The 288,358-nt window shown below is 42.9% G+C and overlaps 6 protein-coding genes across 11 annotated transcripts in view; 4 read left to right on the top strand and 2 right to left on the bottom strand.

Moving 5' to 3' along the window:
- The first annotated feature begins 7,225 nt into the window (after positions 1-7,225).
- On the top strand, positions 7,226-30,229 carry Slc24a5 (solute carrier family 24 member 5). The gene is made up of 9 exons (XM_051144532.1): positions 7,226-7,380; positions 7,835-8,014; positions 21,936-22,019; positions 22,109-22,212; positions 22,540-22,640; positions 24,668-24,948; positions 27,306-27,512; positions 29,086-29,187; positions 29,657-30,229. The coding sequence occupies exons 1-9, from the start codon at positions 7,260-7,262 to the stop codon at positions 29,977-29,979; spliced, it is 1,503 nt and encodes a 500-aa protein (XP_051000489.1). The 5' UTR covers positions 7,226-7,259; the 3' UTR covers positions 29,980-30,229.
- A 332-nt stretch (positions 30,230-30,561) lies between these two features.
- On the bottom strand, positions 30,562-65,516 carry Myef2 (myelin expression factor 2). 4 transcript variants are annotated; one of them, XM_051144528.1, is made up of 17 exons: positions 65,265-65,516; positions 59,002-59,210; positions 57,737-57,789; positions 56,351-56,358; positions 56,158-56,251; positions 51,234-51,425; positions 50,450-50,603; positions 50,245-50,294; positions 50,101-50,164; positions 41,745-41,846; positions 40,467-40,517; positions 40,123-40,191; positions 39,707-39,805; positions 39,350-39,421; positions 37,627-37,835; positions 37,347-37,398; positions 30,562-30,918 (listed from the first exon to the last, which is right to left on the bottom strand). In XM_051144528.1, exons 1-17 carry the CDS (start codon positions 65,396-65,398, stop codon positions 30,755-30,757), a joined length of 1,776 nt encoding a protein of 591 aa, XP_051000485.1. In that variant the 5' UTR covers positions 65,399-65,516; the 3' UTR covers positions 30,562-30,754. The 4 variants fall into 4 exon arrangements, with proteins under 4 accessions (XP_051000485.1, XP_051000487.1, XP_051000486.1 ...); XM_051144530.1 differs by lacking the exon at positions 39,350-39,421; XM_051144529.1 differs by lacking the exon at positions 40,467-40,517 and having other exon boundaries at positions 65,265-65,514.
- Positions 65,517-79,663: 14,147 nt separating this feature from the next.
- Positions 79,664-90,195, top strand: Ctxn2 (cortexin 2). Of its 3 annotated transcripts, none has more exons than XM_051145048.1 (2): positions 79,664-79,935; positions 89,843-90,195. In XM_051145048.1, the coding sequence occupies exon 2, from the start codon at positions 89,897-89,899 to the stop codon at positions 90,140-90,142; it is 246 nt and encodes an 81-aa protein (XP_051001005.1). In that variant the 5' UTR covers positions 79,664-79,935; positions 89,843-89,896; the 3' UTR covers positions 90,143-90,195. The 3 variants fall into 3 exon arrangements, with proteins under 3 accessions (XP_051001005.1, XP_051001007.1, XP_051001006.1); XM_051145050.1 differs by lacking the exon at positions 79,664-79,935 and adding an exon at positions 80,129-80,275; XM_051145049.1 differs by lacking the exon at positions 79,664-79,935 and adding an exon at positions 80,306-80,479.
- A 5,285-nt stretch (positions 90,196-95,480) lies between these two features.
- Slc12a1 (solute carrier family 12 member 1) lies at positions 95,481-178,262 on the top strand. The gene is made up of 27 exons (XM_051144538.1): positions 95,481-95,646; positions 96,771-97,384; positions 103,615-103,746; positions 103,901-103,976; positions 109,701-109,796; positions 112,272-112,411; positions 113,585-113,695; positions 114,092-114,203; positions 116,925-117,052; positions 122,043-122,127; positions 130,602-130,753; positions 132,217-132,324; positions 132,615-132,738; positions 134,140-134,241; positions 136,496-136,651; positions 140,100-140,199; positions 140,829-140,940; positions 146,386-146,526; positions 149,490-149,596; positions 152,318-152,400; positions 161,593-161,733; positions 166,327-166,458; positions 166,691-166,802; positions 168,207-168,293; positions 174,908-175,043; positions 176,695-176,762; positions 177,929-178,262. Exons 2-27 carry the CDS (start codon positions 96,977-96,979, stop codon positions 178,062-178,064), a joined length of 3,285 nt encoding a protein of 1,094 aa, XP_051000495.1. The 5' UTR covers positions 95,481-95,646; positions 96,771-96,976; the 3' UTR covers positions 178,065-178,262.
- Positions 178,263-195,594: 17,332 nt separating this feature from the next.
- On the top strand, positions 195,595-204,748 carry Dut (deoxyuridine triphosphatase). The gene is made up of 6 exons (XM_051144541.1): positions 195,595-195,792; positions 197,209-197,300; positions 198,217-198,261; positions 203,453-203,527; positions 203,676-203,746; positions 204,611-204,748. Exons 1-6 carry the CDS (start codon positions 195,644-195,646, stop codon positions 204,665-204,667), a joined length of 489 nt encoding a protein of 162 aa, XP_051000498.1. The 5' UTR covers positions 195,595-195,643; the 3' UTR covers positions 204,668-204,748.
- A 46,564-nt stretch (positions 204,749-251,312) lies between these two features.
- The window catches only part of Fbn1 (fibrillin 1), a 207,471-nt gene continuing 170,425 nt past the window's right edge, over positions 251,313-288,358 (bottom strand). Inside the window, 21 exon segments of the mRNA XM_051144536.1 lie at positions 251,313-252,039; positions 253,207-253,381; positions 256,536-256,767; positions 261,097-261,216; positions 261,991-262,119; positions 262,367-262,483; positions 265,120-265,242; positions 265,454-265,579; positions 268,164-268,370; positions 268,957-269,082; positions 270,483-270,614; positions 272,489-272,611; positions 274,149-274,268; positions 275,992-276,108; positions 276,329-276,394; positions 276,936-277,085; positions 280,225-280,350; positions 282,193-282,312; positions 283,136-283,264; positions 284,382-284,498; positions 286,424-286,549. Of these exon segments, the coding sequence (XP_051000493.1) occupies positions 251,650-252,039; positions 253,207-253,381; positions 256,536-256,767; positions 261,097-261,216; positions 261,991-262,119; positions 262,367-262,483; positions 265,120-265,242; positions 265,454-265,579; positions 268,164-268,370; positions 268,957-269,082; positions 270,483-270,614; positions 272,489-272,611; positions 274,149-274,268; positions 275,992-276,108; positions 276,329-276,394; positions 276,936-277,085; positions 280,225-280,350; positions 282,193-282,312; positions 283,136-283,264; positions 284,382-284,498; positions 286,424-286,549 (3,071 nt within the window). The 3' untranslated portion in view covers positions 251,313-251,649.

Genomic DNA, 288,358 nt, shown 5'->3' on the forward strand with positions numbered 1-288,358 from the left:
GGAGTCACCTTCTGAAGGGCTTGGATGCTGCAGTCCACTTGTGGCCTGTACATCCAGATGCTGACATGGCATCCCTTCAAGGGATCAGGAAGGCTCTTGTTTATGACTGTGCTCCTCAAGACCTTTCCAGTTTGAAGAACAGGAAGACGAGGGAGGAGGGCAAAGGAAAGGCATATGCATTTTCAAATTCTAAAAAAGGAGTTTGGTTCTAGCATGGATAGCCAGATGAGATGCCAGCAGCCTGGAATCCAAGGTCTCTTCTTATAGGCTTTTTCAGACAACACATTTGGGAGGTGGATTTTTTTTAATCTATCGTTCCATTCTGAGGAGAGAGAGTGTTGGCCTGCAAGGCCTGCTGTCCTGGGCATGGAGTCAGTGTTTTCAATCAATTCCCTTCTCCTCCGACTCTATTACCCTCACCCCAAAACATCAGGTACAAGGCCAACTTGCATCTGATTTTGAGGGAAGGCCTTGGGGAATATTAAGACCCTGCAGAGCCTGAGCAGCATGGAGTGAGTTACAAAGCCTGTCTTTAGAGTTCTCTTTTCAGGACCAGAACCTCTTTTATTTTTCTTTTTTTCAGCATGGATGAGCTCTCTGACTTTTTATTTCCAAGCCTAGGGGAGAACTTCCAAGCCCAGAAAATTCTGAAGAGTCCCTGCTGAACTCCTTCATCCTGAGCACAGGGGCATCCGTTGTCCCTCGTAGGGGGATGGCAGCCTTCACACAGATGCTGGAGGAAAAACGATTATGCTAACTTAGACCCTGAGGGCATTATTATATTAAGGCAGAGAAGGTAAATCTCCACACTCCAGTGTGCTCAAGGTCCTCGGCTTCCTCTTCGTGTCCTTGGCCCCTCCCCTGGACTCACAGTGAAGTAGAGATGGAGAAGAAAATGGTAAAACCAAAAAAAAAAAAAAAAGAAAGAAAGAAAATGGTAAAACCACACTGGAGACAGGCCATATTCCAGGTCACTCATTAAACCACAAACTAAAGAAGCCCTGGGAGGTTTGAGCCCTGAGAGCTAAGACTGAGTGCGAGGAGCGTGGATGAACTGAAAGGTACAAGTTCCAGAAATGTCGAATTTCACTCAATTTAAATACAGCTAACAACAACAACAACAAAAAAAAAATCTGTTGAATTGTCCCTGGCTGAAGATTTCTGCCCAGTACATTCAGTTTCACTGTGAACTGGGCTACCAGCCAACTTCCAGTGAGCACCTAGCACAAAATGTGCTGTCCCTCTGTGCTGCTTCAGAAAGGGTGACAGAGGGGGTGTTTAACCTGGCTCTGCTAATTCTGAAATAATTTCAGCTCAAAATTGTGTGTATGTGTGTGTGTGTTTGTGTTTGTGTGTGTGTTATATCTGCAAGTGTGTGTGCGCCCCATGTGTGTACAGTGCTGACAGAGACCACAAGGGGGCATCAGAAACTGGAGCTATTTGTGAACAGCCACATGGGTGCTTGGAATTGAACCCAGGTCCTCTGGTAGAGCAGCTCTTCACCACTGAGCCATCTTTCCAGCACCGTGTTGTTTATTTTAAATAATTCCTGGTATACAAAATTGAAATAGTCCCCAGTAATTCAAGGATGTACCCAACAGTGGAAAAGAAAGGGAAAAAGTACAAGCTTTAAAGAGGTCTGCAAGCCTAAGGGTGGTTGGTTTGGCTAACTTGAGGTTTGTTGTTTTATTGAATTTTAGGCAATTCCATCATGTGTGTAATGCATTCAGATTACTATGCCTCCCACACACTTGGTCTCCCTCCTGTCCTTATTAATCCTTCCTTTTCCTACAATTCTCTTTGCTCTTTAGTATTTCTATTAATTTTTGAGAATTTTATAACAGCACATTTTGATCGAGTTCATCTTCCTCACTGTTCCACTAAGTCTTCCCAGATGTACCCTCACCTCCTAAACTTTTGTCCCCTTTTCTGGTTCGACCACCTCTGAAGTCCAATTTGTGCTGCCCACTCACTCCTGAGTGTAGAGCCATCCATTGGAGTATGGTCGACCTTACTGGGGGACACACCCTTAAAGAAAACTGACTCTCACTCCCCCTAGAAGTCATCAACAATCTACAACTCCTCAGAGGTGGGGGGCTCATGAACCTCTCCCGACTGCATGCTCGAATATAGCTGATTGGATCTTGCATAGGAAACCACAGCTATTAGGAGCCCATGAGTGCAACGGTCCTGTCATGTTGTCATGTTCAGGACACTGGTTTGTTTCAGCCCTTCCTGACCAATGGCTCCTACAGTTCTTCCTGTTCCCTCCTGTGTGTTGGTCCCTGAGCCTTGGGGGTAATACAGATATCCCATTTATAACTGCGCAGCCCACTGACACCTTAACCAGATGTGAATCTCTGAGTTCAGCACCACCCCCACACAAAGACACAACAATAAGACCCATTTAAACTGAGTTTCAAACTGTGGGTGCTCACTCATGGCAAGGGCAGGGCCCAGTCTTGGTTTGGATGATCAATGTTAGTGGGCTTCAGGGCTAGCTCGCTAAGCATGAAGGGTCTGCGGAAGGTGACAGGGCTCATAGAAATACACAAAACACTGAGTAGAATGCTGCTTTACTTCCAGCTTTGCCCGTGGCTCAAATTAGCAATGGCACAAATATCACAGACCCTGAGAGGTCGGATCCCAAGCTCTTATTCATGCTGAAACCCAAGCTGCTTCCTAGTGAAGAACACAATAGAAAGTTCAGGAAAGTAGCAGTGGAGACCGTGAAGACTCCAGGGAACGATGCTCTTATGCTCTGCTCACTCATATCCATCTGTTCGTGGCATGGTGACAACCACTCACCACACTAAATGCTGCCGAGAGGACTTGAATCTATGTGTTTTAAGTTGCAAATGGCAATTAGGAAAATATATGCCCTTTTACATAAACATATTACCTATATACTAACCAGGAGTTGGGAAATGAAAAGGAGATGTTGGCAAGCTGAGCCAAGCATTCACAGCCTTCATTGTCACAGGGGAGCCCATGACAACCTCCACTTCAGAAGCTGATGTGCAGGTAATAAAAGCAGAGGTGACCAGCATACCAACTTTCCTCCTCCTGAGTCAGCTCTCCATCACAAGCCCCAGTGCCTACTTGATGTATCAGCAGGTGGAGCTGCAGAGCTAGCGGAGCCACTGAGTTAGGGGCCATCTCAAACAACTGTTGGGAGACTGCTGGTGACATTTTATATGAGAGAAGTGACAGGAAAGGGCTGATGCATTCCTACAGGTCCTGTGGATGTTTTCCAGAGAAACCCAGTGAGCAATAAACACATCACTCACTTGATCCATCTGCCCATTCATTTGCTCACCCACAGCAAGTGCAGGGCACCATGCTGAACACTGAAGAACGGTAGGAAATCAAGTAGCCAGAGCCCTGCCCGGATGAGACTCATCCCTATCTGGTATCAGATAGGCCTTGCTCAAGCCACAACTTGACTGTCATGTGGGAAGTGTGTACCCTCAGATTTTAGGCAACTGACCCATCATCACATATAACGTAAGGATTTGTGAATCCGCCCCAGTAATTCTCCATTTCCTCATTTCACCAGATTTCATTTTAATCATCATGCCTGTGCCCCTTGCAAACTTTGGTTTAGCTGGCCTAAGTAGATACCAAATCACCAGTTATTTTCAAAGTCACAGGTACCTCTACTGAGAAGCCAGTGGGAACTCCTTTCTTCTTTAGAGTTGGGTGTTGAGCAATGCACACCAACACCCCTGAGAGATGCAACCATTGGCTTAGATGCCCAAACACAAACAGTAGTTGGTTGCTATCAGTAAACGTGAGGTACCCAGAGCCTTTATCTGAAAGTGACCAATGAACAGAGAGCACTGCATTCTGATGGCTTTGCTTCTTACATAGAAAACGTGGCCTCCTCTTTACAGCCTGATCAAAGAGAAGCAGCCTTTGGCATTACTCATTTCTGATGCCGTGGTAAAATAGCCCAAACAAAAGTGACTTTAAGAGAAAAGGGATTCACTTTGGATTGCAGTTTCTGGGAAGGGGTGGCAGAAACAGATGCTGGTGGATCATACTGCATGCACACGCAGGAAGCAGAGAGGAAGGAAGGGCTATAAAAACCTCAACATTCATACCCAACGATGCACATCCTCCAGCAAGCCCCTGCCCCCTTAGAGACTGCATAACCTTCCCAAACAATGCCACGCAGCTGGGGAAAGAGTATGTGAACACACACCATGAGTGGTAGTTCATGCCGGTAGTCCCAGCACTTGGGAAGTAGAGGCAGAAGGAGCAAAAGTCCTAAGCCATGCTCTGCTACATAGCAAGTTCAAGGGCAGCCTGAGCTCCAGGAGCCTCCATCTCAAAACGAGACATACCTGCTAAGAAAACAATGAAAGGAGTAGCATGGGTTAAGAAAAGCCAGACTTACCAAGGACATTCTCTCCTAAGCTCAGGAAAAATTAATTTTGTGTAAAAATCAGAATAGGTGAAATCGCACAAAAATGTTATGAGACTAAGAACTATAATAAGCAATATCCCTTCCAACAAGATAGAGGCACTCCCTGGGATGCCACAAGGATACAGGAACTGGGACAGGAGGAGACTGATAAGTAAGCTGTAAGGAAAAGGGAAGAAGATGAGGCCAGCAGCCCAAACAACACCGAGAGGGCATCAATGGAGACAAGACTAGACTTTGCCTTCCTGAAGGTGCCTCCAGTGAGGGGCATTATACTGTTGAACAGACACACACACACCGTCAGGTAACCAGTGTCCAGGCACAGAGGGTGTCGCCCTTAGCAAAGCACAAATCGAGGAGCATGAAGGGGCACCCTGGGGTGGCTGCAAAGTTCTATTTCTTAACCTAGAGTGTTTACAAGGATCTTTGCTGTATATGACACTATGACAAAATCTGTACACTTAGCTCGGGTGGCTTCATCTGTGCTTTGTTTCACAGATTTTAAGACTGATGTAAAGGGAGTAATAGAGTTGGCAACTCTAGCCCCCCCATGTAAGCTGGTCTTTCACTGCTTTGTGGGTTCTTCTTTCTTCCATCCTTCTCCGTGCCTTTTCTTCTTCCCTTTCAACACTAGCTAAGAGCGGGGTGGGGGTGGGGGGATGTGAAGGATCGAGGAAAGGAAAGAGATCCCTGACCAGAGTCAGGAAGCGGGGTACTTCCTGCTGATTAGGGTCACCGAGCTCCTCGGGGCAAGCTTGCTCTTCACCATCAGGGTATCTAACATCTTCTTCTTGTTTCTTCTTTGTTCACAACCACTTAACAACCACGCAACCAACCAGCAACCAAACCCACCTGTCAGGACCCTATCATTTACACACCCTCTGAAAAAAAAGAAATCCCCAGAACACACAAGTGAAGAAACTACCTGCAGCTAGCAAAATCACATCTCTGCTAGAGCACAAGGCAAATCATAGTCAGCTGCTGGGAAGCAGCCCAATATCCCCAACACCTGGGATTAAAAGAAAACATATTCTTATATTTCTGTGTTTTGAAAGAAACTAAAATTCCAGAATTCCCACTACACACCCATGACCTTTTTCTTTCTTTCTTTTTTTCTTGAATTCATGTTTAACAGGCTACTTCATTTAACCTGGACACCTGCATGTCTCTGGAACTGTTCCCAGGAATCATTGCTTTTTAATCAATCGAATAGTGGCCCCCGCTTGCCGACTCTGTGCTGTGAATTTCTGCCTTCTGTCATGCACGCAGACTTGCACCTTCTGGGACTTGCTTCCTTAGTTTGTTCGACGTGTGGTGACACTTCTGTGTTTGGGCTTCTGCTATTGCTGACACCCCAACTGTGAGGATGGTTTGTTTCAAGAACTGGTTTGTGTACTGTGTTTGGAGGAGGAGATCACAAAGGACACGCAGTCAGCACCCAGGGGCAGCTCTTCTCTGTCTTCGCCCTGTCATTACCTGCACTGCTTCTGAATGTGTGGGTGGCCCCTGCTGCGCCTGCTGAAAAGGGACTCTACTAGTCTGTATTTGGCTAACTCAACAGCACCACAGCATCCGTACCAGTGCAGCACATCAGGAGAGCTGAGTGTCTGAGGGGTTCCCAGCAAAGCCTCAGTGTGCTGGGGCATTTTGGAAACAACACAAGTTCATGAGCAGCAGGAAGCAGCTTACTCTTTTTCACCAATGAGCCAGTTCCTACCTCAAAGGCTCAGCATATTGATTTTTCAAATGTATTGATAATTGCATGCATGTACATAATGCATTCCCATCACATCAATCTTATGTACAGAGAAAAGGAACCGTAACAGTTACAAAGCTACAGAATTTCTCTATGGCAATTTTTTTTTAAAATCTAAATCCAAGAAATGATGATAGACGGACAGGTGACAGGATAGACGGAACAACAGCCACATGTTACATACATTTGTTATGTAGTACTCACCAAACTCAAACAGAGGCGATCCCTGCTTTACAGATAGCGGAAGGCAGGAACAGAGAGGTTCAGTACCTTGCCCAAGGTCACACAGCTAATAAATAAAACATGGCTACAACTCAGCCCTTGTGGCCTCCTCCAGGCCCTGTGCCACAGGTTTTCAGAATCTTGGCAAGCTGCAGAACCTAGCTGAAAATGCTGTCTGCCTTGTCCAATTAGCGTTTATACAGCTCCGTCTTGCCAAAAGCACAGCTGCTCTATGATCAAACAGCATCCATTCTGTCTCAATGGTTCAGGGTGCTGTGGGCATCTCCCAATCCCCATTGCTGCTGCCTTCCTTTGTGCTGCCCTCATTTCCCAGTTCAACTGTTAGTCACCTCCCAATTGACCTTTCTGTCACTAGCTCTAGCTGTAGATGAAGATGAGTGATCCAAATAAAAATAGAGGGTGCCATTGTAGCTGGAGAGTACATATACACCAGCCCAAATAATTCCTAGAAGCAAGGGCTAGAGAGAAAGAGGGAGGCAGCATAAAGCAAACCTAGGTTCTCACAAATCTACAGGAAGTCGAAAGCCGTGTCAGTATGAAGACACTAAATAGGCCTAGCATGAGCAGACTTTGGGCTGCCTGGACCTGCCCTCAGAGACCCAGCCAGCTTGGAAACAGCTGCGGACAGTGCTTATCTGCGCCCCTCCCTAACTCCTCCAACCTCCCTGGGGCTTGGGTCTCCTGATCAGAGAAGCTAGGCTGGCTCCTGGGCTGGCCTCCTAAGCTGTGCCCCGCGGCAGGCATTGGGCAGGAAGGAGAGTCCTCACATGATTCAGCATAAGTCTCCCTTACTCCCTTCCTGAACCACAGACTGCAAAGAACACGCTGGAAATGCAGACAAAATGGGGCCCAAACTGGACACGAAGGGCCCTGCTGCTCGGGATCCTCTGGGCCTCTGCATACCTGTCTGTCCGTGGTGTCTCCCTGTCCCCGAGGCTCTCACAGGTCACAGGTAGGTGGGAAGTGGGTTCAGACACTTTTGCCTCTCGTCTAGATATGGGACAGAGAGGGGAACGCCCGTGCCCCTCCCCACCCCCTACTGCTGCTGCCTCTGCGCTTCGTGGTGCAGCCGCAGAGGATGGGAAATGCTCTTGATCAGCCACTGCATTCTCGAAAGTTGTGCAGTCATTCAGAGACCCAGAGGTGGACAGGGCTCCTCTTCTTGTTGGATAAATACCATGCAGAAGCAAACATGGGGAGGCGTACTAATTCCTCCCTTTAATTCTCCTCTGTCAGCATATTACATGAAATGATCTCTTTCAAAGACTAAGGCTTTCTATCATTAATATTAATACCTCACACTTCAGCTGACTTCTCCACATTCTACCCAAATACCCCAGGTTTGGCTTTGTGGGCTTGAGATGTGTGGCTCCAACCCCTTGCGGTCTTTTCCTTTTCCTCAGCAGGAAACAGCACACAATGTGCCGCCTCTCCAGCATCGGAGTTTCCTGAAGGGTTCTTCACCAAGCAGCAGAGCACAGATGGAGGCATCGTCATCTACTTCCTCGTTATCCTCTACATGTTCATGGCGGTGTCTATCGTCTGTGACAAGTACTTCTTGCCCTCCCTGGAAATCCTCAGTGACTGTAAGTTCTGGGAGAGCTCTCCTGTGACCGTTCAGAAGGGCTGTCACGCAGATCTGTTTCAAACGGTTCAGTAACAGCCCTGCCCGTCTCGGCTGGTGGTAGAGCACCAATGTCTGTCCTGGGGTCCTGTGCGGTTCATCCTGGGAGTTCAGGCAGAAGCACACCTTTCCGTTATTATTACATTGCTTAGTTCCAGAAGCTTCCTGTTTCTTCCAGTACCTAGGTGCTGTTAGAGAAGGCACCACGACTTTGCACCTGTGCCCTCGATGTGCTCCTGATACACTGGACGTTTGGTCCTCACTGTTTCTTTTCCCTTTCACTCTGGAAGCAGGTGATAAGCAGATACGTCTGAGGACCTCCTTGCTCTCCTTCCCTGGCTTCCTAAACTGATATTCATGAACCAATAAGTAAATCAATCCTAATCTCAGCTATCAGATAATAATACATTTAGATATTAAGTGTTAGTAGTTTGTGAAAATAAGATCAGGTAGCCAAACCCCGTTGCACTGTAGACTCCCTGGAACTCTGGTACAGGCCTTTGTAAGACAAGGGAAGATGATAGGGATGCCATCCTCACGGAGCTACCATAGTCTGCAGCCTCTCCCAAAGCTGGTTAAATTGCTGAGTATCTTCACCTCACAGCAAAATCAAAGGTAAGGGCTGTGTCCTATTGCAAGACCACAGAGAACAGCAGCATCCTTAACATGCAAGCCCACACACATACAAGCACATACACAAACACACAAGCACACACACATATACACACAAACACGCATGCACAACATGTGTGAATTAAATGTAAACTCTCTTTTTCCTATCCCTACCCTCTGCCCTTTCTGGAAGGCAAAACAAGTTATTTTCTTCCTTTCACCTATGGCAGCGGCATCCTCGAGAACTAAACCAGCACCTGTAATGGCAGAGGAATGAAACTTCTATGAGTCCAATAATAATAAGTTTATCATAAGTATTACTTATTTAAGTGGATGCAAATGTAGTTCTTATATCAGTATTATATTTCACGTTGATAATACATTGCTATTTTAATGCTAGCTTATTTTAGCACATTGTTTTTACTTAATGAAATGCAATAACAAAGTTAAACTCACCTACGTTTGTATCTCTTAAAGACCCCCAAAGATCCCTAAACCTACCATTTTGCAAGAGTGTTTTCTGTCAGCCTTTAGAGTATTGCTATTACCTATCCATCATCCATCCTCCATGCATCTGTCTAACCATCCATCCATCCATCCACCTACTAAGGGTCTTTACTTTTTCCATATATTTTATTGTATATATTTTCCCATATTGCTAGCCTCTTCAAAAGCATGATTTTTTTAATGATAGCATAAGAGCCCATGATCCTAGGAGTAATTTGAGAACCTAATACCAGATTTTACTTATTATGCTGTCCAGTGAAAATTATCATTTTTAAGCTATTAATCTCATAGTACTGCTTTAAATAGCATTATGTCCATGAAGTATAAATTTTTTGTACACTTCTCTATTTTCTGGTTAAAGGACAGGCTATGTATATTTAAGCATTATGATATTGTCAAAAATATCCCACAAAGGGTGTACCAGTTCCAACCTCTATTGTGTCAGCAACACCCATCCCTGGAAATGAATATCATTTTTCATATCTTTGTTACTTATGTTAAACTAAAACTGCATGCTATAAAATTATTATTTCTCCCATTTGTAAGGTTGGCTATTCTACATGTTTATTGAAAATCAAAATCCTTAGGAGGCCAGGATACCTCAATTGAAAACTCAAAGCCTTAGTTACTTACTTTTGTGATTTCTTGCCTGCATTTGGTTGGAGCGGGGGGTGACCAATTTTTCTTACTTTTTCAAGATTTTTAAAAGTACATACAGACATTAACACTAATATACTTTTCCATGGCTTGTCATTTCCTTTTATATTGTACACATTTATGGTGTTGAAGCTGAAACATTTTAAGTTAAAGTCTGCTTTGTCTCTCCTTTGATATTTGGAATGCTCTCTCTAACTGCAGCCACTAAAAGCCATTGTTCCTTCTACCCTTACACCTCCCACACCAAACTCATCTTCATAGGATACATTGCTTTTCAAACTTGAGCGATTATTACATAGTAAGTACATTTATATATGTTTCCATAATCCTCACTCTATCTTTTCATTCTTATGTCAGCACTGCACATTTCATTAGAAAATGTGAAAACTGAAAATGTAAAATATTGTTCACACCTCACTAAGAACTGTAAGCTTCAAAGACTCAGCTGAGCTGACAGAATAAACCTGGCAAGAATCCTGTTTATAAAAGTTGCCTGTAAGCCGGGGGTGGGGGTGCACACCTTTGATCTCAGCACTCAGGGAGTCAGAGGTAATTGAATCTCTGTGAGTTTGAGGCCAGCCTGGTTTACAAAGCAAGTCCAGGACAGCCAAAGCTACGTGGAAAAACCCTGTTTGGGGGAGGAAATCTGCCTGTAAGAGGTAAAATATGAAAAAGAAAACAAACTTCCAGTCCATCAGAAAGCACTGCGTTAGAAGTTAGGCCACGCCCTCCACGTATTCTCCATTAAGTAATGACTTCCACAATACTGCTTGTGGAATGTCCTTGAAACATCAATGACGAACATGCGTTTCTCAAGAAAACCACTGTCCTCAACATAACACAGTAGATATTAGGAATGCCTGCATGGCGCCAATCTTCCTCGGCTGTGTGACTTGACTCAAGCTCTTGAGTATCAAAATGACAGCCAACAACAAATGGTAGAAATAGTGTTCAGTCAACCCACTTGTTAAAGTGTTGCCATTCTCTTTCAAGGTCTGCCATAGTCATGTTCAAATGACAACATCAGCGATAAGAAACAATCCCCAGCTTGTCTACATCCGCAGAGTCTGCATGCCTTTCCTCCAAGCTCCCTGATAAGCAGAGTTGTATGACATTACTTTTCTTTCTTTCTTTCTTTCTTTCTTTTTTCCTTTTTTTTTTGGGGGGGGGGGAGGGTTATTAGGTTTTATTTTTTAATTAATTTATTCAGATTACAACTAAATTGTTATCCCATCACTTGCATCCTCCCGTTCCTCCCTCCCTCCCACTTTCACCCCATTCCCCTCCCCTAGGTCTATGACCGAGGGGGATCTCCTCCCCCACTTTATGGTCATAGGCTATCAAGTCTCATCTTGGTAGCTTGCTTATTCTTTCTTTGAGTGCCACCAGGGCTCCCCACCAAGAGGAGGTCGTCAAATATGGGTTACCAGAGTTCATGTAAGAATGACGTCACTCTTTTCATTAGCTATGAGTGTTAACATAATCCCCAGGACATCCATTGATAGTCCACATTCCACTAGAGCAGTCCCTCACTCAGATATACCTATTATGATGCAACCATGCACATCATGCATATGTGTATGTGCCTATACACATATACAACATGCATGCATATATATGTACATATACATATATACAAGGCTTCATCTACATTTTTTAAAACTTTATAAAATCAGGAATAATACACTCATTTTTACTGAGGATGAAAGTGAAGCTGAGCCCACATGGCCAGTACAAATAGATCTCTATGCTCTCTGGTGTCCACAGCCCAAGCATGTGGTCTCCTGCTATGTGCTGTAATTATACACATCTTCCTTAGAGCTTAGTTACCATCATACAGCTATTTCAGAGGGCCAGTTCTATTTGATCAATCTTAGAATTAATCTTCTGCCCAAGGGCTATCAAGTATACTACAAAACAAGGAACTGTTTACTGAAATAGGATTAGACTCTTAGAAGCCTATCAAGGGTTATGAATTAATTTTATAAACATTTTCCAAGATGACTAGGCTCTCAGCCTAACGTTTTGCCTAAAATGCTCATGTGATTACTGTACAGTACTGTGGAATTCAATGGTCACATAGAACTCCTGTTGGCATACATGCTGTAGCTCAAATGAGACCGCAATGAAAGAACTGCCGGGCCCTGCCCCAGTGCAGCACCGTCACCCTACTGCTTTCTCCTCTGATCACCATGCTGGCTTATTGGGTTAGCAGTGGAATCTTCAGCAAGGTGAAAAGTATAAGGGCCTCAAATCGACTCTCCATGCAAGGAGAGGGTTAAGAGTGGGAAACAGAGACTCTCATTGGTTACACGGCAGGACCCCAGCTAGGTCAACAGGTGTCCTTGCTCCTTCTAACTAGGGTGCGCTAGCAACTTCTCCTTGAGCTGTGACCACCAAAAGCTTCCAGGAGGATTTCCCACTTCTCTCTGCTCTATGCTCTATATAAGGTCATAAAAGCCAGCCAGCCTCCCCATGCCTTTCAATCTGGAAAAGCATGCCCTTTATCTCTACTGGACAGCAGGGGCATTCTGCCATTATTCAGCATGTGAAATCACAAGAAAATAATGGTGGATATACTTCTTTCCTCTGATTTTGTCATCACCACCTCCTTCCTTCTCTCATTCTGACTCCAATTCCAATATTGTTTCATCTTCCTTCCATTTAGGTTGAGGTGCAAGAAGACTTACAGGAGACTCTCTAAACACTGAGGTCTAAAATGAAATTAATTCATACCATACAGGGAGAACAGTTGTCCACATTTTAACTGGAGAAAAGACCTGACTTCTGGGGTGAGAAACAGTGGGCTCTAGAAAAAGAGGTAAAAGATGAGCTTAGAGCCAGGGGAACTGAAGGATATGCGGTCATAAGCTCAGACTCTCCTCATCCCTGCCAGGATGCTGAAGAGTGAGTGTGGGTGCAAGAGATAGAGACTAGGTGAAGGGCTCCAAATGACATGAAGAATGGGTCCTCGGTGGCAGTTGGTCATTTCAGTAAGACTGGTTCAAAAAGTTATGTCAACGACTGTCATGCTTGGCTTCTGATGTTAGTTACATTCCCCGGTTGCCGTGTCTTACTTGCTTGGGGCTTTTTCTTCCTAAGTCTTTTTCTCCTATGTGTTCATTTGCCTAATGAAAGGTCTTTAACATTGCTGAGCATACAGGATGGCTGGAGTGATGGACACACAACCGCATGCTGTGGTGGCATAATTGCTAGAATAAAATTGAAACTGTCCAGCCTTGTGACAAACTCATCTGGGTCTAACTCCCAACCATGCAAGCTGCTAGCTCTTGGGCAAGTGCTTAACATCTGTCTAGCTTGGGTATGTCATCTGCGAAACAGATAATTATAGTTTAGTTCAAAGAACTCTGTCCTATGTACATGAGAAAATAGTAAATTGCACACAGGAAGTAGCCACTGAGCAGTCACTATTACAGAATACACTGAGAAGGCTATTAAGACTCTTTTAGCCAAGAACAATCAAAGTGTAGAAGGGAAATAAGTCAATAATAATGTGCACAGAGCAAATACCAATTCTATGGAGCATTATGACAGCTTGAAGCCTGTTTTAGGGTAAAAACCAATCAGGCAGCCCCATAAGGCAAGATGTAAGCTTATAAAACCTTTACCTAATAACCTACATGGCGAGGTTACGCTATTACTAAGAGTTCTTTTGGATTCTTTCTTGCATCAACATCTCTATTGCACTATTGCATTTTAGTAGTCTTTGTTCAAAAAGCCATCTCTTACTATAAATGTACATGTTTATAGTACTCAAACACATGGCTCAACAAAGAGTCCCTCTCCTGTCTACACCCAGAGAGGAGATACACATCTCTACAGAAACAAAATGCAGTGTGACTGCAGGTATCTCAGCTATACAGAATCACTCTTGAAAAATGAAAGTACCTAAAAAAAAAAAAAAAAAAAAAAAAAAATCTAAAATATCTGTAAAAGGAACATTTATTTGCCTGAGGTAGTTGTCATCTCGGAGGCTTAGTGCCTCTGTCTGCTAACCTAGGCCTAGTCCTGGAAGCTTGTAGCCTCTGTACAATCTAATCTAGGCCTAGAATGTTTTCAGCCTCTGAGACTTACTGCTGAATAAGCTCACTTTCTCTTTCTGAACTCTAGTAGGCTGGTTCAACTCTGCTGTTCTGGCTCAAACTCCTCTCCTGATTCAATCTGGTTTTGCTCTGCTTGGCCTCAAACTGACTCCAGCAATCTGTCCTAATCTATGGCTTCTTATTCTCTGGCTCATTCTGTCTTTGTGTGTAGCTTGTCCTCTCTACAATCTACCTCTGTAAAACCATCCCGGTAAAACTACCTCCTCTCTCTCCCTCTTCACTGCTCTCCTAAGTTTTCTTTTTCCCGTGTCTTCTGGTGATAGTTGGGCATATCCTATTCTGTCAAATCTTCCTCTGATTCGTCATTTTGTCTGCTTGCCCATTCCTTTCAAACATAGGTGCTTCCTCCTACAAACTAGCTTTACCTTCATTGTTTGGGATTAAAGATGTGTACTAAGAGCTTGTCGGCATTCCAGCCAGAGGAGCCATGTTGCTGGATTAAAATCCCACTACAAATATCTGCACAGAAAGTACAGAGAAGGTCTTTATTTTAATGTATCATAATTTATTCAGATTACACTCTAATTGTTATCTTCTCCCTTGTATCTTCCCATTCCCACCATATGACCACAGTATATTATATCTCATCCTGATAGCCTGCTTCCCCTTCCTCTGTGTGCTGCCCGGATACCTCACCAAGGGGGAGTGATCAAATCAGGTGGTGGGGAAGATGGACCAGAATTCATGACAGAGGCAGGTCTCCCCCCACCCCGCCCCGCCCAATATTCCTCACAGCTGTGGAGAATGAGCTGTCCCATTGGCTAGATCTGAAGAAAGGATCTAGGTTTACTGCACGCATTGTCCTTGGTTGGTGCAACAGTTTGTGCAGGGCCCCCCTGGTGATTTTAATGCCAGCACTCAAGAAGCAGAGGCAGACAGATCTCTCTGAGTTCAAGGCCAGTCTTCTACAGAGGGAGTTCCAGGATAGCCAGGGATACACCGAGAAACCCTGTCTCAAACAAACAAATGAATAGTCACTTGCTTCAGCCCAAATTTCAGTGAACTAGCTATAGAACCCTTCATTTAAATGTTACCCCAAATGCTTTTCAATTCCAACATCTAGTATCTCCACCATGCCAAAATGTGCTTTGAGTTACAGCACATTTTAAGTGGAAAAAAACCAAAAAACTTCCTACATTCTTAGGAAAAAATTTAAATATTTACTTTTTATCTTTAAAAATTACTTTCACTACCTCTCCCTTGAACCAATGTTTACCTATATTCTACACTGTGTTTCAAAGATAGATGATTGGGGGGGTACAAAAACAAACAAACAAACAAAAAAAAACGCTAAGTTTTAATTCCAGGTAGAGCTGACTCTAACTTGAGAAGTTGGGAGTTTTAGTAATTCTGAGTCTAACATTTGGATAGCGTACAGTTTCGGGGGATTATCTGACTCTTAAGCCTCGTGAAATTTACAGAGCCAAAAGCATTCTCAAAGACTCAGAATAGTGCCTCTTTCCTGCTGTGCGAGCAGAGCCTCCTGAGAGCCTGGCAGAGGGTCGGTCCAGTGGTGCTTCTTCTGGCCGGAACAGTGATCCTTTGGCCTGCATCTGCAGATATAGGAGGAGCCAAGTACTCTGTGCACTATCAAGATGCACAAGCAGGCAGTAATGATGAACACCAGGTTGTGTACCAATCGTTCTCTGTGGGTGGCCAAAAGGACTGCTTCTTTGGCACCAGCAAGATATAGGTCCTATCCCACCTCTGACTTTGGGCCACAGTCATCATGAGGTTCAGAGGACAGGTGAATCCACTGTAATCATTCACTTAGTGGATTGGGAGAAATCCCTTCTCTGGAGAGTCAGACCTTTAAAAGCACTGCAGAGACACTGCAGAGCTCACAGTTTAAAATCTGAAGTGGAGTATGAGGCTCCTCTAAGCGTTTTCTCTCAAATTATGTGGCAGTGCCAGAATTCGGGCCTCCGTTTTAGCTTAGTTCTCTTTACTACATGGCATGGAGGGTTATTTTCAGAAACTCACAAACTTTCTAATGGGACATTGCAGAAAAGAATACTTAGAAGAAAGTCTGGCGAATTTTAAAACCATCTCATTACACAATGTAGCATTATATATTATGTAAACAATGTGTCTGCACCTGAACCTATAAAGAGAAGCGTACCTTGGACATCTCTCCTATAATTTGAAGTAAATGTGGTTGTTCTTTCAGAATAATAGAGAAAAAGAGTAATAGCAATAAGAGAAAACCAGAACAATTTATCTTTAATAATAAACTACAGCACAGGAAAATGTTACCCAAAGGTCAAGAAAGAGAAGGCCAATCTACTGTAAAGTTCAGAGGTATAAACCATTTTACAAAATATTCTCACAACCATACAACAGGGCTTATAAAAAAATACCCTTGAAGTGTTATTCAGCCATCCAACAGAATCCTTCCTTGCATAACTACAGTTAGAACCCAGGGAATAGCAACAATGCCTTTTGAGACCTCAAAAAAAAAAAAAAAAAAAAAAAAAAAAAATCCAAAGGACTGCTGCTTTGCCCACCTTAATATGTACGGCCCAACCCACATCTTTTCTCTCTGGAAACTGAGTCTGTCTAATGAAGCAGTCTTCAATGCACTGAGTGTGCACCACCACTGCAAGATGGAAACACTGGCTTTTTTTTCCCCAATGTCTTCCCACCCTGGTTTTGGAAGGCACAACCAAAAATGTGTAATACTACTTTTAAGCTCTTGGAAATGTGCTAGAAGACTGTCAAGAACTCTTGGTATCCAACAACTAATTTTCTCCTACTTAAGAACAGAATAGGGAGGGATGGAGATATAGCTCAAAGGTTAAGAGCACTGGTTCCTTTCCCAGGGATCCTGAGTTCAATTCCCAGCAACCACATGGTGGCTCATAACCATCAAATTGAGATCTGGTGCCCTCTTCTGGCATGCAGGTGTACATGCAAGCAGAGTACTGTGCACATGATAAATAAATCTTAAAAAAAAAAAAAAAAGAAAGAAAGAAAGAAAAAAGAAAAAAGAAAGAACAGAAGGGGGCCAAGGATCTGACTCAATGGGTAGAGTGCTGGTTTGAATGCACAGAACTCTGGGTTCAATCCCCAGCACTGCACAACTAGCATAGGGAGGCAGCAGCTGAAAGATCAGAGGTTAATAGTCATCTTTGGTTACACAGTGAATTCAAGGCCAGTCTGGGACATATGAGACCATTTTTTTAAATTGTCAAAAAGCATCAAATAAACATAGTTATAGTACCAATAGCATGAGGCCATGAAAATGCTATTGCCCTCACAGGTCTGCACCTAATTCTAACATTTACAATCTTTATAATCCATAAGACTTGACTTTGTTTCTTTACTCCTAGGTCCTGATTTGTTTGGGTGTGCTGGGTATTAAAGCCAACCCCTCATGCATAGTAGGCAAAAGCTGTTTCTTTGTAAAATATAAATTCTAAAATTCATATCTAAAGGATGGCATGCTGTAAGATAGTGCCTTCATTTCTAAAATGAAAACTTAAGTTATAGAGCAATCTGCTTTGTCCTTTTGTTCAATTTTAAAACTTTATGGCATTATTAATATGGTATTAGTAATATACATCTATATATGCACATATTGGTTACATTGTATACATTAAGGCAAAGAAACATTGCTCAGTGCCCCTGGGGTACTGAGAATGCCAAATTCTAAGGACACTCAGGTCTGGCACATAAAATCATCTATTGTGTGTACACAGTGTTCCCAGGCCTCCTGGGTACTTCAAATCATTTCTAAATGACTTATAACTAATGCAATAAGCACAGGGTGCAAATAGCTTTACATTGTATTATTCAAGGAAGAAGAAGAGTCTTGTCCATGTCCAGAAGGAAGATAAGTTTTCTTTGACTATTCTGATGCCCAGTTGGTTGAATATGACACTATGGAACCTGCAGGGGCAGGACTGAGCATGTCAGGTTTACATATGCCAACTGCCTGTCACCCTTAAGCACTAAAAGAAACACTATGAAATGAAAACCCACAAGCCGTTACTTTTTTTCTCCCTTCGCTGTTCACTGAAGCCAAATACTTAAATGATGTAGTCAAGGCAAGTAGGAAGAGAAGAGAGGACCTGGGCTGAATGACCTCATGTTGACTGTTCTGAACTCTGTTCACAATTAAGTCATCAGGTGGCAGAAGACCTTAGAGTAGAGTAGTTTGATGCCTCACACCAAATAGCTCCAAACAGCAGCAGGGCCTTTCTATAAAGTTTACCTGTATTTCAGAAAAGCCAAACTTGGTTTTTTAGGGTCCCCAAGGCCATACATGATGTCCCTTCAATCTTACCACCTGTCGATCTATCTCCCTTGGTGCTCTTCATTCTAGACGTGGGGCTCTTTCAAATACTGGCTCTCTTAGACATTGCCTCATGATGTCTACAGCCACTTAACCTGCCTATAATACTCCTTCCTACCTACCTGCATGGGGTAACGCCCTTATTCTCAAACGTCACCTTCAAAGTTACTTGTTATTCCATGACATTTCATAGCTTCTCTATTTTCACTTCCTGTTGCTTTTAAAACCCCCAAACTTTGCTTGTCTATCCCTCCACCACACTATGCAGTGACAAAAGCAGCTTTCGTCTGTTCACTGGCAAATCCTGACACACACAAGCATCTGCATAGTTCATGTTGGTACTCAGCAATGAAAAGTCAGGTGATTATAGCTGCTTAACAAATAGCCCCCCAAACCAGTCACTTATAATAAAGAAGCATTATTTTTATTGTTCCTCGAAGTCTGGGGGCTTTACAGAGCTCAGCTAGCTGCTTAGGGTCCCCACTGCTGTAATAATGAGAGGCTGGATCTGATATCATTGAAGTCTTGCTCACCCACATGCCAGGTACTTAAGCCCAGAAGACTCAAAAGAATGAGAAAGCATGGATGTTGGAGGGTATGTCTTTCAATATGGGCTCATGGGGTCTCTCCTGATGGAGATTTCAAGATAGCAGGACTTACATGATGTCTGGGGACTAAAGCAAGTGTTCCGAGAGAGGACACGAGGAAAAACAATCATCTTAAAATTAAAGTCTTGGCCTTCAAAACATTATTACACTGCGATGGCCCTCAGTTAGTCAGAGTAGTCACAAAGGCTCATCTCTGGTCACTCATGCTAGCCAGGTGCTCTGCCACCAAGCTGTATCTTCAGTTCCCTTCTTTAATAAGAGACAGAAAAGTTACTGGAGAGGACATGGAACAGAAATATTCTAGTGAACTTTGTAAAGTTCAAACTGCTACACCCAAAACAAGCAATTTATTTATTTATTTATTTATTTATTAGACTACATTCTTTTTTTTTTTAAGATTTATTTATTTAAGTATACAGTTTTCCCTTTCATATATGCCTGCATGCCAGAAAACCTCACTACAGATGGTTGTGAGCCACCATGTGGTTGCTGGGAATTGAACTCAGGACCTTTGGAAGAACAGGCAGTGCTCTTAACCTCTGAGCCATCTCTCCAGCCCCAAAACAAAAAACTTATAAGGACCAAACTCAAGGTTTTGGCAGAGAAGAAATGTATACTTAACACCAAGCAAGAACAGATGGTCAGGGGCGGGAGAGATGGTGCAGTGGTTCAAAGCACTAGCTGCTCTTCCAAAGGACCCAGGCTCAATTCTCAGCACCCACATGGCAGCTCACAACTATCTGGAACTCAAGTTCCAGGAGAGCAGGACACCCTCACACCAATGTATGAAATAAATTAATAAAATAAAAATCAATTTTTAAAAAAAAGCCAGTCTTCACAAGCAAGCCCAGGGAAATACTGCCAACTATGACAGAGACTAAATCAAGGATACCGGAGTTAAGAGGACCAAAATCAAAAACATGTAAAGACTCAAGAAGCACTAAGTACAGTAAAAGCAGTTAACATTAAAAAAACAAACAAACAAACAAAAACCAAGTTTTGGAATTCTGAACTCTAGTGGCTGGGGAGATGGTATGCTTGGCAGCCAAGCTTGAGGATGAATTCCAATCCCTGGGACCAAATTGGAAGGCAGGTTGTGGTGATGCTTAATTGAAAGCCTGGGAAGGTGGAAACATGGATTGTCAAAGTGATGCCCAACTGGGGAGACACCCGACACTGACACTAGAGAGATCTGAGTTCTAGTTGAGGTGATTTGCCGTCTAGCATGCTACCTCTACTGCAAACTTGACCCGTGCCTTGAGATTTCTGAAAGCAATGAGTTGTTCCATCAGTATGGCCTTCTCTTTTCCTTCCTGTGGTAGGTCTCTTAGCTCTGACACTAAAAAAGAGCCACATAAGACTCTCCCTAAGGGCACACGTTAATGGACTCACATGTTTCAAGTTTTTAAGATCCCCACAAATAACAGCACAGTATTTACATTTTTGTGTAATGTGCATGCTAGATTTTTCGGGCTTTTTGTTTACTGATTTCTTCTCCTTTGCCGGTAGATTAGGTTGTGTTTGTAAATCTGTAAAGAACTCAATCCAGCTTCATTGTAGATCTTAGCCAGGGAAACCTTTCCTCTTCTGAGTTAGGTTAGGAATCCTGAACTACTGTAATCTGTTTGTCAAAGCAGTGGTTTGTGCAGCTCACCTACAGATGGAAGCCATCTTCTCTAAATTGGTTAACAGCCCCAAATCTTCTGTCTCCTCTCCTTTTTATTTTACCTTTATGTTTGTTTGGGAGAGGCATGCTATGGCACATGTTGAGGTTAGGGGACATTGCACGGGCACTTAATCTCCTGCAATGTGGGTTCTGGGAATAGAACTCAAGCCATCAGGCTTAGTGGCAAGCACCACTATCCACTGAGCCATCTCTCTGACCCTTAAATTTTTAATATCTTGTATGCTGGCTGGTTTTTTGTCAACTTGACACAAGCTAGACTCATCAGACAGAAATGAGCTCCAGCTATAAGACATTTCCTCAGCCATGGAAGGGGTAAGCCAAGCCCATTGTGGGTGGTACCATCCCTGGATGGTTGTCTTGAGTTAAGAAAGCAGCTGAACAAGCCATGAGGAGCAAGCCAGTAAGCAGCACCCCTCCAGGGCCTCTGCATCAGTTCCTGCCTCCAGGTTCCAGTGCTGCTTGAGTTCCTGTCCTGACTTCTTTTGATATTGAACAGCAATGTAGAAGTGCAAGCCAAATAACCACTTTCATCCCCGATTGGCTTTTGGTCATAGTGTTTTGTTGCAGCAATAGAAACCCGAAGACATCTTGTGTACATGTGTATATGAGTGTACGTACACTTGTCATAGTGCACCTGTGGAGGCCAAATGACATCTTGTGTACATGTGTATATGAGTGTACGTACATTTGTCATACTGTGCCTGTGGAGGCCAAATGACAGGTTGGTGGAGTCAAATTACTTTCACATTTTCATGGGTTTTGGGAATTGAATTCAGGTTGCCTGGTGCAGTGGTTTGGAAAAGTTTACCGGTCCTGCCCTCCCAGTCATGTTTGAATATTTGGCCCATACAAAGTAGGAGGTGTGGCCTTGATGGAGGAAGTGTGTCACTGCAGGCTTTGAGGTCTCCTATGCTCAAGCTCCACCCAGTGTGGAAGACAGTCTCTCCTAGCCGCCTTTGGATCAAGATACAACTCTAGGCTCATCCAGCCCCACATCTGCCTGCATGCCACCATGCTTCCTGCCATGATGATAATGGGCAACACCTCTGAAACTGGAGGCCAGCCCCAGTGAACTGTTTGCCATCATCAGAGTTGCCTTGGTTGTAGCGTCTCTTCACAGCAATGGAAATCCTAAGATACATGACAAGCATCTTCGCCAGCTGAGTCATCTCACCAGTCCTCCTCTCCTTTCTGAGAAATGTTAAGTAATGAATTAATAAGAAAGCAAGATATATATGGATTCCTCCATTTTCTAACCCAAATGTTTAATTTTCAAGCTTCAGCCAGTATTGGTGTATTATAAAACTATACTTTTAAGTATCTTTTACATAGCTCTAGTGTGTACTCCTGTCACTTTGTCAATCATAGTAATCATTTCCTTTGTCTTTTAGCCCTTGGACTGTCCCAGGATGTTGCAGGTGCAACTTTCATGGCAGCAGGTAGCTCCGCCCCTGAACTAGTAACTGCCTTCTTGGGTAAATATTGTTCCTTTGACTTGCTACTTACTCAGTGCAATTTTAGTTTCAAGGCAACTTTAACTTAGCTACTACTGTCTTGCTCCCAGGTGTATTTATCACAAAGGGAGATATTGGTATCAGCACCATATTAGGATCTGCAATTTATAATCTCCTTGGCATCTGTGCTGCCTGTGGCCTACTTTCCAACATGGTAAGAAAACAATTCAATAAGATGCATTGTCTTGATAAATTCTAAACTTGCCTGGGATGAACAATATGACACTGAAAATGTGTTCAGCCAAATTTAATAACCACTAGAAAAACATTTACTCAATTTATTTAACCCACAAATACAAATTTATAAAAGTCAGTACAGGTATAGAAACAATTTTCTTTAAAACTGTTTTTCTCTATGTAACATGCAAAACTCAACACTATTTTAGCACAAATATACAATCAATTTCAGTATTACCCTAAGCACTGTTCTTGAATGACTGACACTGTGAAGCACGCAGTAAATCAAACCACCGTTTTCCAGGTTTCGGCACTCTCCTGCTGGCCCCTGTTCCGAGACTGTGCACTCTACGCAGTTAGTGTAGGAGCAGTTTTTGGCATAATATTTGACAACCAAGTTTACTGGTAAGCTTTAAATAACTCTCGCTTATTTAAAACATAATTAGACATAATTTTTCAAGTCTGATGGCTTAGTGGTGTACTTTTTCAAAAATGTTACTTCAACTCACTTCTTAAGGACCTGTCACGTCAGCAGCTACTCCAGTCTCCGTGGATTCCTTCACACAACTGCTGGTGGTTGCTTTTCTCTCCTGTGCCATTTCCTTTGCATCATCAGTCTGCTTTGCTCTCCTAGTCACTGGAGACAGCCACTCTTCCTTTTCCTCGGCTTCCTTGTTCAGAACATTCCCGGCCGCTGTCGTCACTTAAAACTCCAACTGCTTGCGCTCTCTTCTATTAGGCTGTTGCTTACCTGGCCTTGGTTAGAAATGATCATAGTCATAAAAGCTTGGAGAGCAAGTAGAAGCCCCTCCAATTTCTGGAGTTTCTCCCATCCTCCCAGAACAGAAGGAACTTCAGCCTTTTTTAACAACCAAGAATATTTATGTGCCACTATCAGAAAACTTGCTGCTTTGCCACAGTCTCTCCGTACCTAACAGCCCCAAGAAAACAAAAGGCTAACTTGGTAGGCAATCATAAACTTCCCAAACAGACCCAAGCATCTCCTAGACCAGTGGTTCTCAACCTTCCTAATGCTGCAACCCTTCAATACAGTTCTTCACGTTGTGTGATCATAACCATAAAATTATTTTTGTTGCTATTTCATAACTGTAATTTTGCTAGTTATGAGTTGTTGTGTACATATCTGATATGTAGGTCTTAGATGACCCTGCCACAGGGGCATTCAAGCCTCAAAGGGTTGTGACCCACAGGTGGAGAACCACTGACCTAGGTGGTTATCATTATGCTGGGCACAATAAAATGAATATAAAATACAGCCATATGTTTGTATCCAGCAAACCCCCAAACAGGGAGAAAACAAGACAAATCACAAGTCGGGCTGCTAGTACAGCAAAGAACCCTGGGATTTACCAGTCACCTGTAAGTGACAGGGCCATAAAAATACCAAAGTACTTAAACACATTCCCTCATTAGGAAAATCAGAAACTTGATTTTAAGCTGCAACAGAGAAGTGATTCACTGGCTATAAAATAACAATAGTCACATGTGATAAAATTAGCTAATAATTACAGTAAAGTGAGAAACCAAAACATAGACAATTCTTGGTGCTATATGCTGGAATTTCATTTTTGAGAATATTTTTGATTTCTTGGGAATAAAAGCCAAATTCAGCTACAATAAAATCATCAAAAAGGGGCCAGGCATAGTAGCACAGATCTGAAATCCCAAAACTCAAGCAGAAGAGGTAGGATTGTGAACTGGAATATTTGAGGCCAATCAAGGGTATATAGTGTTCAGGCCAGTCTGGGCTACACGGTGAGACTGTCTCAAAAGCCGACAACACCCCACATCCAACTTTCTTTTAAATCTCTGTAGAGCAAACGGCAAAGCTCCAGCCAAAATCTCAGATGTCCTGAATATTTCACACAAAGTCCCTGCACCAGAAGATCGAACAGGCAGTTATCCTTTCCCAATTGTTAAGATATTTGGAGAATGTGGTGTGTCAGAGAAATAAATTGAAAAATGTCCATTATTAATTAGTTTTACTTTGAAAACTCTCCAACTAGCCAGGTATGGTGGCACACGCCTTTAATCCCAGCACTTGGGAGGCAGAGCGGATAGCTCTGAGTTCGAGGCCGGCCTGGTTTACAAAGTGAGTCCACGACAGCCAAGGCTACACAGAGAAACCCTGTCTCAAAAAAACAAAAGAAAACTCTCCAACTATTTTCAAGGTATTTTTATGCATAGTGCTTGAAAGGAATCTATAAAGACCTACAATGGACTTTATAATCCTTTTTAAATAAAGTGTCAGGCTTTTATCAATGAGTTTGTAATAGTACTATAACCAGGACTGGGCAAATCAAAGTATTTAAGAATGGTTCCTTGACTTTCCTAATGCTGCTTTTGTTAGAAAATAATGTTTGTTTAAAAATTATGTTAGGTAGGTAAATACCAGTTTCTTCCACTTATAGGTATGAAGGAACACTGCTACTGCTGATATATGCGCTGTATGTTTTGCTGCTGTGTTTCGACACTAAGATCAAGCAATACGTCATGAAGAAGTGCCGTCCCTGCTGTTCCTGCCTTGCCAGAGCTATAGAGAGAAGTGAACAACAGACACTGCTGGCGTGGGAAGACGAGAGCCAGCTCTTCATTCGTCGGCAGTCAAGGACAGACAGTGGAATATTTCAGGAAGATTCTGGTTACTCTCAACTCTCTCTAAGTTTACATGGTCTTAGTCAGGTTTCGGAAGGTAAGGACTACATCCTGCCCACTATTCCAACTAACTACTAGAGAAACCTAAGTTCTCATTTCAAGTTAGTAATTAGCTCATGCTTATGCAATACACTATGGAGTCAGACATGATGAAGTGCAAGCTATCCTTTAAAGAGCTCCCAATACTTTTAAAATATCAGCTGAAAGTGTGGGGCCAGGAGGCAGCACTGGATGCTGCCCCTCCATTGTGCTCCACCTCACCTTTTGAGACCAGAGTCTTCCATTTAGCCTATACTACATTTACCAGGCTAGATGAGATACTCAGTGAGCTCTAGAGATCTGTCTGCCCCTGCCTGTCAGAACACTGGGATTCCACATGTTGCTGCCATGCTCTTTTATGTGAGTACTAAGGGAATCAGAACTCAGACCTGCATGCCTGTCTGAGCACCAAGCACTTTACCTACTGAGTGATCTCCCCAGACCTCAAATCAGCTAAAATTTCAAAGTGTAAGTACCATAAACAAACAAGCTGGTACTCCCATGGTTCATACATTGGACAGACTGAATAAACTTTGATGACACTCAGATGGGAAATGCACATAGAGAAAGGAGCTTATGAACCGGGCACTGTGGGATAGTAAAGGCTTTAACTCAATAATCTTGTAATAATCAACAATATTGTAGTCAGGAAGCAACAACTGACACCTTTACTGCATAGATGATATACTATGTGGGAAGCAGGCACTCTATGTGCTAATGCCAGGGGACACTAGCAAAGGTCTGCTCAAAAGCTTGCATAGACAGAGCTAAGCCAACACATGCAAGTGAGGAAGCAGAGGAGTGGATAGACAGGAAGTACAGGAGAGTCTTGCAAGGCACTGTAAGGAGGTGGAAGGTTTATGAGGAAAGTCAGAGCTGCACTTTAGGGACTTTATCCTCACTCACTGTTCAAAAAAACCAAAATAAAAAGACACAGGACATGAACAGAACAGAGATAGAGCAGTGGGGGTGAAAGCGAGCACACTGTGAGACAATGTAGAAGAAGCACCAAACTATGGCAGCAGGTGCCCCATGCAGAGAAGGAGGAGAGATAAAACTAGGGCTTGGGTCTTCACTGGATGAGAAATAAGAGAGAAATGAAGTAAAGAGAATGATTTGGAGGAATCAAACGGAGAAAAAATAAAAGAGGTAAAATTTAAACATGTATGAAGCAGAAGCTAAACATGAGCTTAATATGTTCAATATGACAATGTCACTTCTGACCAGAAAACTTTATAGAATTGATTCCAATTTCAGCTAAGTGATCAAGAAGAAAGCTTCTAACTTACTACTTTAAAAACTGACACATGACTCTTTTCATTTTTACATAACATATCATTTTAGTCCTTTAGGTAGATTTATAATAAACCTCAAAACAGCTCGTCAAAAATGTTCATGTTAAAATTTTACCTGAATTAATGTTGCATTGTTTATGAGTTATAATATTTGTGATTTGAGCCAACCTTCCCACAAATGACACATAAACTAGTCTACAGCGCAGTCCCACTCTTATGTAATCTACGCATCCACGACCTGAGAGCACATACCCTGGAGTTACTCCAAGGCCTAGTCTTCTCTATATTCCCTCTGGCAACTGTGAAGCCTGAGTTAGTACATGGGAACACAGTGACAACTAGATGGAACACTCCCGAAACATGTATTAATGTACAACAAAGCATAAGCATAATCAATTTGGGAAAAGGACAAGGGACAGAAGTAACTAGGGGATTACCTTGATATCCTAAAAGCACCAAGTCCCTAATGATCCCATACTGCAGTGAAGCAGGAGAGTCCTACTTCCTACTGAATGAACACTGTCACCTGTACATTCAGCAAATAGCTCAAGACATTTGATTCCAAGCCCTTGGTGAAGGGATGTTGAACATCACAGCTTATGTTGTCTGCCTAGTTTCTGTTAAGTTTCTTTTACCAGTAATAACAGTAATGAAGTATCCAAATGTTCTAGACCAGGGGGTTGTCAAACCTTTCTAATTAATGGGGCAACCCTTTGATACAGTTCCTCATGTTGTGATAGCCCCAACCGTAAAATTATTTTTGTTGCTACTTCATAACTGTAATTTCATTGTTATAAATCATAATATAAATATCTGAGTTTTCTAGTAGCCTTAGAACTACCCTGTGAAAGGGTTACTGGAACCCTCCTCAAGGAGTCTCAACCCACAGATTGAGAACTGCTGTTCTAAACCGTCTTTCAAAACTTTATAGACAGTCTTTCAAAACTTTATACAGTCTTTCAAAAATTTATACGGTAATTTATTTCAACACAGCCTTCTAAATGGGCCTAACAACTGTTCATTTAAGAAAACTCAAAATTGTTTACTTTTTCCATAACAGATCCACCAAGTGTTTTCAGCATGCCTGAAGCGGACTTAAAAAGAATCTTTTGGGTACTCTCTCTTCCTATTATTACATTACTTTTTCTGACAACACCAGACTGCAGAAGAAAGTTTTGGAAAAATTGCTTTGTGATAACCTTTTTCATGTCTGCACTATGGATATCTGCATTCACATACATCCTGGTTTGGATGGTCACAGTAACAGGTATGTAACCCTGTAACTTAAGTATAATAGCACAAGAAAATTATTTCATATATGAACACACTGTAAATATTCACTTCTAGTAGTCTTGGAAGGATACATCTTTTTCAGCAAGACTAAAAACTAGTGTTTATAAACTATGAGAACTTAGTATCACAACAACAAGCTCATTCAGGTTCTGTGAGTTACACGCCAAAAGCATTTCCTGCTATTACACAGCCTGGGGTAAAATTCATAGGCTCTATTTATCATCACACAGTGTTCATGAGAATTATTCATTAAATGAATTCTAATCCAAAGTGGAAAGCAGAGGAAGGAACTGGCAAGGTTAGGGGTGGGCAGTAGGTGCTTGCAATTTAACCAGATGGTGCTGTTTTCTTTTACTTTACAATATGGCAACACAAATACAGTGCAGATGTCTAAATGAGAATTAAAGTTTTCTTTTTTAGATCTCTAACTTTTACTGCTTAGTCATAATACTATACAATAAATAGAAGTGGAAAAGATTAACCTGAACTAATTTACACTGGAAATAAATCTTTCTCCATGCCTAAATCATCTAACCCGATTATATCAACAAAGCTTCACTGACCACAGTTGGGCCCATTCAACTACTGATGTGTATCTACAGCTGTTTTTACACTGGTAGGACTAAAGAATTACAATGTAAACCCAAAGACTTGAAACAATTACTACCTGGTTTGTTCTCCAGAATGGCTGACTATGACTTCTCCTAGACAACTAACCATATTATAACTGTATGCTAGCAAACAAAAACAAAATAGTTTTCTTTTTCTTGAAAATGGTAAGAATACCCAGGTAGCTTGCAAATTCATTGTATCCACTTTTTCCCAGTCAGAACATATTTGACATTAGGCAAACAAGAAGAGAAGAATCAAATACAAGATCACAGATGAGTCCCTATGATGACAAATACCGCCATCTTAACTCTAAACCATGTTTTCAATTACAACAGTAAGAAAGCAAATACATCTCCCGAACCTTTTAAAGTGCCTTCTGGTTTTATTTCTCAGAATGAATCCACATTTGCTATCAATTTGACACAAATATTAAGAAATTGGAGTCATGTTAGACTCAGGCAGGAAAGAAGGAGATCCTGCCTACCTTAGAGACCTATGTACTTCTCTAAAGAAAAAGGCAGTAAGTGAAGTAGCAGTTTCACATCTCAATATAAGAATGGATAAGTAGCTATAAGGTGCTTAGTTCTCAACTACTCTAAGAAACTTTTAGAAAAGAAAGTAAATAACAGTTCAAAAGAGGCAACAGTGACACCACAGCTTCCTCTGGAAGCCAAATACGAGGTTTTCTCCTTCCAGGGATTTTAGTAGCTCGTTACCGTCAGATGTCATTAAAAACATATGCAACCCTGGTTACCCAAACTATCAACCTGTCTCAAACACTTTGCCATCTAAAAACAGCATTAACATATACTGGCTCAAATATCTAACATACCTAAATACTTCTCTTGAATAGGAAAGAAGTATTCAAGCGATCTGCAGAAAATGGTTCATCTTAGATTTGTGATTTGTAACTCTAGTCTCTGTGCCCATTACAGGAGAAACACTGGGAATTCCAGACACAGTAATGGGCCTTACTTTATTGGCAGCAGGTACAAGCATACCAGACACAGTCACAAGTGTGTTAGTTGCAAGAAAAGGTAAGATTGAAGGTCTTCCGGATGCACTGGCTATTCTTTAAGTTTGATTGCCATAAAGCAAGTCAACATAAATGAAATAATACCTCCTTAGTAACATACTTGAAAGAAAAAAAGAAGTGACTCAAGGGAAGCATTCAGTTTTTAATAGCAGGTTAATCCCACCAACCTAATCCCCCACAGACTGTTTACCTGAAATGCACATTAGATGGTAATTCACTGTCAAATGAGAATAAAAAGCAACAAGTAAGCTGCATACCTTATTAAAAATGGTTTAATAAATAAAGATATTAAATAAATGTTAAGACTTTAAATACTAACTCAAGGAAATACAAATTCAGTAAGACTCTTGCTCTAACAATAACAATTTTCTAAAACTAACCAACAGAAAGTATCCAGTGTTTTTCTTATGAAGATTATTAATAAAATATTATCGGTGTGCACATTTTAACAACATGCTGTTCATTTGCAGGTAAAGGAGACATGGCTCTATCTAACATCGTGGGATCCAATGTGTTTGATATGCTATGCCTAGGTCTTCCCTGGTTTATTAAGACTGCATTTACGAATGCATCTGCTCCTGTAGAAGTGAACAGCAAGGGACTCACTTACATAACCATCTCTCTCAGCATTTCAATTGTTTTTCTGTTCCTAGCAGTTCATTTTAATAGCTGGAAACTAGACCGAAAGTTGGGGGTGGTCTGCCTAGTATTATACTTAGGACTTGCTACCTTATCAGTTCTATATGAACTTGGAATTATTGGAAATAACAGAATAAGGGGCTGTGGAGTTTGATGTTTTTAATAGTGTTATGTTGGAAAAGATGCAAATGGCAGAGGGGCAAAAAAGAAAAAAAAAATCATGTCTTCATTTAGGTCAAATAAAAAATATCCTCACTGGGTGGTGGTGGCGCATGCCTTTAGTCCCAGCACTTGGGAGGCAGAGGCAGGTGGATCTCTATGAGCTCGAGGCCAGCCTGGTCTACAAAACAAGTCCAGGACAGTCAAGGCTACACATAGAAACCCTGTCTTGAAACCCTCCCCCCGCCCCAAAAAAAGAAAAAAACCAAAAAGAAACAAAAAAACTGAAACAAAAAAACATCCTCAACTTTAGAACGTAACACTTAATTACTACTCTTTATAAGCAGACAGAAGTAACTTAAACCAAACTAAAATCACATCCTAATTTGTCTAAGCCCTTTCTTTTCATCAACAATTACATATGAAGCAGAGATTTTAAAAGAAAAAAAAAAAAGTATTTGTTAACTTACAATAAGGCTGGGGAAACTAGAACAAACAAATTCTACTACTGAAAACAACAAAATGGCTTATTTCATGAAAAATGATGTGTTCATCCATTGAAACTGAATGATCAGACTTGCCGTCTTTAGAAACTCAAACTTGAGATAATGAAAATCACAGTATATTTTTCAACATTATACTGTTAAAAGCTGGTGGGAGTTTTAAAAGTTCATTTTTACAGCATTTGTAAGCATACAACATTACTAAAAAATGACTTTTACTAGGAGATTTAATAAACAGATGAAGGAATGGTCCAACCATGCTTGAAATTATGCATTACGATCCAAGCGAACATCGATTTCCCTGCCACTGATTTTGATGCCATTCATTATTCTGCAGGCCTTTTCAGCTGACTCTGGGGATTCGAACCTAACTGTCCCACAGCCTTTTGACTTGCCATTCTCCATCTTTATTTCTGCAAACATTACATGACCTGTAAAAGGAGAGTTACACAATTACTAGTCCATTTAAATGGGTTCCATTTCACTAGACAAGTTTTGAACTCCTCATAGCAATTGAGATAGATCACAGGTACTTTGGTTAAACATACTAATTAATAATCAGATGCATATATATAAGCACTATCATTATATAGTCTGAATATAATTCCTATATAATGAATATGTATACATACATATTAGCTTACATAAAACTGTCCATAAATCTAGTTTCTGCCAGGTCATAAATGGGCCCACCAATTCTACTTTTCAACTACTGTGACAAAGCCATCAATTCAATTTGGATTGGAAATCTTAAGGATGGCATCAAATAAGTAAATGATTATAAAAAGACAGATTTAAAACAGTAAAGGTAAAAACAATGATGTTACAGGGAAACCTCAGACAACAAAACCTAACAACTGTTTTTATACAATTAACAACACCATGAGCTCTAGAGTAAATCTATAGTTACTGTATGATCAGTAACATCAAAAAACAAAGTAGCCTTAAAGCCCATCACTTAAAACAGGAGGCTGAGAGTACAGAGGAGTATTAGTCACCTGCAAACAAAGACAGACAGACCAGGCCAACCAAGATGCCAATAATCCAACCTGAATAGGCTACACCTTAAGGGCACAACTAACTACTTATCTTATACTTCCCACTTTGAATATCACAGCAACTAGATTAATGTGTACTAATTTTAGTCTGTTAACCAAACTCCACATTCAGACAAACGTAGTTTTACAAAGGGACAAAAAAAAGGAGATGGAGAAAAGTAAAAGGTGAGGGTCTATCAAGAAGTAAAGCCATTTCCAGATGAAGGAAATGAATATTATTCTTAATGAATAAACAAGATTGCTCTCCTGTTAAGTACTTTAGCTGAATGACCTCTTATCTATAACATCCTAGGCTATTTTTTTTTCTCATCCACTTTCCGCTGCATTTCTTCTCAAAGGCAACTGATAACCAATCTTTCACCTTCTCAACCCTAACTAATCAAAAGACAATGTCAGACTGATTCAAAACCACAACTTGTAAAATAAGCCAAGAAATTATACCCCTAAGAGTTGAAAGACAGACTAATCCTGGAAATTTTACATAATGATTGAAGTAGACTGAAATAATATTTAGCCCACAACTAGTAAAATAGGGGGGAAAAAAAACCCCACTAATCTTATCTTCTAGGGGAAAAATAAAATCACAGAATGACATTGAGACATATATGATAAAAGAAACATTAGTGGTTGTCTTGCTCAGGGTTACTGTTGCTATGATGAAATACATGAACAAAAGCAAGTTGGAGAGAAAAGGCTCATTCAGCTTACTCTTCCAAATTACAGTTCAGTATCAAAAAGTGAGGACTGGACCTCACAGCAGGGCACGGGACCTGGAGGCAGGCGCTGACACAGAAGACATGGAGGAATGCTGGCTTACTCCTCATGGTTTGCTCAACATGCTTTTTTAGAGAACCCAGGGCCACTAGCTCAGGGATGAAATCACCCACAATAGATTGGTCCTTCCCATATCAATCATTAATTAAGAAAATGTCCAACGGGGTTGCCTGCAGCCTAATGTTACAATCTTATGGAAGCATTTTTCAATTGAGGCTCCCTCCTCTTAAGATGACTCTAGCTTGTCAAGTTGACATAAAATGAGCCAGTACAGTGGTAGACAGTATAACCTCTAAAACGCTCCAGTATATCGGGGACTGGCACCCAGAAAGGAGCAACTCCACTAAGGCAGCATGCTTTGACACATGTCAGCACCCACATACAGTAATCTCCAAGGATTATGGGGAATTTTATGAACTTTGAAGCTGGAGGTTCTCTTATTCTAATTTTACTTAAAAACTTAAGTTATTCTAAATGCCACAGCATAGGGTAAAAACAACAACAGGGTTTACAAGAGCAAGAACCCTGAAAACATGCTATTATCTCTTACATAAACCATTTTTCACACAAGATTCTCTTCCCATATTCCTCCTAAATTGTCCCTGTTGGTTTAGGGAATGACCACTCAGGCATCCAGGCTCCTGACCTCACCATGAACTCATCTACTTGACAAGGCCTATCGACTAAGACACCAGAGCCCTCTCAGTCTGTATAGCTATACTATAGAGATCAGTCTACATACACCTGTTTTCATGGTTAGACCCAAGATACTCAAATAAGACAATACAAGGAGTCTGAAGTCGCTGACTGGCCTGCTTACTTCCAGGACTTGGGGGTTGTGAGCCAGAGTCTTGCACATACCAGGCAAGTGCTTTAATGCTAAACCACATTACATCCTCAGCTTCTAGGTTTGTTTAGTTTATTCTATTTTTAACTTTTTGACCCAACATCCTCCCACCTCACCTATTCTGAGTGCTAAGACTACAGACACTTACTACTAAACCGAGTTCAATGCCATATTTCCCAACCCTATAAAGACAAAAATTAAGATATTTTCTTTCTAAAATAATTTTGGAGAGAAAGTTTCGAGTAATTATAATCAATCTGCCTAACTTTTTACATTCTGAGGATGTCTTCAATCGGCCTACTATCTTGCAGGATTTCAAGAAAATAAAAACAAGACTGACATTTTATCAACTGTATAGGACTAAGATCTGCCATAAGGAGGAATACCACAAATTAGACACTGCTGTCACACAGAGCAGGGGTGAGATCTATTTAACACAATAAAAGAAAGCTTTCCACTTTATTTAGTCTAGGCTATTACTTTTAGAAATGGCATATATATTTTTAAAAATGCTGGCACCAACCATAACTAAAAAATAAGCCAAATTAATAATTTGTAAATAAATAATAAAAACTTTCTCCCTAAATAAAGCTATAACATTACTATCTGGAGTTCAATAGTGGTACCTTTGGGGGCTTACTAAACTCTAGAACTTGAAAACAGAAATTTTCTAAATTATTCTTCATCTTGTTCTGTTTATGGAGATTTGAAAATATCTTTCCTGCATTATAAAGGCTGAGTATTGTAACTAGTCCACCAACAATAATTCACTACATGCATATTAGCATCAAGGCACTTGGCCAGTGAGTTATTTCCTAGCAGACATTGTGTCTAAAGTGCCATTTGGTTCTTCCTCAGCAAGAACATTTACTTAGCTAGCTTGAGCTCAGGAAAACAAAACACAGCAAATAAGTCAAACAAACAAACCTGCCTTTTATGGCTGAAGAGGTCATTCCTTGCTTGTATCAGGTTAAAAGAACACTGTATTAAAACAGAAAAACGTTTTTCTCTGTGCACCCTTGACTGTCTAGGACTCACTCGCTTTGTAGACAGACCAGGCTGGCCTCAAATTCAGAGATCCACCTGCCTCTGCCTTGCTGAGTGCTGGCATGCGCCACTGCGCCAGGCTTAATTTTTTAAAGATTATTTATTATGTTTTGCCTCAATGTGTGCCTGCACAACAGAAGGGGCACAAGGTCTCACTACAGATGGTTATGAGCCACCATATGGTTGCTGGGAATTGAACTTAAGGCCTTTCGAAGACTAACCAGTGCTCTTAACATCTTGAGGTAACTCTCCAGCCCCCCAGAAAAACTCTTAATATTCATAAATAATGTGATACAACAGGAAACAATTGGCTCAATTCAAACATGTCAATACTCTGATAATATTTAATTCTGTTTTACTGTAACTTATTTTTTGCCATCAATATTAATGGTTTAAAAAATGGGATGACATGGAATTATATAAATAGGTAAAATTGAATTGCAGCTTTTATAACAGATTTAAAAGTTAAAAAGAAAAACAAAACAAAACTCTCATTAACCTTTTAACTAACAGTGTACTGGCTAGTCAACTTGACTCAACCTAGAATCATCAGAGGAAGGAGCCTCAGTTGAGAATATGATTTTCTCAATTAATGATCAACAGGGGAGGGCACAGCCCATTGTGGGTGGTGCCATCTCTAGGCTGGTGGTCCTGGGTTCTACAAGAAAGCAAACTGAGAAAGCCATGGGAGGCAAGACAGTAAGCAGCACTCTTCAATGGCCTCTGCATCAGCTCCTGCCTCTAGGTTCCTGGCTTGTTTTGAGTTCCTGTCCTGATTTGCTTCAATGAACAGCAATGTGAAAGCACAAGCCAAATAAACCCTTTCCTCCCCAATTTGCTTTTTGGGCACTGTGTTTCATCACAGCAATAGAAACCCAACTAAGACAATCAGCTTATTCAAAGGGGAAAGAACAGAAGGAAATACAAGTTCATTTTCATTTAGCCACTATTTTTAAATGCAGCCTTGGATACTTTCTCTTCTCACTACCATCTGTCAACGCTGCCCCAGCCTAGCTTTGGCTATCAAGTGTTGCTCCGAAGAGCAACTGCTTACAGGGTGTGTGTACTCACTCTCCACAGGCTACCAACAGCTTCCAAACAATGCACTCTCTCTCTCTCAGTAGAGAACTGCCAACTCACTTGCTTTTGACGAGGTTTCTATAAGAACTGCCTCTTCTTCAAAAAATTAATGTAAAATAAAAGCGCCATTGACAGAACATCCTATACAGATCATAGTGTAGATTCCTTGAAAACCTCAATAGCTGATTTTGTTCACCTCCAAAGTCTAGCAGACTGCCAAAAAAAACAGTGATCATAGACTTACTGAATAATAACTGAATGAAGATTTAATCAGAGTACTTGTGAACATTTTATAACTCTTCTTTATGTACAGAGATAATAAAAAGTACTAGCTTAAAAAGGTAAGAATTATCCTAAAGAGCCTCAATCTGGGATAAAAGAAAATTAGGAAATCATTGTAACAAAAGCTAAAACAGCTAAAAGAAATTTATGTATAAAATCCATGTGAACCCGACAGCAGGCCATAAATGCTTTTTAGTTTCCTTCCCCCGCCCCCTTTGCCTTCAGTCCTGGGAACTAAACCAAGCACCCTACCACTGAGCAACATCATCTTTCTTGGTTTTGTTTTGTTTTGTTTGTTTCATTTTTTTAATTCCACATAACCTTTTTTGTTTTTATTGAAAATAGATTCTTCTCTCATATAAAACATCCTGACCTCAGTTTCCCCTCCCTCCACTCCTAACACAACCCCTCACCTGCCTGTTCCTGCAGATTTACCCTCCTTCAAGAGCAGGTCTCCAAGAAATCACAGCCAAAGAGGACAAAACAAGACACAAAGCAAAAGCCCTCTTGTTGAGATTGGACAAGGCAACTCAATAGGAGGAAAGGGTCCCAAGTGCAGGCAAAAGAGTAAGGAACACAAACATTCCCACTGTTAGGAGTGTCACAAAAACACCAACCTAACAGCCGTAACCTGATGCAGACTCATGTAGGTCATGAAGGCCCCATGCTTGCTGGTTCACTCTCTGGGAGCCCATGTGAGCCCTGCTTAGCTGATCTATGGGCCATGTTTTCCCAGTATCCTCCACCTTCTCTTCATTTTTATTTTGATGTTTGATGTTGAGACAGTTTCACTATATCGTCCAAGATGACTTTAAATTGATTCTGTAGGCCAGGCAGGCCTTGAACTTGTGGCATCCTACCTCAGGCTCCCAAGTAGATGGAATTACAAGGCTGGACCACCAGGCTCAGCTAGAAAGGTTATTACTGCAGAAGAACACTAAAGTTACCTGGTTTTTTGTGTTTTGTTTTGTTTTTTTTTTTTTCATGTCTTTAAAAATATTCAAGATGTTGGGCATGGTGGTGCACACCTTTAATCCTAACCCTCTAGAGGAAAAGCAGCAGCCAAATCCTAGCTTTCTGTGAACTGTAGGAGGCCAAATGTACTACTTCCGGCTGCTTTTCAGCATAATGTGTTACATGTATATCTTACTATACATGTATAGTGTGATTTTAGGCTGGGATTCTATATAATAGAAGGAAAACTGTTGCTTTGTGCCAGTCACACAATTCCTCCAATCACAATTATATATTCATTCTCTCTCTCTTTCTCTCTCTCTTTCTCTCTCTCTCTCTCTCTCTGAGGGAAGCTTTACCAATTAAGAAACCTTAAAACAAGATGAGTATAGCACAGAAAACACTTTATTTGAAATTAATAAACTAGCCAATATACAGACCTTAGGAATAATTTAAGGTCTGTAGCTAGTGTCATTATAGCCAAGAACAGTTTCCAAAGAACTAGAAGAGCCACCAAGATGGATCTGTATCTAGCAGGGTTCTATGCTACTTAGCTTAATATTCCTATGGTGTGCAGGCCATACAGCGTACAGAATAGACGAGACTTCTTTACAAGTGACAACAGGCTACCCTGTCGAGTCTTCACTAGGTCCTGTTGCCTGTTCCAAGTTACCAGACACCAAAACTATTACTTACCTGAACTTGAATCAGCCAGAGTATGGCTGGAATAAGCCAAGATCTAAACATGGTGTTTCAAAGTTTAAAAATCAGATTTTCCCCCACAAGAAATTTCAACATAATCTTCAGGTATACTTACCACATTGGCTGAATTTCTCTTTTAATTTCTGCCAAGTCAAGTCAAATGGAAGCTAGAATAAAAAGAGAAATTTGTAGCATATATATGTTACATAAATAATATTTATATTTCCCTATATATAAAAATAGTATCTTCCATACACACACAGAGAGAGAGAGAGAGAGAGAGAGAGAGTGTGTGTGTGTGTGTGTGTGAGAGAGAGAGAGAGAGAGAGAGAGAGAGAGAGAGAGAGAGAGAGAGAGAGAATTTAACTTTGCAATACATTTATTTATTTGCTTACATTTCTAACAAATATCTGGTTGCCCTTGGAGCCTAATCTGTCTCTCATTCCACTTCCCATGGGACCTGATAAAAAGCCTCGATCTACATCAATGCTCCTCTCCAGTATTGCTCCAATCCCTGGTCCCATCCTGTCAAAGCTGGAGCTCATGCGGTCCAGTCCCATGCCCATGCCTCCAGTCACAGTGCTCATGCCACTCATGCTGCCACCTGCAGGGTGAAGAAGGGCCGGAGGGTTTGGGAGTTTCAAGTTTTAAAAACAAAACAAAGATAGCAAGAGAAAAGGCAAGAGAGAAGAAAGAAAAAGAACAATCAGTTTTGAAAATGGAGAGAAAAATTCATTTCTATAACAGAAAATTATTTCCATAGAGAAAACAAGTGATAGATTTTGGTATACATTTGGTTACTTGGGAAAAGTTAACTTTAGTTATTATATAATTATATATGCCTCTATAAAATAATATTCTAATCATAAAACATATTATGTATTTAAATCCTCCAAGCATTTTCATATTATAATAGTTTTTAACTCTTTTATTTTACAATAACAGCAAATATAATAACTGTTGAAAACAAACTTACAGAAAGAAATACAAATTGTTACAAGTCTAGCATACAGGTCACTCTCATCACACCCCCACACATCATCCTTTCCTTGCTCACCTTTTACCTCAGTATATGCACCTCTGTTTCCCACAAATCAATTCAACTTTCAGTAACCAAAGACAACAGTAACTCAATATTACATAGAACTTGCAAAGGGAAATTACTGTCCTTTAAACAAAGCTTGAAAATTTCATTCCTCAGTCATAACTACTTTTGCACTGATTTTACTTCCTGTCTCCCTTAATTATCCTGATCTCATTCTCAAAATGTCATCCTTTCTCATACCTAATATCCCTACATAAAAATCCAAAAATGTATTATGACTTCCCAGCTGGCTTTCTGTTAATAACAATGTAACTGAGGAAACAGAGAAGTAAACACTGAGATAAAAGGGGAAGGTGAGGACCATACTGAGAAGAAAATGAACACGCAAGGATGGCAGAGCAGGAAATAAAAGGAGAAGCACGTGGAAAGCAAATGTATCCAGCGGACAGGAATTCAAATCCATGCTTGGTAAATTTACTTCCTGCTTCCTGAAATTTCCACACTCAAAGGAAGCCAAGTTAAGATATGGACATCTCACAGGCACAGCCAAGTCAGCGATGCCTGTCAGAAACTCAGTCATGTGGCAGGCTTATGTGAGGATTACCATGTGGGCATGTGCTGCAACACACCCATGGTTTTGAAACGTCTAAGAAGAGAGGAAAATAATCACTCTTCATTCTTAACCCTCAACTTCAGGAAGTCACTAAAATTTGGTGTTTTGTCTCCATCTGCCAGAAGGCATAAGGCATACAGATGAAACAAGCTAGTAACTGTTGTGCAAATAAAACAGAACTAAGGCTGGTATTTAAGCAACAGCTGTTTGTGACGTGGGATGTGGAAAGACAATTTTTGGACTGGCTACTGAATACACATTCTGGTATTAGTTGAGAAATATAAAAAAAAAGTTAATTTTCAAACATCAGTCAAACTTTAAATCATTAAATATTTCAAAATATGGTTAAGACACATTAACACATAAGAGCAAAGTATTGCTGTACTACAAAACTACTCTCATAAACTCCTTGCAAGCACTCAAATACTACTCAGTAAATTCTATTAAAATTTAAACCTACTTATTCCAGTTCCTACTGGACCCATGTTAGAAGCTCCTATTCTTCCTGCAAACCCTCCAATCATTGCACTGCCTAAACAAGGATGGAAAGATAATATACTAATTAATTTAAATAACAACACTTCAAAATGCCCAAGGTACTATACTCACAAATAACAAAACATCATATAATTTTCTGGAATTAAAATTAAAATATTTAAGATACTGTCAAAGGGAGTCACAAAATGAAAATCCCTAGTGTTTTTTTTTTCCTAGTAACAGGCTATGTAAATTATAACTTTTTAAAAATTGTTTCACCAAAACCAAGTTTTTTAAGAATATGACCTGCAAAAAGAAAAAAGTATGCAACCAGCCCTACCAAGTCTACCAAAGGAATCGCCAAAGCCTCGATTTATTCCAATATCACCACGTCCGAAATCTCGCTCCATGCTACTAGTCATTGCACCACGGTATAGCTCTGAAAAGATGTGCAACAAATTAACCCTTCTTCAAGGACATCAGTGCAAGGAAAAACATTCAGGACTGTCTAAGCTAAACTGAAGGGGAAAAGAAGCAAAAGTTATCAGTACAAAACAGTCTGTGGCATACCAACCTATCTCATATGCTCACTGTACAGCCCACGCCCATTCCTTCCATGTTGACAAGGGTGCTGCAGTGCCCACATGCCTTCTGAAGCCTCCTACGACATCTACTCCTATGTGTGTGAAGTAAGGATCTCAATACTAGGGAAAGTAAAGATAATGTAACTCCCCTGACCTTATAACATTCACCTACCTCCCATTCGGCCAACTCCACCAAATCCTGCCATGCTATTCATTGCTTCCAGACCACCAAACCCAACTCCTATGAAACAGAGAATAAACTTGAGACTTTATAGCTCTATAGATAAACAGTACATTCTGGAAATGTTAAGTCACCAGTAAGTGCTTCCTCCGTTTCACCTTGTGCAGGTACTTAACACATCACCTTCCTTTAAGGTGTTTTAGGCTCAGTGTTTGCCAACAGCCTTTAGAACACAAGCCAACAATAAACCATGAGTTTTTCTAGATTTCTCAACACAGTTTCGACTTTCTTTAAAATGGCGATGAGTACATGCAAAAACAAATACTTATACATACCTCCTCCAATTCTATTCATTCCTCCAAAACCCGGACCATCCATTCCCATACCTCAAATAAAATACACAGTATGTACTTTCAGTCAGTCTTATTTTGTGACTAACGAATGACATCATAGCAAAATAAATACCATTGGTTTAGTCACAATGGGACACTAGAGAAGCAGGTGCAGGGTATAGAAGGATGGTTTACAGAGCTATGTCATAGTGGCTAACTAGTCACCAGTCTTCAAAACAGGCTCTGATCATCAGACAAGAAAAGTTTACTGGTCACATACAACATCCAGTTGGAGAGTAACTAGAGCCAGTGTGCATTCTTTCAGGTACAGTGATGTCACTGTAGCAGACCTAGAGATGAGACTATAAAGCAAAGACGCCTCTAAACACACAGCAGTTAACAGGGATGGTCTGGGGACCTTTGAAAAGCAAAGAGGTCAAAATAATTTCCAACAGTCAATACTTCTGAATTACATGACTATTTTCCCTCATGTTTTCATGACTACAATGTGGAACTTAACATAAACTACATGGTGCATGCTATCATAACAAACACAGACTCGGACACAACAGTATAGCTATCTACATTAACCCAAACACTATAAAGAGATGCCAAAAATAGAATCACTCTTTCATTTTTATTAGAAATAACTTTATTTTCTTAAAAATAATGCTTATATTAATTACATGTTTGACATTATGTGCAAGGAATGTAATTTTTAGGGTTAAGATTGGCATCAGGGTTAATCATGACTTTTAAATAGTAGGCTAATTTTTACAATTTTAAGTTTTGTATGATACAGTAAACATTGAGAAACATAACCACAGAAACAAAATTCATGTTAAGTTCTCAACAAACTTGAAAGAATGAAGTTTGCTGAATGTAAAGTTAGAAAACCGATCTCTAAAGATAATTAAGAGCCCAAGTAGCAGGGAAATGCTACTTCAAAGCTACCATCCAAGCATAATAAATTTAAATTGCTTATGCTATGCCATGTTGCCACCCATTCTACAAATCCTGTATTCAACAAAATACAGGGAGCTAAATTGAGATTTCATCTACCGTAAAGCCACTTCAGTATGCACTGCACTCAAGGGCTAGCTTTCACGTGCCTGCCCTCTTTTTATGTCAGCTGCTCTCTCAAAGTTTGTTCCTTCTTCAGACAGAATTGATATCCTAAACATTTCTAAAACAGAGTTTTCTAAACAATGAGACTAATAAATATAAGCTTTATTAAACAGCAAACAGAACACTTACGAAAGTTTTTAAGAAAAAACTTACCACTTGGACCCAAATTTCCCATTACACCACTGATGTTCAACTGGCTGGCACTAATAGGTTGTCCACCTGGACCAAGTCCCATTCCAATGCCTCCAAGACCACCTAAATCACAAACAACAACATTACCAAGACTCACAGAAACCTAATTAGCTGTATTCTTACAATAGTATCTAGAAGGTTGCAGAAAGCAGGGGTTCTTGTTTTCATTAGAAAGCACCATACATAAAGGCTATAATCGCATTTATGAATGAAAATAATTTTATGAAGGAGCTTCAGCTTATTTTCCACTTGAAGGCACTGAGAAGCCTAATAAACTGGCAGGAGGAAATGGCTGTGTGAATAAGGGGCTTGATTGCAAACAAAAGGACCTGTCTTCAGTACCCAGAATGCACTTTTTTTTAAACGCAGGAATGGTACTGGATACATGTAATCTTACTGCTGGTGAGGTAGCAGATCCCTAGGGCTCAATCAGTCTAGTCTAGTTTACTCATCAAGTTCCAGGTAGTGAGAAACTCTATCTCAAAAAAGGAAAAAGAAAGAAAAGAAAAGAAAGTAGACACTACTGTAGAACTCTCTTCTCCAGGAATGATACCACAATTGCTATCTTTAGATCAGAGCTGTTGTGATTACCCACAAGAGACACTCCCAAAATAGGGTCCACTAATATGCTTTAGTGTAAGAAAGAGAGCTCATAAGACAGTACTTATACCCAAGAGGAGTCAACTATTGGTTGGAGAAGTAGTGGGAAGAATGACACATATAACTATTTCTTGCTGGTATGGCAACATGTACATTGCCCATACTCCTATAAACTACCACAGTTAAATTCACCAGCTTACCAAACAAGACTTGGATGAATCATTTCTTGAGTCTGTGGCTGCTACCTCTCTGGCTTAAAAGACCTTTCTCAAACATCCTCAGGCAGTCAAACAGTACAGACATACCTGAAAATGAGCATCTTGCCCAATTTGTAGAATCACTAAAGCATTAGTATTACATTCAAAATAGTTCAAATAAAACTGAAAAGTCCAACAATTACTGAAGAAATAAGACTGAGCTTGTATAGTGGACACAGCCTTTAGTCAGCATTCTCAGCACTCAAAAGCAGAGATAGAGGCAGAAACACAGCAGAGGGCTGTGAGTACAGGATCAGCCAGAGCTATATATAACAAACTCCTGTCTCAAACAACCAACACCAACTCCATTTTTTAAATTTGTAATAAGGGTCTGGAGAGATGGCTCAATGATTAAGAGCAACTGTTACTCTTGCAGAAGAGCTAGGTTCAGCTCTCAGCACCCAAAGGGCAGATCACAAGCATGTATATCTCTAGTAGGAGGATCCAGCACCCTCTTCTGACATCCCCAGACACTGCACACATCTATGCAGACAAATATCCACACATACAACATCTTTTAAAAACCCACAGCATCGGGGCTGGAGAGATGGCTCAGTGGTTAAAAGCACTGAATGCTTTTCCAGAAGACCTGGGCTCAATTACCAGCACCCACATGGCAGCTCACTACTGTCTGTTAACTCCAAGATCTCAGACATACATGCCAGCAAAACACCAATGCACATTAAATAAAAATAAATAAATTTTTAAAAACCCACAACACTGAAAAAACTAATATTAATTGCCTGGTTTTATCATAAACATTTATTTACATTTACAAAATAAATGTTTTCATAGCTATTAGGCAAATGAGGAAACTTTTGACACCTTATGTTACCTGAACACTGCCATTTACCTATGTGATTAAGTTTAGATTTTATGACTTGTTTTTAAATTCAAGGTTTTGGGGTGGGTATTATTTTGTTTTTTTAATACACTGATGCTCTACAGACATACAGACAGATGGACAGCCAACTTTAGAAAGTGAAATAATAACCACTTCTGGACATATATCCAAAGAACTTCAAATGTCCACCAAAAGACAGAGAGATAGTGAAAACATGCTAATATACACAATGGAGATTTATTCAGCTGTAAAGGAAAATGAGATTTGGAAGAGGGAAAATGGTAAACTTAGAAAGTATATTAAATGTGGTGAGCCAACTCAAAAAAGCCCACATGTTCCTCCTTCATTTGCAGACTCCAGTTATAATGAATACATGACTAAAATAAACAGGTGTAGGGTGGGTCAAGCCCAAAAATGCAGAGAGGAGAACAAGAGTGGGTTATATTAGGTGACAAGAAAGGACACAACACAGGCAAAAAGACACACCAGCTATGAAAGAATTTATAAAGCTGTTTTTCCCTAGTTTTCACGGTGCATATCTGGAGTCCACTTTCTGTGCACTGAAGTTTCAAGAACCATTTCTGCATTCCCAGAGTCCAGTTAGTGTTTTTCCCCTGAGACAATGATTGTGGAAGCTGAGCTTTCTTGTAATACCATGGCCATTAAAACAAAAGGAATCAGACATGACTAGCCACTGAGCCTGTCTGTTATACTACATTGGCCCAGTTAGGGGAAAAAAAAAAATTATGGTTAAAGGCTTAGAAAGAATTACATTCTGTTAAGTTTGAGGTTTTTTTGTTTTTTCTTTTTCCTAAACAGACTACAGACATATGGTGATTTTAAGCTGTGCAGATCAATAGAAAGTAAATGTTCCTGAGTCTAACTGAGACCCAATTGGGCCAGCAGCACACCTGACCATCAGCCATGCTCACGTGTACAAGCACTATCGCACCAGTTCTGACAGTATCGTAATCTCAAACAATTATAAAAAAGAAAAAAGTTTAATGTCAGAGGCATGGGAAACGAGATCTTTCTTACTTGCCAAGTTATAGTACAATTTGAGTGAATCAAATGAAAGAGAAATCTGATTCTATCAAAGCCCATGACCTTATATTGTATCCAAGAGAGAAGAAAATACAAAAATACCAATCATTTTAAACAGTATATATATTAGGACACATTTTTAAAGTTACTGTTGAGAATTTCATATATACATATAAATATGTTTTGATTAAATCATTGCCCCACTCCTTCTCCCAATTCCTTCCATAGGCCTTCCCATCACTTTGCCTCCCAACTTCATATACTTTTTCGTTGCTGTTTTAACCTATTGAGTCCACTTAGTATCTTATTCCCATGGGTGTAGGGACATCACCTGGAACATGGATATTCTCTCAGGGGCAGTCTCTCTTCCCCGGCAACCACTGGTTACTCAGCTATGGATGGGATTTCATGTGCTCCTTCACCAGTCACCCAGGCTGATATTTTAGCTGGCTTGGTTGTGCAGGTCTTGAGCACTAAAGTTCACTGGTAACAGAGGGGGCGCTGTCGGGATACTGAACAGTGGCCACCCTGACCAGTAACTGGAATGGGAGGAAGGCTGCCTTACAAAGGGAGGAAAGGGCAGTATTCAAAGATGTAAGATTGATAATTTTCCAGAATTTATCTTTAAAGTTTTCAACCATTGTAAAAGCTCAATAAATCGTAATCCACACTCATACTGCAGGAGAAGTGTCCACCAGAGACCAAGACTTTAAAACTAACTCCATGAATAACAGGCTACCAATAAAGGGGAGGAGGGGATAACTCAAAGAGCTTATCTGAATTATGAATTAGCAACAAAGAAAGCCAGAAGATGAAATCTATTCTCAAAGTTCTAAGATGAAATAATTTAATCACAAACTCTCTAACAAATCAAACTATCTTAGAAGACATTTACAGAGCAGCCAAAATTAAAAAAACTTACTAATAAAATCTCACTGAAAAAATAAATAAATAAAAGCTTAACAAATAGATATAGATGCTCCAAAAGAAAATGAGTAATAACATATCTAAGAGTAATGATAATAGAAGAAAATAATGTCAGTGTTGTTACATTTGAAAAGTAAAAGAATAAAAACTCAGTGATAAAAGCACGCAATCATTAGGAAAGGCATTAGAAAAGGCATTAGAATTAAAGAAGATACAAAACTGACTTCAAGCTTTATATATACATAATATCTAGGGTTACCATTAAAAACAAAGACAAACATTTAAGGTACAAAGGATGAAAGACAAAATAAGAAAATGAAAATCTATCCAAATGAACCAAAAAATGTGAAGAAATTTAATTCAACTTCACATAAAAGATTGCTAAATTCTTTTAGTGTAACTGCAGCTATAACATTTACACACACACACACAGACACACACACATCAAAAACAGTATTACTTTAAAAAAAAACGTAAGATTATTATATTTAGTATTATACATGGACGAAGCATAATTACAAAATCACCTTCCAATAAATTACTTGATTCACTGGGATAATCATCAATTCTAATCTTAGATGTACTTGCTAGTTTAAAAATATTTGCAAAATATTTAAATTTTTAAAAACATTTCACAATATTTCAAAATAGTTTCAACAAGAAAGTGGATAAATCTATGAATATACTGAGAAATTTTACCATCAAATATACTTCTCAGTAACTGATAACCCAAATAGATAAAATGATGAGAAAGAATAAAAGAGAAAAATAATTAACTAACATTATTTAGTAAACATAGAAGACTTATAAAAATGGATGTATGGGTAGGCCATCCATAATGAAATTCTAAGAATTTCACAGAATCACAAGCATATAGACCATGGTGTATCACCATATTGAACCTAAGTTAGAAAGCAATAAGAAATAAAGAACTCATGAATTTGGAAATTCAACTTATATTTTCAAATATAAAATACTAAAGAATTATTGTAGTGTTAATTTATAAACACTGAACTATAAAAAAAAGTCCATAGAAGAACCTATGTACAGTAGGTAAATGTACAATTCTAATTGCTTATATTAGAAAAGAGAGGCTGAAAATCAGTGAAATGTGCATCCAACTCAGGGTTAGGACAAAAGACTAACTCTCAATAAAGAGGAGGGGGCCAGGAGTGGTGGCACATGCCTTTAATCCCAGCACTCAGGAGGCAGAGGCAGGCAGGTGGTTTTGAGTTCAAGACCAGCCTGGTCTACAAAGCAAGTCCAGGACAGCCAAGGCTACACAGAGAAACCCTGTCTCGAAAAACCAAAAAGAAAAAAAAGAAAAAAAGAAAAAGAACAAAAGAGGGAAAGAAATAACAAAGAAACTAAATATGCTGAAAACAGAACCCATTCTTCACAAACACGTAGAATTTGAGAAGTTTCTAGAGATAATGAGTCAGTAAATAGAGAAACTATATTGGGCTGAAGAGACAGCTTGGCTACTTAGAGCATGGCCTGCCTTTGCAAGGGGCCCAAGTTTGGTTCCCAATACCCACACTGTACAGCTCACAACCACCTGTAACTCCAGCACCAAGAGATCCAAAATCCTCTTCTGGCCCTCAGTAGGAACTGAACTCACATGCACAAACCTACGTATACACACACATAAATAAATACATATAACTAAAATAAAATCATTATAAAGAGGGAACAGAACTATGAGTATAGTGACAATTTAAGACAATATTACTAATAAAACTCAACACTGAGCTATCAGGGGGTGTTTGCTGCTAATCCCAACAACCTGAGTTCAATCTCTGGAACCTACATGGTAGAAGGGACTTGACTACCAAGAGTTGTCCTCGTATCTCTGACATATGCCAGAGCAAGCATATTCTCATTCATATTCATATTCTCTCTCTCTCTCTCTCTCTCTCTCTCTCTCTCTCTCTCTCTCTCACACACACACACACACACACACACAAACACACACTCTCTCTCTCTCTCTCTCTCTCTCTCTCTAAATGTATGTATGTTAAAAAAAACAATGTTCAAGACAGACAAAAACTAACCCAAGTAGCAATGACAAATATGACCACTAAGCAAGTTTTCCCCCAAATATGTATGTGAAGGCCAATTTTATACAATTTATAGTAAAACAAACAAATATACCAGGTAATTCTTAATGAAAAAGAATATTCCAATTCAGTACTACTTCTAATAATTTAAAATGTAAATTAATCTAAAAAGCAGAAAAATATATTAAGTATCAATAGGTAAAGTGAAGATCTCAGCTTTATCAATAAAAAAATTAGGAACAAAATATGAAACAGTGAACTATAAAATGACATGGCTCACACTGCATCTTAAACTCAACAAAGTTATTCCTTTTTATGGATATGTAAATGTGCACTAATAACATTTTCATGAGTTATCCCCCCTAGGTAAAGAACACATTTAGAGGTGGCTATTAGAGGTGGGATATTAGATTTTTTTAATCTAATAAATAAATATATGGCATATAAGAACTATAAAAATAATTTTACTTTTGTCTGCATATTTAACATATTTCAGTATAAAATTAATAATAATGAAAGAACATGAAGAGAAACAGCAACATATAGTAATGTTGCAAGCAATAGAGAACATGGAGTGCTCACACCACTGTTTGGTTATGCTTTGAAATTTAGTGATTAGTGGGAACGTCTTAAGAATCTGTAAATCTAAATCTACTCTAGGAATGGTTTTTAGTTCTGGGATTGAATTCAGGACCTCACGACACTAATCAAAGGCTCTCCCACTAACATATAACAGCACTCCCCCAACACACACCTTGTTTTTGGTGCTAAGGCTAGAACCCAGGGACTTATACATAGTAGGCAAGAGCTCTACCACTGAGCCATCTTCAGCCTCTGAGCTTTAGTTTGAGAAAGGGCCTCATTAAGTTGTCCAAGCTGCCTTGCACTCACGCTACAGCTGAGGCAGGCCTTGGACTTGACCTTTAGAGTCTCCTGCCTAAGCTTTGAGAATAACAGGCCTGCGCCCCAGGCGTGGCTCAGGACATCTAAAGAAAAGAAGGAAAAATAGTGAATACTTTTATACAAAAATGTATAATTTACTCTGTTTTCTGGTTAACACACTTAAGATGATCTCAGAAGCACCAAAATGTATCAATATTACATTAAGGTGTGAAAACAAACCTCCTCCTGGATTAATCTGACCAAGAGTGAGCCCAAATTTGAATTCTCCACTTCTGTCTCTGTGTCTTCTATGTCTGTAGTTTGTCGTGGCTGAGCTATCTACAGTCTGTTGTGTCTGTGACTGCCTGAATTAGTCTGATGTCTGATTGTCTCTAACATAGAGCTATGCCCTGTATTTATTGAACAGCACAGAAAGCATAGCATGGGAAAGGGATAAAAAGTTCTTCAGAAATCTAATAGAACGTTTACAAGGGAAAGACTAAACTGACCAAGAATAGTAAACAACACTGCAAACAGACATTACCAAGCTGTAGCCTATGTTGATTCCAACATGGTAGATATTTGTTTTTGTTTTAAGGTTGTTTTTAACCTTTTGGCTATTTTCCATAAATGATTACCACAATGTATTCTAGATCGGGGGCTTAAGATTAAAGGTAAAGGTAAAGTATATGTAAAAGCTGACTGAATGGGAGAGTCAATAGTAAGGTTGGTTATTATATTGTTCTCTTAAAGGACAGGTTAAATTTAAACAGGCTTGGCACACAGTAGGACAACAGGTTAAATACAGTCTTAAATGTTCTCCATGAGTATTAAGTTGGCTGTGAGATCCAGTAAAAGTTCAGTCTCCATGAATGCAAGAAAAATTTTCATGAACTTGCATCATACTCTGTTGGCTATTAAAGAAATAAAGGTTAAAACATGTAAAACACAGAGCAGTAAAATGATTATGGAACACCAATAAAAATATTTGGAAAGAATTTTTGTTTCTTTTTTTTTTCGTTTTGTTTTTTCGAGACAGGGTTTCTCTGTGCAGCCTTGGCTGTCCTAGACTCACTTTGTAGACCAAGGAATTTTTAACATGGAAAAATGGTTGTAATTTATTAAGGCCAAATTCTAAATAATTTATATAGTAATCTAAAACTAAACACACATACACACATGTACATATGCACATGAGAAAAAATATACATAAAAATGTCAAAAAAAGACAGATATCTATGGTAAAATTATAGGGTTTGTGACCCTTGCATATGAACTCACCAAATACATTAGAAGTCATTAGCTAGGTAGCAAAATAAAAAAAAGAATTTTTTTAAAGTCCCAGTATTTTTTTTTCTTTTAGATGTATTTATTATTATCTTTATTTGCTTTGGTGTTTTGTCTGCATGTATGAGGGTGGCAGATTCCCTGGAACTGATGTTGCAGACAGTTGTGAGCTACCATGTAGGTTGCTGGGAACTGAACTCAGGACCTCTGGAAGAGAAGTCAATGCTCTCAACCTCCAAGCCATCTCTCCAGGTATTTTTTTCGGTCCTTAGGTAATCAGAAGCAGCAAACTGCTCAATTTCCAAACTAATCTCAGAGAGTGTGCAACTTCAATGTAGGCATAAAAATAGTCTTCTGCTTTATACATAATGATTTTTTTTTTTTAAAGCTACTTTCTAACAACAGCTTATACTTACGAGGTAACTGTGATGTCTTACTATCATGTGAACGGTAGTCTTCATGAGGGACAGATTTGTCATCCTAATTGAAAAAAAAAAAGTTTATCATACACATAGTTTTAATTGAAGAAACTGAGGTTGAGATGAGAAGTAGGAACTCACCATTTTCACATGCATAGGTCTATCAAATAAAAACTGCCCATTGAACATGGCTGGTGATTCAGTCAAGGAAAGCCAGTTAAAATGACTATAAATTATACTTGAAGACAGATTATCTTATTTAAAGAGTCAAAACTTTCTCTACCATTTTAACATCATTAGACTTTATTCACCAACTTTATGTAATGCAAAATACAAATCAGGATACAAATGGCTTGAACTGCTTCGATTGCTTGCTCAAAAGTGACAGTGCCCATGCCTCTGCTCTTGCCGTCCTTGTCTTCTTTAATATCTGCCCGCTTTACAGCTCCAGCTATGCTGAACACCTCCTTTAGTTTCTTCCAACCAACTTTGAAGTCAAGCTTAACATAGAATGCAGAAAGTTAAATTCCTAACAAATAGCTTGTAAATACAGAATAATCTTTTCTAACCTCATAAAACTATAAACTGTAATTCTTGCTCAACAATACACCTCAAATAAAAATGGTCTTGTTTAAAATCAATTCAGTTACATCTTATCTTGTTTCTTATCTTCTTTTAAACTCAAATCATCTTTCAACTCCTCAATATTGTTCTGTACATGTGAAACGTAGGTATCTATTTTGATGAAGGAAAAGTAGGGTTTTGGAAAATACTGTCCATTTCATTACATCCAAGAGCATAAAACAAATGCCAAAACAACCACAACAGGCACTGAGAAACATCAAAACTACAAGAATGAAATTCAACTTTCAAGATGAACAAAAATACACATAACTGACTTCAAAAACTGTTCAATGTCTTCTGATTTTCACAATTCTGTCTAAAAATGCTAGTTGTATGCAGATCACATACATAAATTAGGTTTGGTTTAAAAATAATTATGACTTTTACTTAACTTAAAAATAAACAGAATGATCTATAAACCTATCAGCATGTATCTAACAAAATAATCTCATGATAACAGTTAAGTATCAGAGCAACAAAAGCTTACACTAAAACTTAAAACTTACATTAGCAACAAAAATTGTAGAGCCAAGTCTACCAGCCTGCAAATTGCTGATAACCTCAGGAGGTATGTTTGGATTATTGAGAATGGAAGGTGGCAAATTCACCAACCCAGATCCCACATCAGAGGCATGTGATCCTTGAAATGAGGTTCCTGTTCGCTGCAGTGCACGGCGAGCATTTTCTCCATCAGGATCCTATAATGCATAGTAAATGTTAACTGCCAGCAAAAATACCAGTGAATATACACAATTTAAATGGCTTCAACTCGACAGCAGCTAACCCATCTGGACCAAAGTATTAATATCTATGAGAAAAACTGGGCGCAGTGGTTCATGCCTGTAATCCCAGCACTCAGAAAGCAGAGGCAGGTGGATTTCTGTGAGTTCGAGGCCAGCCTGGTCTACAAAGTAAGTCCAGGACAGCCAGGGCTACACACAGAGAAACTTCTGTCTAGAAAAGCCAAAAACAAAACAAAAAACAAAACAAAACAACAACAAAAAAAAGATCTGAGAGAATTAGTATTTTGTGGGAAGGACTGTAAGCTTTGTCCCAGGTGAAAGCAGTCTTGGCAGGCTTTGCCCCTTGGAAACACCTCAGATAGACTGAATGGAGCCATCCTGGGTCTAAAACTCAGAAAGTGGACCAGGGGACTCCAGCCGGGCTATTGTGTTTCTAATCCAACATTGATGGGGGCAGGGATCCTGACCCAGAGAGGCCATTGCACATCCAAGAGAGACGCAGGCGGAGGAGAGAGGAGAAGGCTGCATCTTTTGGAGCAGGATCACACGTGGTTTGGGGAGAGACCAGCTTACAAGCCAGACCAGCATGCAGGCCAGAGACACCTGGGGATCTGTCCCATGGAACAGATACCGGAAGGTTTTCTCTTGTTTCCCTTTAACCCTTTTTCTTTCTTGTATAGGAATGTTGGATTGTAAAATAAAGTCTAATTGTTAAGAAACAGAGCCAGCAGTGTTTTGCTTGTTCAATTTTGTTGTTGTTGTTTTGTTTTTCCCCCATCCAAAAAGTGAGCCCCATAAAAACCTATAGATAGACTCTTCTTCTCACAATATAGTAAAGGTGAATTCTCACCACTGGAGAGCTAAATGAGTAAGACTCAGACTAGCTCACAGCCACTCACTACAGAATATGCTGCTGTAAACCCAGGAAGACTGAAGTAGAAGGTGGTTTACTATCACTGGCTAATGTCACTCCTGAACAAAATACAGTAAGACATTTTATAATCTCTTAGCTTCCTCAACGATGAAAAGGACTTGTGATGGGAAAAGGGGAGAGGTGTCCAAGTAAAGAATTATAGCAAATATTTGTAGGTTTGTTAACTTTTAAAAGAAATATTTGTTCTTAAACAAAAGTACAATGTACTTTACCCACTCACTCCACTAGATAGAAGGTCAACAACAAAATACCAATGAAACTACCTAAGAGGACCATCATCTTCATGCAAACGATTGTGCCAAAAATTCTACTTTCTCATTCACGAACTTTCAGCACTAATGCTTGTCTGCACAAAGTCAGACAAGCCAACATTCTAACTTGGCGAAAAAAAGGGACTCAGAGCTCCTACCCATAAGGCATCTACTGGCAATTGATGGCTTCTGGGGAAGAGAGACCCAGCTTTCTTTAAGGGTATGGTCCTTGGCAGGTCTGCCACACAACAGTTAATGAACACACACACACACACACACACACACACACACACACACACACGAGAATATGGATGGACTCAGGTTTTAAAAGTTATCTGGAAGGGACACATAGAAAGTTGGGGGGGTAGGGAGGTAGAAATGGAACTGGGAGGAGCTGGGGGAGAAGAGGGAATAAAAATGATCAAGATACACTATATGAAGTTCTCAAAGAATAAAAATATTCTATCAAGAACCTTTCTATCCTCAGTCTGTAATATTGATTTTTTAAAAAGTAAACTAAGGATGACTTTAATAAATTCTCCAGCATAGCTAGAAGAACAAAATGAAGGAGAAAAGAATGAGTGTAAGAATAAAAGTATGCTGGACTCCAGTGTGCTTCCTCATGATAAAAAAATTAAAAGGATTAAGTGAATTAGATATTACCAAAGAATGCTGTGGGCTGTAGAATAGGTCGTCAGGACGGTTAGTGCTCATTCTGTCACTTCGCAGAATCAGAATCATGGGGGTGGGGAGGCTGACTTCTGAGCATCCTTGTGGGGGATAATCTTGATTACATTAATTATAACTACTTTTAAGTGTGAGCAAGACCATTCCCTGTACTGGTTCCTCGAGTATATAAAAGGAAGGAAGTGAACAGAGCACTCATGCCTCTCTCTCTGCTTCCTGATTATGGATTCAGCTGTTTCAGGCTCCTGCTGCCTTGACTTCCCCACAATGACGGATCACCCTTCAGACTATGAGCTAAAATAAACGTTGCTGTAAGCTGACTTTATTCTAGTGTTTTATCACAGTGACAAGAAAAGGAATTAAGACAGTCATAAATGTTTCAAGTTTGAGATTTGAAAAACTTGTACAAGCGCAAAATTGAGAATAGTGGTTCACAGGAGGATTAAAAAGAGAATGCTCCTCCATCTATTAAAACACATAGGTTATTTGTATTTATAGTATATTTGTTTTATCACATGTAGACACTATATACATTATACACATATCAACACACACAAGTCACATATGATCTAACTTAGTTTTATTCTTCTTTTCCCCTTACTGTCCAGCCTGCCAATCACTAACTACTAATGCTATCAGTGGGCCTACAAATACATGCATGACTCCTTCCTACTCATCTTCATGCAATTGGACAGACTTCTGAAAAGCTACTAAGGAACACTGGAATATGCCTGTATTCAATAATCATGCAAGCAGATCTCAGCAGTTTTATCAGGCACTGATTTAGAAATCAGACATCGCCAGGAAAATAAATACCTTTATTGAACATTAGCCAAAGAGTTAAATAATCCTTCATTATTTAGTAAAACTAAATTGGACCCTTTTCTTCCTCTTCTAAAATAGTTGAAAATAAAGGCATCCTATAACTTCATTCAGAGGTCTCCACAAGAGAACTGGGCTCTACAATATGCTGCAACCTAAAGAAACACAATCACACAACCTAAGCCTTTAACACTCAGCCAATTTTGTCAATTAAAAACAGGAAGAGACAGTATACTTAAAGTCTATAGTGTCTCTATGTAGCTTTTAAAATACTTCTTTCTTTAAACAGATACAAGATCATAAGACAGCAAATTACGATCATCAAATTATTAGAGGATTATAAATTGGCAAAAATTATTTGGGATACCAGCACATCTCTAAAGCTAAATTAAGTCCTGGCTTATGCATTAAAGCACCAAATAAATGACTAGTCAAGCCACAAAGTTTAACATTCCCTACCAAATCTCTGCCAATTTTTAAAAAATAATTATAATCCCACGATCAAATGGGATTCAAGGAATTTGGAAGTTAATTCTAGTAAAGAATTTAGACTACATGATATTTAGCACTAAGGCACTCACGCTATCACCCCATGAAAGAACAAGATACCATCAACCACAACAGTAATGGTTTTTACAGCTGACATTTATGATAATAGTTAGACTACTTTAATAACATCTTACATAATAATGTCACAAGTATGGAAACTAGAAAACACTGATTAACACTCAAAGTCTTTGCAACATTACAAGAGAGATTTCTAGTATTTCTATCTTGGTGACAAGGAAACTTAACAAAGGGTAAGTGATTTGCTCTTCCTGGGACATTCAGCTGTTACAGTGACAGAGAGCGAGCTATAATCGATTTATCACACTGATTTTCATAAAAGTCACATTAGGTATTATCAGTGGCATTATATTAAGTACTAAAGTTTAGAGAAGTGAGGCAACACTCCTTGTCACATGGCCAGAAAATGACAAGATGGCGCTCATAATCACTGTTCCCCTGTTGAATGCCAGCCAAGAATGTCATCGTATTAGCAGAACATGTCAGAATCAAAATGACGCTGCTTGTTTCTTTTAATACAAATTTAGCAAGGCCATGTGTACAAGTGGGTCTATGACCAAACTATTATGGTAAAAATAACATAAAATAAAAGAGCCCATAAAATTGGGTGTTATTCAAACTAGTTATTACCAAGATCAATTACTCCTCTAAGTGATATTTTATAAGGTACCCTCTGATCATATGCCAATCTCTTTATATTACTACAATTCTATACAAAGAGAAAATTCCCATCGTAGATTATTCTAAGTTCTAGTTACACAGCTCAGTAAGTTATAACAATCCTTAAATTCTTACCTTATAAAGTCTCATTTTATTAAAGATGAATACCAATCTTATTCAAATCCAAAAGCTATGTGTATTATCAAGCAACCTGTAATCAACTACAATACCTACTGAATTTTCAACTAAACTATAATCTAGTGGCACCCAGAGGAAGGACAGCAGGCTACCAAGAAGAGACTGGGTACCCTATGAGCATATACAGGGGGAGGAGGTCCCCCTCAGTCACAGACATAGTCATAGGGGAGGGGAGTAGGGGGAAAGCAGGAGGGAGGGAGGAATGGGAGGATACAAAGGATGGGATAACAATTGAGATGTAACATGAATAAACTAATAAAATATATAATAATAATAATAACAACTAATAACAATAATATAAAAACTAAAAATATTTACAGCAAATGAAGTCTGCACTTGAAAGTTTGTCATCTTTAAATTTTTGGGACTTGATTTTTATTTTAAATTGAAGACCTCTATCTATTTGTAACCAGAAATTAATTAAATATAAAGAATACCTTAAGGATTAATAGCAAACCATCTCTAATGACTTTAATAAGCCTCTATCCTTGAAAAAAAAAAAAGTCATACAAAAGTCATATAGTTAAACATTTAAATTGCAAATACAAAAAAAAAAAACCTAACTTACCTCCTTAATATTCAGAGGCCTCCCACTAAGGTCATATTTGTTCATAGTTTCTAATGCTTTCTTTACAAATTCTTCATCTTTGAATTCAACCACACTAAATAGGGAAAAAAGTAAAAAAAATGCATATGTACAAGGATTTCTTATTTCTAATCACAAGATAAATTTAACTTAAGATACTTAAAAGAATTCTTACCCACAACCCTATATCCAGTAGATTGTCAATATATGCAAAAGAAAAAAAAAATAGTTAAGTAGATGAAACTAATGGAAGACTCTAATATTTAAGTTATTAAAAGTAATCAAGAACACATTTTCTTTTTCTTTTATACCTCCAGAATGTAACAGGCAAGTGACCATGCATTTTCAAAGAATTTTTTAAATCCATCTAACATGTTACAAGCATGGAGTACATTCTTATTTTCAGCTAACTTTTTTGAAATTAAAATTAGTACCACTGTATGAATTCCATCAACAGTAATAAAGAATGAAACTGAAGGGTCCAATATACATGTTCTTACACAGTAATAAATATTTCAAAAGATACATTGCATACAATATAATCTAATTAAAATATCAAATAAATATGAAATTAAAATTTATTTTATGTATATTTTTTGCCTGCAAGTATAGCTGTACACAATGAGTGGGTCTGGTGCCCACAGGGGCCGGAAGAGGGTGTCAGATCTCCTGGAACTTGAATTAACAGATAGTTGTGAGCGGCCATGTGATACTAGAATTAAGCCCAGGTCCTGTAGAAGAGCAGCCAATGCTCATAACTGATGAGCCATCTCTCCAACCCCCCGCTCAATTTTATTTTTAATAAAGTTGTCTACTAGGTTAAAACTGGCTGTGCAATTTAGGTGCATCTAGTTCAAAGCATATAAAACAAATTACCCATGGTAAAGAAACTTACAGAATCATTTTTAAAAATAATTCCCGTAATTACTGTTCAAAGTGACACTTGACTGTGATGACAAAGTCTGTGTTTCTCATGTACCCAGCCATTTTATGAATATGGTGTGGTGCTGTTTGAGAGCTTTCCATTATATTCTTCAGCATGCTCTTGCTACTTAATCGAAATCTATCGTCAGCCTTCTAGGTCAACTTAGTCATAGACATCATTCACACCCATTGGTCAGAGCACTGCCTCTTACATGGTCCTGCAGGCTACCAAATTAAACTTTTCAATAAAAGTTTCAAAATTATATTCTAAATTAACACCTTTAAGCCACAGGCCTCTCATAAAACTCTTTAAAAAATATTATCAATTCAGTGACTTTTAAAATATCCCTGAATACATCAAAGTACAACAAAAAAACTATATTAAATTTTATTAGCTAAGAAAAAGCATACCTTAAGGCATTAGAAAAATGAATACCCTTTATAAACATTTGCAAAACCCATCCCTTTCAGGCAGCTAGTTTGGTTGGCATATGTCTGACTTGCTAGGATAAAACCTCAAATCTTAAAGTAAAGCAAAATGAAACTTAAGTTTCCAAAAGTCTGATAGCGTATTATACAAAAGTAAACTGCTGAGGAACTTTTAAACCTCAAGCAGATTATGGCCCACAGCACTTACCCTTGATTTTCCTTCCGCATCCTTAAAGAGCTCCACGTATGTAACCTCACCAACTACATAAGACATACAAAAGGAAGATACCAAGAAACAATACATTTAAACACCAGTATCTTGCTTTACTGCACACCTGTGCACAACTCTACAGAAAAGCACCTATTATTCACCAGCAATCAGGACCAGATCAACATACCTCCTATCAATAGCTATAGAAATTTAAACTAATTTTCAGGAATTACGTCATCCACATTCTCTAAAAAGCTAACAACCATATTAACCCAATTCATACTGCAGATCGGATTTGGCCAGCATGCTATGGTTGGTGAGCAAGTGCACATATACATACAGATGGCCCCTCAGCCTGTCATATTAACAACATTAGCACTTTTCAAATAACTTTAGTCAGCCTACACACAACAGCTGTTTTAAGGTGACTTCCTACCTGAATGTCTTCAATCATGTTTGCCATCAGTAAACTAAATTTACAAGTCATGTTTCACAGCAAGCCACACACTTCTAAATAAGGTCAGTGAATAAAACCAGTCAAATAGTTGTCACCTTACAACAGATACACCAATGCAATTTAAAAATATATATATTAGAAAAGATCACCCTCAAGCCAAGTACATAATTTGCAGGACTGTTGAACCTCAATTTTTCAAGAGATAACAAAACTAGCTTTTACAAGATCAAGTATTGAAATTATTTCCCCCAAAACCAAGCATGTGTATAAGATGAAGGTTTTCAGAATATTCTGAAAACAAAACTGCAGCAGCAGTAACACAAATTTAGTACAGAACTGCAAAGACAGCATCATGGCAGTCGTGACAATGCAAGCAAAATGAATTCCACAGCCAGATTCTAGACTCCACCATAAACATCTTTGGGGGGAAAAATCGACCTTATTATACATACATTAACAAGCTAAATGCATTGCTTAACTAATGCAATAGTCCTTTTAAAATCTATTTTTAAAAAAAGCTTCAACTAGACAAAACAATCACTTTTACAAAATTCTTGGTGGCATGCAAATGCTGGCTTCACTATCCCACTAAAATGGCAAAAAGAAAAATGCTTCATTTATCCATACTTCCTTGTAATGAAATTGCCAAGTGGAAGAAAAAGAAAAGATTAATTCACATGTCAAGAAAGAAAAGTCTTTTTTTTTTTTTTTTGAGTCTGTGTGGCTAAGAGGAATAAAAAGTCTGCTTAGATCCTCCCCTTCCTACACAAAGATTACAACAGTAAGTTACTGCAGCAACTGTTACCTTTTTCTCTCATCAAGTCTTTAATAGCCTGCCATTTCATGTCATAGGGGATGTTGCTAATGAACACTCTGTTCCGATTTGGGCCTTTCTTTTCTCCCATGCCCGAATTCTTATCTTTTGAATAGGGATGAAATCGGTTGGCCTTCTTGTTTCCTGTAGACTTCTCTTTTAAATCAGATTTTTCTTCTTTCACTGATTCATCATTCTCCCTGTCAATTAGAAGACAACAAAAGCATCAGTGATTGAGCTCCTGAGAATGGAACTCTGTATCAATCGTTCACATTTGTCCCTTCACAAACTTCTCAATTAAGCTAGAATTCAGTCCAGATGCTGACGGTCTGCATGAGAGCTCCCTAGTGAAGCTTATCAATTTTTCAGTTATGAGTTGGCATTTTCTCCTACGTTAATAGTTGTAAACATCCCAAAACCCAGTTTTCCCCAGCATACTAATTAATAAGTAATAAAAAGACCCTAGCTCAGTATCAAGTTTCTGGGCTTTATTCAAAAACCCAACTCAGACCAACAAGAGGGCACTTGCTGCAGGAGCCTGATGACCTGAGTTCAAAACCAGAACCCATGTTAAAGATGGAAGGTGACAGTCAACTACACAAATTTTTCCTATAATATCAGTATGGTTCATAAGCTCACACACATACATTATGCATGCATAAGTGTGCAAAATAAAATTCTTTGAATTGTTTTAACTAAAGAATAGTGGTACACACTTATAATTCAGCACTCAGGAGACAGAAGCAGGAAGAGCACAAATTTCAAGACAGCCCGGTCTATACAGTAAGCTCTAGGGCAGCCAGCTAAGCCAGAGTTACATAGTCAAGATTCTGCCCCCTGCAAAGTAAATAAATGAATAAATAAACCAAAATGGTTGTCTGAAAAACTTTATTACTTACAGATTAATAATTTTCCCTAGAATTTTCTCCTTCTCCTAAACCATAATCAAAATATACTGTCTTATCTATTTATCTATTTAATACATGTACATACTCATTACTGTATATTGAGTTTTCTCTATTCCCTACTTTGGGAAACACAGAAAACTTAAAGACATCCTTGTATCTTCATGTTGAACATAAGACAGGAAGGGCACTTCATAGAATTTTTTATTAGTAATGCTACCTATAATGAAAGCATAGAGTTGAGGGGGAGAAGGAGATAATGAGACACGTCATGAGCCAGAATCCACCAGTCTTTCTAATGGGCCTAACTGGAAATTTTAATTTATAAGACTTTAATCACAATGCAACTATTATGATGCTATATACCAACATAGGAATAAATAAGATATGAGTATATACTTAAAGTAATCCTGCAGATAAAAATCTGGATTTATATTTTAAAATAAAATTTATATTTTTAAAGCAATATGTAGGTGCACGTATGTGTGCAGATGCACATGCATGTCTGCAAGCATGTGTGTAGAGAGCAGGGGCTGTAGGAGTGTCATGCCTGTCCTTTGAGATAATGTTTGTCTTTGGATTGAAGCTCACCAAATTGGCTAGACTGGCTACCATGGAGATCCAGACATCCTCCTGTCTCCTTCGCTCCAGCACTGGATTACAAGGACACATATGCCCAGCATCCTCACATGGTTCTGGAGATCAAATTCAGGTAGGTCCTAGGGCCATAGGCAAGCTCTTTTTCAATTGTGGCTTAACTCACAGACTGCTTTAGTTATCCTAAAGTAATTTCATTAACAAAATAATTTTAAAGCAAATTTTATAAACCTTAGTGAGTCAAAATCTCTAAGAATAAGCAATACTTTTTTTTAACCTTCATGGATTATTCTAACAAACCAAACTTCATAATCCAGGCTATAAATTCTAAGGGGAGCAATTTTAGACGGCTATAAACAAACTTCTTACTGCATTAATATGAATTTTTTATTTCTTACACACCACTCTCCTGAGCAGTTGACAATGCTGCCATACATAAAGTACATAAAGACTATAACATATGCTGGATAAATTCTAATTTTTCTTTTTTTTTAAGATGTATTTATTTAGTATGTATACAGTATTCTGCCTGCAGGTCAGAAGAGGGCACCAGATCTCATCATAGATGGTTATGAACCACCATGTGGTTGCTGGGAATTGAACTCAGGACCTATGGAAGAGCAGTCAGTGCTCTTAACCTCTGAGCCATCTTTCCAGCTCCCTAAATTCTAATTTTTCAATTGCCAGTTAAGGACCCACACACTGGAGGTTGGGAGGATGGCTCAGTTGGTAAAATGCTTATTACTATGCAAAGCTGAGTGCCAAGGTTTGGGTCTCCAGTATCTACATAAAAAGCTAGGCATGGAGATACACACCTGTGGATTCCTGAACCTCACTGGCCAGCCGGTCTAACCTAATCAGTGGGCCTTAAGTTCAATGAGAAATCTCTCAAAAAGTACGTACACACACACACAAACACAAACTCACTGAAAATGGTAAGACATGCCTGTAATAGCAGCACTCCAAGAGGCAGAAGCAAAAGGACTGCTGAGAGCTGAGAGCCAGGCTGGACTATATATCATCAAGCCAGCAAGTCCATGACAGCCATGACTATACAGAGAAACCCTGTCTCAAAAAAATCAAAAAGGAAGAAAGAAATGCTACAGCCAGGTGTGGTACACACCTTTACTCCCAGCACTCAGGAGGCAGAGGCAGGTGGATCTCTGTGAGTTCGAGGCCTGCCTGGGCTACCAAGCAAGTCCAGGACAGCCAAGGCTACACAGAGAAACCCTGTCTCAAAAACAAAAAAAGAAAAAGAAAAAGAAATGCTCCTACAATCAAGAAACATTAGTATCAAACTTGCTTCACCACCTATTCATCCAACCTTATTCTTTCAAAAGAAATGGCAGACCCTGAAAGGATCTTCTCAACTGTTCAACTCTAGCATGTGTGCTGTGTGAATGGAGTGGCATTTCTGAGAATAAAGCAAGCAGCCAAAATGTACAGGTCCTCTTCTCTGGTCCCCAGCTAAAGCAGACATAGCAAGCCTTTCTTTTTAATTCCCCTGAAGAACCATCTGCATAATAATGTGCTTCCACTGAATTCACTGACTGTTTCCAGTCTGGAGTCAAGTAAGAAGATACCTACTCTTCTGGTAAGCATCTCTCCCCCTGTCTACTTTCACCCTGGATAAAATCCCCTGTGAAAATGCACAGAATTCTAAAGTACTCACTAAGTTCCTCTATTCTTCACCTGGCTGAAGGTTACATAACTGTGATAAACATTTGCTTACAATGTTCCCAACAATTCATTTAAAAATACAATATTGGGATATTTTCTTTATACTTCCTTGAAGGATGACCAGAGAGCAACTAAAGGTTCCTTGAAAAAATCAGAAGCCAAACTATCAAACTACCAAGCAATTCCACTTTTTTTATTTAACCAAAGGAAATAAAATCATCTCAATATCTGAACTCAAATTCACTGTTTTTCTCACAATAACTATGATAGAGCTGAACTAAAAATCTGATCATTGAATGGTTAAAGAAAAAGTGGGTGTGGGCATGTAAATATTCTGGATGTATACATACACAAGGATTGGGGTGGGGGGAGCGCAGCCTTTAGAAAGAAAGCTTGCCATCTGCAGCAACCTAGAGGACAATATGCTAAGTGAAATAAGCCAAACACAGAAAACCAAATACTGCATGATATCAAAAACAAATAGCACAATATAAATACACTTTTGCAATTTTACAAGACTAATAATGAATCAGAAGACAATTATTGCTTTCTTCCAATTTACTTGAATATGGACAGAAGGAATAGTATCTTTAATTTCTGTCTAAAAATGAACAAGCCAACTAAATCCTCTGCATGAGTTTCATAATCTCAAAAATTCTTCCTGTATTTCTCTAACAGATGCTCACTGGACCTTTACAACTGAAGGCCTTGTGGTGCCTGCCATTACTATGAACTCACTTAAGCACAAGCAGCTCAATCCTGACAGCAGGAGCCCTTGGTTGGCTTCTGTGCAGTCTATGTGGTAAAGCAGTGTCTGGTCATCAAAACTCTTTCAATGAATTTTTATCATTAAAAGCATGATAATCAGCCCAAGGTTTAGGGCTGTCAACCACCCATATAGGTTCACAGTAGACTCACTTACAGTCTAAGGCCCTACCTGGGAATACCTTATGCTAGCCTATCAGGGCCAAAGAAATCCCTTACGAGTACACTGGTCTCTCCTCAACATTGGAAAAATATAGAAAGAATGAATTAGAATAAGCAAACAACCTGTAGTTACTGTTAACACCCCATCCCATATTTTCTCTCCTAAAACTGGAAAATGGTCCTTTCCCATCTCTTTTCCTATCCTGCAATATAACTGTAGACATTATATTTTCTGATCTAATAGAGGTGTGGACACCAACTTCACAAGCACCAACATCACACACAGTCACAACCTTCAAACCCTTCATTACTTATGCTACCTGAAAGAATGTATTCTCAATTCATGATTAAATCATTGACAAGGAACCCATAGACATGCAGGCTGACTGTATTGTTCCGGTCATTCCACTGTTTTGTTTTGTTTCTATTTTTAATAGCAAATCTCAGGGAAAAGCCCATGACAGCTGGGTGTGGTAGCACACGCCTTTAATCCCAGCACTCAGGGAGGCAGAGGCAGGCAGATCAATGTGTATCAAGGTCAGCTCAGTATACACACCAAGGCTACATAGAGAAACCCTGTCTTTTTGTTTTGTTTTGTTTTTCAAGACAGGGTTTCTCTGTGTAGCCCTGGCTGTTCTGGACTAGATTTGTAGACCAGGCTGGCCTTGAACTCACAGCAATCCGCCTGCCTCTGCCTCCTGGGATTAAAAGGGTGCGCTGCCACCACCACCCAGCTGAACCTGTCTTGAAACAATTCCCTCCCGCCCAAAAAAATATACAGAGTGAGAGAGTGAGAGAAAGAGAGTCAATACAGGCTTCACTTCTTTCTGACTTCTCACTATCTATCCTGGAACAAACTGCACTGAGTTCCAATCTCTGATACCTGCTAAATTCTGTCCTGCTCAAACCAGCTTCCTGTTCAAAGGTAGGGAAACTAAAGTCCATAGCGAAGGCACTTCTAGCCAACTCAAAGGTAACACAATGGTTTCTGCTGGCTGGCACATTAAGGGGCCTCGCCACATACATCATTTCAAAAATGAATATATATATATACCAGAAAACAACAAATACTGGTCTTCCAATGCTCAGGACAGGCCCCAGAGAACTGGGGTGATTCCTCTTCTATACGCTGTCAGTGGTTACAAGAAACTCTCCAATGATGTCATTGAGCAAGACTGTCAAAATGATGCTGCGGACAGCTACCACATCTGATCTGCAACCAATTCAGTTCAGTCAATTTCAAACAGACTGGTCCAAATGGTACCATCACTACCTCAAGCATTTCAACACAAAAAGGCCAGAAAGACATTTTATCTTTCCTGTTTGACCTGAGTATGTGTTCAGTGCTTTCTGCTAAGGCAGAACTGAGAGGTGAAGTGGGTTTTCACTAAATCACTATCATAATTTCAACTTTAGTTTTCACAGAATAAGACACAAGAAAATAAATGTTTGCCTTCACATCGCCCCACGTGACAAGGAGAGGCGAACACAATATACCGCCATCCTCCTGCCTTGTAACTGAAGATCTTATGAGTTAACGTCGACTGAATTATGCACAGCCACAGATGACAGACCCAACCTTCAAATCGTGGGTTTCCTCTAAAAAGGCTGTATTCTATGGGTTGTGGGGGGCGGGGGGGTGTCGTTTTGTGGCCTAACGCCTGCCTTAGAATGCACGAGACTCTGGGTTCCATTCCCGGCTCTGCTAAAAACAGATTTATATTGTAGCGATTTAATTATATCATCTTATATTGAATTATAAAAACGAAGGCCACCACACACCGAGTCTGTTTTTAAAAAGAAAAGAAAAAGAGCCTGCACGGCCGACAAACATCACCGGGCGGGTGGAGGAGACCACGTCCTCCTTTTAGAAAGCCAATCAAAGGGAACACAATGGGTTCGGTCAACTCTAACACTTCAGGAACCACCACCGCACACGCGGCCCTCACGGGGACTCAGAACCGGGCCGGGAGGGGGAAAGTCCGATGATGTCATCCCTAGGTCCTCCCCGGGGATGAGGCTAACCTCGGGCCTTTAAAGGGGACCGTTTTCCACGCGCCGGAGGCCCAGGCCACCCGCGCCGCACCTGCTCCCGCACCGGGGCCGCCCGCGCCTCCCGCCCTGCCCGCCCGGGGGAGACAATACATTTTAACGCCGTTGGCGCTGCTGCGCGGCGGTTTCTCGGGTTCGGTGGGGTGCGGGTCTCGCCGGGGCTCGGCCGGCTGCTGCTGCGGGCCGTCGTCGCCCGCGGCCGCCTCGGGCTTGTCGGCGTCGGCCATCCCGCCGCGGGCTCCGCCTCGGCCGCGCTGAGGGCTCCGAGCGCTACAATGGCGGCGGCCGGCAGAGCGGTAAAGGATCGCGATTTGAAAAGGCCCCGAGCGCTCGGCGGCCCGGATCTCGCGAGATCGGACGAGACCCCGCGACTTGCGGAGCGGGCGGGGGCGGGGCTCCTGCGCGGCCACCTGCGAGGGGAGCGCGGGTAGCTGACCCGGCGCGGAGATGGGAGACCTCTTGGGGACGGGCGTTTGAACACTGGAACTACAACAGCCTCTTTTCTGGGGATGGATGTAGCTGCCTTGCTAGCAGCCATGACTGACGACGAGTCAACATTTGACCACTTTCTTTGAGAACTCAAGAATTCTGTAGACCTTAGCAGTCAGCTAGGAGAGTGACGTTTTGGACAGTCCATAATTTTTTAAAATAAATCTTGTACAAGGGACCTGTAGGGATAGCTCAGCAATTAGGATAAATAGCTTGCTGCTTTTGCCGAGGAGGACCTGGGTTCGGTTCCCAGCACCCACAGGCACTAGCATGTACTTGCCAAAACACAGGCAAAACACACAGACCCATGGAATAAATATTTTATCTTATAAAATAAAAAATCTCTTGTACAAGATTAGCTACAAATACACATTTTGGGGTTGAGGGGGGTCTTGATTTTTTTTCACCTAAATATGGAAAAAAAAAAAAAAACCCTGATAAAGTTAACTTGAGTGCCATAAGTACGCCTCATACTAAAATGATCTTTTTCAGTTGATAAATGCAAAGACCGCAACCGTTTCCTTTTATGAAAAGTGAATGGCAAGCCAGGCACAGTGGTGCGGTGGTGCTCACCTTTAATTTCTGTATTCAGGGAGGAGAAGGCAGAGGCAGGAGGATCGATGTGAGTTCCAAGTCCAGCCTGGTGTACAAAGTGAGTCCTGGACAGCCAAGGCTACACAGAGAAACCCTGTCTTGAGAAACCAAAAATAAATAAATAGATAAATAAATAGTGAATGGCATACTGTGCGCATATTTATTAGCGATGAAAGTGATCTCTGAAATTCTACCTTTGGAGTGCGGCTCACATAGTGTCCTAAACTTACAGATACTGCTGCACTTGATCTGTGATTCTCTTCTGTCAACCCTGGAGCATAATGTTCGCAGTTACCATATAGGTACTAGAATTTGGCAGACACAGTCAGGGTTAGAGGCCACCTCTGCAAATTTCCACCTCGGACTCCTTGAGTCACTTGAGCTCTCAACCTCCCTTCACAGTAAAGATAGCAACACCTCCCTTGCAGGTGAAGAGGTTAATGAAAACACTTCATGGAGGGCCCAGGGCTGCAGGATTCCAGTCTGTATCTCTGAAGGCCCACAAACCAGACTGCTTGTCCCCTAAGTAGGAAATTATAATAACTTTCACAGCATTCACCGTTTCATTATTCTTTTTGCCATCATTGAATTTCACCAAGAAACTTAATCTGACCGGCGCAGTCTAGAAGATTCCTGCAAAAACCATTTTCACATTTCAGTACTCTTCACCTCCCTAACCTGTGACCATCGAAGTGTGAAGCTTTGTTCCTTAAGGAGGCTCGGTGATCCTAGACCGCTGCTGGCAATTTGGGCATATTGCCTGCATTGTGGGTCAGAGGTTGTCCACGATAGAAGGAAGCCTCCTTCTGAGAAGTCTCATACACTTCCAGTGATGGGCCAGAGCTTTGTCCGGGACTCACTTGAGCTGTGGAATGGGTGGAAAATAGGCAAGTGGCTGGTTACCAGAGGAATTCTGTTAGTGGCAGCTAGGATGCCATCCTCCTTTTCCTTTGTAAGAATTGAAATGCAAAGCCCAGGCCAGTCATAATGACAAACACATGTAATCCCAGCACTCAGGAGGTAGAGATAAGAGGGTCTGGGATTCTGGGTCATCCTCAGCTATATAGTAAGTTCAAGGCCAGCCTGGACTACTTGAGTGTGCTGATATGCTTTTGTCAACCGGGCACAAACCAGAGTCTCCTGGGAAGAGGCAACTCAGTTGTGCCATTGCCTCTAGGCATATCTATGAAACATTATATGTATTAATGATGGATTTGAAGGTGCCATATCACTATGGGTAGTGCCAACCCTGGGCTAGTGGTACTGTGTTGTATAAGAAAACAGGCTGAGCTGAGTGCGGTGGCACACTCCTGTAATCCCAGCACTCAGGGAGGCAGTGGCAGGCAGATCACTGTGAGTTCAAGGCCAGCCTGGTCTATAAAGGGAGTCCAGGACAACCAAGGCCACACAGAGAAACCCTGCCTGGAAAAATTAAAATAAGAAGAAAGAAAGAAAGAAAGAAAGAAAGAAAGAAAGAAAGAAAGAAAACAGGCTGAGCAAGCCCACGAGGGGCAAGCCAGGAGGCAGTGTTACTCCGTGGCCTCAGAATCAGCTTCTGCCTTGGGTTCCTACACTGACTTCCCTCCATGGAGGACTGCAGGCTGTAAACCAAATTGCTTTTGGTTGGTCTTGTAACACATCGACAGAGAAGCAAACTAGACCATTGAGACCCTGTATTGGGGGTTAAAAAAAGAAGAAGAAAGATAAAGCTGGACCAGCAAATAATAATAATAATAATAATAACAATAATGAAGTCAGATGGAACATATGCCCAATTAAAGGCCTGAATTGAGAAGCACTAAAATTCTAAACTTTCTAGATGTCTTCATCATTAGAAGCCTGAAAAGATCTTAAAGATCTAAGAACATATCTAAGGGGTAGAGCTTTTGTCTAACAAGATTCATTCTGCAAGCCAGCTATGGTGGCGCACGCCTTTAATGCCAGCACTTAGGAGGCAGAGGCAGGTGGATCTCTGTGAGTTCAAGGCCAGCCTAGTCACAAAGCAAGTCTAGGACAGCCAGGGCTATAACACAGAGAAACCCTGAAAAAACAAAAACAAAAACAATTAAAAAAAAAAAAAAAAGGCACCATAGGGGCTAGAGAGATGGCTCAGTGATTAAGGGTACTGACTGCTATTCCGGAGGACTGGGGTTCAAATCCCAGCACCCACCTGGCAGCTCACAACTATCTGTAATCCCAAGATTTAACACTCTTCCATAGACGTGCATGCAGGAAAACACCAATGCACATAAAATACAGATAAATAAACTTTTTTAAAAAAAGATTAAATTTGTACTACTGTACACTGCTCTGTTTTGCAGTTTGTCCCATGATGAAAATATAGATATTTATTACTGAATAATAGGAAGAAACATTTCAACCAATGTCTGATTCCTTAGTCATCTCCCTGCCTTTGCCTCCAGGAAGAGACACTCCTTCTCCTTAGTACGTGAAGAATTCAGATTCCTCTATTCAAAGCCATGAGTAGTAAATGCTAATCTTTTAACTGTCCTCAGTTTGGCACCCTCACTCTAAGAGTACCAAGAGGATTACCTTGTATTCATTTAAATATTTATTAGTTTGCAGCATTGTTCTCAAGGTTTCTTTGGTTGAGTGGGTCAGGGGAGGTTTTTGGTTTTTGGTTTTTGGTTTTTCAAATCAGGGCTTCGCTGTGTAGCCCTGGCTGTCCTGGACTCGATTTGTAGACCAGGCTGGCTTGGAACTCACAGGAGATCTACCTGCCTCTGCCTCCCCAAGTGCTGGGATTAAAGACGTGAGCCACCATGGCTGGCTCAAGTTTTAATTATAATATTTGGAAGAGAAAATAGATTTCTTAGGACGATGAGTTGCAAGGTTCCCTCGGGAGCCGATAGAAAGGATAGCTAACAACACCAAAGGTCTTCTGTCTATTTGCTGATAGGAAATGCACTGACAATGATAATTACTAAAACACATACGTCCTCCTCTACTTGCAGCCGCATATAGGCATATTTCTGGTCAGTAAAGTCTAACTGAAATGTTGAATGGGCTGCATAGGAGATTCTTAAGGAGAGCCATTTAGCAAGGTGCATGGCCTTTCCATCTTCCTTTGACTCTTCCTGTTACTGTCTTAGAATAGAGAAATCAGGTTTACAGCAGCAATTGCCATGTAGGACCCTGAAGTGACCTCGTAACTGGAAGTAGCTGCAGTAACTACCCTGCATTCTGCTCCCAGCCCACCTTGCTTTCTATGAGAACTAACAAATGCCCACCCTGACTAAGTTGCTGCTTCTTGGCATCTTCCTCTTACATACAACTGAGCTTGACCATGATGAAAATAACCTTCAATAGAAAGGACTGACTTGCTTAATAGTTTCTTCTATACGATGGTCATACAAATACAACTTTAAAATGTTTCTCTGACAACACCGTTCACCTTTGGTTTTGACCTGCCCTTCACTCTATGCTGGAGAGCACTGCTAGTTTCCTGTCTCACATCCATTCTCTACTTTCCTTGTTGACCAAGTCTTGCTTAGGGCCGCAATGTGCCTAGGTAAATGATGTGACCACATGACACATATCTATCTACAAGTCCTGAGGAATAGCATTTGAGGGATTCTGGGCGTGCTTAATTTCCTGCTGAATTCTTTGCTTTTCTTCCTCCCTAGGAGACTAGAAAGCTGAGTGTGCAGGTGGAAACCATGATTCAACAAACCCAAGGGCAGAGCTACATGCAATCCTGAAAATGCTGACCCCAGAAAACCACTGCAGGGCTGGAGAGATGGCTCAGAGGTTAAGAGCACTGACCGTTCTTCCAAAGGTACTGAGTTTGCCGGGCGGTGGTGGGGCATGCCTTTAATCCCAGCACTCCAGAGGCAGAGGCAGGTGAATCGCTGTGAATTTGAGGCCAGCCTAATCTACAAAGTGAGTTCCGGACAACCAAGGCTAACACAGAGAGACCCTGTCTCAAAAAAAACTAAAAAGAAAAAAAAAAAAACAAAACAAAAAAACAAAAACAAAGGTCCTGAGTTCAATTCCCAGCAACCACATGGTGGCATACAACCAACTATAGTGTATTCTTATTCCTTCTTCTGGCCTGCAGGTGTACATGCAGGCATAATAAATAAACCTTCAAAGAAAAAAAAAGAAAGAAAAAACAAGAAAAGAAAAGCACTGTATAAGCCTTCTACTATTAATATCCAACCCTCATGTTTTAGGAGTAAAATAGCTTCTCTTTCACCAGTGCAGTTGGATTTCTGTAGCTATTTAGCTCCTTTGCAGAGGCGTTCATTATTGACAAATGCTTATCAATATTGTTTGTTGAAAGCAATAGTTTTACAGTAGTTTACAGATGTAATTTATCTTGTCATTATATGTTACAGAAGAGTAGACTGAATTTATTTCATGTCAGTGTATTTTAATTCACAATTTAAACATGATAAAAAAAAAATATATGAACCTCTTAGTGTGAATAGAAACAAACCTGATAGCCTGTCAAAAAAAAAAAAAAAAAAAAAAAAAAAAAAAAAAAAAGCTTTTAGCTATTTCCTAAGAGAAAAGACCTTACACAGGGATCTATACTCTTTCATAACACCTACTTGGCCTATGAGAGCAGACACTGAGGCATTACTGCTAGAGTTTGAAAAGTTAGGAAGGGCAGAAACTGAGAGAAACTACCAGCATTAGTCTCTTTGAGTTGAAAAAATTTGAAGACTCCTAGTGCCCAGTGTTGGTGCAAAACCCTGTCAGCCCTTTGCTGAGACTCACTATCTTAGTTAGGGTTTTATTATTGTGAAGAGATACCATGACCAAGGAAACTTTCATAGGGGAAAACATTTCACTGAGGCTGGTTTACAGTTTCAGGAGTTTAGTCCATTGTCATCATGACAGGAAGCATGTCAGCATGTAGGCAGACATGGCGCTGGAGAAGGAGCTGAAAGTTCTACACCCTTTTTTAAAAAAGATTTACTTATTACTTATACAGTATTCTGCCTACATGTGTGCGTGCACACCAGAAGAGGGCACCAGATCTCATTAGAGATGGCTGTGAGCTGCCATGTGGTTGTTGGGAATTGAACTCAGGACCTTTGAAAGAACAGCCAGTGCTCTTAACCTCTGAGCCATCTCTCCAGCCCCAAGTTCTACATCTTGATAAGCAATTGACATTCTAGGCTTAGCGTGAGCACATGAGACCTTAAAATCTGTCTCCACAGTGACACGCTTCCTCCAACAAGGCCACACCTACTCCAGCAAGGCCACACCTACTCCAGCAAGGCCACACCTACTCCAGCAAGGCCACATCTCCTAGTGCCACTCCCCATGGGCCAAGCACTCACACACACACACACACACACACACACACACACACACACACACACACACACACACGCCTATGGGGGCTATTCCTATTCAAACCAACACATCCACCAAATTACCTGCAGCAGCTGCTGAGACAAATGGCTTCTCCTCTGCATCCTCAAAAGTTTGCAGTACTGTTCCTCACTGGCAGAATTTAGGTTGGAATTCAGCTGGAAGGGGGTTTTGAAGAATGGGAAGTTAGAAGGGTGAAGACAACGCTGAATAGTCAAAGGTCATACATAATGCAATGTTCAAGCCACTTATAAAAACTACTACAAAGGCATTTACAATCCTAAGGCAAATGGTAGCATAATGAAAGCATACAATATATGTTTTATGATATGTTTAGACTTCACAAATTTGACTAAGATCAAAAATCATGGTGAGAATATGAGGGAGGATTGAGTTATGAAAATTTCATACAAAGATCAGGGAAAAAAATCACAAAATGAGAATTTTCAAGATAGCGGAGGCACTCTATCTGAGCCAAGGGGAAGGAGGAAGGGTGCATGAATGTGCCCTGGGCATCAGACTGCTATCCTCGGCTTGCCTCCTTCAGTTGTGTGACTGTGTACCTGGATTAGAGTTTAGCTACCTTTTTTTTTTTTTCTTAATTTGGTAGTCAAAACATCACATACTGAAGAAAACCAAGTATAAAACAATGGTTTGTCTCAATCTGTTGATATTCCCATTCGTTTGTTATGTATTAACTGACTGGTATTACAGAATCATATCGTGTAACAGAAAACGAGATTGGTTTTTGACATAATTTAAGTCAGTTCCTATATATTATACTGTTCACAGCTCAAAAGTTTGTGAAGACTGTGCTGAGAGTAATATGTTCTACTAACCGGCTTGAATTTGGTTTCAGTAAAACTACTTAGAAGTGTGTGGACAGTAAAATTAAAGCCAATTAAAGGCAACTTCATTTTAATAATCACTCAGAGCTGAAACATTGGGCGCATCTTCCTTTGCAGAAAAATTTTTCCAGCGAAGTCTAATGTTACCAAATGAGACTCATCAAACAGGCCAGCATTAGTCCATTATCCACGCTGGAGCATCGTCAGCTCAATTCACTTCTCAGCCCACTCAGATAATTTCCTCACTGTTGACAAAACCCAACACAGTCATTTTATAATCCAATCCAATCATCTCATTACCAAACTCTCCCACCCCATTTCAGCGCACTCAGCACCAGCTACGCTTGAGATCACAGATGATATGAGTGACCTGGGTGGCGGTGGAGGATCGTTAAGGAGGAAAGGGAAGAAAGGAGGCTGATAGTGTGATTTTTAAGAAAACAAAGCCAACCAGACCAACCCACCACAGAACTTTAAGGCACTCGAGACTGAGCTGCAACACTGGAGAGGAGACCCTGCTCCATTCATTCGTTGCAGAAGCTTTTAACTGGGCTCCTTGAATGACCTTGGGATGCTAGAAATGAATCTCTAGGGAGGACAGGATGTTGGCTGCGTTGGGGAGCAGAATATCTGCGGTTGTGACTCTGATGGAAAAGTGGCAGATTTTTTTTTTTTTTTTTTTTTTTTTTTTTTTTTTTTTTTACTAAAATGTCAAAAGCATTTCTTAACCCTCCCTCCAAAGACATGAAAATAACTGGCGGGGTGCGAACGCAAAAATGACATTCACGATTGATAGGGGATGTTTTAAAAAAGCAATCAACTTCAAAGTACAAATAATTGTGTAATATATTCTAAAATCACTAGATTATTAAAAATCTTAAGTGTAAAAAATAAACCAATCTGATTGAGTCATCACACCAAAATTATTCTATGTTTTTCTTCAACATATTAATTTTGTTACCCAATGTTTTGAGTCAAAAGGCCCAATCACATTAGAAGATTATACCTCAGTCAGCCATCAACCAGACAAGATACATATTCCTCAGAAAAGAAGAAAGCAACATTTTGGACTTATTCTGACTTTAGGAAATTATCCCAATATAAAAAACTTGAGAGGAGGAAAGGGAAGAAAGGAGGCTAATAGTATGATTTTAAAAAACAAAGCCAACCAGAACAACCAACCACAGAATTTTAGGAAATTATCCCAATATAAAAAAACTTGAGAGCAAAAATCACCAGTGAAGAGGCCCCAGGCAAGCAAAACCTCCTCTGGAATGGTTCCTACTTTGACTCACCAGAGGAAGATTTTGCTATCTGTCTCATTGTAATATACAGTCTTTCCAGAGTATATCCATGGGTGAGGCTGTCTGCCGTGCTTTCTAAAGAGTTTCCACATCTTCTTACAAAGGAAGTTAGAAATGAACACATGCAGAGATGGGGAGATAGCTCAGTTACACAGTCCTGCTACGGAAGCATCAAGACCTGAGTGTAAATCCTTGGGGCACAAGTAAAAGCAGGGTGTGGTGGCACATGTCTGTGGCCACAGTGCTAAGAGGTGGAGTCAGGAGGGCACCTCAGGCACATTCCCCAGTCAGTCTAGCTGAATCTGAGCTCCAGGTTCAGTAAGAGATTCTGTCTCTAATTAACAACAATAATAATGTGGACAGTAATTAATGTTTCTGATTTATAACTTACATAAAAGATCTTGTCATAAAGGACACAATATTTAGGCTATAGAAGAAGAAATGGAGTACACTGTGCTTTGTCAAGCTAGTTAAAATATATATACATTTTTCTGCCAATGTAACATTTTAATATTTAGTTATAATTTAGATTTTAATCTCCATAATAATTAGGATATATAGTTTTCTATCTTAGTGTCCCATTAAAATAAGAATAAATTAATACATAAAACTGTCATATGCATTCACCCAACTGTCATCATTTTGGTTGTGAGTGAATGCCATCAGGTTATTTACTCCACTTTTCATTTTATAAGATCATTTTTAGAGGGCTGGAGAGATGGATCAGAGATTAAGAGCACTGCCTGCTCTTCCAAAGGTCCTGAGTTCAATTCCCAGCAACCACTTGGTGGCTCACAGCCATCTATAATGTGATCTCATGCCTTCTTCTGGCCTGCAGGGGTATAAGCTGGCAGAGCACTGTATACATAATAAATAAATAAATCTTTAAATAAATAAATAAATAATTAAAAAAAAAATAAAAAAAGATCGTTTTTTACAGGTGACCATAATCTAAATGAAAAAACAAATTAAAAACACATAAATAAATAGAGAAAAGAAACAAATTTAAAAGCACCTATGAAGTGATTCATTTTTAGCTATTAATTTGATGCTGGGAAGTAAAAAAAAAAAAAACAATAAATGTGAGCAGTCACATGGTCTTTACTTGTATATGAGAAAAAAGCACACTCGATGCTCTGGTTTCAATGCAATAGTGTGTGTGAGAGTTCCATTTGCATTGCAGGCAGCACTTCCTAGAAAACATCCAAAGTTTCTAAATTGATCAACATCTTAGAGAAAAAATAGTAGGTGATGTGTTGCCTAGCTACTAATGTGTGTGTGTGTGTGTGTGTGTGTGTGTACTATTATATAGTGCATCACATGTATGTATGTGTGTGTATACACACACACACACACACACACACACACATATATATCACTAATATAACAACTCTATAAAAATGTCAAGCACTTTGTATAAACCAGGAGTCCTTCTAGTAGGACATTTCAAGATAAGGTCAGTGTAGCACCAAGGAATGTTGTTAAGGACAGGCTTGTCTGGGGTTGTGCAAACAATGCCAATCACATGCTTGGATTTTTACTCTGAGAGTAAGGCATGACTTCTGAGAGCACAGGGGAACCTCTTTGCTTTAGAAAGCCATTAGTGAGTTTCATATCTTTCAATGGTTTCTATGGAAGTTGTGCATGAGTTTGAAGGGCACGTGATCATTGCAAGTCACAGTGCTCCACCAGTCCTTTGGCAATGGAAAATAAAACGTAAGTAGATATTAAATTTCTGCACCAGTATAGTTTTTTAGAAGTTTCTACACTGCTTTACAATAACAAATCTCCTCAAGGGCAGAGAACAAATCTAATTTATCTTTGGATCCCAGCACCCAGCCCAACCCCCCCAAAAAAGGGGAGAGTGGAACATAATAGATTTTTAATCCATCACACACTCCTGAATGAGCCACTTCTCAGGCTTTGGACAGCACCACTGCCTTCCATACAACTTGAAAGGCCACGGTCATCACTAATTAACACCAAGGAATCTAACTTACAGTTAAAGTGTTCCTTTGGCATGGATTCAAAAGCACTAAGTGGAAGGACTATATTAAATGATGTGTTTTTAAAAATAGAAAACCAGGGAGCTGGAGAGATGGCCCAACAGCCAAGAGCACTTGTGTCCCTTGAACAGGTCCTGAGTTTGATTCTCATCATCCACGTGGCGGTTTACAACCATCCACAAGTCCAGTTCCAGAGAAACCCAAGCCCTCTTTCAACCTCTGTGAGCACCAGGCGTGCGTATGGTGCATGTTCATCCATTTGGCAAAACGCTCATTCACGTAAAATAAATCTTTTAAAAACATAGAAAACCACCCAAAGAAACCTTCAGTATCTACGTGTGGACTTGTGACATCAATGGTCAAACAATGACACTGTTACATTTTTCTAAACTGAGTGAGAATTAGATGTGTAACACCCAAGTATTTTTAAAGATTTGCATGTGTGTGTGTGTGTGTGTGTGTGTGTGTGTGTGTGTGTGTATGACACCTGCATATGGGTGACCACAGAGGCCAGAATAAAGTATCAGATCCCCTGGAGTTCAACTCTCAGGTGCTTGTTAGCTGCAGTACACACTTTAACTGCTGAACCATCTCCTTAACCATAGCACCCAGGTGTTTAAGATTAGGCTTTATAGTTGGGCAGTGGTGCTGCACCCCTTTAATCCCAGAACTCAGGAGGCAGAAGCAGGCAAATCTCTGAGTTAGAGGCCAGCCTGGTCTACAGAAGTAGTTCCAGGACAGCCAGGGATACACAGCTGAAACCCTATCAAGAAAAAAGAAAAAGGAAAGAAAGAGAGAAAACAGAGAAAGAAAGAAATCGATTAGACTTCATGATTATTTACCATGGAGCCATATTTAAGGTCATAAAATGACAATTTAAAAATTTCTAGCTATGAAAATGACTCCTGAAATGAGGTTCATGTCTATAGCAGATTCATGTCATTTGATTCTGACTTCTTCAGCAAGGCTTTTTTAAAAATGATTGCAGATAACAGTAAGAAAATACAGAATGGGCTGGCAGGATAGTTCCGTACTTAAAGCTACTTGCTCCCAAACCCGAATACCAAGCTTCAATCTCCAGGACTCACATGACAGAAGAGAACTGACTCCTGCAACTTGTCTGCTGACCTCTAAGCATGTGCCATGGGACATTTGCTCCCACCACACACATACACATGGGGCGAGGGAGGTGGTGGTGTCAAACATAGCGTGGATCCACATAACACCAAAGTTAGAATGAAATCAATCAGATTAACAAATATTTTATTAATGCTGTGCAAACTAATTGCTTACATGAGTCATTTCGGGCTTATTTAAATAGACTAGTTTTTACAGCAGCCCCTTCCTTAATATTTGTTTTTATTTTTTATTTATGTGTAGTATGTGTCCCTATCCATGTAGACCATGTGTGTCCTGGTATCCTAAGAGGCAGATTCTGATCCCCTGAAACTGGAGTTACAGTTGACTATGAGCTTTCACTAGGGTGCTGGGAACCAAACTAAAGCCTTCTGACAGAGTCTGACAGAGCAGTGTCTTAGTTTTTTCTACTGCTGTGATAAGAGCCATATGTGATCTTAGGCAACACTATGACCAAGGCAACTCATAACAGAGAGTACGTAATTCGGTGCTTACAGTTTCAGAGTGTTAGAATCCAAGACCATCACAGGAAGAAGCATGGCAACAGGCTGGCAGGCATTGACGCTAAAGCAGTAGCTGAGAGCTCACATCTTGATCCACAAGTATGGGCCAGAGAGACACTGCTAATAGAAAGAATCCTTTGAAATCTCAAAATGAGCCCCAGTGACACACCTCCTCCAAGAAGTGACACACCTAATAGTCCTTCCCAAACCCCAGAAAGCAACTGGGGACCATGTTTTCAAATATATGAGCCTGTGGGAAACATTCTCACTTAAACCACCACAGACAGCAAGTGCTCTTAACCACTGAGCCTTCTCTCCAGCCAGTGCAACAATCCTAGATTATAGATGGAAGAAAATCACATCATTTCTTGGACTCGGTAAGGAACTGAATTGCTAGCACACAATGCTTCTATAGTTGAAGTGTGGTCACAAGGCTAGCAGCCTCTACCATCAGTTCAGATGTTAGAAATGAGTAATCTGAGATGTGTCCTCACACCTAGTGAATTAGCATCTTCGGATTCTCCCAAATGTGAATTTCACAACTACATTATAACTCAAGCAACTGTTTTAGTCCATTGTACTAAGAAAGGATACAGCCCTTAACACATTTGAAAAGTCAGTAAAGTTATGAGCATGCCACTGGAAGAAGATACATCCTCCATTCTTTCACAGCAGTCAATTAGGTCAGCTACTCCTTAAGATGCTTTAATAGTTTTAAATAGTTTTACATTTAAAAGGGGAACAACTTTTTTAAAAGGTTGTCTCTATTTTGTGCAACTTGAAAATATATAATGCTTTTATTATGTATTTGAGAATTTTATATAATATGTGATCATATTCATCTCCCTCCCCAGCTCCTCCCAAGTCCACCACCCATAACATCCACACTTCCTCTCAACTACATGCCTCCCTTTTTTAATAATCCACAGAATTCAATGTGTAGTGCTCATATGATCATATACTTCTTCCCTTAGTATCCACAGAAAATGTATCATCCCACCAGAGGACACACGTTTAAAAATGTCTATTCCTCCTCCCCCCACCCCGCCCCAGCTATCAAATGTTAATAACCCCTCAGTTAAGTGCGGGTGCTCATGATCCCCTCCCCCTCCGTGTTAGTATGCTGACTGGCTTGATCTTGCGCAGGTCTTGTTGCCTGTACAGTGAGTTTATGAGTGAAGCAGACTTGTCCAGAAAACACCGTTTCACTGGGGTCTGCCTTCTAGTTCTTACCATCTTTCCTCCTGCTTTTGCTCAGTGGTCTCTGAGATTTGAAGGCAGTGAGCACTCTCCTGACATTCTCCGTGCAACTGTTTTTGCAAGGCCACTGAATTGCCTAAGTAATAATACTTGAGGTAACCATAAAATTTGTCTTCCTTATTAAATCTAGCCGTGCTCGTACTATGCGTTCTCGGCTAAACAGCAATAATAATGTCCAAGTTCTTTATCCACATGCTCCTCAAATGTTAGCAATTCAATAGCTCATCATATTAGCAATTAAGTTTGGAGGGAATCTACAGGTGCTTGCCAAGGATAGCTTCTGGGAATAGTGTCAAAACATCATCACAGTTAAGAAATATTAAAACTGAGTGTGGAAAACCCTCTCGAGGATGGGTGGGAAGAGCAGTGTCTGTTGCTCAGATGTGCTCTGCTTTGCTTCTAGCGGGGTCTGTTTACAACGTGTATATTCAACACGTTTTAGAAAACCTGCATCGCGTCTCTCTAATGGGTTTGTCACTGGTTGTTAGGAGTCTTCTGGCAGGAACCGGGTCAGCCTCAGCGTTTCAGCACTGCGGACAGCTCCAAGGCGTCAGCGGGAAGGGGTGGGGTGGGGTTTATGTAGAAAGGGGCGTGGGTGGTGGAAAGGAACACCAAATGACTAAGTGACGCATCAGTCCTCAGTTAAACCAGTACACCTTTCACTCCGTTTTTCCTTTGTCTGATCAAACATAACAATGTAGCGCCCTTCTAACAACCCCAGACTGCTGTTTTCTCTTCACAGCGAAACGCCTTCGGCGCAGCTGGCGACACAGCCGAGGCAAGAATTTTCGCAATGAATTAATTAAATCCTAAATATCCTGGGAAGCAAAAATAGTGATGAACCCTGATTGTTAAGCTCCGGGGTGCGATGTCAGTGAAAATGAGCCCTTGTCTCTGCTCTTTCTAACGACCTGAAGAGCAGACCCTGTTGCTGCTCTGAAGAGTCCCTTGCCCATCTCACGTCCCACCTCCTTTGCTCGCACAGAGACATGTTCACAAATATTTACACATTGCCAGACCGGAGAAATGCACACACGCACACACGTTTTCCTGCAAACACTCGCGCGCACGTCCTTCCGCGGCTGCCCGTGTCCTGTCTCTCACCCAAACACAGACATTTATACACGTAGGCCAGGAAAGCGCTACCCACGGTCCTGTGACTCCACGCGGGTCCTCAGAATACTCCGTTTACACTGCAACGATCAGCGACCACAGACAAACCTACCAACAAGTCTACTGGCTGGAATTCATCTCCATGGCAACAAACATGGAAGGTGAGGCCATCCATCCCTGCTGCCTGCTAAGTAACTTTCTCCCCTTTCCTTGGCATTCACCAACAGGGGTCCAGGCGCCAGCTCCCTAGGAGAAGGTGTCCTTATTTTCTTGAATTTCAGAAGCAAGAGAGCCAGCCGAGTGGGGGGCAGGGAGAGTCTGTAGGTTTGGTGAGCTCAAATTCTGAAAAGGAAAGGATGCCTCTGCAGTTGCTGGTGCTGTCAAAAAAGAAAAAAGAAAGAAAATATGTTGTTTGTATACAGACTGCTGATGTCTCTCCCATAATGTCTTGTAGGAAGTTTCCACGCTTCCTGCAGCTTAATATGTTGGAGACAACACAAGGTAGAATATTAACGATGGTCTAGGTGAGAATTTTCAGATCAAGCTTACCAGTGCTTTGAAAGGAATGGGGTCTGAGGAGCCACCCAGATATCCTCTTAAGGAAAACCTCTCAAGGTTGACGTCTCCGGGGTTTGGGGACAGATTCTTGAAGATCCCGAGGTTTTGGAACTCTAGGAAACCAAAATGCATGGTGAAGACATCTGGGTTTGTAATTTACGGTTTTCCTTTCATTCCAACGCATCCGTTCCTAAACGACAGCTCTGTGCAGATGTGGCCTCAATAATGCTTTCTGCTGTTCCTTATTTAAATAGGATTTAACGTCTGTGTTTGAAGAAGAGTCTGTTGTCTGTGTACAGAAGGGCTCATTATTTTTTTAAGCTTGACTTTGCATGTCTCATTTCATAAAATTACAAGCATTCTCTCATTAGAGACTTTTGTCTAGTGACTAGTGCTAAAATGCATTTTATTTAGAATATCATTTTGTACTTCAATTGTAACTGTTTCAAATTTGTCATGTTTGTGATGTTATTGTGAGATAAATAAACAAGAGGGGGGAACCTGTTGATTAAAATAAAGGCATAGGAGGTTCTTGTGCATTTTTTGGAGGTGCCTATATTTTACCATTGGTTTCTGCAATTACATGTTATTGTGTACCAATTAAATAGCTGTTTTTGAAAAGAGGATTTGATAGTTCCTAGTCAGTAAATAATTCACAGAGGAAAAAACATTCCCTACTACATTTACTCATGAACATGAAAGGCTACATACAGGTATGAAAATATACCTTGGTGTCACTGGCAATGATACGATTTAAATAACTGAGCACAGAGGACTTTGTTGTCGATATCAGTTATTTGTTGCTAACTACAAAGCAACTCCATGACACTGGGCCTTTTGATAGCTACAAGTACTGCCATGGCCCAATGCTGTGACTCATCAGGACTCATAGAGCCCTGTATCTGACGTTTGCCACGAGCGAAAAGCAACCCACTGAATCCAGGTGCTTACTACCAAAGTATCTAATCATTAATGGAGCTGCAAGCAGTGTTTTATCAGTAGCAGAAGTCATACAAAAATACACCTGAGTATTTCAGTCATTATAGAGAGAGAGTCTAGTGCTTCATCCGAGCTGTGTTGATGATGCTGTGCATTTTATGGTGCATCACATTTAACATGAATTTTACCTGGATTCAGCTTTACATTCAAGTCTCTTTCTAAAAAATTCACTTATTCTTTTCACAACTATTTTTTTATATAGGCTTTTAAAAATTCAGTTCACAGTTTTGTTCCTTTGTAATCTATCTCTCATATTTCATTCCTTTTATATTTCTCAGTGAACATGGTATTAAAATACATTTCCCTCTTGACATAAGCTTTACAAGAACTGTTCTATAGGACCTAATGAGTCTTTACTTTCCTGTGTCTTCCAGTTATAGAAAATGAAAAATGGGTTTTAATCCCTAGGGGAAAGTGTTTTTGAGACCTTATTCATCAGGAAGAAGTCAGGGTTGTAGCTGAAGACTTCTGTTTGTTTATGATATTGTTGCTGGCAATCTTTTATATAATATGCTCCATAGCAATGGAAAGGCACAGGAAATAGTGCTATATTCTCGGAAGTTTCAGATCTGGTTGGTATTGAAATGAGGTATTCATTTTATATCTCAAATGACACGTAAAAGTTTGGGAAATTACTGAAAAAATATCTAGGCCTCAAATGCCAGCGTTTCAAGTGCTCAGTGCGTGCCTTGAATATGAAGGCTAGTCAGCTTCCATTTCTGCTTTTATCTACCTAGTTAGACAGAGCTGGCCTCAGTGGGCACCCTTCTTTTGAACCTTTGTGTATCTCTTTTTTAACCATTTTTCCAGATCAACTCTTTGTTTAAAGAAGAGCATTAAAGTATCCTTTTTCCTTTTAAGATATTAACAAAACTGTCCTTTCTCAACTCAATTTTTGTTTGAAAATGGAAACTACAATAGTTATTTAAACATTAAATGAATTGACTTAGCTTTCCTTTGAAAAATCAAATATCTGGTTAAGTCCTTCTTATTGGAAATGATTCAAATTTGAACGCATTATCCTTAGGTGCCTTTACCTTCTATGCAAATAAAACCTGTTTTGTCAAATTTTATTACCATCCAATTCCATTTTCTCTTTAACCATTATATCACATTTCCTTCAATTCATTAACTTCTAGAAATTTCTGTAATGATGAAATAATTCTGTTATCAGGCCTTGTTTGTCAGTGCTTAGTTTTCTCTGAGAAGTACAAAGGTTTTTAATGCTTCACATAGAAAACATAGCTTCCATAGCTTTGTATGAATCCCTACTGTGGATTTATTCGTGATCCTAAGCACTTATGAGTCCACTGGGAGATTTTATTTTCCCTCTGCAAGAGAGACATGTTCTATGGTTTATTGATAGTTTTTTCTCCCCTGCATTTAATGTCACCTGGCAATAGCAAACAGCATCTTGCTGGACTTGCAACAACATTGTCTTGGCTTCCACGTAGAAGACCTTTATCCTTGAAAACGCTTCAGATGTCTGATGAATCAACTGTCTTCTTTAGTGTTCCCTTTCAATACTATTTCCCTCTCTCAAGTTGAAGGTTGCAAATACTTCTATGCGCTGTCCTTCATTTATTCATCTATGTCAGTCTCACTCAATGATCACACTTAAAGCATTATCCCCACTAGGAATTTCATGTTTCACAAGATTACCTGGGTTGACTCTCTACAAAAGAACCACAAGTGGGCAATGCCCAAATTAACATTTACTTTGTAAATCTGTAATGCTTCCTATTCTCTTCATTCTGCTTAGTGAAAATACTGTTTTTACATTTGTTCAAGCTTAGTAGAGTGGGGCTATCACTGATGGGTCTCTTTGCCTGGCTCACTGCATTTCATCAGATGCCAAATCCCAACTTCATAAATAACTTTCAAAGCCACACCCTCTTCCACATACTCACTCATACAGCCCTTATTGCTTCTCATCTGAAACATTGTTTTCTATCTCTTCTAAATATGTAGAAGATAATAAAATTAATCAATATGGCTGTTGAGATCAAATCCGTATAAATCACTACTACATAAGAGAAATGCCGTAAATGTTGAGTGTTGTTTGCTTTCTTTTTCAATATCCATGTAGAAGACTGAATTGCCTTATTTTTCTTTGAACATGGCTCCCCTCCCTTGCTACCTGAAAGATCTTTGACAGAAGAGGTCATATCTACTACCATGTAACAATAATGGAATCAATATCTTAAATGCAAATATACTGACTACCTATCAAGTCATTTGTATTTGACTGGGGTATAATAATGATATTACCATACTGGATCCTTTGTTCCCATTCAAAATAAGATTTTCTTTGCTTTTCAAGCAACCACTTTATATCTTCAACTTACATAAATTTTTGATGAATTGCAATTTAAATATTTATTTCATGTAAATTATCAAACAATATCTATCCCATTTTCAAGTGAGACATTTCTGTCCTTCATCTTCAAACACAGGACCTCTGTAAATGTTTTTACTAATCTCAGGATTTAAGTCATTAGAATTGATTTGAATCTCAACTCTCATAGCTACATGTATTTTCAGCCAAATTTTGTGTCAGAGTGAGTAATCGTCACTTCAATGTCTTCAGTCTAGGCACTGTCCTGAAGCCGTGTATGAGTGTGTAGGTAAGGCTAGACCTTTGCGATACTACACTGAAGACCTTTCTTTATGTTCAGAGAGCCCAGTATTTATTAGGATAGCCCAGTGTTTTGTAGATAGTGAATCCATGTAAAACACTATATGCCAGGCATATCTCACATCTTCCTCACAAGGGGATTATAAAAGAAGGTCTGTGAATTGCTAATGTCACTAAGCCCTGCTGTACCATGTCCCCAGTTCATGTTAGCAGCAAACTATCAAAAAAAAAGGGGGGGAGCTAATTTACATGAAGTTTTCCTCAAAGAGCCATCTGTTAGGGCCTGGATCATAGTCACCTGCTATTGGGAGAGAGTGAAACCTTGGGAAGAGACATGCCTTGTCAAAAGAAGTTAAGTCTGTAGAGATGATCTTAAAAGGGATGGTTAGACCCTGACACTTTCTTGTTGGAGGTTGGGCTCATGTATTTTAATGCTAATTACCGCTTGCTGTCTCTGAGCCCCACCTTGTACCTTGCTTAAGAGCCTAACCTGTTTGACCAATAAAAGGCCATCACACCTGGGCAGGGCAAATGGGATAGGAGTGGCTACGGTTCCTGGACTTTTGGGAGACAGAGAGAATCTTGGGAGAAGAGACCAGAGGAGAGGAGAGGAAGAAGAAGGCTGCACCATGGGTTATAGGTGGAGAAGAAGCACGTGGCCAATGTGGATAGAAATTTAGTCCAGATGATGATAATTAGCAAGTAGTTGGGATTATGGATGGGAGGTAGCTTGACAGAAACTATAAGAAACACATGTCATGGGATTGGGGCAAGTATCTCATACCTGCCCCACTATGGGAAGTAGTTTAGCAGATTAATATCTGCCTTGGCTAACTAAGCCCCAGGTTAACTAAAGTTATTTTAAAATAAAACAGGTGTCTATGTCTTTATTGATTGTTAGTGGGGTTAGAAAATACTGCTGTAATAATTATAGGCCTGATAATAAATATTATTAGGCCATGATGATAAATTAACCACAATACTTCCTTCCTTTCAACCACCAAGTGAACAGCTCCTCTGGACCACACTCCAGAACCTAATGCAGGGTCACATGACCATGGCTGAACCTGCCAAAGCATAGAGCCAAGACGAACTTTTTCTCTTTTAAATTGATGATGTGATATTTGCCTACAACAAAAGGCAGAGGACTAAAGCATCACCTCCCACCCATGTTCTCATCAGTGCCTCTCTAGCACTAGCAATTACCTAGTAATTGTCTATTAGTCCCACATTACCAACATATAATTTCCATAATTTCCTCTTCCACCTTTTGAAAAGTGAAGCATTTGTCTGAACTCATAACTCCGGTAGCTTTTCCATGGTCAGTCATTTCTGAAAGCATTTCTCCAAGCTATAAAAACCAGAGTAGGTTAAGGAGTCATGTCTTTGTCATTTATGATTTTAAAATAGTTATGTCTGCCTCTTCCATAAAGGCATAATGCTCAGTATGGTACACTTCTACCAAGTTCACCAGTACCTAGCGCCAAGAAAAATGCTGACATACTTCAGTGTCTTTTTTTTTTTTTTTTTTTTTTATGATCAATGAATAAGTTAAGAAAATACTCTAGTCACTGGTTGCAGTGGCACACACCTGTAATCCCAGCACTCAGGAGGCAGAGGCAAGTGGATCTACAAAGTGAGTCCAGGATAGCCAAGGCTACACAGAGAAACCCTGTCTCTAAAGCAAAACAAAACCAAACAATACAAAACTCTATGTTGCCTTAATCTCATTCAATCTTTAGACTTCCTGACTTCCTGACATTCTCAAAGTGTTGGATCACTTTTCAGCATTTGTTCTGTATTTGTTTTAGTAATAGAGAGATAGAGTACTACAAATTAGGTTGTCATGGTAACCTTTTTCATTTACTGAGCAATTCTTTATTCACACACTGGTCACATCCTTACTCAATTTGTAAGATTTTGAGGTTTCGCTCTCTCTCTCTCTCTCTCTTTTTTTTTCTTCCAGTTTTTCAAGACAGGGTTCTGTCCTGGACTTGCTTTGGGGACCAGACTGGCCTTGAACTCACAGAGATCCACCTGCCTATGCCTCCCAAAGTACTGGGATTACCAGTGTGTGCCACTATGCCTGGGGTAAACCAGAAATTTTAAGCTAACTATAAATAAATAAATAAATTAATTAATTAATTAATTAAATCAATCAGAGATCAAATATAAAATTGACACCTGTACTTTCTGGTACATATTAATGTTAAAATAAGATGATATAGTAAAGCTTCCTTAGAAAACACAGGGAAATTTACAATTACTAGGAAAAATCCACATTCTCCATCTCTGAACAAGAAAAACATGTCTTTTTTAGAATGCTGCATTAATCAGTTTAGTGGGTGAGAGTGAGAACACTAAAAGAACTTTGGTGCTTATCTTCAAGGCCAGTTTCTGAAACCAAATGGAAGTTCTCTTGATCATGCATGTCAACTACTAACAAATGAGAAGTCAAGTTCTCTAGATATTTAAGAATTAGATTTAAAAAATAATTTTACTCTTCAAAGATTGTATCCATAGACATATTTGTATTTATTTATTAGTTTTTTCAAGACAGGATTTTTCTGTGTAGCCTTCGCTATCCTGGACTTGCTTTGTAGAATAGGCCAGCCTTGAACTCACAGTGATCCACCTGCCTCTGCCTCCCAAGTGCTGGGATTAAAGGTTTGTGCCATCATGCCTGGCTGAAATATTTAATTTATTCCAGGCCAAATGCTTACTGAATAAAGATGATATGCCAATTTGGAAATGGTTATTTCTCCATTAGTTCATTAATTCATTTACTTTCTAAGAATCAAAGAACAAAGCACTATGCAGGTTATGTTAGATGCATTATTTACAAAAGGAGGCTTCAGATCTCTAGCCAGGGAGGGGCTTTGGTTAAGTTTAGTAGAAATGCCTGAGCTGCATGCTTCGTTGCTGCTTCTGGAAAGTGCCGATTTTGTTGGTTTGCTTGTTTAGTTGCCTGATAGGTTTTACTAAGAATAACAAAGTCTATAGGTTAATTACTAGCCCGTAGCCAAGATTGGCTTCTCCTGTGACCAGCTACAATCCTGAGTATATGTTTATGCTATGATGTTTTTAAAATACCAAGATGTTCTAAACTGATTTGATAATGCCAGTCTGCTTAGGCCAACTCTATGGCAAGATGAACAAAGAATGAAAATTGTTCAGTTGTTTTATCTTTTGTGACATTAATTATTGCAGTAACCAGACTCTGAGGCAGAGTTTAGTGGCCTGGGTATTTATTAAGAAATGCCCTTGGACTCAGGAGTTCGAGGCCAGCCTGGTCTACAAAATGAATCCAGGACAACCAAGGCTACACAGAGAAACCCTCTGGGAGTGGGGAGGAAGAAATACCCTTGGAGTCCAAACCTGGAGAAGCTGACACCATGTGGACCTCCAGAGCAAGACACTTCCTTATTTTCCCTTTCGGGTTGAGATGGTCAGAGCCGCATCCCTAACTCCCTGAAGAGCATCCTTCCCAGGAGGAAACATAGCCATGGTGGGGCAGTTCTTTGCCTCTGAGGCAAACTCATCACCAAAGGAGGAGATGATAACAAGTGCTGGGAACACTGCCCACTACTAGGCAACAAGTCCTGCACTATGGGGACCCCATAGCATCCTCCAGTAAACCATTGTTTTTGCCCCACTGTTTTTAGAGGCTTATTTTCATTATTTAAGCCATGTGCATGTGTATGGGTGCTGCTTCCTTCAGAGCACTGGGTGCCCTGGAGCTGGCCTTTCCCACCCCCCACCCCACCCTGACTCCCCCACCTGTGTTTATGAGTTGCTGGGAGCTGGGAACTGAACTTTGATATTCTGCAAGAGAAGCACCCATTCTTAACCACTGAATATTGTTGGTTCCTATTACCTACACACTCCCAAAAATGTTAAATATAGCTTACAAGGACCATTAATTTCACAATTAAAAAAAAGAAAAACAAAACAAAAAGAAAGAGAAGCAGAAAATATTGTTTGATTCTGTTCCCCACACCTCCTACAGGATAAATAACAAAAGAACTCAGCCTTTGGCAAGATCACTCTGGGTTACTTCAGTAAGCCTTTTAAAAAACAATTATTTAAATGCAAAGCACACGTTTCTTTGCTAGAGCATTAAAACAATTTGGTGGAAAGATGTTCCACGAAGGGAATTAAAAATGTTTTCCCTCTTATTGAACAAAAAAAAAAAAAAAAAAATCAACCAACATGCCAGAAGTAGGAAGCATTTCTGCTCCAGGTAGTTTGAAGATAGAGCTCGTTTGTAATTTAAAACGGTAAAATACAGTGTTTATCACTATGCTTTATAAGTTTGAGAGCTACAAGCATTCATACTACTCTCCCTACTCCTTCTTACCCAGATCTTGTTCTAGCTTGGGGGAGGGGTTGTTTGTTTATTTCATTTTATGCATAGAAGTGGTTTGTACACCTATATGTCTATATACCACGTGCATGCCTGGTGCACTCCAAGGCCAGAGAGGGAGTCAGATCCTCTGGAACTGGGGTTATAGACATTTGTGAGCCACCATGTGGGTGCTGGGAATTTAACCCCCATCCTCCACAAGAACAAATACTTTTAACCACTGAGCCGGCTCTCCAGCGGCCCTGGGTTGTTTTCTGAAAATGGACAAGGAGCTCCATTTTATTTAAAGTCAACTTTCTTAAACTTTTAGCTGTACTTTTAGAATATCAACCATAGATGGCGCGTGGGAATGAGACTCTGGTTAGAAGGAGGACTAAGGCACTTGTCTTCAAGTTAGCTGACCTCCAAAGAACACAGCTTTAACTTGGATTGTATGTTTATTTAGGGCAGTGGTTCTCACCTTTCCTGATGCTTCGACCCTTTAACACAGCTCCTCATGTTGTGGTGACCTCTCTCCCCTACACACACCACAAAATTATTTTTTGCTACTTCATCACTATAGTTTGTTACGGTTATGAATCATAGTGTAAATATTTGAAATTTTCAACAGTCTTAGGGGACCTCTGTGAAGGGTCGTGACCCACAGGTTGAGAACCACTGATTAGGCTTTTCTGAACCTGAATGCTGATGGTGGGGAAAGTGGCTAATGTCCACGGATTCTGTGCTTATCTCTCCGCAGCTGTGATGTTGGCCATTGCCTGTATTCATATAGTTTTTTTTTTTAAAACATGCTTTTATCTTTGAGATGTTGACATTTAAACCAAGTGTGATGGCTCTTGCTTGTAATCCCAGCATTCAGGAAAGCTGAGGCAGAGGGATTGCCATGAGTTCCAGGACAGCCTGGACTATCGAGCAAGAATTTCTCTCTTACACACACACACACACACACACACACACACACACACACACACAGGCTGCACACACACAGTGGAGAAGAAATTGTGACTATGAAGCCATGAAAATAGGATTTGAAACAAAGTGTATATCACAGCTTTTTAAAGAATCAGATTTTATTTCAAACAAAATAGCCACCCTGGAGAAAGACCTTGAAGGTAGGACTTTATACAATGGGAACACCTTACACTCTTTTTGTTTGTGCTATTATTTCCACACACAAAAATGAAGGGAAAATTAGATGAAAATTCAGATCAAAGAAGTGGTGGCAACTGCCTACCACCAAATCAAAGGCATTTTGTGCTAATGGCACATTCATTCCCATGCGTGGCTTTCTATTTATGCATGCAGGCATGGATTCCTGGGTCCATAAACAGTGCTGCCCTTACTGCCATGGAATACACACCTCCAGGGCTGACTTCATCCTGACCTATATCTGATATCTTTAAACATCTTTAGTGAGTCAAGAGGGCTTGAAAAATCCCGGATTTTTATCATTTCTAGCCCAATGCCTCACAAGGATGAAACTAAACTGGGTTCCTTCTGTGCCTAGGCGGAGAACTGACTCCTGCAGGAACCCGGAAGAGCCACCACAATGCACCAGTGAATGATGAATAGCGCCCACTGCAGCAATTCTTCAGCCAAGATGAGCGTCAACGAGGTCTCCGACTCCCTGACTCTGGAGCAACAGGCCGGCTTTGCCTTTGTGGGAGTCTTGTGCATTTTCTTGGGACTTCTCATTATCAGATGCTTCAAGATCCTGTTAGACCCTTATAGCAGCATGCCCTCTTCCACGTGGGAAGATGAAGTCGAAGAGTTCGATAAAGGGACCTTTGAGTATGCACTTGCCTGATGGGGGTGGTTCCAGCTTCATGCTTTTCCCAGCAGCCATTGCGACACACGGTAGACACACTCGAAATCAGCTTGCCGGTGCCGCGGGAGAGAGGATTATCCCATTTGCAAAATTCAATAAACACCCGCGATTGATTTGTCCACCATGCAGTGTACGGATCTCGTGTTCTCCCTGGTGTCTCTCTCTCTCTCTCTCTCTCTCTCTCTCTCTCTCTCTCTCTCTCTCTCTCTCTCTCTCTCTCTCTCTCTCTCTCTCTCTCTCTCTCTCTCTCTCTCTCTCCTTAGTGGAGCTTTCTAGGCACAGAGCAGAAACCAGATCTCTGCCACCATATTCCTTCCTCTATTATCTGCTCCTGCTCTCTGCTCCTTTTGACATGCTGACGTTCGAGCTGAGGACTTCTGCAATGCAAACTTACCTGTCCCCTCCACGCTCTAGACCGGAGCCACAGCATAGCTTTACTGAGTCCTGGGTTGTATGACACTACACTTGGGGAGACATGATATCGCGTCTACTCACCACACATAGAGAACTAGTGATGGGCTAGGGTTACTTCTAGGAATATGGGTGAGGAGTTACCTAAAGGAGCAGAACTCACTCAACAACAGCTGTATCACCAAAACACACCCCAATATGAGTGACTGTTCACAAAAGCTGGGGACCTGAAGCTCACGACACAGCCTTCAGGCACTTCCACAAGTTGGAGAGTGACTCTTTGAGGCAGTTCAGTGGTCTGAGCCTCTTCCAGGCAGCTCGGCTTGTCGGAGAGCGCCTCTCAGCGTCTTTACTGCATATGTACATCCAGGGAAGGAAGGAAGGAGCTAGGGTATCTGGTCAGTTTCAGAGACTCTGAAGGAGTTGTTTATTCCTTAAACGCAGCAACACTTGGGCTCAAAGGCCACTGCGCCCAAAAAGGAAAGAATATGATTTCTTGAACAGGCATCACAGGTCAGAGTTCACAGCAGAGCAAATTCAGAAAACTAATACCCAAACCTTCCAAGTTTGCAGAGATGTGAAGGGTCTCAGAATTCCCAGTGTTATTCTGGGCCTTGAAGGATCTCCTGTAGTCTAGAGTCCCAGCCAGTCTTGCCTCATAGGGACACTGGCTGGACCACCCTCCTTTATGGCTAGCACTAAAGAGAGAGCTCCAGCATCTCCCAGTAGGATGGATGATTGTACTGAGACAAGGTGTCCAGCCTGCCACCCCTGGAGCTGTGCTGCTGGGAGCCAGTTGTCTAATCTCGGAGGGCCTCAGGGCGGGAGATAACCTTAGGGTCTGAACACCCCTTTAAACTCCAACAGCCTAAAAATAGTGCGAGTGTGCCTGGAAAGCCAGAGGGCTCAGGAGAGGAGTAGGGGAGCCATTAGGTTCATTTTCCTGGTCAGTAATCAGGATTCTGATGTTGGCTCACCCAGCAACCAGCTTCTTCACAACTTAGACAGTGATCTCACAGCAGACAGTTTCCACATCTGTGAAAGAAGGATGAGACGCCTATGCTGTGTCTTTCAGGAATGCTGATGAGAGGACAGAAGTGTGAGGGGTGGAAAGGCACTTTGAAAAACCACAGAACGGGGGAGGGGGGGTGGTGTCTGCTCAAACTATTGCACTAACCAAGGACAATACAAGGAGTAAACATCAAACCCCTACTCTGATCTACCCAATGGACAGGACATTCTCCCCAGTTGTGTGGAGAGTGGGGACTGACTCTGACATGAACTCTGGTGCCCCATATTTGACCACCTCCCCTTGATGGGGAGGCCTGGTGGCACTCAAAGAAAGAATAAGCAGGGTGCCAAGATGAGACTTGATAGCATATGACCATATAGTGGGGGAGGAGGGCCCACAAGGTCATAGACCTAGGGGAGGGGAATAGGATGAAAGTGGGGGGGGTAGAAATGGGAGAATACAAGTGATGGGATGGCAATTGAATTGTAATCTGAATAAATTAATAAAAATTTTAAAAAATGGGCATAAGATAAAAAAAGAAAAAGAAAAACCACAGCACGCATAAATATACCGTGCTCTCTGTCTGTCTCCACACCACCCGGAGCCCAGCACAGCGAGGTACCTGATAGAATTTGTTATTTGTTTCCTCCTAGTGAGTTGATAAAACACCTGTGTCAGCTATGGCTCTACTGTTCTAAGCCTTGACATCCGGGAGGCTCTTGGTGCCCCAGGTGGTACAGGAACACCTCATACCCAGTTAGTGATCTGGCCCAAGGACAACTCAGTAAGTTGAGCTCAGCTGGCCTTGCTGGGAGGCATCTGCGCCTGACCACAGAATGCCATCTCTGTGACATGGCCTTCCAACGTGCTTGCTCCCTAAGATTCGTGACCAACTCAAGCAGGTTCTGTTTGCACCAGGGGGAACAATCACAAAGACATTCCGTTTCACCAGATTAGATTTTTATTTCAAAAAGAAAAAAAAAAGCATCTAAAGAATGGAAGAAAAAAGGAAAAAGAGGAAAGGGAGAAAAAGATGATACATGTTCACAAAGAACGCACCATTTCAGATCATCTCCCAACACACCCCCACTCCCAGTATCACTAAGAAGAGCACACACTGACAGAAAGTGCTTGATCCATGGCTTTTATTTATTTATTTATTTATCTTTATTATTTGTGCACCTTGGTCTTTTGTGTATGTGCGGGGGGGGGGGGCTGGGGTAGAAGAATGGTCATTATGTATTTTCAGAGCAAGAAATGATAATGATAAAAGGCTGGTTATAGTTGAGATGCAAAATGTTAATGTATCTAAGAATAGGTGGCCAATAGCATACGCAGATTAACCCTATTGCCACATCCAAGAGCTTCTTTAGGGGGAATAGGAAGAAAGGTGGTGCCTGGACCTCCAGACACTTTGTTCTGTTCCTGGCCCACTTGCCTCAAAGGCTTGAATTAAGCTCACCATCCAAGCTTGACTTTACGGATGTTGTCATCTTCTCCGGATGCCCTGACTGTCTCCCAGCCACTCTAGGAGGTTGGAATCCCCTTAATAAAGAACAAAGGCCATCATTCCCCGCTGGAGATAACAGCTTCAAATGAAAACGTCTCCTTGACGGAAGACTGAGACTGAACCTAATTCATACACACTGAAGTCAGACAGGCATGCAGCAAGGAAAAGAGACTGGCCTTAGAGGCACTCACAGCCTCTGCAGGGGAGGAGGAAGGCTGAAGAATGAGTAAGCTATTCCTGAAGGCAAGTGAGGGCTGGCTGGTGCCAATCATCCTGGTACCTGCAACAGACCTTGATTTGGGTCCCAGCATCATCCATCTCAGCAGTCTGTTCATCTATTAAGTAGCCCAGTACCCCAGCTGAACCTGACACTTGACTTCCGGTACAGAATGGCCCTCTTAAGTAAGGGCTGCAACACCTCATTGAGTAAATAAACTGCTTCTATTAAAGTAGTCTTTATGAGAAGACTAGAGCTGACGGGATTGCTCGGTGGGTAAAGGTACTTACGGCTAAGCCTGACACTTTAGTCTAAGCCCTGGGATAGACACAGTGGAAGAAGAGAACCGACTCCCCAGAAGTTGTCCTCTGATCCCCATATATATCCTCTCACATGGGCAGGCACCCTCTCCCCGACACCATACACACAAATAAATAATTGGGGTGAGTTGTTTGTTTGTTTGTTTGTGTTTTGAAACAGGGTTTCTCTGTGCAAATAAATCATTGTAAAGCCAGAAAAAGAGAGAGGATTGAGTTACAGCTGCCTCTTTGTAATTCTACTTCTGACAGGACCTTATAACATTACCTTGATTAAGTGCCAAGGCATTCACCCAGCTAAGAACATAGGAGTTTTCCTTTGGCACCTGCCTGTGCCTTTGTATAATCCTGCGTCCGGTCAACAATTTACCTTTCCTTTTATTTTAATAGATATGATTCCTATCCCTGTCATCTTTAATGGTTGGTCTTGGAATCATGAGTGTAAGTTTAAACAAAAAAACAAGTTACAAATGGATATTAAATATTGCTGACATAGGTTAAGCAAGGACCATGTTGACACTGGCGCTGTTTAGAAGCAGGCCTAAATAGCTCATTTAATCCTCACAAGAGCTCAGCAAGCTACATGCCATTATCGTCTGCATCCACGTTTGCATATGAGGGTATTAAAGTGCACACAGTGGCCTTGTCTCGGGAACTCGCCCAGACAGGAAACGGCAGGAGCAGAACTGAAATCGAGAGCTCGTCCGTCCGTCCGTCACAGCTCACACTTAATCACTATAGCACAGCACAGCAGAGCAACCCGGGCGACTGGAAATCACTCCGATGGCCTCTCTTATTAGACACAAAGAGGACTCATTCAATCATCCTGATTGAAAACCGATGGCAGAACCTGCGTGGAGGAATCGTATGTGCTGTCTTAATCACCCACTCGCAGATTGGAGCAGAGTCTTCATCTGAGCAAGCCTCAGAAACTAGATGTGATAAAACTGCCCCTCCACATGGAGACAGAAAAGCCATTTAGTAGTGCCACTGGGAAGTGCACCCAGTTTGACTCTTAAAGCGGCTTAAAGTGGTTTTCTCACCAGGCAGAAATCTTTTCAATATGTCACCGATTCTATCCTCAGTCTGCTCACTTCCTCTGCAGAGAAGAGGCAAGGTAATTAAGATAAAGTAATTTCAGGTGACATTTCTTAGCTACAAAATATGGAGACCATCTCTTGGTATTTTGGTTCCTGTACCGAGCAATATGAGGTCACCGGGTCTCAACAAAAATAAGATGATGAGCTAGGCCTGGTGGTACAGGCATACTTCCTGCTGCTTGGGAGGCAGAGGCCAGAAGGATGGAGACTTCAAGGCTGCCTAAAGTACAGAGTGAGCTCCGGGCCAGCCTGGACAATTAGCAAGATCCTGTCTCAAAGTAAAATGTTTAGAAGTGGGGTACAGGCACTCACTGGTAGAGTACTTACTTAGCATGTGTAAGGCCCTGGGTCCAATTCAATCTGTATTCAGGGAGAGAGACAAAGAGAGACAGAGAGAGAGACAGAGAGAGAGAGAGAGAGAGAGAGAGAGAGAGAGAGAGAGAGACAGACAGAGAGAGACAGACAGAGAGACAGAGAGAGAGAGAGAGAGACAGAGAGAGAGAGAGACAGAGAGAGAGAGACAGAGAGAGAGAGAATAGAGACACACACAGAGAGAGAAAGGCAAGCTGTGGAACTAAATTTATCTATTCCCAAACAACTGAAGCAATTATTTTTGAAGGCTTTGCTGTTGAGCAACCTGTGAATTAAAGACCCTTTGTTTTGTTTCCTGTCTAAAAGGATTAATGATTTACTACGAGTTACTAGTTGATGTGGTACTTATGGTTCCCCAGGGCTAATGACTGGCAGGGCTTCTCCTTCTATTCCAAGCCAATGACTGAAAAGTCATCTCTTTCAAGAAAGTTTTTAACCAATGAGCAGAAGTCTAAGGTTGTGGCCTGGAAGCTAAGGCTCCATATATGCCTGCGAGATGCTGACATGGGTTACACTTCCTCGGAGGAAGGCTGCTGGATGGAAGGTAAGTGTCTGGGCTGGGCTGGGCAAAAACCTCACTTCACACCATGCCAAAATCAGATCCCAAGGACTGGACTGAAGATGTGAGGGACTATGACAAGTTAGCTGTTCCAATAAGCTAAGAGATATGGGCGTCACTGATCATTTCGTCAGCGAAGTTTATTTAAGAGTTTCAAGAATGTGTGTGGGTTTTTGCTTTTCATTCAAAGAAATGCCTTAAATCACTGTACAAGAGGTTTCTTTTTTTTTTTTCTTTCTTTTTTTTTTTTTTTTTTTTTTCTTGTATTGTTCTCATTTACTAGTTTTCTTTGGGAGGAAATCAAATCTTAAGATATTTATAAAGAAATAATACTCCAAATTCAGTATTCAAGGTTGGCACATACTGTAGAATTCTGAAAATTATCTGGTGGTCTACTGAATTCTCAAAACACTTCATTAAAAGGAACCGGTAGGACAGAAGCCCTTACTGGGAGCTAGGATTTGTTTTCATATCCAAAACACTCATTTTTTTAAAGGTTTCCATAATAGCATTTATGAAAAAGCACAAATATGTGAACAAATAAAATGTTTCAAAGGCTACGAAAAATTCTTAAAATTCACAGATCATCATCTTGACAGACTTTTTTTTTAAATTTCACATGCTAAATATAACTTTTTACTTGTTACACAGACTAAAGTTTTTTGGGGACAAATTTTTCACCAATGATCTGTGGGTTTTTGTAACTAGCAAAACTCTCTTTTCCGAGTTCCAGACTCTGTAATTTGTGTGTCAGTGTATAGTACTATCCACATAAAATAAAATGCAGGCTCAGCATTTAGACTCTCTGTGAACGCTCTTCCATCCTCACTCACTAACATGCTTCCTAAAAGTCCCAGTGACTTCCAAGCAAACATGACAAACAGTCATATGTTGATGACTTCACTGGAATTTCTGTTTGCAGAAACCAGTCCCAGGCTATTTGTTAGGATTTCATTGCTCAGGTAGCAAGGGTTCCAGGACAGGTACTTTTTAGTGAAACAAACTAAAAATTGTACATCTCATGAAAGAAAACTGTACCTCAAACCCCAGTCCTTCTCAAATGTATTTGCATTGCCTGGAACAAATATAATTTTCTTTCCTAATAACAGCTTTGAAGATCCTTCTGAAGATGACGCGGGGGGGCAGGCAATTCACCAACAGCACATCCGGAATCTAATTACTGAGTCATCTAGAACCAAAGCCAAGCACTCCGTATTGTAACCACGTCACTGTCTCTTTTGAAGCAGAAATACATAGATTAAAACAACAACAGCAACAACTGTACAACAGGTAGTTCCAAAATAGATTTTGGAAGATGTCAGTAAACACCCCATCCAGCTCAGTACCCAGTAGCACCAGTCGTTTTCAAGTCCATGTCATAAGTGAGGACCACGGCAGCTGTGCAGCTGTGAGTGAGAGCCCAGACCCCCCACATTATGAGGAGACCTCTTTCGGGGACGAAGCCCAAAACAGACTGAGAATCAGCTTTAGACCTGGGACTCAGGAGTGCTATGACAACTTCCTCCAAAACGGAGAGACTGCTAAGACAGACACCACGTTCCATGCCTACGACTCGCACACAAACACGTACTACCTACAAACCTTTGGCCACAACACCGTGGACGCCGTCCCAAAGATTGAGTACTACCGCAACACAGGCAGCGTGAGCGGGCCCAAGGTCAACCGGCCCAGCCTGCTGGAGATCCACGAGCGGCTGGCTAAGGTAAGCTTGAAGGGTACGGTGAGCATCCTTCTAAGCCATTCCATCCGGGTAATACCACACTGCCCCTGCAGCGGTCAAAGGAAGAGAGGGCGGCCCCATCCCGTCCATCTTCCCTGAGCGGCTGCCTCTAGAGCCCAAGAAAGGAAAACTGTACAGGCGCTTAGCAAATGTTTGCTGCCCTGGGAGAGAAGTGCAGACTGAACTCAGGGAAGTTAGGCAACGTGTCTTACGGTGTTTGCAGTAAGGTTACTCAAGCCCGCACTTAAGTTAGCAGTGGGGCGCTGAATCCTAACATGCTCCACAGCACTCCTTAAGCAAATCTCTGTGCTTTTGTAGTTCACACTGTGAAGGCCAGCCTGCGGTTCAGCCGGAGTGTGGCCCTTAAGACACAGGTATCCTGGGAGCTGAGGCTGAGATATGACTAGCTTTAATATTCTTTAAAGAAAGATCAGAAGCTGGGCGTGGTGGCGCACGCCTTTAACCCCAGCACTCTGGGAGGCAGAGGCAGGCAGTTTTCTGTGAGTTCGAGGTCAGCCTGGCCTACAAATAGTTCCAGGACAGCCACAGCTACCCAGAAAAACCCTGCCTTGAAAAAACAAAACAAAAACCAAAAAAATGAAAAAGAAAAAGAAAGAAAGAAAGACGAGAAATGTGAGAGACTCAGGCCTGGTGTCCCTCCTCTTCACGCCTTTGCCTGAGGCCCCTGGCTCCTCTAAGTTTAAGCCCAGAAGGCCAGTGGCCAAACTTCCTATTTAAAGAACGCATGGTGGATCTGGGTGCTGTGGTGCACACCTGTAACCCCAGCATTCAGGGAGGCAGAGGCAGGGGAATCACTGTGCATTCCAAACTAGTTACGTAGCAGGTCCAGGACAGGACAGCCAAGGCTACACAGAGAAACCGTGTCTCAAACAAAACAAAACAAAACAAACAACAACAACAAAGCACAATCGTCCCAGAGTCTCTGCAAGACTCTAACCTCTACTTCATCGTTTAACAGCTTAGATTGCTTCTATGACTTCCTCCGAGAGATGTTGGCAGATGCTATCCTCCTGCCTTTCTGCCGGTCTGTAATGACTATCACTCCTTTTTGTATGTCTCTGGGTGTGATGCTCTGTGCGTGTGTGCCTGTTTGCACGTGCTTGCCACATCAGGTGTGTGTGGAGGTGCGGGCACGCTCCTTTAGTGTCTCCACCTTACGCACTGAGGTAGGCTTGCTTTCTCACTTGAACCCAGGGCTCGGCGATTGAGGTATTCTAGCTAGCCAGCCTCCTCTGGAGATCTCCTGGCTCCACGTGTGTAGGGCTGAAATCACAGGTGGGACATCTTTACCAGCCTATTGCTGCGAGTGCAAGGGAATCAAACTCTGGCCCTCCCCCTTACCAGCAAGTGCTGTACTCACTGAGCCATCTCCACAGGCCTGTCAGTCTGTGCAACGTGGTTACTCTCTGGGACAGGACCTAAATGTAACATGTTCAAATGTTTACTTGTGACTGCCAAGCTTTCAGGAGAACAAAGAATGCATAGTTTCTTTCATAATCATGCAAGTATTCATTCTGGTTCTTAAAAGTTAAACAGACCTTTATCCTAGCACTCTGAAAGCAAAGGCTGGAGGATCTCTGAGTTTGAAGACAGACTGGTGTGCAGAGTAAGTTCTTGGGCAGCCAGGACTACATAGAAAAAATTGGTCATAAAAACAAAAAGAAACAGAGGGGGGGGAAGAGAGAAAGAGAGAGAGAGAGAGGGAGAGAGGGAGAGAGAGAGAGGAAAAGATAGAGTAAATAGTCTCCCATTGCCCCAACCCTGCTCATGACGGGTTCTCTCAGGAATGATTCTGGTAAATTCCCTGCCTCTTCCTTTAGTTTCTTTTCACCTTTTTCTTTCCAGAGGAAATACATCTCCAAAATGTACTCTCGGAGCTGCCTGGGGCCCAATTACTAGGGTATCTAGAGGAAGGCCCCAAGCTCCCACCCTGTTCTCTTAGACCCTCACCTCAGAAGCCTCCTCCTCCTCCATCCCATGTGCAGAGTCGGTGGCAATCTGCTAACTTTAGACTTTGAGATATCTGGTACTTTAATCAAAAGAAAAAAAAATAGTGTCATGGCTAGTTCAAAGGAAGGTAATTTGAAGCTTCAGACAAACTGCCTGTCAGTTTCTCTAAATGAAAGGAAGGAGTGGGGACTGAAGGGGACAAGAAAAGGGGGGAGGAGGAAAGCATGGGTTGACAGGAGGACATGATGCAGTGATTCCAAGCTACAGAAGGAGCAGAAAGAGAAGCTAAATATCCCAAGAAGTAGAAAGAGGCAGAAAGGTCCAGCAGGAGCCATGCGAGTCTACCCCACCAAGTCCTGCACACCACATGTAACTTGTAAAGCTGCCCCCCTCATTAAAAGTAATACAAAAAGTTAAATGCTCATTCATCCATTCCCACAATTTATAACAAAGAAAAAGAATACCTTAGCCCCCATGAGGAGGAAACTGGAAGCAAGACCTCATAGTTCAGGCCAGTAATCCCAGTTTTCCCTGGACATGATTTCCAAGTCAGATAATTATATGACAAGGGCTGTCTTAATAGGTAAAATACAGGCAGAGAATTAAGAGGTCAGGGCCAGACTGGCTTACAGAATGAGATCCAGATCAGCTAGGGCGACGCTGTAAGACTTTGTCTCCGAAGTAAATCCTAAATTTAAAACAAAATTAAGCAGACGAATGAGAAGGCTTAGTAATGGTGCCCTTGCCCAAAATATATAAAACTGTAGGCTCAGTCCCCAGCATCACTAAGGAAAATGGTTAGAAGAAATTTTGCTCTTACCACCATCATTCTAGAGAGAAAGGTAGCTTATTTGTAAGTTATAAAACCCTGGCTTATGAAGATTTTTACACTGGGGGAGTAAACTCAGAAGCAACAGATTTTTCCGTGTGCCATCCGAGTGGGCTCACAGTTAGCTGCCTTTGACGTGCACATTGGGAGCTGTTTGGCGCGGCTTATCATGTTTTGAACAGATAATATGAGACTAAGGCGTTCCCATTGTTCTGTGCTCTGCTCTCTCCACCGTACAATAGACCTTGGTGATCTCTCACATCAGAGCACACACAGTGATTCCCTGGCTTCTGATAACGATTAACCTTGCCAATTTTACTTCACAGAAAGAATTCTGTTTTCACTTCCCCTTAAATTGCCTGTGACTGAAGATGTATTACTCTCTCTCTCTCTCTTTCTCTCTCTCTCTCTCTCTCTCCCTTCCTCCTTCCCTCCCCCCGCCCCCTCTCTCTGGGGTTTTCTGTTTTTGGAGACAGAGTTTCTCTGTGTAGCCTTGGCTGCCCTGGACTCACTTTGTAGACCAGCCTGGCCTCATATTCACAGCAATCCACCTGCCTCTGCCTCCCGAGTGCTGGGATTAAAGGTGTGCGCCACCACGCCCGGCTGTTTTCCTTTCTCTTTAAGTGCACTTTATTTTCTCTTCGCTGAGTCTGTAATACACAAATAGAAACTTTGGTGAATGGATGATCATTCTTTAGAATTAAAAATGCATTTAGGAAAGATTAAAGGTCATCGTTTGTGGAAATGGAGTGCAAACAAACAAATTAATTCAAATTGGAAAGAAAGAAAGAAAGAAAGAAAGAAAAGGAAGGAAGGAAGCTACACGAAGGATGGAGTTACAGAACTTTCCAGCTTTGAGACATTGTCAGGGTCCAGATGTCTGTAAACCCCTCAGAGGAGCTTAGCAACCTTCAGGTCCCCACAAACTCCCACTCAAGGCATGTTCAATATTTGGATGAGACTTTGAATTTGCTGTTGTCCTGGTGTACAGAGGAAGCGTTTATCAAAGAGTGAAACCAATATTTGCTTTACTACATAAAAGATGATTTTTGTCTTAAACTACTACATATATATGTATATATATCATATATTTACATATATTATGTATATATGTACACATATATATTAGATGTGTTCTCATCTCCATTTCCTAAGGAAGCAAAAGTAGCTTGCTAGAGGACATGGCCTGGATGAATTTCATGACAAAATTAGATTCCATGTGTACAGAGGCTTTCTGTTCCTATATATTACAGTGAGCCAAGAAAATGGCATCAATTCTTGTAAACTCACTATTAAACATTAGTCACAAAAATTCAAGGTCACTGGCCTCCAGCCTTTGGCATAAATACACAAAACTTTAAAACTCTAGTAAGTTCCGTATGTCTATGAAAAGAGAGTTGTCGGTCCTCCATTGACGCTGCTTTTGAGTAATTTAGAACATTATTGCCCCACTGACTTCCATGTGTGGTGGTTTCTCTGCCCGGCACTCGCAGAATGTTCTCTTTGTATCATGTTCTGAAGTCTAAGTGATGAACTGAAGAACTGTGAAACTGTGATCAGAAGTGGCATCCATCAAGGGGGAAAACACTTTGTGTAAAGGGAAGTTTTAAATACGCAATTTATTCTTTATCCTACTTTATAGCTTGCTTTTGCAAGTTATTAATGCTCTCATTCTCCAACTCTAAAGGTTAGAGTCACTACTGAAGTTCAGTAGCGAGCACAGTGATCTCCTAGACCAAACCCTCATCAGGTTTTCTAGAAAACATAAGTTTTACCATTTCCAAAACCTCGTCTAAAAAGGCAAGTGAGTAAGGCTTTCTCATGGGACCCCAGACAGGAACAGTGGTTAACTAGAATACGGGCGGCAGGGGGGGGGGCGGGGGGCAATTGTAAAGGAATATTCTCCAACTAAGCTGAAGAAATAAATTCTCTTAACCATACAATCTCTTCATTCATATGTGCCCACCCGTAACTTCCACACTTTTCAAGACTGTAAGATTTAGTCTTGGGAAGCCAAAGCTGTGGTTGGGAGATGATGGCTCTAGGTGGAAAGCACTCATGTTACCTGGCAAGAGAGAGAGAGAAATAGGAAGAGGAGACTGGCTCTCCAGGAGCTCTGGGGCCAGTCGGCCTGGAAGACACATCGTCGAACAAGGAAACCCTTCTTCAGTGAAGGTGGAAGGCGAGAACCAACACCCAAGGTCATCCTCTGCCCTTCACACAAGAGGCTCAACAAGTTCTTGTCTGCATCAAACACACAAGCATGTGCACATGTCACACAAGTCATACCCAACACAAACACACACATCATACATACACCTGCACTCATTCATACAAAATCATATGTACACGCATGCACACACATCACATCCACACAACACACAGGCGTGCATCGTACTAATTCATGCACACAAACGCATACACATATGTTCACACATCATACATAACACAAATTCATACACCATATACCCATTCACCGCACATCATAAATACAGACGCATATTAATGTATGCTGTATATAAGCCTGGGTTGATCTAACCCATACGTGACCCCTGGCTACTGACCAGGGGAAATGAGGCTAGTGTAAGCCAAGATGTGCTGTCGATGAAAAATGCACACTGAAGTTTTTAAATGTAGTATGAAAAACACTTATATAAAACCTTCCTGATACTTTATTCTGCCGATGGGTTTGACTGGTAATATTTTGTACAGACTGAAGGAAGTAAAGCACAATTTAGAGCTCCTTATGATTCCAACCCCTTCTATAAAGTGAGGGACTGTGACTGCTAATGTATCTTTACAAACAGCAGTAACACAATTTTCTATAAGAATTTTAAACCTGGGCTGGAGAAATGGCTCAGTGGCTAAAGAGCACCTGAGGTCAATTCCCAGCAACCACATGGTGGCTCGCAACCATCTATAATGGGATCTGATTGCCTCTTCTGGTGTGCATGAAGACAGAACACTCATACATAAAATACATGAGTGAGTAAGTCTTTTAAAAAAGAATTATAAAAAAAAGAATTTTTAAACTTTGATTATCTATTTCTAAACCTAAACCATTTCACCTGAGGATTTTTTTTTCTCTTTCATAGCAGCCTTTGAATCTATCATCTTGTTTTTATCTTTTTGCATTTTAAACCCATTTAAATCTGACCACTTTTGCATTGTTAGTGGCAGGATGGCCCAGATTCTATCTACCGTCCTACAGCCTTAGCCATGGCTGGAAATGATTCACAAAGAGAACCCATTAGCTCCTAGGGTAAGATACAATAACAACATTATTTGCTGAAGTTATTGAAATACTTTTTTCCCCCTAGAGTCTTACGGCCATTGTTTTGATTTGGTTTTGAAAGTTTTAAACGGTTTGCTGATCCACTACTATGTTTGGTTTTGCTTTTTCTTTGTGCAGAATGTGACTGTGGCCCCTGGTTCAGCGGACAGGGTTGCTAATGGTGACGGGATGCCAGGAGATGAGCAGGCAGAAAACAAGGAAGAAGACACAGCTGGTGTTGTAAAGTTCGGATGGGTGAAGGGTGTGCTGGTGAGAACACTTCTGTGTTTACAAAAGAGAGCCATGCCCTAGGTGATCTGATGGGATTCACGAGCCAACGCCGCCCCCCCACCCCATGGCAGAGTTACTAAGAGGGTTAGCTGTCTTTGGCCCAGCATCACTTTCCGTTCTCCTTCGTCCACAGGTGAGATGCATGCTGAACATCTGGGGAGTCATGCTCTTCATCCGCCTCTCCTGGATTGTGGGAGAAGCTGGAATTGGTGAGCAATCTCCCCCCTCCCCCAATAATTTTATGTAAATTGCAAGCTTAATAACCAACTTGCTTAGCCTTCAGTGCTGCAGGATGAAGGTCATAGAAGTCATTTACACTTGAGCACATTTTGTTGTTGTTGTTGTTGTTGTTTGCCTCTGACAATGTCAGGGAGGAGAGATGGGGTGCTAACTCCTATGAGACTGGAATTTTCCAGTTTTCCCAGTGGGTGAACGGTCAAGTGAATAATTCTATCTTTCTATAAAGTTTCAAGCATATGGGTTAAAAAAAAAAACCATATTCATTTCAAATAACAGTGGTCACACTTTGGGATATATTGACATTTGCATTTTATTTGCCCCAGACTTCCCCACTCACGAAGACTAGCAAAACTTCATTAAGCAAAAACAACTTGTGGGAAACTGATAAAAAATGTATATACAAATATAGATATACATATATATACACACACATACATATATATCTATGACCTGATTAATAAAATGTTATATTATTCAACATTTTACAAAGAAAATAACTGTTACTATCAGATACCAGTAGTAAAAAAAAAAAAAAGCAAACACTCGTAAAGTACTCCCAACTACAAGCTTAAAACAATCACTGGAATGACCAGTCATTGTAAATGATTACTTCTTACAATGTAGATAACCATTTTTTTGAATAGAAAATAAATAGTATCATTCCAGCATGTGACTTAATGCTTTTCAACCTAAATATTTGGTTGCATGAGGTTTAGTTTTTTGTTTTGTTTTTTTTAATTAAGGGTGTAAATTTTATTTGGAAAACTTATATGAGTTTTTACCAAAGTTCTTAGCTTACTGTGATAAAAATCAACAGTGTTCTGTTCTAAATACCTGAAAACATTATGGCTTGAGTTTTGAGGGGAGCCTCAGAGTGAGTACTGACACGGAGAACACAAAAAGGTCAGCTGTGCCTTCTCATGCTCTTCTGGAAGACATCTCAATTTGTGTATGAAAAGTACCTGGTGGCTCTGCTCCTTCAACACACCCTTTGAGGCAGCAGTTGAGGACTAGAGCAGGAAGGCTCCCTTCTAACAGGGAACCAGCCCCATCCTGCTTTCCATGTTTCTTGTTCAGCAGCTGCTATGTTCCTGACAGAAAGGCTGCTTGCCGGCTTGATGGTGCGTAGCAAATGAATGCCTACAGCCGCGGGGCCCAAAATAAGTATATGCCGTTCCATGGAAAATCTGTAGCTTAGTATTGCCAAGGCTTTGCTTCAGGGCGTCATGCAAAATTAGGTTTTTAAGGGCAGTTTAGTAACTTATTGAGATCATCAAGACGCAGTTCTTTGTGTGGAGGTGTGAGCACAGACAGCCCAAAGGCAAGAGTAATTCTTTCTAATGTATGTATTTAACACCCATATGTTTGGGCAACAATCTGAACGTTAATCAGATCTTAGTCTGCTCTTCACAGTCAACCCAGTTTCATGTTTATTATGAAGGAATCAAGGATCATCTCTCTGCTAAGTCATTTGCTTCGCTTTTAGACATTAGTGTATAAAAACAAAATAGTTTTGTTTGTGTAGTTGAATCACGCATAGAAGTCAGGGGAGATCACTCTAACCGGATGGTGCACTTTGGGTTTTCTGTTGATTGGAGTTGTTTTTTTTTTCTCATGCTCTTTTAAGGCTCAGAACAGAATTTAGTGAGTAGTAAAAACATCTTATCAGCTTACAGTGTTATAAACCTAAAGCTAAGTGGATGAAGTCACCATTCGCTCCCATTTGGGTTTTTGTGTGTTGCTGGTTTTCTCATGCATTTTGCTGGCTTTCCCGCTCAGCGTTGTAGATGTTCCTTTCTCAGGTCTGGGTAGACTTCATAACCTCCTTCAGGACTTGAATCATTTTTGCCAAAACTTTTGAAATCTCCATCTGGTACTTTCCCACTGTCAGCATCTTTGAGTTCAGGACTGATGGTCTTGATAACTCTTCTTTGTATTTCCTACTCTTTAAAACTCCATCTCTGGGACCATTTGATGAGGCAACTTGTGTCACACACACACACACATACACTTTGCCAGGGAACTGTCCAGCTGACACTGTGTTTGGTTTACTTCTCTCTATATTGAGGAAGAAAAGACACAAATATGAGTATTTTCTTCTTGCTTTAGGCGTGGTTTAGAGGATGGGGAACGATGGACCCAGGGGAATCAGGTGGAATCTGGTGACAGTAACTACAGCGCATGAGCAGCCAATCTGGGACTCTTCGTCTCGGCTGCCTCTTTCCTAAAAACATGTGATAGACTGAGCTGATAATGATGTCCAGTTGTTCCCCTCTGTTGGATGCCTTGTGTGGGCAGAATGGTTTTCAATTCACTTAACAATTAGGCAGGGAAGTTGGGTGTGAAAAGTGGATGTGACCTGAAGCAAGTCTTGTACACTCTAAGTTTCGCTTTGCAGATACAACAAAACAAACAAACAAAGTTAATTCTCCCCCAGTAGCTTATTTGAAAATATAGCTTTAAAAAAATATTGCTAATGGGCAGACACGAGTTGAGATGGGATAATGCTGAACTACTCATCTTGCTGCAGGATGGGCAAGAATTATCTAAGAGTGGAACAGAGAAGACTGCAGAAGCCTGGGACTCACTGTCAAAGCCCTAACCGAACAAAGGCGGGCATATTTGCCCCAGCACTTCCTTCAGCAAGCCATGCATAGGCCACATTTTGGGGAATCAACAAACTGAGTGAATGCTCTTTCAGATGCCTTTCACCCTAGGACCTTTTGTTTACTTGCTTGCTTGTAAGAAAGAAGCTGGCTTCTTGCTGTTTTAAAGTAGAAAGAGGTGTTGAAAGAATTTGAAGAAACGTATGCCGCGCAGTAGGGTAAGGCAGGAATTGCTCAGGACTAATGGAGTTAGAGTGAGAGGAGCAAACGTGTGCGCCCATAAAGTGTCTACGGTGTGCCAAACATTCACTCTCAAACACCTTAAAGGCAAAATAACGTGTAGAGGCTGGGAATAAATTACCTTTCGTGGCACCAGCCCCTAAGGCCACACAGGAGAAGGGTCATTCCTCCCAGGGTCCCTGTGACACAGAACATTTAGTACGTTTCTTACAACCCCCTTTCTAAGGTCTATGGTGGGGGTGGTGAGGTAGGAATGGCTGCTATATGTGTAGGAAAAAACAACATAGAGCAAAGCACTGTGGGTGGAGCCACTGAACTCCTCGCAGTCTTCTGTAGCAGCTTCTTTGGAGAGGCGTGGATGGGGGTAGGCGAGGATAAGTTTCCCCCTGTCCATCTTGAGTTCATTGACTGTGGCCTTGTGCACTAGACTGTCAGACCGAAGGTTAACAAGAAACCATGCTTATTAGTGTATTATCCTCACACATGGGGAGGACTCAGTGGTGGGCGGTTTTTTCAAAGGAGTGGTTAGAACGTTTGTATATCATCTCAATTAAAGAGCAACAAGACGGCACAGAAATGACTAGATGAGGAGAAAGAGAAGGAAATTTGAGTTTCTAGAGTGGACAAGTGAGGGAAGAAAAATAAATAGAGAACTTTGCTAGGAGAAAAGGACTGGATCCCTATGGAACTTTCTGCAGGCCAGCAAGGCAGGCAAGCGTCAGCTCCTCATTCCAGATAATAGAAGCATGAACACATTCACACACGTGTGTCCCCACCTGGGCCAATAGGAAAGTTCCTTGTGCCTGCTCTGCTTATGTTCATTGTGTGGCTTTAAAAAAACAAACAACAAGCAACCATAAAACCTTATACTATGGTGCTGTATTCTAGCCCCCTCTATGCCTGCCTAAAAGACACGCACACACACACACACGCACACGCACACGCACACACACACCTGCTAGTTGTTTCTTGAAACTAAAAATGTATATGCCTTTCTTTCGAATTTTGGCCTTTATCAGTTTCTCCTCATAAATGCTGCCCTTCTGAACCATAATATCCTCAAGGGCAGCTTCTTCATTCTGTTGTGCTTGTGCCTGGAGTTTCTCACACTGTCAACCACACAGCTTGATATGCAGAAGGCTTATCATAAGCACTAGCATGTATGAGTGGGCACGCTGACAGAGCACCACTGTGAGTACCACCCTCCGTGCTCCATGACAGCACTTCACACATCTAATTTCTAATTTAACTGCCATTTGCGTGTCAGAAAATAAATAAATTCTGAGGTCACACAGCAAATAAGTTAAAACAGCTAACTTTGTCTGACTTACTCATCCACCCCATGAACAATTTGCTAATGAAGACATTTATCTGAAAAGGTAGTTTACCCTTCAACTATACTAACAGCTGGAGGCTGTGCAGAACTTCGTCAAAGACCAGGTTCATCCTACATTTTGATTGACCTGAATTGTTCACTTGGGGGCAACACAGCTCTGCGCATTCCAGATCTTGAATCTCTTCGTACCTGAATGGCCGCTCCATGACCAGCTTGTTAAATTAAAATGTGTCCTTCAGTGACTACCTAGTTGCTTTTATGTAAATGACCCAATGAGCTGTTCCGCCATTTAATCGCACTTATTTTTCCTCTCTCAACTGAGGTCTCGGGGTGATTATCATCGGCTTAGCCGTGACAGTGACAGCCATCACTGGTTTATCCACCTCTGCTATCGCCACAAATGGATATGTCAGAGGAGGTAATAAAGTTGTGAGTCAGATCACCATGTGTAAGGTAAAGGCAACACAGGCTCCAATAGCTCACACTGACCTTTCTGAGGTGTTTTCAAAGGTAATGCAAGTTGGTTCCTTTTCTCTCCCACCCCCCACCCCCCAGGCAAAGGGGCGCAAGAAAAATGAAGAAGGATTTAACCTTTGTCAAATCCCCAACTTTCTCGTTCTGGTTCCTCTCAAGCAAGAGAGAAGGTCAAATGTCATGTTTCCTCTTTTACAGCCAGGGTAGTTTCTCTCCCAGGACACCAGCAAAAGTCAGCTTTTCCTTCCCAGGGCTGCAAGTTAGACCCTGTTGACTCTTGGATGCCATCCTTCATCATAATGAGTGGTTCTTGGACTTGATCTATATGCGAGGCACAGCAACTCTCCCTTTGTACAAAGAAACCCCACTGGGGCCTAAGGCGCGGACCTGAAAAGCTAAATTAAAGGCAGTAGAACTTGCAGGAGTAGGGAGTCCAAGGAAGACAAGTGAAATGTAATTTCTCTGTCTTTCGTTGCTAACAGGTCTTGGAGTTGTTATAATTCTTCTTTCCACCATGGTAACCTCTATCACTGGGTTGTCAACTTCTGCAATAGCAACAAACGGGTTTGTTCGAGGAGGTAAAATCTCTCAGATATCTAATAACCACGTCACGTGCTACGGGTAGGCAAAAGTTTTGTATAGACTTGGTTACTGATGGGCTCGAGGAAGTGCGGAGGGGACGATTGAGAGAGCAGCACGGTGAGTGTCATCCGAGTCCACCCAGGTCATGGCTAACAGAATCCTGGCGCGTTACAGGTCTTGCTCCAGATGTGCGGAGTCCTTGGGAAAAGTTCTTATTTTCCAGGTCAGTCTGTACACTTCTTGCCGGGGCTTCTCAGGAGACGATGCCTCAGTGTGCCCGCAGCTTTAAAGTACAGTGCATTTCAGGTTGTCTCCCACACTGTCGTGGAATGGGACCGTTAAGAGCATTTCAGGTTTCTTCAGGGAGACTGACCTTCTGTGACCCCTGCTTCCTGAAGTAATGGTGATTTCTCTACCTACTGGAACCAAACACCTTTGTTGGGGGGGTTTTTCAGGTCTGGGAGTCATCATCATTGGCCTGAGCGTAGTAGTGACAACCCTCACAGGTATTTCTATGTCCGCTATTTGCACAAACGGAGTGGTGCGAGGAGGTAAGCCAACTGACTTATTGTGATTATAAGCCCTGGTTGCGTATCCTGTCTAGATGTGTTTAATAACTAAACATTGCTAACTGGCCCCCAAGGCTTGAAACAAAACAAAATTAAGCAATATTTAACTAACAAGGTAACATTCTTCTCAATTAAAATAAAGAGATCTGCCAAGGTTACACAGAGAAACCCTGTCTTGAAAAACCAAAACCAAAGAGTGGGGGGGGGGGGGCATGGACGGGGAGGCTTGGGGGCTGGGGAGCTACATTGGCTCCCTCCAAGGCCCCTCAACCTGCGTGCTCCCTAACATCCCATCTCATGGTGGTGACTCCCACACAGCCAACACTCCTGCACCCAGCCTTCAGTTTCTCCCCAAACACCCTGCTCCGATTGAGAAACATCATCAAAAAGAAAATTTAAAAGAAGAAAGAAACAAAGAGTTATTAAGTTTCCAGGAGCAGTCAGGCCCGAGTAGAAAGCAAAGCAGATGAAGTTCGTCACTGCTTTAATTGCCCTCAGCCTGCTTGTTGGGACTCCACTAATCTTTAAGATTTTTTGTTTTAAGGTGGAGTGTGAGCTCCACAGGTGGCTGTGAGCTACTTGATGGGGTGCTAGGACCTCTGCTTCTCTGAAAAAGCAGTGCACATTCTCAACCACTGAGCCATCTCTTCAGCATGCTCTTGGTGTTTTGAGATAATATCTTTTTTCTTTTTTTTTTAATTTTTAAATTTATTATTATTATTATTTAATTTTTTTTTCAAGGCAGGGTTCCTCTTTGTAGTCTTGGCTATCCTGGAACTCATTCTGTAGACCAGGCTGGCCTCAAACTTGTAGAGATCTGCCTGCCTCTGCCTCAGGATTAAAGGTGTGCACCACCACCACTACTACCCAGCTTTGAGATAATATCTTACTCTGCAAGGTCAGATTGGCCTTGAATCCATGACAATCTACTTGTCTTAGCCTTCCAAATTCTTTGACTGCAGAAATGAGTACAAACCCTGTCCCACCCCCAACACACACACACACACACACACACACACACACACACACACACACATCCTTCAGGGCCTTCTAAAACATCACCTTACCCACAATTCACCTTCTCTCTCAACTTATTTTTTTAGTAATTGCTTTTTAAAAGATTTGTTTCGTGTGAGTGAGTTCTTTCCCTGCACCTGTGTGTGTACACCATGTTTGGTGCCTGAGGCAGTCTGAAGAAGGCATCAGACGCACTACAATCGGCGTAACATATGGCTGTGAGCCACCACATGGGTGCTGAGAATTGAACCTGAACCCTCTGCAAGAGCAACAAGTCCTCCTGACCACTGATGCAGGCCCTGTTTGCCTCCTGTTTTGACCAATGTGCCCACATAACTGTTCAGCCAATTTGTTGAGCAAAGTTAACTTTTAAACTCATGTGGGTTCCATTTTGAGAACTTGTATCCACTGTGAGCACAGTTCCTTCTCTGTAAAACATGGTTTTGTTCTGAGTTTGCTTGTCCCATAATTGTCTCTGCAGATCCTGTGACTAGCTCCGCCTAAGAAGTCATTATGGTGTCTCTATGCCTGTTTCAGTGTCAGTTATTTACTCTGGCTGGGAGGTGCTCCCACTCAGTCAGTTTTCCTGTCACAGAAGTGGGCAGCCATAGACAAAAGCTATTTTCCAGCGTTCAAGGAAGAAGCCTGGTTCCAAGCCCTCCCCCTGCTTTTCTCCCCATTCCTCATTCTTGCTATGAGAATTCAAGGTTCACTAAGCTAACACCAGAAAACAAGAGTAATACCCCTCCCCCACTCATGTCCTCCTTTTACAGATTAGCGACTGCCTATCCCCCTGCCTCCACCTTCCAAAAGCTGGGATAACAAGCTTGTGCCATAGTGTCAGAATAAAACAAATTCTGCCACTTCATTTTCTACCCTGGTCTGTCAGTTTCAGGAAATTTTGATTCTAAAATTTTAAGTGTTAGTTTTTTGTTTTTTTGTTTTTTTAAGGATAAGACATTTGGGTAAAGCTGACTGTTATTATTTATAAACTTAAATTAGGATTTTAGCTTGTAAATTTCAACAGATTGAGTTTTATTGTCACATACTTTGCAGACTCTGTACAGAATACAAGGCAGGGTTAAAAACAAAAACAAACAAACAAACAAACAAACAAAAAACACGTATTTTTCGGACCATAAGACGCACCTGACCATAAGACCAGTTTTTAAAGCAGTAAAACAAGAAAAACAGTAAAAACAGCATTCGGACCATAAGGTGCACCCTAATTCTCGATTCCTCCCCACTTTTGGGGCGGGGGAGGGCAGTTGTGCATCTTATGGTCTGAAAAATACGGTGGTCATTATGATGAGGCAGGACTTATAAAATTACTAGGAATCCACAATAGCATTGTTGGAATGATTAACAGTTGGAATTGAAGCACAGAGAGTGGAGATCTTGGCATCCTTCTCCAGGTGACACGCGCTACTCTCATTGCAGGCGGAGCCTACTACCTGATTTCCCGGAGCTTAGGGCCTGAGTTCGGTGGGTCAATAGGTTTGATTTTTGCATTCGCCAACGCCGTGGCTGTTGCTATGTATGTGGTGGGTTTCGCGGAGACTGTGGTAGACCTTCTCAAGGTAATTAACTCTCTTCTTTGTACCCACAAACAAAATAAGTCAACTTAACTTTCTTTTACAGGGTCCAAGGGGTTAGTTTTATGTCTAGAGAAGAGCAGGAAAAGTTCAGTATGGGGGCCAGAGCCCCAGGCGTCATGTCAGACGACCCTGCTTTGGCTTCCCCTCTCATTCTACCATCTGGGAGACTTTAAGCCAGTCTCCTCTACATCTGAGGCCTAGTTTCTAAAGCTGAAAGAGGAGCTGCTGCTACTGCTTTACGCATTCCGTGGAAGTTTAGGGAAGAGCCAATAAAAAGGATGTACGTGGAGGGTGGGGGAGGGGGCAGTGTGTGAAATGCGAAGCTCCAGGTAGTCAGCGGAGGGCGGGGGCGGTGGGGCGGTGTGTGAAACACGAAGCTCCAGGGAGACAGCGGGCATTGCTTGTTGCAGCCACGCCACTGTTGCCCACAAGGTTTCCAAAGATGAAGAAAGGTCAAACAAGAGATCAGCTCGCTGTAGAAAATGAGGTCTTTCTTAGCTGATTGTCCCAGCCAGGAGCTCTGGGAACTGTGGAGCCGGTGTAGTGTGGTAACAACTCCTCACCTTCCTCGCCCACCTCTCATAAAAGGTCTAGCTGAGTCTTGCTGGTAAAAGTACCTCTATGTGGAAATTACATGAATAGATGAGCCCACTGTGTGTTCCTTAAGGTGTGTTCTCAAGAGATGCAATACTGAGTTTGTGTTCTCTGTTCATAAGTTGAACAGCACTTATTTTCCAATATTCACATGGTGGAGCACCCATTTTTATTCTACTATTATTCCCCTTGGTACATAAAAGTAACTAGTCCTTTTGCTGAAATACAACATAAAAGATGTGGATATTCATACTTTTAGTTAGTGCTGCAATAGCCCCCAAAGCTGTGACTAGAAGGAATTTTTAACATCTCTATGCCTATCAAAGCCCTACATCACAGATAAAATAAAATGAGATTTTTTTTTTTTTTTTTTTTTTTTGCCTTCTGGAATTTATGGCTGCTTCATTTTCCTATTATCCTATATGGCCCCAGGTATTTGCATACAGTATCTTTTCTTCTTGCTGAATGTGATTTTAAAAAAAAAAAAAAAAAAAAAAAAAAAAGACCGACTGCAAAGAGCTATGTCTAATCATTTGAGTAACTCCCTCCCACTCCCCACAGGAGAGCGACTCCATGATGGTGGATCCAACCAATGACATTCGGATCATTGGTTCCATCACCGTGGTGATTCTCCTAGGAATCTCAGTAGCTGGGATGGAGTGGGAAGCGAAGGTGAGCACCTCTAACTAACACTGTGGCAAGTGCTGGCCACGCCCTGAGTTAATCACAACCATGAAAGGGCAGCTGTCATCCCCCATTCCATTAATGGCATATAAGTACACGCTAGGCTGGCATCATAACACTAAGCCCCAAGTCTGGCTAAGCCTGCCATCTTTCACCTTACTTGCCACCGTTGTAGTGACACAGCCAGCAAGATGGATGCATCTTCATGTGTAGTCATTGGCCAGACCGGCAGCACTGCATCTGGAGACCCGGGGTCTCATCCTCAAGCCCCGAGAAGAGAGGAGGGCAATGTATTAAGGGGCAGCTCTTCAATGAGAATGTCCAGATTTGAATAGTCTCTATCGTTGTCACGTCTAAGTTGGTCCCTTTCCTGTGGTGTCGCAGGCTCAGGTGATTCTCCTGGTCATTCTTCTCATTGCCATCGCGAACTTTTTCATCGGGACTGTCATTCCATCCAACAATGAGAAGAAATCCAGAGGCTTCTTCAATTACCAAGGTAAGTGTGATCACTTCTTCAATTACCAAGGTAAGTAAGTGTGATCACTTTTTCAATTACCAAGGTAAGTGTGATCACTTCTTCAATTACCAAGGTAAGTGTGGATCACTTCCCCATAAGTGTGTCTGCAATGTTCTCCCCGTTGTTACCTTTCTCACCCCGTCCCCAGGCACCAGAATATTCCAGTGTGGTCCAGGAAAGGGCCTAGAGCTGATCCAGCAGACCCATTGGGTCTCAACTCTTGCATCTCAACTGGACAGCCTCTACGAATCCAGTTTGGTTCTCAGATTTTCTCACTAAACTAATAGCGACAACTTCCTGAGGAAGCATTAAAAAGTAAATACATAAAATGTTTAGAAATTAAAAGCGACTTTGGAAAAGTCGATCTTTTGCAACTGAAGATGTGAAAGTCGTCTTTCATAAATCCTTGAATATTGGGTTATCACTACATGGCTAGATAGAAGGAATGGAACCTACACGGAGGAAAGAGAGCCTGGAGGTGGGAAAAATAACCAGCCTCGCAGAGCACTAATGTGAACTCAAGTCCTCTTGTCCTCCTGGGAGACTTTATAACACCCTAAAAACACATGTATTTAAAAAGGCTATGAGTGAATTACCTGTGTGTCTCCTTGTGATAGCATCACAGCATGTGCTTTTGACTTTTCTTTCCCCTATTGTGCTTCTCCTACTTCCTTATTTTCTACCCTAGCTTACTCAAGAATATACAGCTGAGGTTTAAAAACAATGTATCATGAAGCCAGGCGTGGTGGTGCATGTCTTTAATCCCAGCCCTTGGGAGGCAGAGGCAGGTGGATTGTTACAAGTTTGAGGCCAGCCTGGTCTACAAAGGGAGTTCAGGACAGCCAAGGCTACACAGAGAAACCCCGTCTTGAAAAAAAAAAAAAAAAAAAAAACAGAAACAAAAACAAAAAAAGAAAGAAAGGTCATTTGATTCCTTATGTATTCAGTTGCCAGTACCTGTGACCCCTTCAACCTTTTTAAAGCCATGTGATTTATTTATTATTTATTTACTTTTGTTTATTTAGGAGGTTTTGGTTTTTTGAATTTTTGAGACAGGGTTTCTCTGTAGCCTTGGCTGTCCTAAGACTTGCTTTGTAGACCAGGCTGGCCTTGAACTCATAAAGATCCCCCTGCCTCTGGGACTATAGGTGTGTGCCATTGTGCCCAGCAGCACTTTCTTCCTTTTCTCATCCCAGATTCCTTTCTTTGTCCAGTTTCTCCCCCTTTCTCGTCCTTTCTATCTTTTCTCTAGATTGCTTCCTTTTCATTTAAGTGCCTCACCATATCCATATTCTCTGAGAATTTGTTTTGTGTTTTATTCTTTGGTTTTTTGAAACACAAATTCTCTGTGTAGTCCTGGCTGTCCTGGCCTCTCTTTGTAGACCAGATTGGCCTTGAACTCACAGCGATCCACTTGCCTATGCCTCCCAAGTGCTGGGATTAAAGGAGTGTGCCACCATGCCTGGCATCTCTGAGAATTTGGTACAAGGACCTAAATTCCAAACTCTGAAAGGAAGGACAGAGGGAGTTGAATTTAGGAGCATGTCTGTAGTGCAGCTTACTTCCCACTGGTCTCCTACACATATTGTTTAAGATACATAAATGGGAGAATGTGGTTATGAAGGGCTTTGTGAACATGTGTGTGTATTTGTCAGGGTGTTAATATACTCCTATAAGAATTATTTTTTTCTTCCTAACATTTATTTATTGTCTTATATTTTCATATAAAAAACTTTTCATACAATGTACTCTGATCAGTTTTCCTTTCCACAACTCTTCCCAAGTCCTCCCCCATTCCTCACTATCTGCTTACCCACCCAACTCCTAGCCCGCTCTTTCTTTCTTTCTTTCTTTCTTTTGAAAACAGGTAAACAAACAAACAAACAAAAACAGAATTTAAAAAGTAAAAACAAGCAAAGCCAACAATAAATACACTTACACAAAAACAGAACTCATCAGGGCAGTGGTGGTGTTGCACGCCTTTAATCCCAGCACTCAAGAAGCAGAGGTAGGTGGACCTCTGGGTTCAAGGTCAGCCTGGTCTACAGAGCTTTCAAGATAACCATATCTCAAAACTTAGAAACCCTAGCTCAAAAAAACAAACAAACAAACAAAAAAACAAACTATATATGCATATACACACATATATATATGAAACACAAAATTGGAATCTCATAATATTCAAACAAAAAAAAAACCCAGCAAGACAAAAAGAAATCCACACAAAGCAACATGAGACAAAAAACAAACAAACAAACAAACAAACTTCAAAAATGCCATTGAGTTTGTTTTGTGTTGACCAGATGCCACTCAGCAAGGGGCCTCTCATACATGTCCTTATGTCCAGTGAGACTATTGGAGGAGGCCAATTCTTCTTCTGCAAGAATTTCTTACTCTGTTTTTTTTTTTTTTTTTTTTCCATTTTTTTCTGACTTCAGGAAGACAAGCAAGTTTGGTTTCTAATGACTTTTTCAAAACTCTGTCTAGAGGTCTAAGACCTAGATGTGTAGGTCTAAGGCCTAAATACGGTACCTAATATGATAGAGCCTTGGTGCTCAGGGAAGAGTAGCCAGAAGTTTCCAGTTCACTCTGCTTCGATTCCAAGGCTCTATCTCCACTTAGAAACACAGAATCAAGAGAACAAGCTCCTACTGTGTGGCAAAACCCAGCACAATGATGTTCCTCTCACTTGCATTTCAGCATCCATATTTGCAGAAAACTTTGGACCAAGCTTCACAAAGGGGGAAGGCTTCTTCTCGGTCTTTGCCATCTTTTTCCCAGCTGCTACTGGGATTCTTGCTGGTGCCAACATCTCCGGAGACCTGGAGGTATGTTGTTTCCTCTGCTTTGTAGCCCTGATGGTGGGAGTGTAGTTGATAGCAGCATGAGAAGCTGTACTAACTAAATATGACTTAAGTTCCAGAGACTCAAGAAAGAAGGTTTCTGCATATTTATAAGCTTTTTCTTACTAGCTTTCCTTTAACTCTAAATCTGGGCTCCTATCACTATATTATAATTCTAAAACATGGCCATGTCCAGTGACATCCCAGAACAAGGTGTGTTCACAGTATGTCACTTTCCAACCAAATGAACAGACTCCACTGAGTTACTATGAGGACCACACCTTCCCCCTTCGAAATCATGATGAATAAGAATAGAAGAGGAAAAAGAAATCAAAACCAGCAACCAACAGCCACATGATCACTTAGTCCTCAGTTCATAGCATTCTCCATTAAGCGATATAGGCATCATCGTATTGACTACAGCAGTGATTTCAGTATTTTAGAGAGGACCACTCACTATCCATGGCCAAAACAAGATCGGACTTTGTGTTTCTAGCACATATATGCTGGAGCTCATAAGTCATCCAAAAAAAAAAAAAAAAAAAAGGTAGCCCAGGGACTCAGAGAACCCTCAACCCTGATGTCACCTCTATCTTGGCGTTCACCCCTTATCTTTAAGGTCCTGGATGATTTTTTTTTTTAAAGATTTATTTTATTATTATGTATACAGTGTTGTCTGCTTGTTTACCTGCAGGCCAGAAGAGGGCACCAGGTTACATTATAGATGGTTGTGAGCCACAATATGGTTGCTGGGAATTGAACTCAGGACCTTTGGAAGAGTAAGTGGTGCTCTTAACCACTGAGCCATCTCTCCAGCCCCAAGGTCCTGGATGATTAATCACTTCCTAGTGTACATTCTATCTTCTAAGAAGGGGATTGGGGTAGTTCAGGATAACTTGCAAGAATCTCTTGTGCTGATTTTGACTTAGCTTCAAAGGACTCTACAAAGCATATTCTGAAATATAGTCACCATGAACTCTGATAGTGTGAAGGGTTCCGGTGTTCCAAGAAGGGCTAGAGGACAGTATGGGTCTCTTTGATGATAAAAAGGACACTGGTTTTTACCTCAAGCACACAAAAAAAAGAGAGAGACACAAATCTTACCTCAATGTATTTATAATCAACTTCAGAAGATGACCATTTACAAGAGTCATCAGGGGATGTGTACTAAGTGAAAACCATGCATGGGTCAACAGGGTTGTGAAATAGATGTTGAATAAATATTTGTTGGGTTGGTCAGGGCTGGTTTCCTCAAGGAGGAGCCTGGGAAGCAAAGGTGAGAAGTTGACGATAGGGGAAGAATAAGGCAATCCTGGGCAGAGGAAGCAAGCCGTCTGGTGTGAGAAACTGAGGACAGCAGGGAGAACCCAATTAGTCTGGAAGCTGCTGTGGAGATGCTCTCTGTACGAGCCGGGGCTGTGGAGGTGCTCCATGTGTGAGCCAGGGCTGAGGAGATGCTTCATGTGTGAGCCAGGGCTGTGGAGATGTTCCCTGTGTGAGCCGGGGCTGTGGAGATGCTCCCTGTGTGAGCCAGGGCTGTAGAGATGCTCCCTGTGTGAGCCAGGGCTGTGGAGGTGCTTCATGTGTGAGCCGGGGCTGTGGAGATGCTTCATGTGTGAGTCAGGGCTGTGGAGATGCTTCATGTGTGAGCCAAGGCTGTAGAGATGCTTCATATGTGAGTCAGGGCTGTGGAGATGCTTCATGTGTGAGCCAGGGCTGTAGAGATGCTTCATGTGTGAGCCAAGGCTGTGGAGATGCTTCATGTGTGAACTAGGGCTGTGGAGATGCTCCCTGTGTGAGCCGGGCTGAGGAGATGCTCCCTGTGTGAGCCAGGGCTGTGGAGATGCTCCTTGTGTGAGCCGGGGCTGTGGAGATGCTCCCTGTGTGAACTGGAGCTGTGGAGATGCTCTCTATGTGAGCCAGGCCTGAGGAGATGCTCCTTGTGTGAGCCGGGGCTGTGGAGATACTTCATGTCTGAGCCGTGGCTGTGGAGATAGATGCTTCCTGTGTGAGGCAGGGCTGTGGAGACGCTTCATGTGTGATCCAGGCCTGTACCTTTGGGTTCATTCAGTGGGTATCTCTAGAGATAGGATGGTCTTAATAGATATTGATGGAGTGAGTGAAGGAAGGCATTTAGATTTGTTATACTAGTGACCACATTGCCATGATAAATTCATGAGCAGAGACAATGGCAGAAAAAAAAAACCGTCATGCCAAAGCTCAAAGAGTAAAAAACTTGTTCAAGATGCTTCAGCCCCTCTCCTCACTTAATGAACTTGAATTATGAACTCCTGTCTTCTCACTGACTAGTAAAGTCTCAGAGGTCGCTGCTTTAAGCTTCCAGAAGCTGCAGGCATGCGTTTAGATTGGAAAATATTGTACTTTCTTTAGACTCCTTAAAAACAAGGTGCTTAGTCAGTTCGTCTTACTGAAAGCCTGAATTAAGGCCATTCAGGTGACAGAGGTCAGAGGCCCTGCTTTTGTTAGTGTTAGAAGCAATGCAAAGAATGTCCTCTAATATAAGCCATCATCACATGTTCTATTTGATCCTGTTCTCTTAACACCGGCGTCACCTTATTGAACTGATTTCGTGGTGTAGTAGAAGAGGAAGACGTTCCTAGAAGAATTGGATCATATGGATTAGTGGCAGCATAGAGCTGGTTTGACCCCTGTAGGGCAGGTGAGCTTGCTTATTTCCTGATTTCCAGTGCTCAGTTTGCATCTGCGCTCACCAAGCATGATCTTCTTGATCATTAGAGTTACAGTTTTTTGTTTGTTTATTTGTTCATTTTGTTTTGTTTGTTTTTGCTTTTTGAGGGCTTCTCTGTGTAGCCATGGCTGTCCTGGACTCACTTTGTAGAACAGGCTGGCCTTGAACTCACAGAGAGCCACCTGCCTCTGTCTCCCTACATGCCAGGATTAAAGGTGTGGCCACCACGCTGGCTCATATTTAATTTTTTTAAATGCTCAAACTTCATTTGTTTGTATTGATTGTTTATCTGTATTGATGGGATGTGTAGCCTCCAGCCGGGAGACTATTACCTACTGAAATTGTACTTTTCTCTGTTCAGTACTTATTGACTCCTTCTGAATGCCAGGTAACTGCCCAGTGTAAGAAAAGTGTGCACTAAAATATCTGTTTGATAAGTGAATTAATTATAATCCAACATGCTGCTTAGAAGTTGGTTTGATATAATTTAGTAGGCCCTTCCAAAGTCAGGTACAGCACAGTAATTTGAGTATCACGTGAACTCAATTCTATGTATGTATGTATGTGTGTGTGTATATATGTATATATGTATGTGTATATATATTTATAAGCAAGAGAAAAGCTCATTTTCTGGCATAGGCTGTACCTTACCTCTTTACTGAGCTTACTTGTAGAAATGGAGAATTTTGATAGATTGGAGAATTTCATAGATGATCCTTTTTGCTCAGCTAGAAAGATTCTTTGTTTGTTTCTTTTAGTTAAGACAAGTCTAAGCTCAGCCTAAAACACACATGTGCCCTGATATTGTCAGTACTCCAGCTACGTTCGTGTGTCTGATGCATCTAATGCGATTCACAAGGGAAGGGAAATCCGTTGGACTTCTATGACATCTCTGTTTAGATGGGAGTGCACTCTTCAGCACTGGTCTTGTTGTTTTATTAACGTTTGGATTCGCTTATTAAAAATAGAGCCATTGTTCTCCTTTTCTTTTCTATTGTTTATTATTTATTTATTTTTTGGTCTTTTGAGTCAAGGTTTCTCTGTGTAGCCTTGGCTGTCCTTGACACACTTTGCAGACCAGGCTGGCCTCAAACTCACAGCAATCCTCCTGCCTCTGCCTCCCGAGTGCTGAGATTAAAGGCGTGCGCCACCATGCCCGGCCCCCTTTTCTTTTATAATTGAAAATAGATTTTTTTTTCCCACACACCATATTCTAATTAAAGTTTCCTCCTCCCTCTACTCTGGACAATTTCTCCCCCCTCCCCTCCCATACAGATCTACTCCATTTTTGTCTTTCCTTAGAAAATAAACAGGAACTAGGTACTAAGGGATAATAATAAAATGAAATAAGATACAATAAGATAAAGCAAAAACAAAACAAAAAAATATGTAGGACAAAATAACCAAATAAGAAAAAGAGCCAAACAACAAAAACAAAAACTAAGAAACATATATAGACACAGACATATGCATGTTTATACACACAAGAATCCCATAAAAGCACAAAACTGGAAGCCATAATACATACACAAGGAACCTGTAAGGCAAAAACAAACCTGGCTTAACATCAGAAGACAAAGCACCTCCAAATATGCCATTGAGATTGTTTTGTGTTGGCCATCCACGGCTGCACATGGGGCCTACCCTTGAGAGTGGTTGGATTCCCCACCCAGTGAGACTCCCTTGGAGAAAACTATTTCTCATTTGCAACGGCTTATCAACTGGAGATTGCCTCTGGGTTAGGGGTGGGCATGTGTTCCCTTTTCTTTTCAGTTCTAGGATCCGCTGTGATGCAGACTAGTCCAAGCTCTGTGAGTTTATATATAGCACCAAGTTTTATATTTTGTCATTCACTGTAAACCAGAGGTTCTCAACCTGTGGGTCACAACCCCTTTGGAGGTTGCATACCAGATATTTACATTATGATTTATGATTGCTATGATTATATAGCAAAATTACATTTATGATGTAACAATGGAATAATCTTATGGTTGGGGTCACCACGACATGAGGTTGTGATGATTCAAACTATATTACAGGGTCACAGCATTAGGAACGGTGAGAACCAGGGACACTGTCCAAAGATTGTTGACCTTGTCATTTGGTAGACAGGTTTTTTTTGGTTTGGGTTTTGTTTTGTTTTGTTTTATTTTGTTTTAGCCCTTGCCTTAGGAAGCATAGTCTAACATTTTTAAGATACAGAAAAAAACCCTAGCACTCTGTTTATTGTTCAGCTTGTTTTCTCATCCGCAACTTTTCTCACAGGACCCCCAGGACGCCATCCCCAGAGGGACCATGCTGGCCATCTTCATCACTACTGTCGCCTACATCGGCGTTGCCATCTGTGTAGGTGAGTGGGCATCTCTGATGTCAGAATTGCGTGTCTAATGGCTTTCAGTGAAACATAAGTAAGTAGAAAGTTGTTTTGGTTTTCTGGGTTGGGGTTTTGTTTAGGTTTGTTTTGTTTTTTTTTATTTTTTCAAGACAAGGTTTCTCTGTGTAGCCCTGGCTGTCCTGGAACTCTCTGTGTAGACCAGGTTGGCCTCAATTCATAGAGATCTGCCTGCTTCTGCCTCCCAGGTATTGGGATTAAAGGCCTGCACCATCACTCCTGGCTTTCTTTTTCTTTTTCTTTTTCTTTTCTTTTCTTTCTTTCTTTCTTCTTTTTTTTTTAAGGCATCAATTTTACTTCCTTCCTTAGTATTTAACGGTTTGTATCTTGAAGGGGGGATGGGGTTGATGCAATTAAAATGTAATGCAGGCATCTCCAGATCAGTGCCCACGCCTTGCCACCTTTGATGATTGTACTCCTGAGAAAGCTGTCACTTCTAACACTCACTCTCTTGCTCTGTGAGGTAAGTGAGAACCAGGGCAGAACAAAATAATTAAAATAAAATAAAATAAAACTAAAATAAAATAAATCAAACAAAGGCCAAACCCAACCCTGGCACAGAAAATTATGAAAGATGGGGAGCTCACAACAATATCTCATCTGCAACTTGGAAGTGTCATTGACACCAACTGCCAGGAAATCAGAGCAGCCCCAGCTGTTAGCAGTGCGGAAGCCAGCCGCATGCTTCTCAGTGAGTGCTTTTACACGTATGTGCCAATTCCAGCTGCTCCAAAGCAGACTTTCTTTCTACCTGCTGCCTGAAGCCACACCTCCTCTTAGGGCCACTGCATGCTGTGCCATAGTGGGATGGAAGGAACCATGTTTTCCAACAGGCAGAGAAGAAACCCTCTTGAGTGCAGAGTGAGGAATGTAGGCCCAGGTTGGGTAACTGTGGAAGCCTGGTGGCCATTTGACCAAAAGTTAAACTCCAGTAGTCCTCTGCTTTCTGTAAGAAAAATTGAGAGAGTCCATGTATCTTAAATTGGATTTGAGAGAGAGAGAGAGAGAGAGAGAGAGAGAGAACCAAAAAAAGCAAAAAGCTAAGACTGTTGCCTATCTTGCTGTATAAAGAGGGTCTCTGTCCTGTGGCATTCCGAGCTGAGTCATACAGGAAAGAATTTTCTAGTCAATGCTTTAGGACGTCAACAACTTTAGAATGACACTGATGCCATCTGAGGTTAAGTCTTCCAAATGTGGCTTTAGGTGAGGATATGTGTGTTTAAGAAACAGGAAAGTTGACGGAATGAGTAGCTAGCTATAGAACTCATTTCAGAGACTTCTCTAGTGTCAGGGGGAAATTTGTGTGTCTGCACTTTGCCAGGCCATGAGGACCTGTCATGGAGAACCGGTGCTTATAGTGGCTCACGGCCTGGTGGCTCAGGACTTTGGGCAGATTTATTATGCAGGTCACAAAGCAGGTGATTGCAAGAAGATGCTTACATATGAAGTGAATAGCACAAAGAGGCAAAAAGCGGGGGAGCGGGCTGAGGAAGAACAGCCGAGACGGAAAGGGGGACACCCAGGCGAGCAGGGCACCGCGCCGGCCGGCGAGAAAAGGGAGGAGGAAGGCCGGGAGGGGCAGAAAATAGAAGCGGGAGGCCCACCCCTGGGAACGAGAGGGAAGGAAGCCCGTAGCGATGCAGCGCGGAGCGAGCGATCGACGATCGAGCGACCGACCGACCGAGCGAGCGACCTAGCGAGCCCACGAGCGATCGACCGATCGAGCCACCGAGCGAGCGACCGACCTATCGAGCCACCGAGCTATCTACCGATCACCTATGCATCTAGCTACCTATCGATCACCACCGAGCTACCACCTAGCTAGCGACTAGCTACTATCTATCCACCTATCTATCTACCTACCTATCTATCCACCTATCTATCTACCTATCCACCTATCTATCCACCTATCTATCTACCTACCTATCTATCTATCTATCTACCTATCTATCCACCTATCTATCCACCTATCTATCTGTGATAGGTGTGCACATGCATGTTTGTGCATGTGCGTTTGTGGGTGCAGACACATGCATACCAGGGAGTGCATGGGAATCAGGAGAGTCTCGGGGAGACTTTTGCCTTCACTCTTGGTTAAAAGAGGGTCACCTGTTGCTTACCGCCGTGCACACCAGGCTAGGCCACCTGCCGCCTTCCAAAGACTCTCCTGCCTCTCCTTCCGATCTCAGCATCGGAGCACTGTCACACATAGTACCACGCTTGGCTTTACATGGGTTCTGAGAGGCCAAACGAAGGTTCTCATGTGTGTGCAGTGAGCACTTTACTGACTGAGCCATGTCCTCAGCTCTTATCCTAATGGAAAGGCTTATCTGGGATTAGAACCAGTGCCCTCTCACCCCATAACCAAGAATCACCCTCAGACTAATGAGCCATCCAAGGAGCTGTCTCAAAGGCAGTATTAAGATGAGGCCACCCTGAGTGGAGTGGAAAAGCAAAATGAATAGCTTTATTAGTTAGCATTTGGTTTACAAAAAAAAAAAAAACCCAAAAAACAAAAACATCTTTCATGTAGTTTTTTTTATAAACTATATGTATATCCATATATTTCAATAACTATCAAATACATAATGGCAGAAGTTACAGTCAGAAAAACTCTTAGGAAAAGTAAAAATTTTTAAATATATGAAGTTTTTTTTCTTTGTTTCATTTTCTTAGCATCTTATTTATATAAATCCTTGTATTTTCTCATCCATGCCTCCACGGCACTTTCTTACACCCCCTTTTCCCTCCATTTAGTATCCCTCCTTTCCCTACTTACTCTCCCTTCTACTTTCATACCATATATATGTATATGTGTAGGTGCGTATGTAGATATACACACATGAAGAGATCTAGATTTAGGTCTAGATTTTACATATGAGAAAAAACTTGTAATCCTTATCTTTTTGAGTCTGACTTATTTTGCTTAGCATGGTGATTTCTAGTTCCATCCATTTTCTGGCAAATACAATTTTTTTCTTCTTAAGAACACTTGTTGCTCTTAAGAAGGACCCAGATTCAGTTCCCAGCATCTACAAGGTGACTCCCAAACATCAATGACTCCATTTCCAAGGAATCTGATCTTTTCTTCTAACCTCTACAGGAACCAGGCATGTAAATGGTGCAGAAATACATGCAGGTAAAACATACATACACATAAAGACAAATAAGTAAGTCTAAGAAAGATGTTTTAAATACTCACACTCCAGTTTCTAAGAATCTACCCTGGAGAAATATTCTAAAATTTAGAAGAAAAAATTAATGCATAAAGATGTTCATCAGACAGATTATAATATAAAATAATGGAAGCATTCAAATGTGTGAAAATAATGAAACAAAGGATTAAGATTGTCTCATCATTAATATTAATGTTCATCTAGGAAATGTTAACATTTTATCCCAAACATTTGCCTTATTACTTAATTATTTTGTTCAGTTCATGTACAAAGTGATGGAATCCATTACAACATCCACATATTCATTTGTCAGTACACTTGGTTCTGAGTCGTTCTTCCTCATGCCCTCTCCTTGCTTCTCTCTTCCCCGTGCCAGTTCCTGCTTCTGTGTTCCTGCTACCTGTGTCCTGTTATCCTATTTCTCACCTCCATTAATATCACTTCCTCGTCTCTCGTAATCTCCATTGTAGTTACATGATCTACAAACACACGTGTATACACATGTATGTATACTTTTAAATCTAGGTTCTATGTCTGAAAGAAAAACGTGCAGCACTTGGCTTTCTGAGGTTAGTTATTTCACTTAGCATAATGAGTTTCAAATGTGTCCATTTTCCTGCCACTACCATGATTTCATTTTCCTTTATGATGGCATAATATTCCATTGAATAGACACAGCACGTTTTCTTCATCCATTCATATGCTGACAGACATTTAAGCTACTTCTGTGCCTTGATCATTTGTGGACAATGCATCTATAAGCACAGATGTACACATAGCTCTGTGATATGTCTATCTAGTCCATTTTAGGTATGTATCCAAGAGTACACCTGGGTCTTACATTAAATCATCTATTTTCAGTTTCTTACGGAATATTCATACTGGTTTCCATAGGGGCTACACAAATTTATAATCCCACCAGCAATGACTAAGAGTTCATCTTTCCCCACATCCCCAGCATCATATGTCGTCTTCCTTCTCCTAAACTTATTTTGTTTTTTTATATTATTCTATAATTAGATGATCCGTCTTCCCCTTTCTGTGTATGACGATCCTGTAAGCATCTTCTGCAGTGTGGCCTTCGCGAACGTCACTTCCTTAAGCTGCTTGATTTGAGGTGCCCTGATTTCTCCATCAATTCTAAAAGATAACTTTGCTGAAGATGGCAATCTTGGCTGACCTGTTACTTGCTTTGGGGCTTGGAATGTCTCATTCCAAGTCGCCTTTGAGGCTGGCCTGTGAGATGTCTGATGTTCTTCTGTGGCTTCTGCCTTTGTAGATGAGTTGGCATTTCCCCCTTACAGCTTGATTTTTTAAATGTTTATTTATTATGTATACAGTGTTCTATGTGCGTGTACACCTGCAGGCCAGAAGAGGACACCAGATCACATTATAGATGGCTGTGAGCCATCATGTGGTTGCTGGGAATTGAACTCAGGACCTCTGGAAGAGCAGCCAGTGCTCTTAACCACCGAGCCATCGCTCCAGCTCTGCCTGCCCCCCTCGCCCCCCTGCACCAGCTTTAAAGACAGTCTCTTTGCTCTATATTTTTGACATGGAGGTTCTTCTCTCGTCTCATCTATTTAGAGTCTTAAATATCTCTACTGCTTGAATGTCTGTGTCTTTCTCTGAATTTAAAGAATTTCTGTTATAATTTGACGGATTTTTTTTAAATGCCTTTAGCACCCGTCTCTTTTTTCTGTGCTGTAAGTTCTTGTTCATATTTCAAAGTCTGTAGAGGTGGTATCGCTTGTTTGTTTCCTGTGCCTACATCTGATGCCATGCTCCAGCAACCCCGCCCTATAGCTCTGGCACTCTCTCTTCTGCTTGCAAGGTTTCCTGGTGACCAGTCCTGCTGTGTTTTTTATTTGATTCACTGGTTTTTCCATTTTCAAGCTTCTGGATTTTTTGTTTCACTTTTCAAAATCTCAGTTTCCTTGCTGAGTTTTTGCTGCCTTTTCCACTATATTGTTGATCCTGCCCTCTTTTGGCTGACCTTTTCCTCTTTGCTGACGTTCCTCTCTGTGGCCTGGACCAAATGTGTCTGGCTGTTTGTATCTTCTTTTGGGGTTACTGGTCATTTTTACCAGAAAACTGAAATCATCACGCAGCACTTTGCAAATCTCAGTATCTTTGGGTTTAGTGCTTGTGGAGTTATGTTCTCTTGGAAGAGTATTGCTGCTGCTTTTTGAAGTCTCTTGTGTTTCTCTGTTGCGACTGTATATTTCTGGGTTTAGATATCTCTTCTGGGTTCTTTTTACAGGGGAGGGTCTTTATTATTTAGTCATTTACTCTCGCAGTCTCAGTCCACACTACCAATCAAGGAGGGAACAGGGCTGGAGAGATAGCTCAGCAGTTAAGAGCATTGTCTACTTTTCCAGAGGTTTGGAGTTCAATTCCCAGCAACCACATGGTGGCTCACAACCATCTACAGTGAGATCTAGTGCCCTCTTCTGGTGTGCAGGCAGAACACTGTATATGTAATAAAATAAATTAAAAAAAAAAAAAAAAAGGGAACAAACCTCTGTACCCACAACGGCATCCAACCACGTGAGACACAGAACTTCATTTAAGGTCAGTTGTAGCCACCTACTGCATCACCAGTGACCACGGACTGAGAATGGCATTGCTTCAGAATGTGCCATAAAGTGAGAAATAATTGAGATACAGGGAAGAGGTGGAGAAAGATGAGAAATAGGAGAAGGGGGTTAAATATCTGAAAAGAAAAGACAGAGCATAGAGAGAGAGAAAGAAGAAAGAAAACGGAAAAAATTAAGGAAAATATTTTTTATTCTTCTTTTTTTTTTTTTTTTTTTTTTTTTTTTTTTTTTTTTTTTTTTTTGCTGTCCTGAACTCATTTTGTAGACCAGGTTGGCCTCGAACTCACAGTGATCCTCCTGCCACCGCCGGCTCTTTTTTTTTTTTTTTTTTTTTTTTTTTTTCAGATTTATTTATTTATTATGTACACAGTGTTCTGCCTGCAGGCCAGAAGAGGGCACCAGATCTCATTATAGATGATAGTGAGCACATTGTGGTTGATGGGAATTGAACTCAGGAGCTTTGGAAGAGCAGGCAGTGCTCTGAACCCCTGAGCCATCTCTCCAGCTTCTGAGTCCTTGGCTTCTGAAGCTGTGGCTCTGGATCCCATTGACAAAAATATCTCTCACTGCTGCTGCCTCTTGAGCGGGAGAAATCACTCCCTCCAAATACTACAATTAGACTTAAGTTCATGAGGGCTTTGGGCTTGTCCTGGGGGCGGAGCCTCTTGACCTTCATCTAGCTAGGGAAGTAAGTGCGCATGTGCGACTCTGCAGGGTTTACTAGTCTGGGCAACAATGCACCTTGGTTCAGCTTTTCTTTTTCCCTCCCTTCATAGATTTCCAAAGCTTTTCCTATATTAATGTTTGGGATGAAGCCTAACATTTTGAATTCTATCATTTTCACCAGTGTTCACATAGGCAGGCACTATTCAACCATGTTACCAGAAGAAACTATCTTTATTATTAAATCAATTAAATTACATATACGCAACCTGAACAAGGAGGATGGCAACAGACATGCTAACATGGTTAGGGGTGGACTCACAAGGGCTCAGCCCTACACAAAGAACTGTAGGGAACTAAGAAACACTCTTCCCCAGGGAAGACCACACTAACTCATGACCCAATACATTATGGTCAGCCTTGAAAATATATAGACAAGTAACAGTATACAGACAAAGCACATCGTATTTATGTGTTTAGAAATACACACATGTGAGAGCATGTGCATACGCATGCACGTGCACACAGACACACTCACTCCCACACACCCATATCTAACAACAATTTAAAAAAAAAAGAGGCCATGAATTTGAAAGAGCAAGCCAGGTGGATATGTGAGAGGGCTTGGGGAGGAAGGGGCGTGAGGAGGGGAGGGAGGGAGTGAGGAGGGGAGGGAGGGAGTGAGGAGAGGAGGGAGGGAGTGAGGAGGAGGAGGGAGGGGGAGTGAGGAGGGGAGGGAGGGAGTGAGGACGGGAGGGAGGGATTATGGAGGGGAGGGAGGGAGTAAAAGGGGGAATGATGTAATTACACTACAATCTCAAAAAAAGTTTTTGTTTAAATTACATATAAAGTAGAATTGTAACTGTTTCTTTTAAAAAGTGTGCAAAGAATTAGTTGAAAACAAGACTAAATCTTCTTAAGATATTAGATTTCTTCCCTCAGTTGCCTCTCAGGGAAAGAGAATTAATAAAAGTCATGTGGTCAGTATCTGGGCCTGATGGCCCATGCCTTTAATCCCAGCATTCGGGAGGCAGAGACATGCTGATCTCTATGAGTTTGAGGCCAGCCTGGTCTACAGAAGTGAGCCCAGGACAGCCAGGGCTACACAGAGAAACCTTGTCTTGAAACCTGCCCCCCCCCCAAAAAAAACCATATGGTCAGTAGAACTGAGCTAGACATGAGCTATGTATGTGTTATGCCAAAGCATTTCACATTTTAGGAGATGAGAAAATAGAAGTCTCCATACAAGCCTCCCACAAGATAGCCTCCGGAGCGAGGACCACGCAAGGCAGTGCCAGCATCAGCTTGGGAAAACCACGGTGTTGTGTGTGGGTCTGACTAGGCCCTCTGCATAAATGTTAGAGTTGTATAGCTTGGTGTTTTTATGGGACTTTTAACAGAGGAAGTGGGGCTGGAGGTAGGTGCTGTTTCTAATGTTTTTGCCTGCTTTGGGGACTCCTGTTCTACTGGGTTGCCTGGTCCAGCATCCAATATAAGGGGAGATGGCAAGTCTTATTGCAACTTGATGTGTTATGTTTGGTTGATATCTCTGGGAGGCGTGCCCTTTTCTGAAAGGAAACAGAGGATGAGTGGATGGGGAGGGGGGAGCGGAGGGGAAGAGGAGAAATTGCAAGGAGAATGGGGAGGGGAAACTGCAGTCAGGATGTAATATATAAGAGAATAAATTAATTTAAAAAGAACCAACAAACAAATAGGCCATTCCAGGACTCAGAAGCTGGGAGTCTCAGCAGCCATGTCCCAAAAAGAACTGACTGTAGGCAACAGGCTTGGAATTCATATGTTCAGACTCAGTGCCAACTAAGCATGTTTTCAGAACAAAACCCTAAGAGAGCAGGCCTCTGTCAAAGGGATGACACGATGATGAGGTGATGCAGGGCTCAGGGTGCATCCCAAGCCAAGGCCCGTGGTTCTGTCCCTAGCACTGGAAAGAAGCAAGGGAAAAAGAAATGACAGGCAAACATTGTCTCCTCAGCGGCATGTGTGGTCCGAGACGCCACCGGAAGCATGAACGACACCATCATTTCTGGGATGAATTGCAATGGGTCTGCAGCCTGTGGGCTGGGCTACGACTTCTCAAGATGTCAACACGAACCGTGTCAGTATGGGCTGATGAACAATTTTCAGGTATGAGCTTTCAAAAGACAGAGGCAGACAGACCGTTTATTGCTGCCGTCTGCATTTTCAAAATATCAAGGATAGTAAGGCTTCTGGACCTGCAATTGATTAGATATTGATTGGTTTGAAGTAAGCAAGGAGCAGGTGGTGTGGAAGAGAAAGAAAACACACAGGCGTTGTGTGGCCTGTGCTTTACAGCCGCTGTTGTAGGGAGGCCACAGTGAGTTGTGTCACCGGAAGGGAATGTCGTGTTGTTTCTTAGCTTACGATGAACGGTGTGAGGTACTGGGCTGGAGAGGAGAGACATGGGCTAGCGAGCATTCAGTGTGCCTCATGGGCTTAGGTCAGAAAAATCTAACAGACAGGGAAAGGAGAAATTGTGAGGGCCAAGAAGAACAGTAGAGTAGGGAAGTAGAGACTAACTGTCCCACATGGTTGGTAAGGAGAGTAGGAAGGAAATGGGCTGAGAAATCTGCATCCACCTCATTTTAACAACCGGCACCAAGGCATCGAGTCAGCTGAAATCATTATTCTGAAATATGACTTGAGCTGATAGACTCCTCACAAACATGTAAAAATCTTTTCTCAGGGATCGTGTTGATGCTATCATTTTCATTGTTATTCTGTGGTAAATCATGAGTATTTCAATTATGTTTTTTTTTTTAAGATATAAAGTTATGTTCAAAGAGCACAAAAAACAAACAAAAACAAACAAACAAAACGAAGAAAGGTTTGGAGACACATCAGTAGAAGAAAAGCCCAAACCTTTAAAAAGTCGGAAGTCAGCCAAGCCCCTCATCACACCCATTCCATAGCACACACTTCCAGGTTAGAACTTACTTCCGCCAGGGCTGCAGAGAGCACAGGGAGATGCTATGAAAATCCTTGAGCACATTTTCTTCTTTAGTTTTTCCGGTGTTTTCTAAATATTTTGTGATGGGTATCCAGTGCTTGGCAAATTACAAAAAGAGGCCATTCCATCTCGATAAAAGAAGTATTGAAAACTCAAGAGTGAGAGACAGACAGGCAGTGGTGGTGCATGCCTTTAATCCCAGCACTAGGGAGGCAGAGGCTGGCGGATCGCTGTGGGTTTGAGGCCAGCCTGTTCTACAAAGTGAGTCCAGGGTACACCGAGAAACACTGTCTCAAAAAACAAAAATAAGAAAGAAAGAAAAAAAAAAAAAAAAAAAAAGAAAAAGAAAGAAAGAAAAGAAAAAGAAAAGAAAGAAAGAAAAGAAAAAGAAAGAAAAAAAAAAAAAGAAAGAAAGAAAAAAAGAAAGAAAGAAAGAAAGAAAGAAAAAAAGAAAGAAAGAAAAAGAAATGAAAATTCAAATGTGAAGCAGGGGAAAAGCATTAGTTTATAAGCGTGAGGGTCACAAGAAGTGAAGAAAGAAATTGTGTTGAGCAGTAATTAGCTGTTCAAACTGTCTGTTGGGTGAGCTGCCTTATCTGAACCCCTCTCTCTTCTCAAGGTCATGAGCATGGTGTCAGGATTCGGTCCCCTCATCACTGCAGGGATCTTTTCTGCAACACTGTCTTCGGCCCTGGCATCCCTTGTCAGTGCACCCAAAGTATTCCAGGTAATACTGCGGCTAAAGCACGTGCTGTCCTCACCGCACGCGAAGCTAAAACAGAGGCTCTCACCAGCAATCACTTTCCATCATTTTCTGCAGCCATTAATGTTTGCATCTGGCTCAAGTACTGTGTCTGCCACATAATCAAGATGGATTCCGATCATACAAAGAATGCGGAGCCGCAGTGTTAACTTGCACCTCGTATTGTGTACATCGCTTAATCTTTCTCGAATCACCTAGAGAAAACGACCACGCATAGATATCAATGACAAATGTCTTCTCTTTTTTCCCATTAGGCTCTGTGCAAGGACAACATCTTCAAAGGACTGCAGTTCTTCGCAAAGGGCTATGGGAAAAACAACGAGCCCCTGAGAGGCTACTTTCTCACTTTTGTGATAGCCATGGCTTTCATTCTAATCGGTGTGTAGTTTTCTTGTACTGCTGAAAGCCAAAGAATCTTCCTATTACTTAGGCTTTTGCTCTTTTTACAGGCTCCTCAAATCCCGCCTAGACCGAGTTTGAGAAATTAGTGGGCTTCTGCTTAAGACCCCATCTGGGAATGCTAGCATTTGTCTAAGAGGGGTGTGAGAGGGCCTTTGAGGGAGCAAGGGACCTGAATATTAGAAGCCATGCAGCCAAATACAACTGAACACCTTCCTCCAACTCAGTATAGTCTTAACCATGGCGGACACCTCCCCATCCCCGCCCGCCCCACACCCCAACGCCCTAGCTTGAAATTTGCCAAACAGAATTGTGTTTTCTCAGATGTGGCTCCTTGGCCAGCCGTTCAGAATCACTGGGTGTCTCTGGAAGGCCAGATTTTACAGGCCCAAGCCCAGGGCTGCTGAGGTAGGGTGGCTGAGGATTTGGAATCTGCATTTTACATGTTCCTCAAGTCCTGCCTAGACTGAGTTTTTTGAGATACACTTACCTGCACTGTAATTCAGTTTTCTTTCCCAAGCAATCTAGAAGTAGCCACGTGGTCTTGGAAAGGCGTGTGCATCGGCTGCACAATCTTTGCTCTCCCTTAAGACCAAAGCTTTGTTTATGAAACCCTAAGAGCAACTGTAACTTATGTGTCCTTATACAATGTCTGTGAAGTTGGAAGGGCCCACATATAACTCCTATTTGCACTTGTTGGATTGTTTTGTTTTTTGAGACAGGGTCTCTCTGTGTAGCCCTGGCTGTCCTAGACTCACTTTGTAGACCAGGCTGGCCTCGAACTCACAGTGATACGCCTGCCTCTGCCTCCGGAGTGCTGGGATTAAAGGTGTGCACCACCACCACCCAGCTAACATTTGTTAGATTTTTTTAAGAAATTAAATAAAAACGGTTTATATAAAGCAAGATTCCTGTTCTGTAATATAACACTTGAGACTTCAAATTGTTGCCCTCTGCCGTGTTTAAATGTTCTATCACATTTGTGCATGCATGGGTGCATGTGTGATGTGTGTGCTTGCACACACTCACATTCATGCACGGATCAGAAAGCAACTTGTGAGAGTTAGATCTTTCCTTCCAGGTGGGTTCCTGGGATCTAGCTAGGGGGTCAGATTCGGCTGTACACACCTTTCCCTGCTAAACCATCTTACCAGGCCCCTTCTCCTGCATCTGAAAGACCACACAACCAACCTTTTTTTTTTTTTCATGTATACACTAAATTATCTCCTTTAAAAAACCACCGAGAACCACATGGATTTCCATGCTACAGAGCCTCTTAGCTGTTTACATAGCTGACAAAGGACACCAGCCTTAGGGGCTGTTCGGGCCCCCCGACTCTCGGGGCGCAAGTGCACACGCGCAGTTCTGTTTCTCTTGCAGCGGAGCTGAATGTCATCGCGCCCATCATCTCCAACTTCTTCCTGGCCTCATATGCGCTTATTAACTTCTCCTGCTTCCATGCCTCATATGCCAAGTCTCCAGGTAAGCCACGATGAAAAAGCAAGCCTAAGCCAACAGCCTGTTTGTCTCAATAAGATGAAATAAGTCCCGTGAAAAGCATCCAATCTGAGTTTTTATGTTTTCCTACATCTTTGTAGGCAGCATAATCCACTTTATTTTGGTGAGTTGGGGGATGACTTCCGAAATAGAAAAAGAATCATATGAGCTATGGCCTTTTTGACCAACCGTAAAGTCAATTTTCTCCTGTGGCAATAAATTATTCATTGCAAGAGAAACCACATTTATTTCAGCAGTAGAAAAACACCACTATTTATTTCCAGGGTAAAAGTGACCACAGGAGTGGAATAAATGTATATATTTGAGACCTCCTCACTATCAATTTGTTTCCTGCCCATGGTGCAGAAGAGAAGGATGAGCAGCTCCCATAATTACCTGCTGAGTGCGGGCAATGCAGATCTACTCCCATGCTCATGCCGGGGGCCACAGTGCACAATTGGGCTGTGGTCTTAGATGGCTTAAAATTCCACACCCAAGAGCCTTCCTCCTGCTCACCACCCTTCATCTCTTCTTCGTTTCCACTGTCCTTCGGACCCCTCCAGCAAGTCATCTGAGGGTCACATGACTCTCAGAAAGTTCTTCATTACTCTTTTATGGTTTGCCACCATCCCCAGCTTTACTGGCAACAAGGTTTGCAAAGGACCTTGTAGTCATACAATGCTACTGGGTTATTAAAACAAACAAACAAAATAAGTCCATGTGATGGGGGTGCATGCCTTTAATCCCAGAATTTGGGAGACAGAGGCAGATGGATCTCTGTGAGTTCAAGTCCAGCTAAGTCTACAAAGCAAGTCCAGGACAGCTTTGTCCAGGAAACCTTGTCTCAGAAAAAACAAAAACAAAACAAACAAACAAAAACAAAAACAACAACAAAACCCCCCAAGATTTTAGTTTAGTGTGGTTTGTCTTTTAACACAAATCTAAAATCCCAAGCCATGTTTTGCTAGAAGAAGAAGAAAAAAAAAAAGAAGGAGGAGTAGGAGGAGGAGAAACCAAGCCAATTACAATAATTATCAGAAGTGTAAAAGGGAATAATGGAAAAGAGAGAAAGCAGAAAAATATTAACAATGTATACAGGAAGGCTCGGGTTGATACACAAACTCAAAAGATGACTCTCAAAATCTACCTCAGCCTCTCCCCAACCTGCTGACCTCCACCTTCTATCTCCCAAAGGGAAGCAGAGCTAAGAACAGTTGAGGCTTGTCTGATGACAATCTTCTTGGAGTGCTGTTTCCATCTTGTGGTCACTGAGGAAATTGCTCCTGTAGACAGTTCCATTGGGTTTCAGTGACTCCAGATTTAAAGTTGCTTTGCGTGTGTGTGTGTGTGTGTGTGTGTGTGTGTGTGTGTGTGTGTGTGTGTGTGTGTGTGTTTTGAGGCAGGGTTTCTCTGTGTTAGCCTTGGCTGTCCTGGACTCACTTAGACCAGGCTGGCCTCGAACTCACAGCGATCCACCTGCCTCTGCCTCCTCAGTGCTGGGATTAAAGGTGTGTGCCACCATGCCCGGCTTTAAAGCTGCATTTATTAACTCATTGACCAAATGTGTTCTCCGAATCAGGTTTTCCATCCTGACCGAATTGTTTCCTAGTCTCTTTGACTTCAGAAAACTAATAAAGCCTAGACAGCTGTGTGTGTAGGAACTGGGCCTGATACTTTGTAAAAAATAATGCTGTGCATGATGTGTTGAGTTTCTCCTCTACTGTTAGAGTACTACTTCTGAAGGAGCCAGCGCTGTCTTCCTGGGATAATAGTAAGGCAGGCACACCATTGCTCTGCAAATGGAGCCAAAGCCCACTGTCATAGCCAGCTCTTGGGAAGACAGGAAGTTCGTCCGCCCCACTTGTTGCCAGGACACCACTTTTTTCAACCTACCCTCTTCCTTTCAATTCCTGACGGTGTCGATTTGAGATGTTGGAGGTTTGGTGGTTTGGGAGGACAGTCCGGATGCTGAGGACACACAGAGGGGTCTGTGGCCATTTGCTCTTCAGGTGGTTCGCATTCTCCAAAGTTTACAGCATCATCTTTGGTTAAAAAAACACCACCACTTTTGTAGCCCAAGGACCCAAGATCACACAAAAACAGTTAAGAGTTAGGACATGATCCTGAAAAATACATTTTTTTTAATGCCAGTAGAAAACATGTTATCTACACTCCTGTAATACAGTCACACAGTAGCATTGATGCATGCAATTTTTTAAAATGCTATTTTCCCTTCCAGGCTGGAGACCAGCGTATGGGATTTACAACATGTGGGTATCCCTTTTTGGAGCAATTTTGTGCTGTGCGGTCATGTTTGTCATCAATTGGTGGGCAGCTGTCATCACCTATGTCATCGAGTTATTCCTCTATATCTACGTGACTTATAAGAAGCCAGGTAAGAGGGGGAAAGGCCACCTAGGATGGCCTTCCATGGCTCTCTCTATCCGTCTGCTGAGTGTTTATCATATAGTTTCCATGTGCTTCCACGAAGTGTGTGCAAGGCAGTTCATCACAATGCCAATGTAACTTTAGGACAATGATAGTGATGCTTTTCACTTGATATGATGCTCGTTTTAGAGATGAGGATACTGCTGGTCAGTGTGCTGATGGCTTGCCAAAATAAGTATCAGAAAGTGACAGAGCTGAACCCAGATCTCACAAGCCTCCCCTTCTATCACCTTCTTCTTATATGCTAATGAGATAGGGACCCTGTCCTCAAGGAGTTCTCAGACTCACAGCCAAGCAAGTAGCTATAATGCAACATAGCACATATCACAAGAGCAGTGTAAAGAGATTGCTGAGAAAAGGCGAGGGTGAGGGGGTCATGAGCAACCTTGGAGTTGTTCAAAATTCTTTCTTGGTTCATGGCTTGTGTTCACAGAACCCACCACTCTGCATGAATTTGGTAAATATTTATCGAATGAACAAAGTAAGTTGAATCAAGCCACATGAAGGTGGTTAATATCAGGGCCAGAGAGTTCCGGGGAGAAGAACAAGATTGAACTAAAGATACATGCCAGAGTATGGAGTATCAGGGAAGCCTCATGGCCTTACCACAGATAGAGCTCTTGAAGACTGAGGAGGAGAAGGGGCCTGAGGTGCCCTGGGAGGATAGCGAGCCCACCAAACAGCAAGGCTACCATAGTGAGAAAGAATCTGGATACTGTGGACACTGAGGTCTTAACTTCAGAACCCAGGAGGAAGTGACTACAGTTAGAATTATCCAGGGACCAGAATTCAGCATCAAGAGGCCCAGGGCCACCGTTGTACCCCTTACATTGTTCTGCCAGCCAGCCAGAGGTGGGAACACCTGCTTTAGAGGGATTTTGTTGTTGCTGCTTTTTATTATCATTTTATATATTGTGAACAACAGGGACAACTGACAGCTGGGAGGATTCCACCCCCTTTTGATGGACTGTCATTTGTTGTTGGTGGTCGTGGTGGTGGTTTTTTGTTTTTGTTTGTTTGTTTTTTGTTTTTTATCGAGACAAGGTCTCTCTGTGTAGCCTTGGCTGTCCTGGACTAGTTTTGTAGACCAGGCTGGTCTTGAACTCACAGAGATCCTCTTGCCTTTGCCTCCCAAGTGCTGGGATTAAAGGCGTACATCACCATACCCGGCTGTTCTTTGTTTTTCTAGACAGAGTTTCTCTGTATAGACTTGGCTGCTCTGGGCTCGCTTTGTGGACTAGGCTGGCCTTGAATTCACAGAGATCCACCTGCCTCTGCCTTACAACCCTAAGTTTTAACAAGTGTATACAGTCCTGTAACCATCACAATAAAGGTGTAGGATTTCTCCCAGAGTCCCCTTAAGCCCCTGAGTACTCAGGCTCTTCCTCCAGAACGTAGTCTCTAAGAACCACTTCTCTAATTTTTGAATCTGTGACTTTGTCTTTTCCAGAATCATATAAATAGAATCAAATCTTTATAGATATCTTAGAGTTAGCATGAGCTTTTATATTGGTTCATACTGTAGCATGTATAAGCAATTTGTCTTTTGATACGTATGAACATACTACAACATGTCTCTGTTGTTGATTGACAGTTGATGGATATCTGGATTGTTTTCAATTTGGGATATATGTATGTATATATAATATATTATAGTATATATTATATATATAAATATGATATATTGTGTACATACTATATATACAAATATATGCATATCTATGCATATATATTGTGTGTTGTATATACATATATATTATGTATGTATTAAGTGGATCTGTGTTCTCGTTTTTGTTGAGTAAATGCCTAGGAGTAAGACTGCTTATACGTGGTGTATGTGACTTTACTGACACAGTATTATTTTCCATTCCAAACAGCAGTTTAAAAAGTTGTCCTAGTCACTCCAAATCCTTGTAAGCATGTCGTGTTGTCAGTTGGTATTTTAGAGTCTTTGTAATAGAGGCACAGTCCTGGGCATTGTTGCTCAATTTGCATTTTCCCGGTGACTGATGACATTGAAAATCTATTGGCCATTCATATATCTTGTTAAGCAGCTACTTAACTTAGGTCTATTTCTTTTCAGTTGTTTTCTAGCTCAGTTGTGAGGCTTCCTTGAGTGTTCTGGCTCCTCTTGGAGAATGTACTCTCTAGCTATTTCCCCAGGCCTGTTGCTCCTACTTTCATTTCCCTGGTAGTTCATTTTTATTAATACAAGTTTTTAATTTTTATCAAAACTAATTGATCTTTCATTTTTATCTTTTTTATCATTTGGTGTGTGTGTGTGTGTGTGTGTGTGTGTGTGTGTTTGTGAGATCTGAGACGTCATTCCTCAACCCAAGGCCACAAACATTTAGAACTTTTGGTATTCTGGTAATTGGTTAAATTCTATTATCTACTCTAGTTGATTTTGGTATATGGTGCAAGATGTAGCTTGGGGTTCATTCTTCCACATATGAATGGTGACTTGACTAATAGACATTTTAGCCCTGAAACAGTGAATGTCAGGCCAGCAGTTTAGTTCAGCAGGCAAAACGTTTGCCACATAAACTTGAGGACTACCGTTCAATCATTTGAGCCTACAATAGGAGGAGGAAAACACTCCTAAAGTTTGTCCTCTGACCTGCCCACCTCCCCCACACGTGTGCTATGGGCACGCATCAGACGCGTGCACAATAATGATAAATAAATGAGTGAACGTCCGGAGGTGTGCACGTCTGGTACATAAGCAACACTGCACATCAGTCTGTTCCATCCTTAAAGAAAGCACTCGCTTTCCTCATGGTCCCCAGCAAGCGCTGGGAGACTCTCTTCTGAGGTGGGTCTGTCGGGTCATCTCTGGGAATTCTCATCATAAAACTGAAAGAGTCCATTGAATATTTAAAATCTCTGCTTTTGAAGCAGGGTAAAATGTTAGGTCCCTCCTTTGAAGGTTGGTTTCTGGCAGGCCAGACTGAGACCCTTACTAAAGAGCCTAAACTCCCCTCATGACCCCCAACAAGGGACTATTTCCAAGCTGGTCAGCTCTGCCACTCAAAGTATAAATATATTTCTGAATACACACTAGTTCTGCATACAGGGAGTTCTCTTTTGTTTCCAATTTAAGAAGCTGTGAAGACCTTGAATTTTCTGCCTACCAGGTCATTACCATGAGGGCTTTCTTACTAAACAAGCTTTCTGGGCCTACGGATTTACACTGTGACCCTGGCCGGAAGGAAGTCACATTCCTAAGGATTCATGTGGGTGCTCATGGGAGGGCTCTACCTTAGACTTTCTCATCACTGCTTGCATAAGCAAGAAAAATTGCAGGAGAGAATGGCTTATTAAAAATTATTCAAGGCATGTGGAGAAAAGTTCACTTTTGGAAGGGCACTAATTTCCTCATCCTTCATCTACAGATGTGAACTGGGGCTCCTCCACACAGGCTCTTTCCTACGTCAGTGCTTTAGACAACGCTCTGGAACTAACTACAGTGGAAGACCACGTGAAAAATTTCAGGTAAAGTTGGCTTTGGGGGTCCGCTGATGTTCCACATTTCAAGTAGCTTTCCCTTAGTAGATCCAGTAGATCAGTATAGCTGTAAGCTTCGTGGGCACACTTCAAACATGCAAACTCATGTTTCACAACAGCAAAGGGCCTGCTTTCTTCCTTGTGCATCATAAGCATTGGTTTTATCTCCATTCAATCTGAGGCTTCGTGATTTTATGAATTCCCTGGGGGGGGGGTGTAGTAGTAGGTTGTAGATCTTCATTAGTTCTCTATTATCTTGAATGGTGACTCACACCATGGGCTAGCAAAAGCAAAATAAATGAAAATACAGTGAGAAGGGGACAGGTAGGGTGAAGATTTGGGCGTGACACAGTGTCCAAAAAGAAAAACAAGGGGACCCAAGACTACCTTTTCCCTACTTCATATTTTTGCTGTGATTAATTAAATGGAAAATACTAAGATGACAAGATGTAGAGTCAGGATATTTCATGAATTCTTGTGGAAAAAAAAATCTAAGAAATAATTAAGGAAGGGATGTCCTATTTTTTCCAAGTTTTCTATATGTCTTATTCCTTTGAGGGATTCTGGGATCACATGCTTCTTGCATTGGCCAATTCTCATGTCTTCTTTACTTTCAGACCCCAGTGCATTGTCTTAACAGGGGGACCCATGACAAGACCTGCTCTCCTGGATATAACCCATGCCTTTACGAAGAACAGTGGCCTCTGCATCTGCTGCGAAGTCTTCGTGGTAAGAGTCCCTTCCATTCAAAGGAAGTGCTGTTTCCTCTCTGCTTACATCAGGGTATTTTAGGTGGCACAAGAGATACCTACGGTAATAGAAAGTGAGAAAAACAACTTGGACAAGAGTTCTCATCCTTAATTCAAGACTGGAAACAAACAAACAAATTAATCATTAATTTAAACAAATAGATGAAATGTATTTCTGATTTCTTAAGAGACCCATTACAAGAGATAAATATTTTTAAATGACAGCCTTTGAGTCAAGAAGAACTGAATTGTCTCAGAAGGAAAACAAAGGCATCTGGGCTGATAATTGTCTAGCTTAAAAGTAGTAAGGATCAGGCCAGAACACTAACTTGTCTATGGAAGCTGACAAGAAGGAACCAGATATAGTGGCATTAAATGGCCACACATAAAATTTAGATGAAATGTTTGGATAATTGTGATGACATTACAGATACCTGAGGAATTAAGCTGAGTTTTCTGTGACTTTGACAAACAGTCACAGTTGATCAAGGGACATGTGAGGGAGAAGGCATTCAAAATAGAGGCCAAAAAGTCAACCATAACTATTTTCCAATTCTATAAATGGGGAGAAAGCAATGAAATTTGAACTTAAAATATGTCTAAATCCTCCATACTAGCCTACCTCTGTATTTATTCTTCTCTCTCTCTCTCTCTCTCTCTCCCCCCCCCCCCGTCTCTATGCTCTCCGTGTGTCTCCCTCAATTTACATCTTTACCAATACATGTTTATATTACTAAAGACTTATCTGTTCTTCAACTCATTTCCCCAGTTTCTTACTTACTCCACAAGCATGTAAGAGGCAAAAAACAAGGAGACTCATGTTTTCATTTTACTAACTGGGAAAACGAGACAGGAAAAATTAAAGCACGCACTGGGCCACCCTGACAAGGAAATGGCAGCTGGGATGTCAGTAGAGGCCTCCCAGGATGCCCCGAGTTAAGCCACAAGGAGAAACCCGAGGCAGCCTGACCCCTGAGAGCACTGCCGCAATCAAAGACCACTACTTACACTCCCTGTGTCTCCCCAGGAACGGGTGTGAGAGAGTTGTGGCCAGGGGCCAGTCAAGTCCGCAGCGATGTGGGGACTGTTTTACCATATGCCACCCTGAGAAACACACACATGTCTTCTTAAACTTGGCAATACCTGAAGTGCTGTGAAAGTCGGCCATGTTCGCTTCCCTTTCTGTGCTTAGATGAGAGGAAGTCAAATAATATAACTAAATACAATTATCCGGTAGCGGTGGGGAGAGCCACTGAATGGGGAAGATTGACAGGTTAAGTTGTGGCCGACTGTGACTCTAGAGGATTTGTTAAAAACTTATCAAGAGCCTTTCTCTCTTATGATCAAGTTTAGTGCCCCGGATTAGTGGATTTCATTTTGGCCGATATAATATAAAAACCGGTTTTGATGAAATAAGCAGTTTGGGGTGTTTTTCTTCTCTAGCAATTTAGAGAAAAATTGGTTTAGCAAGAAATAAAATATCTTCAGGGCTGAAGAAATGAACAAGAAATGTAAACAGTCATATATGGACAAGGGAGAAAAAGCCTTCCCATGGAGATAAGACATCCTGCTTTTGATTAACCCTTTGAATCTTTAACCGCAAAAGGGGCTAGGGTCCTAGAAGACCCTGTCATGTGAAGCAAGTGTCTAAGTCTGTGATCTGGTGGCTTCACACATGTGCTGCACAACACTTGGCATTACTGTGCTGATGTCTCCACATGAGGCCCATGAGCCCTGCTTCCCCATGTTAAAGTTCTCTTTACAGAGACCAGTTACCACATCAATTAAAGCATTCCCCAGTGAGTTACTTCCCCTCAACTCCCAAGGCTATGGACGATGTCGGCATTTTTATACTCAAGGCTCAGTTGTCAATAATCTTTCCAAGGAAACAGATGGGAAGGAATGCAGTAGGAGGCAGCATACCACTGGAAAATTCCCCCCAAAGTATACAGATGATGCCTAAGCCAGCCTTGGGAAAATGTTAAGTAGGTGTGATGGAAGGGGATCTACAATTCTGTTTTCAACTCTAGGAAGCTAGTCTCCTGGGCCTTTGAAACTAACGGTCAAGCTCAGAGTCACTCTTTTGACACTACTAGCGTTGATTTCCTTATACACATAGTTTATACTCTCTGAAAAAAAAAAAAAAAAGCACCTGTTTTAAAGTCATTGTGAGAACTGTACTTGCTTTCAAGCACTGTTTTGCATCTGTCAGATAGTTGAGTGCTCAGTTAACTTTGTAATTACTGGTAATGCTGTTGGAGTAGGACAGTTGCTATTTTCACTCCTGAAGTACGTGGTCTTCAAATAAAACCCATATACCCTCGCATCCACACAGTATATTTGCTGGACCACTATTCACCAAGTCATATTCAGCCACTGAAGCTCCCCCTCCCCTTCCTCCTCCCTACCCTGCCCATCTTTTTCTTATTCAGCCTCAGAATTTCAGATAAGGAACAATGAGCTCTCTCTGTCAGTGGGCTCCATCAAGATGTTCGGAAAGCCAGACTGTGGTGGCACACGCCTTTAACCCCGGCACTCATGAGGCAGGGCCAGGCAGATCTCTGTGAGTATGAGGTCAGCCTGCTCTACAGAGCAAGTTATAAGACAGCCAAGGCTGTTACACAGAGAAATCCTGTCCCAAGAATCATACCAAAAAAGTTAATAAAATAATAAGATGACCAAATATAGGAAGAATGAAATTACCTGTGAATGAGCACTAGGATGCATAGTGAGATGGCTCATGGGCCAAATCAGAAAAGGGGAGAAATTAGCTCTCTGGTAGTTTCAAAAAGAGAAGCAATGAAAACAAAGTCACAAGACTCTCAGCGTGTAGAAGTATAAATTGATATATAAACACACAATTTTTTTTTCAAAGTTCCATTGTTCAAATTGGGAGAAATTGATTCATGGGCTCATGTTTCGGAATGATGACTGAAGTTAATCTCTGTAACATATTAATTGGATGGTAAAATGCATTTTTTGTGACATATCTGGATATTGGTTAACTGCGTGAGTCTCCAGGATGTCTCCCCTCCTGCTAGTTTTTAACCTTCTCACGTTTGCATTAAAGTCTAGCTTTTTATTAATAAGTATGCTACGAGGACATCGTAATCCCTTTTAGCAAAAAGAGATTCTGCTTGAAATATTTTTATGAGTTTTCAGTCTGGCAAATTCAGTCATTAAAATAAATCTCTCTGTCACAATTAATGTTTAATCCAGGTCTTTGTAAGACTAACAGACATACATTAAACTGTATTTCTTTAAATAAGCGCCACTTTCCCCAGGGGCTTATAGTCATTGTAGGGTGGCTCAGAACTCTGGTGGTCTTAGCATCTTTCTTAGCAGTTGGTTCTTCTTCTGTCTGATGGTTGTTGTCAGCATTAAATGGCCCTCAGTACAGTAGTCCTTCCTCCTCTTGTAGTAGGCGAAGCTAGAAAAGCCCAAGGAAGGACTGGTAGCTTACAATGACCTGACATTCTGGAGACCTGAGTGAAACTTTCCCCATCACAGCGTATCTTTCTCTGGTCCAGGTCCTCTGGCTCAGTAACCATCCTTGTGATGTGTCTGCCCTTTCTACCTTCATTCTCCAGTGCTTTTTGACTAATATAAGACAATCAAACCACTTTGGGGATATTGGTAGCTCCTAGAACTACTAGACAAAGAACTTGATCCAGTTTAAACAGAATACTAAAATGGAAGGACCCCCAAAAGCCCAACTAGTGCTGTATGACAGAAATGTAATGTGTGCTACACGTATAATTCAAAATTTTCTAGTTGCTAACTGAAAAGGCAAAAAGATAGATTAAATTATTTTTTAATAATTTCTGTTGCTTAACTCAAATATGTCCAAAAATGTTATTTCAATGCACAGTGAGCATAAATGCTAATGAGATTAATCTCACATATGACTGTGTACTAAGGCTATCTCAGTATGATATGCTCAATAGCAACATGTAGAGAGGAGCTCTTATACCAGGCAGGGATGACGCAGCAAATGCCTTATTTATATAAGTATATTTGTCCTAAGGAGAGGATGCCCATTGGATCAGTGAGTCAGTCCACAGCTGTATCTAAACAGAGAACTCTGACTCCCAGCTCAGTTTCATTGCAGCCGCAGCAGAGCAAACACGATGCAGAACTAAGCATGGAGTTTCAGTGAGATTGCAAACATCCACCTAATGATGATAGACGTCAGCTGTAGCTAGGCACCTGGTACTTTTCAAGCTTGGTACTGCACACCTTATTTACTATGACAACTGACAGCAGCCATGCGGGAAAAGGGTGTTTATCCCCATGTCCAGAATAAGATTGCAAAGCTCAGAGACAGCCCATGATCTCTACAGTAGCCAAGGGTAGGGCTAGGCAAGTTCTGTCTGACTTCAAGCTTAAACTTGTTTTCTTGTATTTCCAAAGACCTCTGCGACGGTCTTTCTAAGTGCAGTCTGAGGAACTAGTAGCATCTGCGTCATCTGAGGACACTTTAGGCATACTCCACTCCCTCTAGAGGTGTCCACTACAGATCTCAAGGGACTTGTGTGAACTCGAAGACATCCGAACAAAATACAAATCCCTCTCTAGACTGAAGGAAGTAGGCGATCCATCTGTCTGTCAAACACAAAAGTGACAACCGGAAATACCCTTTGAACTGAATTAAAGCACGAGAAGAAAAGAGCTAACCTGGACCTTTAGGGAAGAATTGTTAGGTGAACAGTGAGTCTCCAGAATTAGACTTTGAAACTACAAGGCGCATTACCACCGCCATGCCTGCCTTCCTTCCTCTGAGCCGCTCTCACTTCCCTTACCTCACAGGCATGTGATCTTCTGTCCCCACAAAATTGACTAAATGAGGAGGAAGCATTAACTCGCCCAACTATAGATGTATCGATTCAAGGGACCCGTGGTATAAGGGAATTTGTAGCACACTAAAATCAGTACTCAGGCCCTAATAGAATTATCAGGATGCGTGGCTTGTGGCAGAATTTGCAGGTCAGCGTGCACCAGTTCCCAAGAGCTCTGTCCATTTCTTGAAGTTGGGATCTAGCACAGATTGCTCTGAGGTTCAAAAATATGATGCTCGCTGTTGAACCACAGGTTGATTGTGAATCCACCCTGAGCCTCTTCAATCACCTTCTGAGTGTGTTCCCTGTGTGCGATCATGCCTTCAGCTTTTCTTCCCACTCTGCACGAGGCAGTTAGTTAAGAAGATATTAGTAAGCCTGGACATTTGGGGTTGAAAATGAGTCACGTGAGTAGTGTAGATCCTCTCCGAAGACAAGGTTCTGAGCAAGCCTTGTTAAGGGGTGCTTTTCCCTTGACCCCATCTCTTAACTTAACTGGGCTTTTACTGGCTGGTTTTGTCACTTGGCAACAGTAGTGTGATATATAATAGTATGGCTTTTAACCAGTGCTTCATTGTGTCCTCCAGGGACCGCGCAAGCTGTGTGTTAAGGAGATGAACAGCGGCATGGCTAAAAAACAGGCCTGGCTTATAAAGAACAAAATCAAGGCTTTTTATGCTGCGGTGGCAGCAGACTGTTTCAGGGATGGTGTCCGGAGTCTCCTTCAGGTAAGGCAACCATTGAGGGAGTGAGCACAGAGGCAGAAGGCAGTATCCTGGTGGAAGAAGTTTCTAAAGCCAATGGCTAGAGTTAGGCCACTCACAAGGAAGCATACAAGATCAAGACAGATGGTCAGGGAACCGTGGGATAGGCAAGCTACAACAAAGGCAGAGGTTCTATTACAGAGAAGTAGGAATGATCCACCGGAAATGAAAAATAAGTTTGCCTTTGGTCACCAGCATCTGTTCCCACACTCACTGAAATGCAGATTTGTTCTTGTGGGTGAGGATTCTCAGGATCCTATTAAAGCTGTGGTCCACTTTTTCTCTTTTTTCGTTTGCATATGACGGTAGGCAGCTGCTAGACTCCACTAATAAATGCATGTGGACCAGGGCGGAAAATCTCCCCAGCCTCAGGAATTATTTCCAGAACATTAAATAAATGTGATCATCTCCACGGCTACATGCAGGAGTCTGCAGCTTTTTATTTCTCCCTTATTCTCTCCTTTGCCCTTTCCTCTTCTATTTCTATGGTGACTACACAAACTTCTTCCTTGACTCTCACCTTGGTAACTTAAAGCACAAAAGAAAATCTTTAAAACAATCCAAGAGACTCTCCGAATACAGCACTTGAGTATTTCAAAGTATTAACCCAGCGGCCAGAAAAATGTTAGGGGACACACAGGGGAAGGCAGTAAGATGACTGTTCGGGAGGCTAACAGACACCCATGGTGAGTTGGCTCTGAACTCGTAAGATTCCAACTTCTTGGCATCATTGAGTCAGTCGACCAGCCTCTGTAGTCACAGCTTCTCTATAGGAATTCTGTAATAACAACTGGCCTGACAAGCTATGCCCACTTGTGTAACAATGGCATGAGGGTTATGAAGAGAACTAAGCATTGTCTCATTGGATTTGAGGTCTAGTCTATAGAAGGGAGCTCCTGCCTTTTAATACAAACCTGGTCAACAGCCTAGAAAGGTCAAAGATTGGGGCTGGAGAGATGGCTCAGAGGTTAAGAGCACTGAATGCCCTTCCAGAGGTCCTGAGTTCAATTCCAGCAACCACATGGTGGCTGACAACCATCTATAATGTGATCTAATGACCTCTTCTGGCCTGCAGGTGTACATGCAGGCAGAGCACTGTATACATAATAATAAATATATCTTTTTAAAAATATATTTTAAAAAAAGAAAGAAATGTCAAAGACCCCAAAGGAGAGATTGGCTCTTCTTATTTTGCTAAATAAGCATGCTGTTTACACCCATAGATTAGTGCTGGTTGCAGCCTTCATCCGAGCAGCTTCTGTTTTGCAATAGGTGTTACTCAATGCTGAGATTCACCACAAGTCTAAGTATGGAAAATAAATGACTATGGTGTCATGAGCCCTAACGGGTTTATCAATGTCACCGCCCCCCAAGGCTTAGGAACATCACAGAAGGAATATAAAAGTCAGGGGCACATGACATGGGCATCACACCCATCAGCTCACTGCAACTGTGGCTACCTGCACAATCACCTATACAAAACTGGACCTGTAACCATTCGTCGTGCATGGGGGACAGGGCTCACGAAGCCCCACCCCTTACAGAAGGACTACTGGCAATGTGTGGGTGCAGGGAGGTAATTTTCTTCAGTGGTAGATCCACTGGTAAGTTGACCATGTTCTAGTAGCTCTGTGTGTGTGTGTGTGTGTGTGTGTGTGTGTGTATGTGCACATGCGTGCTCTCATGCAAGCAACCACAGTTAAACTCAGTGAGTGGGCCATGAAGACAGCCATCCAAACAGGTGGAAGCTTGTTAGGGGGAGGAGCTTCTGTGCTTCAGCAGGAGGCAAGGAGTGGAGAGGGGCATAAGGGGAGATGAAAACGCTCAGAATTCAGCATAAGCATGAATAAATTTGTCAAAGAACTTTTTAAATAGTAAAATAGTCACAAAAATGAAAGTGAAGAAGCATACAAATAAATGTTAAACTAATTTTTGAGCAAGCAGATTCACACGATGCATATGCCAAATGCATGGTGGAAGAGCTCACGTTAGCAACCCTTGCTTGTGCCTTTGTCCTTCTACCCATGGCTGTGTCCTCTAGAGTGGCTGGTGCCAGTCATTTCTTTAGTATATTCGTGACCCAGGTGAGCATCCTTCACTCTCAGCTCTCCTTCTTTGTATTTGTCAATGTCTAATTAAACTCGAAGATTCAGAATGCATGCCACTTCTCCATGAAGCTTTGAGCCCTCAGCTGGGGCACAAGTCTCCCCTGGTGCTTCCTCAAGACTGGACTGGTGTGCTTATCTGTGCCTTACAATTGCTTACGTATATCTTGTCTCCTCCCCATTATCCTAACCTCCTACCCCCCATGCTTCATATATCACATTGCAATTAATACCGGCTTGATAATGTGACCACATTCAATGTGATGAACTGGAAGCCATATCTTGTCACCTAAAGATGACTGAAACTTCTGGTGTGAGACAGAACCACAAAGGACACTGTCATGCAAGAACATTCTGCTTGGGAAGCGCGGCTCAGTCACTCAGTCAACAAATAGCGTAAGGAAGTTTCCAATGGTCCTTGGATACAGAGATCTCCGACACATGGATTTTATTGTTGATGTCATTCTGGACCTCACAGACGGAAATGAGTTCTGAACCACTGTTATAACATGCACATCGACGTTAAGCCAACCCTTACTCGATTTTAAATTATTGAACCATTTTAATGAGTGTGTCAGAAGTAATGCAAATGACTGCTAATTTAGCAAAGCTACATTCCTGTCATCTAAAATCCATTTATGACTGAGATGATTTAAAACTGATCTTCCTATTTTATGCTTGGGTACGGGCATGAAGGACATGCATTAAGATGTAATCTAATCTTCAGGACATCGCTTCAGTGCTCTTACACATCATTTTGCATTTGCAGTACCATTTTACTGGCATGGTGAGGATCCTCACGTGTTTATGTCCTCTCTCTAGGCCTCAGGCTTGGGCAGAATGAAGCCAAACACCTTAGTGATCGGATATAAAAAAAGCTGGAGGAAAGCTCCCTTGTCAGAGATTGAGAACTACGTGGGCATCATACAGTAAGTGGTGGCTTTGGGGACGAGCCTCTGTCGATAATGTGCTAACCAGGGCACCACGCAACCTGCTGTGTACAAAGCTCTCTTGTGTCAGATTCAGTTGCCAGAGAAGAATGCATTCATTCTCTTGCTCTGGTAAATTCTTTACCAAGGCAGGGGTGGTGGTGGGGTGTAGGTGAGGGAGGGTGGGGAGGATGAGGGGCTGGGGGGGAAAATGAGTTGGGGGAGTAGGGGGAAGGGGTGCTTACACCACCAATAAAAAGCAGAAGGAGTTGGCATTTCAGAGAAGGTGAGATGGGGGTGATAAAAGTCTGTCTACTAGGTTAAAGGCAAGGGGCGGGTGGAGGGGGAGGAAGTTTCCTTTGAAAACACATCCTCACAGTCTAGTAGTGGATGCAGCGTTCCTGTGACCAGCCTTCTCACCATCTCAAACACCCAACTCAAAGGACCAAAATGATCGAGCCTAGCTACATCAGCCCGAGGATGCCTCTGGCTCTTACAGCACATTAGCAATTGGTCTTCTCAGTAGTAAAAGTCAGTGTTAACTAAGGTGCTCCAAGTTTGCACTAGTATAAACTTGAATAATTCCACCACCAAAGAGAAGGCAGGAGTAAGGCAGCCACACATCTGCCCTGCATTTCCTTTCCTGGTGTTTGCTGTTGCTTACAGTAAAATACAGTGTTTTTGCTAACCCTGGGGCTCTGCTTACAACTGCATAGTGTCTTACTATACTTCTTCCAATAAAAGCTTTTAAATATCTGAACCATGCTTAAGTACGGTTGATTTTACTTAGAATCTGTCTTAGTTTTTTTTTTTTCCTTTTAATTAAAAAAAAAAAAAGATTTATTTATCATTTGCACAGTATTCTGCCCACATGTATACCTGCACACCAGAAGAGGGCACCAGATTTCATTATAGATGGTTGTGAGCCACCATGTGGTTGCAAGGAATTGAACTCAGGACTTTAGCAGAACAGACAGTGCTCTTAACCTCTGAGCCATCTCTCCATCCCCTGTCTTAGATTTTGATGGTGTTTAAGACAGCAAAGTTTTATCATCTTACCATTTGATGAGTTAGAAGTCCAACACATATCTTACTATGCCCAAATCAAAGTAGACCAGGCTAAATTGTCTATAGAAGGCTCTAGCACCAAGTCCTACCTTGCCTTTCCAGCTTCTAGAAGCTGCCCACGAGTGGATATGGCTGGTGGCCACATTCTACCAACACCAACCTCTGCTGTCTCTCAACTTCATTCAAGAACCCTTGTCACTATATCTGGCCCAGGCAGATCTCACAGGGTACCCTCCTCACCTCAAAGCTCCTGGCCTAATCATATATCCGAAGTGCTTTGCCTTGTGAGCAAATGTAGCCATAGGTTTTAGGAATTATGATGCCCTTTAAAGGCATCAATCTGTATATGAAAGAATCGACTTCTTATATGTGAAACAAATTGTCTAGTCTTTCTAATCAAATTTAAATGAAACAAGATTCACCTATGTAGAGTTCTGTGTTAAAATACACCTATTTTGTTAAGTGAAGATAATATATGTTTTGAATTTTGAGTGGATATTTATATTACGCTGAACTTCTTCATATCATTCCCTGAAAGTTCAGGTCCAGTTCTTACTGGAAGCTTGTTGCTTATGGTGACCAATCCAGACTACAGTGATGCTATGGAGGGAGGCTATGCTCAGAAGCCTTGACCATAGGCGTAGGGCTTCTGGGCCTCAGTTCTGTTGATGAGTGAACAAGAAAACTTCTAGAGGGAAACATCTAGTTAACACAAATAAGTAACAAACTGGCTTCCAGATTCATAACATGTACTACAGGAGCTAAGATGATAAACCAAGCAGTTTTTCTGTCTCTTCTGTATCCTTTAATCTCCTTAGGCTGGTGCTGAAAAGGCATCAGAGCCATCTACAAGTGCATAGAATTTCTAGGGGAAGCACTACTGTGAAGGGCCTCTGCTGAGTCCATAACAAAAGTTTGTTGACAGTGTTTCATCTACACAGGCCTGGCTGTCCTGGAAGTCACTTTGTAGACCAGGCTAGCCAAAAACTCGGAAATCTGCATGCGTCTGCCTACCAACTGCTGTACTGTACTGGAGGCATTTTAAACCATAAGCTTGGTGTCAGATGCCACTGAAGATGTCTTCCCAGTGACAGGAAAGGGAGGATGGTGATCAAAAGATATTGAAATCTGTAATGTTCCATTCTAAATATCAGATTGTTTTGATTATTTAATAACTGATTCATTATTTAACCAAAATACCTAACTAGTGGAACTATGAACAAATCAGCTTCAGGTGGACCAACTACTTAGCTCCACCTAAAAATTGTTGTTGTTTTTTTTAAAGATGCAGAGGAAGGAAAAACAACCCCCCCCCACCCCCGCAAAGACATCAGCTCTTAGCTGTATCCTAAACTGAACTATAATAGATTCATGACATCAAAATCCCAGAGATGAGTTTAATGTTTACTCTAAGTGTGAAGACTGAAGAAAACACTGGAAATGGCACACACCTTTAATCCCAGCATTCAGGAGGCAGAGGCAGGCAGAGCATTGAGTTTGAGGCCAGCGTGGTCTACAAAGGGAGTCCAGGATAGCCAAGGCTACACAAAGAAACACTTCTTGAAAATGAAACAAAACAAAAACAAACAAGCAACAGCAACAACAAAACCCCAGAAACACTGGAAACACTCAAACCGTTGCTTCCTCTTTTAGTGACGCCTTTGACTTTGAGATTGGTGTGGTCATTGTCAGAATCAGCCAAGGGTTCGACATTTCCCCAGTTCTACAGGTACAAGGTAAGAAGCATCTTCCTTCTCCACTCAGCAGATGGTGAGTCGTTTTAGGTGGTAAGAGCAGAACGGCTCCCAGGGTGGACACAACGATTCTACCTCAGCTCATGGTGTGTGCCCTCCACCTGTGCTGTCCCACGGCTAACACGGTGGCCTTTGCCTTCCATGATCAGAGATGTAAACTAACTCCTCGTGGTCAACGATTCTGCTTATTGCAGGACCACAAAGCCAGTGTGGTGGTAAACAAACAACCCCAGTAAAGTAGGCTGCCAAATTAATTTCTGCAAGAGGTTTCAGAAATTGGAGTCGCCTTCCCCGCCCCCTTTGAGGTGACCAAGATCTGGTTTGTAGCTGACATGGAAACAAACTTGAGTGTCTTTGTCTGTGAACCACTAATCTAATGGCCAGGCAGAAATGCCTACTCTGATCAGCAGTTGCTTCTTCACTATAGATAATTTGGTAGAGATAATTTAGTCTCAGAATTAGATAATTTAGTCTCAGAATTGGCATATGAAGAGAACATATAAAGACAGTTTCTGAAAGATTAGAAGAAAACATGAGTCCACCTCCTCAGCTGAATTTCTTAATGGAATTCTCTAATGACACCAAGGCAGCAGGATATTTTGGCATGCCTATTGTATAACTCACAGAGTGGAGGTTTTGCTGTTATTGCTATTGTATTGGTGTTAACCATAAAATGATATTAAGAAGCCTGGTCTCTACACTTAAGAAACTGGCGCTGTAGTAGGGAAATGTATATTATTGTGATCGTTATGTTGTGAATGAGAAGAAAAGCATCCAATCCCAAAGAGGTTCCTGGAAGAAATGTGATTCGAGATTTAAGAGATGAGTGGGTGTTAACTAAGCAATGCTGAGGGGCGGAAGACTAATAAGATTTGAGAATAAGCATATCTTGCCCAGAGGTGAACATGAGGAAAGATTAAAATAAGAAACAGGAAGAGATGGGTGTGCACACAGCCAGCGCAGATCAGTACCCTGAAGGGGAAAGGATGAGGCAAGCAGGACCAGGAGTTTCCCAAGATTCTTCTGCCATATTTAAAAGGGTGGATGATAGTCGGTCACCACTGAGAACTCTCAGAAGAATTTAAGTGAGGGTATAATCGTCAAAGTTGAGGTATAAAGTTCATACTATTTCAGTCATTTGGGGCTTGACTCAAAGAGGCCTAGAATGGGTAGAGGAATGTCATTTTCTCGTGTGAAATCTAGGTTTAAGTATACAAACAAACATACATACATACATGCATACATACATACACATATACATACATATATGTGTTGTGTGTGACATGAAAGCAGAAGGGAGTATATTTGTATAAAGAAAGGGGACCAGTGACAGGGGGAGGGACAAACAGCAGAGGCTAGTCAGGGGAGACAAATATGAGCAAGACACAATGAAAAGTGTCATGTATGTATATATGCACATATGTATGTATATATGCATGAAAATGTCAAAAGAAACCTACAAAATTGTAGGCTAAGAAATTATTTTTTAAATTACAAGGGTGGAGAGATATATACAAACTTACTAGGAGTGAGTGGTGATATTTCTGATACATTTTAAAATATTTCACCAAGGAAAAAGGCTATTAAAATGTATACTTTAAAAAGATTTCTACAATAGCCGGGTGGTGGTGGCGCACGCCTTTATTCCCAGCACCTGGGAGGCAGAGGCAGGAGGATCTCTGTGAGTTCAAGACCAGCCTGGTCTACAGAGAGAGTTCTAGGACAGCCAGAGCTGTTACACAGAGAAACCCTGTCTCAAAAAACAAAGCAAAGCAAAACAAAACAAAACAGGATTTCTGCAATAATGGAAGCAAGGACGGGCAACAGCTCAGAAAGTATCAATAATAGTTCTACCTACCTACATCTGAGATCCAGATTTAGATGTTGTTGGTTAAACTGTGCCCGACTAACCACCAAACTCACATGCCAGAGTCCTGAGCTTAGTGTCTTGGGATGGAAGTGTCTCCAGAGATCCCCCTTTAATGCCGTAATTAAGGTAAAATAGGGCCATGTTGATAGACCACAGTTCAACTCTTCTAGTGCCCTTACAGAAAGAGGTTAGGTAGGACACAGAGCTAAGCACTGCCATGTGGAATGCAGCCACCCTCAAGCCAGGGCAAGGAGCCTTGGGGTCATTATCTCGGTTAACACCTTGATGCTGGACTTCTCACTTCCAGAACTGTGAGAAATAAATTTTCACTGCTCAGTTCTCTTTAATGCCCGGCAGCTTCATGGCTATCCCCAACAAATGGAGTCAGGAAACCATCGCAGGTAAGGCAGAAATGGAAATGACCATAATGCAAAGACAGCCCAAGAAAGAGGGCAGGAAGGGGCCAGAAAGGTAAAGGCGTCAGGTGACTGGTCTCAGGGGAGCCATGGGAATAATCAACATTGTCAGAGACCGCAGCCCAGCCCAGTTAGAGTGAATGAAACATAATTGACACGGAACAGGTAACTGCAGTGAAAGGGATTTCTCTACAGTTATCACGTTGACATCCTTGCTTAGGCCGCCATATTACTGAGGTGTCATCACAGCAGATTTCCTGGCCTTCTGGCTCTTACAACCACTATGTCATCTCTTCCGAGATGTTCCCTGAGCCTTGCATGCAGAAGTTGTGTCGTAGATATACCAGATGGGGCTGGGCGCCTCACAATCAGTTGTTAGCTGAGTTTTGGTCAGTTGTGGCTTTCTGCAACTCCCCCCATAAACAGAAGTTTCTTTTATGATGGATGAACACTATACTTAAGGGCATAAGTGTAAGCCCTTCGGGTGCAGCTAAGAATTACGTGGTTTTGTAAAGTGGCTGTGGTAGGTTCTCCCCTAAGATCCGTGACTTAACTAGTCCTGGGTAACTGTTGGCTTGGTGTCCAGTACCATGGACGATCTTCCTCTTGTTGGGTGGGTCTTAAGTCCAATTAGACAGCTGTTGATTACTGCCAAGACGTAAGTGCCATTATGGCATCTTTAGGGCTGTCTTACATGCTGGCCAGCGTTGTAGTTCATGGGCCTCAGGGCTGGGTAAGCCCGTTGACTGCTTCCCTCCTGTGGAAGCGTGCACCGTACCTTCTGCCACTCTGAAAGCCGGTGCTCGGGGAGGAGGCTTCCTGATCACATCCAACTCAGACCCCCAAGCCCTGCAGCCTATCTACTATGACCCCACCCCTCCACCCCCAGCTTTGCTGCTGTTGTGTTTTCTAACTAAAAGTGAGAATGAAGAAGAGCAAATGCAATCTGTATTTAGATTACGCATTTGCTTTGTGTGTTACGTCAGTCTTCAAGCTGACATATGAGGTGCAGCTGGCAGACATCACATCTACCCTTGCTGCTCCAGGTACCAAATGTCCCATCAGTTTATTTCTGTGAAACAACTACTAGACTCTGTAGTGTTTCTCAAGGAACCCTGGCACTGAACTCGACAGCTTCTTTAAATTCCCCAAAGAACAAGTACTATTTAGATCAACTTTGATGTCTGAAATATGTCTGCTTCTTAGCTGAGAAACGGGAACTGCAGTTCGATGCTAATAAAATAACTACAAGCACCAGCTATCTAGGTAAACAAAAATGCAATGTCACACAAATACACAGAGAACATGTGAGAGAGAGAAAGAGAGAGAGAGAGAGAGAGAGAGAGAGAGAGAGAGAGAGAGAGAGAGAAGCTGACAAGCTTAATGATAGAAATGAGCTCGATGCCGCAGCTCCGTGCTTTGCTATGAAGCTTCCAGAATTCATGGCATAAGCGTCACAGTAGATTTTGGATTAGAAGAAACAAACTTGCAGCTCATTATATTACACTGTAATATAGGCTTTAATAAGAGCCTGATAAATCTTCAGTATTGCATTACAGTATGTTAATGATTATCACCATAGCTTTCCCAACATGGGCACCGCAGTGTCATCACAGATTATAATTTAAGGGAAACATTAGCGATTCAGAGCCCATATACTACAGCTAATAAAGCAGTGAGGAGAAATCAGCTTTCTAGGTAATTTACCAGCTAATGTTTCTCTACTGTGTCACAGACTCATGGGAGAATAACTTTTTGTGTAAATAAGATTGACGCTCATAATGTCGTAACTGTTCACTGCAGCCAGTCACCCGGTACTGATGACTAATACTTCTTCTTAATAAGTTAATTTATTGCCTGACAACACAAAAAAAAAATGTGGCATTTCATATTTTTTCACATCCCAGAGGTATTTAGCAAGTTTTCCAATTACAGCGAAGGATCCAGATTGCACTGGTGGTAAACAAAGTGATAGAGTGTGATTCGCAGTCGAGCACCCCGTGTAAGGACTGCACGATTTATGACCCGCTCCGAGCACGGTGATGCTGCTGTGTCTGATTGAGTGGCTTAGCAAAATAAAGACAGATGGCCAAGCAGTAAATAATTGCTTGATTAGAAGGCAAGACTGCAGGACTTGCTTCCTGCCTTCCATCCAGCCTGGCTTCACCTGGAGTTCAGCAACTGATTCATATAAGCATTTGTGGCTTAAAGTTGATTGACCAAGGAAAGAGTTATAATTTAAAAATGAATAAAGAAAAAAAAGAAGAGGCTGTAAAATGGGAGGGGGAACATGATTGCCCCCTGGCTTTCTCTGCTCCACCTTCTGCTGCCCTAAAAACTCAAAGCAGATGGTGAATTATAAGCCCCTAAATGACATCATTTAAAAAAAAAAAAGACACATTAGAACACACGAGGCAATTTTGACAACTAAATTAAATTTCAAAATACAGTCTCTCTGACTGGTTACCATGTGGTCAGTTTACGAAGTGCTTAGGAACACGGTGGCCACTCTTCAAGGCAGTGGTAGCATCTGCTCTCACTAGAATTGTTTTGGGATGTGCAGGAAGAAAGTTATCCAAAACCTGCTCTCAAATGGCCATCTAAAGGTCATCTACTCCCACCTTTCTAGCCTTGGGATTCTCTCAAAATCTATAAAAGTGAAGGACAGGCAGATATTGGGTCACTGAAAAAGAGTAAAGAGTGGAAGTTCTCAACCTGTGGGTCGAGAGCCCTTTGTGAGTAGTAGACTGACTTTTTCACAGGGGTCACCTAAGACCATTGGAAAAAACAGATATTAAGCCAGGCGTGGTGGCACACGCCTTTAATCCCAGCATTCAGGAGGCAGAGGCAGGTGGATCATTGTGAGTTTGAGGCCAGCCTGGTCTACAAAGTGAGTCTAGGACAGCCAAGGCTACACAGAGAAACCCTGTCTTGAAAAAAACAAAACAAAACAAACAACCCCCCCAGATATTTACTATGATTCATAGCAAAAGCAAAATTACAGTTATGAAGTGAAAATGAAAATAACTTTATTGTTGGGGGGCACCACCACAACATGAGGAACCGTATTAATGTTCCCAGCACTAGGAAGGTTGAGAGCCGCTGGTAAAGAGAGCTAAGCAATAGGGCGAGGTGGCACATTCCCGTAATCCCAGCACTAACAAACCTGAAGAGGATTAAGAGTTGACTGAAAGCCAGCCTAGGCTACACAGTGAGCTTGAGCCTAGCTGAGGCTACAAAAGACACTCAAAGGCTGTGGTGGCAGGGGCTAATAATCTTAGAACTGGATGCCGAAGACGTGTCGCTGCCTATGTGACCTCAGACAAATCACCTGAACTGTCTACGTGCAAGTTTCCTTTATAACTAAAGCCAGCCCTCCCTGCTCACCAGCCCCAGCACTCCGGGTGAGCAGGCTGAGAAATCCTCAGCTTACGTGAAGACTTTTGGGCTACAAAAGAAGAGTCTGTCTCAAAACAAAACAAAACACAGCAGTGGCGGTGGCTGTGGCTCTGGGATGGGTAATCTTTAATGTCGCCCTCCTGGCTCCCTTGAAGCTCCTCCTCCTTTGTGACTAATGGTTACTTCTGCAACTCAGTTGGCCGGAATCCCTCCTAAAGGATTTTGGCAAAGCCTGCTCTTCATTCTCCTCTTCATTCCCCGTGCAAACAGAGGGATGCCGTACACCGCGTGGAATTCAAGCACCTGGCCATCAAAGGGCCACCTCGGTTTCACACTGCAGTGGGATGGCAGTCTTGGATCTCCCACAAAGTAAGTGATGAAGAATCATCTCCTGCGGAAAATTGAAAGCTCATTGCGCACTGGAGGTGGCCCTGAGACGCAAGACAGCTAAGCAAGCTGATTTTAGCCTTCAGAACAGGCTTTGCAGAGGCAGGCAGATTACTGTGAGTTCGAGGCCAGCCTGGTCTACAAAGTGAGTCCGGGATGGCCAAAGCTAACACAGAGAGACCCTGTCTCAGAAAAACAAAACAAAACAACAACCAAAAAATAAACAACAACAACAACAAACCAGAACAGACTTTACCAGGCTGTCTGCTCTCCAAGGGAACTAATGAATTTGAAGCGTAGGAGCAGACTTTGGTCTGTCTCCAGGGCTTGGGGTTCTGCAGTTTGCTTGTCCTGGAACAAGCTGTGGGAGTCACGTGGCGTGCACCGATGACAGACTCCTTTACAAGAGAGGACTTAGACCATCTTTGCCCAACCAGAGCACAAGGGTGCCTCGGCTAGTAGCTAACTGCTAACAAGTAGCTGGACATGGTGTGACAGAGCGTGTCAAAGAAAGAAAAGGGAGGACAACTTCCCCCACCCCGCCCCCTCCCGCCCCCGTGCAGTCCTTAAAGTCGCCTCGAGGAAACTCACAGCCGAGCTCCTGGAAGTGAAGGCTCCAGCTGGAGCCCCTAGGCAGCTCCCCCTACAACCCAGATCTCTAGAGTCCTCTCTAAAATGACAAGTTCCAGAACCGCCTTTAGGGGGAAGGGGGGCGTGGCTTGGCTTGGCTTGGCACCCTGTGCCTGCAAATGTCGTAGTTCGTCTGATGAAGAGGCTGCTGGGAACCACTCAGACTGACAGTCCAACTAGCCTCTTTGTACTCAAGTCCTGACGTTGCTCTACGATAGCCATGCAAGCTCTTTAACCTTTCCGAGCTGTGGTTTCCTCATCTACAAAATAAAGAGAATAATAGTGACCATCTCTGCGTTGTTTGGAAAGCGCAGTACCCACAGTAAACCGCGGCACCCACAGAGCGCGCAGTAAGCAGTGTTAAAACAACTCCCGGCCTTTCTCAAAGGACTTAGCTTGCTTTGCGCGAGAAGAACCAGGCCCGGAAGGGGCGTAAACACCCTCCCTAACGAGTACGTCATCGCTCTGTTCCTCCTGAAGCGTCAAAGCACACTGCTGTTTATTCTTTTTACGAAGCTCCTAGGGTGGGAAAAGGAAAGCGTTCTGATTTTCCATTACACGGGAGGTCTGAGGCTTAGAAAGAGTAAATGACTGAAGTCACAGAAAGCCAGCTGCAGAGCTCTTCTGGATTTTGCCCCTCGGCCCCACCCCCAACCCCACCCCCCGCCGGCAATGTAGATGCTTTTCTCCTTTTACTATCAGGGCAAACGCGACCTGCCTGAACTCTAATACCATCAGCCTCGTTTCCCAGCCTTCCTATGGCTGCTTTGGGGAGAACCACATGGCTGATTTGACTCTCTATCTCATGCCACTGGCAAAAGATTAATTGCTAAGACCTGGAGAGGGCTAAGCGGCTCTGTGTAGCAGGATAGCCCTGCACGCAAGGGGTGTGATGGTGCTGACAGGTGTAGTTAATGTGGAGCTCACAGGGAGCTGAGACAACGGGTCCCGAGGGCTGGCATTCACAGAAGCCCTAGCAGGGCTTTGTTACAGTGTGTCTATGTTTTCTGCCCTTTCCCCGGGAGCTGGGCTAATTTCCCAAGGCTGGATTCTCAGCATATAGGCGATCTGACAGAACTTCCGAGAGTATGCTTTAGCCCTCATCACTGTCACGTGACTGTTTATAAACTCTTCCTTGCTAAGGTCAAGGAGAGATTATAGGTAATATTATGCTATATAGTGAGAGGAGGAAGGAGAGAGGGAGGAAGGGAGAGAGAAAGACAGAGAAAGATCAGCTAGGAACTTTTCCAATATAATCAAAGCCCAGAAAAAGGGAAAAGACAGCTGCATGCGGCATCAGAGCCTGGACCTGCTTGAAGAAAGTTTGCATAGTTTGATTTTTGATTTAGACTCCTGCTGTGAGTGACTTTTCTGTCACCTGAACTTTGGATTCGTTCTTTGGCTTTGGTCACTCATGCCATAAAGTTTTGGGGTTTTTCCCCCCACTTAAGACACATAATCTGATTATCTTTATGTAACTTGCTCCCATCCCGGTTGGCCTTTTGAGATAGTCTCATTGTAGCCTGTGCTGGCATTGAACTCACATGTGTGGCCAAGGAAGATCTTGAATTCCTGGACTTTCTGTCTCCACCTCCCAAGTGCTGGGATTACATGTGTACACCAGCAGGGCCAGCTATCTTTCTGAAATTTTTTGCTCTTGGTTTTGTTTCTTTCTTTCTTTCTTTCTTTTTTTTTCATTCTTTTTTTTTTTTCTTTCTGTTTTTTGTTTTGTTTTGGGGGGATTTTTTTGGTTTTTGTTTTTTCGAGACAGGGTTTCTCTATGTTATCTTGGCTGTCCTGAACTCACTTTGTAGACCAGGCTGACCTTGAACTCACAGAGATCCACTTACCTCTGTCTCCAGAGTGCTGGGACCTTGCTATGTGCAGATACATGCCCAACATACATGGAAGCCCAGCATACATGCCCAGAATACTTCTGCTTGTTGAAAATTTTACCTGGTGGGCTGGGCATGGTAGTGGCACACCTTTAACCCCAGCAGAGGCAGAGACAGAGGCAGAGGCAGAGGCAGGCAGTGAGCTCAAGGCTAGGCTGCTCTACAAAGCAAGTCCAGGACAGCAAAGACTACACAGAGAAACCCTGTCTTGAAAAACAAAAAGAAAAAAAGAAAGACAGAAAAAGGGAAATTTTACCTGGTAACTTGAGCATTAAGTCAGTGATTTAGCAGTGATGACATCTCGCTAAGTTGAATTCTCTGGATGGTGGCATAAAGCAATAAATAAAAACTAGCCTTTCCTGCCCTCACATGACTTCATACATGGGGCTGTTTTGCTGAGCTAGCAGTTACTACTTCCTGAATACAATTTACTGAAATCCTTACTTTTTAATGATCATCGGGGAAAAAAATATCACACCATTGCATAATTATGTGAAATGGTAGACGTGTTTATAAGATTGTACCTGGAGACTTTGTTCCCCTGAGTGAAGTTGCTGACAGTGACTGCTCTCTTCAGATGAACTGGAGAAACTAGAGCAGGAGAGGTTGGCTCTGGAGGCCGCGATCAAAGACGAATGTGAGGAGGGCGGCGGAGGCATTCGAGGCTTGTTTAAGAAGGCTGGCAAGCTGAGCATTACCAAGCCAGCCCCTAAGAAAGGTAAGCATGCTTAGGCCTTAAGAGCGCGACTCCATGATGAGAGCTTTAGTGAGCATCACAAGAGGTCAGAAGAAGCGTCTCAGACACTGAGTGTGGGCAGACACCAAAACTTCTCTTCCAGGAAGGCAGCATCAGGAAGCACTCTATGCCAATTTACTGTAACATATATTATAATAATTACTGTAAATATGCTACATATTTACAGTAATTGTGTACATATATATGAATATACATATTTACAGTAATTATATACACATATGCATATATACAGTAACTGGACTTGGAGTTACCTCATCCTTATACGTGCTGACCATGTCAGAATAGAAATGTATGCTGAGAAGTGAAAATAGAACATTAAGAACCAGTGATGCCCATCAGTTTTGTCTATACAATCCTTACCTCGCAGATGTGTCAGGGCCAGTGCACTAGGCAAAGGGGATACAGCGAGGCATGAGAATGAGAGACTGGAAGGTTCACTCACACCAAGTCCTACCTGTAGTTTTGGTCTAGTGGTAAGCTTATCTCTGGGTGTCTGGAAGGCATCCGGAGGACAGAGAATCAAAAATGAGAGAATTTGTTCAAGTTGTAGAAATGGGAGGTTTATTTATGTACTTTTGAAATGTGCCTTCTTTCCTTAAAGGAGTGTTTCTTAAAAGTTTAATGGGTGTCCACTGCGCCCTCTGCTGGTAGAGAATCAGAATACAAACGGTGCTCTTCCGCTGTTGGCCCAACAGCAGGATCCAAAGGAAGCTTTGCCCGCTCCTAGTCTAGGGTAACAACCAGCTCTAAAAGACCACTTCTTGACCTGTAAATAGTTCCAATTCTGTTGGCTTGTGCTACTGTACAAAGCCCAGGGTTGAAATCCCACCTTTAATATGAGGATGGCAGGAAACACAAACACAATTTATTCCACAGACTGTGCGAAGCTTAATTTTTCCCACCGTTAAAAAAAAAAAAAAAAAAAAGATTTGTTTGTAATTTATGTGTGTGTGCCTCTGTGTGTGAGTGCCAGAAGAAGACACCAGGTGCCCTAGAGCTGGGGTTTATAAGCTACCTCACATGGGTACATGGCTACTGGGAACTGAACTTTTGTCCCTTGAAAGAGCTGAGCCATCTCTCCAGCTCCTTCTCATGCACTTTAAAATATCATTGCCCTCCCCACATGGTGGCACACACCTTTGATCCCACCACCTGGGAGGCAAAGGCAGGCAGAGCTCTGTGAGTCTGAGACCAGCCTGGTCTACAGAGTGAGTTCCAGTACATCCAGAGCTGTATAGGGAGACTCTGTCTCAATACATACATATATACACACACATGCATACATACATACATACGTACAAACACATTGGTACACACATACATAGGTACATATGTATGGTGCATACATGTGTGTATATGTGTGTGTATGTGTGTACGTATGTGTATATATAAAAATTTTCCCATGAGAATGATATATTTGAATCTGAAGTTGGAATGTGAGATTAAAATTAGAGAGAAGGGCTTATGAGATGGCTTGGCACATTAAGACGCCTACCACCAGGCCTGACGACCTGAGTTTAGTCCCTGGAACTCACACCGTGAAATAAGAAAACTAATTCCCCTGCCCCAGTTGTCCTCTGACTTCCAGATGCATGCCATGGCACATGTGTGCCCACACATGCACATGTGCAGAAATGAATAAACGCCTCAAGTTTGTAATTAGCAATAATGCTTTATAAATTATTTCTTTTCCCATAGTTGTTTTATTTGTAATATTAATCTCTATTAAGTGACATGTCTAGAAAAGCAACAGAAAGCTCAAGGTCAAAGCTCCCCTCCTTCTCATTGAGAGGGGAGCACTGGCGTCATCCATGTAAGCAAAGTGTGTTTGTTCTGGAAGGCCAGTCCTCCATCACAGCACTTGCTTTGGTAGAAAGATACTTTTCCGAATGTCAACCTGCCTTGGTGTTCAGAAAAACAAAGTCATAATGCTGTGTACTTTAATACTTCAGAATTCAAGCACTGCTCTACAGGGGGCCTACACCATGCTGGGCATGAAGTGGCGACAACTCTTTTGAGCTCTAGATCAAGGCCAAACCTGCAGGCTCTCCTAATGATTCCTCTAGATGCTTTGATTTGCACAGAAGTAAGGGCAGAGTTTGGCTCATTCTACAAATAAATTTACTTTCTTTCTCAGCAATCCTATAGATATAAAGGCCCACAACCTGGCAAAACATCTTCAGTACTCGCTCTGAGGGGCAAAGCTCTAAATAGGCAGAGCTCTAAAGAGGCGGAGCTCTAAAGAAAGAGGAGGCTGCCTCTTTGCACTAGAGCCAACTCTCAAAAGCAAAAAAAAAAAAAAAAAAAAAAAAAACGAACAAACCTAGAAATAATATAGACAGCGTGCCAAAGAATCCCCAGTGACAAGTTAGGAAATAGGCCTCTCTCCCAATACTCCTTCTCTGTATTCCTGTCAGAGTCAACAATTATTAAACATGAGACAGAAGAGATGGCTCGGTGTCTAGAGTACTGGCCGCTCTTCCGGATGACCTATGTTCGAGTCCCAGCACCCTCATCAGGCAGCTCACAGCATGTAATTCCAGTTCTATGAGGATTCAATACCTCTGACCTATGTGGGCACCTGCACTCATGTGCACATAGTGCACACGCAAGTATGAGCACATGCACATAAATAAAAATAATTTCAAACAAGTTAATAAGTAAATAAGTATTTTAGAAAAATTTTCAACACTTCTAAGTATTATATATGCATCTGTCCTTAATTACAACTCAAAGCATTTTTTGTTTTTGTTTTTGTTTTTGTTTTTGTTTTGTTTTGTTTTGTTTTACTTATGTGTTCTAGATTTTTTTTATACCATTAGCAAAAATTCATACAACTCAAATCCACAGCTTTGGCTTCACAAACTCTTGAAAAGGAAACAGATGTGAGTCAAGCTAGTTACAGAAACAGATAGAATTCAAGATGTATATAGTCCCTGGAAAATTGAAATCCAGACCTTCATGGGGCTTATGACAAAACTGTGCTTAAGTGAGTGAAATCTCCAAGGAAAGGATAGTTTATGTCCATGTGTGTAAATGTGTACATGTATGTATGGATGGATGGATGTATGGATTGGTGGATGGATGGGTGGATGGATGGATGCATGGATGGGTGGACGATGGAGTGATGGAGGGATGAGTGGATGGATGGGTGGGTGGATGGGTGGGTGGATGGGTGGATAGGTGGGTGGATGGGTGGATGGAGGGTGGATGGATGTATAGATGAGTGGATTGATAGGTGGATGGGTGGATGGATGAGTAGATGGATGGATGGATGCATGCATGAATGGATGGATGGGTGGGTGGATGGATGGATGGGTGGATGGATGGGTGGATGGATGGATGGATAGGTGGATGGATGGGTGGATGGAAGGATGGGTGGAGGATGGATGGATGGATGCATTGATGGATGGATGGATAGGTAGATGGGTGAATGGGTGGGTGAATGGGTGGGTGGATGGGTGGATGGGTGGATGGATGTCATACAGTGCACGTGTATGTGGAGGCCAGAGGACAGCTGTGGGTGTCATCCTCAAGAAAGGTATCCATCCACTTTGAGGCAGAGCCTCTCACTGGCCAGGGATTCTCCAGGCAAGGCAGGCTGGTTGGCCAGTGCACTCCAGGAATCATCTCCTCAGGGCTGGGATTGCACGTGCCACCACTCATGTCATTTTTTCCATGGGATTCTTTGAAGCCAGCACTTTGACAACAAAGTGGCCTCCTCAGTCCCCTATCCCTTTCTTTAGAAAAACCAATCACCACACATTCTAATTTAAAGTAAATCTGAAAGTATTTGTTCCATTCTAAAATTTTAGAAGGCTGGGGACCTAGCATCGCCACACACTGCATTCATAAGTGGAGCATAGCTGGGCTAAGACATCCCACAGGAAAACTGCTTTTGTAGCTCTCTTCTTCTAAAAAGAATGTTTTTATTAATGTATACAGAATTAGGTTTTATTATAATCTTTTTCAAACAAAGTTCTTTTTGTTGTTTTTCCCTGATTTCCCATCCCCTCCTTCATCCCCAATAGCATTCTTTCTACATATGTGTCACATGTGGACACTTTGTTCTCCCTTCCCAACCATCCAAATGTGGACACTGCTTATTATTTCATGATCCCCTGAACAGAAACAAGACAGGGCAAAAATCACCCTAAAGGAGGAAAGGCTTACTTTGGCTCATGTCTTCAAAAGCGTTAGCCCATCAGAATGGACAAGCCAAGCCACCATGGCTTCATGTTTGGCAGCAGAAGACCAAGGCATATGCTGTTCACATTGGGGAAGCCAGGCTATAACATAAGGCCCACCTCTCACTGGGCTACTCTTTCCCACAAGGCTGAGCCCCTTAAAGGCTCCTCAGCCTCCCCAAAACAGCACCACCAGCAAGGAGAGAAAACAACCTCAAAATATAAGCTTGTGGGGGTATCTTTGAAGGTTAAGGCACTACACGCCTAAACTGTAATTCCATTGTGATTAGTGAGAAGGATCTAAAAACAGCCCACTGTTTCTGTCCTCGAAAGACAAACAGATGCATCACTGTGTCCTCCGTTTCAGACAGCAACATCAACACCATCCAGTCGATGCACGTCGGGGAGTTCAATCAGAAACTGGTTGAAGCCAGCGCTCAGTTTAAAAAGAAACAAGGAAAAGGAACTATTGATGTTTGGTGGTTATTTGATGATGGAGGTGAGTTATCCAAAAATGTTCACTGGGGAGCAGAACTCCTGCTGTGCTATAGAACCAAGTGCTTGTCTATGCAAAGGACGTCGGTTTGAGAACCTCATTTCTGAGTTCCCGAAGGCCATACGTCATTTAACAGCTATGGTAATGGGAATGAATAAAAGTAATGCTTTCGTTTTTTTTCCTCTCTCTCTCCATTTCTCTCATCCTTTCTGTTGCAATTTACTCTTTATTCCAGGGTTAACACTTCTTATCCCGTATATCTTGACTCTCAGAAAAAAATGGAAAGACTGTAAGTTAAGGATCTATGTTGGAGGAAAGATCAACCGCATCGAAGAGGAAAAAATTTCGTGAGTAGTGTGTGGCGCGCCTTTCCACCCTTCTGAGGGTGGGCTGCTCTGCTGCTTTCCTTTTCAGTTCTCTAACCGTCTCTGAGGCAGCTGGGTGTGATGGCATGAGCCTTAATTCTCAGCGCTGGGGAGGCAGAGGCAGGCAGATCTCTTGAGTTGAGCCTGGACTTTGTAGGAAGTTTATGGCCAACCTGGTCTACATGTTGAGTTCCTGGCAAGCCAGGGCTACATAGTGACACCCTGTCTTGGAAAAAGAAAAAGAAAAAAGAGAGGGAAAGAGGGGGAAGGAGGGAGAGAGAGAGAGAGAGAGAGAGAGAGAGAGAGAGAGAGAGAGAGAGAGAGAGAGAATGGAAAGAAAGAAAGAAGGAAAGACACTTTTAAGTAAAGTTGCATCGTGTATCTTTGTAGTGTTTCGTTAATGCAGCCCCTGGGAGCTGATGTGTACATGTGAGAATGACAAACAGCCAAGAGCATGGTGTACTCATAACTGCCATGGGAAAGCCTGGGAAGACACCAGCAGCAGCTCTCCATCCTGCATGGCAGACCTAAGTCCTGAGCTCTGTAACTTCCAGAAACTCACACTAATGACAGGCCTTTCATTCCATCAGTTCTTCCCCCTCTCAGAAGAATGTACTTATGGCATACCCACACGTACACTCACATTTTATAGCAAGAATATATTTATATTTACATATTTACTTTCAATGAAAATATTATAGTGTTCATACAATAATATTGCATTTATTGATTCTTTTAAGAAGTGGATGGACAGATAGGTATAAAGAGAAAGAAGCAAAGAGGATAACAAACCACACTGGAGAAATCCACATAAGTCTAGGAGTCTTTGTATTACCTTTACAAGATTCTCTAACTTTAAGTTAAAATTACCAACTTTCAGGGAGAAACAACATAGAGCTATATACTGAAACTAAGTCTGTCGGCAAGTTTATAAAGCCTTCTGGCAGTAAGAATTAGCACATTCTGCCTGGCTGAGGACATGGAGAGCGTTCTCTCCTGCGAAAATGAACACAGATCTTGCTTCGCTCTTTCTGTTTTCTGTGTCTACTGGGCTTTTCTACTTTTAGTTCTTGGGTGTTATTCTTATCACAAGGTGTCCCTGAGTATGTCAGGCTGGCCTGGAACTTACTCCACAGTCCAGTGTGGCCTAACCCCAGTCCTCTGATGTCGGGGCACTGAGATAGCAGGTGCACGCCACCTCGACCAACTTTATGCCTTTATGCCTTCAGGGGAACAGCTTGGATCACACTTAACATCTCAAAACTGGAAAGCCTCTGTCTGAAAGCTATGCTGATTGCCTTTGATACTTTAAGTCAAACACAAAGACACTTTTGATAGAGAGTAATTACATAGGCACAATTGATGTGTGTTTCTCCTTTTTTTCAGAATGGCTTCTCTTCTCAGCAAATTTAGGATAAAATTTGCAGACATCCATATAATTGGAGACATCAACATTAAGCCAAACAAAGAGAGGTATGAATTGTTTAGCAGGCTCCGCTGACCAGCCCTGCCCGCGCTCTCTCTCTCTCTCTCTCTCTCTCTCTCTCTCTGTCTTTCATGTTGCTTAACAAAGGGTGAAAATATAACACATTTACTGTAATGTCTTCTTGACAGATATTAAAGAAATACTTCTTGATAACTATGACACAGAGCCACCCAATCCATTTTAATAGAGAAAAGAGGACTATGGTGAGAAACTTGAGGAAAGAGCCCCCATCCCAGGGCTATTTTAGGCTTTAGGCACTACAGGGCTCAATGCTTAAGGCCTGCTCTAAAACTACCTGAGACATAGGAAGGTGATTTATAAGCTCCACTCCCAAAAATAGAAAGCTGGGAAAGCTGAAATGATCACTTAAATGTCTTCAAAATATGGTAGGCTTTTTTGTTTGTTAGTTTGTTTTTGTTTTTGACACAGGGTTTCTCTGTTAGCCTTGGCTGTCCTGGACCAGGCTGGCCTTGAACTCACAGGGATCCTCCTGCCTCTGCCTTTGGAGTGCTGGAATTAAAGGGGTATGCCACCCCGCATGGCCGCATGGCAGCATTTTAATCCTTATCAATTGTTGAATTTCTCAACCCCATTATTATCTTTGGCATTAACAAAATGCCACAGGCTGGGGCAGCTTGACCAACAGACACTTGTTTCTGAGTCCTAGAGGCTGGGCAATGCAAAAGCAAGGTGCTTTGGGATATGTATCTGTTGAGGATTCTCTTTCTAGCCTGAAGCTGGTCACTTTTATGTCCTTGTATGATAGAGAAAGAATTCTGGCATCTCTTTCTCTTCTACTAAGGCACTTATACCCACATGGGGCCACCATCCTCATGGCTCCAAACCTCACCATACCGGGCACCTAGGCTTCACTATAGGAACTTGGGCACACCACAAGCCTTTCAGTTCCTAACAGTGGTACCTGAAAACCACTGGTATCATAGGTTATATCCTCACAGGGTATCCCAAAGCTGCAAGGATATTGCCTAGAATCACGGTCAATTGTAAATTAAACAAACTGCTTAGACTTATAGTTTAGCAATTACAGGAAGTTTTCAGTTGCTTATAGTAAGTTATATTCATTATATCTTGTGGATACAATTTAATACATTTGACTTAGAATATCCTGGAGCCCACAAAGAAAATACACAGTCGCATATGATGGCTTCTAAGTGCCTTGGGTCCTAGAGTCCCATTGCACTTTCTTTGACCACTGTTTCTGCTTCCTCTGGCTATTTCTTTCTTTCTTTCTTTCTTTCTTTCTTTCTTTATTTTCTTTATTTCTTTATTTCTTTATTTATTATCTATATGCTGTTCTGCCTGCATATACACTTGCACACCAGAAGAGGACACCAGATCTCATTACAGATGGTTGTGAGCCACCATGTGGATGCTGGGAATTGAACTCAGGACTTTTGGAAGAACAGCCAGTGCTCTTCACCTCTGAGCCATCTCTCCAGCCCCCCTCTGGCAATTCTCCAAGAGCCGCATTTCTGCAATCTCCAAGACTTCTCACCTCTTCCCTTCTTGTGGTATAGTGTTATCTGTATGAACTTGATAAATATCTAAAAATAATCAGGCTTCAGATGCACTTTACTGACCAGATGAACTTGAACTTCATCTTGTTCAGTGTGCCCACGCCCTCGCTAAGGCTATGGGTTGGATAGAATGCTTTTCAAAGCACCTTCATTAATAAGGAAGCTGACACTGACAGGGCTAACCGGATATGTTTTATAATGTTTCCTTGTGTCATACATACCTCAAATGCCTAGCACTGTTTACTTCTGCACTTACAAGCATGTAAGTAAAACAACATATTTATAATTCCCTTTGGTGAGTGGAAATACTGTTCTGAACTGGGCTGTCACTCAGTCTCTTTTCACTTGAAGACTTGCCAATGCCTTGTGGCATTTTTAGTCATGTGACCCAACAGGCTCAGTGTGTGGCTCTATAGTTGGTGGACATGGATCCTTCATAACAGAACAGGCTGAACAATATTTAGCGGGAAGCCATTAGTGGCAGGGTTAGCTATCACTGTACATCAAGGCCGAGCCACTTCCCATCATCTGGAGGGTAGACACTGCCTCCCTTTAAGCCCTTCTTCTATGCTGAGCACGGATTGGCTGCCTGTTTTTTGCAGTAGCAGAATTTGCCTTCCTTATCTATCTTTGTAAATAGGTAGTTGTTTCTCTTCTTCCTCATCTCTTTACTGCTCAACCTAGTTTTTTTCCACTCAGAGAGCCCATCCTAGCCTCCAGTCAGCTGCTGCAGCCAACCACCCTGCCTTCCTCCCTGTGCTGTTCTGCCATTGAGTGTGTGCTGTGTCACCATTATTAACCGGCCTCTCCATTCTGGGAGAACCTACTGTCATAGTGCAGACACACATCATCTTGCAATGCTGACCCTTGCCCCATGCTCCCCTCTTCTCAGGGCATTTTAATTTTTATCCCTTGTATCTAAATTTTAGTCCACACACCATGGGTGTCCCTCACTTAATGCCGTTATCCACCTGAAAAGAGAACTGCTTCTCTTCCTTCAGAAACCAGTAACTTAGGCTTTAGAAATTCACAGATTTTTCTCTCTGCTGAGTCAAGGTTGCAAAGAAGATACAGGGGAACACATCTGTCCTTACGAAGGTAAAAGAGCTGTGGTGGCCATTGAACACTGTCCTGAGAAAAGAGGCCATCGGCCAGGAGTGTGAAGAAAAGCCATCCATCCTCATCTCTCACCCTTCTACCTTGTGTCGGCCATATCCCTTTGTAAAATGCCAGGTACCCTGCTGGCAACTCATGTCCCAGGATTTAAAAGCAGCCCTGGTTTAGAACAGGAAGATGTCATTTGGTCCAAGAAAGTTCTTTTAGATGGGCATAGCCCCAGGCAACCAAACTAAGCCATCAAGAGAATACTGTCCCAGCGGACGGAGAGATGGCTCAGTGGTTAAGAGCACTGGCTGCTCTTAAAGAGGTCCTGAGTTCAAGTTCCGGTACCCACATGGTAGTTCACAACCATCTGTAATGGGATCTGATTTCCTCTTCTGCTGTGCATAAAGACAGAGTGCTCATATACATAAAATACATAGATAAACAGGTCTTTAAAAAGAGAGAGAGAGAATACTGTCCCAATTTCAGCACCCATGATGGCCTTTTTGGCTGAGCAGTCTTCACCACCATTAACAACTTTCCCCAGATCTCTATTTATGTCTGGCTCACCTGGTGTTATGCAAAGTGGATAACAGTTTGACAATGATATGCTTGTGGAAAGCTAGTGTTAAACTTTCAATCACCCTTAGTACATCTTTCAATACCTGAAATGTTGGTAAGCCATGTCAGAGGCATTTTGGCATAAAGACCTTATTTCTAAATATGGGAGGGGCAGGGATGAAGACAGAACAAATGCCGACTAAGTGAGAAAATGATTGAGCCTGGGGAACATAGTATGCGTTGTGTTTATTTCATTCTTATTGTATAAACCGAATTAAAAGTCATGGGTCAAAGACAACAATCTTTATATGGAAATCAAAGAGAAACTGAAAGCAATTAACTAGATAATTTAGCTTAAAGATGCTACATTGTAGCGTAGTCAAAAAACAACCAACCAACCAAAAAACAAAAAACAAAAAAACAACTATATTACTGTGAAAGATGAAATCTCATGTGAACCGAGGAGAAAATTTTAAATTAATATCCTATTTTTGAAATGAAAATACATAATTTGCTCCTTTCCTTTCCTCTCTCAGGGAGAAAGTTTATGCAGTTAAAGCAGCATTAACAGTGGCAGGAAGGAAATGATGGAGAAGGCAGCACAGCTATTAGTAGTTTTAAAAATACTAAATTAATCCTCCCTCATATTTAACAACAGATATTACAGATGTGGCTGAGGGTCAATTAAAAAGTACTTTAAAAAAATCACCTGGGGCCTGGAGAGATGGCCCGGCATTAAGACCTACATAGTGGCCAATAACCATCTATTAACTCCAGTTCCAGGAGATCCAATGCCCTGTTCTGGTCTCCCTGGGCATCAGGCATATGTGGTACATAAACATGCATGCAGGCAGGCAAAACACCCATGCATATAAAATAAAGATAAATAACTTGGGTTTTTTTTTTTTTTAACTTAAAAAAAGGAAAGAAAAATCAGGTAAACGAGAATGGAAACTATGTGCTGCTTTAAGATCACCTGGCTGGAAGCCGGGTATGGTGGCGCATGCCTTTAATCCCAGCACTCGGGAGGCAGAGGCAGAGGCAGGCAGATCACTGTGAGTTCGAGGCCAGCCTGGTCTACAGAAGTGAGTCCAGGATGGCCAAAGCTACACAGAGAAACCCTGTCCTGAAAAACAAAAACAAAACAAAACAAAACAAAAAAAAAAAAACAAGAGCAGCTGACTGGGACAGACAAGGGCCACCTCGGGGATAAGAAATCAATGGAGGGATGAGCCAAGACAGCCTCCTTCCTCACAGCGTAGTGTCCTTTGGTATGCCTTCAAATGCAAGTGAGAGAAAAACCTCACAGTGATTTAGAAGACAAAAATCATTGTCACACACAATTAAGTACAAGTGTAGGCTGGCTTTCAGTTAAATGACCTAGAAAATAAACTTTATAACAAAGGGCAGATTCTCTTTCGTTCTTCCTGTTCTATGTTCTGGTATAAAGCTGTTAATCGAAGTTTATTTAGATTATAAAAGCAAGGTGACTGGCAATAACAGGTAGGACTACATACTTGTTCTTGTGTATTCAGAAGGAGAAAAGGTGGCTCTCCCTAGTCATTGAAGTCAGGTCTTGAGCTCCATTCAGAATTCATTGTCCCCTGAACCACTGGGCCATTCATGGTAGGCACTGTAATGCTGAGTGTGTATTGGTTCAAAACTGTTTTGAGTTTTACTCAGTCCTTGCAGAAAGCATAGAAATGTGCTGGAGTTCATTGATTCTATAGATGGAATAGTTCTCACCATAGATACTGTGGAAACAACCACAAATTTCCACTCCACCTCTGTTTCTTATATTTTTAGTTGTGAGCCTAGCCTTTAATGGCTGAGCCATCTCTCCAGCCCTCCACCTCTGCTTCCATAGGAAATCATTTTTGTGCTGTGCTTTCTAGCCAGACTCTAGATGAGGTGCCGAGAAACTGTCTCTACCAAAATAAGAACATGTGGACTTTTAAATCGCAGTTTCCATATGGAGACCAAGTTCTGGGGCTGGTCAGCTCGGTGCTGCCTCCCTTCCCCAAGCCACTTCATCCACACCATCACTCTGGCTCTCACAAAGCACCCAGTGGCCATTGTCACTCCCTTCCATAGGCTAGGTTAGCTATCCTGAAGACAATAGAAGAGCCAGAGCAATAATCCAGGTTCTGAGGCCAGACCCTGTTTCTTACTGATTGCCATCACAGCCCTCTAAAGGCTGACACTGTTGGAAGTAACAGCAAATGAAAGTATTGTTGAGAGAATAATAGGGGCACATCAGTCCTCTAGCTTATCTGTCCTCTCCCCACTTGCAATGTGAGTCAGCACAATAGAAATCTATCGCATTCAGTAGCTCTTCAGTCCTTTAAGCAAGGCTTACTGGTGGAGACAATTTTGCTCCTTTGTAATCTCTGCACTTTTATCTGCAAATCCTAAATCAGGCCAACTGATGAGATAATTAAACTCATCACTTCGTATTTTAATTTCTTAACCCAAAAGCGTACAGATTCTAATTATCATTCATCCCAAGGTTACTAAATTGTAAGTAATCTAAATTATATAAAACTAAAGAGAATCATTTATGGTTGAGACCTTCTTAAGCAGAACTCTGAAAACAACTCCTTCCATAAATTATAAGCTTTACTTTGTGCTACGGTTTGAAGAATAAATCTTAGGAGATTATCACGGAAGACAAGGATGAGACGCTCCTTGCAATTTTTAAATGCTCCGTAGCCCTCACATACTGCTTCTCGCTTTCTCCTCAATGATTTATTTTTAGATGCCCTAAGATGGCCTCGGATTTTTAGGCATTAAGTGTTATTGATTTTTGTCGTCTCGCTTAACACAAACATGAATAATAGTCATTTGAAAATCTCAGACAGCAACATCAAACACCAGGACAAGGACACCATTATTTTCAGCAGACGTTTCTGCGCTAGAACTGTTAAGCCTGTGGTGGGAGCCCAGGCTGTTTTCCTGTCTGCCCAAAAGGCTTCTGGCAGCAGTGGGAGTTGTTAGTTGACTGCAGGTGAGGGACCCCAGCTTGCAGAGAATAAAGGTCATCTCCCAGGATCTGATGGATGGTTCCCACTGATCCGCATAAGAAGCAAATGGAGACTCAGATGTGGGCTTAAGTGTCTACAGCATAAGAGGGTCTTTAACTACACTAACAGAAACCATATCTGTGGAGTAATTACCATCTACGTGTTTGTGAATTAATAATATTGATGAGCCCTGAAAACTAACAAGGCCTCAAATACACCAAATGCTTGCCTCAGCTACAGAGGGAGTGCTGTGCCATTGGTTTCCCCTCACAGTAAGTTCCCTACAAGGATGACTCTTAAAAGATTTGCATACTGCTCAGCTGTGAAATAATGATTCCATTCCCCACTGTGAGGCCTCCTTTATGATTCCAATTTCAGCTGGAAAGTCTTTGAAGAGATGATTGAACCTTATCGGCTCCATGAAAGCCACAAAGATTTGACCACTGCTGAGAAATTAAAAAGAGAAAGTCCATGGAAAATTACAGATGCAGAACTGGAAGCAGTCAAGGAAAAGGTAAGGGCTTGTCTTCCTTAGTTTTCACTTTATTGTCTAATTAGGTGAAAGAGGAAACAATGGTTGATTTCAAAAATGGCACATCTGGTCGACCTGCCTTACCCAGCATCCTGGGCACCTGCATTTTCAAGAGCTTTTCATTCATATTACTAGATATAATCATTTTAAAAATGTTTTCATTTTTTTAAAGAAAAATAACCCATTTTAAGTTAACAAAACAAGCTATTGGTCCATATTGTGAGGTCTCCTTTGAAATTTATTTTTATTAATCTGAAATAATTCATCATCAAGCACGCAATATGGATAAAGGTAAATTGACCCACAATTTAAACAGCAGTGAAGCCTTTTAACCTGCTAAACATAGCTGTGAAAAACTAACTAACAACATCTCTAGAAAACTATGATGTATTGTTTGGAATAATAAATACAAATATTATATTTGGTGCTAGCAAGATAGCTCCTCAGGTGTCTTGAGTTTAGTCCGCAGGTCCCACTGCGGAAGCAGAAAATAGATTTGTAAAAAGTTGTCCTCTGACATCTACAAGCACACTAGAGCACTCACAAATAAATCACACACACATACATGATTAATAAAATAGGCGTGTGTTTCTCTGTGCACATGCGTGCGTGCTTGTGTGTGCGTGTGCATGTGTGCATGTGTACATGTGTGTGTGTGTGTGTGTACGTTGCATCTGGCACACATTGTGTGATGGCTGTAAAACGATGAGCCTTCCTAGACAGCATAACAGCCTCTCATCCAAGCACTCTGGGGGCTCAGGCAACAGTCAGAAACCCCAGGCCAGCCTGAGGGGCACAGAGAACAGCCAGAAGTTTCTCTCTGGCCGAAGCTTCAACTGAAGTGGAGGGTAGTAGTGATAATGAAAGAAACAGGGATGCAGATTTAAGTACAAAACTCAACATCTTATTTGGATGTTAAAAGGACAAGGGCCACAAGAGCTTATAAACTACAAACACAAATAGACTGTATTAGTAGGATGTGAGCTGGGAAACTTAGAGCAAGTAAATATCAAACCCTTCCAGCATTAGTGAAAACAAAGCTGAAATACTTTGTGCGTGTGATTAAGTGCCCAGTTTTTAACAGAGACAAAGCACATAATTAAGCAACTCAGACATCTGGGGTTGGTTCTGAACCAGTGAAACACAAAACTGAGTATTATTCTCCTCACTGTAAAATGATTTTACCAGTGTGTTTCCTGGTGGCTTTTTACTTGGAACCAGTCCCATATTAATACTGTCAGGGAGCTTAAAGAAAACTAAGTAGGACAGAACCTGTCCTCTTAGGCTCTCACAGGAACAGCAAGATTCAGTTAGTTTTCTTCAAATGGAAGCCTGTTCCCAAACTCTCTCTTCTGGTCTTTTTTGATTTTGCCATCGGTCCTATTAGCTCTACACCCCTAGAATCTAATAAACCACCACATCACAGTGGCAATACAGGCTCTCTTTACAGTTCTAAAATGACCCGTGAAGCTCTCCATTAAATCTTAGTGTTTAAAGGTAAAGCCTATTTATTTTTAGTAATGACTTTTAAAAATGATATCTTCTGCTTATCCATGACTTGAGGAGAGAAGAGAACTTCTCATTCACAATTCTGGTAGATCTGCACTCAGCCCAGTCTAAACTCTATCCGCAGAGTTACCGCCAAGTTCGACTGAATGAGCTCTTACAGGAACACTCGAGAGCCGCCAACCTCATCGTGCTGTGAGTGTCGGCGCGGGGCGGGGGGTAGCGTTAAGATAGGTAGGAGAAGGGGTGGGGGTGATGAGTGGGCTGATCAGACTAAAGGCCTATGGTTCTTCCAGTGGGAAGAGTTGTTTTTAAGATAGATTGGACCATGTGGGGGTTTAGTCAGTGAAGGAAGATAAATGTCACCCTAAGACAGGGACGATGGTGTCCTGAGAACTAAAGCGGGACTTATTTGAACTTTCTAGCAGTCCTACAACACCCATGTGACAGGGAGCATGTGTCCATGTTGGATTGTAGTTACCCTTATGGTCCCATATGGACCAGGCTCCGGAAGGCTGGACCTCTGAAATTTCCTCCCAATATCCCAAGTGAGCCTTGGGGTTCACAAGCATCTTCCCTGGGTTTATGCTCCTGAGATGGGTGTGCCCATGGCTGACTCTCAGGGCTGTCACCAAAGATGAAAGACCATGAGCTTTTCCATTTTCATTCTTTATTCCATAGTCTTACTAATGTTAGGAACGTGCCTACTGAAAATATTTCTCAAGAACTGAAGACTGGTGCTAGGAATGAGACAATGTCCAACTATTTCATTTTTACCCCATGACCTGACCTGCATGTGAATGCATATATATATATATACACATCTTAAAGCATAGTGTGTCCTGGAAGACTGCCACTTCTAATGCCCCCATCCCCAGTAGGAGATATTGGAAGAAAGAGTAACTTCTGTCCAGTGGGTGAATATATTTTGATTAAATTCTTTATTTAAAGAAAAATCAGAGCAGGGCGTGGTGGCACACGCCTTTAATACTGAACACTCGGGGAAGCAGAGGCAGGTGGATCACTGTGAATACAAGGCCAGCCTGGTCTACAAAGAGTCCAGGACAGCCAAGGCTACACAGAGAAACCCTGTCTCGAAAAGCCAAAACAAGAAAAATCAGAAGTTCCAATTTTATTTTTGTCAGTATAAAATATTAAGCCATTTTCTCATTATAGACGTTTGCATTATCTGGAAAATGCATCCATTTAAGTTCTGTGTTCAAAATCCCTTGAAGTGCTGTTATCTGAGGGAGCATGATAAACCTTTCAGGCTGTTGGCTGTTGCTAACTCAGATGTGCAGGTAGTGTTCCTGCTGGCTGTAACTTTCTCTTTGTCTGTAATTCTTCTTCCATGTCATCAGGAGCCTTCCAGTGGCGAGAAAAGGATCAATATCGGATTTGCTGTACATGGCGTGGTTAGAAGTTCTGACCAAGAACCTGCCTCCTGTGTTACTGGTTAGAGGAAATCACAAAAATGTCCTGACATTTTACTCTTAAAGCACAAAAGATGAGAGATATTGTAATTGTTAAACACACCTGGTACTTTGTGTGTAAAGCCTCATCCATAAATACACAAACCTCTGGAGACTAGCTTATCTGATTCTACATAAATTTTGTCTTAAAAAACTATTATTAATGAGAGTTTTCTCCCCATCATTTAAGAAACACTGAAAGCCACGACACTCCTAGAAAAAACACTTTTCTATTGTTTCTGGTAAGCAAGAAATTAAGACTTGGCTGACATGCTTACGGGATGTGCTAATCTGGATGCGAGCTCCAGGCAAATTTAATCTTTTGTTTCTGTGGCACCTGCTGCATGACCGTGGTGCAGGCCTCAGGCCCACAGCAGGATCTCCATCAGTGTATACTGGCAGGCTGGTATAGTGACGGCAGGCGGCTATCACAGGAAGACCCGCTGGGTCAGTGGCATGATTCCGCTTGGCCTCCTGAGAAGTTTATGAAGATGTAAAAATCAATAACGGAAAACTTTAAGAAGGACTAGAGCCTACAAAGTGTTCAAAGCAGTTACCTAAATAAGGCTTATTTAATGCAGCAGATAAGAAGCTTACAAGTGACCTCAGAGAGCATGAGGCTTGCATTTGCTGCTAGCTGGAGGTACATAAGTGAGGTGAGCAAGAGACGCATGCTCCACCTAAATGTAATAGAGTTGATTCTTTCTTTTTCTTGGGGGAGGGGGGATAATCTTTGTTTAATATGTGACTTGCGTCCAGTATGCAGACAGAATTTTAGTATTCAATTAAAATGGGAGAAATATTTGAATAAGTCCTTCACCTAGAAAGAGCCACAGATGACAAATAAGCACATGAAACACTAAATATCAGTCACTAGAGGAATAGAACATACAGAAATAATAAAAACAATAGTATAAATACAACACAGTGGAATAGAAATGAAATAGCAAGAACATGTTACTACACACCAATTAGAAGGGCTCAGACTAGACACAGTGACTACTCTAAACCTTGCTCAGCAGTCAGGATTGTTGTACACTGCCAGAAAAAAAATATAAAATGGTATAAATATTCTAGAAACCATAGAGTCGATTCTTAAAATATAAATTGTCTTCCCGGCTAAATACTTTGAAATTTCTACCTTAGTACTACTTTGCTTTTTTTGTTGTTGTTGTTGTCGTTGTTATTTGTTTGCTTATTTCTTCTCTAATTAAGTGGTTTGTATAAATGAAATCAAAATAGATGTTTCATTGAAAAATAATCTCACAGATTTCCAATCCACTATTAAAAATAAATGCAGGCCCTACATTTATTTACTTTCTATATAAATAGTTATATGGGCTTTAAAGGATAACTAAGATACAAATGGAGAAACATAAAATTTAAGAATACAGGTGCTGATTTTTCTTCTTGTTTGTGTGTATAATAATCACAGAAAAAACCACAAAAATTGTTTATCTGATAAATGGCTTGTTTTTGTTTTGTCTTGGCATATTTTAACTGCTCTGGGGAAACTCACAGGGGCAAATAGACCTGAAATAAGATGAAATAAAATCACTAATATTTGTTTGCTTTGACAAAGTAGTATGTTTTCCTTTTCTGTCACGGAAATCACCAGCACCGTCCGATGGTACATAGATGTGAGCCTGAATGTTGCATCTGGTGGCCCTGCTCTGTTTAGAGCTGGGATTCAGGATGAGTGTTTCTAACCTTAGCTTTGCTCAGAGGCTGACAGAAGAGAGGCAAAGAGCAAGGCCTGAGCAGCTGGTATCCCAGTCTACATCCCTGTACTTAGCCTCACCACTATGGATCTGAAACCTAAATGACTAGTGACCTAAGGAAGAGGGCCCTGCTTCCTCTGAAATACCAGAGTGGGTCTCTGGGAAAGGCAGGAAGTCTATCAGCAAGCGACACATCCTCCTCACAATGGACCTGTTGTGGGGACTGGAGGCATCTGGGAGTGGAGGAAGACAATGGGTGAGCAGTGATGTGGGGGCCAAGGACTCGCTAGCCCAACAATCTGGGGCTAGAACGATCCTTCGAAGTCGCCCCAAGAAGAGAGGAGAGTGCCTGAGGGCATCCAAGAAGGGAGGAGAGCACCCTGAGAAGGGAGGAGAGCACCTGGGGTGGGCTACCCTAGAGGAGGGGTGAACTTGTTCTCTGACAGCAAGCTCATCTCTAACAAGTCTGAGGAAGGACATCATCATTTCCATCAAAGGGAGTATATAACTCTACTTAAAACAAAACAAAAAACAAAAACAAACAAAACAAAACAAAAACCCTTTCCTCTCAGACTGGCCTGAGTTCATCTCCATTTATTGGTGGGGCCCAATCCTTAGACATTAAGGGATAAGTCAAGCCTGGGTGTGATTGTTTGGGGTGGGTTTGTTATTGTTTTGTTTTTATTGGAAAGATAGGATCATATAGTTTAGGTTGAATTCAAATGACCTTGGATTTCTGTTCCTCCTGCACCTACCTCCCAAGGACTGGAAGTCGCAGCATATCTAGTTATGGGGTGCTGGGGTTGAGCCCTAGGCTGCACGCATGCCAACAAGCACTCTCCCAACTGAGTCACCCAGCAGCCTTGCCAAGCCTGCTTTTTAAGGTTCATTGACCCCAGGTCTGGAAGCTTGCATTGCTTGACAGCGCTTTCATCACCACTATTTGAAGAACCTCACAGTCTTCATTATTGGAACGAAGTAATTTTATAGTTGGGGGTCACCACAACACGAGGAACTGTATTAAAGGGACACAGCATTAGGAAGGGCGAGAACCACTGATTTAGAGGTTGGTTTAGCCCAACAGCCTCTCCAACCTGTCTGGTCTCTAGTTACCCTAGACTATGCCTTTCTCTACTTTCTCTTTTCAGTGTCATAGCACCTAACAGCGCCCAACTTCACTCTAACTACCCGTGTTAGAAAGCGAACAATGGATAACTCTGTTCACAGCAATCTGCTGAGCCCATTTACCATTGCTTGTTAATGAAGGTGACAGACCAGTCACGACTATTAACCAATTAGGGCCTCATACCTAGGGAAGACCCCCCCCATCTGTCTCCAGTTGTTAATTTCCTATAGTTTTTCATCTAGGGGTGGGGTCCTTTGCCATTTTCCTATCCATGTTAGCATGTCTGTTGGTGTTGCCCATGAGCCACTGTGCATTTTCTGGCTTCTGATGCATTTGGAGGGGCTGGCTCAGACTCCTAAGCCTGACCCAGGTGCAGGGGGGAGCAGGTCACTTGGTCTTACCATTTGAGTTGGCTCCCTGGATTGACTCTGGGTTGTAGTCACTGTTGTTGTCTTTCTCTAAGCCTTGCCTGGCTTCTGTGAGAAGGGTATGAGTTGGCACTGCCACTGTGTCACCTCCATTGTTTCACCCTCAGTGACACCCGGCTTCTGTGAGGGCCCCAGAACTCGTGAATAATTTCCATGCTCAGCATTATTCCCACGGGACAGAAGTATGTACAGCTTAATCTGGGAAGCTTAGGTTTCCTTATTTGTATTGAGTTCTTGTTAATGTTGTCTGCAAACTGTTGATCAGGCTGTGAAACCTTCCGGAAGCTCATTAACATATTTGGACTTTTGTCAGTTTTTCCCTTAAGAATTCCAGCTTGGCCCAGATTTTGCAACACTCTGCCTGCAAGTGACCTATACAGACCTCTTGGCTCTCCTCTTCCTCCTCTTTTTCTTCTTCCTCCTCCTCTTCCACTTCTTTCTCCTCTTTCTCAAAGATTGCTTTACCACTTTACAAATTCAATTCATATGTTGGTCTTGGTCACTCACCAAAGCCTCGCCTACTTCAAAAAGATCACATCCCACCATGAGAATCAAGAAAGCCATTAAGCCTTCCCCACCAGTCTCAAGATGCCTGCTGAGTCAACTTCCTTTTTAACTGTCCAGTGAACACCAGTTTTTCTGGCCCAATGAAGTGGTATTCAAACACAGCTTCACTCCACCTCCTCAGTAATATCCATCCTTACTGTATGGTTCTCAATACAGGGACCTCAGACAGAGGTAGCCAAGTGTTCCTAATGGCTCTACTTAGTCCATCAAGACCTGATTTCCCTCATACTGCTTCCGGTTACAATGTATTTGTCTTAAGGAGTGATGGATCATTGTATTGCTTATTTTTTCTGCTTCCACAGCAGTTAGATGGAGCCCATCTGTTCACATGTCCCATAGCCTCAGTGCTCAGGCTGTGGCAAGCATTTTTTTGTTTTGTTTTGTTTTTGTTTTGTTTTGTTTTGCTTGTTTCCAAGTCTTCCCCAGTTGGAGCAGTTCACAGGGTAAGGATCACAGATTCCTCCCTTTTTTCTGTTAAATTTACTATACAAGGGTTATTTTCTATCCCTGTTGCATGTTTTTCTCCCCCTCTCCTATTCTTCCCGTGAGTTCCAAGTTCTTGGATCCCAAGAAGAGCTTCTTACCACAGATCTAACCTGGACTCGTTTCCCATTGGCCCCCAGATGTAAGGAGTGACAAACCCACACTTGCATGTTCTCCTGTCTTCGATCTAACTTACCTGTCCAGTCAGAGGCGAACACAGAGGATGCTAGCTACATCTCCCTTTCTCATCGAGATCCCGCCTGCTTCGCTCCAGCTGTGCAGCCACTTGGCCTTCAGTCGCATCTCTTCTTACACATAACAGTGGCCAACACCCCACAGCCACTTGCCAACACCCCCAACTCTTACATGCTTCCAAACACTGCAAAGTTTGCCTACACAACTATAGGAAATATAAAAGAAGCATACTGTCTTTTCTGTCAAAAGGTTACATAAGACAAAGAAAGCTCCACTTCATCTTTTTTAAATTGCCATTTTGCAAGAATCCTCCTGAGGTGGCATTGTCCTGAAAGCATGTGCTTGAGGCTGCTTTCTCTGCTCAGGGCTGTACTCTGCTTATCAATTGCTCTGCTTCAAGTTAACCAGCCCCATAAGAATATGAGACACCACCCCACTTTAGGAATAAAAATCCAGGGGGATGCTTGCTGGGTATGCTTGCTTGCTTAAGTTTGGCTACGCACCATTCTCTAGAAGTTACAACTTTTTCCCTTCCATGTTTGTTTGTTTTTGAGACAGGGTTTTTCTGTGTAGCCCTGGCTATACTGGACTGCCTCCCCGCCCCCCTCTCTTTCTCTCTCTCTTTCCAGCAGGCTGGCCTCCAACTCACAGAGATCCATCTGCCTTTGGCTCCCGAGTACTGGGATTAAAGGTGTGCACCACCACAGACCAGTTCCCTTCCATAATTGTGTGGTCACTTTCTTGAGACTCCCAGACCCAATCCTTATGCCTTTAACTGGTCTCAGGGCATCTCTGTATTCAAGTGGTGAACTCCACTCATTAAGCAAGCGTGCCAGTCCACATCATACAGAGGAAGACTGCCACTCAGGGATTTCCCCCCGTGGCCACTCTACTCCTGATACTCAGCCTTAATGACACATCTCACTACTGATAGCAAGAACCATGAAACCACTCCCACTGCAATGCTCTAACCCGAGGCTGTTTAGCTCCAGTTGCATGTCTTGCTACCCATTGCCAGGACCATGCAATCACAGCTTCCGAACTCATCTTTGCTTCTGTCATTTCCCTGTTTGGGTACCAAGTGTTGTGTAAAAGACTTTTCCCATGGAGAGGAAACACATGAGCATGCACGTACGTGCTTATGTACACTTACTCTTCCCAGAAAGAGAACCCAGGAAAGATCAAAGTAACAGTTGACCAAAGTCCAGCTTCCTGAACCCAGATCCAATGAGTCATTATTGGGATTACTAGCAGGAGGAAGAGTGAGAGCTTTCTCACATCAGCAGAGAAGACTTAAAAACAGGTACAGCACTCAACATCCCACCCCAGCACAGGCAACAACTCCTCATGGAAGCTGCAACCTGGAGCCCTCTGCACAACTTGCAGGCAGCAGAATCGCTCAGCCTCTGACATTCCTAGAGCTCATCTTAGCTGGCCAGAGTCTCCCCAATGCCTCCTGTGTCAGTGGTTGCTTGTAGTTTCTCAGAGCCGAGGAGGGGCCCTCAAGAAAATTTCAAGTTTCCACTTTCCCAGACACATGCCTTTCTGCTTTGTTTTGTTTTGTTTGTGTGTTTGTCTACCTCCACACAATGAAGACTCAGAACCTTAGGCTCCCTGACCTCTCCCCTCAGGGAAGGCCTTTCTCTCATTGTTAGCCTCTTCTTGACAAGAAACCAAGACAACTGCCCTCCCCCATTTTTTTCTTGCCATACAAACCCCTCCTCCTCTTCCCTAGGAACTTGACATTACACCACCACTGAGCATCTGAAAGGATTCCTTCTCTTGGCTCATGGCCCACTTCTCTCTAATTTACTTGAGAGTTCATTTGTCCTAAAGTATAATTTTCCACTTTGGGCTGGCTTCTAGAAATACCCACCACCCCATCACCCCCTACCCCTGTCCTGTCACTTTTCCACTGTGACAAATATTTGAGAATAACACCTCAACGGAGAAAAGATTTTGTTTTGATTCAATGCTTCTGAGGTTTTATCCACTCTGGTTGCCTCTGTTGCTGTGGGGGAGGGTGAAGCGTCTAATCAATGGTAAAGAGAAGATGTTGTTCCCTTCACAGCAAATGAGGAAGAAAAGACAGAGCTAGGGGAAGGAGCTCAGGACAAGAAACACCTCCAAGAATACTCCTTTGGCGACCTACTTCCTCTCAGTGTCTGCCACCTCCCCAAAATGTCATCAAACTCTGAATCAATCAATGGATTAATGACTGAATAGGGCAGAATCTTCATGGTTCAACTGCCTCTTCATGGCTGGATCCAAGAGCTGGGATCCAAGTCTTCAGCACACAAGGCTTTTAGGGGAAACTCGTAGTGCAACGGTGTGCTCTTGGATATTCTTGAGGGAGAATTCGGGGGACAAAGGTAACTACGAAAGTGAAATGGGACTTTCTGGGGTGAAAGCTTCTTGTTCTCGGAAGATATTTGGAGGAGGAACTAAGGACGTGAAGGATTGTGTTTCCTGGTGCCACAATAAACAGCTCCGCCTTTCCTTCATTACACCAAGACACACTGAATCTGAAACCATGCATCTAATAACCTGTCTTTCCTCAAATTGCTTCTGTGGGGTATTTTGGATTCAGTAACAGAAAAGCAATGAGTACAGGCGAGGGAAGAGGGAAAATCCTTCCGTGGTAGCTCTGTGCTGTAATCCTCCTTTCTGCTGTTTCCCATCCTGGTGCAGAAGACCATCCCATCTTTATAAGTAACACAGGTGTGTGCATGGGGCAAATCTGGATAATCAAAACTGATACTTCAAAACTATCATTCCCTTTACTTTGACTCAAATTGTAAATGTGAGTGAATTGTGAGACATTGCATGAAGAGTGTCTAGAAAAATTAAAAAAGAAAAATTAGCCACTGTGCTGGAATTAAATAAATTCTGCCCCATGACCAGATGGAACCATATAATGATGCTCTCACCAGGGACCAGTCCACAGCAATGACCACATTATAAAGCTAATTGTGCAGTCCAATAATACCCTTCAAAGACAAGAAAGGAAGATGTACACGCTATGAAGGAGCACTGTGGACCAGAAGAGATGGAGAAGGACTGTGGCTCCTCAAGTGTGTCCCAGTTCAGTGCATGGAAGCCTCTCCATTTACAGCCCCTTATCGCTTGGGCTTCCACTTGGTATTCGATAGTAAGTTCAGTTTCAGCTTTTCAGTCCCATTCAGTTGCTGATGGGGCATCTTTGTGACTTGTCCTAACGATCACCATTCTGCTTAATTAACAAAGCAGCAGCAAAGCAGCAGACACTCTGAACGCTGTCTGTTCTGTGATGATTAATAAAATTACACCACAAAATTAGTTCTAGGAGCCAGGCATGGTGGCATATGCCTTTAATCTTAGCACTCAGGAGGAAGTAGCAGGCAGATCTTTGTGAGTTTGAGGCCAGCCTGGTCTACAAAGCGAATCCAGGACAGCCAGTGCTGTTACACAGAGAAAACCTGTCTCAAAAAAACCAAAAATAAAAATAAAATAAAATAATAATAATAATGCTAGGAACAAAGACTCCAACCTTGCTCATGGATTTAAGATGATGACTTCTCTACCAGAAATCTTCAGCACAGCAGGTTTGGCAGAGGTGGTAATAGTGACTAGGTGTGAAGAAATTATTTCTAGGGTGTGATAAGCCCACAAAATTCTCTAAAAATAAATCCCCAAAGTGATGGAATCTAACCATGAGGAGCAACCAAAGGACCCTGAGAGATGGGCGTGGTGGCGCACGCCTTTAATCCCAGCACTCGGGAGGCAGAGGCAGGCGGATCTCTGTGAGTTCGAGGCCAGCCTGGTCTACAAAGTGAGTCTAGGACAGCCAAGGCTACACAGAGAAACCCTGTCTCAAAAAAAAACAAAAACAAACAGACAAACAAACAAAGGACCCTGAGGTCCGGACATGGGCTGGCTTCAGCCAAGCTCTCTGGTCATCGTCCTGTGTGCTTCTCTTCTTAAGGCTTCCGCTTTTACAGTATTTACTTCATAGGAGCTAAACAATGCTTTCAAATGAGATAACAATAGCTCATCTCAAAACTGTAATTATGGAGACTGTATAATCTAGAGTCATCTCTTCATGATGGCTGCTCTTGTTAAGTTAGATTGAATGTTCAGTGTATTAAAGAGAACACCAGGCTGTCAGATTTTACTGTTAAACATTCTGATCCCCACCAACTTCTGCAGCACGGCGAGGCGATAATTATGAGTCAGTTCATAGTTTTACAGTAAGAAATGCTTGTGTGATTAGCTTCTAAGCCATTTAACTGACAGGCAATTTTGTGTCAATTTAGAGAGCTGTGTCTTTTTAACTTCTATTTATTTTTATTTTATGTGTATGTGTAGTTTTTAAAACAAAATCCCAAACGTTTAATTTTTGAGCCAGATGCTGGGGTAAAAGCCTACTAGTGCAGAGAGGCAGAGAAAGCACCCAGCTGACTTTCCTACACAGCCATCCCATAAGGAAAGAGTCCCTTCTTCTCCACATTGTCTTAAATACCCTTCAACTCGACGTCCCTCCTTCCTGTGTTTTCTTATGTTTACTCCCTGTCAACTGGTTGCTCGTTCCACCTCTTGACCTACGGTTGACTTTATTTAGCTCTTGTTTACTGAGAGCTTTTGGGTTAAAGGTCAGTGCTAGGCCTGAGCCACACCACAACAAGAAACAGGTTTTTTCCAGTTCACAATCTCAGGCTTCATCATGTGATCAGATATCCTGCCACATGTATGGTCTTTTGCCTGCGTGTCGATACCTGAACTGCACGTGTGCTTGATGCCAATGGAGGTCAGAGGGGGGTGCCTGAACCCCTGGAGGGAGTTAGGAAGGGTTGTGAGCCTCTGTATTTGTGCTGGGAACTGAACCTAGGTCCTCTGCAAGAACAACCAGTTCTCCTAGCCACTGAGCCATCTCTCGAGCCTCTTCTGGGCTCCTTGTATACTTAAAATCCCAGTGTTGACCCCATGAAGTCAAAATCCTGTATCTGTTCATTGTATTCTTCATGGGAGCCTTGTAGGAATAGTCATGTGTGGTTCCTAAAGTATACACTGATAAAATATGTTCAAATATGTCTGAACACACTTTTGGTGGACACAAGAGATTCTGAGAGGATTCCCAATGGCATTATTTTCTAGGTGTGTGTGTGCGCACGCGTGCGTGTGTGTAAGCCAGAGGTCATCCTCCTCTGAGATAATTTCTTAGGAGACATTCACTTTGTTTTCATAGGCAGGGCTTTTCATTGACCTGGAAATTACCCAATAGACTAGGATGGCCACCCAGGTAACCCCAGTGATCTGTCTGTCTCCACTCCCCAGTGCTGTGAATAGAACGTGCACCCCATGATACTCTGCTTTTTACATAGTAGTGGGTATGGAACTCAAGTCTTCCTATTTTTTTTTTTTTTTTTTTTTTATGGCAAACAATCTACTGATCCATCTCTGCGGACCCCACAATGGTGTATTTATTGGGTCAAAAGGTTTTAAAATATTATGTTAGCAAAAAGCATTCTGAAATTCTAGAAGAATAATTTACATTAAAGACACTGATCTAGATGGTCTGTGTTTTATTTAAACTTATCATTCCGTATATTAACAGTTCCTCTTTTCCACTCCCCTATGTAAGTATCTGTTTACAAGGACACATTTCCCCCCCTCACCCCACCCCCCATTCCCCGCCAGCCTGCCTCAGATTTTGTTCCTTGTTGCAAAGGCCTCCAGAAGAGAAACAAAGGGACACTTTTCAGCTTTCATGTCAGAGCCCTAAGTGACTTCTGCATTCTCATGGCATCCGTGTCTGATGGTGAACTTCAGCATAAGAAACTAGGTGACTCTGGCCCATTTTGGCATGTTCTAAATTCAGACAGAGTTGGATAGCTAAGAATAATGACAGTCCTCCATTCCTGCCTGCATCTCTTCCATTCCTGAGCTACTGTCCAAGAAAATATCCTCCCATTGAGAAGGAATGCAAGAGTTTCAAGGCCCTCAACTCTGAGAAAGCTCCGCTACCAAGGGCCTTCTCCACAGGAAGTTGGATAGAGAAACAGTGACACTGGCCAGAGGTCTGAGACATGGGAAGAGGAGGGAGAAAACAAAGCAATAAATATTAGCGAATGTGTTGGTTCAGATGCATTTGTCACCAACAATGCATCGGTGTCCCATGAGGAAAAGCAGATTTAAAATCAGTTACACTTGGTATGTGATTTAATCAAGAGTGAAGCCAGATTTGGATCTCTACTTGCCTCTTCCTGTCTTTATTATTCTTGTGAATCTGGGGCATGGGTCTCAGTCTGCGCTTGACTGGGTGCTCTCTTGTCAATCTTATCCTGTGTCTGTATATCCCCAACAAAGGGCTTTGCTCTCTCTTTTCTACAGCATCACACAGGGGAAGGAATGAGAGACACCTCGGGAATCTTTAGCAGGGACTTTTACAAGGTATTAAGGCAATGGCTGTAACTGATCCAATAACAAGCAAATTCTATCAAGCAATATCCACATGTTGTCAACATTTACAGAAAGTGATCATTTTAGAAGGTTTCCTTCAACATATTTGCATATCTAGCATTTATTACCACAGCATGACTTGCTCTCTGTGTCAGAGGAATGGGAGAATACATAACTTATGATTACAACTATGCATTAGCTTAGGTTTTAAATGTTAACTACATGGGAAACCCAACTAGGTATGGTTGGTTGTTCTACTGTTCTCTAAAAGGCGGGTCAAACAATCTGAGTAAGTAATAAGATAAAAGTCTTAAATTTAAGTGACTCCAAGATTGTGTTATTAACTTTGGCTGTGAGTTCCATCAAATGTTCCAGTCTCTCAGATTGTAAGAGATGTCTTAAAAATAATGCATTGCCATAGGTAAACATTGCTTAAAATGGCTATTCAAAGTACCACAAATAGTGGGCATTATAAAAATTAAGCCCTTAAATTAAAAAAAAAAAAAAAAAAGGATTAACAATGTCAAAGCATGACAAAGACCTGGTATTATCCAGAAAAAAAAAAAAAAAAAAAAAAAAAAAAAAAAAAAAAAGGAATTAGGCTAATTTTATATTTTAAACACTGATAAAGCAAACACACATTCAAAACAAAACAACCTCCGCCCCCAAAAAAACCAGTAAGACATAACAAGAAAACATGAAATAAATGTTTAGTAAGCTTAAAAGAAGACAAAAAATGGGTAAAACAATCATTTGAACTCTAAAAAGAAACCAACTCACAGTTTTATATCCACCAGGGTGCTTCCATGCTAGTCAGGGCACAACAAGGAGGTGAAATGAATAAACATATCATTTCATATATCCGTGCATAATGAAGAATCATCGAATAGGTATAGTATTATCTGGTGCCCAGGAGGAGACTATTTTTAAAGAGGGGAAGACCTGAGAGAAAGAAAAACAAAGACTCTAATTAAAATATTTTGTTTATTTATTTGTTTGTTCGTTTTTGAGACAGGGTCTCACAGCGCAGCCCCGGCTATCCTGGAACTTGCTCTGTAGGCCAGGCTGCCCTCAAACTCAGAGATCCACCTGCCTCTGCCCCTGGAGAGCTGGGATTAAAGGTGTGCGCCATCATACCTGGCTCTTCTTAGATTTTTTTTTTTTTTTTCTTTTTCTTTTTAACTTGAAGCTTAAGTTGAGAAGGATTAAGAACGCACCTGAGAAGAAGAAGCATTTCGGGAAGGGCACAACCAACACTGAAGTGAATCCCGATCACTCACCAGTCTTCTTACCAGAGGCAAAGAACATGGGCGGCGGTGGCCTGGGTGCTGAGGCTGCTCAGTTGTCATGGTCTCCTTGGGACACAGAGAAGCCTGCAGAGAACGGTGGGAGGACAAGGACTCTGACCATAGAACACCCGACGTTGAATGGCCAAGCCCCTACTAGATCCTCAAGTTTCAAGCTGCTGCTGGGCATATGCAGTTAAATTAGTCAGCAGGACTGGTGATGGCTGTCTCCTGACTGAACACGCCATGATGGGAGGATGTCTAGTTCTTAGCTGCAGTGGCTTGCATTAGGGTTCATGTTCTTTTGGAGCCAATTTCCACTGTGGTTAACACTGCCCTATGCTGTTTACCCCTTCAGAGTCCTGATCCTCCTTCTCACTTAGCTAATGGCCCTTTTCTCTGTCCGGTCTAAAATGACCCCAGATGAAAAGTGATCATAAGAAAACACTTTCTATACCCAAGTTAACAAAAGATGCCACAGGACCCGCACTAGCCTGGTGCTAAGCGTTGTAAGCCACTTGACGTTTTTGTTTGACTAAAACACTCGGGTCAGTACTCTGAAGCATTCATGAAGTGAAATGGCTTGTGCTAATCTGGAAGGTAAGATGTGAGATCACACACCGAAGCTAAGTGACAGATAAATGATACAGGAGGTGATACGGGAGGTAAGATGCGGGCAAAGTCGCTCCTCATTGTACATTTCTCGAGGGAAGTGAGATTTTACTCTGAGACTAGGAAAAAGGAGTCACTGTACTTATTACAGGATAAGAGAAACAGGTTTCAAACACTTTCTCTCCTGTGAACTCTCTTTAGAAACTATCAGAGGAAGAACCCAGCAAAATGAAGGACCATACTAAGAGAGGGGTGCTGGGTCCATGACACCATAGTCCAGTATGACAGGGACAAAAGCCACCACCAGAGACCAGAGCCAGATGGTGGAAGAGGAGCTTCTAGGGGAAAGGGTAACGGAGAAAGGACTGGAATTGTGTTTCCTGGAGCATTTGGGAAAACAAAACAAAAGTATTAGGCAAATTAGACGTAGTTCCAATAGCACAAGTGGAAATATAATTAGCTTGAGACTGCTATTTTTTTTTAAGTATCATATTATTTATGTCAAACGTGAGTACTAGAGCCATGCAAAACACCTTCAAGAGATGGAGTGCTTAAAGGTCCTTGCTAGACTGTTCCCAAGACTGATGTTCTGGACAGTGTTAAGAGAATTATCCTAATTCAGAAGGTAAGTTCTGAACCACTTTGAAAGAAATACCAATACACAATTTAGAAACAGGGAAGTAAATCCCAGTACAAAAAGCCCAAAAATATTCGCTATTGCCCTAAGGAGTGAGGCTTGGAGTGGTTGTGTGCAGGGGTTTAGGGAAGGCATCATACCTGTGTCTTATATTTGAAAAGCAATACACAGAGGGGGAAAGTCTTCAGTTAAAACTGTGAGGAATGAGGTAGCTGAGACTACAGTATAGTTGATGAAGTGTTTGCCTGGAACATATGAAGCCCTGGGTTCCATCCTCAGGCCCTGAGAAAATTCCACATGGTGGCTCACTTCTGTAACCCAGCACTAGAGAGCTAGAGGCAGGAGAATCAGAAGTCTAAAGTCACCCTTTTCAAAGCCAGTGTGGGTCATGAGGGGGTACAAGAGATCCTGTCTCAAAAACAGAACGAAATACTTAAGTAGATAAATACAATGGGTAAATATGGCCCCACTCTCCCAGAGGAGCTAAAGACATAACAGTTACCCACCCATACTCAAGAAGGCAAATCCAGTAAAATGCTGTGGGCCACAGAGAAAAACAACAAACAAGCAACAAACAAACAAATGAAGCAAAACAAAACAAAAAACCAGGAGAGGCACTTCCTGGGAAAAAGGGGTTTGGTGGCAGAGAATGGGAAGAAAGAATTGTGGGAAGGAGTAAGCTTTGTCACAGGTGGGAGCAGTCTTGGCGGGCTTTACCCTTGGGGCACCCCATGAATACCTTGTGACAGACTGAGTGGAGCCATCCTGGGTCTGGAATTCAGGAAGCAGATCTGGGAACCCCACCTGGACTATTGTCTTTCTAATGGACCCTCACCGGGAGAAGGAGCTGGTCCTTCCCACGTGACTGAAGGAGTTGGGGAAGAGAGAATAACAAAGTCGGGGGGGGGGGGGGGGGGGGGCAGAGAGAGCGTGCAGGAGCAGCAGACAAGCTGGATCAGCACACAGGCCAGAGAGACACCTAAGGACCCGTCCCGTGGAACGGCTACCGGAAGGTTCACTCTTTTGTCCCTTTAACCTTTTTCCTTCTTGTATAAGCTAGTTGGGTTGTATAATAAAGTTTAATTGCTAAGAAACAGAGTCAACAAAGAATAATTGGAGGAATATGATCAAAGAGCATACATATATGTATAGAAAACTAAATATATTTTATGTATACATTTGTGTGAGGCTGATTTTGTGCACCATGTGTGTTCAGGTGACCTCCAAAGCCAGAAGACGCAGTTGGACTCCCTGGAGGAGGCAGTTCTGAGCCACCTGTTGTGGGTGTTGCTAGATACAGGAGCACAAAGCTCTCTCCAGGCCCACCAATCCTTCTGTTTTGTTTTCTGTTTTTCGACACAAGGTTTCTCTATGTTATCTTGGCTGCCCTGGACTCGCTAACTCACAGTGATCCGCCTGCCCTTGCCTCCCGAGCACTGGAATCATTTTCTTTTAAAGGTATGTGTTGGCTCCGATTCCTTAACGTTTCTACTTTATTAGGAATTCATTAAAGGCACGTACCTCCCTTACAACCCGACTACCCTAAATAGGAGGGAAAGGACATTAAGGAGAACAAGAATAAAACCTCCTGAGTATCAGTTCTGTGGGACAATTCCCCTGGCGCAATTCTCAGGAGTCTAGCAGATCATCTATCCGGCAGAAGAAACTGCGCCATGGACCCAACTTGGAGGTCTCCACTGATACCGCAGCCAAATCTGAAAGTCTGGGCAAGTGGGCAGGAACCTCCAATCTTCTCTTAGGCTCCCCAATCTTCATCTCCTCCCCTACCCCACCCCTTCCTCCTCCGTCTATGCTTAGATGTTTCTCAGTTTTGTAGAGACAAAGTCTCGGTGGGGTCAAGCATCCCAAGACTGTTTTCACCTTGGGCCCAGACTGAGGTAAGATTGCATTCTCTTCACAGGTGTGGACACAAATACTAAGAATTTTGAGAGGAAACAATACACAGGGGTCTGACTGACTAAAACAATGAAATCACCACTGTCTTAGTCAGTGTTCTATTGCTGTGAGGAGACACCATGACCAAGACTGTTATAGTTAAAAACTTAAGGCAGATGGTAGATAGAAGGTACCAGGATATAATAAGTTACCAGACAACAGATGTTATGTTATAGAGGAGTTTATTAAATGAGCATGGGGGTGGGGTGGGAAAGGGGTACCCCAGAGAGAGAAAGGAAGAGAGAGAGAAAGTAGAGGGGGGGTAAAGGAGAGAGGGAGGGGGGGGGGAGAGGGAGAGAGAAAGTAGAGAGGGTAGAGGGGGAGAGAGGGGGAGGGGGGGAGAGGGGACAGGGGGAGAGGGAGGGAGGGAGGGAGAGAGAGCGCCACATGGAGGTTTATCCTTTTATATGGCCCTGGGCAGGGCCACGCCCCTGTGTCACGTAGCAGTGACACCACAGGTAGGCCGACTGAAGCAGAACACTAGCAAAGACAACTAAAGAAAGCATTTAATTGGGACTGGCTTCCAGTCTCAGAGGGTTAGTCCATTACTATCACGGTGGGAAACTGGCAGGTGGGCGTGGTGCTGAAACAGCTGCTGGGAGCTATACCTTGATCCTCAGGCAGGAGAGAAGGAGGGGGGAGGGGAAGAGGAGGGGGAGAGAGGGGGAGAGGGAGTGAAGCTTGGTGTGGGCTTTTGAAACCCACTGTTAAGACACCAAGAATATGAAGGCCAATCAAGGCCTATAGGGTCCTTCCTTCATGAACTTTGTATCTAACAAGTTGACAACGGACAAGAAAATATATGAACATGCAGAATGTAGTACCAAGAAATGTAAATAGAAAATATTCAGATAGTAAACAGTGCCGAATGAAGACGGGCCAGGCACATCAGTTAAGTTTTTCCAGAACGTCTCTTGGAGATAAATTGGGTTTTGCTGAAGCCAAAGCAGGAACTAGAAACTCTGAGAAAGGCAATGAGCAGAGGGCTGCGGGATAACAGCTCAAGTCGGAAATGAGCAGAAATCTGATCACATTGCTAGACAGTTTGGAAAGTTAGGGCGTTGAGATAAAATGTAAAGCCTGGGGCCCAGGAAGCAGGCTGAGTGGGAAAACGCGCTTGTTGCTCAAGCCTGGCAAACCAGAGGTCTACCCCAAACCCACCGAGAGGCGGCAGGTGGAGGTGATCTCACACTCGCATGACCCGCAGGAGCATGCGTACACATCATGCAACTGCGTGACAACAGATTCTTTAAAAAGCCTCAGGACGTATAGTGTACCGCACACCCACCAGAAGAACCTCGCTGGCCTGTAGAAAAGGCATGGGAGTGACAATCGTCCTCTAATACGTTTTAATTGACATTTCAATAAAAGTGCCTTGGGCCTTCTACTTATTTTGAAAAATCAAAGTGCATCACAACATGAGTTTCATGTGTTTCTGGCAAAGTCCAGATAAACCCGAGGAGGCTAGAAAGTTCTTTAACTATCCCCTCTGAAAAGCCAAAAAATGTTTTGACTCCCAGCCATGGATTCTCTCTATTGCTTTGGCTGATGTCAAGATATTTTTAAACCGCCTGCCTGTCCTTTTGCGCAAGGAAAAAGGTCTCACGTTTGCGTCGCTGAACGTCGAGGCGGAGCGCGGGGCGGGGCCGCGGGCTCTAGGCCTGTATGGCCTACAGCTCCACGGAGCAGACCAGGGAGGGCCCCCGCTATGCCGCTCCCGTGCGCGTGGCTGCACGGCCGCCTCCTGCGGGCTCTGCGCCGTTCGTGCGCGCTCGCGTCCGCGCGGAGCCGAAACTGCCCCGGAACCTGCGGCGTCCCGGCCGAGGGCGCGCGGGGCGGGGCGGGAGCGCGCTCGGGTGAGGGGGGTGGCTGGCGAGGGAGCGCGCGCTGCTAGGGGAGGCGGGGGCGGGAGCGCGCGCGCTGGTCGGGAAACTGGAGCTGCTTAGGTAGCGGTGAGCGCGGGAGCGAGTCCATTGGGGTCTCCCGGGGAGGGGAGTTTGCGGCGGGCGGAGCCTCCGCTTGCCCGCGCTCAAGCCCTTTGCGGAAGGCCGCGCCCCTGTCTTGCGCGGTGGGCTCGTCCAGGCGGGAGATTTTTTTTTTCCGGCTTACCGGCTCCGGCGCTCACAGCATTCCCCTTTCCTCCCTTTTTTCCGCCATGCCCTGCTCGGAAGACGCTGCGGCCGGCTCTGTGAGCAAGAGGGCTCGGGCGGAGGATGGCGCCTCTTTACGCTTCGTGCGGCTCTCGGAGCACGCCACGGCGCCCACTCGCGGATCCGCGCGTGCCGCAGGCTACGACCTGTACAGGTGAGAGCCACGGCCCGGCGGCATGGATGCAAACACCGAGCCTCGGTGCAGTCTTGGCTCCACCGCGTACGCGCAGAAACTTGAGTTCACCGGGAGCAAACTCGGCAGGGATTTTTTGGGCGAGAGCGCAGGATGGAGAGTAAACGGTTGTGACATTTCCAAAGCGTTACTCTGCAGCGTGCACTCCACCCTTTCCAAGTGGAAGGTCCGGATGAGCAAGGCTTATCCTTGACCGTAGGGTAACCGTCTGTGGTGTGCATGTTAGGAAAGCTACGTGGGAGTCTTAAGGAAAAGATCCGTAGAGCTGCTTGCTTTATACATTCACTCCGTCCAAGGATTGGGAGCTTAAGTACCAGCATCCAGGGCTAGTGAAATGTTTCAACGTGAAAGTACTTGCCATGGCCACTAAGTCCGATGGCCCGAGTCTATACTAGCGTGTCGAATCTTGGGAGAGACTTGAGATATTTGGCCATCTCCTAAATAAGCCGGTGTTTTCTGTAGATTGAAAATGACCGATGTCTAAGAGTGCAAATTCCATGTGAAAGGAATGAAGCTACTCTATACACTACCCGACTGAATTAAGTCCTCCAGAGTAACTTCCGGTGCACATTGTAAAAGTGTCTGAAGTTTTTATCAGGAAGGGGGCTGCGGTATTGGAGACAACAGCATTTGGCAGGTGGATCTTCAAAAGTGGATTTTGATCTGTGTCCAGCCCAGAAGCTGCTCTGGGAGACTAGCTCTCCCAGCAGCCACTCAAGTTCAAAGCCATAAGAGTGGGAGGCTTATTGAACTACCTGGCCAAGAAGAAGGAATGCAGTGCATCCCAGCCTCTCTCCTGTGTTTTGTTTTGAGATTTTCTTCTGCAGGTTCACCCTCAACAGGAGACGTGTTTCAAAAGTAAAGTGGGCTCAGATGCGTTAGCAGGTTAGAAGTGCCTGTCATGGGGTGAGGGCCTAGTGAGTGAGCCCTTTTCTTGGCTTTTATTTTCTTTCCATAAGGTTAGTGAATTAAGCCTGCCTATCTGAGCCTCCTGCTAATTCCCCAGCCATCACTTTCAGAGACAAAGAACTCAGAGCAGTGACAAAGTTGACATCTACTTCCCCCCCTATCCCCACCCCCATCCCCACCTTGTAGAACCAGCTGGCCTGGAGGTCATAGAGATCTCTGAGTGCTGGCATTAAAGGTGTGTGTCACCACATCCAGCCTACAGCTGTCTTTATAAAGCTAAAAGAAAATACCTACTACCTTTTAAGTATACTTTTTTAGGTGTGTTAGGAATTTATCATTAAGATTTCTTATAGGATCTAAGTTTATATGAAGCGATGACCTAGCTATATACATTCTGTATGCATAATCACAGGTGAGAATGTTAAAAGCAGTTTAATAAATACTTACTTTATTTAAATGACCTTTTAGTGCCTATGATTATACGATTCCACCCATGGAAAGGGCCGTTGTGAAGACAGACATTCAGATAGCTGTTCCTTCTGGCTGCTACGGAAGAGTGGGTAAGTGCTTTAAGAAACGGGTAACTATTTGTCCTGCCTGTCATTTATGACAACTTATGTGGGCACAACGTGAAGAGATAAGGCCTGGGCTTTGTCCTAAGGTAATGAAGTGCTATCTGACCAGATACACTCACTTTAAAAAACTGGGACTCAAGTCTGCTTTGGGTAGAAAAGCGAAGGGCTGGAATGAGATAAATATCCCAGGGAGAGGTAGCAGTTACTGCCATAGTGCCTGCTTTAGATTACTCTGAAGCGTGGAGCTAGACATTAGGGTGGTTAAGGTGGACCTGAAGACATTAGGATTGTTAAGGTAGACCTCATCAAGTTTAAGCTATACAGTGTTTTTCCTATTTTTTGGAATTAAAAAAAAAAAATGTACAGGAGATTTTACTTTTGATGAGCAGCTATAGATATTTTTAGTTCATTGTTAGGGCTTTGGCCCTTCCTCATGTTTCATGCAGACATCCCCTAGGCTAAATGATGACGAGGAATCCCAGGCTCCTGACTACAGGCTCTGCTGTTGCTGCCTAGCCTCGTTCCTGCTTCCCGTCTGGGATTTGCATGGTCCAAGTCTCGCATTTTGAACCACAGGTTGGGCGAGAAAGGTGGCTCAGCGAGGAAAGCCTTTGTTACGAAAGCCTTGTGACCCAGGTTCCATCCCAGGGACCCCTCGTGTAGGAAGAGAGACCTGAGGTCACATGAGTTGTCTTCTGACCTTGCACACACATCATACACGTGCGCACGTCATAATAAGTGAAAACGACTGAGACGCTGGTCAGAGGGCTCCAAGCTGTAACTAGGGTGAAAATAGACGCAATAGAGGAGGCCACGGTACTTGAATTGTGTTAAAAAGTAGTGCGTCTGTTATTTCCCCTTACCGTTGGAGATGACCACTGTTTTCCTGGTTTGTTTTTAGCCCCACGGTCCGGCTTGGCGGTGAAGCAGTTTATAGACGTGGGAGGTAACATTTCTCTCTTTATCCTATGAAACTTTTTTTGTGTCCTTGCCACTGGGAACTTGTAAGCCCGAGGAGGTGATAATGCTACAGATTCGAATACTACTCAGTAATGTTTAATGCTTAAGGATCGTATTATGTGAAACGCGTTTTACTTTACTAATAGGCGCAGTCTGGCCAAGGGCTGTGCCTTGCTGTGCTAACAATCTCTGTTTAGTGCAAAATTGATTCTTAGACTAGGAGAACCTTTTGTGTGGTTATTGAGTTATAGTTAGCTGAACTAATAAAAGAGAAGGTTCTAGAAAGGCAGATCCAGTTTGTCAAGAGTTTGCTTAGCTCTGTGAAAAAGGCCACGCTTGCTTTGTAAAATATAACAAGGTACTTTTCCCCCATGATGCTTTCCTACGTGTCTCAAAATTGTCTTCTGAGACACCTGTTTCCCTTGTCCCCTTTGTAACTGTGTCGTCTGGTAGCCGTGCTTGCGACGGGGCTTCTAACCATGCCTTTATTTGTAAAGAATGTTCACTTTCCCAATAGGACTCTAACGTCTTGCTTATCCGGTGTATGTGAGCATTTTTTTGCCTGCGTGCTTACACAACGCGCCATGTGCATGTGTGGTTCTGTTGGAGGCCAGAAGAAGGCGCCATCCCTGGACCTGAAGTTACAGAGGGTTGTGAGCTGCCATGTGGGTACTGTTAAGTAAAACTAGGGGTGTTCTGCAAGACCAGCAAGCGCTGCTCATCCCCGAGCCATCTTTATCGGTCCTCTGAATAGGACTGTCTATTTCTGATCTCTCACTGGGGCACACAGCTACACTGATGTGCTAGTGTTTTGACCTTTGCCTTCGTCCAGTGTTTCATTTCAGACACACTGGCCCTCAGAAGTATAGGTATGCTAGATTGTCATTTTTTAAAAAAGATTTATTTATTATTTATACAGTATTCTGCCCACACCTGTGCCTGCCCATCACAAGAAGGCACCAGATCTCATTACATGTGGTTGCTGGGAATTGAACTCCGGACCTTCGGAAGAGCAGACGGTGCTCTTAACCTCTGAGCCATCTCTCCAGCCCTAGATTGTCATTTTTACAGAACTGTGCCAAAAGATGTTTTATAAGATGAGAGAACTGGCTTAGAAATGTGTTTCTAGCACCACTGTTCTCACCAGTGGGATTAAAAGCTGCCCCGTCCCCTTACTGTCCTGTATTAACTGTTCTGTGCCAGTGTAGGTGGGAGGAGCTCATTGAGTACATGATGAAGCTTGGCTGCCCAGACCACCTTGCCTGTTTTTTTTAAAGTGCTGGAGTCTCCTATAGTGTCACTAGGTGGCGCTGTGGGACAAGCCAGATACCCCAAAAATAATTTTCTGATCTATATAGCCTCAAGGTTGGTATTTGCAAACCTCTCTTAGGTTGAGAATTCCCAGAGCTTAGTTATATTTAATTTTCAAAAATTATTTTTTACAAGTCACTGATGGTCCAACAGTTAGAAGCACTGACTGCTCTTCAGAGGAGCTAGCTCAAGTCACAGCACCCATTGGACTCACAGCTGTCTGTAACTCTAGTTCTGGGGTATCTGACGCCCTGTTAGACCTCCTCTGGCACTGAATGTGTGTGCTATGTGATGCACAGATACCTATGCAGGCAAAAAAACAACCATGTACATTTTTTTTTAAAGCCAAAAACTAACATTTTACCAACTCAAATATGGTCACTTGGGATATGCTAGTTATCTAACTTAAAGTTATAAAAGATTTTATATTTTTAAGTGAAATTTCAAAGGATGTTTTAGGAGACAATCCTCATCTGAAACTAGAAATTAGCATACCTACCTCTGAGGGGTATGAGAGCTAAGTAATGTGTGTGTAGCAGCCCATAGTGTTTGGTACATAGAGTTAACAGTTCTGTCTCCTAAGGACATAGTAGATGTTTTTATGTGGAAACTTCCTTTTTTTCTCTCCCAACGTTGTTTCTAGATTTTACTCTGCTTAAAACACCTCTCTGGGGGGCATCGTGTGGTTGAAGAGTTGGTGTGTCTGTTGGTTGGTACAAGGCTGCTCATAAAATCACATTGTGGTATGTTCCAGGATGCAGAATATTAAAAAACAAAACAAAACAAAACAAAAAAAACGGCTCCTAGGTACAAATGTATCATAGTTGACGACTGAAGGGAGATGCTGTTAGAGGCCTCGGGCTGTAAATAGGGTCGAGAGGAAGCGTGGACTGCACAAGGATGCGTTCTGAGTTCACATCTGGTAGGTGTGGAGTGTCTGTACCAAAGCCGTTTCCAACAATGACATGCCAGAGCCGTGACACTGAAACCTTGCCTGCAGTCGGCTTAACCGCTGCCAGTTCCAATGCCTGGTTTTTCCATGGATAACTTTCCAAGATACTCAGTGCAGGCTCATGAAGAGATGTGAGAGTACATCAGTCTCCACAGGAATTATACGCAATGCTTATAACCTCGGAGAGAAAAGATCGATGTTGTGGGGGTTTCTTGCCTCTTTCCTTTTTTGTAATAGCAGTGCTGGGATTGAACCCAAGAGCTCACAACACACTCGAGGCAAAAGTTCTGCCTCCCTCTTGTCTCTTGTGCTCTCTTTCCTTGCAGTTGCCATGTAGGTACTGGGAACGGAACTCAAGTCCTCTGCAAGACCAGCTAGTGCTCTTAGCTGCTAGGCCACGTCTCCAGCCCCTCTTTTCACATCTTCCATGAGACAATCTCACTAGTTACCAAGTGAGCCTTGAGCATGCAGTCATCCTCTGTTAGCCTCCCTCCGTCTCAGCCTCCCTGTCTCAGCCTCTCTCTGTCTCAGCCTCCCAAGTAGTTGAAATTATAGGTCTTAGCCACGGAGCCAACACTGCTTTTATAATTTATTTGCTTGCTAGTAGACGGTTTTCACATGTTTGTGTTCCAAGCGTATAGAATGGCCTGGGCGTATAGAATTCAAGATAGCTACCTATTTGAATACTCTCTTCAACAAGAGAACGTTGTAGATACGCAAAGGAGGTATATTTATGCTAGAAAATTACTATATTTGTAACTCAAAAAGAACACACTAAAGCGATCATAGACAAAAATATAAAAAACCATGTGTGATATGCAAGTGTCCATTATACATGTGGAAAGAAAAATGTCTAGCCACATGGAAATGGGCCATGGAATGTCTTATTTATCATATTGGCCAGTAACTCAGACCGCTGCCATCTGGTCCTAGCACAAATGCCCACTCATAGTGCTGCTGGCCGTTGGAGTGGCTGTTCCTTTGTTTAGGAGTTATCCAGCGATATCCTCACACATACACACATGGATGTATATATGTGTCCATCCTTTGACACGAGAAAGTTATTTGTAGCTTATTTGAGTTAGCAGTAATGCACGAGGGTGTGTATATCAAGGGATGTCTTGTATATCTTAGCAAAACCACGAGAGCAGGTGGGTGAGTGGTGTTACGTAAGATAATATCTGCATTGAGATAACGGCACTTCCTTTCTACGTACGCATCTAAAAGGAATGACTAGAATTTCTGCTCTTTCAGAGGAATAACTAATTCTTTGGGGTGGAAGAATTTTAAAGTAATTTATAAAGTTTCTTACCGTGATAATTGGCTTTAACCTTGTGCATAGTGATACTGTTTTCAGTAATTTAGTTTTCTAATAAAGTACGACCAAGAAAATAAGTCAGTCCAGGTTATCGCTCACAGACTTACTTGTAATAGATAACGCTTATTAGGCTGAACCTCAGGGGTCCACGGTGGAAACTCTCCAGCCTTCCATGGTCATCCAGCATGGACCATGCTCTACACTGAGGAGTTTCCTTGTTAAGCGCAAACTACGTTGGTCCTGCAGTCAAGCTTTCTCCAAAGAGTACAAAAATAGCTGGCCCCATCTTTATATCAGTTCTTTCCCTGAGTACTAAGGCCTAAACTAATAAATTGGTAATAAAAAGGAAACCTTATATAATATTTGGATTGGTGAAAAGTTTGTTGCTGTTCCACTGGGGGAAAAATAGACTCTCCCTTAGTCTAGACAGAATGAACTGCCTTTGACATGTGGATTAGATCTCCATGTTAAAAACAGAAACGGAGGGAGGGCTGTTAGCCACATTATCTGTGCTTCCATAAACACATCAGGTTCCTGACTCTGGGCACAGCTGAGGGCAAGTCTGGGCATGTATCTTCTGGGCCTTGGCAGGTCTACTGTAAAAATCTATTTGACTTTATAATATAAGCAGGCACTAATTAGACATTTAAAAACAATCTTACTGTCTTTACATAAGGCCAGCAGGATGGCTCAGTGGGTAAAGGTGCCTGCTGCCGAGCCTGGCGGCGTGAGTTCAGACCCACGTGCTAGAAGATCTGAACCCAGCACTTGCCTTCTGACCCCCGCACGTGCGCTGTTACAGCAACAACAGAAGCTTTAAGTGAGCACAGCAAGCTAACCAGCCAGCGTTTGCTGCACAGTCGGTTTTAGAAAGGACAGTGCAGGAGTCTTAGTTACTGGCCAATAGGACTCAGTTCTGCTGCTATCCTAAGAGCTGTGAGATGGCTGCTCAGCCTGCCACCACTGCTTCCTACTGCAGATCACCAGGCTCTGGAGTGTCTTTGTAAAGTGAATTTCTTTGTAATTCAGAGTATCAGTGCAAGCTGTTACCACAGAAGACTTGAAGTCCAGCTCTTAATTTTCTCCTAGTCTTTTTTGTTTGTTTGTTTTCTTTTTTTAGATTTATTTATTTTTTATGTATACAGTATTCTGCCTCCATGTAACACCTGCAGGCCAGAAGAGGGTACCAGATTTCATAGTAGATGGTTGTGAGCCTGATCGTGTAGTTCTGAACTCAGGACCTTTAGAAGAGCAGGCAGTACTCTTTAACCTCTGAGCCATCTCTCCAGCCCCTTATCCTAGTCTTTTTCAGCACGTGGACTGGGAGGTTGGGCACCATAGTTGTTCTGCCCAGCTTGAGGTAGGAAGTGCTCACAGCTGATAAACATCCAGCATGGAAAATTGAGACACGCTTTTAAATTCTTGTATTTGAGGAGAAAAAAAAATTTTTTTTCAGACTATGTAGGACCAAAGGAGATCCACTTTGTCTACTGTAAGAATAAAAATCTCAGAAAATCTTTCAAAAAGTGGTTTTGAGATGATTGTAGACCCCTGGCGTTTTGATGGCAGAGACCAAGATAACATTTTCTCTTCCAGCTGGTGTCATAGATGAAGATTATAGAGGAAACGTTGGTGTTGTACTGTTTAATTTTGGAAAAGAGAAGTTTGAAGGTGAGTTAAATACATATGTTCACGTACATAGTAAGTTTTGGTTTTACCTGTAAAGCTGACTCCAGTTCTCGTTGAACAAGACAGGATATAGAAAGCACATCAATAGATATTGGTATTTACTGGTATTTTATCTGTATTTTCTTCAAAGTGAAAAAAGGTGATCGAATTGCGCAGCTCATTTGTGAACAGATTTCTTATCCGGACTTAGAAGAAGTTCAAGTAAGTGTTGAAATCGGTGAGTGGTGTGGTGTGGAGTAGTGAGTGGTGTGGTGTGGAGTAGCGAGTGGTGGGCAGTGGTGGGCAGTGGTGGGCAGTGGTGGGGAGTGGTGGGCAGTGGTGGGCAGTGGTGGGGAGTGGTGGGCAGTGGTAGGTGGGGGGCGTGGGGAGTGGTGGGCAGTGGTGGGAGTGGTGGGCAGTGGTGGGGCAGTGGTAGGGAGTGGTGGGCAGTGGTAGGGAGTGGTGGGCAGTGGTGGCGAGTGGTGGGCAGTGGTAGGGAGTGGTGGGCAGTGGTAGGGAGTGGTAGGGAGTGGTGGGCAGTGGTAGGGAGTGGTGGGCAGTGGTGGCGAGTGGTGGGCAGTGGTGGCGAGTGGTGGGCGGTGCAGTGGTAGGGAGTGGTGGGCAGTGGTAGGCAGTGGTAGGGAGTGGTGGGGCAGTGGTAGGGAGTGGTGGGCAGTGGTAGGGAGTGGTGGGCAGTGGTAGGGAGTGGTGGGCAGTGGTGGGGAGTGGTGGGCAGTGGTAGGGAGTGGTGGGCAGTGGTAGGGAGTGGTGGGCAGTGGTGGGGAGTGGTGGGCAGTGGTGGGCAGTGGTGGGCAGTGGTGTGGCATAGTGAGTGGTGGGGGCTGGGGAGTCGTGTGGCATAGTGGAGAGGAGAAGGGTTTGAGAATATGTGCTGTGTTTGTGGCTAAATCGTGTGCACGACTGGGAATATTTTAAGCAAGATTAATTTTTTAGTTTGAGAGTGTTGAGTGGCTTCTGTCTGGATGAAGGTGAAGGATTGAAGGAAGGGACGGCGAGGACAAAGGGCTTGTGGGCTGTGCAGAGGCTCGGACACTGCCCGGTTCATCTTCCTGTCATGTCTTTCAGGCACTGGATGACACTGAAAGGGGCTCAGGAGGTTTTGGCTCCACGGGAAAGAATTAAAAGTTTGCTTGAAGTATTTTGCTGTTTCAGTGCTGTAAACAGGAGCTTTCGTTCTGGAAGCATTTCATTTCCTACGATGGGAGAAAGGAGCCCTGTTCAGATCCCATTGGGACTATGCTGTCTCTGGTTGACGGTGCCTGAAAATCTGCATTGTGAGGATGGCCTTGACATACAGACTTGTAAAACCGAATGTACAATTAGATTTGTTGTTGTTGTTGTTATATTCTTTAAATTATAGCCCTCAACTGGTTTTGCTTTCATTGCTGTATCAATTGTAACTTTTTTATACAATAAAGTTGAAGTTGTATAGCAGATATGATTTTAATAAGCTGACTGAAGAACCAAAAAGAGGTCAAGTGTGGCTCAGGGCTGTAACAGCACCTGGAAGCTGAGTCAGGAGGATTGCTGTGAGTTAAGAGGCTAGCCAGGGCTACTCTGTGGTGCTAAGGAAAGGGGGAAAGTGTTAAAAGTTAACTCCTTATTCTTTTTGGCACTGGTGCTGTGTGTCACTGGCCTTTTAAAGGTCTGTCCACCCCAGATTGGGAACCCACAAAAGTACTAGTTGGTGAAGGAGTGAGTAAGCTCACAGAACCAGGGGGGAGGTCTTAAAACAGGAGCTGAAATGACTCAAAAGTACCTGCATCACTGAAAGCCTGGCCAGCATGGTGACCGCTTGCTGAGGCCATAGCCCTAAGCACACTGCACAGCTGTGGGTAGCTCAGCAGGCGTGGGGTGGCTTGTCAGTGCAGGTGTCTGCAGTTAGTGGTCTGTTCCATGTTGTCGGAGGACGTGATGGTTCTTGTAGTCTGGCGTCTGGAGTATTATGACCCCACAGCAGCTAAATGGACAGTTGTGTCCTCTTGCATGAGCACGGGGAGAATCTGTGCAGGGGTCACAGTCATTGGTAAACCATTATGAGGCTGAAGGACATTTTCAGCGTTATCTACCCAGAGGAAACAGGCGTTGACAAGTACATCTGAAGTGACTGAGAGCCTAGTGCGGCTTCTCTAGTAACCACACTTAAAGTCTCAGCAGCTCATCTGCCTTTAGAGGCCTCGGATACTGAAGATTGGTTTTGGTAGAAGCACTGTAGGCTTCCTCTGCATGTACCACAGCATGGGCAACACCTGCTCTGCGTGGCTGTCACACACACACTCCATACAGACCTGGGTTGGGTTGATGGCTTTTTGGATATGCACACTCTTGGTGGCCTGGGTGGCAGCTTGGCTGGTCTTCAGTGCTGGAGCAGCCCTTCCCACATGTGTGACGGTGCAGGGGCTTCTGGCCCAATAGGGCCATCACTTGTTTGGACTGTCTGCCACCCTGCTCACTTTCCCTCACAATCCTGTCTGAATAGAAATCTTACAGGCTGAGCCAATGATAATAACAGATCCAGGAGTGTCTGGAGACAAAGCTACATGCAGAATCCACACGAAACATGGGATCCTAAAAATGATAGCGCTGTAACCCGTGCCTGGACATTTTAGACATTTTCAGCTGGTGTAAATTGCTCACCTCACCACACCCCCCCCCAGTCATCACTGACCTGATCATTTCAGGTGAGAAATACCCTAGTTTATCATTCTAAGAAGAGGGTCAGCTGAGGATTTCCTTTGCAGGTTGCCTGTGAATACCCAGATATTCTGATGTTGCCTTTTACTTCCTTCCTTTTTTATTTTTATTTTTCCAAGACAGGGTTTCCCTGTGTAGCCTTGGCTGTCCTGGACTCCCTTTGTAGACCAGGCTAGCCTCAGCGATCCACCTGGCTCAGCCTCCCGAGTGCTGGGATTAAAGGAGTGTGCCACCACGCCCAGCTTGTTGCTTTTTCTAAGCCAAAAGAAAACAGAAAAGGCATAAATGGAAAGCTCTAAAGGTTCCTTCAAGAAACGTGTGTTTAAATGGTATTGATTTGAAACTACGTGGTTAAGTTGGGGAGATTTTTTTTTTTTAATTTAGCAGGTCTCATATATAAGATTATAGACAAAATGTAATTAATAAGATCATTGTGTCTTGGCCCTGCTTTAAAAATAGATCTAGAGGGGTGGGAAGGAGGAGGGCACAATGGTTACTGGCTCATGATTTATCTGTTGGGTTTGGTAAGTTCTCTTTCTTTTTGTATTGTCTATAAACTATTTAAAAACATGGCTCAGTCCACAAGAAGACCAACAGAGCTGGCTAACCAGGGTGCGGGGCAGAGGCGGGGCTTGCTGAGACTGGACCTAGGCCCCAATGGGCAGCTCAGGATTCATGGGGGTCCCCTAGTAAGGGGAGGAGGGGCTGTCTCTGACGTGGACTCTGTTGCAGCTATTTGATTACTTCCCCCTGGCAGGATGCCTTGCCAGGTCACAGGAAGAGGACATGCTCAGTCCTGATATGACCTGAACTGGGGTGGGTGGGAAGGGGTCCCCCTCTTTTCTGAGGAATAGGGGAGGAGGGAGAGGGAGGTAGGATAGGACTGAGAGGAGAGGAGGGAGGGATGGAACTATGACCTGGATGTAAAATGAATTTAAAAAAAAAAAAAAAAAAAAACACGGCTCAGGAAAAAGATTAAATGTTAGTGTGTATCTTTTAAGCTGTGTTTTACTGTATTCTCAATATGAAAACTATATATAGATTTTGAAAAAAAAACATGGAAAATGAGTTTAGGGACTACAGTCAAGGTTAAGTTGGCTCTTACTAAAAAGATTGAATAAAGTCTCAGTTCTCCAAGGTTTCTTAGTCATAAAGAACATGTCACATATTGGGGTGAAGGCCCAGCTTTTGTGAAGAACAAACTGTGACACTGACCGTGGCAAGATACTGCCACCTTGTGGCAGCTTACTAAAGCGAGAAGGCTGAATTCAAGTTTCCATTTGTAGTGTGTGGATGCTAACATTGAGTTCACTCAGACTTGGTCTTTTGTTCAATGATATAAATGAGACAACTAAGACAATAAACTGTCGCATGCCACTCCTGTGGCCTAAAGGACAATATTTAATACATTGAATCTGAGAAACAAATGTATATCATATTAGGAAAAGTAGACATAATGTATGTAACATGGGGCACAGCAAAGAATGCTTGATCAATGGTAACAGTTACCCTCGGAAGAGAAGAGTTTAAAAATTGAGTGGGGTGGTGCACACCTGAAATCCAGCACTGGGGAGGTAGAGGCAGGAAGACCACAAGTTTGAGACCAACCGGGGCTGCATAGTGATACGTTGTCTCCACTTGGGAAGAGCGGTGGAGACCTAGGCAGAAGCACAGGGTTATGCTGTGAAGACAGAAGTGATTTCGTCAGAAAATGGCACGTGTTCTCAGTGGGCATTTGCAGGGTACCCTGGAGGGGACACTTCTCAGGAAGCTATGGCCAGGTGTGAAGCCATCATTACTGGAGCTGAACACCAGGACTAATCTCCTGTCTAACAACTCAAGCTATCGCCGGCAGCCATACTGTGAGTAGAGTCCGGCCAAGGAAAGATTGCTGCAGATGGACAGAAATCAAAACCATGGTTGTGAATGAACCTAAGACAACTTAGAACAGTGGGCAGTCACAGAGGAACAGCAGGGGAAGGCTGAGGTGTGCTTGTTACCATGCCAACCCAACCATGGCAACTGTGACACTGGGCTTGGGCTCCCGACTGGCTCCTGCAGCCCCTCCCGTTTTATAGCTGATGTGAACCCCATTTTCCAATGAGATGAACACTGAATCAAAGATGAGGCCTGACTCAATGTCACACTGTACCTAGGAAAGTGGCTATCAGCTGATATGCCAGAGGGAGGGGGGAAAACTGGGTTTCTATAGGCTCATTTACTGTGGAAAAAAAAAAATCCCAAATGCTCCTCTTTGAAACACCTGGTTCTTGATTCTTGAGCTGCTTTTAATGAATGTCTTTTGTTGGTAAAGAGTAGCAGGTAATTTCAGGGGTAGTATTTTGACAAGTGACAGAGAAATCAGGACAAGTGACAGGAAACAGAAAGTACACTGTAGAAGAATTATTAATATTGTTGGGTTCAGGGTGGATGCAGAGAAAACTCACTTCAGACACAGAAGCTTTATTTTTCTGAGCTGAGGGAGGTGGCCGGTTCAGGGTCTGAACCGCGTCCTTGAGAAGTTGTATTGCATACTTAGAGGTGAAAACTGTCATTAGCTCATACGGACAGGCGGATGGTGGAACAGGGTGGTCGGGTCTGACTGTTTTGCTGACAAGAAGTTCTAGCTAACCTTGGACGTGTGCCTGGCGGTTGGGGGACAGCTGGGCTTGTGGTTGGGGAATTTTTGCTGCTTCACAAGGCCACAGGGTATGTTGAGCATAAACATAGTTTATGGTCAACTTCACCTTGAATGGAGATTTTTTTTTTTTTTTTTTTTTTTTTTTTTTTTGGTTTTTCGAGACAGGGTCTCTCTGTGTAGCCTTGGCCATCCTGGACTCACTTTGTAGACCAGGCTGGCCTCGAACTCACAGCGATCCGCCTGCCTCTGCCTCCCGAGTGCTGGGATTAAAGGCGTGCGCCACCACGCCCGGCTTGGAGATTCTCTTATATCAGCAGCGAGCCAAGATGATGTGGCTGGTGGGCCTGAAATAAAAATATCTATAGTTATTCTACCCGAAAGATACAGGCCTCAGCAAACATTTCATATTGCTTTATCCGGATTGTTAAATGCAACGGTTATTATTTAACTCATTATTATGGAAATAAAAGACTCAGACACCTGTTAGATTTTTAATATGCCATAAACACTGGGGCTGCGCAGACCTTAATCCCCTAAGCTATCCTGTTATCTCCCAGCCCCACATCCCACCCAAAATTCCCACACACACTTGCACATGCCTCACTGGGGCGGCTTCTCCACCATGCCAGTCCTCAGGGCAAACTTCTGGCCACGTTCTTGTTCACGTTAACCCGGCGATCTCCTTTCTCCTTCATCCTTCCTCCCTGTTCCTCTCTCCCGCTCTCCAGGCTCGGGAACCTTAGCTCTGCCTACCACTCTTCTGCCCAGCCCAGGTATAGGCAATTTCATTGGCCAATCAGGGATGATTTGGGAGGCAAGGTTACATAGCATCACTTGGTGTATGTGAGCATTTGCTCACAGACCAGTAAAGATCTCAGGGAGATGGCAGCGGGGGGTGGGGGGGGTGGGGTACGGAGGGTAGGGGGGGCGGGGACGACAAACAACACTAGAATACATAGTAGCCCCCGATCAGCCGCAACAGTATACTTTGAGGAAGCAAAGACAAATAGGAATAAAATCCCCAGAGCTACATGCTGGGAGGTGACAGGGGCAGTAGTGTCAGGGGAAAAAGACACAAGCCACACCAGTGTCCTGTCCCATGGGAAGCATGGAGTGATTTTTAATGTCAAAAAGCTGCCTGTTGGCTGAAGTTATCTCAGAAGTGGAACACTTTTTTATAATAAAAATATAGATTCAATCTACAAGTCAAGGGAAGAAGCCATCTGATGACAAGACAGTAGAGCTTCAAGCGGTTAAGCTGAAAGTCCACGTTTGTTTCAGTCAGATGATCCCTTGTGTCCAGATCACTCTGCCAGCCAGCTCTCTCCTGGAATGTTACCAGTCTCCTGGGACTGGAAACTGTCATGTCTCCAGGGGAGAATGAGTAAGAAAATGATACTGGAAAAAAAGGAAGGAGAGAAGAAAAAAAGTTCATGCCGACACTGTCTTGCATGCATTTCGGGACAATGGCCTGTGCCAGCGGTGACATGTCCACTTTACTGTTGCTTAAGGATATTTTGGGAATGGTGTGAAAGTCAGTTCTCCCACTCCGTGATCCCTAGCTCGCTTTGGACCCCCAGCTTTCACGGTGGCGTTACAGCTGCTCAGAGGGAGACCTCCCTTCCGCGCGCCTTTTTTGCATTTTGAAAGGCGCAAGCCCTTCTGAGGGATAAGCACACCTTTTGGGGAGTTTGGGCAGTAGCTTCAGACCTTCGCTAAGACCACGTGTTTTCCCAAGTAGAGCTGCTAAAGGAGCTGGTGCCAGCTGAAGCTGAGGAAAGCTGAGGAATGGAGAGGTTGCCTCTCGCCAGCCCTCGGCGCCGGCCCGTGCACTCATAGTCCTCAGCCTTCCAGGTCAGCTAGGGTTGTTTGAGCTGTGGATAGTGGAAAGAACCAGAGGGGTGAGAGGTGGAGATATATATATATATATATATATATATATATATATATATATATAATTTAATTTATGTATGAGTTCTCTATCTGCATGTACATTTGCATGCCAGAAGAGGGCATCAGATCCCAGTGTAGATAGTTGTGAGCCACCATGTAATTGCTGGGAATTGAACTCCGGACCTCTGGAAGAACAGACAGTGCTCTTAACCAGCCGGAGAGGTGGATTTTTTTTTTTAAAAGGTGGTTTTATCTGGGTACAGAGCAGTTGTCTGTACTGAACATCTTGTCAAGGAGGCAAAATAACTGCCCACTTGCTATGTGCTCTTTCTCTTCAAGACTTTTCAGTAGAGCTTTTCTTTCCGAGTGTTTTGCCCTAATACAGTCATTCATGCCCATGCCTTGAAGACTCAATCCTGGACCCTTGAGTTAGAAAGCACACAGGAAGAGAGGAGCTTTTTAAAGTGCTGTGTGAGGCATGTGTTAACCTATGTGTATTTTATCTAAAGGGGAGATTCTGCACACCTGGAATGGACCACTTAGGATGAGGAGAGAAATCGGTTTCTTTATCTTAGTTTCCTCTGGGCTATCTGAGTCGGAACGGGGCCCAAGAGCTGAGGCACCCTAAAAAGAGGATGTAGGAAGGTAGAAGAGACTCCTCAGTTATGAAACAGGGGACCATGTAGGGGACTGATGGCAGAAGAGACCAGTGAGAAATGTCTTCCTGCAATTATTGCCAAAAGACTTGTTTCTTTAAAAATGTTAGTGACATCCCAAGCATAGGCTAAAAGTGGTGCAGTAAGGTCCCACGTTCTTCCACGGTCCCAGCAGCCCTGCAGAAAAAAGCTGTCCCCTGTGTTACCCTAATTTCTCACTCCCAAGTCTTCCCCTCCCCAAACATTTTGAAACAAGTCCCAGACTTCATAGCATTGTGGGTGACATTTTAATCTGTGTCCTGAGCTGTTAGTGCTGTAGCTCCCTGTCCCTGTCCCCGCCGTGCAGGCAAGTCCACCTCTGTCTTTACACATCCGTGGTGCTTTGGAGGAGGAGGAAAAGGAGTAAAATAATTACACTTCAGTCAAAGTGAGGGAAGGCGAGACAAGTGCACAGAGCCCTTGGGAGTCAGGACAGTGAGTGGGGAGAGGAGAGCCAAGGAGTTTTGTGGGAGTTTCAGGAAAGTCTGTGCCCTGTGCAAATGTGCTGTTCTTTAATATTCCTGAAGACTCGGGGGGGGGGGGGAAAGCAGACAGCTGGCATTTAGGTTACAGCTGAACATTTTCTTCAAAGAAATACCGCCTTTCTTTTAGTGACTAATTTCTTTTTCTGTCCCTTTCACAAATCCAGTCTGTAGACATCAGTTCCAGTCACTTATGAAACCAGCAACGGTTTACACCAGTGTAGACAGCTATATCCTCACCTGCTATTTCTCCTACCCACTTGAGGGTGGGCAGTAATTGAAGTAGATGCAGATTTGCCAAGTTAATGTTCTTTTTTGTTTGTTTGTTTGTTTGTTTTTGTTTTTGAGCTTCTGCCTCCCAAGTGCTGGGACTAAAGGTGTGCGCCACCACGCCCGGCTAAGTTAATGTTCTTAAGGCAGCAAATCAACTGGGGTCTGTGACTGGCGTGCCACCTCATGTTCACACCCACCCACACAGCTGGTGATCGACTGCACTAATGCCAGTGTCCAGAAGCACTCCTACTTCTTTATCTCGAAAGTTCTTGTTCATACTCTGTGAGAAGAAGAATGTTTTCTGTAAGGGAAGAAAATGACTGTTTCCCATCTTTATCAGACAGTCCTTTATCAAATGTTTTTCCTTCTTAGGAAGATAAGAGGCTTTTTGAGAAACAAAAATTCCAAATATTTATAAAATAAGTTCTTGAAATTATATCCAGAGAAGCGGGCCTCAGCCTGTGGGATGCGATCCTAGAGAAGCGGGCCTCAGCCTGTGGGATGCGACCCCAGAGAAGCGGTCCTCAGCCTGTGGGGTGCGACCCCAGAGAAGCAGTCCTCAGCCTGTGAGGTGCGACCCCAGAGAAGCAGTCCTCAGCCTGTGAGGTGCGACCCCAGAGAAGCGGTCCTCAGCCTGTGGGATGCGACCCCAGAGAAGCGGTCCTCAGCCTGTGGATGCGACCCAGAGAAGCGGTCCTCAGCCTGTGGGATGCGACCCAGAGAAGCGGTCCTCAGCCTGTGAGGTGCGACCCCAGAGAAGCGGTCCTCAGCCTGTGAGGTGCGACCCCAGAGAAGCGGTCCTCAGCCTGTGGGATGCGACCCCAGAGAAGCGGTCCTCAGCCTGTGGGATGCGACCCCAGAGAAGCGGTCCTCAGCCTGTGGGATGCGACCCCAGAGAAGCGGTCCTCAGCCTGTGGGGTGCGACCCCAGAGAAGCGGTCCTCAGCCTGACTCCACCACAGGGCTTGCAGATCAGATAACCTGCATATTCAGATATTTACATTATGATTCATAACAGTAACAAAATTGCAGAGATGGAGTAGCAACAATAATTTTATGAGTGGGCGTCACCACAACATGAGAAGCTGTATTAAAGGGTCATAGCATCAGGAAGGTTGAGAGTCACTGCTCCAGAGGCTTTAACTAACCCAGACATCCACTAGGTGTCGCTTGTTGTTTGCTTTTTTACTTTTAAAATGACCAAAACAAAACAAAACAAAACATTGGCAATTATAAACTGAAGATTCCCAGTGGCCTGGGAGAGATTGGGGTGTAGCGGCATTTGAGAGCAAGTGGGCAGCAGTGGTTTGAAGAGTGAGATTATGTCCTTAAGGAAGATTTGGGTGTTTGTAGGTTTTGTGTAATCGCTCCTGGCATTCGAAAGGCCCAGAGAAGCCAGAGAGAGAGAGGCCCTACTCTCCTGCCTTGTTGAAACAAAGATGAAAATTGTACCGATGGGCTAGACTTGCCCCATCTTCCATTTTCTCTGTTCTTCTCGCACCCCTCGTCCCCCGCCCCTACCCATTTTAAGGAGAATGTAGCTTTTTCAAGTTTTACCCTAGTATGAAATCATCTGAAGCATTTTAAGATCGAGTCTTCTTTGTTTGAACTCTCTGTACACAAGTTAAAACTGCCTTAATCTTCATTATCTGAGTGAAACGCACGTGGCATGCATAGGGAGAAGACTTCTAGAAGTTTCCCCCGGGGGTTTTCTGGGGTTATCCACTTCCTGTATTGGCCAAAAATCTAATAACCGGTTTCAGTGGAGGCCATGTACCCAGTGGTTTTGTTTTGTGTAACAGCTGTTTGTTTATTTTTTTTTTTTAAGCTGTTATTGTGTTTTGGCTTCACGATGGTTAAATGAATCTCAGTATTAAGTAAACTTCACTGACCTGCCTATTTCCTGTCCCGTCAAGCGTTCCCGTGTAAGAATAACAGTGTCCTTTTATTTGTAGTGTGCAGCATGATGTTTTTGGCATGCCCAACATTTTTGACTTGCAAAACTTTGTGACCTCAAGTGGGAGAGCGCTGAATGCTTTCCTCAGTGCCTCATAGTGTTCCAATCTTCAACCGTGCCCTGATCAGATGCGTTAAGAGTTAGGAAAGAATTATTGGCCTGTTTCATTCCCTCCCCTCAAGATCACAACAAACAACAAATAGGAATCCTTTTCAGTAAGTCACTGAAATGATCAAGCCTTGGACTGCGGCTACCATGCCTCTGTGATTCTCCCAGCTAGCCAGACTGGACAAGATGTTTATTTGTGGATGTTTAATTCAGATCTTTAAAATGTATTGTTTTCAAACCGGTAGTCATGCTGTGGTCGAGGTTGGATTGCTACTCAGGTCAAAGAGTGGAAGAAATGCCTCTGCTGCCTGATCTTTACATGCCCAGCTCTGTTCAGCTGTCTAGTGGGTTCTGTAAGGCCAACACACCAAAAGTCTCAAAAGTCACCCTTCACTGTCATCTCCATTTAAAATGCACTTGACCTCTCTACCTCTTGTCTCAATACTGTGAGTATTGTGACATAAGAATGTGATGGACATCTATCGCATTTAGAGACTGGTGCCTACTAAGTATTTACTTCCAAATATTGAGAACTAATTACATCCTAAAGAAAAGAGATTGGGATCAACAGGAAGGTGACAGGGAATACCTGCTTACAGTCATGCGGCTACTCTGGCAGTTTTCTGAAAGTCTCAACCGACAAAAATCACAGTAATTTGTGGAGCTCGGTGGTGAGAAAGGAACCTATCAGCAGTCACTCCTTAAGCCTAGAAATACTCTTCTACAGGTGGTGGTGGTGCATGCCTTTAAGCCCGACACTCGGGAGGCAGAGGCAGGCAGCAGATCTTTGTGAGTTCGAGGCCAGTCTGATCTACAGCTCGAGTTCCAGGACACCCAGGGCTACACAGAGAAACCCTGTAAAAGCAAACCAACAGAAATTCTCTTCTACCAAGAGCTTGTGGTGTGGGTAACAAACAGCAGGCGTGAGGGAGATGTGGTAGCCATCACGCTGGCCGAAGCCCTGAGACAGCTGTCAAACGCAGCTCTCTTGTCAAACTTCCTGCTGCTGTCCCTGGCCACCAGGCATTTCTTCTTTTGTAGAACGGAATCCAAGGAGATTTGCATTGTTATTGTTTTGTTTTGTTTTTTTAACCAGGATTTACTTCATTTGTACCAAGCATATATACTCCCCACAGCCATTCAAAGCCCCGCTAAACTGTCCGTTCCTTTTATGTAAAACATGAAGTGCGGTATACTGGACAGATCACACTTTGCAGTCTTTACTTTTTATATAAAATTATAAAGCAACATACTAAGATGCAAACTGTGTTTTAAAGTAAAAATTGACATCCATTGGAAGAAATTGCTCTTAAGTAAAAGAGTTACGAAAACCTACTGTAAAATGTGCCAGTTGCTAGCAGTCTGCACTTTGTTGTAGAGTGGTCAAGGGGCTAACCCGGCCTGAGAGTTAGGCTATCTGCACTCGAATTCTGTCTTTCACCAGTTACAGATTTTGGTAAGCTAATTAACTTCTCTGGCTTCGGTGTGCTCTTTTGGTAAAGTGAGGGGAATTATACTGCTCAAGACATTACTTTTTAAATCATAAATAAATCCTATTTGCAAACCGCTTAGCCCAGGGCCTACTCCCTAGGAAGTGTTTGCCAGAATCTACTGCCCTAATCATTGCTGTGAGGTTGTTCAGGTGAGTCTTTACACATCTTGCCCCTGTTGGAATTAATGGAGTCTGTTACGTACGCTAATGAGAACCAAGGGATGAAATGAGGGTTTGAAGTCAAACTTTCCGTATCTCTGAGGGACCTGAAGTTCGATTTGTGTTGTGATCAGCTTTGGCACCTTCATGCAAATGTGGGGCTCAGTGACATTTTTGCTATAAATTCTTTGTATTTGTAATGGGGTAGAAAATAGTTTTAAATTGCTTTAAAACATTTTTACTCTACATGAATTTTTTATTTCTTTTATTTCTTTATTTTATTTTTGTTTTATATGTCTGAGTGGGTGTTTTGCCTGCATGTGTGTCCACACACCATATTCTTGCCTGGTGCCTGGGGAGGGCGGAAGAAGGCACTGGGTCACCTGGAACTGGAGTTATAGGTGGTTGCAAGCTGCCACGTGGGTGCTGGGAATTGAGCACACCTTCTGGAAAAACAAGGCTTTTAAATTACTGAGCCATTTCTTCAGGCCCCTACAGGATATATTTTTAAGTAATTATTAAACAGTTGCCCACTTAAGAGAAAATAGAAGGAAATGCTGGTACATATGAAATGTATTCATTTGCTGCTTCTTCTCTGCTTTTAAAACATCTGAATATATCTCCATCCACTTAGTCTGAAGTTGCATCAGGGTTTCACAAAGCACTCAGCAGTCACCATGTGGCCACAGTCACATGACACTGCTCCATAGCACAGCACATTTGAGATTGTTTAGACACTTTCGTGTCTCAAGACAGAGTTTCTCTGCAAAGCCCTGGTTATCCTGGAATTTGCTCTATAGAGCCCAGACTGGCTTCAAACTCGGAAATCCTCCTGCCTCTGCCCCCAACGCTGGGATTAAAGGCATGCACCTTTATTTTCATGCTTATGTATGTGCAAGTGTCTGTAAGTGTTTGTCATGTGTATGAGTGGGTCAGAAGAGGCCAGAATTGGTCCTGTCAAGCCTGAGTTACAGGTAGCTGGCTGTGAGCTGCCTGCCATGAGTGCTGAGAACTAAGCGGGGGTCCTCTGGAAGAGCAGCAGGCACTCTCGACTGCTGAGCCATCTCTCCAGCCCCTCTTTAGCAATCTTAATTCCCGTGGGTCAAGAGGTGATCTGACTTACACAAACAATCCCGTTAGTGGTAGAGCAAACGGAGTACTGCCCTCCTACTGTGGCAGCATCTAGCCTAAACATGGGAGCTTACCCAATACTCAGTCACTGTATTCACAACAAACACAGCGACCAAAGAAATGCAAACAGAGTGACAAGATGCAGACATCATAAAATGACTATGCATCTGTCCTGAACACTTAATGCCTGTCACGATATCATCTTTTGTTTTTAACATTGGTTGAAAGCAGGAAGTTAAAATTATATGTTTGTCTTCCCATGTGCCATTTTTTCCTCACTCATGGGTTTGAGATGACATGACCAGCACCATGGACTAATTTATTGTCTCTCTGGACTAGGGTTGCAGTGGAAATCTGGTGGGTGTAGTGGATGCTCTCTGACCTTGGAAGAGGGCAGTCAGTGTGCACACAGAAGGGTCTGCCTCAGGCAAGGCCAAAAGAATCCAAACAGTATAATAATCCACTGGGATTAAAGGCATGCACCTTTATTTATTTTCATGCTTATGTATGTGCAGGTGTCTGCAAGTGTTTGTCGTGTGTATGAGTGGGTCAGAAGAGGCCAGAATCGGTCCTGTCCAGCCTGAGTTACAGATAGCTGGCTGTGAGCTGCCTGCCATGGGTGCTGAGAACTAAGCGGGGGTCCTCTGGAAGAGCAGCAGGCACTCTCAACTGCTGAGCCATCTCTCCAGCCATGATTTCACTTGTTGAGGGCCTCCCACTCCAACTAAGTGCAAACTTGATTCACGTCTGATTGCAGCTTTAAAAATCTTCAACAGTTGTTAGTATTCTCGTACTGATGCCTGTTTTAATTCTCATGACTGCTGAACAGTGATGATAATCATCATCATCATCTTTTTTTTATTATTATTTTGGTTTTTTGAGACAGGGTTCTTCTGTATAGCCTTGCCTGTCCTGGAACTAGCTCTGTAGACCAGGCTGGCCTCGAAGTCAGGGATCTGCCTGCTTTCCTCTGCTTCCTGAATGCTAGGATTAAAGGCATGCACCACCACACCTGGCTTCAAACTTATGTTTTAGATTGGAGTATAATAGACATAGAAAACATACTGAGCTTAAGTGACCAGTCCATTAAAGTTTTATGTCCCTGTAACCTCCATCAAGTGGGGGACAAGAAGGGGAATAAGTAAGAGCAATGTACTTATGAAAATGCCACAATGAAACCCATCACTTTGCATGCAATTTTTGAAAGATTGTGCCAGGATTTAGAATACTGACTACCGGTGTTTACACGCCCCACTCCAGCACACACAGGCTTCTCTTAGTTTATACCCATCGTCAGCCTCTGGTCTACCCGAGAGTGCATCATCATCTGCACTCTCCCGCCAACATTTGTGCCTGTTCTTGACTGTCATAGTGAAGGCTCATGGGATGCCGTCTTCTTGTTCTTTACCACACGTGAGCCATCTGGGTTGGTGCCTGTTCCAGTAGTTGACTCTTTCATTGGTTTTTGTTTTGTTTTTTATTTTTATTTTTTATTTTTTGCTGTATTATGAATACAAGATCACTTGGCTATTTTATGCATGGCTGATGCCAAGAGTCATGTACATTTTAGGAGCTATCACCTGGAAGTAGAGCTGCTAAATTAGACAGTGGCCATGAGCTTTTTGAGAAATGGTGTCGTCAGAAATATTTTCCATCAATTGTATATCAGGCTCCGCCAGAACATGCTACCAAAATGAATGCGTACCGTTTCTCAGCGGTTATACGTGATGTCTCTGTGCTTCACAAGTGTCTGAGAAGGGGGGGAGTTGGTAACTCTCCAGGGCAGCTGTCTTCCATGCAATGTGTGTGTGGAGTGTGTGTGTGTGTTTTGTGTGTGTGTGTATGTGTGTATGTATGCTGCTTATGTGTGTGTGTTGTTGTTGTGTGTGTGGTGTGTGTGGTGTGTGTGTATGTGTGTTGTGCATGCGTGTGTGCCTGTGCGCGTGCATGTGTGTGTGTGCGCGTGCTGTGTGTGCGTGCGTGTGTGTGTGTGTGTGTGTGTGTGTGTGTGTGTGTGATGCTCTGCCACCGAGCTATCCCTTAGATCCCTTAGAGCTATCCCATCTTAGTATGGAGCCTCATCAGAAAGCATTGGGTTCACATCCTTGGCTTTCACTGCTTTGACCAGGAAATGTGTCACAGGTGGCATCTACTTACAGCCACTGGATCAGAACATATGGGCTGGCCTAATTTGAAAGGAAGTGAGGTGTTCTGAGTAACTAAAAGACAGGAGAAGCAGATGTCTATATAAGTCATGCTGACCACAGTCCGCACATCTGCACATCTGACAGAACCTTGCTTCTGACGTCACACTGTGTGAGTTTGGCCAGGTGTTAAGGTTTCAGCGAAGTAATTGTTTTCCTTGGACTCTTGATTTTTTTTTCCCCCCTCATCTTTTGGCTTCTGGTATACTGTTAAGAAGTCCAATGTCAGTGTGATTCATTACATGGGACAGTTTTTCTCCTTGAAAAAAAAATTAAAGCATTTTCTCTTTATATCCTTGCTTAGTATTATGACATTTCACAGTGACATGTAGTATATTTTACTTTCTTATTTTTATCACTATTGCTTTTTTGTGCCATTCTCTAGATGATATTCTCAGTTATACTTTTCAATCAATTAGTTGATTTTAAATATTTTAATTTTCATATTTAGGAGAGTTATCTTTTTATATATTGTCACAGATCATCCTGCTATTTTATGGATAAACTTACTCTTGACTAATAAATGAGTTTCAGTCAGCCACCACTCCTTTAATCCCAGCACTCAAGGAGGCAGAGGCAGAGGCAGGTGGATCTTGTAAGTTCAAGGCTAGCCTTGTCTACAAAGTGAGTCTAGGACGGCCAAATCTCGAGAGAGAGAAAAAAATGGCTTTCAAGGTTTCCTCACCTTTTTTTTTTTTTTCATGTTTTGTGTTTATTTTAAATTGTTTATTTTAAAAAACCTCTTTTTTTTTTAAATTAGAGAACTTCCTCATCTATCTCCTCTCCCTCCTCCTCTTTCTTTCGCCAGGCTTTGTCTAATGCCCCCTCTCTGGCCCTCTTTCCCCTCAGCGCCATTTTAAATAAATTTCTTCAGAGAGTACTTATAAATACTTACTTACTTATAAATACTTACTTTTAATTTCTATGCTTAATCTAAATAACTTTTTTAAAGTTTTGAAGTTACAATATGTTTGTCTCACTCCCCTCAAAGAAGCACAATGCGTACAGAATTAATATTTCTATCTATCTATCTATCTACCTATCTATCATCTACCTATCTATCTATCCATTCGCTTTACATCCCAATCATAGCCCGCTCCCTCCTCTCTTCCTGATCCCACCCTCCCTCCCTCTTCCCCTATTCCCTCCCTCCTGTACCCATCAGGGAAGGGGAGCCTCCCCGCAACCAACCCACACATCAAGTTGCATCAGAACTGAGCACATTCTCTTCCGGGGTGGCCTGGCTAGGCAGCCCCGCCAGGGGGAAGTGATCGACAAGCTCAGCATTAATCTAAACTTCCTCAAATTCCTCCACAAAATCACCTATCACATGATCTATGACATCTGGAACAAGGAGATTGCCTTCTAGTTCCCAAACATGGCAGCTTCTCCCTGTTCTCATGGCTGCACACACACATTGACCTTGCAGTACAAGGCCAGGTCTCCTTTTTTTTTTTTTTTTTTTTCCTTTCTAAAAAACATCCCATCTTCTCCTTTCCTACATTCTTTGCTTCTGCTAAATCAAAGTTGGCCTCTTCTTGTGTGTTCCCATAAAACTCAAGGTTGTGTATGAAAGTTGTGTTTTCCCACCCCTGAGACAGAGAACTTGGACACAGTGTTTCCTATCGCCACAACCAAGAACTGCTACGGAAAACACTGCCCCGGAGGGCAAATGGGTGCCTTATTCCTCTTGCACAGTATCTGTCACATCTCAGACACTCAATATCTGGGTAACAAAGGAGTGAATAAGGAAGAGGCAACCTAAGGTCCCTCAGCAATAGGGAACAAAGTGCTCTCAAAGGGACAGCTTCACCCGGAAGCCGGATATGCAGGTCTCTGACCCTGCCTGGTCTGAGCTTGCTAGTACATGTTGCTCACGCCCACCTTTCTGCTCTCAGAATTTTCTCAGCTCCAGAACAGGGACATCTTCCAGAACATCATTTTTGGAGAGCGGTTAAGAAAAGCTTTGTGAAGCTGGGCATGGTGGCGCATGCCTGTAATCCCAGCACTTGGGAGGCAGAGGCAGGAGGATCGATGTGAGTTCAAGGCCAGCCTGGTCTACAAAGTGAGTCCAGGACAGCCAAGGCTATACAGAGGAACTCTGTCTTGAAAAACCAAAAACAAACAAACAAACAACAACAACAAAAAAAAAAAAAAAAAAAAAAAAAAAAAAAAAAAAAAGAAAAGAAAGAAAGAAAAAAGAAAAAAGAAAGAAAGAAAGAAAGAAAGGGAAAGCGTTGTGTCCCAAAGCCATTTGGCCAGCTGTAAGAAAGTCACAGACACGCCTCCAAGATCCTTGATGCTAAGTACCTTGGCAGGATAGTCATCACCGTGAATGAATGCCCCACATTTATGTGCAATACCCACTGCTGTACTGTTCTTGGCAATTCCTCCCTTTGGGAAATATCACCAAGGCTTTTTACAAGGTTCCCGCCCCCCTTCTCGCCTGACCTCTTTTGCTTAACAATGACCTCAGATGAGGCTATGAACAAGCCCCACCTCACAGCTGCCCTCTCTTTGTGTCATCATATCTTGGGCTGGGATTTGTTTGTTGAAAAAAAAAAAAATCCATCTGTATGGAAAGTCCCAATAACTGCAGTCAATAGAACGGCCCCCTCAGCTCTTTGTGGCTGAAACTTCCAGACAGGAACCCTGGGAAAGATCTCCCCTTCTCAAAGCACTTTTTTCACCCAAGCATCATTTCTGATAGCTTCGGGGGAGTTTGGGCAACACATTTTCCTTTCAGAGCACCAGCGTATATTTGGACAGTCGTGTTTCTGTTGGGGAGGGACATTAATTCTTGCCTAAGTGCTGGTTGTGTGGTTCTGATGGTTGTTCTTTAAGTGACTGGCAATGGCACCCCCTATTTAGCGTTTTGAAAAAGCTAGTCACTGGCTTTCACTTGTCAGTGTCCCTGCTGGCCCTGTGGAACATCTTCTAGAAAAAATAGCCTAATTTGGGATTTCTGCATCTTCCCAGGCCTGCCCTTTCTGGCTGAAGTGTAATTGTGTAAAATAGGGTTTCCAGCTTTACACACAGCATTGCCCTAGATTTGACAGCAAATGTACTTACGGAGATACTGAATCGAAATAAGAAAAAATTTAAAGTAAAACAAAACACAGCTAATATGTCAGGAGCAGACTTACTACTACCCTGCAATATAAAGTGGTTTTTTTTTGCCCCCTCAGATTTTCTTTATAAAAATTTAGACACTTAAGTAATCACTCACTTTCCTTTGGAAATTTCCCTTATGCGAAAACCATTTGCAAATAATTATAAAGTGACATCATTCCAGACTTTAAAATCTTACCTCTGGAAACTCCCGTGATAGGGTATTCCTAGTCTTTTCTCTGGCTCACTTAAGAGGGAGTGGCCAAAGGTCTGAATGGTACATGCCAAAAGCAAGCTGGCTTACCTGTCCATGGAGTTTGACAAGCAACTGGCTTCTAATATGTCACCAACACATAGCCACACATAGATACAATCAGGCTGGTCCTGGGATCTCCACGAGGTATGGGTCAGGAAAATGCTTGGCACTTACGCATCGTGGGACAAACCCAACAGTTGACACATACCCCATTGTCTGGAATCGTCTTTTCTTAGATTTGATGTGCGTGTTCCCGATCATGCCAGAACTCTCCTTCATACCTGTAGGGATGTGCAGTAAAATTATATGCTTTTCTGAGTTCTAGCTAGTTTTTTAAATTTAAGTTTTATTTTATGTGCATAGGTGTGAGGTTTTCGGACGCCCTAGGACTGGAGTTATAGACAGTTGTGAACTGGGTGCTGGGTGCTGGGAATTGAACCAGGGTCCTCTAGGAGAGCAGCCAGTGCTCTTACCACTGAGCCATCTCTCCAGTCCCTCTGTCTAGTCCTTCCAGAGATTCTTTCTCTCTGCACCTCTATCTGGTCCTTTTCTCCTCTTTTTCAGTCTCCCACTCTTTCTTGCACATGAGGACACTCATGTTCTCCAACTTCCCTGATGTAACTTTGAATATTTAGGGCTCCCTAACTCTCTGCAAAAACACCTAGTCCGCACATTGAGGATCTGGGAAAACAGCTTGCAAGACTCAAAGTGATGGCATGTTTCCAGATGGAGAAGGAAGTCACACACAGCTCGCATAGTCTCCTTCTTCCTAACTCTCTGCATGGCCGCCCCAGTCCTCAGTGCTTCCACTGATCAGATGTGACCCATTGGCCACTAGGAACTTCTTCTCCTTTTAAAAAATAGACTTATTTTTACTTTAATTATGCCTGTGCATGTGTGACTCTTGTGGGTGTGGCTGTGTGAGTGCAGTTGCCCGAGAGGTCCACAGATGCTACATTCTTGGAGCTGGAGTTACAGGGGGTTGTGAGTCGTTCAGAGTGGGTGCTGGGAACCAAACTGGGGGCAGTTCACACTCCTAACTGCCAGCTCTGAGAATTTAGTTCTTTTTATTTTTTATTTTTTAATTTTATGTATATGAGCGTTTTGCTTGAATGTAGGTGCTTGGGGCCCATGGAGACCAGAGAAAATATCAGATCCCCTGGAACTGGAGTTATAGATAAGTTTGAACTACTACATGGATGCTGGGACTCAACCTTGTGTCCTCTGGAAGAGCAGCAAGTGCTCTCAACTGCTGAGCCCAGAATCTGGTTCTTATCAAAAGCATACAATCTTATCACCTTGCCTTTCTTGTTATCAATAAATCCTAAATATTATAGTTACTTTCTTTTTAAGTGCAATGAGTTTCCTAAGAAATAAACTTCTGACATCTGTGCCTTTAAGAGTAGGGAGTTATGCTACTTTTAAATTAATAATTTAGCTTACCCAAGAGGAGTGTTTTCAAACCAGCCAGGGGACAAACATCAGGTAGAGAAATGAGTTGTTTATTGTTATCAACAAATTCTGTTTTTTTTTTTTTTTTTTTTTTTAAACTGTTTGAAAGAAATGGATCAGTTTCATGGTGCTATTGAGAAATGGAGCCCAATTATGCCAGTAGTCATCTGCTTTTCACATAAAGAGCATTTTCTGAAGGACACGCCCAAGCAGCAGGAGCCTGGGAACCTCACTGTGCTCCAGAAACCAGAGTTCCCGCATAACTGCATAATGTGATGCTATCAAGTTTCCAGCTCCCTGCAAAGCCTGATGCAGCAGCAAATGCATCACTGCCACTGGGAGGAGGAAGTACCAGGAGGGGCCATCCAGTACTGGGGATTGCTGTACAAAGGCTACAGCAGCCCAGCCTTCTGCCTGAGCTTTCAGCCCCAGGCCAAACTGATCCTGGACTAAGCATGCAGCCATCTTTCCCTCCTCTCTGAACTAACTCTGTGGGCTGGTGTTTCTGTGAAGGTCTAGAAAGCAAAGCATTCATTCTTCTGTTGATTTTTTTTTTTTTTTCAAGACAGGGTTTCTCTGTATAGTCTTGGCTGCCCTGGACTCACTTTGTAGACCAGGCTGGCCTTGAACTCACAGCAATCTGCCTGCCTCTGCCTCCCGAGTACTGGGATTAAAGGCCACCACACCCGACTGATCTTGTTTTCATGCTCTGGGACATGGCGATATTTCCAACAGCAGCTCTGATTGTCCCTTTGCAAGAACAAAATAATTGGACATTGACTTTTGAAGATGGGTTCATGATGGTAAAGATGAGGGCAGTAGCTTACAGGTAAATGCCATCATGGGTGTATTAGATTTTAACCTGTGTCTACTCCAATTCTTTTTTTTTTTAAATTTATTTATTATTATGTATACAGTGTTCTTCCTGCATGTATACCTCCATGCCAGAAGAGGGCATCAAATTACATTACAGATGGTTGTGAACCACCACGTGGATGCTGGGAACTGAACTCAGAACCTTTGGAAGAGCAGGCGGTGCTCTTAACCACTGAGCCATCTTTTCAGCCCCCTCTACTCTGATTCTTAAGCCATTACCCAGTCCCAGATCCTGACCTGAAATGAGACAGGCTTACCAGTGGAGTGGATGGGGTTGAACATGGACTTGGCACACTTATAAAGTGTTTAGATGACAAGATGAAATTCTGTGTAATGTGATGGGCAATTGCACATCAGGTCATCAGGAGTGACTCGGACCCAGATCACAAGGAAGAGAATTCCAGCAGAGGCGTAGATACGTTCTGCAGAACATCCTTCCGCATTCCTTTTCACCTCCCTTTTGAACAGCATACACCCCATGATGGGGGCCTGCTTGGTTCAGCTTTCTTTTGTCACAGCCTGGGTGGGCCACTTCCTGTGACCTGGATGATCAAATCCCCGTGACTTCTAATCCCATGTCTTAAGAATGATCATCACCCTGGCTCCTAGCTCCTATGTCACTGTTTACCTTCCTGGTGGCAAATCCTTTGGCTAAAAATTATCCAGATGTCCCCAAGAGCTAAACACAGCCAGAGGTTAAACAGTCTTGTAGAATGACTTCCAAAGAAATCCCCCAAGTAACAGGATGCTTTTTTCCCCCCTTCAAATTAAATCTCATGCAGATGCCTGATATTTAAAACAGATGAGTGTGGCACGGCAGACAACGTTCACGAGGTTCTTATATTAACCCCGCGGAATCATTACAAACTCTAAGGCCCCTCTCAACATGGATTAGAAGCCATTATCATACAGGATTCCAAATGGGAAACGGGGACCAAAAGGCATGAGCATCATTTCAGCACCTGCTCACTTCATAGTTATAACCTCTGTTCCGTGACCTGCCCCTGAACTCGAGCTTCCCGGATCTCACTCACAGTAGAGGATGGGGGTGACCTAAAGTAGAACTGACTCTCCACTCCATTACTCAATTTGTCGTTCCTATTTCTCATCAGCACCCTACTCTTGAACTTGCTATGAGCCTCTGGTCAAGGAAATTAGGTTCCGGGACCCCCCTTCCTCTTTCCACCTATGTAAAGGACTTGGTTTAGTCTTGGCTTTGCTAAAGAGACTAGTATATACCTTGTGAAGATAAATGAAAATAAGCTAGCTATATGAGAGTATTAAATTATTATACGTATACTTCAAAATGATTAATACACATGCCAAGGACATAGCACTGAATTTTCGTTGAACTGCAGTCACCTCTAAAAACCTAATTGGCTCCAGGGACACACACAGAAGTTACAACACTGAAGAAAAATGAGCAGCTGTTTTCAGCATCACTTGGCGCTATGACTTCACACTTGATCGATGATCTATGTGCCACCAGGAAACTTTAAAGTGATAGACGCCTCCTCTAGTAATGTGCTGAACAACAGAGGATGGTTGACAAGCTCACCTACTTAGCCACACTTGGAAAACAGTGACTTTCCAAATGACCAGCACTGGAGGTTTAAGCTGTTCCTATGTGGGCTGTGGTAGAGCAGGCATGTTTCAGCATTGATTCTGTGTCATCCACATGACAGTATCCATGGGGCTCATAAAGGCTTCCATGAGGTCAGACAGAAGCCGTCAAGATCCTGGAGAAATGGTGGCCAGTGAAGGCAAAAGAAAAGGGGGCAGGGTCATGTGTTTGAGCAGTAACCTAGGCAAGTTCAAAAACTATCAGGGCATTTGACAGGACAAAACAAAGGCACCTGGAGATGATCTGGCACAGAAGTTGGAAGCCTAATATGTCTATTCCATCTCCACTCTGCCCGAAGCCCATGGTGTACAGATGTAGCAAGGCGTCATGATAATCCTGGGCCACAAAATGGAGTCAGCCATAGACAGTTCACATACACAATGAAAGGCAGGGATTTTGACAGGCGATGCAAGAGTGTCCCTCTCCCAACTAAGCCATGTTAACATGTTTCCTGGATAGACATGTACTCCCAGAATCCCTTTCAACACTGCATTCTGAAAAGCCACTTCCAAGACTCTAGACGAGATGTAAGGGCCATTTCTGTGATTCCTGCTTTATTCCTTTCTCCTGTCCTCAATCCACTGCTATGTTGTGACTAAGGAATCCAGCTGAGCAAGGCGGGGTGGGGGGGCTGGCTTCATCTTCAATAGCCCCTCCAAGACAAGACCCCATCCTCTGAGATGTGGACCAGTCACTCTTTACAGGAATGATATGTATCTCTTAGGCAAAGTGCTTGGAGAGAAACTGAGGAGCCTGCTGTCTGCTGAGCATTGGGGGAAACCACAGGATTTTATACAAGAAGAATAGGCGGTGACTTATCCTATGGGAATTCTCAGCGACAAGGCAAGATTCCATAGGGCTGATATGGACTGTTCCAACATTAATTACATAGTTTGGCAGCAACAGCTGGCTCTACCCTTAAGAATTTTTTAAAATGTCTTAATTTTCTAAGCTTCCTGATGACTTCAAGTAGTGTCCAGCCCAGGGGCCCACCTAAGTGGGACAGTGAGTCACTGCCCTGAGATTTCCCATGTACAGCTCTCTGGACTGGGGCCATCCTTGCTTTCCTGTTCAACCCTGTCTTCCTCCCAACTTTCCCCCAGATGGATTGTTAAGTCCCTTTGTTTGGTCCACTCACTGCCGGCCTCCGCCCCTGTGATTGCTTCACCTTCCCCAGGCTGCCACTATCTGTCCTGACTGCCCTTTTGGCATCTCTCCTTTCCCAGCCTGTGGTGCTCTGGGCTACATTCTCTGGGCCCTTGCCCACTCTTCTCTGCAGTTGCTATCTTTCCATTCCCCGTGCTCCTTTGTTTCTTAAGTCCTCACCCTTCCTGGCCCCTCATCCCAGTGCTCCTCCTCAAGGTCTGTCCTTCTAGGTGGGTTTCTTCTTAGATATTCCCCCAATTTCAAAGGACATTGATCATTCTGTTCTCAAGAGTTTGGCACTTAAAAAAAAAAGATTTATTTATACAGATTTAAAAAAAAAAGATTTATTTATACAGATTAAAAAAAAGATTTATGTGTACAGTGTTCTGACTACATGTACACTTGCAGGCCAGAAGTAGACACCAGATCTCTTTATAGGTGGTTGTGAGCCACCATGTGGTTGCTGGGAATTGAACTCAGGACCTTTGGTAGAGCAGCCAGTGCTCTTAACCACTGAGCCATCTCTCCAGTCCATGAGTTTGGCACTTTTCTTCATGCTCTCTGTTGCAGCTCTTCATTTCATCTTGCCCACTGATAGACTTTTGTCAATGACATGCAGGACTTGAAAAAGCAAGTTCAATCTTTCTTCCCTCGTTACCAGAGTGAGCAGTGAGTCCATATGTGAGGTACTTCTGTGGTGATCAGATGCCTGTGAGGAGCACCTTTGAGAAGAATGGAGGCTGAGCTGCCATCAGCCTCCTCAGCATCTCACTGGAGGAGAGCATTTTGTAGCTAAGGTAGAGAAGGTTGTGGCAAGGTTCACACCAGCCATTTGGAGCTCAAGTCTGGCTGCTTATGCACTCTGATCCATTGGGCTGTAGAAAGCACTGTGTTAACTCCCCTATACTCACATCCAGGGAACCTTTCCTCTTGTCTTTACTCTCCTGTGAAATTCAGCACACACATGCACACGTGCATGCGTGCACACACACATACCCACATGCCCAAACGGCTCAATAGATTAGTATAGGCCTTGAACCTTTTGCTTTCCCCTCATCACTTTGTCGATAATTTTAACATCACACAAATGTATATTTTAAAGACTTATTTTTATGTATGTGTATGTGGTTACGTACACAAGTGCAGGTGCCTGCAGAGGCATCAGATCCCCTGGAACTGGAGTTATAGGCCATTGTGAACCACTCAATGTGGGTGCTGGAACCCTAACTTGAGTCCTCTGCAAGGATGGTAAGTGCTCTCAGGCCATGAGCAATCTCTTTAGTCCCTAAACATGCTCTTTGAAGCCTTAGAGGTCGCCAAAAGAAGAAATAGATGTAACCACAAAATGATCAGCAATAAGGAAGGATGTGGAGAATTTTTTCCTCTGGATATTCCGTCCCTCCTTATTTCATCTTGGGCTTCTCTCGCCTCCCAGGGCTCCTCTGGCTGTCCCGCCCACTCCCGTTGGCCCTGGTTTTGTTTTCCAGTCACTTTCATTCCAACGAAAGTGCTTAGTTCTCAGGCCTTGAAATTCCTGTGTTGGGAAGTCTCTGCTATTTCCAAGTCAAGGGAGCTAGTCTCAGGACAGTGCCACCAGTGGCATCTCAGGCCTGCTGGACTCAAGAGAGGACTGCTTCCAGCAGTGTCGGTGTCAACGAAGGGCTTCGATTTTGCCCTTTTTACATTTTTTAAAGAAAACTTTGGGGGGAAAAGAAGCATTTGCAAATGCATCCCCATCCGTCTACCGATATTAACTGGTTAGCACTGGCGTGTGAGGTTGTAGGTTGTAGATGTTGTCGCTTCAATGAGTCAGACTAGCCAGGAAGTGTGGGGCTGGTCTAGAAAAGTTAGACTGTTCTTGCTTCAAGCTACTGAGGAATGCACTTCAGGAAAAACGAGAAAGAAAACAAGGGAAGAAGAAACATGAGCTCAGATACATGGGGCAGAACACAAGAATAGAGGGAGGGGAGTCTCAGAAGCCAATTATGAGACAGGGGGTTACACAGTTTGGAGAAGAAGCTTGTTTCCCATGCTATAACTGGCGGGAGGAAGCTTGGGAAAAACCACACCCTCTTTTCTTCTTGTTTTTTTTGTTTTTGTTTATTGAGACAGGGTTTGTGTAGCCTTGACTGTCCTGGATTTGTTTTGTAGACCAGGCTGGCCTCAAACTCACAGTGATGCACTTGCCTCTGCCTCCCAAGTGCTGGGATTAAAGGCATGTGCCACCACCGCCCGGCCCATATCCTCTTTTCTTAAGATTCAAGTTGATATTGATTTACAGTCAGAATCTTAGGCTCACCAAGATAAGAAAGAGATTTTCTTCAAGATTGCCAAATACAAATAGCCAAAACACTATGAATGTAACATTTATATAATTCCTGATTGTTTCATGGTTCTCCTTGCTATATGTAGTTTATTTTTATTTATATGTAATACTATGGATATATATGTAAAAAAATAAATATAAGAAGAAAAAAAAAAGAATCAAGTTGCCAGGTGGTGGTGCAGGCTTCTAATTCCAATACTTGGGTGGTAGAGGCTTGGGGGATTGCTATGATTTTGAGTCTAGCCTGGCCTATAGAATGAGTTCAAAGGGAAAAAAGAAAGAAGAGCAAAGAAAAGAGGGGTGGGGGAGGAAAACCCAGAGGGCAGAGACAGGCAGATCTCTGAGTTTGAGGCCAGCCTGCTCTAACAGAGTGAGTTCCAGAACAGCCAGGGCTACACAGAGAAACCTTATCTGGAAAAACAACAAAACAAACAGAAAGCCAAGCAAAGCCAAGGGGACACAGCGCAGAGTGCAATGCTGGGGTTCACCTCGGATGCCCACACTCATCCCCATCCCCTCGGATTTTTATCTCTCAGTCCTATTTGTTCTCCAGGCCTGGGCTCCAGTGATGAAGTCCTCTGGCTTCTGTGTCCTTGGTAGCAGGGACTCCGGGGGCCGCTGCAGAGTGTATCCCTCTCTTGCTCTTGTTTCTAAGGGTAATGGAAGAAGCTAGTGGGGGATGTGACTCCCCAAGAGCAGGGGGGCCGGCTTAAACAGCGCAGGCTCTGCTGTCCTCTCCAGCTCTGAGTGTCTTGAGACTGTCCTGATGTCTCAGCAAAGCCTCTAATTCTGGTGCTCCTCATAAAAAACTCCCTGTTCTGAACCTGGACCAAGTGGCACATCTTTCTCCCCAGAGAGCAGCCATGTCGTTGTCACAGAGAAACCGAAGGAGAATCTGTGTATGGACTTCTTACAAATATCCAGACAAAAACTATTGGCAGCTTTTCTTGCTAAAACGTGTTCATATTATGTACCACTGGCAGTCCCTCCCCAGTGGCCGCTGCTTGGCTTGGGTGCCGTCATTCTGGCTCCAGGCACTTACAGTATGGCCTTCACTGGGGTCCTTCAGTTGTGGGTGCAAATGTGACATCAACCCTGGCCAGTGTTTCGGAGCCTGAAGACACCAGCTCACAGTGCATTATCAATTGCTGCGGACCTCAAGGTTGCATATGTGCTGCACGCTCGGTATCTGTCTCACTGTACGCGAACAAGTCGGTCCCCACAACGTGGCGATCTCGCTTCAAGCACGGCCATGAGAAATGAGAGCAAAGCCCTGAAATCAAGACAGGTAAAATCTTGATTTAAAGAGGAGTTACATCCTAAAGAGGTGTGGTTTTTAAACAACGGATACTATGTAAGAAAAGGGAATCTATTTGTCCATGATGCATATAAGAGAACTTTGCGGAAGCAAATGCAAGCTAGCACGATACCTGGTTTAGAAGTAAGCAATGTGCACTCAGATAAAGTGATATGAATATTGTGTGTTGACTCTGTTTGTTCAGGATTTTTGGTTTGCTTTTTGTTTTCGTTTTTTAAGACAGGATCTTCAGGCTCAGGTTGTTCAACTCACTATACAGCTAAGTGTAACCTGGAACTCCTGATCTTTCTCCCCTCGGACTCCCAAACTCTGGGATTATAACGTGCCATAACTGCCAGGCTTGGAATGTTGACTTTTTTTTTATCTTTTTCAGGGGAGCTTGCGCAAACTGTTCCACCAATCAAGGACATTGCGAGCAGAGAACCTAGACCCATGGTTCAGATGTAGCCAACGGACAGCACATTCTCCACATGGAGAAGGGGAGGGGAGAGCGGGGGGGGGCGTGCTTCTGACTTTTAATCTTTTAAAATGAGTCAATAGACAACGCACAGACGCTTGACAACTGAGCACAAGTAAATGTTAGTTGGTTTGGTTGTGCAAAACTATGTCTGTGGTTGTAGTTTACAGGAGAAAGAAGTAGTAGAAATTAAAGTTAAGTGAAGCCCCTCTCTCTTTGTACCTGTTCAGGGCAGTGCAAACTCTGTAGCCACCTGGGGCTAATTTCTTCTTTACATTCTCCATGCACTGTGTTCATTTTCCCCTTCCCTGCTCTGTAGTCTCCAGAATGCAATGGCTAAGGTACCGACATCTGCAGTGGAAAGTCATTCTTTAGAAAACAAACATCGCTGTTTCTAGGCTGGGATTTCATGACCAATGAGAAGGCAGTTCATTTACTGAGTCCTGGGAAGCTGGAAATGGACAAGAGGGCAGGAAATCCCCAGTGCCCGCACGCCTTCATTTTCTGTTCTTGAATGACAGTGAGCACATTCTGTGTATGCAGGTGGCCTCTTGCTGAAATGTGCAAGGGAAATTGTAAACAGTGATTTACAATCTGTTTATCCATGTTTTTTTGACATGGTTCTCTTACCTCGGCTGCCCACAAGGGAAGCCTGGAGTAAGAGGTAAGACTCTCAGGTTGGCCACCAAGTACTGGCCTAGCTTAGGGCATTCAAAAACACAGGGGCACCTCAGAGCCCAGTGATATTCTCACGAGGTCATCTGTGACCACATTGCATGACATCCGCGCATGTAGACGGAATCTGCCATGTGAGCTCCAGGCATGGACATTAATGAGGGAGCTAGGGAACCAGGCAGGAGGATGGGACTTCCCAAAACTCTAATCCAGGATTTAGACTTTGAGACCATAGAAATACTAAAGAATCAACTCAGCTTCCCTCCAAAGGCTTCCTTTCTACATTTATCTCAAAATTGTGGGATGAGATGTGCAGGTTTAAACCGATCTTCGTGCTTCAGCCGTAACTTAGCAGGCTTCTCGTGTCTGCATACCGGCTGGCTCTTTAAATACTGTAGATCACATTTTGTATCAGTTGAGTTCCAACCTTGACAGTTAAAGCCACCCTCAGAGAAGAGTGTGAGAACCAAGATAGTTGAGTCTGATCTTTACAACTGTGAGAAAATGACAGACCATAAACAAAATAAGAGTCAAGTTTCTAAAAGTTAAATGGAGTTGGAGTCATGAAACAGAATCTAACTGTGGGGAGGAATGTGAGTCAGGTCCCGGGGACCAAGAGGATTGCTGGAGAAAAAAGTGGCCAAGCAAGAGAGCAGTCTAGACCCCAGCATGCCCAGCAGTAAGAGCTCTTACAATCCTGAGAGGAGAGCAGCCTGGCAGTGGCCTTGGAGTCCTTCCCCATAATTGAACCCGAAGATGTGACTCACCTTTCCCTAGAGAATATGCCAGTCACAATGGGACACTTGTCCACTAAACGTTCAGACTCCAGAGCAGTATCCCCAAGTACCACTGGGGAACCTCAAGAATATATTAATAACCAACAAGATTCTGCCATTTCTTATTGGCTAGACGCCAGAGCCTAGTCTCCAGCATTGTCCCTCCCAAGCACTGTATGTGGCTGCTATACCACCCACACCTCTGCATATCGTGTGGCGACTTTTGCTAAGACATCTGTGGAAATGATTTATACTCACTGATACTGGAGCTGACTTCGAATGTGGCCAGTACATCTTGCCAATCAAGGGTTATATTGGACCAAGGTGCACCACTCTGATGCGTGCCCTTTTTTGAGCCGTGTGACTGTATCACCATCTTTTAGCCTCCTCCTCTTCCTTGCTACGATCCCTGGTGGCATTTGTGATTCTGGGAATTGGACCAGTGCCTCGAGCAAGTGGTAGGCCTGGGTTCTCCACTGGGTTTCATTCTTAGCTCTACCGCAGTTATCTTTGTTTCTGGCGTTCCTTTGTGTCTGGGATAAGTGAGGTGTTTTAGCTGAACAGACCTTGTGTGCTGGACTCTGCCTTCTTTACCAGCGGTTCTATCAGCCGGGCACAGTGGCGCACGCCTGTAATCCCAGCACTCGGGAAGGCAGAGACAGGTGGATCACTGTGAGTTCGGGGCCAGCCTGGTCTATAAAGTGAGTCCAGGATGGCCAAGGCTATACAGAGAAACCTTGTCTCAAACAAACAAACAAACAAAACAAAACAAAACAAAACAAACAACAACAACAACAACAACAAAAACAGTAAAAACAAGAATGATTTTTGTCCAAAGAGTCACCCTGCCAAGCCACCAGTTTCCCATGCTCATCTTCTGGTGATCAGATGTTCAGACAGGCATAAATATGACCCTCCTATACACCTGGCTCTAAGACTGGAAGACAGAGTCCACTTTGCCCGTGCTGCTTCTTTGAAGTGAAAACAAAAAAAAAAAAAAAAAAAACTCCTTTAGAACTTACTGTTATATAGGCAGTCAAAATTGTTTGAGAAGACCACGAAACGAATGAACCAACGAACAAACAGAAAAATATAAAATTCCTCTAACTGGGCTTCCCTAGTGGGTAGTGAAATGGATTCCCAATGTCTGAATAAAATCTTACTGGCATGAGCCAGTAAGAGTCTAGTCCAGACTAGACTCCAAGCCAGACCTTCCCAAGAACCAGTCACCCTGTCCACCCATCTGGACTCCCCCTTCCTACTTGGGAAGGTGCCTGTTTGGACCTTTGCTGTTCTAGGGAGCATCTCTCTGAACTGTGTTGCTGTCTCAGTGAAGCCTTAATTCTGGTGAGCTACACCAGTACCTCCATGTTCCGAGCCTGGGCCAAGCAAGGCATCGTTGTCCCTAGACAGTAGCCCAACCTGGACTCCATGTGTAGCGGAGGATGACCTTGAACTTCTGATCCTCCAGCCTTTACCTCCCAAGTGCTAGGATAACAGGCCTGGGCCACCACGCCCTGTGCTGTCGGGTGGAGCCCAGGGCTACACTCACATTAGGTGAGCACTTTGCCTGTGGAGTCCCAGGGCAGACCCATGACCAATACTTTGATTAACATATTCGTGTCTGCTTTAGCTCTGAGCTTGTGAGAAGGAGCATTTTAGCACCTTTTCCACTCTGGCAGCCCCTGTTCCCACTGCAGTTAATTGGGTATTATTCACCACTTAACGTCATTTTAAGAGATAAACTGACTTTGAGCTAAATGAAAAAATTGGAACAACTAAATGGGTTCAGGGTTAGAGGGAAGCTGAGAGTTACTAATTAGATTAGTGTCATTACCTCAGGATTTTTGGCACTTTTCCGTACCCGTTCTCTACACCCCAATTCTACTGGGAATAAGAAAGCATCGATGTCACCAGTTAAACATACATAAGTGATTTACAATAGGGAGCAAGAAAGCACCAGTGAAGCCCCAACATTGCAACACCATCTGGGGGACCACGGGCCGGGGAGGGAGAGCTCACATCTCTTCACTGTCCCCATTTCTTTTCTTTTAGGGAACATGTTGAGAATTGCAAATCCCTGGCAAAAGCATTTCCCTTTCGGAGGAAGGGGAGAAGAGGAACAGGGCGGGAGTCCTAAAGGCAGGTGACGAGCCCCTGCAAAGGGGAGGATTTCTCATCCGCATCTGGCAGCTGCAACAGCTCGCATCATGTGGGAAAGACGGGGAAAGATCTGGGTGGGAAGTGGAGGCCTGAGGTAATGGCATTCCGTTGTGCACAGATCCTTCCCTGCAGGGAGAGACTGTCCCGGGAGAGACTGTCCCAGGAGCATCGGGCTCTGTTCTTCATAAATGGCAATGGGCAAAGGCAGACGTTTCACCCTAGAACATTGTTCAGATGATCACAGCTCCGTAAGTAGGAAGTGGGGCTCCTCTCTCATTAATGTAGCCCTGTCTGTCCAGCAGCATTCCCAGATCACTGTATTGGAGAAGGGACTTGCTGAACCCAGAGACGTTTCAACTCTTCCTTGTGCACAATGTTGCCCCTTTCCAGAGAAGAATAATTTAAAACATGGTTTTAAATAGACATGTGCGTTGTTTTCCTGCTTTCCTGTTCTAACAAACTTGTCACTTGTTCCTGATTCCACTGTGTGGGAGTAGAACCTTTAGAGGTTTAGAACACTTTTCAGTTCAGAGTACAAGAGCCAAGTGCCTTCAGCAATGAAACAATGGCCTCTTGCTTTGAGACAAACAACTGAAAAATTGACCTTTTATTTAAGGTGCTTCAAATTTTAGTAATAGCTTTCAATATGAATTAAGAAGTTTAAGTTTTGGATCTTTGTCACTCCTTTAAAGATTTTTGTTTTTATTTAGCTCTAGGTTCAGAAAATTGAGTTGCAAAAGTTAAAATATTTGATTTATTTTATTTTATTTTATTTTCTGTTTTTTGAGACAAGGTTTCTCTATGTTATCTTGACTATCCTAGACTTGCTTTGTAGACCAGGCTGGCCTTGAACTCACAGTGATCTGCCTGCCTCTGCCTCCCAAGTGCTGAGATTAAGGGCATGCGCCACCATGCCCTGCAATTTTTTATTTTTATTTTTTAAATTATTTTTTATTAGTAAGTTAACACAGGCACCAGAAGACAATTTTGAAGAGCCAGTTCTGTCTTTTCACCTTTGATTGCTTCTGTGATCAGACTCAGATTGCCAGATTGTGCAACAAATGCCTTTATCTGTTGAGCCACCTCACCAGCTCGAAGCTTGTACTTTTCACCAGGAGGACCATTACCTTTTTAATAGTTCTGCATTACTTTTAAGTACACGGTTTCTCTCTGTTCAGGTGCAGCATCCTGTCTGGACCCCTGGTCCTGGCCTGGTGACCGACTCAGTGTCTGGAGGAGTTTGAAGAGATTTCAAAGACTGTCTCTCTTCAAAGTCCTGCCCCATGAAGGGAACCTGTTATCGGTGCTCTCTGTCACGGTTGCTAATGACATCTCCAGGACACCCACGCTGTCTCTATTCTCCAGGGCTCTTCCCTGCGGGAGATAGACTCCTTTGCAAAGATGAGCAAGTCAGGAAAACTAGAAGTATCCGAGTCTCTTTGCCATTTCATTCTTACATTCGTTTACTCTCTGGTGAAAATGTACTGAGCACATGTGTGCTTTGTGCCGGCACCTAGGGCAGAGGTCACTCTAAGGAGATATGTCCACCTCAGGAGGGCCTTCAAGAGAGAGACAGGAACCTGCTGCACAGTGTACAGCTGTGATGGGTGCTTGAATCACGGGTGTTAGGATGATAAGGGCAGACTGCAGGGAGACAGAACCCAGACTGGGAGGCAGTTGGTACTTTTAACTAAGATTCATTTTTCTCCTATCACCCCAAGGAAGCCTGAGACATGAAAGCATAGATTAGAGTTTCTTAACAACTCATCAAAGGGGGCAAGAGGTTTCACAAGTGACAAAGGAGAGTGTTGACAAAACCCAGATTTTCTTAACAAGTGGGCAGGTATCTTAGATGCTAATCCTTAGGATGACAGAGACACATATTTAGTAGCCTGCTAGGGAAGATCTCCCCCTCTGAAAAAGGCCGGAGTCAAGCACCTGTACATATAAAACACTGCTCTATACACAACTACTTTACACCATACACATAACATCTCTCTTTCATCTCTTCTTGTACTGGTTTGAATCTGCAGTGTACCCCATGCATTTGTTGAAGACTGTGATGGGTGCTTGAAATACGGATGTTAGGGTGATAGAGCCGACTGGAGGAAGATGGAACCTAGACTGTGGGCCAGTTGGTACTTTTAGCTAAGATTCATTTTTTTCCTCCTACTACGCCAAGGAAGACTGAGATATGAAAGTATAGGTTAGGATTCCTTAAAATAACTAGTCATAAAGGGCGTGGCTTTAACCTCATCAGTAGATAGATGAAGGAGTCATAATTAGATGACAATATTGGGAGGTGTTAGAAATTAAACAACGAGCCTGTGTGGAGTAAGAAGGCTGCCAAGGGCATCTCTGGAAAGGTGTGCCTTCTCCCAGATCCTCGCTCTTGCTTTATCTGCTTCCTGCCGATGTAACATAAGCAGCTTTCTTATACAGCGCACTTCTCCCCCGAGGAACAGCCTTCCCACAACCCTAGAAACCTGGAACAAGTGACAATAAACTAAATTTCCCTAGTCAGTGGTCCAAACACATCTGTCCTCTCTTAAGTTGATTTGTCTCACTTTTTTGTTTTTGTTTTAAATAGCAGTGCAACTATGATTGACACACATTCCCTAACTAAAATCCTCAGAAGTTCACTTTGCAAATGAGGGTAGAGGTAAATGGAGACCCAGGATGGCTGTTGGATCTTTTTTTTTTTAATATATTTTTTTAATTTTTAACTTATGTGCATTGGTATGAGGGTGTCAGATCTTGGAGTTACAGACAATTGTGAGCTGCCATGTGGGTGCTAGGAATCAAACCCGGGTCCTCTGGAAGATCAGACAGTGTTCTTAACCACTGAGCTAACTCTCCAGCCCCTGGCTGTTGGATCTTATGTGTGAGTCAGCAGGAAGAATGTCAACCACAGCTCCCTGGAAAGAAGTTTAGGCACTAGAGACAGTGGTTAACATATAGGCCCTTCTGAATTCATAGATACCAGCGGAAGAATCTGGATGTTCACAGGGTGTGGTGGCCATGGGGATAGGATTCAAGCCCACAGTGCCAGATCTCAGGGACAGAGATGTTCTGTTCCCAAGACTGCCTCCCTAGGGGTTGATTGTAATGAAGACTCTTTCATCTCCCCCCCCCCCCCCACGCCTGGCTATACTCTACCTTGGCAAGCTGCTTTGTGTATATGCTACATGGGCAGCTTTGGGCCCTACCGTTGGCATGGTAGCTTCCTACTTGCCTCCTCTTAACACCCTGTGCCACTCACTGCAGACTGTGGGGCTTTCCTTGTGTCGCCTGTTCCTTTTCTGGGCCCACAGCCTTGGCTCTGGTTTCTTCATCCATTGCTTGGCTCTCGACGCCAACTTAAATCTGACCTCTGCTCAGAAGGTTTCCATCCAGAAGCCTGGTTTGGAGCTGCCACTGTTTCACTGTGACTGGCCTCTACTGGGACAGAAAAGAGCAACTGGGATGGTACTGGAAAACCCAAGTTCACCCCTTGAAACGCTGTAAAAGTGAAACCTGGAAAAGCCTTTCTTCCCATGAGTTTCTGTTGAAAAAGCACCAGGCCCCAGTGCAGAGGCAGTTCTTTCCGAAGAAGCAAGAGCTGAACTCGAGGCCCAAAAGCAACCTAGGGGTAGACAGGGGCTCCCTCTGACACACAGGCCTGTGGACTCACCCTCATAGGTCTTCTTAACCTGGAGAGAATGCCCTAAGCGGCCACAGCCCACTTGTGATATGACACGCTCCGGTTCCTCACAATGGAGAGAATGCCCTAAGCGGCCACAGCCCGCTTGTGATATGACACGCTCTGGTTCCTCACAAATGACTCGGGTGCTCATATAGTAGGGTTCATTTCCGACAAGAACGTTGAGCTTGGCTTCCTCCCCCTGGTTTTTCCACGCCCCGCCCACTGGCCATGTCCAGCGACTCCATGAAGAAACACGTTTACTATCTAAGAAGGCCTTAAGCCCAACTCAGATAGCCAGCCCAAGCCGGAATGTGTTGGCAAGATAAAGCAATAACTGTGAAGATTGTGGCCAGGGTGAGGCTTGAAGTCCTACGGAGCTCTGCTGTTTTAGCTGTGTGACCCTGAAACATTCCCTTCAAGTTGTGTAGTGTCGCCATAGGCAAGATAAGGCAAATCACGCAAACAGGTGTGAGAAGTTTAAGAAAAAAAAGTACCACAGATACTAAGGTAGAGTAACTGGAAATCAGACAGCTGTCCTGAGGTGGAAGCTGGGCTGGTGGTATATGTAGAGAGGAGAGTTTCTCTGCCTCTGACAGGGCAATGCAACCCATGACTTAAAGTGTGATGGGCACTGGTCTAGTGACATAGGGCTGTCATCCAGCTGCTTGGAAGACTGAGGTAGAAAGACTGGCAAGTCAAGGCTTTTCTGGGTTACAGTGGGAGTTTATGGCCAGTGTGACCCAGGCTCAGGAGAAAAGGAAGGGGGGGGGCAGGATGCTTGGCTATAGCTCTGTAATAGAATACCTGCCTAGCCCATGCCTACAACCTTACACTCAGTCTCCAGTACTGAAAACCTTAGTATGTATGGTGGGTAGATGAGGACGGAACAGTGGCTGTAGGTCAGAGCAGAGGTGCTTATGAAGAGCAGAGCAGGACAGGCTCTGTTACTGAGTATCCCATAACTGAGGGGTCCTGAGATGAAGTCCTATGCATGGACGGCAGTATAGTACAGCAGGCACACATTCTGACTCCCACAGGGCTCTGGCCTTATCCCTACCACTGCCTTAAGGACTCTGGCTCCTTAACTAATCAGACAGAGGCTGCTTTGGGGGCCAGGGTATGTGCTCCACTGGGTGGGGGTGGGGGTTTGGGGGGAAAAGGTGCCATCAGAGGGGACACTGCATAACTATGCCAGTGGTAACTACTGCCGAAAAGAACAGCCAAGAAGCTAGCTAGCCCTTCTGTTTAATGCTTTCCGGTGATATTTCTCAAAACTAGCCTGTTGTACTGAAGAGGCCTTGCTGGGGTCTTGGGGTTCTCAAGTGGGCACAATGTGGTTGCTTGGGCATTTTGCTCTGCTGTTTGAGGGAGTGCGACTGCATTTTGTACCCCAGGCTAGTGAATCAGTTACATTTGGGAAGTGGTTATCGGGCTGCCTGGCCCAGTTTTAAAGGCTCCATAAAAGACACTCCTTATTAACGAGCACACGTGCCTTCGCAGCCAAGAGCACAGAACAGCACTTCTTGGCAGTCAGGGCTCCCTAAGGAGAGGGTGCGCCTTAGAAGCCAGAGAATGGAGTCATTTAGCTGACATACACCCGGAGCCTCCTAGAATCTTCCACCCCAACACAGAAGTCTGACCCAATTTGTTGGCTCTTCTCCTGAGACCCCCTGGTTCGCGCGCTGTGTCCAAACCTCCATAACGGGCTGCGGTTGGGAAGAGGGAAACAGAACTTGCCGCACCCCCAATGGAAGCCTTAAACCTCACCCCATCTCCTCCCTGGGGCCAGGAGGAGGCTGTAATTTCTGCCTGGTGAACAACAAAGACCTTCCCTTGGATTGAGAAGCAACCAAGTCATGGTCACCCTATGGTTTATTGTCTTAGGGGAGAAGAAGCCACAATGTCAGTGCGAGGGCCGACCCTGGGCTTAGCATCTAGCTAGAGGGCTTTTAGATCAAGTATGGGGTTCTATGCCATCTGTCTCAAAGTGGGGGTTCACTTCAATCATTTGAGTCAGCTTGGGCGGAGCCAATAGCAGTTTGCAGCCTGGAGTTCCTATGTTTCTGGAGACCCATTTTGTGCCCCACAGAAACTAGAGGAGCAGATGGCTAAGTGTTGAAGCCATCTTGGATGTAGATTTTTCATGTCATCTGAGAGCTGGGAGCATGAATTGGCTTCTGACAAAGGACATGGCGGGTGACAGGTGTGGACATCAACCCAGGGCAGTGCTCATGGCCAGCAGTGTCACTAAGTCCAACTGAGGCACAGACCTTTTCTTCTTCCTGCCACCTTGCCTGTGACACTAAAGCAGATTCTCCTGGAAGCGATGATCTACCCGTTGCCTCTGTTTATGGGAAATTAGCAATCCTAAAATGTGCTTTTGCCATGATGAGAGCGAAAGGGAACCAAGAGGAATAGAAACTCTTCAACACTTGTGAGACTGAGGTAGGCAACAGGAAAAGGCCAAGTTTGGAGAGAAGAGGCAGAGGTTGGAGGTGGGTAGGGCAAGTGGCTTCTGTGGCGTATAGACAGGTTCAGGGTTAGACACAGCAGCCAAGGCTTGTAAACCATGTGTCTACTGTGTGTGTGGGCACTCTCTTCCTTTCCAAGATCTATGCAGTACTTTGTTCCTTCCAACCTCCTATAGTCCCCTCTATAACTCCACCTTCACAATGTTTACACTTAAGGAACTGGGTAAGTGTAGGAAACCTGGGTCCCAGAAAGAAGTGATTTTCCCTGGGTCACCAGATGGTGTATCAGAAAAACTTTCTCTTAACCAAATGTGTCCCTTTACTTCCACTTCCCAAAACAACTACACTGCATAGGGCCCTCCTGCATAGGGTTATTCCTTTCAACAAGGGACTGAGTGAAATGAACATAATTCTGCCCTCATGCCTTACCATGCGGTGGGATAGGTAGGCAATGGCTAGCCAAGTGACTGCACATAAGCACCGACCAGAGAGGAGTCACGGCCTCCCCTGATTGACCTGCCGTCTCAGTGGCTTCTCATTTCAGATATAAGCCTGTCCACTCCACACAGATTAACATTCCAAATGTTCCCAAAGCAACCCAGGTAGTCAGATTACTGCAGAAGCTAAGCTAACCCCACCCCCAACCCGTTCCCTTTCCACACCCAACCTGCCAGCTGGCCAAAGACCACTCTGTCCTTGCCATCTGGAGTACCCTTTCCATGTAAAAGCCCAGCTGGGTTGCCACGCCCCATGAAGGATTCACCAGCATCTCCAATGGAAAGGACCTTTCGCAGTTTACTATGTAATTTCATATCATAGTTTAAGACTTCTTTTGTGGAAAAAGACACACCACCGCACAGCTTGAGGAATTTCTGGCTCCTTTGAGTGATTGATGAAAAGGCCACTCAGAGACAGATCGAAGTAGGGAAGCCCCGGTTGTTCGCCTCTCAGCACATTTTTGTAATGCTCGCTCCCATCAAGCACGCCCGGTTCATCTTTTCTCAGTCATCAATGCATCCTGGGTGCCACAGGACAAAAATGCAACCAGAAAAGCAGCGTCTGGAAAGATACAAGTAGCTTAACACAAACCACCTCTGTCAGTTGACATTTGGAAAACTTCCTAGAAAGTCTATGGAGTCTGCGTCAGCTGAAAACCATTTACCGAGCCCCATTTCCCCTGAATCTGCCCATCCCCACACAGCATTTAGTGTGGTGTGTTTTACATGTGGAAATCATAGCGTAGCTGGGCACATACCTCCTGGGCTCACTTTGCGATCCTAGCCACAAGCGGCCCCCTCCACACCACTTTTCAGCACCCCACTAAAGTTTCTCTTCCCTCTTCAATCTTACAATCTCCCACTCCTTACAGATGCTCTCTGTTCTTAGTTTAGCGCCGCACAGATCATCTCTGCCTCTAAAGTAACTTAGAAGCAGGAAGGTTAGCTTGACTAGGAGTCTGTGGCAGGGAAAGCTAGGATAGCTGCTGTCCTCCTAGAGGACACGTTGTTTTGTTTCGGGGACTGAGTTCCCCATGACAAGCTATCCCTTCTGGCTAGAGCTTGTTACAGCATCTCAGGTGCCATGAACACTACATCTTCCTCTCCTTTTTGTGCTCTTGGATGCCACACATGGGGAGCTCAAGGTCAAGAGATTCAATGTAATAATATATACGAGGGTCCCAGATTTGATTCCCCACCCCCACCCCTGGGATTTCTGAGAGATTGCATCCTCTGAAACCGGGCTTAGAGACACATGTGAAGAGCAGTGGGGACACTGGGACTTGAACTCGGGTAGTCCGGTTCTCTGCTAGAACAAGCTATGTTCATAACCGCTGAGCCATCTCCCCAGCCGGGGTCCCAGATTTGAAAACACACGGTTTAGTAAATGTTTTTTCCTCCTATTTCCTGGATCACCACTTGGAGAGTTACCTCCCCCCAAGAGTCTGATCCTCTGCCAGCCAGGAACAGCTGGACAGGACTTGGGGCAAAAAACAAACGTCCATCCTGTTAAACCACTGAGATTTTTCTCTGACCAAAACAGACGAACGAGACCGAGTTCCACCTCTGAGACAACTCAGCTGTGCATTGGGAAGGTCGCTCAACTTGCCCTGGTTCAGATTCTCCACGGATAGAGATCGATCAGCTCTGCAGGTTGGGTGTGAAGTGTGAAGAAGATGCTTCTGAAGTGCTTGCAACTTCTCCCTCCCTGTGTCACGTGGGCATGCAGTAGCTTCCCGCCTCAGTCTTAGGATTGAAGTGTATGTTCTTTGAATAGTCAACTTCTGTAGACACCAGAAATCCTGGTACAACTCACACAGGGCCCTGGCGACTGTTTACTGAGAAGAGACTCATCCTGATGTCTCCCTACCCCAGCCCACCCATCTGGTGACATAAGTCCTTTTATTCTCCGCCACCTATGACCTTCTGCTGATCCAGTGCTCCCTTCGGCTTCCCACAGATCAACACCTTTAAAGCGCATCTTTGTGTAGGGCTGCTTCCCAGCGGCTGAGTAAATGGGTGTATCTACTTGGATGAAAGTGCTTTTGTGGTTTGTAACAAATGGAGTGAAGCCAGGCAGGGGAGGGAGGGAGTGGATGACTGAGCTCTCGGAGGACACCATGCTAGAGATGACCTTGTTTTAAGATTTTCGCAAATGAGCTGTAGACATGAGTTGTGTGATGAAATCTCTAAGTTGGAAGATGTCGCTAAGGCCCCCCCTGCCCAGAATAAAAGATCAAGTTGACGGGGATCAACTGTCTCATCCTCTTGGTATGTTGAAATCTTAGGCATCGTTTCAAGGCATTTTTAAAGAGCACATATACTCAAAGAGTAAGAGCAAAGAAGGAATGAGTGATGGATTGTTTTGTGTTGCCTTAAGCCAACACAATTAAGCTAATCTAAAAGAAATCAGACACTGTCCCCCACCGTTGGAAAGATACCCACAGCTCCTCTTCAGACTAGAAATTTTGACATGACCTTTGCATATATTTCTTCACCCTCTTTTATAAAGGCTCCCAGGAAAAGCAAGCATGAAGAGTCTAGAAGCATTTCTGCTGATAGATGGAGGAAAAATGTCCACCCAATTAAAAAAAAAACTTTTTGTGTGATTTGATTTAAAAAATGTCTTTAATATGTAGACTTCATTTTAAATCAGTGTATGTATGTGCACAAAACACAAGTGCAAAAAAGGCCACCAGGGAATCAGGGAGCTTCGACTGACGAAAAATGTTTAGAATTCATCTCTCTGATCTAGGAGGAGTTCTGTTTAAAGAGAACCGAACCACAGAGAGAACTTTTGTCTAGTTATTGCATTCCAGCATCTCTTTGCCATTTGGGGCCTTTGAACATATTTTGTATGATATGAGAACTGGTAATGCTGAGTGGAGGCAGGCTGTGAGGCAGAGATGATGTTCGCCAAAGAGACCCTAGATTGAGAAGCATAAACAAAAACTGTGCTGTCTAAAGACAGGGCAAGGTATGAGATGCACACTGTTGGGCACACCCCAACACTGATCTGGGGTACCTTAAATCTGGATTTAAGGTATGCAAACTGCAGGCTCTATGTTGTGGGCTGACTGGCTGTGGGCTCATTGACGTAGTGTGCACACCTTGTGGGTACTAGAAATTCAGACACTCGACCCTTATGTCAGCTCTGTAGCTCCCTTTGCCCATTACAATCTGCCCAGGGTGACTTACACACAGTCTTGACTTGTGAATGCTCCCAGCAGAATTTGGTGTCTTCAAGCAGATACTCAGTAGACATTATTATCTATCACTCTTATTAAGGACACAAAACATTAAAACATTTGTCTCTTCATATTCAATGCAGGTTATTTAGGTCATGTGAATAGTAACGCTTAAAGGTGTTTGGAATGACGTCTCTGTATTGTGTCTGTAACCACAGAGCTGGTTGTTCTCACTCAATGTGTACACACAAGTTCCCTTTTCCAGCTCTCAGTTGGCAATGGCAGCCTACTTTTCTGTAATTCTTGTTTTGCTTTGTATTTTCATGTGTGGTTTGCTGAATCAGAAAACTTCCTGGGAGGCATATTAAAGTTTATGTTTTATAATAGAATGCATTGCCCAAACCACTGTGTAATTTATACATTTCAAAATGGAACCACTGGGGCCGGGATGGGTGGTGGCCTGGTTTGTATCCCATCATGCAATGTGTGCATCCTTAGTAGAAACTGGTGGCTGAAAAAGAAAGCATTTGTTTTCTCCTTAGAGAAAGGAACTGAATGGTATTTCTGAGGTCCATATTTTAGAAGGTTTCTTTGACATTTTGCTATGAACAGGCTTTATTTTAGAGGCATTGGCTTCCTGCAAATAATCCAGTATTGAGACAAGACTTCTTCACAGTGGCTGTTATGAGAGGGGAATTGTTGTTGGTCGGAGTCCCGACAAGTACCCAGCAATGTCCACAAAAAAATCTTCCAGCTGCCTGTGAATTGTCAGTGGGTGGCACAAAACTCCAGTGAAAAGTCACAGTCATCAGAGGCTGGAGATGACATGTGTTATTATGTGATAATATGAAGCCCTATAGATTGACAGTGGTAGTGGGAAGGGGGCACATTGGAGTTACCTAGAACAGTACACCCCTGCCTACCCAGTTCTCACAAAGGCTCTAAATCTTTAGAGCAGTGGTTCTCTTTCAGGGATGTTAACTGGAATCACCTAGAAAACTCCTAAAACTGATCATGGCTGGACCACGGACCCAGATTCTGAATTAATGCATTAGGGATAGAGTCTAGACCCAGACATCCCTTTTAAAAGGCCAATGCGGTTCTCATGTGCAGCCAAGGTGGAACTCTATTGTTGTGCGGATTCTTCACAGTGAAACAGTAGAGATGTGTATATGTCTTCATTAGAATAACCAACAGTATGTGTTACAAAAAAAAAGCCCTAGACTATTAGAGACGGAAAGCAATAAACTTGATTTCTTGTGGGAAGGACTGTATGTTTTTGTTGGCTGTTGTTCATTGTTGTTTTCATGTAGACCTGGCAAGAGTGTGTATCAGTCCCCTAAGAGCATCTTGGAGGCATCCTGGCTTACCTAGCCCCAAATCATCTGTTGAGATACAGTCTTTCTGTGGGCTCGGGAGGAAGAAGCAGAGTTGATAACTAAATACTTAGTTTCTGCTACAGAGAAATGCCGGGAAAACATATGAAACCCTTTCCTTTGTACACGGTACTATAAGGCCTTACGTCAGGCCACATCTTAGCACTTCAGTATGGATGTTTAATATTAACCTCACTTATCAACTTGCTCCTATCTTATAGAGGCGATGGTTCCTTAAAGCACACTTAGGTGGTAATTTTTAGCAGGAGCTGACAGAGTCTAACTTTATAAATAAACTCACTTCTTTCTGGTAGCTCCCCAGATTATTATGGGGAGATATGGGAGAATGGGTTTGTGACTTGGGTGACAGACCCTTCTGTGCAGGGTGAACGCACCACACTTTCTTGCATATTGTCTCCGAGGCTGTGAAGCCCATATTCATAACACAGACACTGTAGGTCTCCAGTCATATGCGTAATTTCTGTTTTGCATTAACACACTGTACTTTAGCCATTCATCTTTGGCCTCCCACAGAGATTGGGTACATACTGTCTTGTTGAAGAGCCGGGTGTTTTAGTCTCATCTTAACCTCTGTAAGCTGAGAGACCTTTGGCAAAACCCTCAGACTTATGTCCCAATAAATACCCAAGTAGACATCAGAATCATGGAAGCATAGATCAGGCAGCTTAAATTTAGAAAAAAATATAGATAGAGGGTAATAGATATGGCAGGCTAACACAGAGAGAGTGATACTGTTACCAGGAATTACCAGGCTCAGAAACACAATGGAGTTGCCCAGGGCCCGTGGCTGGAAAGGGATGGAATGGAGCAGTTGTAGGACTCAGCCCTCCAAGAGGATCAGATAGCTCTGTCAGTGCACGTTCTTTGTAGGTCAAAATGTCATGGGCTCTGGGGAGACACCCTTGCCGATGATTGGTGAAGAGCATTGAGAATGGTGAGCCCAGCTTGTTCCTTCCAGTAGATGTGAGGTCTGTGTGGGTGGACAGTGGGCAGAAGCCATTGTTTCCTGGAGTGTGACGCAGCATAGACATGGAGCCATCTGGGAGTTTGTGAAAGCCTGCCAATGACCCCCGCCCCCTGAGCAGCCAGCCCACCAGAACACAGGAAGCAACAGGCCTGAAAGGGGTTCTGCTCCCTGGTAGGGCCTGCAGCCCTGGTCTTGGGACCACTTGAGTGAAGCACAGAGCACATCCAGGGAGGATGGATGGTTTTGATGCGCTGGACGACAGAAAGGTAAAAGAGCCCATCACGCTGGCTCTGTGTAGTTGGGAAAACACACCATTCTGACAAATGACCCATTAATCCTCTCTGACAGGTCTGGGTTTCTCCTCCAGGGCTCGGCTCAGCATGTAGGCACAGCTCCACAAGTCTGTGACCCCTTGCTGTTTGTGTCTGGGAGGCTGGATGGGAGGCATGATTATCATCCGGATGTTTTCAAATAGCTCCATTTCCAGACCCAAAGAGTTTAATCATTTAGGTTTAACTTCATTCTCCCCAAGCGAGTGCTTTAGGGTGAAGAGGAACCGGATCTCTCCTATTCCCTGCAACTCCCAGCACAGCTGCACGGAACAGGTCAGGTGGGGAGGGAAGCCAGGCAGGCACTGCTGAATGTGGACTTCTCCCCTGCCAAAGGCCCTGCCTCTGCGCTGCTTAACCTTGAATCTGAGCTCTTGTCTGGATTGGAGAAATACTGAGAAGCTTTGGAGCCTTTTAGCTGACACCGTAACCGATCCCAGGGGACAAAGAAGAAGGAGAAGGCAGGGTGCCGAGGACTTTTATGAAATATGAATAGTCACAGGGGTCAAAAACAATAATGGCTAATGAGCCAGCATGACTCACAACTTACCTGCTAGGATACAGAGTCTACTAGCCAACAATCAAACGTGACCTTTCCATGCACACAGAAAGGTCAAGGATGCAAACAGCTCATTTCCTAAAAGGATGGCCATGACTTTTTTTTTTTTTTTTAAAGAAAAGAGAAATAGGATTCACTAGTAATTAGTTGAAATAACAGATTTTGTGGCATTGCCAGGTCCTGTAGTGTCAAATGTTCCAAACACATGCCTATGGGGATGTGTATGTGAAAGCCAATCTTTCTGGTGCTATTCATCTCCTACCATTTAAAAACAATGTCCTTAAGCCAGTGAACAGCTGTGTTTCTGGTATATATCTCTAAAAACTACAATTAAAGCTAGAGTAAAGTCCATAGTGTGGACAAAGCTGACCTGTCACTTGAAAACTCCAGCAGCTTATAGGTATAGAATATGTTTATATTATCAACCCGATTGTCCTCTGCTTTGGCCCATCTAATTTACAAGCATGACTTCTGAAGTGGAACAGTATTTGTAATGGCAGCATCCAAAGCAGTTTTGGCTGAGTAAAGCACGATGTGTTGCACAAAAATTTAGCTGCTTATGCAAGTTTAAACATTTCACAAGGGCAGCTAAGTTCACTTCTTACAGAAACGCAAATGAAATGGGCTGTGGGGATGACAAAGTGTTCTCAGGCTTCTGAATGGGTCACAGCATAAACTCCTGGACTATCAAAAGTACAATGAAAAGGCCCCAAACAATTGAAAGGTGCAGGTTGAAACCTTGGGAGAGAAAGAGATTTTACGAGAGAATATATTTACAGTGGAACAATGGGGAAAATGTTGTGTTATAGTCAGAAACATGGAAAATATGCCATTTCACACTGCTGGCTCTGAATAAATAAAATCCAGATTTAGACTATTAAAAATATCAAAGTAGTCTACCACATGCCAACTCCATTTTCTTCTGGTGTTTGTTATAAAGAAAATCTATTATTGAAAGGAATATAGTTCTGGTTAAATTGTCAAAGACGTTTTCCACATGAAAACCATAGTTTGCCACATGTTATCAATTCTTCACTAGCAATTTTAATACACTTCTGTCACAGAGTGATAGGTGCAAAGTTCAAAGGAAATTCTGACTTGCATTTTAACCTCCTACTCGTCGTCATCTCCCGCTCTTCTCTGCTGAGCAACGATCATGGCCAAGATCCTTCTGGATGTCAAAACCAGAGATTAAACAAACATACAAAAAAGAAAAAACAAAACTAAAAACAAAATCTAGACAAACCAACCAACAAACAAAAATAACAGACTCTCTAAGATACTCATGGGCATTAAATAGATGCCAGCACCCCTGTCTAAGCTAGCTGAACTCAACACATTTCCAGGAAGCCCATCCTCTCAATGGGTAGTTTTCTCATTAGGAAGGTATGTGTTAAACTGAGGCGTAGAGCAGTTGACACTAGTTCTGCTTTCTGGAAAAGCATAGACCGTAGCCTACTCTACTGGCTTTAGCCCACGCTTCCAAGAATTTGAGAGGACTTTCCCATGTCTTGGAAAATTCCACTCTCACCCTCCCTTCATGTAACAAGGTTAATTCGTCTTATTTTCACTACCACAAACTGTTTTGCTGGCCTGGGGGATTTAACATTTTTTTTTCTCCTATTAACTGAATGAGCTTAACAGTTAAATATTGAATATTGCATTTAAAATAAACCAGCCTTTTTCAAGTTAGGACATCTGAAAACCAAGAGTGGCAGCATTAAGTTGAACTCAGCTTGGCTTTGGCTCTCTGTAATGAGTCTAGCATTGACCAACACCAGACAGGGGAGAAGACAGAGCACCTTGCCAACAGTGTGGGGAAGGGGCATAGAGTTCAGATGTTTGAAGAGGATGACTGAACAGTATATCTGAAAGTTCTTAAATCTGGGAGTTTAAACGTCACATTTTAGAAACGATGCTGCGATCTAAATGTCTTCCTAGTTAAGTCACGTGCACGAACCGAGCATTCAGCAATTAGTGATAGCAATTGAGGGACTAACTGAAGATGCGATTTCTTCTCCCAGTGCTTAGGCTACACACCCGTAGATGGCACAGATAACAGAACAAGGAAACTTTAAACCCAGGAGACTTTATTTCACCTCCAGAAAGGCCCCTCCAGCCTCAATCCACACAAGAACACAAAACCAAGGAGTAAACTAAAAAAGGGAGGGAGGGAGTGATCACTTTATTATGACATCATGACATTAACCCCTTGCTGACAGGAATGACTGAGAGCGATTTTGGCATATTGCACTTGCTAGGTGATGTAGAATGCACTGGTGATCCTCTGGTGGCTGAGACTGTTTTCTTGTCCTCCCCAGCCTCAGCGCACAAGTGGGCCAGTCACAGAGAATCCACTACCGTGTGGTGTAGATGTTTAACAAGTCTTTGGTCTTAACAAGCACCATTACAAACCCTCACATTAAGGGCTTTATTATTCTAGTTTATAAATGTTTCAATGATAAAAAATAGCACGATTACAGTATACACACACTTAATTTACATGTAATGTATTATATTCATAAGTGAGATAAGCTACTGAACTAACTTTGGTTGATTGGTTGACATGAAGTACTTGAGCTGAATACTTGGCAATTTGGTTTCTAACCTGTGTACTTACTACAGTGCATCAATAAATCTATTTTGAGACTTTACTAGCACCAAATAGACACCATAAGCGGCCGACCTACTACTTGCACTCGGAGAAGCGGAAGTTTCGAAATCTGAAAGCAAATGGAACAGTCCATCAAGCGGGAGCACGTTTCTGCGCGGCAGCTGCAATGTAGAGCCCGTCGGCATGGATGGCCAACCTCAGTGGATATTCGCGTCCCAGTTTTCAGGAATCAACACGTACGGCAAGGTAGCTGGGCTACTCACGAGATGCCTGAGAAAGTGGTTGTCTGAACCAGGATCATCACTGTCCCACCTCGATGCTGTCATTCAAGAACCGTGATCATTTTGCACAGATTGACTCGGTGAACGATTTGTACCATGGTGTGAAGGTTCTGGTTTGGGGAAAATATAATTCTACCTACCTAAAGTTGCTTTTTTTTTTTTTTTTTTTTCCTTTTTGTTTTTACTTATTTGGTCTCTGGATGGTGAGTTAATGAAGCAGGATCTGAATTTTCATCTTCAGGTTATCGCCCAGTTCCCCGCTGAGGTAGTCTTTGTCATGCCTGTCTTCTAACTGGTTGAGTTCTTTCCTTTTATAAAGTGGAGTGCTACTGATGTGTAAGGAATAGGTTCCAGCCACTGGCTTCTTCTTCGTGAAGTGGAGGTAGCTGACCCCTTCTTTCTGTTTGATTTTGAAGAAGCCGTCTTCATTTCCAGACTCAATCAAGTATCTGTTGTGGTTCGTCAGAGTCGTAAGGGCTGGCAGGAGTTCTAGGATGCGGACCTTGTTATTGATGTGGGAAATATTGAAGGCAAAGCTAGCTGGCTTCTCCACATCCCAACTCGCAAGGCTCACGTTGGCTTCCATCTCAGACCCATCCTGGAAAGACACACAGTAGTGGGTTACATCCAACTAATTATGTTCTTTAGTTCTCATACTGGAAATTAAAAAAAAAAAAAAAAAGCCATTCAAGTCTCTAGCCAAATAGAGTTTTCTGCTCATGCAGTATATGTTATGCTGGAAAGGCACACTCACAGGCACTTTGTTTAAATCACAAATGCGTTCTCAAAAAAAAAATTTTTTTTTTTTAATTGATGGCAGGAAGCCAGGTTGAAATCATTTGTATTGGGGGAGGAGCAGTCTCTCAGTAGGTCTCAAAATGTGGTCCCTAAAAAAGGCAGTCTCTGGCTGCCTGTAGAATTAGATTCCCTGGGGCTCTTCCTAGCAATCCAGCCTAACAAGCCTTCCAGGTGATTCAGATGCAGTGATTTTTTTTTTTTTTAAACGCTCAGTTTATAGATTGTTTTCTTTCCAAAGACCTATCTCATTTCCCAAACCACAGCAGGTGGGTTGCAGCGTAGGTATCTCAGGCTCAGAACGTGTCAAGCTCAGTTTTTGCTCACTGACAGGAAAGCAATCCCTTTGGAGGGACACACCTATGGACCTACTTCCTGGCTCTGATGAGCTGCTAATGTTCCCTGCTTTTCACGGAGCTTTCTGCTTGCCTCTTTAGGACCACCGAGACTAGATGCTCCCAGCCTCGAGCCAGAGATCTGGGTGCATGAATGCATTCCTGACTTCATATAGCATCGTGTGTTCCTGCTCACCATCCAAGTTCCCCCACACACCATGTGACTCCTTCACTGGAGGAGCCTCTACTTTCTAGACCTCAGCTTCCCCGGTGAGGGGAGCACCATGTGTGCATGCCTTTCTGCCCACCAGCTGTTCCTGGCTTCAGACCTTGTCCAGTCTGCAGACACTGGGTGGGCGGTTGACTTTCTTCTTGGTGAGACAGAGGAAGTGAGCAAGTGTGTGAAAACCTTTCAAACTGCCACTCTCGAAGGCAGCCAAAATAAATAAAGAAAATAAAAACAACTCCTCACCCCTCCCTTCAAGCCCCTTATTAAAAGACTGCTAGAGCCAGGAGAATGACAGGGCTTTCTGTCTGGGAAGAATGCTCACACTTTGGGGTGTCCTTGGAGAAAAGCACAGGAGCCCAGGGGCCCTTACATATCAGCAGGCGAGAAGAGACTGACTCCGACCTACCTGGACATCAGAGGCATCCGTTTCATTTGTGCTTCTCCGTTTCCTGCCTCGTTTGGGGTAGCCATTGATCTTACACTCATAGCACGCCTCTGGGGACAGTGAATTGTCGTCCATCTCACCACTGGCAGGTGGCTCTGGGCCTCCTCGGCCCATGCCCATTCCAGAAACACAGTGCCTACCACAGAAGGGAGCACAAGGCAACTTCCATCAGACCCAGTAGCTCTGACACCCAGCATCCTCACTAGATAGCAAACGGACACTAGATAGCCCACTGGACAGTCATCTGCTTCTGAAAGTCATACCTATGCCCTGTGTTTAGAACTCTTAGTCCCCAGGCCCCTCAGCACAGAGCTCCATCCCTTAAGACTGGTTTGTATACTTTGTTGTCCGTCATCTCTCAGCCTACTGGCACAAACCTTTGCAGTACTCATGCAGGGAGGGGACACACTGAAAACTGCCACTCAAGGGTGAGGGCGATCATGTGACTCAGTAGGTCACTGAAACATGTCTTCTTTTATGAATTTTGCCCCATGGCAGTAAGGAATTGTCCTCTGCCAGCTATACCTCTAGGAGGCAGCAGTGAGCAGGCAGGTGGGCCATTTATAGGGCCTCTTTCAGGACAATGTATTTTTTTCCCTGCTGTGACTTCGTTTTTATGTTTTAATTTTTTAAATCAGCATGAAATATGTCAGATACCGTTATGACATATTTGGACAAAGTGTATTTTCGTGGCTATCTTTGTCATATGTCTTCCACCCTCTTGCTGCTACCTCTGCTCTTACCACCTGAGTCTTTTATTCTTTTATGTCCCATGTTTTTATGTTTTGTGTCCATGTCTTCTTCTGGGCCCTGATAGCTCAAGTATGGAGTGGTCTTCAGGTCCTTAATAGCCCACTTCTTGTCCTGTTCCACTGCCACAACCACCCCTCCCCAGTCTGTTGGGTAAGCAACTGCTTCCATTTGACAGTTTGCTCTTGCAGACTGCTCTTGCAGTAGGAAGAGAAGTCCAGGTGGTGACTGGGGTTGATACAGCACTGTGCTGTGAAGATATACAGTTCGTTCCTATGGACAGTATGGGTCAGAGCAGAGCTTTGCCCAACTGTGGGAAACAGTTTAATGTCAAGTCATTTCAAACCACCAAGGCCACTGGATCTGACTCATGTGAAGGCGGAAAAACAAACCCAAACCCAAGAGAGATCTAATCCTTCTTTCTTTGCCTTCCAGTTACTGAAGCCAAGTTATGGGATGGGCTTCACACAGTATCTGACTTGTCTTTGTATGGCCCCCTTTCTCAGTGGGCCAAGAAGCTGGGAATTATCCTAAGACAACCCTCATTTAGGGGGTAGAGTCCACTCCAGTGATGTCACAGAGAGGAGGCCAAAACTGTCATACAAGGGTGGGTTTCTATCACAAAATGTGCGCCAAGCCTTACTAAACTGCTTCTGGGACTGTGGCAGCTGACCTACTGTCCACAGCTCATTTCCTTGCTTGTACACAGGATTCTCACTATACTTTTGTGCGTCTCTCTATTTCCTAGGGTCTTCCTAAACGCACACATTTCTTTCCTCTTCACTTCGCAGCGTGGAACATGGGTAAACAAGGAAATGGATGAAGGAGGAAATGCCCATCCTGTGCATCCATATACAGGATGGTTCCAGGAAGTTAGCCCAAAATCTATAGGCTCGGCTCCTTTCTCAGAACATCTCTCCGGGATCCTCTTGTTCCAGGAGCACCACTTATAAGAAATGTGACTACACAATCCCACTGGCAAAAAGCCAGTTTGGAGTGTCACAATTTTTTTTTTCTGGGAAAAATGGTTCTGGCATTAAACTATAAAAAAAAAAAAATGAGTCAATTGAGAGTCAGACAGACATCTGGGAATTTGGGTCCTACTGCTGGCATTCCAAGAGCTTCCCACGAAGCAATCTTCTACCTTGAAGTTTATGCAGACTGGAATAAGTCCCTGAGTGCCAGGGTGTCATAGACTCCAGGACCACTGAGCTCATATTTGGGATAAGTGTGTATGTAATTATATATATATATATACACACACACATATAAATATGAAACAGAGAGTTCTAATTAAGAGAGAGAGAATTCTAATTAAGAAGTTAAATTCATGAACTAGATGTATACTCAAGTCATTAGGGAAGACCTCAACCTTAAATAATTACTAAAATTTTAAGCCACTGATGTTGGGGTTAGGTCTGGTGCTATGTATTCTAATGATAATTATTGGCCCCCAAGATCTGGCTGCTACCCAGATGAGTGCAGCCTCACAAACACTGATCTTTGTTGTATAAACCTTGCTCGACCTAACTTATAGGTCGATTGGTTAATAAAGTTGCTGAAGTCTGTAGCCGGGTAGAAGAGAAGTAGGTGGGGCTTAGGTTTCCAGGATTTGGGGCTCAGAGGGATCACGAGGTGGGAAGGAGAAGATGTAGAGAAAGCCAGGGAGAAGGAAATCACCATGGGACAGTATGGACCATGAGCAGGTGGCCATGAGGGCTGGCTTGATGGAGCAGAAGCAGCCAAACAGAACATATGGCAAACAATATTATGGTACATGTAGCTGGGAAATAACAAAATAGCTTAGAGGGTTGATATCTGCCCAGTTACTGTCCCTTAAATAATTTATAAACCACAAAAAAATCTCTGTCTTGAGTATGTGGGAACTATCCAGGGTAGAGAAGACCTCTAGAGTCTAATATCAATTCCACAGCACACTGAGGGAAACAGTGTTCCTTCTCTGGCCCAGCCGTCACATGCATAACTCATATTCACATTACTTTGTAAAATTGTCTACTTGGAAAAGACAGCTAATTATTCCAACTCACATTTAATGTGCCTGTTTTGATCATTTCTAACATAAATTCAAGAGTGAAGGGCAAAAGATGTTGTAAGGAGACCTCCAGCAAAAGTTATCTATAACCTGATGCGAACTAGAAAAGAAAGCACTGTAAGTCAAGACAGAGCCCAGGATGCTGCCGTGGGAGGTGCGTCGGGTGTGTAGCGCGGGCCCGGCTCTGCATCAGCTGACCCTGCTGGGCGTTCTTGAAGAAAGCCATCCTCTGCAGCACGTGAAGAACAAGAGACAGAGAGGCTGCTCCGTGAGATGTGCACAGTGTAGCTGCATCGCGTTGTTGGGTATTCTATGAGTTTCTAGAAACCTGGATACCCCCTGACAGATGCTCCTCTCCAGCGTTCTCAAAGCTAACTGGAATAATCTTGAGGGTTAGAGAAAATGTAGCTCTTGAGTAGGGCGGGTGATTAGGTACCTATGCATATTCAGAGAGCCACCAAGCCAGGGCAGGAAGAGCAATACTTACCCTTGGCCTATGCGGAAGTATCCTGGAGGACAGCCGCACAGGTAGCCACCCTCTGTGTTGGAGCAGCCATAGCTGCAGGGGGCCTGTGCTGAGCCACACTCATTGATGTCTTGACAGCCACCGCTGAACTGCTCATACTGGAAGCCGGTGGGACACATGCACTTGTAACTCCCTAGGGTGTTGTGGCAGGAGGCTCCCCCGCAGACATGTGCACTCAGACATTCGTTCTCGTCTGCGGCGAAAACAAGGAAACAGGACATGTGTGACGCTTGCCATAGGACTCCAAGGAGGAGTTTGGGTTGTGTTCCTCCTGACTGAGCAGATGGCCGATAGGTAGGTGGGCAGACTCTCGGGTAGAGAAAGTGTGGCCAGCGTGGACAGAACAAGAGAGAGAGAGAGAGAGAGAGAGAGAGAGAGAGAGAGAGAGAGAGAGAGAGAGAGAGAGAGAGAGAGAGAGAGAGGTGTGAAGATGCAAGTAGCTCTTGCCACGCTGGCTAAATACAGTGGCAGGGAGCACCAAGGATATCACTATGAGGAGCCTCATACGCTGGTTCTCACTGAAAGCCAGTGCTAGCTTGTTCTGCTCCATGTAAGGCAGGACCACAGCTAAAATGTGGGGTTTAGGGCAGGTGGGAAGGGACCATACAGCTGTTTGTGTTCTTGCTTCACAAGTGGTCTCAGGATGGCTATCCCCAGAGCAGAGACCTCCAGATTCGGGCCTTCCTGATGCAAGGCATAACAGGTCTAGGGATGGCTGATGCCCTACAAGGGAGGAGAACCTGGCCCATTTGTGTTTCCTTTTCAAAAACTCTGCAAGGACATCCCCAGTGCCTATTCTTAGCTAAGTCGTATCTCCTGGTATGTCTGCTTTCTCTCTGGATGCCTATCCAAACCATCTGTGGCTCCAGTGTCTGAGCCATGACTAAAGCTAAGTGTGGCTGGGAGAGATTCCATGCAGACTTTTCAGACAGTAACAGAGGAGGGGAAAATCTATGAGACATGGTTTCTGCCAGGCAGCCTACTATAGGAGCCTGCACAGCCTGGAGGCAAGAGATAGGAAACTAGAACAATTCTTTAAAATTAAAAAAATAATAATTATTATATGTTCATCTGTATGTCACATACAGGCCAGAAAAGGGCTCAAGATCGCCTAGAACTGGTATTATAGACAATTGTGAGCTACAATGTGGGTGCTGGGAATCGAACCTAGGTCCTCTGGAAGAGCAACCAGTAACTCTTAACCACTAAGCCATCGCCACTCCAGTCCCAGAAACACAACTTTCAAAAACATCAGTTCAAAGGATTGTAACTGTCTCATTATTTCAATCTACGTACTTTTAAAAATCTCTAATATTCTTTTTCTGGACCAACCATGGTAGGGCATGCTGGGAACTTGCTGGAGAGACCTATCTTCAGAGCTACAGCACACTCTAAGGAGCATGGCCTTCGTCCCATGGACAGCCAGTGGAAGCCAGGAGGGAAAGGAGCACCCACTGGGGGGTGGATAGGCTACGGGGTGGGGTGGGAAGTGACTCACATTCATTTGTACAAACCTTCCTACCACCTCCGAGAAGCAACCAGGCCAGGGCCCCATCTGGGCTGTCTGACTGCAAGGGTTATGCTCTTTATACCATACTGGCTTGCAAGAGCATACCCATGTTGGAACTGGTATTTCTTCTCTCCTATAACTAATTTGACCTTCTTTGTTCAGAGAACACTTTTCTTCTCTTTTTCTCCAAATACTCTAAATAACATTAAAAAAATCTTTTTATTGTGTGTGTGTATGTGTGCACATACAGGCACATACAAGAGAGAGCAGTATGTGGAGATCACAGGACAATAGTGAGAGTCCTCTTTCCTTCCACTCTATGGATTCTCTGGACTGAATTCTAGTCACCAGCATTGGCAGCAACTGCCTTTATGCACTGAGCCAATTAACCAGCTCTCAAATACTTAAATTGGTGCATATTCATTGTATAGATTGTATACAGTGATAAGTCTAATAAAGGCATTGCCATCCAAGTGTAATCTGACCGTACTCAATCTCCTATACCCTTTCCCCCTTCTCTGCCTTCATCCCCTTTCTTTTACTAGATAATTTCTCTTCTTCTTTTTTTCTTTTTATTTTTTTTCAAGACAGCATTTCTCTGTGTAGCATTGGCTGTCCTAGACTCACTTTGCAGACCAGGTTGGTCTTGAACTCACAGTGATCCACCTGCCTCTGCCTCTCGAGTGCTGGGATTAAAAGTGTGTGCTACCATGCCTGGCCATCTCTCTTCTTTCATGTCATGTATTTAAAATTAGTAAATAGGTATGTAAAAGTGAAAGGCCTAGGGGTTTTGCTGATAAGTACTAACATTTAGTATCAGTTGTGTGTATGTCTAGTATTATTTATGGATATATATATATATATATATATAATCTATCTATCTATCTATCTATCTATCTATCTACCTACCTACCTATCTATCTATCTTTACCTTCTTTCCCTTTTCCCTCCAGTCACTTTGCCTATTCAAAGATGCTCTAAAGACCTTGTCTCCATCCAAGGCCCCTTAGTCTACAGAGATCTTAAATAGACAGATCAAGTACAATGTTGTCTGCATTATTTCCCCTTATTTGAAATAAGGAATGAACTATGCTATAGATACCAATGGAGGCCATCTTTATTCTTTGTTTGACATAGGTCTGGTTTGTTTGATAAAGAGCTGAGGGTGTTTACTTAAGCAGTCATCTGGGATGACCATTTTCTCTTGACCCTCCATGGCTCCTCCATCCTTTCCACCCGCTCCCAGCCTCCACAGTACTGACGTGTGTAAAGCGTCAGAACCTCTGACCTCTTCTTCTCCACATGGGTTAGCTCATGGGACCCAGACGAATAAACCACGAGGCATGGGTAGCTATGGGCAAGACCTGCCAATCTATCACTTGGATTTAGTCTGCTTTTTGCTAATAGGCACAAAGTGAATCAACATTAGCAGAATGGCAGTGCATTTATCACACACAAAAAAAGATACTCGCAGCAGGGTGTGGTGGCACACGCCTATAACCTCAGCGCTTGAGGAGGCAGAGGCAGATGGATCTCTGTGAGTTCAAGGCCAACCTGCTCTACAAAGTGAATTCAGGATAGCCAAGGCCACACAGAGAAACCCAGTCTCAAAAGAAAGAAAGAAAAAAAAGATCCTTGCAAATATTAACTCTGTTCCTAGCTGCACTATCAGGGAAGAAACCAAGTATCTCCCAGTATGGAAGCCAAACTGGTCTGGTCTGGAAGGCCTGAGGAGTTCCTCTATGAGGCGATGCCAAGCTGGAAAGTTTCCAAGGTCCTTTAGCCTTAGGCATCTGTCTGGGCTTCTGTAAATACTCATTCGGGTGGCTAACTCTCCTTCATTTCTCTGGGCTCTCCTATTGTAGTTTACTACTTCTCTGATACCATTTAATAACCATTTAACGTCAATGTGCTCCTCTGGGTTGGAGCTGAGGAGAGGAGCACAAATTAAGATCAGCAGCGCTGTGTCCACAGCTTGAGGGCAGCATGTTCTTACTCACACCCAACCTTGCACACTGGCAAACACCATGGTTTGGTTAACTTGTATTGCACTTGCTCTGACCCTTTCCTTCCCGTGTACCCTGAGCAACTGACTCCATAAGGAGTTCTAGTTTTCTATACTATTTTGATTTGTTCTTACACTTGAAATTTTCATTGGTGATGGTTTCTTCTTTTTTGTTTTTTGTTTTTTTTTAATGAAAAAGAGAGTTCCGATGTATTATCATATCAATTAAAGCCTCTGGAAAACTACTCCTTAGGACTGATTGAAACCTCCCAGTCTGACCTGTGGCACCAGGGTCACGATGCAGGTTAGTGGTCGTGTTAGGGATTGTCAGTAGAAAATTCTCAACTGTAGGGTAGGCTTTCCTTGATTGTATTTTTGTAGGACCAAGTGGGTTCTACTCAAGCTGAAAGTCGAAACCTGCCATTTGCTTCTAGAAAGGAATGGAGTTAATGGCTTCTGACCTCTGACTCAGCCCCCGGGAAGAGTGAACAAGCTATCAGTGGACACCCAGGCTGGCCTAGTCCAAGAGATCTGCTCTGCATAGCCTCGCACTGAGGGAGACCATTCCATCCCATGGCAATGCTTATTCTAGATAACTTAGTTCTTGAGAGCTCCGAGCCCTATTTGGGACTTTGGGTCTATAAGAATCTCAAACTTCTTCAAGCTTCTTAAATTGACTTAGTCTAGTCTGGCCACCATCTTCCTGAAACCAAAGTACATCTCTTCAGGGAACTAGAGATCACAGAGAGAGCCCCAGTGTGGGCTGATGGCTCACAGTGTAGTGGAGGAGGTAGAATAATGTCTAAGGCATTTCATCTCAGCTGTCTCCAAAACACCCTTCACCACCTTCTTTTTCCTTAAAGACCATCACTTCCCTTTGGTTTCAAGCAGGGCAGAGCATCCTTCAGTGGGCTGTTGTTGGCTCGGTAACTTTACTTCAGAAGGAAGGCGCCGACTCTCTGAGGAGACGGCCACCCTGCCTCTTGGAAGGAAGAGGAGCTACTTGCCTACACATTGGTTCCACTGGTAATGCTGGAGGTAGCCCTGGGGGCAGCTACACCGGTAGCCTCCGATGATGTTCTGGCAGCCATGCTGACAGCGGTGGTTGCCCTCGCACTCGTCCACATCTGTAAAGGAAGCAGAGCTTCTCGTGAGCCCCTTCAGGCCTCATCTATCTGACTTGGAAGCTGAAAGGCAATGCTAGAAATAAGCCTTTCATCGAAAAGAACTATTCTATCAAAACATCAAAAAAAAAAAAAAAAAAAAAAAAAAAAAAAAAAAGCTACACTGATATTCAGAGATTCCTGGTAAAGTCTACAGATGAAAATGATGTTTAGTCACGAAGCACGCCGTGGGGTAGCTCTGGATATGATCTGTTTGTTTATTTGTACTGGAATTAGAAACCAAGTAATATCAATAAGAAAATAAAAGTACAACAATTAAAATGTAAACATCTAATTATGCCTTTGTAGAAGAGTTACTTCTTACATGTATTGTCCATGTTGGAGAAATCTAAGGACTCTGGCCCCACATGTCAGATGTCGGGGTACTTCTGTGGAGTTAGCCATACTAAGTTAAATTGTTAACTGAACAATCTTGATCTACACAGAAGAGGCATGAGCTGTTTTGAAGCACGGGCCCATGCAAATACCTCCATCTTTAACTGAGTGGTTTCCCTTCTCAGAGATTTTTTTTTTCCCTTTCCTTTTTTGCCTTTTTGTTTGCTTATTTACTTTTTATTTTTTTGGCTGACGTCCAGCTTGTGGCACTGCCCCTGTCTGTGCCTCTCTGCGCTAGGATTACAGGTGTGTGCTAACACACCCAGGAGAGATCACTGTTCTTGCACATAGGCCACCTCTGCAAGGAGCATCTAGCTAGACACAGCTGAAGTCTGTACCTACCTTCACAGCTGGCGCCACTCTGATCGAGTGAGAAGCCCCGCTGGCATTCACAGGTGAAGCTTCCTGGAGTGTTCTGGCAAACGCCCTTGGACCCACACAGGTTGATATCAGATGTGCACTCATTGTTGTCTGGTGGAAGCAGTGGGAGAAAAGAGGAGAGTGACACTTCCCGAAGCTGCTTTGTAATGGGAGGAGGTTAACCCAGAGAAGTCCAAAATAAGGTCAGTGACTTCACACTGTGTGTGCACCACCCCCCGCCCTCCCCCCCCCACTCCCTGGCTGCTGAGCCTGGTGTGCTGTTATCCAATAGCAGAGGGTGTAGGGAAGTCTTTGAAAGAACTGCTGTGTCCCATAGAGGGTCTTTCTTCCTACTTACCGATGCAGGCAGTGTGGTGCTGGGTAAACCCAGGAGGGCATTTGCACGTGAAGCCACCAATGGTGTTAACACACAGGAACTGACAGTTATGCTGTTTGGTTGCACACTCATCAAGATCTGCAAGAAAGCGGGAGATGGAATTCAGGTTGTGCTGAACACGCTCAGATTGGCGGGAAGTGGCTCTGGGGCTCAAATGACTCCAGGCTTCACAGAGCCACAGCAAAGGGTTGACAGGAAGGCGGGTGGTGGGCCTTGAAAGCAAGGAGAGAGAGTAGCTCTGTGGGATCCAAGGACGTGCATCTGCCTTAAGTTACAGACATGTAAGAGTTTCTCAACAAATTTCTTTGAAGGACATTCTAAATGTTTAAACCAACTGTAAAGATTTCCCATATCAGTAAAAAGATCTAAGTGAAGATATCAAAAAAGATGTTGAGGCTGGAAATTTATCTGTACTCTTAATTCAGTAGTTCTTAATCTGTGAGTCATGACCTCTTCACAGGGGTCCCCCTAAGACCATTGGAAAACACAGATATCTATATTACGATTTACAACCATAGCTAAATTACATTTATGAGGTAACAACAAAAATAATATAGTTGGGGGTCATCACAACATGAAAAATTATATTAAAGAGTCACAGCATTAGGAAGTCCAAGAACCACTGCCTTAACCCCTTTCTGTTGGATTTAGAACAAACTTAAATGAGGCCATCAGTTTGGCTTCTTTGGTTAGCAGTTTTTCTTTGAATAAAATAAAACTGAACAACCAAGAAAGACCAAAAAAAAAAAAAAAAAAAAAAAATCTGATTTTGATGAATTAAACCAAAATCAAAACCACCACCACCACCACCATGACCAGCACCACAAAAAAAAATCCCCAAGCCAACCAAAGCCCCTTGCCTATACTGTAGACCCAATGTTATTTCATCTCTGTACAGTCTCACACCATAGCAGACTTTCATTACAGCCTTAGCTTCTGGACTCACTTCAAGATCCAAAAGCATTTAAAAATATGTTAAGGACTACCAAGTATGTTGGACCTAAGGGATAGATTTTACATGCCTGGGAATTCAGGAGTGCTTTTAAATTCAGGCCCTGCACAGGGGCACAAGTGGTGTTAGATTCGCTGGCATCTGCCTCTGCTCCCCAGTGGCCTTCCCAGCTGAGAGGGCACCTGTCCTCGCCTGAGAGGACCTCCCCATGCCCATCCCAGCACGAGGTCCCCTCAGACAGACCCTTTCTTGAGCTCTTCTACTGCTGAAAGGCCAACTGATGTGCACGTCCCTCAGAGCCAGACTGGCTTCCCTGCTGGGAGCCGTGGGCACACCTGCGACTGGAGGAAGCAGAGTCACAAGCCCTCCTTGTCGTCTATTCCACTAATGTGAACCATCCAATACAGCTGTTCTCATCCTCACAGATACCTTCTGTCTTCCCCCACTCTTTTCTTTCCGTTATAATCAACAACACATAGAAACTGTACAAGTTAGGGGGTTTCACTGGGTTGTTTCCATGGTTACATGAATCTTGCCCTGATATCTTCTCTCTTCTTACCTGTCCCACACCCCTCCCAGCGCCTCCCTTCTAGCTGTTTTCTTCTCAGAGTTAGTGAGACACATATCCACATATGTCAGACATAGCCAAACTTGGACTTTCTGACAATAAGGAGAGAGACGGGCCTATGATGTAAAGATGCTGAGCATAACAGCTTGGTCACCATCTTCATCAGAGCCACTGTGGCTAATTGCGAGTGACCCTTACAGTCAAGCCTGTTGCTGTTCCCTCATATAAACAGAGGTCAGGAGAAGGTCACTAGACCCTCGTTGGAGATTCCAGGCATTCCCTCCTAAACCTCCTTCTGCTCAAGTTGCAAGTGTTATATAGAGTTCACTGAGGTCGGGGTGCAGGGGGAGTCGTGGCTCACACTGGGGGGAGCATCACAGAAGAGATGTTTTCCCCTGAATGAGTTTCTTCACTTTCATGAGCTAACTCTTGCTGTGAATGTTAGCCTTCCACTGCCCAGAACTCACAGTAATCACTGGTGAAGATGAAGATCATGTCTTAGGATCAACAAAATCTTTCCCAGCTACAGGATGACCTAGGACCTAAGACCAGGTATGCATAGGAGGGGCCTCTGAAGGTTTGATTTAGTAAAAGATATTTAGGGCCGAATATACACTGAGCACATTTTGCAAAAGGTAATTTCTAGTTGAGGAGAGATTTCTGCATGGGGTTTGCATGCTTCATGACTCTCAGATAAGCTCTTAGAAGGCATAGTGGCTTTATTTTGCAAACTTAAAATCTAGATAGATACATCGATCGATAGATAGATGATAGATAGATAGATAGATTAGTAGGTAGATAGATAGATACATAGATAGATAGATTGATAGACAGACAGACAGAGAGAGAGAGGGATAGAACTGATATGCTACTCTAACCAGATACACCTCTAAGATCATGCCATGAAGACCTCCTAGACCACACCATTGTTGAACAGGGAGTGAATAAATAAAGCAAATGGGAAAGGAGGGGAATCAGCCTCACCAGAGCCTTGGAGAGTTGGCACCAATGAGCCCCTCATGGATGTCCTCCATGCAGGCTCATGGGGTATCGAGCAAGGATAGCTGCTGCTCCCAGCCTTCAGCACCTTACCTGGCCTCAGCTTAACCCTCAGGGACCCATTTTCTGCCCAGACACTGAGCTCAGGGAAGCAGGTCCTGCAGCAGGTGAGTGGATAAAGCCTTTGCAGCTTACCTTTGCAGCTTCTCCCATCCTCTTGTAGAATGTAGCCTTTCGGGCAGGAACACTGGTAGCTTCCTTCAGTGTTTTTGCATATAAAATTGCAGGGTTTGGGAGCCTGGTTGCACTCATTGAGATCTGTGATCGAAGAGAGGCAGTGTAAAAGCCCACTCAAAAGGCTTTCCAAATGCTCCATAGCTGTACCTATAAACTCTGTGAAATATTTCATCATCGCCTCATAATTTCCTATTAAAGTTGAGATGCATCCTAGACTTTTACAGTGAGGCTTTCTTTCCTATAGCCTGACATGTCTACTCAGGAATAAAGCAGTAGAAAAAAAATCACCTACCTACACAGGCAGTCCCTGTTATATCTGGCGTGTAGCCTGTTTTGCAGATACAGTGATATGACCCTCTGTCATTGACACACTCCCCGTTTCGGCAAACATCGTGAATAACCTTGCACTCATCAATATCTAGGATAGATATAGATCACAATAATAAATACATTAAAATATATAATGGACAACATCAATACATAGAGGTCACTTGAGTGTAAAATTTCATAGACTGTGTTACTATATTATGGACCAAAATATTAAACCAAGAGGAGACGGAGCAGATTTCTCTCTTTCTTTTCTTTTTCTTTTTTCTTTTCCTTTTTTCTTTTCTTTTTCTATTTTTTTTTTTTTTTGGCTGTTCAAAACAGGGTAACAGCCCTATGGTCCTGGAACTCACTTTGTAGAACAGGCTGGCTGAGAACTCACAAAGATCTGCCTGCTTCTGTGTCCAGAGTGCTGGGATTAAATGTGTGTGCCACCACCACCGGGCTCAAGAGTGGATTTAATGTATAATGGTAACTCTTTGAACAGCTAGTGAATGTGTCAGATGACTATTTTACATGCACTGGTAACTACCATATTTTCCAGCGTATAAGATGACTGGGTGTATAAGACAACACTTAAGTTTTCCAGTTAAAACATAGAGTTTAAAGTATACTTGCCACATATGACTATCCCTCTTCCAACGCACATCCTGTGCAGCAGACTCGGGCATGTGTCTATTTGCAGGCAGGGCACAGACAGCCAGGCACTTCATTAAATGCCGCAGACAGCCAGCGCCAGCCTACACTGCCCCTTAAAGCATGCTTCACACTCAACCCAAAGATGCACAGCCCTCTGAGTCGAATGGGCAGATTCTGGTGGAGAGGCAATCCACCCTCCTCGAGGTACAGGAAGATGTGTGCAGCCTGCTCCTCCCTGCTTCATATGCCCCCATACAGAGCAGGGAATTGGCCGCAGCATCCCCCACTGCATGCACCAGACATATGAAGCAGGGGGAAGCAAGCTGTAGGTCAGAACCCAGCATATAAGACGACCCCAACTTTGGCACTGATTTTCCTTTCTTTCTTTCTTTTTTTAAAGATTTGTTTATTTATTATGTATACAATGCACATCAGATCACATTATAGATGGTTGTGAGCCACCATGTGGTTGCTTTCTTTCTCTTTCTTCCTTCCTTCCTTCCTTCCTTCCTTTCTTTCTTTCTTTCTTTCTTTCTTTCTTTCTTTCTTTCTTTCTGCTTCTAACTGCCACTCCTGAGAATTGAACTCAGGACCTCTGGAAGGGCAGTCAGTGCTCTTAACCACTGAGCCATCTCTCCATCCCCGGCTCTGATTTTTCAGTTGTGTGTGTGTGTTAAAAAGTCATCTTATATGCTGGAAAAATATGGTAACTCATCGAACAGCTAATGAATGAGTATGTCAGGTGATTATTTAATATGCAATGATAACTTATCAAATAGCAGATGAATAATTGTGTGAGGTGATAATGTGGAGCTACTCGAACAAAGGGAAAGCCTTAACATAATTGGTCCTCTAACTCTGTGTTATTCTTCTCTTCTGGGTTCACAGAACACCCTACTGAGACGTATTTGGCCCTCTGCTCCATCTAGCCATCACTCTTGCTGCCCCGCCTGCATCACATGAGCAAAGCACAGCAGAGGACCCGTCGGACAAAGGAAGTCCAGCTTTTCTTTCTAACGTTGCAGGTTCAAAAACAAGAAGGAAAGTTCCTTAACATTCTCTTTGTCCTATTTGAAGTTAACCCTGAAAAATATCAGATTACATAACATGGGGTGGGGGTAGAATGGGATGGGTGGAAACTAACCAAGGCTCTGGGGCAGATGACGGGGTTGGGCTTTTGCAGTTGACTAGAAAGAGACACCCTTATTCATGTCTCCATTACAGACAATGTGCACTGATAGCCATCAGAGACACTCTCCCCCACCTTGTGTCCCAGCTAGGACAGGGCACCAACACAAGCACTTTGCACATGTTGTCAGCCCTTTACTGGCAAATAATTATTTAATATCAGCAGACATCGTTTTCTAATTCTTTCTTTCTTTCTTTTTGCTTCTAAGCGCCACTCCCCAGAAGCACAACAGAACTATATCAGACGCTCTTCTCAGTCCTTGTACAGACTAAACCCCAATTCTGATCACTATTGATAAATGTGGGCTCACGTGAGGCTTCTGGGTCTTCAGGGCTTCCCCAGACACCTCAGTGGACCCCATACATATCTAGGTTTCTGGCTGAGAGCAGCTTGTGCATTTCAGACACAATTTGCGCCAATTCCTAGCATTCCGGTAGTATTTCTACTTCTTTGATATAATACATCTTAGCTAGTTTTGATTTAAAATGAATATTGGTGAGTGGAACTAAGTCATCACTTATTTCATCGTTCATCTATAAATGGTCTCATTTCTTCCGGACTCTTGCAACGCAGAGGCAAGGACCCAATCACACCCAACTCAGTCAACTAGACCAAGGACACTTAGCAAAAGGCTTTGGGTGTTTACAGCACCACAAGGAAGAACTTCTGTCACTCTCAATCGCACAGATGACACAAGCCTAGATCGTCCGTTCCAAACTGCCATCGGTTCCCCCAGTGAAACACAGAGACTCCTTGCAGCTGACTTTGTCTTATAATGAAATCACAAAAACCTAGCGATGAGAGAAGAGCTCACACCTTTTGTGGAAAACAGAACGGAATGAAGTACCTGCTCCATTAGTCATGAATCCTCGGCCGTGGGGACACAGCTTCTTGTAAGCCACAGTGCCCTCAAAGGGGCAGATCTCACAGTGGGGTCCCCAGCCTCCACCTCCATCACAGCAGCACTCCGACTTGGTGACAGGATTCCTGTTGCTTGAGCCAATCTGACACATGTTCTGCAGGACTTCTGAGAAGCAGTACCCTTCCCGGTTGTCTGGAAGAGACAGTCCGCGGCAAAGAGGGGTTGAGATACTGTCCTGAGTGCGTGGGGCAGTAGGAATTTTCGGATATTAAAAAACCAAAAGGATGTAACACTTTACCCTGGGTGAAGAGGAGCGAGAAGGGAAAGCTGGAAACAGCGGAGAGAGAGAAAGGAGGCGTCTGAGGGAAACAAGACAAGAAATCCGTGAGTTGGCAGACAGGCATTGGTGCAGACAAGCTTTTAATTCTTTGTGCCCCAGACATATGGAAGGACAGTTGCAACAGCCATGCTACAGGAAAGGGGGCAGAAAACATACGCAAGTGGGCCTGGTCATGAAGGCCTTAAAAGGCAGCAAGAAGGAAACCCCAAGCTTGCAATTCTGTGTGCAATTAGCAAAGGAAGAACTTCGCTCCAAGGAGGTCCTGACCCAGTGGACACTCGGTCACTAAGTCATCTCCCAAGGATGACTGTTTTCAGCCCCTTTTCAATTTTTTTTGATATTTTTTCTTATTTCAAACCAGAAATAATGTTGTGGAATATCCCAGCCTGAGAGCTGGATCTAGGGAAGGCAGCGGTGAGGTCAGCGCCAGGTACTCACCCAAGCACTCGTCCTGTGTGGGGCTGGCTGTGAAGCCGTCATTGCACTCACAGGTGTAGCTCCCCCGGGTGTTAAGGCAACGTCCGTTCTCACAGATGCCTGGCTTGGTCTGACACTCATTCTCATCTGTGTGGAGAGAGACAGGAGTCAATCCGACATTTATAGAAAGGTTAATTTTTCTTCCTTGATTCCTCTCTTCCTCCCTCCCGTTCTCCCTCCCTCCCTTCCTTCATTTCTTCCTTCCTTCACTCACTCACTCACTCTCTCAATTTGGTTTGAAAACAAGTAGCCTCTTCACATGATCAAAAGCTAGAAATCCAGGAAAGGCCAGGAAGAAAATCTACCAATGTCCGCCTTTCCTCTGTATCCTCAGCCACCAAAACCCTCATCCAGACTACCAATTTCCGATGTGCTCTTCCAGAGATGGATTATGAAATAAAAGTAATCTCAATCTTCCCCCCCCCACCCTCTGCTCTTGTAAGGCATCCTTGAGCATATTGCTGATACAGCTATATGCAATGGCAGCATTTAGGCACACTTACATTTTTTTTTTTTTTATTTCAGTCTCACCCCATCTGTACATAAAGAATATTCCTGGGAGGTTTGTTATCGTTTTAAAGGGATATGTTACTTCATCAGAATAATGCCAGGAAGTTGTGTTGACTCAGGGACATTATTAGTCTGGCCTGATCTTCAGCTTCACCATAGCTTGTTTGCACTCTTCAGCAATATTATTGAGAAATAATAACCATAATTTAACATCCCAGGTTTAAGGAGAACATTAAAATGGCTGGAGTATCTTTGGGTTATCTGGTGATTGTTTAGATCTGAATACCACTCACTTCCCCAGTGTCTCAAAGAGAATAGCTTTGAGTCCCTGAAACACGGAGCTCTCTGAGAGAGGCAGAGGCTGGAAAATGATACCCAGTGCTCAGCCAAACCTGATGGTACAGGCCAGCAACCCAACTGCTTGGGAAGCCAAGGTGCAGGAGGTGTTTAATAAAACTTTATTCACAAAAGAAGCTGCAGGCAAGCGTTGAATTTGGTTGGAAGCAGGAGTCTGCATTCCCTGGTCCAAGGCTGCGGTTCTCAATATTTGATACATGTTGGAATCACCTGGGGACCTTTAAAATACCACTACTTGGACCCACCTCTAGGTAAGAGCAGATTTCAAGTTAGAGCCACCGGCTTAGAAATAGTCCTGGCACAGGGGGACGCAACACAGGATCTTAATGAGACAACTGAGTCAACCGAGTGGTGAGGGCAAGCAGTGGAAAGAGCTATCTCCTGGACGGCCACATGCACAAAAGAGCAAGGGTCAAAGGTCAGTGACTGACTCTGGCAGCAATACAGGCCAAGAGAGAAGGCCAGCCCGGTGGAGAGAACCGCAAGGCCTCTCCACTGTGTGCTGTGATGTGAGATGAAGCAGGAAAGAGCACACTGCCAGCCCGACTCAGAGCTCAAGTCACTTTTGCTCCTTTTCGCTTCAAGGTCACGCTGAGCAATTTGTACAGAAATAGCCTTACCTACGCAGCCCTCTCCATCAGGTCTTCGCTGGTACCCAGGGCCACAGATGCACATGTAGGTACCTATGAGGTTCTTGCACTCCATTTGCTTTTCGGTACAGTCGTGCTTTCCTTCGGCACACTCATCCTCATCTGGAAAGAATGCATAACCACAACTTATGGACAGGCTGCACTCAACGCTCGCCCTTTAAACACAAAACATGCATCTTTTCTACTTTAGTGCTGAACTTGTTTCCTTTTATATTTGTTGGCCGTTGATATGTTAAAAATGGGAAGGGCTTTTCTAACTCCCTTTGAACTTGGTGAAGAAACTGCTTTGTGACCAACGGATGAGCTCATCAGAAGCAAGATGCTATGCAGACCCTTCCTGACTCCCTTACTTTATAAACATGCTTGTGTGTTGAAGCATTTATAATTCTTATGAATAAATGGACCAAAAAGGGCCTTATGTTATTATAATACATTGATATCTCAATCTCATAACAATGCTAAAAGTATTAGCACTGTAGTATGCATAGATGACATATGACATATATTATAAATATCATGGGTATAATATAATATAACAACAGAACCCTGTTACATAACAATTATAACAATGCCATATATGGCATTATTTTAACATGGTTGTGTTATCTAATGTAATTAGTATCATGCAATATCAGAGCAGTCGTTGTGCGGATGAAGCTTAGTTGAGGAAAAGACAAGCGTTCCCGAGCACCTTATTCCCCATGCTTTCCCTTTCCCATTCCATTTTCCTTGAGTCGGTGTGTTCTCATTCTCTGCCTTTCTTTTCTTTTCTTTTCTTTTCTTTCTTTCTTTTTTTTTTTTTTTTTTTTTTTGGTTTTGGTTTTGGTTTTTGGTTTATTATTATTAATTTTTGAGATAAGGTTTCTCTATATAGCCTTGGCCATCCTGGACTCACATTATAGAGCAGGCTGGCCTCGAACTCACAGAGATCCACCCGCCTCTGCCTCTCTGAGTGCTGGGATTATAGATGTGTGCCACCGCACCAGGCTCATGCTCTGCTCTTAATAGCACCGTGTTTCTCTCTTTCTCCTCTCTTCCATGTCCTAAGTTGTGGCCTTTGGATTCTATTCTGCATGCGGTAAGGAACTTTCAGTTACTGAAGCTTCCCCTTCAGACAAAATAGGATTTTAGCCATTTTGAGAGACCAGGTATCTGCTTATTAAAGGAATTCAGTGGGATTCTTCAAACAGTGCCCCAGTTACTCTGCCCCTGGCTCCACGCTCTGAGACTGCCAGTGTTCAGCAAATTCTTTTTAATGGAAATGTGTTAAGAAACACAGATTTTGCCATCCCATTTTAAAAACGTAGTATCTCTTTTTTCCCTTGGGTTGTCATATGCCCATTATTTTGTATTCTCAGAACATTTTGCTTTTGTATATTTTAAGATTTACTTTTTTCATGTGTATATCTGCATGTAATTGCCCTTGGAGGCCAGAAGAGGCCATTAGATCTTCTGGAGTTGGAGTTACAGGCAGTTGTGAGCCGCCTAATGGGAGTGCTGGGAACTGAATTTGGTCCTCTGTAAGAGAAGCAAGCACACTATATCACCAAACCATCTCCCCAGCCACCACCTCTGAACGTTTGGTATATATAACCCTCATCATATTTATGACACTAGGATGATTTATTTACATTTTTGTCTTTTTTCTCAACTTCTACATACTGAGCTCTGAGGATGTTGGAAAATACCTTTGTCCAGAACATATCTTATACCTCATAGGATGCCTGACATGTCTTAGACATGCGATACATAGCAAACTCACCCAAGGCCTTCAGGGCAGCCCTCCATGGGCTAATTGTACTTCTTGTAACAATCTAGGGGTGAAGGGAGAAATGGCAAGCCCTGCGTTCCCTATGGGTTAGGAGACCTCACTCAGTTTCCAGACCTTTCCTTCTCATGGACACTTTAGAAGGACATCTGCCCTCATACTTAAAGACAGAGCTTCTGGCTTGAATGAGCTCCACCAGGGACCTCACCTTTGCACATCCTCCGGTCTTCTCGAAGAATGTATCCAACAGGGCATTTGCATTCATAGGACCCATAGGTATTTACACAGCGGAAGGCACAGAGCAGAGGATTCTGGGCACATTCATTTATATCTGCAGTAAAAGAAAGTAAAATAATGAGGCAATAACACCAAGAATGACAAAAAGAGTAATATGAACTGTTGTTAAAAGCCAACAGTCTTCCTTGTCATAAGCATGAATGGATCCAGACAATTATAAAAACGAGTTGATTATTTATTGGTATAAATATGGTGGCCATATTTTCTGGCTCTCACAGCACAGCCCCCAAGCTTGCTGCCCTGGTGTAATTATGGATTTACATAAACGAGAAAGAATAGCTCCATTTTGTATACTTGGAAGACTCAGGTTGACCAGGTCCTTTGTACATGGACTATGGATTGCCTTTGCTTCCTTCAACTAAATCAATTATGGTCAGAAGAGAAGCCAAGCCCTCTAATACTCTTAGTCACTTCTCCTTCTCCAAACAAAGAGGTTTCCTATGAGACAACAGGGATTCTTCTGCTCAGAGTGTTATGGTCATTTTATACTTAGAGAAATAAAGTTTACACAGATGCCCAAGTTCTAGCCCTGATTAAAAGGGAATGGCTTTACGTCTATTGGGCAAAGTAACTTTCCTAGAGTTTATAGTTTAGAAATATCAGGATGTAGTTTCCAAAAGTGAGATGGTAAAAACAAGCCACTTGGATGATCATCTTGCTTCCCAGGAACGATAATGTGAGTAGAGGACAGGACTGAGTGCCCAGGTCATGGTTTATTCACAACCTCTAAAGGCTCACAACCCTCTGAAGGTGCCAGCAATCCGTATCTCTGATGAAGGGCTCCTCTCAGTGCCAACATATACCCCCTCCCTCTCCCCCTGCCCCTTCTTTTCTCACACCAGTGAACCTCATCTTGAGGAGCACGGGGACTATCTGGACAGCTGGTGGGCCCCACTTCTAGAGTTTGTGATTCTGTGACATAGAATGAGACCACAAAATTTGTATCCCTAACAACTCCCCCGGGGGATTCTGAGGTGAGCAATCTGGAGACCAACCACTCTCTGGCATCCCTAAGCCTTTCCTTCTTTTCCACACACTTCCTTCCAGGCAGTCATCCTGACAAATACTTTTCAGATGCTTCTACGGATTAGGCAACCTCTCTTCTGAGATTGCCTCCAGATGACCACAGGACGTCAGTGGTCACCTAGCTCTGTGTGCAGAAATTTCCAAAAGGAGAAAAGAAGAACACAAAAGAGGGGGGGGGGAACCCTTAGAAACAACAACAACAATACAAAACAAAACAAAAACAAAAAGGAAAGAAAAGGAAATAGAAAATAAAGTGGGAGGTAGTAAACAAGACAGGAGCTGTGTTGAAATAAAAGCACAGGAGACACACGAGGTAAGCACACCGCAGTACACAGTATAGCTTCTGCCATAAGCCACCTATATTGTTTGTTATATTTCCTGAAGAGATGAGGCCACTCAGAGAAGAAATGATGCAACAGCCTACCAGGCTCAGATGTTCTTAATTCTCCACACCCTAAAAGGTATTTAATACTAAGAAGCGAAATCAAGCAGCTGCTCCCATGATCAGTGTGGGCAGCCGACTCTTCTGTATTTAAGGCACTGACCTTCACACGTCATCATTGGACCAGGCTCAAATCCTTCCTCACAGGTACACTCAAAACCTCCGATCACATTCTTGCAGGTCCCGTTTCCGCAAGGATTGCCCACGGAGCATTCATCAGTATCTGCCAGTGGTGCAAAGAGATAAAACGAGTGAGGATTAGTGGGCTCAGTCTCGGATGCCACTATTCATTCTGTCTGGGTTCCTGGATCTGCACTGTCTTGCTCAGTTCTCCTGTGCTTGCAAGGAGGGACTGTGTGTGACTTCTGATCACGGGGTTCTAGCTGGAGCTTGCCCTCGCTTACAGGCAGAGACTGTGAGCGAGACAAAGTCTAACCCTTATATTGCCCGTGTGGTTTTCTGCAGCCTGTCCTTAGGAAGAAGTGCATGTTTCCGTGGGAGGAGCTGCTCTAATAGGGAAAATAAGGCTCCCCCATGCTGCCAGGGGTTCTGCTGGTTCGAAGACAGAGTCTCCAATTGGCCTCACATTACATCATTGCACAGGAAGGCTTAAATATGATGGAGTCTTGCCAGATATAAAATAGAAGACTAAATTTACACAAAATAAGAGACCTAAGATTAAGTAGAATTAATGTACTGGATAAAATCCAACACTCAAGTACATTTTGTTGATTCTGTTAAAACCAGGTGGTTTATGTTAGGCAGGGGGGAAGAAAAGGCTAGAAAAAAAAAAAAAAAAAAAGAAAGAAAGAAACATGTTTAGGGCGTGACCTTTCTAAACAACTGTGGAGAAAGAAAACATTTTACCAAAAGAGAAAAAAAAAAAAAAAAAAAAAAGAAAAAGAAAAAAAAAATCCCTAAAAGATGCAGCTGTCTTCTAATCCAACCACCTGGAACACCCACTGTTCTCATTTCTGCCCCAGGCCTCAGGGACAATATTTCCCTTGGGAAAGAGAGAACCCTATTTTTAGAAATTGCATTGCTATTTTAGAGATCTGAACCCCAGGAAAATAGTGCGCTCTTGTCCAGGGTTCCTCCTTCTGGGCGAGGAGGAACACACACAGCACACACACAGCAGCAAACTGAAGATTTCAAAAAGCTAACATTGATAACATTTGTTTCTGTTTTGCTACTAAACCCCACTTTACAGTGAAGAACACTGTATCTCCTTTGATTTAACAAAAACAACAGTATCTTTGCGGTTTAGAGCTGCCAGGGTAATTAGACACAAATCAGTCATTTGCATAATAGCCCAAGCGAGGTGGGAGAGGTTAACGGATACATGTGGGCTCCACCCTTAGCCAGCACTGCAGTCCTGGGACTCCCACTCCTCATGAAAAGGCAGTGCTTTTCCGTCTGCACATTCATTGTTGAGCACACTTTGTTTTAGAGTTGTTGGACATAGTATTTGAACCCAGCTTACAGTGAATGTAACTAAGAGTCAATGGTCCACACAGGAGTCATTCTTGGGCATTTTAATGAAAAGGCTAAAACAAGAAACTGGATTGGGTGGGTGGTCTTTCCTATTGTCAAATAGACATGATGCATACAAAACGTTTGGCATTTTTACATACCAAAAGTATAAATTACAGCCACTAGCAGTATATTTTTTAAGTTGTACTAAGACTTCTGTTTACTGTTATCCTTTTCGGTATTTCTTAGGACATGCCCCGGATCTGCCTTCCAAGTTACACTACAAGGGTCGGGCAAGGAAGGACTGTCCTTGCTTGTTTCACTACTCTAGGCTCCTAACTAGACAAGGCGACTTAGCTGGCCGTCTAAACGAAGACGTCCTCAATGTGACTCCTACCTTGGTTGAATAAAAGCCAAGTAACTCAACTTTCTCATAATACAATTCCAAAGGAGGAGGTGGAGGAACTACTTACCCACACACTCATTCCCTTCTAGAATATAGCCAAAGGGACACTCGCAGCGATAGGAGCCGTCTGTGTTGATGCACTGGCCATGTTTACAGACATCAGGTTCTTTGCATTCGTCCATATCTTAAGTGAAGGAAGAAAAAGCAGTAAAAAGCAAAGTATTTCTCTTAAACTACTGCCATTTTCCGTGTTCAGTGGTGAATATCTGACATCAAAATGCAAATATCATCCAAGTGACACAACAACAACCAGAAGAGAGTATTTCTCCCAGGTAGGTAAGGAGACCTAAGACCTGGAGGAAGGACGCAGAAGAGACTGGGAGGACCTTCCTTGGGGCACTCACCCACTGCTGAGTCATCAGGGCCCACAATGATCCCACTTCCGAAGGGGCAGATCTGGCGGAAAGCCTCTGCGGTAGAAAGAAGCACTCATTAGTGGGCAGGCCAGGCACAGTGACAGGTTTCCCAGGCCCCTATCCATTGCCTGTTTGTGGCCACAAGCTGGGGACAGTGAGGGCTAACGAACAAGACACCCAGAAACAAAGAGCCATGACCAACATTGCTAACAATGTGTCCATTCTTTGGATGGCTTTGATTTATAACATATTGAAAAGAGAAAATAACTACCATGCATGCTCCTTAGATAAAAGTAGTTTTTTTTTTTTGTTTTGGTCTTTCGAGACAGGGTCTCTCTGTGTAGCCTTGACGATCCTGGACTTGCTTTGTAGACCAGGCTGGCCTCAAACTCACAGCGATCCGCCTGCCTCTGCTTCCCCAGTGCTGGGATTAAAGGCGTGCGTCACCACACCCAGCATAAAATATGTTTTAATAGGCATTCTTATTACACTTTAAATTCAATTATCCTATTGGCCTTAAGGCTGCCACTGTTACTGATTTCATGGTCATATGTTCATGAGATCATGCAACGAGAAACAAAGATGCTAGACTTACCATCAGGCTCGGTGGGGCACAACTCGCACGGGTCTCCCCAGCCCTCTCCCTTCAGAGCACAGCAGCACTCCTGCTTGGAATGGTTTCTGGATTTGGGTGACGAGCACTTTCCACCTTCAAACTTCGCGTAACAGTAGCTCATCCTCAAATCTGTGACATAAACCCACACAGTACACTTCAGTTGACTTCCTGCTGGATCTTTGCTGTGTGATAGTGGGCCAATGTGTTCTCTTGTTAACCAGAGCAATACTCCATTAAGTGACTGGAATTACCCACTACTTCAAAGCAGCCTGATGTGAACACTAAAGTCCAACCCTGTCAGTCTTAACAGATTTCTACTAATGACTTCAGGACCATAACATTCCCTGATGGAACCAATCACAAAGACAAATCCCCTGCACAGTGGCTTTTCTTGCGTGAGTTCTGCGCAACTTTCAGCAAACAGACTAAGGGAGGACAGTCTCCTGGTTCTAAGACACATACTGTCGTTCTGTGTCCTGTACACCCTGGAACCAAAGAAAACCCCACACCATAGCATAGAGCAAGTGAAGAAGTGGTAAGTGTGTGGGCCGGGGAAAGTGTGCCACCAGGGGCGTTCACCGAAGTAGCCACTCATGGCATTGTGGGGACACATTTCAAGTGGGGTTCCCTGCAGACTTTATGCTCACACACACACACAGCTACATCAAAATTAAATTTCCACACAAAGCCTGTTCAGTGCAATAGAAAGATGAAGAAAAAAAAAAAAAAAAAAAAAAAAAAAAAAAAAAAAAAGAGGACAGAAGGCAAGACTACGGGTGGGTGTGGGCAGAATAACCGGTCTCTCAAAGAATATGCGTTTCTTTACATACACTATTGCTCTGGTAACAGCAAAGAAAGGAGACTTCTTTCTTAGAAACACTCTAATGTCGCGTGACATAATTTTGGAGCCTAACTTTTCCAGTTCTCCTAGAGCAGACTGGGGAGCTCTGAGCAGTGAGCTCATCTAGGGGGTCTGGAGTATGTTTTAATTAAAACTTGACTTCCAGAGCCTTGCCCAACTTCGCTGTCATTACACAGTGGCTAAACTTCACAGGTCTGAGGACGTGCTTGCTTCCCCAGGCATTTTGCACCACCTTTCAGCTTTAGATCCGCCCACCTCTCATTTCTCCATTCTGTACCACCAGTTTTCCAGCAGCACAGAAAGCATGCTCATATCGCACTGTTTGCCACCCAAATATCTACTTCGTGGAGAAATACCAAGATCTAACTAATTTTCATTTTCCGGGGGGGGTGGGGGGGAAGGGAGCCCCCTCTTCATTTGCTTTATTCTGCGAGTTCTCTGTCACATCCATGTTTTGCATAAACAGTGCTATTTTTACCACTTATTCCTGTCCTTGGGTTGCTGACCCAGTTCTATCTTCCCCACACAGAAAGAAAAATAAATATCTTTGACTCAGAAGCAGACTCAAGTTGCATGAAGTCCCAAGTCAATCAAAAACGACAGATCTCTGTCCCTGAATCTTGCAGGTAAGAGTACTCCTTTACAACGTAGCGCCCAGTGCCGGAGTCTGCCCCCTCTGGCCCTGAGTGTAGCCACATTTGGTGCTTAAAAACCCCAAATCAGTGGTTCTGTGGAACTTTCTCATTTTTTGGCCAACAGAAGCTTGATTCAATTTGTCGCCCTATAAGGAAACTCCTAGTTTCCAAGTTTCAGGGTCCAGCGGGGCATGCACTCAGTAGGGGATATGTTTTCAGTCCTGTTGGTCCCTGTAGGCGAGCTTAAAGGTGCTCTGCATTGAGAAACAGCTCTGTGCTCACAAGTACCGCCTTAGCCAGAGCTCCCTGGGATGCCAGCTTCCCAGTCCATCTGCAAACAGCCCCTCCTGACCTCTGAAATTCCTTTGGAAGTATGAAAGTCACTCTCCCTGCTTGCATTCCTCAGTTCTGGCTGAGGATGTGGCAGGGTTCTCGCAGCTGGCCTGGTTCTTCCTGCAATGTCAGCTTGCCCTGTGACAAGCCAGTGCAAATTGAATTAATAGCCTTGGAGTTTCCTCTGGCTTGCCACATCGGCAGATTCACACCTGGCTTCTCACTGCTTTCTTTCCGAATGCAGGCCAAGCCAAAGACACAAATGAGGGAGTAGAAATCAGGCTCTACCAGGGCTGGCCTGTGCCTCAATCATGGCTCGGAAACCCCTGTGGCCTTCTGATAGTTCCCTACAAGATCAAACGAGCCAGGGAATTTGCAACTTTTCCATTAGTACTTCTGCAATGATCAAATGGAAAAGTAAAACAAACAAACAAACAAACAAACAAACAAAACCCATAACCAGGCAGAATAGTAATAACAAGAGTTTTCAGAAGACAACAGAACTCTGTCATACACACAGGAAGATTGTTTGGGTTGGCATGGGGTGAGTGCTGGTGTGGTTTGGGTGACCAAACTGGACTTTTACGCCAATACATGGCTCCTCCAGTCAAAACTTGTCAGGCCTAGGACCCACAAAGCCTTATGTTAGACTCTTAAATTATATTCTATACCTAGTATTTGGTAATATGAAGCAAACCACATAAACAAAACAAACAAATAAAACCATAAAGCAACAAATAGACACTGACTGACCGACTGACTGACCAACCGACCGACCGACTGACACTCTAAATGTAAATCGGTGGGCCTTTCCTCGTCCTGCAATTCATTAAACTAGTTTGTGTGCGAATAGCCAAGTAACATAACAATTGCATTGTTTAAGAATGTCTAAACAAGTTTCTGGGTTTTAACCAAACACTGTTTTGTGTTTCCTTTCAGAGTCTTTAAATTTTTTTTTCCCTTTTGTTTTAAAGTTAGCCTGGCAAGCCCTTGAATATTTTCACCATTTGACAAGTATTATTCTGTTTCCCCAGAGGATCTGTGAAGCAAAGATGGAGGACAAGGTGATCAGTTTGCACTTCCTCTGTCTGAGGATCTTGGCTTGTACCCACATTCATATAGGTGGAGAACTCACAGCTGATCTGGCCTCAGTGACTCCCAGGGATGCCCCCCAAAGAGCCCATCAGTATCTGTGCTTGTCAGAGGGCGAGGGGTGTAAGTGCCAAGAAAGTTGTAGAAGCAACAGAAACTTGATGGATGGGTTTTTAACCTTAAAAGTAAAAAAATGAACTTTCAGGCATATGGTACTCATTAGACCTGTGGGTGAATGAAACGTCTTCCCGTTCACAGAGGCTCAGAGCCTTGCCATGTTTAAAACATAAGACCACAACAAATAAACACAGCGTAATGGAAGTCCAAAGTGTTCATAGGCATTTACCTTGGCACCTTCTTCCAGTTGAGGATAGGGAGAATCCTTCTGGGCACAGACATTTGAAGCTGCCCTCGGTGTTGCTGCAGGTCCCCAAAGCGCAGATTTCTGGCTCTTCAACACACTCATCAATATCTAAAAGAATTATGCATGCCAGAGTCAGGATGTCACAGAGACCTCATTAGTCACCAAGTTGAAAACATACAAGTTGAGCGTTCTAGCTGTTTCAGAATCCTTCCAACAGGGAGGTGATTGCCTGTTACATATATTTTAAGGTGAATTTTTAAAAAGTCACTTCTAACAAATCTTGATGTATAAAAATGGAAGCCATAAGCATCTCCTAGGAGTTGTCGTGATGGACTTCTCTCTCATTCGTGGAGGTGCAGGGCCAGTCAGAGAAGCCACACCAACTCCACACCACACTGAGCTGGGACAGAGGCCTGAACCCCAGCATCCCGCCTCACCACTGCACAACCCAAGTGCAAGGCTGATCTCAAGGAGAGCTGAGTTCTCTCCACTCACCAATGCAGCCTTCCCAACATCCTATGCTGTAGCTTTCCCAATATACCACTGCTGAAGCCTTAAAGACACCAATAGCCTCATTACCTAAACACAATCCCATCCCAGAGCATGATTCTGATCTGCAAGTTAGTTTTTCTGAAGATATAAAAATCTTTTTTTTTTTTTTTTTTTTTTTTTTAATAGACTAGAGCTTTTCCTTCCTCACAGAGCTAACAGGAATTGGACACATGTGAATTAAGGCCTGGGCTCTTTAGCACATCAGTATATTGTATCACCTATAAGGGGTGACCTATTGAGAAGTCAGAGTGCCTCAGCTAACCAGTGTACCATAAGGGTTTTCCTAAGAGACTCCTAGCAGGTACACATTGGTGTGACTTATAATTAAGTATTCCTTCTCTTTCTCAAACTTATCTCAGTCTAGTGACTTACACAAGCATTGCGCTTTCGTAAAAAGCATAGCCACTCTACTCATCCACTCCCTGTGACTCTCCGCTAGAATTTATAGTGAAGGAAGGTCTTTATAGTCTTAAATCTGGGCTATACTGTCTTAGTCTAAATGCACACACGCACACACACACACACACACACACACACACACACACACACACTATCTCTTTTTGTTTCACATCTGTACAATTGTGCCTACACCAAGATGCATTTACACGACTTTGTTCTCCAAAGGCCATCTAAGGGAAAGCCAAGAAACTAACTCCATTTTCTTGCCTTAATATGGTAACAACCATGCAAGAGATAGCATAGAAATAAAGGCGTCAGTCAATGTGATTATTCTCTTGTGGAATGCGAAATCAGCCTCCTCGTCACTGCCTCCATAGTGTATATTTTTTAATTGTCATTTTTGGGCTTACTAATGAGTTTGGACTCCTCTTCTTTGAATCACTTTATTCTTAAACTCTTTTCACCACTACACCTGACCTTTCCTTAAAAAAAAAAAAGTTAACTTTTGTAAAAATGTTCAAACATTTCCTTTTGGAGGTTGCTTTTATGATTATTATCAATCTTTTGTTATTATATATGATGCACATGGGTATGTGTGTATGTGTCTGAAGGTGTGTGTGTGCACATGGACGTGTGTGTGCATGAGGCCACACGTTGACATTAGATGACTTCCTAGATCATTCTCCATCTTATTTCTTGAGACAGGCTCTCTCGAGTTAATGTAAAGCATGCTGGCTTGTCTCGTCTAGCTGGCTAGCTTGTCCCAGGGATCCCATGTGTCTACCTCCCAAGCTCTGGGGGTACAGGAGGGCCACCTCACTCACCTGGCATTGACGTGGGTGACCGAGATGCAGACTCAAGCCCACACACTCGTGCCAACTTAGACTTTTTAAAAAAAATGTATTCTAAACTGGAAATGCCACTGCAAAAACATCCTGACTTCAGCGATTCTAGTGCAATGCCCTTACCCTTCTCCTTGCCGTCACAGCCCCGCCTTACCTTCACATTTGTCATTCTGTAGACTGTACCCTGGTGGGCAAATGCATCTGTAGGAGCCATCTAAGTTCTGACAGGTCCCAGGTGCACACTTCCCAGGATCCAGAGCACATTCATTGACATCTGCAGAGAAAAGGAAAGTGGAGAGAGGTTCCTGCCCGCACGCTCTCCATCAAGCAGGGCACACTTCATCAAAGGACCCACAAGCAAACCGGAGAAGAGCGTGGAGCCCATTAGAAGCCACAGAGGCCTCCCAAAGAGGAAAACAATTACTTTTAAAAGCTTCCCAAAGGGTGCAACACAAATTGAGTATTGTTAGGGAAGTGTAGTTCTCGGAAGGGGTTTTAAAGACACGTAAAAGATTATGGGAACTAATCTCTGGAGAGGTATTTTGAGCAAAATATAACGAACTATAGATATTAAGTTTAACAGTTGTTTTTTTTTTTATGACTATAACCGAATTTTTAAAATAAGAAAATGGCAATATGTATGCATTAAAAAAAAAAAAAAAGCCTTTACCAGCAAGAATAGTGTAATCCTATGGTGATTTTTCCTTTCGCTGCCCACAGTAGGATTAGAACAGAGACTTCCTAGTTCTGTGTTCGGAACTGGGGACATTTTCTCAGGGACTTTTTTTACTTCCTTTTTTTTTTTTTTTAAATTTGAGGACTTCATAAGTACACTGTATTTGAGTATTTTTCACCTTCCCTGGCCCCTTTCCAACTCCTCCCCATGTCCCCCCAAAACTCCTCTTGATTTATGACTTCTATATTTATTTTTGTGGTTTACACACACACACACACACACACCACCACCACCACCACCACCACCACCACCACCACCACCACCACCACACCACAAAGCCTTTCCCTTATTTGCATGTGTTGCACTGACCCTTAGGACTGGCCTTCCCCCCTGTCAAGGTCTTCCTGAGCCCTGCACTCACCCACACAGGTCCTGCCATCTGGAGCCACTTCGTAGCCTTCATTGCACCTGCACTGAAAAGACCCCACCGTGTTGACGCACTGGCCATTTCTGCAAAGGTTCCCATTGCCCGTTGCGCATTCGTCGACATCTGAAAAAAAAGATCTTTGTTATGTTCCAAGGAAAAATGTCAGAATCCCAGCCTTCATTCTAAACTTTGGTGGCCTTTGTGGACCTGGCTAAATATAGGAAATTACAGTGAAGATCTGGTTTCAGCCACAGACCCAGCTGTAGGCACCCACGCAAATATAATGCAAAGATTACACTATCAAGTTAAAGCTGGTAATTCGCATAATAATTTTGTAGCAGTTTTGTGTATATATATAATCTAGCCTTTTTGTATTGTTGGTTTAAAATTTTTAATTCAATTTATAATACAAGATTAGGTTTCATCATGGACTTTTTAACACAAACAAAATTTGTTTTGTAGACTTTCAGCTTCATTCCCTGACTCTCCCTGGTCTCCTTTCACCCACAAAACTTCTTTTGCTTTTGTTTGCAATGTGTCCTTCCGCCCTCTCTGGGCTCCTTCAACACCTTCTTCCCCCTCTTTCTGGTCTCTTTAATTTAGATTTTATTTTTAAAAGATAAAATGGATTTACTGGGTACATAATTCAGATGAATTCATACTTTAGTACTGCAAATAGAAGAATTTAAAGTTAGCGTCTAACTCTATACAGTATTTGGTACTGTTTCTTAGCATCCCTTCTTTAAATTCTTTTTTAGTTTAAAATAATGGGTTTCATTATGATGTTTTCACACATATATATCCTTGCATATATGTATATGTAAGTATACACATAAAATGCATATGTATGTTTTATATAGCACATACATAAGGCTAAGTCTACATTCCATACCTGGGAGGAAATGCCTATCGCGTCTATACACTAATAACTTGTTTATTTGAAGAGAGACTGCAGAGAGGGATCTAGGCAAGGCGTTCCACATTTTCTAAAATTATGTATTTTATAAAGACTTGTTTTTGTATATTTTAACCTAAAGCATTTATCTTCAAAAAAATTTTTTTTTCTTGAAAAATGTTAAACGTAAATCAAAGTCGATATAAAAGCTGCAGCAGTGGACACAGTACGATAAAGGAATAGGGTTGCTACCTTTGACTTTTAATTAACACATTATATTTGACTGTCATGTGACAGAGCAGCCTGCGCGCTGCCTGGTCTGGCGACATTTCCCGGCACACTCACCTATGCAGTCGTTGTTGTGAGAAAGTATGAAGCCGTGATTGCAGCGGCAGTTGAAGGAACCAATTGTGTTTCTGCAGGTCCCGTTCCCGCAGGCGTCTCTCTCACACTCATTTATGTCTGAGGGAAGAAAGGGCCGAGAGGGACACCGTGACTGAAGGAGAAAGTGAGCGTGTGGTCCCTGATGCCGCAGGGCGGCTAAGGCTGCAGGAGCTGAGATGCTGTGGCTGAGAAGCTAAGGTGAGGGCCTACACCTTGGAAGGCCAGTGCTTCCTCAGCTGCCGTGTGGGAGGAGGCGAGGTGAGGACATGAGAACTGGACAGGAATCTTAACTCTATTTGCCTCTCAAATTCCTCACTCTTGCCACTTCACTCAAATATTTTCACTTGGAAACGGAAAAACTTCTGTGTGCATCTGGGCCTTCGTTTGTTGCCACCGTTGCACAGTTCAGCTTGCAGGATTCGTACTCCAAGTTACCCCAGAGTCATGACTCACCAGGCTTTGCTCTGCAGTCAGCAATGGAACTCTGTTCTCCAGCTAACCTAACCTGCCGCTTTGGATGCTTCTTCTTTCTCCCGCCAGGGATAACTTAGCGGTCCCTCTGAACTCAGCGGAGGGATGAAACAGTCCTCAGCCTGGCTTTGCTCAGAAGTCCTGGCATTGTTTGTCATTTTATTTATTGGTCTGTGGCTTTTCTCTTTGCTGCTTTATGAAGCATATTCTGGCAACTGAAATATTTTTGCATATCACTTACAGCGGCTAGCATCTTTCTTGTGTACTATATTAAGGAGGGAGTAGAAAAAAGTGGGCATAAGAACACCAGTACTATTGGTTTGAAGAGGGAGGCCTGGTGAAAAGGGCCGTGGATAAAAGGGAGAGAGTGAGTGGAAAGAGACTCCAGGGGGAAGGTCAAAATGTAGCAATGGTGAAAGTCAAGACCGCCTCTTTCAAGCCTGGGACCTAAAGATAACCTTTTATGACTCCGATGGTCAACTGATTGCTAGCTCCCTGGTGCCTTGAATATGGACTGAGCATTACATCCAAATTGTGAGTCACTGCCACCATGCCAGCTGCCTGGGAATTGGGAAGGCACAGCAAAGCTGTCATGTTGTCAGGTTTCAGAAAATTCTGAGAGAGTCAGAGAGGGCGGGGGAGGGAGAGAGGGAGAGGGAGAGAGAGAGACAGTAGAGTAGATTTTATGGCAACGCAAAGAAGGGTGAGCCACCCTGGGATGAGCCAAGCCCAATCATGGAGAAAATAAAATGTCATTCACAGGTGGACCTAGTTATAGCCAAAGGTAAGTGGTTTGAACAGGACTCTGTAGGCTTTCTTCCAATGGAAGTTTGATTCATGGGCTTAAAGACCCTCAGAAACCTAATGGATGCAGCCTTAAGTCAGAAAAAGAAGGAAGGAATGTGAGAACTTGAGTGCTGTGTGTTGTGAAGCAATTGGACAGTCCTGAAAAGGAATTGAAACCCTGACATCTCCCTCTTTTCCCTATAGGGAAATGATTCCTGTCCACACTTTGTAACAATTTTCAATTTACCTTTGAAGATTTGACACAAACTGGACACACACACACACACACACACACACACACACACACACACACACACACACAAATGGCCGTATATTCACACGCAGAGGTCTGGCCATATAAATACTATCCCAAACCACACACTGTTAACATTTGTATTAACAAATTAAATTGTTGTTTCAATATATTTCTCCATTTATCTGTTAGTTAAATGTCTTTTTTTTCCCTGAGGCTAGGGGTGCAACTCAGTGGTCGAGAGCCCCCCAGTGTGCACGAAGCCTTAAGTTTGATGCCAAACATTGCAAGAAAAGGATTCATACACACTGGCATTAACCATTGATGGTTAGTTATCCGGGATTAAGGAATATCCAGGGAGCTTATTGCATTCACAGTTCCAAAGACTAAGTGGTGGGTCACCGCTCATGCTTATTCTTATTTTGGGACCAGCAAACCAATTAACAAACAAGTTAGCATTGACTCTTGCCCTTACTCAGATGCACACACTTACCCAAGCACATGGTTTGATCGGCGTTTGTTTTGAAGCCGGTGTGACAAAGGCAGTAGAAGCTTCCCACCGTGTCGATGCACTGGCCATGGCTGCATATGTTGGGGATTTCTTGACACTCATTTCGATCTGTGAACCGAAGGCATCTCAGGTGAGCACTATGCCTCTACATGCATGTTTTCTTGCATGGAGACTTAGACCACAAAGCAATGGAATAGATTTAATCATTCTCAGAGACACTCCTAACTCGAAACCGAGGTGGTGAAGCAGATGGCACGCTGCCTATTTTAACTTTGAAATCAGCTAGAGTTACTTTCAGGGCATTAGTACTTAGTAAATGGAGGAAATGGGTTCCTTCACCCAGAGGAAAATAAACAAATAAGTTTAGAATGGGGAGCAGTGCTCAAACTAGGTGTTTAAACAGCATCATATGGACTTGATATCTCTAGGTTTTGGTACCAAAGATCATGGGCACTTTGGGGGTTTCTTTAGAAATTCTATAGCAAAGTCAAACACATTATGCTTTTATTGAAATGGGACGATATCGTAATCGAATAGGTGCTCGCGGTTAGACTTATTGCTTTGCCTCCCTCCTTTCAGCTTTCACTCCAGCACATCCTGCTTCTAGCTGAAATCCAGGCTGTTTCTCTCAGGCCTAGAGAACTGTTAACATCAGAGAAAAAGGTCTGGGTCTGGCAGAGACCTTCCTCTCAGCCAATTCCAAGCAGAATCGATCAATAAGGTACTTTTTAAAAAGTCTCAAGTGTAGGAGGGGAATTGGGATCACAGTGCTTGGAAGCTATGGCTGGTCAGCACTGAAAACAGTTAACAAATATCACTGTTCTCCTTTGCAAGACTATCCAAAATGAAGAACGGGTGGGAAAGAAAAGGGGATTTTTACTTTTATGAGCAGAAGAAGGAGTTGCCCTTGAGGCAGGTCAGGTGTTGTTGGATCTAGGAGTGTGCAAGGACCAGGTATATCTCTCCTTTATCTTATGACACTGAAAAAAATATGGAGTACTTGAGGGTTCTAGTGACAAAGCAAAAGTCAGCATTTTAGACAGTGTTGGCTCACTTTTCTGGGTCTAAATAACTAGGACTCTGTAAGAGCCGTATTTTAAAATCCCAGGAGATTATGGTTGAGGTTTCCTGGGGAAGCTTGGCCAACCTTTGGTGTAGGGGCAGGATCTCAAACAGGAAGAGTAGCGATCATAAGAAAATGGTGAGGCATGCTGCTGGGGAAGGCATTTATTTCTGCAGGGGTAGGATTTGCTATTGAGGTCAAACCGGCAACCTGAGCTCCACCCTCGGCAGTGATATGTGAGGCTAGAACCACTGTGATTTGGAGTTGGAAACAAAACGTGTACGAATCCAAATGAAAGTCTCCTAGGATGATATTTTAATTTTAAATACAGGCAGAGAAATAAATGCTTTGCGTTCAGCCTGAAAATTACCAGGACAAGACAGTGCTTAAAAATGTTTGTAAAATAGCTTAAAAGTAGACCGGCAACCTAACATGGCAGCCAAGAACTGGAACCAGCACCCCGGATGTGAAACAAAGGGATAGGGGTAAACTTGAGGCCAGCCTGAGCTAAACAGTAAGAGCCTGCCTCAAAAACCAACAACAAAAGTGACATGGGACGCCGGGCGTGGTGGTGCACGCCTTTAATCCCAGCACTCGGGAGGCAGAGGCAGGCGGATTCCTGTGAGTTCGAGGCCAGCCTGGTCTACAAAGCAAGTCTAGGACAGCCAAGGCTACACAGAGAAACCTTGTCTCAAAAAACCAACAAAACAAAACAAAACAGTGACATGGGAAGGAAGGAGTTTCAGAACAGAACCTTCAACCTTCAAAGCTGAGTACGTTACAAAACTCCAGGGCCTCGGTAAATGGGGGAAGTTCAACTGCGGCCTACATAAACTGCTCTGCCAGGCTTTCCC

The sequence above is a fragment of the Acomys russatus genome, chromosome 4, assembly GCF_903995435.1.
Source record: "Acomys russatus chromosome 4, mAcoRus1.1, whole genome shotgun sequence".
Classification (NCBI taxonomy): domain Eukaryota; kingdom Metazoa; phylum Chordata; class Mammalia; order Rodentia; family Muridae; genus Acomys; species Acomys russatus.

What these genes read in the sequence shown, in the direction of transcription:
- Ctxn2 (XM_051145048.1), top strand. Translation starts at nt 89,897, where the DNA reads ATGATGAATAGCGCCCACTGCAGCAATTCTTCAGCCAAGATGAGCGTC.
- Slc24a5 (XM_051144532.1), top strand. Translation starts at nt 7,260, where the DNA reads ATGCAGACAAAATGGGGCCCAAACTGGACACGAAGGGCCCTGCTGCTC. An exon ending in CCTGGAAATCCTCAGTGACT is followed by an intron (nt 8,015 to 21,935) that starts GTAAGTTCTGGG and finishes TTTGTCTTTTAG; the next exon opens with CCCTTGGACTGTCCCAGGAT. An exon ending in TTTGACAACCAAGTTTACTG is followed by an intron (nt 22,641 to 24,667) that starts GTAAGCTTTAAA and finishes TTCCACTTATAG; the next exon opens with GTATGAAGGAACACTGCTAC.
- Myef2 (XM_051144528.1), bottom strand. Translation starts at nt 65,398, where the DNA reads ATGGCCGACGCCGACAAGCCCGAGGCGGCCGCGGGCGACGACGGCCCG. An exon ending in TAAGACATCACAGTTACCTC is followed by an intron (nt 41,847 to 50,100) that starts GTAAGTATAAGC and finishes TTTGTGATTTAG; the next exon opens with GTGGTCTTGGAGGCATTGGA. An exon ending in TGGAGTTGGCCGAATGGGAG is followed by an intron (nt 39,806 to 40,122) that starts GTAGGTGAATGT and finishes ACATCTTTTCAG; the next exon opens with AGCTATACCGTGGTGCAATG.
- Slc12a1 (XM_051144538.1), top strand. Translation starts at nt 96,977, where the DNA reads ATGTCAGTAAACACCCCATCCAGCTCAGTACCCAGTAGCACCAGTCGT. An exon ending in GATGGGTGAAGGGTGTGCTG is followed by an intron (nt 103,747 to 103,900) that starts GTGAGAACACTT and finishes CTTCGTCCACAG; the next exon opens with GTGAGATGCATGCTGAACAT. An exon ending in ATTAAGCCAAACAAAGAGAG is followed by an intron (nt 168,294 to 174,907) that starts GTATGAATTGTT and finishes TTCCAATTTCAG; the next exon opens with CTGGAAAGTCTTTGAAGAGA.
- Dut (XM_051144541.1), top strand. Translation starts at nt 195,644, where the DNA reads ATGCCCTGCTCGGAAGACGCTGCGGCCGGCTCTGTGAGCAAGAGGGCT. An exon ending in GCAGGCTACGACCTGTACAG is followed by an intron (nt 195,793 to 197,208) that starts GTGAGAGCCACG and finishes ATGACCTTTTAG; the next exon opens with TGCCTATGATTATACGATTC. An exon ending in CGGACTTAGAAGAAGTTCAA is followed by an intron (nt 203,747 to 204,610) that starts GTAAGTGTTGAA and finishes CATGTCTTTCAG; the next exon opens with GCACTGGATGACACTGAAAG.